The sequence below is a fragment of the Myotis yumanensis genome, unplaced genomic scaffold (genome assembly GCF_028538775.1).
Source record: "Myotis yumanensis isolate MYYU_CA2020_CCGP unplaced genomic scaffold, mMyoYum1.0.hap1 SCAF_3, whole genome shotgun sequence".
Classification (NCBI taxonomy): Eukaryota; Metazoa; Chordata; class Mammalia; order Chiroptera; family Vespertilionidae; genus Myotis; species Myotis yumanensis.
The window spans coordinates 104,805,942-105,094,299 of record NW_027223754.1 but is presented as its reverse complement, the minus strand read 5'-3'; the positions used below and the strand labels follow the sequence as shown (position 1 = coordinate 105,094,299).

Below are 288,358 nucleotides of genomic sequence, written 5' to 3'. Positions count from 1 at the left end.
GCTAGTAGTAAGGTGCGGGGGGTGGGGGCTGGGAGTAGGGAAGGGGAGGAGGAAATGGAGGCACAGGGGTGTTCCTAGGAGGGAGAGCTCACTGGGTCCTCCTTCCTAAGAGTTTTAAGGGTGGAGCTTTGAGAGGAAGATCTAAATAGAATATTCAGCAGTTTTCCAGGTGTGCCCTTTCTGGGTTGTGGTCTCCACTGATTGATTGGCCAGCACCAGGGCAGGGCGTCATTATTCAATGCAGCTGGTCCTTAAGTCAGCTGTGGCTGGTTTTATTGCTAATGTGGACCTACAGCTGAAAAAACTGAGGCCTAGATGTTAACTTTAGAGAGGAAAGGTCGCTCTGGGAGTGAGGTCCCACCCTACAATTGTCCTTTGCTAGGAATCTGGGGCTTTCTATCCTGGTGACCTTCTGTACCAGGCCCATTGTCTTTGCTCTGTTCATGTCTACCACAGTATTAACAATTAAAGAAATAAGTTCCAAGGGAGAAAAACAAATTTATCAAGAGTAAATCATTTAGCCCTAGCTGGTTTGGCTCAGTGGATAGAGCGGCATCAGACTGAAGGGTCCTGGGTTCGATTTCGGTCAGGGGCATATACCTGGATTGCAGGCTCATCCCCAGTAGGAGACATGCAGGAGGCAGCCGATCAGTGATTCTCTCTTATCATTGATGCTTTTATCTCTCCCTCTCCTTTCCTCTCTGAAATCCATAAACATATGTTTTTTGTTTTTTTAAGGGGTAAATCATTTAGCCCTGGCCAGTTGCTGTGGCAGGGGAGCACATCCCCAGTGCCCAATGGTTAGAGTGTAGGCCTGCACACCAAAGCTTCGGGACTGGATTCCTGGTCAACAGCGTTGGGTTGCAGGTTTGATCCCTAGGCCTGAGACAACCAATCATGTGTCTCTCCCACATCAATGCTTCCCTCCCCCCAGCCTCTCTCTTTCTTTCCTCTAAAATATCAATGGAAAAAATATCCTCTGGTGAGGATTAACAAGAGTAAACCATTTAGCTCTCAACAAGTATAACTTGGCCCCAGGTCTGGCCCACTCCCTCTCCACTATACCATTTTCAGATAGGTTGTCTCTACCTTCACCCACTGCTATCTGGTAGTGCCACTTAATGACACTACTACATGCCAGCTTCACACCTCCATTTCAGGCAGTTTGCGGCAAAATATCTTTTACAATCAGCGTCCTAACGCCACAAATCATGAGGTCGCTCAGGATCAATCTTAATGTACTTAGGACAAAAGTTCTTTGAAACGTTTTAAACAGTGTAGGTTCAGGTTTTTTTTTTAAAGAAGCGCTACCTTGCCACTAGAATTCTGCACAGGCCACCCAAGAAGTAGCGGCGCTCGCCGCCTCCACAGGCCGCTGGACCAGCACCTGCGCAGTCAGTTCTGCCGGCAGCGCTCAGCCCCGCCCCTAGGAGACGCCCCGTCCCCTGGTGAGCCCCAGCGAAAACACCTTTACCATTGGTCTGCGCAGCCGCGCAGGCGCAGTTCGGGCACCACCGCGGGCCCCGCCCCTTTTCCTGTCGCCTGTCTTATGAGTCTGGTTTGCGAGGTGACGTTGGAACCCGAGGGTGCGGAAAAGCTGTGTCGTGGACCCCCGCCAGGTCTCAGCACCACGGAGGTGCCGGGTGTTGCCGAGGGCGCGGGGCCGGTTGCCGCCGGTGGTGCGCTCCGCCCCGGGGCCCCAGCACCTGCGCTGGGCCCGGCCCTGGCTCCAGCCCAAGGCCAGGCTAGGGCCTCGCAGCTCACCTTCCTGGTCATGCGTCCCTGCGGGAGGCAGGAGGAAGCTGCAGCCGACAGCGTCCTGAGGCAGGCTCCTGCCCTGGGGGGCAGTGCCGGGGCGGGCAAGCCTGTTAGGTATCCTTGTGAAGCGGCGGGGGATGGAGAGGAGGAAGCGGGGGAGGACGAAGCCGACCTGCTGGACACTTCGGACCCTCCGGCAGGAGGCGAGAGCACGGCTAGTTTGGAGGACCTGGAGGACGAAGAGACCCACTCCGGGGGCGAGGGCGGCAGCAGGGGAGCCCGGAGGCGGGCCAGCGGCGGGGGCAGCATGTGCAAGACCTGCACTTACGAGGGCTGCAGCGAAACCACGAGCCAGGTGGCCAAGCAACGCAAGCCGTGGATGTGCAAGAAACACCGCAACAAGATGTACAAGGACAAGTACAAAAAGAAGAAAAGTGACCAGGCCCTGAATTGCGGTGGAGCCGCCCCAGCTGGCAGTGCGGGGAACGTCAAACTGGAGGTATTAGACTTTAGCTAGGGTCTTGGGGAGTGGGAGGGTGGAAAAAGCAACCCCACTCTGTGCAAACCTCATTTCCTGCCCCTGCCCACTGGCCCTGATATGGACCATGTTGCTGTGGCTGGACTTGAGGCTTGAGAGTGAGTGAGTGCTTGCCTTAAAGTTTATGCAAACGTGTGCAAAGCCTTAATAGTTCTGTTGCATCCTTTTGATAGATGAATAAATTTCAATGAAAGTGATGTTGCACATCAGAAAAGATGTAATTTCTAAGGTCTGGGATATGTACTGGAAGAACAGATAGTAAATGACTGATCCGGTTCATCACTAAAGGAGCAGGCAAAGAGACAGGAACCCAGATGAAATTGGTACTTTGGAGAAGGCAATCTCTTACTGTTTTCACTACCCTGTCTATTGTCAGTATCCTGTTTTGAGTATCAAGGTTCTTAGTACTCTGCTCCCTGTACCCCTATACTTAATACCCTATTCTCTGTAAACCCATGCTTAGTCCCCTGTTCGCACTACTTTTTTTTTTTTAGTACCTCTGGAGAAAAATAATAAATAATAATGGAGTATAAGCCTCAGAAGATTTTTAGATTGTTTGAATTGAACTGTGTTGACAGTTAAAGTCAGTATGCTGAAGTTGGACTGCTGACTGCAAATCTCCATTCTATCATTTCCTGGTCATGTGCCCTTGAACAGGTTATTAAACACTCTTAAGCTTCAGTTTCTTCATCTGTAAAATGGCTGTTAAAATAGTGCCTAGTTCATAATGTTACTGTGAATATGTGAGGTAGGACGGATGTCCGGTCTAATTAGCATATTACTCTTTTATTATTATAGATTATTAGTGGTATTCTTTGAAGTTATTACAGATAAGCAGATACTTCATCCTGTGTGTTTTCCAATACTTCTTCAGTGCAGAGAAAACTTGAATTTTGTTAAAAGTGATTCAGAAAATAACTTTTACAACTGAAAGCTCTCCTAGAATGTATTTTAAAAGTCTTTAAATTTCTTAGTTTTTGGCTGGACTTGAACAGCTGCCTCATTGCTCACATTTTAGATTTTGTAATTGTTTACAAATGTAATGTTCTAAATATTTCTAATATCTGAAGTCACCAACATGTTGTACTTAATTCACAGATTAGGGTCTTCTGACTTCTCATTCCCTTTTATTCCATTGAGTCCAAATCTGTTTAGAGTAAAAGGACTCCTTTTAGAATTTGATGAAACCTAATGAACCCTTTTCCCAGAAAAATGCACATATGTAGGTATTTAATTTTTCATACACATTCATGGAGTTCAGGATGCCTGTGGATCTTAGGTTTAAAACCTGCCCTATCCATATCCTTGTAAAATGCAATATTTTACCATGTCTCGGATTACAAGGAATTATGGAAATAAACATCTCACTACAGAGTGAAAGTCAGGTAAGGGTGGTCGTTTATCTTTTTGTATATTCCAAAGGTACCCATTCACTTCATAGTTCATTACAGAGAGAGAAGATAATATACTTCTTTTCACTTTTCAAGAAAGACGTTATTTACCTGTAACTATTGTCTTTTTTTAAATGGCCCAGCATTTCCACCTACAGTTTGAGGAAAATGTATAAAAGGTAAATTGATACTGGATTACAGTCTCTCCCCTTACCCCTCCCCCCCCCAAATACAACCTTAATAATGTTCCTTTTCAAAAATAATTTGGGTGATTTGTTGACGGTAGCCATTCAACAGGTGTGAGGTGATGTTTCATTGCCATTTTAATTTGCATCTCTCTGATAATTAGTGACTTTGAACATTTTTTCATGTTTCTTGGCCATCTGTACTAGTATGTCCACTTTAGAGAAGTGTCTGTTTAGGTTCTTTGCCCATTTTTAATTGTATTGTTTGTATTCCTTTTGTTAAGTTGTATGAGTTTCTTATATATTTTGGAAATTAACTCTTTATTAGATGTATCATTAGTAAAATACAGTGGGCTCTCTTGTTGTTTTGTTTATGGTTTCTTTTGCTGTGCAGACGCTTTTTACTTTGATGTAGTCCCATTTGTTTATTTTCTCATTGTTTCCCTTGACCTAGGAGATGTATGGACAAACATATCTATGAGAGATGTCTGAGATTTTGGTGCCTGTGGTTTCCTCTAGGATTTTTATGGTTTCACGATTTACATTTAAGTCTTTTATCCATTTTGAGTTTATTCTTGTGTATGGTGTAAGTTGGTGGTCTAGTTTTATTTTTTTGCATGTACCTGTCCAATTTTCCCAACACCATTTATTGAAGAGAGTATTTTAATTCCATTGTATGCTCTTGCCTCCTTTGTCAAATATTAATTGAGCATAATGCCTTGGGTTGATTTCTGGGTTCTTTTTCTGTTCCATTGATCTATTTGCCTGTTCAAAAGTGCTGGCAAGGATGTGGAGAAAAGGGAACCCTAATACACACTGGTGGGAATGCAGACTGGTGAAGCCAGTGTGGAAATCAGTGATTCCACTTCTGGGAATATATCCTAAGAAACCTGAAAAACCAATCAGAAAGAATATATGCATCCCTATGTTCATAGCAGCACAATTTACAATAGCGAAGATCTGGAAACAGCCCAAGTGCCTGACAGTAGATGAATGGATAAAAAAGCTGTGGTACATTTACACCATGGAATACTATGCAGCTGTAAAAAAGAGACAGCTTGGAAGGCTCTGTAGAATATGATTCTAAGTGAAATAAGCCAGTCAGAGAAAGACAAGTATCACACGGTCTTACTCATATGTGGAATCTAATGAACAAAATAAACTGAACAAAATAGGTCCAGAGACAGAAGCATGGAATAGACTGAGGAATCTCAGAGGGAAGGCAGGGGTGAGGTGTGGTGTGGGAAAAGATTAACCAAAGAACTTATATGCATGTATGCATAAGCCATGGACACAGACAATAGTGTAGTGAGTGGGGGGGGGGGGGGGGGGGCCCGTTCAGGGTATCAATGGGAAAAGAAAAGGGGTCATATGTAATACTTTCAACAATAAAGATAAGTTTTTTGAAAAGGTAATCATAAACAGTAATAATAAAAACAAAATGGAAAAATAAACCATAAGATTAAACTTCAAAAATATTACAATTTGGGGATGATTTAGGGATGGTAATTAATTGCTATAAGCAAGAAATAATAGCATACTATACCATTTGTGTTATATTTTCAGACCCTTTACCAGTTGAGATTTCAAGAACTGTATGTCTTTATCTTTATTGAACTGAGTGTAAAGAAAATACCAGTGACAGTCTGGATAGAATAAGGGCCAACTATATAGACTGCTTTAGTAGTAGAGAGGAGGATGGATCATTGTAGGCTGAGACACTCTGGGAAGGCTTTGCAAAAAAAATGGTAGTTTAAGCCAGAAAGGGTGGCTACTTATGCTTAATCAGCTACGTTTTGTATGTGCCATACACTGCTAAGCTGTAAATGAAACCGCACAATGGGATAGGTACTGTCCTATATACTAAAAGCCTAATATGTTAAGTGTCCGGTCGACCGGTCAGCCATTCAGCCAATCAAAGCGTAATATGCTAATATGCTAAGGCCACTCAGCCGCTCGCTATGATGTGCACTGACCACCAGGGGGTAGACAGTGGACTGGTCGACCAGTCACTATCTTGTGCACTGACCACCGGGGGGCAGACGCTCCGACCAGTAGGTTAGCTTGCTGCTGGGGTCTGGCCGATCGGGACTGAGCGAGACAGGCCGGACACGCCCTGGAGCCCTCCTGTGGTCCCTCCCTAGCTGGCCAACCTCCCCTGTCCTTCCTTGGCCCCGATTGTGCACCGATGGGGTCCCTTGGCCTGGCCTGCGCCTTCTCGCAATCCAGGACCCCTCGGATGTCAGAGAGCTGGTTTCGGCCCGATCCTGCAGGCCAGGCCGAGGGACCCCACTGGTGCACGAATCCATGCACCGGGTGTCTAGTATTTTACGTATGTGGAAACAGGCACAGAGAGGTAAAGGAACATGGCTTAGATCAGCGGTCACCAAGAGTGGTCCATGGACCACTGGTGGTCCGCAATGTCCAAAAGCTTGGCGACTGCTGGCCTAGATGATAGACAATAAGTACTCAAACCCAAGTACTTGATTCTAGAGCCTTCAGTCTTAACCCATACTGCTTCCCTAGAATTTTGGTAGGTAAAAAGAAAGGCACATTTTAGTAAAGAAACGAAAGTGGGAATATGAAGACACTTTGAAACAACAGCAAGTGGACCATTATAGCTAGAGTAGGATATTTTGTGTGGAAAAAATACATGAAAGATAAATGTGGAAAGAGGGTTTGAAGCCAATTTTTGTATGGTATTGAATGCCAGGCTCTAGGGTTTGGATTTGGAGTCTTTAAATGAAGGTTTCTGTTTAGGGAGTTACTGGGATTCCTACTTTATTGGGGTGGATTAAAGTCAAAAGCCTATAGCTGTATAGACTCTTTAGGGAGATCATTATATAGGGTGTCCCAAAATTCACGCAAGATTTGCAATTGAATTGAATTGCAAATCTTGCTTGAATTTTGGAGCACCCTATAGTAGGAACTCATAGATGATAATGTGGGTCTTCTGCTGTAGTTTGAGCAGCAAGATTAGAAATTAACCCTTTGCACTCCGAACCATTCTGGACATTGGCTACCAGCTACTCGACGCTACTTTGCGGCGGAAACGTGCATTTACAGACCCTCGTATTATTTAGTATAATTTTGGAACCAAGTAACGTATTATAATGATATTGGACTTATATGAATTGGGTGACATCGAGGAATGTATATTTGCAAAAAAAACAATATTTTATTGTTTATAATTTTGTACAGTATGATAAGTTTTGTAACACTCCCCAATATGCATTGCAGGCTGATTAGTGCATGTTTGACAGTAATAAGTGGTTTGACGCCTGCCACCAGGTGTTTTCCTGTTAGAATACACAATGCAGTCCCGTTTTCTTTGTCCCACATCGGGAATATGTAGTTTATTGTTTAATCTATTGTCCGCAGAAGATGTGGATGGACGCGTTCTCGATACACAAAAATCGCCCTTTAATTGGTCAACGAGTGTCTTGACAAACTTGTGGTGTGTCATTGGCGTTTCGTTACTTGTTTGTTTTTCGATGCGATACATTATGTATGAGTTTATCACACACATTTCCAACCCCCCAAAAAATAACTTCCTCCACCATTTGAGCGATTTACGGAGGAAACAATACGTCGAAGCGTATTGATCCGCACGATCCGCACCACCCATATTTGCCGTATATTCTAACACCATTTCAGGCTTACTGACTGTTACGATATGTCCACCGCGTAATGTTCTCTGGGTAGATTGTAGGTTTGTGTTATAATAATTGGTGAGCATGGTAATAATTCTTTTATCTTTCCACGCAAGAAGCGTAGTATTATTCTTTCTGTATGCAACTGTTTCTTTCCAATTTCTTCTTTGGCATAATTGTTTGTCTCTTTTATTATGCTGTCTACTAATTCTTCAGTAAAATATAATGTGAAATAGTCTATGGGCTCTTTTATGTTACTCGGGACTTGTGATCCGGCTATTTCTTCGTGTAAATCAAAATTTATCGTGGCTGGAGGAACGTCCGATTCGGTAACATCTTCCCACTCTTCACTTGACGATATCTTGTCATGTTGCCGTGTGTTTTCTTCGGTACTATTATCGCTTTCGCTATCTATGTGAACAATTCGTCGCCTTCTAGGTTGAACGATATCACTATCACTGCTGTCGTTTTGTTCTACAGTTAGTCTTTCTAACGTGTCTGTATAGAGGTCTATCTGGAGCTCATCTTCACTACTACTTGTGTCATGAGACTCATTTGTGGTTGGACGCTTTGCCATTGTTCTAATAAAAAATATGAATAAATGCATGGGTTGAAAATTTCTCATTGTTATTACTAACTGACAAGATGATATTTACCAAAATAGCTTTCACCAAACAATTTATTCACTAAGAAAAGAATCACTTTTCCGATTTTCTCCTCGTTAGATCTATGTGCACTGCTCGAAGCTTCAAACCAAAATGAGCTCAGCTTTGAAAATCTTTTCCTCCAGATATAGACTTGTTTATTTGTAATTATATATCTCACTATACAGTGCGCGCTATGTTCGAAAACCGACCTTTCTTCTACAAACTCCTCGGACCGTCGTGAGCACGCATCTCACGTTCTCGTCTGACACAAAACCTGCTGACATTTCTTGTATATATCTTAGTAATTTTACGATATTTTGATTTAATTTCTTGTGCCATTTCAAGATAAAACTTCAGGGAAACATGCATGTCTCAGAAAGTTGCGTTGAAATAACTCAATTCCCCGTAATCACTAATAAACTGCAATGTCCCCTGAGAGGGGACATCCGAGTGATATGCTAGAATTCCGATGTCCCCTGAGAGGGGACAGCGGAGTGCAAAGGGTTAATGTATTTAAATCAGTATTTCTTACACAAATCAAGGTTAAATAAGGAACACATCTATCTATATATCTATATATAAAAGCCTAAGTGACTGGCTGACCATTTGACCAGTCAACTGTCCAGTAGCTATGATGCGCACTGACCACCAGGGGGCAGACACTCAATGCAGGAGCGGAAACTACAGGCATGGAAACTTGGAACAGACTGATGAATCTCAGAGGGAAGGGAGGAGAGGAGGAGGGTGTGAAGAGATTAACCAAAGATCTTATATGCATACTAGAGGCCCTGTGCATGGATTCATGTACCAGTGCAGTCCCTCGGCCTGGCTTGCAGGGATTGGGCTGAAACTGGCTCTCCAACATCCCCCGAGGGGTCCTGGATTGTGAGAGGGTGCAGGCCAGGCTGAGGGACTCCACTGCTGCACAAATCCATGCACCGGGCCTCTAGTGTGTGTGTGTATATATATATATATATATATATATATATATATATATATATATATATATATAATAGTTCATGTATCTAAAAATTGTGCTATGTGAGAGACACATGAACAGGGGATAAAAGAATTAACCTGTAGGGTTGTAATCATTTAATATCTAAAAGGCTATCATATCAAAGAGGCAGTAGATTTATTTTGCATAGTTCTGAAGAAACTAGGACTTAGGAGAAAATCACAAGAGTTATGTTATTTCAGTTGAACCTAAGTAAAAGCCACCTAAATGTTAGAGTTTTTCAAAACCAAATGGGTTGCCTCAAAAGTTGGTTAAGCTTCTTAGGACAAAAAGCATTCAAAATCTTTGAAAAGGGAATTTCAATATTTATAAAAGTTTGGACTAGACAATTCAAGGTTATTTCCACTACAACCTTCTATGATTTTGTGATATTAACATTCTGAATTCACATAGTACTTTGTCAGGGGTTATCCAGAATACAGGATACTCTGCCATCAAGTCAATTTCAGCATTCCATTTCTTGTGCATATAAAAACATGTTTCTTACCAAGAATTGTCTGACACCACATGGGTTTCTAAACTGCTGATGTTCTTTGCAGATTTTTGTGAACATTTGAATGACTTAAATGTTAAATTACAAGGAACTGGCAAGACACTTGATGCTATGTTTGGTTACTTAAAGGCTTTTGAAAAGAAACTGGAAGTCTTTAAGAGGGATGTGGATGGTAAGAGATTTAGATATTTCCCAAACCTCAAGAGGCACATCAAAGACCTCCCAAAAGATGACAGAACAGACTGTCAAAGCCTTCAAAAGCTGTTTTTAAACATCATCGAGTCAACTATTGAGCAGTTCTTCTCAAGATTTGCGAAATTCAGAGAACTGGAAGAGACAGCAAAATTCATGAGGTTTCCAGACAGCATGAAACTGGAGGAACTAAACATACAAATGTTTTCATGGATAGACATGGCTGACTTTGAAATGCAGTTGATTGAATTTCAGAGTAGCTCAATTTGGAAGCAGAAATTTATTGTCCTTAGAGTTGACTTGGAAAACATTGAAAAAAAGTGATTAGAGACAGGAGTACCAGAGAGAAGTGTCGAAAACGAACTATTGAGGACTTGGAATGCCATTCCAGAAAATTTTTTCTGTTTAAAAAACTTTGCAACAGCGTTACTCTCCATGTTTTCATCCACATACACTTGTGAATCTTTGTTCTCAGTGATGAATTTTGTTAAGTCTCGTAATAGGAGTAGCCTGATGGATGAAAGTAGTGGATGAAAGTAGTAGCTCGTGCATATCTCTGAAAGTCACGAAATATAAACCTGATGTAAAATCTCTGTCATCAGAGATGCAGCAGCAAAAGTCCCACTGATAATATCAAACGGAGTCATAAAGTTTCCTGTCGGACTATCAGTGTACATGTATACATTAAAAAATAAATGTATCTTTATCATCATATACTGTGTTTTTGTCGCTCGAATGAATTTTATTATTTCTTCAAGGTTCTTCACATACGTACACCTTAAGAAATACCAAGTAGGTGTAACATGTTCTCAAAAAATTAGTGTTGGCACGCAGAAGAATTTTGAGTCAGAGATTTTGCTGGTTTTGGCATGCACTCACAAAAAGGTTGCCCACCCCTGTTATATAGGATGATTAACCAATGTTTTCCCAATAAGTTTAATGAAAAAAAAATTAGTACCATAGATAAAGTTAACCCTTTAAGGAAAGAGGAAGGGAGAAGTTACTTTTGCTTTTCCTAGGTATTAGAATACTCTTTTTATAGTTATTTTTTTGTTTTTACATTTTGAAGCCTAAATTGTTTAGGGATTGAACATCTTTAAAAAATCCAGAATGTGTTCACTGGGATGGTACCCCACTCTTCTTGATTCGAGGTGCTTTTAGTGCTGCTTCCTTCTGAAGGAGCATCCTTCTGTAAGCCTTGCTTTTTCTCTTGTAGGCTGACAGAGACCAGTGGAGCAATCAACACACAAAACTACTGTTTGTGTATAGCTAAAGAGAGGGGTGATTTTAAAGTATCCTGGGCATTTCACATCCATGAAGTAATTATTGGGGCTCTGCACCAGGGACTTATTGTGTTTCCTCCTCTCCTCTTCTGGAAAGGGATAAAGGAGTTCATTAGCGAGAGGCATATTGTCAGGGGGAGGTTGTCACCACCAGAAAAGGGGGCATTGAACATTTTAAAAACAGGTTGGTAAACTTCTCATAATGAAAAAAGTAAGGGATATTCTAATAGACAATTCAGAGGTCAGTAGAATAAAGCCCAAGAGAAAAAAAAACAAAACGGTTTTGATAACCTAAATGAAGAGCAAAGAGATAGGTAAACTCACAGTAGGCATGACTATACAATAAGACATTTATAGTTTTATATTTGTTTAGTCAGAATTTTTGGATGTGGTCCATACTATATCATGTATTGAGAATGTTTGAGTCAACTAGAACAATACACCGTATTTTGTTATGCCAGGAAAATTTATGTGTTTAAGATTCTATCAAATAACTATGGGTAGATATTTGGTAGGAAGTGCTACTGGTTTTGTTTGGGTAATGATGTCATAATGTAATTTTAGGACTCACCTATTTTGTTTATGCTAGTGTTTCCAGTCTTTTTCAAAACCAGTTTGTCATTTTCTCCTTAAAACTTTCAAATTTTGAAAGCTTTGTCTGTCAGTTGTTGCTTTAAGCAATATTTTACTGCCTTCCCCCTTATTTTTTGTTGTTATTTGGACAGAAAAGTGCCAGTTAGAACGTCTAATATGTAAGTTGCCTTTGAGTTCATATATTCAATCCAAAGGCAGGCAGACTTTGTTTTGGCCTGGATAGCTTTCTATGAAGAGAATGTTCAATTTGTACTAGGCATTTTTTATAAGATTGACAATAGCTCACAAGTAACTCTTTGTACCCCTCCCCACCGCTTCTGCCCCACTATTAATTTTAAGACCCTTAAAGATACTGAAGATCCCAGGTTTGAAATCCTAGAGGGAGAGGGAGTGAGGATTGTTACATTAACTTAATTGTCAACATTTTGCCTATTACTTGTCCAGGTACTGGACAAAAAGGAAGAGAATCAAAGAAAGACCTGTTTACTTCATCATTGAAATGGCTGTAATCATGAATTACTTTGGTAAATGTTAATCCTATTTGCATTTTTATAATTTATTCCAGGAAAGTGCAGATAGCATTCTCTCAATTGTTAAACAAAGAACAGGAGCTTTGGGGGATCGTCCTGCAAGACCTACACTTTTAGAGCAAGTGTTAAATCAAAAAAGATTGGTAAGTATCTGTTTTAAAGTAGTTACAAATCTATTAACAAAAGTTGTTTGTTATAAATGGAAAGTTTAGATTTTTAAAATTGTTAGACTGTTCATCAGAATTGTGCCTCTACCTGAATGCTCATAATGCTCTCCCAAGAGTATATGAGCGGGAATTTTATTTTTAAGTTCTTTTGTTGTTGTTTTTGTTTGTTTGTTTGTTTGTTTGTTTTAGAGAGAGACAGACAAAGGAAGGGAGGTGGGGGAGAGAGAGAAAAATCAAGACATCGATTGGCCCACTCCTGTACACCCTCTACTGGGAATGGAGCCTGAAATCCAGGCATGTGCCCCAACGGAATGGAACCCACGACCTCTCAGTGCATGGCTGAACAGGAATACTTTTAATCCTATATCTTAATTGCCTAAGCCTGGATATCTGAGCAAGCTGGGATTTTAAAAATAGACTTCTTATACTGAATTCTGGGGTTTGTGGAATAATGCTTTAACGGTGTTGAAATATAATTATACCAATATTTAATAAGGATCTCTATTATAAATTTGATAGAAGATATCAGAACTCAGGAGAGATTACTCAATAAATACTGGAATAATTGGATAATAACTTGAGGACAAAAAGAAAAGACACTGTAAATGGAAATAAATTCCTGATAAAGATTTTTTTAATTAAAAAAAAATAGAATTAGGACTTTATCTCAAAAATCTGGAATGGAAACTCTGGCCCTTGTGGGTGTTGTCCTGTGCACAGAAAGATTGCCAGTTCGATTTCCTGTTAGGGCACATGCCTGGGTTTCGGGCTCAATCCCCAGTATGGGACATGCAGGAGGCAGCCTATCTATGTTCAGTTCTCACATAGATATTTCTCTCTCCCTCTTCCTTCCTCTCACAAAAAAGACTAGTAAGGATCTGCTTTTAAATAGTTATAAAAATCAATAAAAATATTTTTTAAAAATCTGGAATGGGAATTTTTTAGTTTAAAAGAGACAAAATTTCAAAGAGAACATTATAAATTTGACTACATAAGAAATGCTAAAGTAAAAAATGGTGATAAAAATAACAATGCACTAAAGTAAAAAATGGTGGTAAAAATAAAAATGCATACTTAAATAAGGAAAAATATCTGTAGCAAATATAAAAAAACTATGGTTAACATTTTTGTTATGTGAAATATAAGTTGCTGAAGAAAATATTTGGCTTCAGTACATTGCAAAAGATATAACAAGGAGGAAAAAGCAGAATTTCTCCCATTAACTTATATACAAAGGTATACAGCAGCGGTTCTCAACCTGCGGGTTGTGACCCCTTTGGCGGTCGAACGACCCTTTCACAGGGGTTGCCTAAGACCATCCTGCATATCAGATATTTACATTACAATTCATAACAGTAGCAACATTACAGTTATGAAGTAGCAACGAAAATAATTTTATGGTTGGGTCACAACATGAGGAACTGTATTTAAAGGGCCAGAAGGTTGAGAACCACTGGTATACAGTAATGCAATATTGATAATACAATAAACCATAACCATAAGTAGAAACAATTTAAATGATAACACAGTGATATTGAGGGTTCCATGAAATGGGCAGTCTAATTTTGTTCTGTTGATGGCATCATATATTGGCACAATGCTTCTAGAAAGCAGTTGAACACTATGTATCAGGAGTCTTTAAAATGGGCATCCTCTTTGACTTAGAAATCATATTTATTGTAAAGACGTTCACAGAAAATAAACCCTAAATATGGATAAAGTTAAGCATAAAGATATTGCCAGAAATATATTTATCATAAATAGTAAAATATTTATCATAAATAGTAAAATACTATCTAATAAAAGACAAAAAGGGTAATTAACTGTACCTCTGCTACGCTTCCCATTGGCTAGTCAGGGCAATATGCAAATTAACTGCCAACAAAGATGGCGGCCGGCAGCCACGCAGCTGAAGTGAGCAGGAGGCTTGCTTGCTCCAGTGATGGAGGAAGCCAAGGTTCCCCGCCTGCCACGGCCCAGCTCTGAGCCCGAAAGCAACAATGTTTCAATTATAGAAGCTAAACAAACCCCAGATACCTGCTTTCAGCCGGCCGCGGCCTCAGAGCTAGGAGCGCCAGTGACGGCAACAATGTTTCAATTGTAGAAGGTAAATAAATCCCAGAAAGAAAAAAAACGGCCTGAAAACGGCCCTCAGCCCCTCACCCAGACTGGCCAGGCACCCCAGTGGGGACCCCCATCCTAAAGGGGGTGTGGCCAGCCTGAAAACAGCCATCAGCCCCTCACCCAGGCTGGCCAGGCACCCCAGTGGGGACCCCCACCCTGAAGGGGGTGTGACCAGCTGCAAACAGCCATCAGCCCCTCACCCAGGCTGGCCAGGCACCCCAGCGGGACCCCCACCCTGATCCGGGACACCATTCAGGGCAAACCAGCCGGCCCCCACCCGTGCACCAGGCCTCTATCCTATATAGTAAAAGGGTAATATGCAAACTGACCCTAACAGCAGAAAGACTTGGAATGACTGGTCACTATGATACACACTGACCACCAGGGGGCAGACGCTCAATGCAGGAGCTGCCCTCTGGTGGTCAGTGAGCTCCCACATGGAGTAGCTCTGCTCAGCCACAAGCCAGGCTGATGGCTGCCAGTACAGCGGTGGTGGTGTGAGCCTCTCCCGCCTCCTCAGCAGCGCTAAGGATGTCCGACTGCAGCTTAAGTCTGCTCCCCGCTGGCAAGTGGACATCCCTCGAGGGCTCCCGGGCTGCCAGAGGAATGTCTGATTGCCAGCTTAGGCCCAATCCCCTGGGGAGCAGGCCCCAGCCAGCAGATGGTCATCCCCCAAGGGGTCCCAGACTGTGAGAGGGCACAGGCTGGGCTGAGGACCCCCCCCCCCCCGCCGAGTGCACAAATTATTGTGCACTGGGCCTCTAGTAGTAGTATAAACAACCTAAATGCTCAACAGTTTCATAACAATTAAGAAGACTGATGTACATTTATTTAATAAAATGTTGGGTAGTTTTTACAACTAAATTTTAAATAAAACTAATAAATAGAAAATGTACTCTGCTATAATGTTAAATTTTAAAATTAGTATTTAATGATAGTATTTCTATTTTATCTTTTCAGTTTATCTTTTTCAATTTATCGGAGCCAGAGTTTTATTTTTTCATCAATTTTATTATAACAAAAACATATTAACCACAATCTATTATATTTGTTACTAGAGGCCCAGTGCATGAAATTTGTGCACGGGCGGGGGGTCCCCTCAGCCCAGCCTGCACCCTCTCCAATCCGGGACCTCTCGGGGGATGTCTGACTGCCGGGATTGGGCATAAACTGGCAGTCAGAAATCCCTCTCCCAATCCGGACCGCTGGCTCCTAACTGCTCACCTGCCTGCCGGCCTGGTTGCCCCAAACTGCCCCGCCCCCGCTGGCCTGGTCACCCCTTACTGCCTCCCCTGCTGGCCTGGTTGCCCCCAACTACCCCCCACCGGCCTGGTTGCCCCTTACTGCCCCCCCTGCCGGCCTGGTCGTCCCCAAATGCCCCCCCCCCCCCCAGCCTGGTCGCCCCTCAGGGCCCCCCCGCTGGCGTGGTCGCCCCATGCAGCCTGCTGTTCAGTCGTTTGGTCATCCCTCACTAACCCCCCTGCCGGCCTTGTCGCCCCACGCAGCCTGCTGTTTGGTCGTCCGTCTGGTTGTTTCGGTCGTGATGGCCCCTGGCTTTTTATATATTAGGACTAGAGGCCCGGTGCACAAAAATTTGTGCACTCGAGGGGGGGTCCTCCAGCCCGGCCTGTGCCCTCTCGCAGTCTGGGACCCCTGGGAGATAACGACCTGCTGGCTTAGGCCTGCTCCCGAGTGGCAGAGGGCAGGCCCAATCCCTTGGTGCAGCCCCTGGTCAGGCTCAGAGCAGGGCCGATTGGGGAGTTGGGGCGCCGCCCCATCATGCACAGAGCAGGGCGGATTGGGAGGTTGCGATGCCACCCTCAGTCACGCTCAGGGTAGGGCCGATTGGGGGGTTGGGGCACCGCCCCAGTCACACTCAAGGCAGGGTCGATGGGGAGGTTGCAGCGCCACCCCCTGTCACACACAGAGCAGGACCAATCGGGGTTGGGGCGCTGCCCCCTGTCATTCACAGAGCAGGGCCCATCAGGGGTGTTGGGGCTCCGTACCCTGTCACGCACAGAGCAGGGCCGATCAGGGGGTTGAGGAGCTCCCCCCTGTCACTCACAGAGTAGGGCCGATAGGGGAGTTGGGGCACCGCCCCCGTCACACACAGAGCAGGGCAGATAAGGGGGTTGGGGCGCTGCACCCTGTCACACTCAGGGCAGGGCCAATGGGGAGGTTATGGCTCTACCCTGTCACACACAGAAAAGGACCCGTGGGGGGGGGGGGGGGTTGGGGCGCCACCCCCTGTCATGCACAGAGCAGGGCCCATCAGGGGGTTTGGGTGCTGCCCCCTGTCACACTGATCCTGGTGCCAGGAGCCTCGCTGCTCCGCTGATCCCGGTGCTGGGAGGCATATTACCCTTTTACTATATAGGATAGAGGCCTGGTGCATGGGTGGGGGCTGGCTGGTTTGCCCTAAAGGGTGTCCTGGATCAGGGTGGGGGTCCCCACTGGGGTGCCTGGCCAGTCTGGGTGAGGTGCTGAGGGCTGTTTTCCGGAAGCGAGTGACTGAAGCTTCCAACCGCTCCTTGTTTTCTTTTTTTTTTTTTTTTTTTATTCTGGGCCAGCTTTAGCTCTGAGGCCTCGCTGCTGAAAACATCGATACAAAGTTTCGGTCCGCCTGGCTTTCAGTCCAGCTGGTTTCTGGAGTTTTGTTTATCTTCTTATTTGCAACATAGTACATAGTTGCTTAGAGTTGTAGCTCAGAGGCCGGCAAGTGAGGCGGGGAACGTTGGAGCCCGCAGCAAGCAAGCCTCATGTTCGCTTCCAGCTGCCTGGCTGCCGGCCACCATCTTGGCTGACAGTTAATTTGCATATACTCACTGATTAGCCAATGAAAAGGGTAGCGGTCGTACGCCAATTACCATGTTTCTCTTTTATTAGTGTAGATATGATTACAACTGTATTTTAAAATGAAACATGTACAAGAAGTATTGGCTGTTTTAAAGCAGTTGTATTCTTTCTTTTCAGAAATTTTGGTAATCTACCCATCATTACACACATACCTATATTTAAACACACACACACCAAATAACACATACATAATTTTTTATTTCTTCAGAAAGACTTAGTAGGTTCATGGGAGAAATTTGAGTTCCAATACCAGTCTTAAATGTATTTGCAAAGTGTCATTTAACTGCCATTTTCACATGTGGCCTCTTTTCATTTTCCTTGCTCTAATCCTGGGTCAGTGCTATTGGCTATTTACTCTTACGTTTTATAGAGAATATATATGCTGGCATCTATAATAATAAAAGAGTAATATGCAAATCGACCCAACGGCCACCCGGACAACCTTCCAGGCAACCTTCCAGATAAAGCCTGGGCTGCGAGGGCCTACTCTTGCATGAATTTCATTCATCGGGCCTCTATATCATATAAAACATTTCCGCCGAAGCCGGTTTGGCTCAGTGGATAGAGCGTCGGCCTGCCGACTGAAGGGTCCCGGGTTCGATTCTGGTCAGGGGCATGTACCTTGGTTGCGGGCACATCCCCAGTGGGAGATGTGCAGGAGGCAGCTGATCGATGTTTCTCTCTCATCGATGTTTCTAACTCTCTATCTCTCTCCCTTCCTATCTGTGAAGAATCAATAAAAATATATTTAAAAAAAACAAAACAAACAAACAAAAGAAAACATTTCCTTTGTGTACAAAGTCACCAATAAGATCAAGTTTTACCCACTGTTTTTAGATTTTAGTATTTTGATGTATGACATCAAATTTTATTACTTTACAGTTTAAATGCAGTATATAAGATGCAAACACTAATTTAGGCATGTTTTGTTTTCTAAGTATATTGTATCTTGTGTAGGGACATAGCAGTAATGTCATAGCATGTTTACAGTCTAATCCCATAAAAATAATGCTATTAATAAGTATGTTTTTTTCTTTTTTCTTTTTAAGTCATTATTAAGAAGCCCAGAAGTGGTGCAGTTTTTACAGAAACAACAACAGCTATTAAATCAGCAAGTTTTGGAGCAAAGACAACAACAGTTTTCAGGAACATCAGTGTGAGGGAATTTATTAAGAAGCTCTACATGTTTTTTTATCTTATTGTAGTAGACAAAAATATTTTTATACTAAGATAAGTGGGGTAAGATATGCCAGAACATAAGCAGTTATTTTCCTGTAAATATATGTGTGCATTTGGGGATAAATAGGGATTGCACTTTATGCAACTGATCCTTTCAGATCATCATAAATTTGAAGAAATCAGCTTATCTTTTCAAAACAACATTTAATTACAATGTGTTTTTAACAAAATGTTCTTCTGTCTTTGTTACTGAAGATTTTGAAGCAGTTACTTTCTGTGAAAGTTATGAAGTTTTAATTGACATTAATCTTGGATTTCACTCAGTGGTTTTCATCAAGGGGCAGTTGGAAATGTTATGGGTATGTTTCACAGTGACTGTGAAACCTGCTGGCTTTTAGTGAATGAGCCAGGAATGCTACATGTTCTGCAGTATTTGGAATGGCCCTCTTAAGAAACACTGATAGCTACCTGTGATGAAAAAATGTGCTGGGGCACTTTTTGCAGTTAAGACTGAAGCTGTCAAAGAGGTAAGCATACTTTATATCTGTAGGGAAAGTTAAATTGTTAAATATCTGTGAAATTAGGGTATATATCTGTTTTTAGTAATGTGCTAGTGAAACCTGAGAGGGATTAACAGTACACTGGAATGAATGCACCTCCACAAGTTCGCTTCTCTTTTTCATGTTACCTGTTAGTGTTGATCTCTTTTAAAGCAGACACTGTTGTGTGTGGAATTTGTGAACAGTATAGATGTAGTTCATCCTACCAGTGCCAGGACAAAATTATTTTTTTAATACTCATGTATTTTTCAAAAAGAGATCCTGAAAATAAGAATAACATTCCAACATTTTGTCAATGTTTTTAAAAATTGAGCTATATTTAAGACTCTGTTATTCCTAAATAATGTTCAAAGAATGACGCTAATATATATAGTTACTTTTTTCTTATATTTTTTTCCTAGGAAAACTTTTAAAAGGCAAACCTATCAATAAGAGTAACAAATTACAATATGTCCAGTGTTAGGACAATAAATGTAGGTGTCTCAAGTTTAACTGCAAAAATGTGTTAGTTTCTTGGTTTTTAAGCTCTGAAATAGATAAGTTAAACTGAGTCATAGCTGTACCAAGAAGTACTTAAGGAGAGAAAGAATCTTTTTGTTCATTTTTATATGCTTTAGACTTGCATATCTGTGCAAAAACACTTTTACCAAAATTATTCATTAAAGTTCACTTGTTGACCTTTGAGTTGTCTGATTCACTTACTCTATTCTGTAGTTGCTTCAGACTGGATACAGAGGAATTAATTTGCATTTGTAATTAACTGTTACTTGTTCTCTAGCTTATGGTGTTGGGAGCTTTATTGAATCTCTGTAGGGCCATGGTCGGCAAACTGCGGCTCACAAGCCACATGCGGCTCTTTGGCCCCTTGAGTGTGGCTCTTCCTAAGCCTTAGGAGTACCCTAATTAAGTTAATAACAATGTACCTACCTATATAGTTTAAGTTTAAAAAATTTGGCTCTCAAAAGAAATTTCAATCGTTGTACTGTTGATATTTGGCTCTGTTGACTAATGAGTTTGCCGACCACTGCATAGGGTAAGTTAACTTTTATGTGGGAAAAACGTCAACTGTGCTTTTATAAATGGAATAGGAAGAATAGGAAAGGATGGAACGGGGCCAGTGAGAACTGAATTAAAACAAAAGGGATTTCATGTAATACTGAGAGGAGTGAGAAGCAGAATTAGGTAAATAGGGTACAGGGTGGAAGAAGGAGGAAACGTGGAGCTAGCTGAAACCACAAAATGTTTTGCAGAATAACAAGATAGCAGAAAAATAGGATGTTCTGAGACAAGGATGTTTTTCTTACAAGTGCAAAATAAAATGTTGCAGAACTGCCAGGAACCAATCAGAGAGCGGCACAGATAGACAAAGAATGGGCCTTTAGCAGATACAAGGGGAAGAGCAGAATGTTTTGGCAGCAACCCATTTGGATCCCCTCCCTGAGCAGCGAGCCTGTGTTTGCTTGCAATAAACTCCTGCCTTGTTTGAACTCCTCTCCTCCATGGATTCATTCTTCAATTCCGTGAAACATGACCCTGGGAAGAATTCCTGCTCTCCGGTTCTGGTATCAATATCATATGATCTCACTTACATGTAAAATCTAATGAACAGCATAAACTGACGAACAAAATAGGTCCAGAGAGATGGATTCATGTAGCAGACAGATCTCAGAGGGAAGGGGGTGGGAAGAGATTAACTAAAGAATTTATATGCATATATTCATAGCCTATGGACACAGACAGTAATGCAATGAGAACCTGAGTTGGGGTGGGCAGGGTTGGGTGGAGGAGAGGAGTTGGGAGACATCTGTAATACTGCCCACAATAAAATGTAAATTTAAAAATTTATATAGATTTCCATCTTAAAGGGATTGAACTTTTATAGGTCAATGAAACAATTAGGTTTTTATTTATTTGAGTTAGATTTATTGTACTATGTCCCCAATTTTTTATCCCTCCATGTTTTCATGACTTATGCGATGTAATTTTGCTGCTTCTCCCACCAGAAGGTTGTGTTTCTTTACCTACCTCTTAAATCTGGAGGACTGAACTTGTTTTGGTTAATAGAATGCAGAGGAAATAATATAATGCCAATCTGAGTAGACTTTCTTCCAAAGGTTTTGAAAACTTCTGCTTGTTCTTTTAGAACCCTACACAACTACCATGGTAACAAGCCTAGCCCCGCCTAGCCTGCTGGATAATGAGACACATGGCCCAGTCACCTGTTGTACCAGCCAATAGCTGGTAAACAGCCAGACATGTGAGTGAAGCTATGCTAGATAATCTGTCCCCAGCCAGCCTGCCAGCTGACTGCAGATACATTAGATACCAACTGAAATCAGCCAAGCCTACCCCAGATTGGCAGAACCACCCAGCTGACCTATAGACTTGTGAGCAATAATAAATGCAGATGATTATAAGCCACAGAATTTTGGAGTGGTGTGTTATGCAGCATTCTGAGACAGTAGATAACTGATACAAAATTTAGTGGCTTAAAACAATTTATTGTCACAGTTCTGAATATGACATATTATTGGTTCTGTAAATGCTTTCAAGTTTGGTGTGCTAGACTGCACTTTTCAAAGATGGCTACTACAAAATCTTCTACCCCACATGCTCCTATGCAATGTGGTCCATTAAGAACTGGATTTTAGCTCAGCTAGCGTGGCTCAGTGGTTGAGCATCTACCTATGGACCAGGAGGTCATGGTTTGATTCCCCATCAGGGCACATGCCCAGGTTGCGGGCTCGATCCCCTGCGTGGGGTGTGCAGGAGGCAGCCAATCAGTGTTTCTCATAATAGATGTTTCTCTTTCCCTCTCCCTCTCTGAAATAAAAATATATTTTAAAAAAACAACAACTGCATTTTACTTTTTTACCCCTTGAATCTGGGCAGGCCCTGTGACTCCTTTGACAGAATATGGCAGAAGTAATGCTGTGCTAATTCATTTGAGGCTAGCAGAAAGGAGATATAAGTATAAATGCAGTATATTTATAGTGATAAAGGAATTCACTTATTCCATTTTCCAGCAAAGTAATCAGCTAATATGGAGCGAGGGAGTTGATAATAAAAGGCTTTAGGAAAAAGGGAGCAATTAGGAAGATAATGGAAGTCAGTGAGAGAGACCTGATATATTTTATCCTTTCATAGTAATAGAATTTTTGGTTGGGAACATAGTCACACAACAATATAGCTGATTCTCACATAAGATCTTACCAAAGAATCCAGAGACAAATGATTTGTGGATGATTTCATTTATATGTAGTACAAAAGTAGGTGAAACTATTATTGTTAGAACACAGGAGTGGTCACCTTTGGAAGGATATAAAGGGAGGGTTCTGAAGTTCTTATAATACTGTACTCTTTTTCTTTTCTCTCTTCTCTCTTCTCTCTTCTCTCTTCTCTCTTCTCTCTTCTCTCCCCTCTCCCCTCTCCCCTCTCCCCTCTCCCCTCTCCTTTCTTTTCTTTCTTTTTTTCTTTTGGTCCTGGATGCTGGTTATGCATTTTTGTTCTGTCAATGAAAGTTTGGCAAGCTATACATTTATGATTTTTGCACTCTTCAGTATATATTTTTTATTTCAATTTAAAAAAAATTTTAAGACTGTCATCAGCCCTTGCAACAGGATGTGGCCATGTAAGTTATGGCCAATGGGAGAAGAGAGCCCATTTCCCTTCTTCATCCTGCTGCTTGGAATATGGACAAAGCAGCAGATCACTTGTAGGACAAAGGAGGGCAATTCATTGGGGAAGGTGGAACAAGATAGAAAGATCTTGTGTCCTTGATTGGCCTTGAGGAGCAACGACCATACTAGCCTGGGACCCCGTTTTTGGGCTTCTAAGTAAAAGAGCGATAGAATATCTTGTGTCTGCCATAGTTACTTTAATGTGTATTACATTCAGCCAAACCTATATCCTAAATAATACTATAGTGCCAGGGTTCATGTCCCAGCATCAAGAAGGGTTCAGGAATCTGGAAAAGGGGCTGCGCGTAGATGACATAGGAATACAGAGACTAATAAAGAGTCCGGAGACGAGATATAATTTTGAAAGGCATTGGGGGTCAGAGGACCTTCAGCTAAAGGAACTGAAGAGAGTGCCTCCTTGTCTAGGACCCTTGCTTTTATTAACACAATTTGTCCTAAGGCAAGGTGGAGATAATACACTTCATAGGGTAAGGTTTCAAAGGGTACAGAAGCATTGTCAGTTTGGCCAGTAGGAGGCAATAACATGTAGATTAAGATGCCCTTTAACTGTCTGGCAGCCACAGTTTCCTATTCAGGTTTGGGGAAATGCCTTTAGCCATTCCCAATAGGTGACTACATGTGTGACTCAACCCTGTTGAGTCCCCAGGTTTCATCAACCTTTTGATGAAACTTAAAATTATGACATGCTGGAATTGGTCTATGGCACTACAGGTAAAAGGATTGATGAGAAGCATCAAAGATTTGGCCTCCTAGAAACCAGTAACCTATAATGGCAATCTGCAGTTATGTGACACTATTTCATAGGGCTCAACCAGCCATAGTAGCAGGAAAGATAGATTGCAAGCTTATCTCGAATTCATTTAATGGGAGAAGATGAATATAGGATGCTTTAAGACAGTACTTTCAGTAATGGATGATGATGTTCTGTCTTAGCATAAAAGATACAAGGACAACACAGAATGTAGTTTTCTATGACAGTGTAGAGAAAGTGTGGGAAGAATGAGAAAGCATGAGATATTTAAGGTAGGAAACAAATAGTACTAATTACAATGCGTTAGTGAATGACTGCCCCGATTTTTATTATACTCTATAACATGTATATCAACAAATTAAACACTCTGAAATCCTCAGTTATGGAAGTATTCCCAGGCTTTCACTTGAAGAGCATGATGTGGAAAGAGTGAATAAATAAGCCTGTAGGATTTAATGACAGAAAAGTCACCCACAAAGGGCTCACATCAGGGAGAAACCCAGAGTGATTTTGCTTCAAGCTCATCAACCAGCAGCTCTAGAGTATTGCAAAAACTTGCTAAAAACTGATAAGGAAAGGGAAAGGTAAGAAATCTACACTAATAAGAGAGAAACATGCAAATTGGTGTCGCTCCACTACCCTTCCCATTGGCTAATCAGGGTGATATGCAAATTAACTGCCAGCCAAGATGGCGGCCGGCAGCCAGGCAGCTTGAAGCAGACATGAGGCTTGCTTGCTTCAGTGACGGAGGACTCCAACGTTCCCCGCCTGCCGCTGTCGGCCTCTGAGCATGCAGTTTGAAACATTGTTACAAATATAGAAGCTAAACAAAACCCCAAAAACCTGCTTTCAGCCAGCCGGGATCTCAGAGCTGGAGTTGAAACAGTGTATCGATTATAGAACCCAAACAAACCAGATACCTGCTTTCAGCAGTGGAGGCCTCAGAGCTGGAGCCAAGCCTCAGAGCTAAAGCTGGCCCAGAATTAAAAAAAAAAGAAAAAAAGGAGTGGTTGGAAGCTTCAGTCACCCACCAGCCTGAAAACAGCCCTCAGTCCCTCAGCCAGACTGGCCAGGCACCCCATTGGGGACCCCCACCCTGAAGGGGGTGTAACCAGCTGCAAACAGCCATCATCCCCTCATCCAGGCTGGCCAGGCACCCCAGTGGGGACCCCCACCCTGACCCAGGACACCCTTCAGGGCAAAACAGCCGGCCTCCACCCGTGCACCAGGCCTCTATCGTATATAGTAAAAGGGTAATATGCCTCCCAGCACCGGGATCAGCGGACCCTTGAGGCCTCCCGGCACCAGGATCAGCGTGAAAGGGGGCAGCGCCCAAACCCCCTGATCGCCCTGCGGCTCTGTGTGTGACAGGGGGCGGGGCCACAACCTCCCTATCTGCCCTGCTCTGTTCGTGACGGGAAGGCACCCCAACCCCCTGATCAGCCCTGCTCTGTGCCTGATAGGGGGGAGCTCCCCAACCCAATGATCGCCCTGCAGCTCTGTGTGTGACAGGGTGCGGCGCCCCAACCCCCTGATCGGCCCTGCTCTGTGTGTGACAGGGTGCGGCATCCCAACCCCCCTCCCCCCACGGGCCCTGCTCTGTGTGTGACGGGGTAGAGCCATTACCTCCCCATCTGCCCTGCCCTGAGTGTGACAGTGGCGGTGCCCCAACGCCCTGATCGGCCCTGCTCTGTGTGTGACAGGATGCAGTGCCCCAACCCCCTGATCCGCCCTGCTCTGTGTGTGACGGGGGGCGGTGCCCCAACCCCCTGATCCGCCCTGCTCTGTGTGTGATGGGGGGCGGTGCCCCAACTCCCCTATCGGCCCTACTCTGTGAGTGACAGGGGGGAGCTCCTCAACCCCCTGATCGGCCCTGCTCTGTTCATAACAGGGGGGAGCTCACCAACCCCCTGATGGGCCCTGCTCTGTGCTTGACAGGGGGGAGCTCCTCAACCCCCTGATCAACCCTGCTCTAAGCATGACAGGGTACGGAGCCCCAACACCCCTGATGGGCCCTGCTTTGTGAGTGACAGAGGGCGGCGCCCCAACCCCCCAATCGGCCCTACCCTGAGCATGACTTGGGGTGGCATCGCAACCTCCCGATCCGCCCTGCTCTGTGCATGACAGGAGGTGGCACCCCAACTCCCCAATCGGCCCTGCTCTGAGCCCGACCAGGTGCTGCACCAGGGATTGGGCCTGCCCTCTGCCACTCGGGAGCAGGCCTAAGCCAGCAGGTCGTTATCTCCCGAGGGGTCCCAGACTGGGAGAGGGCACAGGCCGGGCTGAGGGAACCCCCTCCCTCCCACCGGGCCTCTAGTAAAAGTATAAAAGATGTTTTGCTATACGAGTAGTTCATCTAAACTACCAATGGAGAAAAAGGAGACAACCAACTAGTTGGTCCTCAAATGAAGTATCTGACAAAGGCATTATTGGCCAGAAATTATAAGTGAACTGTAGATTAAGACTTACGTATGACTAGACAAATACAGTCAAACCTCAGTTCTTTTTTATATATATATATACTAGAGGCCCAGTGCACAAAAATTTGTGCACTCGGGGGGGGGGGGGGTGTCCCTCAGCCCGGCCTGTGCCCTCTCGCAGTCTGGGACCCCTCGGGAGATAACGACCTGCTGGCTTAGGCCTGCTCCCGGGTGGCAGAGGGCAGGCCCAATCCCTAGGTGCAGCCCCTGGTCGGGCTCAGAGCATGGCCGATTGGGGAGTTGCGGTGCCATCCCCTGTCATGCACAGAGCAGGGCCCATCAGGGGGTTGGGGTGCTGCCCCCTGTCACGCACAGAGCAGGACCCATCAGGGAGTTGGGGCTCCATACCCTGTCACTCACAGAGCAGGGCCAATCAGGGGGTTGGGGCACTGCCCCCCACCCCCCGTCATGCACAGATCAGGGCCCACCAGGGGGTTGGGCGCTGCCCTCTGTCATGCACAAAGCAGGGCCCATCAGGGGGTTGGGGAGCTCCCCCCTGTCATGCACAGAGCAGGGCCCACCAGGGGGTTGGGCGCTGCCCCCTGTCATGCACAGAGCAGGGCCCACCAGGGGGTTGGGCGCTGCCCCCTGTCATGCACAGAGCAGGGCCCATCAGGGGGTTGGGGAGCTCCCTCCTGTCACGAACAGAGTAGGGCCGATAGGGGAGTCAGGGCACCACCCCCTGTCACACACAGAGGAGGGCAGATCAGGAGGTTGGGGCGCCGCCACTGTCACACTCAGGGCAGGGCCGATGGGGAGGTTATGGCTCTACCCCGTCACACACAGAGCAGGGCCCGTGGGGGGGGGGGGGGGTTGGGGCGCCGCTCCCTGTCACACACAGAGCCGCAGGGCGATCAGGGGGTTTGGGCGCTGCACCCTGTCACGCTGATCCGGTGCCAAGAGGTCTTGCGGCTCCGCTGATCCCGGTGCTGGTAGGCATATTACCCTTTTACTATATAGGATAGAGGCCTGGGGGCCAGCTGGTTTGCCCTGAAGGGTGTCCTGGATCAGGGTGGGGATCCCCACTGTGGTGCCTGGCCAGCCTGGATGAGGGGATGATGGCTGTTTGCAGCTGGTCACACACCCTTCAGGGTGGGGGTCCCCACTGGGGTGCCTGGCCAGTCTGGGTGAGGGGCTGAGGGCTGCTTTCAGGCTGGCGGTTGTTGACTGAAGCTCCCAACTGCTCCTTTTTTTCTTTTTTTTTTTTTCTTCTGGGCCAGCTTTAGCTCTGGCTCTAGCTCTGAGGCTTCCGCTGCTGGTTTGTTTGCTGTTCTATAATCGAAACAATGTATAACTTCAGCTCTGAGATCCGGCTGGCTATATTTGTTACAAAGTTTCAAACTGCCAGCTCAGAGGCCGACAAGTTAGGCAGGGAACGTTGGAGTCCGCAGTCACTGAAGCAAGCAAGCCTCATGTTCGCTTCCAGCTGCCTGGCTGCCGGCTGCCATCTTGGCTGACAGTTAATTTGCATAAGGATATGCTGATGAGCCAATGGGAATGGTAGTGGTCGTACGCTAATTACCATGTTTCTCTTTTATTAGTGTAGATAATTGTTCATTCTTTCCTATATACTGCAGTATCACTTAATATTTGCTACTATTCAGAAAAAAAGCTTCTATGCATATCCTCTCTAAAATAACAGCAAAGTATCTTCAAGATTCTATATTTAATGCCAGTCATTCCAAGATGCTTAATTTAAAATCATTATCTATAGCATATTGGACTTTAAAAACATTCCACTTTCAAAACAAGATAGTTTAAGATAATTCAAAGAACCCACATGCAGTGAATCCTGCTATGAGGTCTGCAGGGGAAAATGAGCCAGAAGACATGTAGGTACAGTATTCTTTATTATAAACAATCAAAACAGTACAGCTGTGCATTTGAAGAATAGTTGAAATGTACATATTATAATTAAAAATATGACTTAAATAGAAGTAGTGTTTTTTGTTGTGTTTTACATTGATTTGAGCTCATCCTTAACACACGCCAGGATCACCTAATCTTGAATGCTGTTAAAATACAAAATTTGGAATGCATGTTATATTTTGCTGTAGTTACTAAATATACATAACAAATATTCAGGGCCCATTAAAAATTAAGCAGGTGCTTAAAGTCTAGCAAGTGATATTTATAAAATGCTTGTGTTTTTGTTATGGGGTATTCAGTTCCTTAGAAGACAACATAAAGGGAATTTAAATGTTACATTGTATTCCAACTTTTCCAGACTTATACGTTGTGTAAACAAAATAAAACATATAGTCAATGTGTTGAACAGTGACATTGTTATAGTTCCAAAGCACAGGCAGATATTATTATTATTTTTTTAGTTATCTTCTTTATTATTACAACTGAAAATAAAGCACACTTATTTGGTATAGGTCTTCAATGTTTTTAAATGTGTAAAATTCTTCACTATGCATGCTTTTATGGTTGCAATGTACCCCTCAATAAAACAAGTGAAGTAGACGTGACTTCTGGTAGTCTGACATTTTGAATCTAGCTTAATATCTATTAAAATATCACCTAACACTTTTCACATCTCAATTTTTTAACAAGAAAAAAACACACCAAAAAACAAAACAAAACAAAATAGGCTTGAACAACAGGATAAACTTCTGTCTTGTGATATAGAGAATGTTATTATTCTTTATGTATAAACCTTCTCCATGGCAACGTTGAACATGTTTAGCATCAACTGATGCATTTACTGGCTTAGCATGTCCACTTTGCTACTTATCCTATAAAAGAATGCTATTACTTTTTTTGTATTGTCTACTTCAAGGAATGAATGCAATGAACACATTTGTAATCCTATATAATAAAAGCCTAATTTGCTAAGTGTCCAGTCAACTGGTTAGCTGCTCAACCAACCAAAGCGTAATATGCTAATGATATGCTAAGGCTGCTCAACCGCTCGCTGTGATGTGCACTGACCACCAGGGGGTAGATGCTCTGACTGGTAGGTAAGCTTGCTGCTGGGGTCCAGCTGATTGGGACTGAGCTAAACGGGCCCCGATTGTGCACCAGTGGGGTCCCTCAGCCTGGCCTATGCCCTCTTGCAATCCAGGACCCCTCAGGCGATGTCAGAGAGCCGGTTTCGGCCCGATCCCACAGGCCATGCCGAGGGACCCCACTAGTGCACAAATTTGTGCACTGCGCCTCTAATTCTAAAATAAAATACTACATTATAGCTTTTGGCAACTTCTCCAGCAAAAAAATTTTAAAGACTGATTAAAATGTGTCTATGTTACAATAACTGAAGGGTTAACTTCTCATCAATTCTAAATTCTCTGAATTTCACACATATCCTAATAAAGGCTTTTGGGAAGATATGACTGATGATGACGTTTACGTACCATTTTAATTATTTATTTTCAAATAAATAATTCAGGTTCACTGGAATATTTTGTCCTAGTTTCCAAAAGTTGTATACAAATCCAAGTCTTTTAAATGTCATTTATAAATAATCAGTTCTGACTAATTCTGTAAAGGTATAAGATTATCAGAGGATAATTTTTAAAATACATTTTTATTAATTTCATAGAGGAAGGGAGAGGTAGAGATAGAAACATCAATGATGAGAGAGTACCATTGATTGGTTGCCTCCTGCACGTCTCCTAGTGGGGATTGAGTCTGCAACCAGGGCATGTGCCCTTGACTGGAATCGAACCTGGGACCCTTCAGTCCGAAGGCTGACACTCTATCCACTGAGCCAAACTGGCTAGGGCTCAGAGGATAATTTTGATCAAGATAGCTATGTTTGACAGAGAAACCAAGATGGCGGCATAGGTAAACACCTGAAATTGCTGCCTCGCACAACCACTTCAAAAATACAACTAAAAGACAAAATGGACATCATTCAGAACCACAGGAAGGCTGACTGAGTGGAAATTCTACAACTAGAAGGAAAGGGAAAAGCAAACTGAGACTCAGAGGAGGTGTGGAAGGTGCAGAGGTACGGAGGCGCACGTGGAAAGGGCTGGCAACTGAGGAGGCGGTTGTCTTTTTCAATCGGGAGGGAGGAAGTTAATTTTCGGAGATCGAAGATGGCGGCATAGGTAAACACCGGAGATTGCCGCCGTAAACAACCACTTCAAAAATACAACTAAAAGTCAGAACGGACATCAACCAGAACCACAGGAAGGCTGGCTGAGGAGAGACTCTTCAACTAGAAGCAAAAACAACAGCATTCCGACGCTCAGAGGAGGCGTAGTGTGGAAAATTTAAAGGTACGGTGGTGCGGTGGTGAGGTGGTGCGCGCGCAAAGCGGGCTGGCGGCTGAGGGCGCGGTTGTCGTTTTCAATCAGGAGTGAGTCTCAGACTCTGGGCTACAGATCCGGGCGAGTCTCTAGGGACCCAGACTCAAACGGGAGAAGCGGGACTGTCTGGCTACGGCCCCTCTGAGGTTTGCAGCGGTTGCTGGGACAGAGAGGCAGAACCCCTGGGGACGGACTGAGAGCGGCCATAGCGGCTCCCTCCCCCCACCCTGTTGATCCCGCCCGCCCAAGCCCTGCGCACAGCCATTTGCCGAACGCCTCAGGCAAAGGCTGGATTAGCGCCTCCCCAGAAGACAGACGTTTTCCGCACAGCTGATTCCTACAGCCAGTCGGCCTGGTGGTCAAATCCCTCTAGTGTTAACTACAACAATTAAGGCTTGGCTAGAACAAGACTGCGCACAGAGACCACAAGGGGGTGCACCAAGAAAGCATAAAAGATGCGGAGACAAAAAAACATGACAGAAATGGAGGATATGGAGCTAAGAATCGCAATTTTGAGGGCTTGCCATAAATTTGTGCAGAGCCTCACGAAAACTAATGAGACCCTCGATGCTACGATAAAGAAATCAATTGGGAGGGAGTCACAAACTCCCAACGGCCCTGGAATCCAGTTCCAGGCGAGTCTCTGGGGACCCAGACTCATATGGGGAGAAACTGAACTGTCTGGCATCAGTTGGAACTCAAGGGCGGCTTTCTCTCAGAGGTGCTTGCAGTGATTTCCGCGGGACACTGAGACCCAGGACCTTGTAGGGCAGGACTGAGGAGCAGCCATAGCTGTTTGCTCCGCCCTGCTGATTCCCTGAGACCCCGCCCCACCCAAGCTGTGGCAGAGGCTTTTGCATATGAATGACCTGGCCCTTTGCAATCTACAATTATCTAACAAACTGCAGCTGGGTCAGAGAGACCCAGAACATCCAAAAGAAGGCCCAAGGCACCACAGCAGATTGCATTGCTTCATAGCTGGGCCTCATCTAGGCACCTCCAAACCCCAAACAAAGAAGAGGAATCTGCAGATCTCTTCGTAGCTCCTTCTGGGTAGCCTAAGGCAGAGGCTAAATTAGCACCTCCTTAGAGATCCAAGTGCCAGTGTGCCCAGTAGTCAGAGTGGGAGCATCCAGATTAGAACTCCTCAGATCCATAAGGGACACACTCAGGGGGCAGACTCAGTGAGCACCAAAGCCCCATTGAAGCAAGCCTTGCCCCATAAGGGTGTCTCCAGCACAGAAGTTCTCCCACTGGAGACACAGCTGATTCTCACAGCCAATTGGCCTGGAGGTCAATTCCTCCCAGTGATACCAACAACAATCAAGGCTTAAGTACAACAAGACTGTGCACAAAGCCCACAAAGGGGTGTACCAAGAGTGTCCACTGCAGGTAATTGGGGAGGCTGAGCCACTGGGCCCTACAGGACACCTAGCACACAAAGCCACTCTAACAACACAGGGAAGCAGCCAAAATGTGGAAAAAAAGAAACAGGTCACAAATGACAGAAATGGAGGAAAGCAAACTACTGGATATAGAGTTCAAAACCATGGTTATAAGGTTTTTCAAGTTTCTAGAAACCACCGATAAATTTAGTGAGACCCTCAATAAATCTAGTGAGATCCTCGAGGTTATGAAAAAGGACCAACTAGAAATTAAGCATACATTGACTGAAATAAAGAATATTATACAGAGATCCAACAGCAGACAAGAGGATCGCAAGAATCAAGTCAAAGATTTGAAGTACGAAGAAGTAAAAAACACCCAACTGGAAAAGCAAAAAGAAAAATGAATCCAAAAATGTGAAGATAGTGTAAGGAGCCTCTGGGACAACTTCAAGCGTACCAACATCCAAATTATTGGGCTGCAAGAGAGAGAGGAAGATATTGTAAACCTATTTGAAGAAATAATGACAGAAAACTTCCCCTACCTGGTGAAAGAAATAGACTTACAAGTCCAGGAAGGGCAGAGAACCCCAAACAAAAGGAATCTAAAGAAGACTACACCAAGACACATCATAATTAAAATGCCAAGAGCAAAAGACAAAGAGAGAATCTTAAAAGCAGCAAGAGAAAAAAAGTCAGTTACCTACAAGGGAGTACCCATACAATTGTCAGCTGGTTTCTCAACAGAAACTATGCAGGCCAGAAGGGAGTGGCAAGAAATATTCAAAGTGATGAATGCCAAGAACCTACAACCAAGATTACTTTACCCAGCAAAGCTATCATTCAGAATTGAAGGTCAGATAAAGAGCTTCACAGATAAGAAAAAGCTAAAGGAGTTCATCACCACCAAACCAGTATTATATGAAATGCTGAAAGGTATTCTTTAAGAAGAGGAAGAAGAAAAAGGTAAAGATAAAAGTTATGAACAACAAATACATATCTATCAACAAGTGAATCTAAAAGTCAAGTGAATAAAAAATCTGATGAACAGAATAAATTGGTGAATATAATAGAATCAGGGGCATAGAAGGGAGTGGACTGACTAGTCTCGGGGGCGGGGGGGGGAAAGGGGTGTTGGGGGTGCGGGAAGAGACTGGACAAAAATCATACACCTATGGATGAGGACAGTGGGCGGGGGTAAGGGCAGAGGGTGGGGTGGGAACCGGGTGGAGGGGAGCTATGAGTGGAAAAAGAGGAACAACTGTAATAATCTGAACAATAAAGATTTTTTTTTTAAAAAAAAAGAAGGAAAGCTATGTTTGATCTCTGGATCAAAAACCACGTGGTGTACCTGCTGTTCTCTCATGGAATGATACTCGTATGAGAAAGATTCACCAACCATATTAATGCCCTTTCCAGGAAAAAGGGGAGATGGAAAATTATTAGAAAATAAAAGGAACAGGAGGAGTAAACCTTCTTTTTTAGACAGAAGAAAAATAGCATTTACCCAAGGAAGCCTTCATCCATTACCTAAATGATCAGAAGAGAAGGGAAATTATTCAAAAGAGAAAATTAAGAAACCAATACATTTTTTAAGCTAAGGAAGATGGTATGTCCTGTTTTGTTTTGCAAGTTCTGGAATATGAGGATGTGTACACAAACAGATATAATATTAGACTCTCAACCCAAGGGCTGGGCTGTCTCTTGTTTACATTTGATTCTACAGCACCTAACATTGTACCTGGCACATACAGGTGCACAATACATAGTTGATGAACAATGAACTACACTAAATGGGTTACCTAGTCTTCATGTAAAATGTAATATTTATTTGCTATTGTATATATGAAAGTTTCTATTATATAACACTAGTCATAAGAGGTGACAGTAGTAACTCACTCATCTTTTTCACATCATCATTTCTACCTTGAATATAATTTAATGAGAAATAACTACTGTGTTCACTAAGCTACAAAGAGTTGAGATAGAATGTATAAATGAAGAAACCTCTTGGATTACTGAAGTACCATCTGTTACAAGCATAATTGCCTTCTTAAATTATACATTTTTAAGAGGGTGTGATATATTTTTTCAAGGAATGCAGTGTTTAGTGGGTGGGACTTATATTTACATATATAAGAGTACCTAGAAATTTGGGGGATTTTCCTCTTTATTATCCAAGGGTAAATAAGAACAGGTTTTTAATATTGTGTGTTTTTTAAATGTCCTATTATTCAATACTACTGTTCCCCAGAAATTGTAGAGATTATGAAATTATTATCACTTTACTTGGAAAGTTATTTCCAGGTGTGAGAATTTAGCTTTATAAGAGCCTACCAGATTTGACCAGTAGATAAATAGAGACACTAAGTAAAATAACTCATAAATTGATCTCAGTAATGTGTCTTGATTTTCTCAAAAATCTTCACCATTGTTTTAGTAACCTATAAATAGTTAATATTTGCCAACAGGTGAGGTAAATAAGGCAAAAGGAGGGCCATCGCCCAGAGACTTTTAATGTGGGAATGTGAGAAGGTGTAAGTAAACATATGATGCTTTTGTCCAACCCCCCTGTTATTACCTGCTTCTTCTTCCTACAGGACCTACACACGTGGTCTTAGAGCTCCCTGTGCAGACTCAAAAGTCTGCAGGACTGCCTGCATGAACAGCCAGCAAAACATGAGTCTCATTTCCTATGTGGAAAGCAGGAATCTCCTTGGGTGATTCTGGGACTAAGTTCTGGTCTTACAGTTTGGGAATATAGCTCATTTCATGCTATTTTCATATTTATCTTGCCATATTAGACTCATTGCTTTTTACAGTCGTAGATTATGAGGGAACATGACTTCAGCTTCACAGTTTTTTTTCCAATCACATTTTAAATTTGTTTAAAATGAGCCCTTAATATGAGCACAATACTTTAGCTCTACTACACACATCTGAGAGAAGGTTTAAATCCTATATACTTGGACTCGGATCCCAATTCCCAACTCCTGAAATCCAACTTTTAAATAACTACAGAGAATCAGTGTTCCCAATAACAACCAAATGAGGCTCATGTTTTGCTGGCTGTTCATGCAGGCAGTCCTGCAGACTTTTGAGTCTGCACAGGAAGCTCTAAGACCACGTGTGTAGGTCCTGTAAGAAGAAGAAGCAGGTAATAACAGGAGGGTTGGACAAAAGCATCAATAACTGCCTTTTATTCTGCCAACCAGGGGTCATCCATCTGAAATTGTAATTGGCTCACCAATCCAGGACAAAGTTAGAGATCACAACTCAAGCATAAGTCGCCTTTTCCTAACACTGCTACAAAGATGTTTGACATAAAGGCTTGGGCTGAGTATGTTGTGGAATACTTATGTGGAATACTTATACTTGTCCAGGTATAAGTATTTCAACTTCAGAAATAAAGTTTATGTGTCTTATCTTACATAATTGATTATATAAACTTGATATTTTTTCTTGCCAATAGTATTAAAAGTGAAATCATTTAAATTAAATGAGTTTGATTGCTACATTTTGTCTAAAAGCGTTATTTACTCTAGTGCTGCTAGTACCCGACTTTTGCTATATAAGCAGTTTTAGTATTTTTCTGGTAGGTCACACAACCTGCCTTATATTGACATGGCTGACTAAAGCTGCCTTTTATTCTGCCAACACCCTTTAAATACTATTGACAGAGTTGCCTTTCTTTGTTTCCTCCCACAAATAAAGCTGCTGCTTCTTACATCATAGGCGGAAAAAACCTGCTTTTCTAATGGCATCAGCTTAACTAGAAAGCAGAAAACAAGTGGTGATAAAATAGATGAACAGTATATATTATATGTATTTACACATATACTTAGACACTTTAGTTGCAAATCTGAAATGATATAAGCCACTGCCTGCAACCGCATCTGTTCTATAAAAATGGGGATTAAGACCTAACTATTAAGACACTGAAGAAATCGGGTTATGTGGAGAGCCCATTTGAGTCAGAACTTTGTCCAACCACTGCAGTGGCCCGTGAAGATGAATCTCAATCCAGCAAGGTGTGCTCGTGACATCCTGGCGATGGTACTCAGCTCCCCAACCCTGAAAAGCAAGAGTGGAGCCAAGAGTGATTGTGTCAGACTTTGCAGTCAGCCTCCAAAGGCACAAGACAGAGCTCAGTGGACACCTAACCAACACAACAGAGTAGCTCTCGAGACCTGCGAGAACATAAACTATACCTTCCTGTAAGTACAGGATAAGTTTTGCATCAACCAGACATCCTAAGATGAGTCCAAATCAATGCTTTTCTTTGGGTTCACAACTAAATACATGAACCTAAACATGGTTGGGCTCTAGTCATGTCAGAAACCCTGGCAAATCATTTTCTCTCCATAAGGGAAGAAACTTGAACTTATGTTCACCCCCTTAAGGCTGAAGACAGTGTTTTGCACAAAATGGTAACTGAAGACCAATGATGGATCTGGAACTTATAAAGAAAGAACTAGAGGATGCTCTTGATTTTTCAGGATTGATTAACAAAGCTTATTCTTCCTGTTTCTCTGGCTCACTTTTGGCAATTTCCTATTTATTACCATTCATAGGAGAGGCAGCAAATAAATAAATAAATAAATAAATAAATAAATAAATAGACAAGTAAATAAATAAGTTTGTATATTTTTCTCTGTATGAAAAGTTATTTTTATAATGAGGACAGATCCAGTTAAGCAAATTAGTTTTGTTATTGGAAACACTGATTCTCTGTAGAGTTATTTAAAAGTTGGATTTCAGGAGTTGGGAATTGGGATCCGAGTCCAAGTATATAGGATTTAAACCTTCTCTCAGATGTGTGTCGTAGAGCTAAAGAAGACAACCAACCAGGGGTCATCCATCTGAAATTGTAATTGGTTCACCAATCCAGGACAAAGTTAGAGATCACAACTCAAGCATAAGTCGCCTTTTCCTAACAAAGATGTTTGACATAAAGGCTTGGGCTGAGTATGTTGTGGAATGGGCTGCAAAGGATCCATATGGCTTCCTTACAACAGTTATTTTTGCCCTTACTCCATTGTTTCTAGCAAGTGCTGTACTGTTCTGGAAATTGGCCAGGATGATTGAGGCCTGGGGAAAGGAGCAAAAGAAAACACAAAAATGCCAAGAAAATATTGCAAAAGCTAAACAACTGAAAAAGGACTGAAGCAATGAACAGGCTCCGCAACCAGAGGAAACTCATTTGGGAAATTATGCAGCTTTGGAAGGACCCTGTAGGGTTTCTTTTCTGGATTTATGATAGTATTTAATAAACAAAGCATGAGCATATGGAAGATGTTAGTTCTGACCGCTACTGTAGCAACTTTTAGGCTTCTGCATAGAAGTCTATTGACAGTTATTGTAAATTGGCATTTATTATTCTAAAAATTCTTTATAACTGACTTAGTCATTTTCCATTTTGCAGCTTAATACATCCTGTGGAGAAAAAAATGACTTTGGATTATGAACTCTATTCAAATACTGGCTCAAAAAGGGATCCTATTCCGGACAAAGGAAACTAAGAATGTAAAAATGAGAACTGTCCTGAGGTGAAAAGTGTGCTTTGGCTTAAAAAGAGATACAGCATATTAATTACATCTTTTATCATTATTGCTTATGTCTTAGAATCATTTCTGGCTTTCTCAAAGCAAAATATTATTAATCAGTGAGTACTTCACTTTCTACATTTTTCTCATTCTAGCCTTTGAGAGACTGATAATTATCAGACATTCTGCCTTTTTAAAAATCTAATTTTATAAAAAATTCTCTCGATTGTATAGAGTACCAGCTACTAACAATTTTGTACTTATGAACACTGCCATTTACTTGGGTATGACTTGTTGAATAGAGTAACACTGTGATTTAAACCTTGCAGTAAAAATGCCAACCCTCATAGTACTTTGGAACCAGTTTATTCTTACTCATGCTAAGAAGAAATATGAAGTAGTTAAAATGTCTTATCTGATAATTTGCTGATAATATAGATACCACTTTTAATTTTTATTCCATTTTTTGAACTCATGTAGTGATGTCTTATAATTTTTGATCAAATAAGTTCACAATGAAAATTAAAAATTCAATTTTTTTCCTAAGGAACTCTAAAAGAGTAAGTCATATTTCATAAATGGTAAAGAAAAGCTTAACATTTGGAAAATTTTTGTTTGGTATAATAATTGGTTGAAAAAGATAAATTATGTCAAAATGAGAATGTGTTGTAATCCTATATAATAAAAGCCTAATATGCTAAATGTCCAGCAGTCCAGTCGTCTGTTCAACCAATCAAAGCAAATATGCTAATGATATGCTAAGGCTGCTCAAACCGCTCGCTATGACATGCACTGACCACCAGGGGCAGATCTTCAACCAGTAGGTTAGCTTGCTGCTGGGGTCCTGTCAATCGGAACTGAGTGAGGAGCGGGCCTAAGCCATCAGTTGGACATCCCTTTAGGGCTCCCAGACTGTGAGAGGGTGCAGGCTGGGCTGAGGGACTCCCCCCCCCCCCGACCCCCGCCCTGAGTGCACGTATTTCATGCACTGGGCCTCTAGTTAGAAATAAAAAGCTAAAGGATATTTCCTTCAGTTAAATACAATTGGAACTTTTTACTATGAAACATGGCTTTTATAAATGCATGGTCCAATAATTTTACTCATTGTCAGTATTTAATAGCTCATTAATATTTTCCTCATCTCTGGTAATTAATTCTAAATTACAGAAATTATCTAACAGCTTTAATTTAAAAATGAAAGTAGATACTGATATAAAATTGGTACGTTTTTATTTTTAAAAAAAAGTTGGATTTCAAACACCATGCTGCGTGATTACACTTTACATTTGTGGCTAGAAACTTCAAGTGGACCTTTGATGCCACTTGGAAATCATAGCATTCTCTCCCAGACCATTCACTCTCTCATTTCTCCTACTTTTCCACCTACTCCTCCAGCCTGCTTACAACAGATTTTCTTTTTTCCTATTTTAATGAGAGAAATGAAACAATCAGAAGAGAATTTCCACAGCACTGCACCCACAGACTTGACCTTTCTACCTTTTACTATAGATTATCTGTGTTTCCAAATAAGCCATCTACTTGTGCATAAGACTCACTCACCTCTGGGAACAGCATTCCAGAAACTCTCCCCATTCTTTCCTTTTTCATTCAATCAGATCATTCCCATCAATGTACAAACATGCTGAAATGTCTTCCATCTTCAAAATACTTCTCTTGGCACTACAACCACCACAGATTATTGTCCTATGTCTTTGACTCCCTTTGTAGCAAAACCCCTCAAAAACAGGCATCTGCACTGGCTGTCTCAATTCCTCTTCTTCCACTCTCTCTTAAATCCATTCTAATCAACATTTCACCCAAGCCTTCAACAATATTGTTCTTATCAAGATCAAAAAGACCTTCATATTGCTCAAATTAATGATCAGCTTTCAGTCTTTGTGTCACATGGGCAGTATTTGCTTTAGTTCATCCCCTCTCCTCATCAATGTATTTTCTCTTTTTTTTTTTTTTTTTTTTTTTTATTTTCCTCTTAAAGTATTACAAAGGGTATTACATAAGTATTTCTCTTTTTTTTTTTGGCTTAGAAAGAACCTTCCTTTCTTGGTTTTACTACTATTTTGGTGGTGGCACATTCTCAGTTTTCTTTGCTGGTTCTTTCTCTTCTCCACTATCTTTTTTTTTTTTTTTTTTTTTTAAATCTTTATTGTCTGTCTCCTTAGGTAATGCATATATGCATATATGATCTTTGTTTAATCTCTTCCCGCTCCCTTCCCTCTGAAAATCGTCAGTTTGTTCCATTTCCATGCCTCTGATTCTATTTTATTCACCAGTTTATTCTGCTCATTAAATTTCTTACTCATTTATTTTTACTTTTAGATTAAATTGTTGATAGGTATGTATTTGTTGCCATGTTGTTGTTCATATTTTATTTATCTTTTTCTTTTTCTTCTTCTTCCTCTTCTTAAAGAATGCCCTTCAACATTTCATATAATACTGGTTTGGTAGTGATGAACTCCTTTAGCTTTTTCTTGTCTGTGAAGCTCTTTCTCTGACCTTCAATTCTAAATGATAGCTTTGCTGGGTAAAGTAATCTTGGTTGTAGGTCCTTGCTATTCATTACTTTCAATATTTCTAGCCACTATCTTCTGACTTGCATAGTTTCTGTTGAGAAATCAGCTGACAGTCCTATGGGCATTCCCTTGTAAGTAACTAACTGCTTTTCTCTTGCTGCTTTTAAGATTCTCTCTTTGTCTTTTGCTCTTGGCATTTTAATTATGATGTGTCTTGGTGTGGTCCTCTTTGGGTTCCTCTTGTTTGGTACTCTCTGTGCTTCCTAGGCTTGTAAGTCTATTTCTTTCACAGGTAGGGGAAGTTTTCTGTCATTATTTCTTCAAATAGGTTTTCAATATCTTGCTCTCTCTCTTCATCTGGCACCCCCATAATGTGAATGTTGGTACACTTGAAGTTGTCCCAGAGGTTCCTTACACTGTCTTCATATTTTTTGATTCTTTTTTCTTTTTGCTCTTCTGATTGGGTGGTTTTTGCTTCCTCATATTTCAAATCATTGATTTGATTTTCAGAATCCTCTACTCTACTGTTGAATCCCTGTATATTATTCTTTATTTCAGTTAGTGTATGATTAATTTCTGACTGGTCCTTTCCATTTTTTTGGAGGCTTCTAGAAGGTTCTTGAGTAACTTTATAACTGTGGTTTTGAACTCTATATCCAGTAGTTTGCTTTCTTCCATTTCTTTCATTTGTGAGATGTTTCTTTGACTCTGCATTTTGGCTGCTTCCCTGTGTTTGTTTCTATGTATTGGGTAGAGCTGCTATGTCTCCTTGAGTTGGTAGAGAGCCCTCATGTAGTAGGTGTCCTATAAGGCCCAGTGGCTCAGTCTCCCCAATCACCTGAGTTGGGAACTCTAGGTGCACCCCTTTGTGGGCTGTGAGCACAGTCTTGTTGTAGTTGAGACTTTATTGCTATTGGTGTCACTGGGAGGAATTGACCTCCAGGCCAATTGGCTGTGAGAACCAGCTGTGACTACAGTGGGAGAACTGCTGTGCAGAAGACAACCCTATGGAGCAGGACTTGCTTCAGTGGGGCTTTGGTGCTTACTGAGTCTGCTCATTGAGTGTGTTGTTTATAGATGTGTAGGGTTGTAATCTTGTAGAGCCTGACACTGACCACTGGGTACACTGGCTCTTGGGTCTCCAGGGAAGTGCAAAGTCAGCCACTGCCTGGGGCTACCCAGCAGGAGCTACAGAGAGATCTGCAGATTCCTCCTCTTTGTATCAGGTTTGGAAGTGCCCAGATAAGGCCCAGCTATGAAGCAAGGCAGGCTGGTGCTGGTGCCAGGTCTTAGGCCTTTTATTGATAAGTTTGGGACTCCCTGACCCAGCTGCAGCTTGTTTGAGACACTTTAGCCTGAGCAAGGACAGGCCATTCATATGCAAAATACACTGCACACAGCTTGGGTGGAGTTGTAAATTGGATGAGGTGGGATCTTAGGGAATCACCAGGGCAAAGCAAACAGAAATGGTTGCCAGTCAGCCCTGTGACCTGGGAGGTCCCAGCATAGGAACAATAATCCCTGTGAGCACCTCTGTCTGGGAGAAAGCCACCCTGAGTTTCTGCCCTGACGCCAGACAATCCAGTTCCTCCTCATATGTGTGTGTCCCCCAGAACCTTGCCCTGGTGCTGGAGCTCAGAGGAATCAGGATCTTGTAAGTTCAGTTTGTGGTGCTGGCCTTTTAAGAGGAACAGATGGGTCTCCAGCAGCCTCTGTGTCACTGAGCCCCAATCCACACTGGTTTTTACAACCTGTAGTTCTTACTGACCACAGAGATTTCTTTTTCCAGCTCTGGGACCCTGGGCTGGGGATCTGGTGTGGTTCTGGGACCCCTTGCTCCTCCTGGCAGCCTCCAGAGAGATGATCTCCCTCCCGATTAAAAAAGCGGCACACATGGGTGCTGGACCAGCCCATTCCACGCCTCTGCACCTCCTACCAGTCTCAGTGTGCTTTCTTATTTACTTCTCTAGTTGTAGGACTTCCATTCAGCCAGCTTTCTGGTGGTTCTGGATGATGGTTGTTCTGTTTTAGTTGTAATTTTGATGTGGCTGTGGGAGGTGACGAGTACAGGCATTTACCTATGCTGCCAACTTCCCCCTGTTTCCATTCTCCACTATCGTTTAAAGTCGAAATGTCCCAGGACTCCATCCTGGAACCCCTTATCTTCTCTGTTTAAACTCAAACTGTTGGTGATCTCATCCAGGCTCATTGAGTTCAATGCTGTCCATAACCTGATAATTTCTAAATTCACATTCTCAACCCAGCTTTCTCTCTCCAAGTGCAGACCAACTTGTACATCCAACTGCCTACTCAGTACTTCACTGAACGTGTGACAAACACCTCAAAGTTATTCTCACTAAAACTGAACTCTTTGTCTTGTATCCAAACCTGAGCCACCTGAATCTTCTCCATCTTGATTAAAGGAAACTTCATTTAACTCCTTTCTTTTTCTCATACCCCACATCAAGTCAGCCTTCACATTTAGATCTGTCCACTTCTCACAACTTCTATTAGAACTCTCCTACTGGGAGCAACCATCATCTCTCATCTGAATATTGCTGTAGCCTCCTAACTGGTCCCCCTACTTCCAACCCTGCCTGCATCCACACAACAGCCAGAGTGATCCTTTAAAAGCCTAAGTCAGATCATGAAAATCTTCTGCTCAAATCCCTGCAATGGCTCCCCTTCTCTTTAGAGTAAAAGTCAAAACTCTTGCACTGACTTATAAAGCACTGATCTGATTCCCTGTTACAGTTCTGATCTCACATCACCCTCACTCATTATGCCCCAGTCTCCTTGCTACTACAAATTCCTAGCCATGCTCTTGCTTCTTGCAGTTGAGCTTGCCCTTCCCTGTGTGTCTACTGCTCTTACCCCAGATATCCTTATGGCTATCTTTCTTGTGTCATTCAAGTCTTTGCTCATGTTCCACCTCTTCAATGAGGCTTCCCCTGACCACCTCGTTAAAACCTGCAATCTACCTCTTCCCCAGCACTCCAATTTCGTTTGCTCTGCATTTTTTCTTTACATTCAAATTCTTTATTATAGCTGTTGTTTATTGTGTTTCTCTTTCCTGTTATATTGATTTTATGAAGGCAGAGATCTTTGCATAATCATTGATGTATTCCAGTTCCTAGAATGGTGCCTAACCTGGCACATGATAGGTGCTCAAAAATATTTGTTGACTGATGAAATGAGCCCTAGAATTAGTAAGAATTAGAGCTGAAAGAGTCCTTAAAGATGATCTAGTCTATCATCCCCCAAAAATAGCCACTAGTGTTTAGTCATCTATAATTTATTTCATTTGTACTTTTAAAAATCTAATAATGTTTTACTCAATCCAATATATCCAAAATATTATCATATCAATATATAATCAGTATGAAATTAGTAATGAAATATTTTATGTTCTTTTAATTTGTACTGTCTCCCCTCTCCCCAGTTTTATTGAGATACTAGAGGCCCAGTGCACAAAAATTTGTGCACTCGTGGGGGGGGGGGGGGGTCCCCCAGCCCGGCCTGTGCCCTCTCGCAGTCTGGGACCCCTCAGGAGATAACGACCTGCTGGCTTAGGCCTGCTTCTGGGTGGCAGAGGGCAGGCCCAATCCCTAGGTGCAGCCCCTGGTCAGGCTCACAGCAGGGCCGATTAGGGAGTTGGGGCGCCGCCCCGTCATGCACAGAGCAGGGCGGATCGGGAGGTTGCAATGCCACCCTCAGTCACGCTCATGGTAGGGCTGATTGGGGGGTTGGGGCACCGCCCCCGTCTCACTCAAGGCAGGGTCGATGGGGAGGTTGTGGCGCCACCCCTGTCATGCACAGAGCAGGGCCGATCAGGGGGTTGAGGAGCTCCCCGCTGTCACTCACAGAGTAGGGCCATAGGGGTGTTGGGGCACCGCCCCCTGTCACACACAGAGCAGGGCGGATCAGGGGGTTGGGGCGCTGCACCCTGTCACTCACAGAGCAGGGCCCATCAGGGGGTTGAGGAGCTCCCCCCTGTCATTCACAGAGTAGGGCCGATAGGGGAACTGGGGCACCGCTCCCTGTTACACACAGAGCAGGGCGGATCAGGGGGTTGGGGCGCTGCACCCTGTCACACTCAGGGCAGGGCCAATGGGGAGGTTATGGCTCTACCCTGTCACACACAGAGCAAGGCCTGTGGAGGGGGGTTGGGGCGCCACCCTCTATCACCCACAGAGCAGGGCTGATCAGGGGGTTGAGGCGCCGCCACTGTCACACTCAGGGCAGGGCCAATGGAGAGGTTATGGCTCTACTCTGTCACACACAGAGCAGGGCCCGTGGGGGAGGGGGTTGGGGCGCCGCACCCTGTCACACACAGAGCCGCAGGGCGATCAGGGGGTTGGGGCACCGCACCCTGTCATACACAGAGCTGCAGGGCGATCAGGGGATTGGGGAGCTCCCCCAATCAGGCACAGAGCAGGGTTGATCAGGGGGTTGGGGTGCCTTCCCCTGTCGAACAGAGCAGGGCGGATAGGGAGGTTGTGGCCCCGCCCCCTGTCACACACAGAGCCGCAGGGTGATCAGGGGGTTTGGGCGCTGCCCCCTGTCACGCTGATCCCGGTGCCGGGAGCCTCGCTGCTCCGCTGATCCTGGTGCTGGGAGGCATATTACCCTTTTACTATATAGGATAGAGGCCTAGTGCATGGGTAGGGGCCGGCTGGTTTGCCCTGAAGGGTGTCCTGGATCAGGGTGGGGGTCCCCACTGGGGTGCCTGGCCAGTCTGGGTGAGGGGCTGAGGGCTGTTTTCCGGAAACGAGTGACTGAAGCTTCCAACCGCTCCTTTTTTCCTTTTTTTTATTTTTTATTCTGGGCCAGCTTTAGCTCTGAGACCTCGCTGCTGAAAACATTGATACAATGTTGCTAAAGCCCGGCTGAATGAAAGCCGGTTTTTGGTGTTTTGTTTAGCTTCTTATTTGCAACATAGTACATAGTTGCTTAGAGTTGTAGCTCAGAGGCCGGCAAGGCAGGCGGGGAATGTTGGAGTCTGCAGTCACTGAAGCAAGCAAGCCACATGTTCGCTACCAGCTGCCTGGCTGCCGGCCGCCATCTTGGCTGACAGTTAATTTGCATATACTCACTGATTAGCCAATGAAAAGGGTAGCGGTCGTACGCTAATTACCATGTTTCTCTTTTATTAGTGTAGATAATTGATACATAACATTGTATCAGTTTTCAGTATACAACATAATGATTTGGTATATGCATATATTGCAAAATGATTACCACGATAAGTTTAGTTAAGATCCATCACCTCCCATTGTTACACATTTCTTTAATGTGATGAGAGCTTTTAAATTTCTTTTAAACTGATCATCTGTAGTTATATTTGCTAAGAATTTTTTTTAAAGTCCCTGAAATATTAGGGACTTTGTTTTCAGTGAATTGTGCAGCTTTATGATTTAAATGTTGTATATCTATTAAATACATCTGGTTGATTTTTGGAAAATCAGATTTCTATGCAAGTATATATTATAGTGAAATAATTACCTCTGAGATATTGGTATTTCATCCTAATTTTAAAAACAAAGACCTGGAAAAATAACCATACAATTCAAATGATTGTTCATTAATGGCATTTAATCCCCTCTGCTGAGTCTAAAGCATCAGAAATTGGAAAAAATTTCCAGATAGTAGTTAATTGTTTTACAATGTAAAAATGCTTTTTACAGCTTACCAGTAAAACTGAATAAAACTGCTTTGTCATCACAAAAGAGAAATAGTTTCAAGAAGTCATTTTTAAATTGTATTTGTATTCTAGATTTTTAAAAATTACTAAAATTAAAAATACAATAAAAACATAATTTGAGTACAGAAAAACCGGATAATTATTTTTCATGGTAATTTTAAAAGACTAATAAATTTTACTTGAAAAACATCTAGAACAAGACGTACTGATTGTTTGGATGGATATGTGACAATGTGAAAATTGTGTCAATACATGTAGGTAGTTTGATAAATAAGCTAAGAGTTTGAAATATAATTATTTGCAATCACTTTGCAAGAGATGAAACAGCAGATGTTGAAACTGAGGCCTTTAACTTCAATGTGCAAATTCAGTTGTAACTTCCTCAGTTTTCCAACCTTCACATCAACTTTAATAAGCTCTAATTTGATAAATTTCATAAATATTCATAAACAGAATATTATTACTCTCTCAATTTAATCATACTCATCATAATGTTTCTAATATATATATACACACACACATACTAGAGGCCCAGTGCACAAAAATTTGTGCACTCGGGGGGGGTGTCCCTCAGCCCAGCCTGCACCCTCTCACAATCTGGGACCCCTCGGTTAGGGTCCCTAGGCCTGGCCTGAGATCAGGGCCTATCAGGGCTTTCCTTCCCCCGTCTGCAAGGCAGCTGGCCCCATCCCCACTGCTGCCACTGCTTGCCATCTGTGCAGTGCTGACCCCATCCCCTGCCACCAGTGGCCTCCCTCTGCAGGTGACAGGCTGGGGTGCGATGGCTTGGCTGGCCTGGGCCTCCCTCTTTCTTTGCTGGGGGGCAGGGCCAGTCCTGTGAGGGGCCGTTTGCCTACCTGATCTCCCCTAACCACTGGCCTGCCTACCTGATGGCCCCTAACCACTTGCCTCCTATGGGATCACCCCTAACTGCTGGTCTGCCTACCTGGTCGCCCCTAACCACTCTGCCTGCCTGCCTGATTGCCCCTAACCGCTTGCTTGGGGGCGGGGCCAGCCCAGCAAGGGGCTGTCTGCCTACCTGATCTCCCCTAATCACTGGCCTGCCTACCTGATCACCCCTAACTGTTGATCTGCCTACCTGATCACCCCTAACTGCTTGCATGGGGGTGGGGCCAGCCCGGCAAGGGGTCGTCTGCCTACTTGATCTCCTCTAACCGCTGGCCTGCCTACCTGATCGCCCCTAACAGCTGGTCTGCCTACCTGATCACCACTAAGACTCTGCCTGCCTCATTGCCCCTAACCACTTGATTGGGGGTGGGGCCAGCCCATAAAGGGCCATGGTGGTCTGGTCTCTGGTCATTTCAGTTGTGACACCTCTGGCCTTTTATTATATAGAATATTACCTCCTCCATTTGCCTGTATGCTAAGAGTTAGAGGAGTCTCTAATTTCATTCAGGCAAATTCATCAACATTTATTAAGTTACTAGAGGCCTGGTGCACAAAATTCATGCCCTCAGCCCAGCCTGCACCCTCTCCAATCCAGGACCACTGGTACCTAATTGCTCACCTGACTACCTGCCTGGTCACCCCTAACTGCCGCCCCTGCAAGCCTGATTGCCCCTCACTGCCTCTGCATGCCTACCTGGTTACCCCTAACTGCCCCTCGCTGCCAGCCAGGTTGCCCCCAACTTCCCCCCGCCACTGGCCTGGTTGCCCCCAATTGCCCCCCCCCCTGTGGGCCTGGTTGCCCCTCACAGCCCCCCCGCTGGCCTGGTTGCCCCATGCAGCCTGCTGTTCAGTTGTTTGATCATCCCTCACTAACCCCCCTGCCGGCCTGGTCGTAGGCAGCCATCTTGTGAGGGCGTGAGGGTTAATTTTCATATCACCTCTTTATTATATAGGATAATCATGTTTGGCAATTTGAGGGTTGGAAAAATCTCTATAGCCTTGCATCTTATAAAAATATTATTGTCACTTTGTCTTCTGCATTAAAAATCAGATAACTACTTAAAGTTGTTTTTCCCCCAAAAGTGTTATGCTTAAGAATTTTCTTATAATTGCTAAACAAGAGAGATCATACTCATAGAAATAAACTTAAAAAAAAAAACCCTGCTGTCTACTAGAACTGGCTGTGTAACTGCCACATCAACCAAAGAATGCCTTTTTTGTTTTTCAGTTTCCATCTTCAATGTGGAAGCAAGCACTCCTTACCTTAACGAAACTCATCCGGATAGTGCACATCTTAGTTAACTCATAGACGACTTCAAATCCATGGTGGACTGACTGAGCAAGTAGCTGAGCAAAGAGCTGGTTGCTGAAGATCTTGAGGCTACAACCACTGGGGATCTTGCAGACAGTGGCTGGGTGGAAACCGTGCTGATAGTTGCAGTTCCGGCTCTGGACAAAGATGCTGCTGTCGCTCACACACTCAGCATAGACCTCTCCCCCGACATAATATAAATGCACACCTATGAGGCAAAAACAGTCTTCAAATACCTGCACCATCTTTAGCTTAGCTGTACCACCATTCTCTTCTCATTGACCTTTGTAACCTGAAGAAATATGACTATCTACTGTGAAGTTAATTTTCATATTACCAATCACAGCTTAGTAAAATATGTGACCTAATTGCCAACTTGTTTTAATTCTAATTTGTGCTTATTCCATGAGTCCATTTAAAATAAAAGTGGAATGCAACCCATGTTTACCATCACAGCACAGAACAAGTAAATCAGCTCTCTCCATCATTTTCTCAATCTCACATTCATTCACTCTAAAAGTAAGATCACCCAGCTGGTATGGCTCAGAGGCTGAGTGTCGACTCATGAACCAGAAGGTCACGGTTTGATTACTGGTCAGGGCACATGCATGAGTTGCAGACTTGATCCCCAGTAGGGGATGTGTGGGAGGCAGCTGATCGATAATGTTTCTCTCTTATTGATGTTTCTATCTCTCTATCCCTTTCCCTTCCTCTCTCTCTAAAAATCAATAAAAACATTTTTTAAAAAAATAAATAAAAGTAAGCTCATAATATTTAATACAAAATGAATACTTAAGGCAGAAAATACCAAATAGCCCTTCTAGTACATATATAAGTAAAAAAAATTAAAACTGGACACGGTAATATGAAAAATATTACTTAAGTGTATACACTAAACCCACTTCAGAGGAAACAATAAATGAAGTTTAAATTTTATTTTTACCAACAATTGTAAATCCATTTCTCTTAATAAATACCTCAAAGAAACCTAATTCAACCTCTAATATAGATCATAGAAATAATGCCTATTTTTTATTTATAAACAAAGAAATTCTTGCCACATTTTCAGATATAGACAATCAAAATGTAGTTTATGTTACTTTCTCTCACATTCTTGGAATTAAAAGGCACTGCTCACACTAGTTTTTACTCCGAATTAAGTTTGCGTTATTTCCCTTCAAATTTCTGGTTTTGAAATTCAACATAAATATATAGCAAGTGACTGGGGTTAGATAAAATGAAGAAAGTCTAGTCTGTGGATATTAAATACCAGAACAACTTTTCTCCAACCTTTTAACGGAAATAAAATTCTCTACCACTACTACATGATTGTAAACTCAATCATCCTGCAGTTACAAGATATTCCTAGAAATGAACCAGAATATACTTACAGTTATATATTTTAGGTTGCCTCAAACAAAATTTTAAAATAGAATTTATAGCGCTTCAGGGGTTCTCAGACCCAAATTTGCATAACTTTGCATTTAGGAAACATTACTCAGACAGCTGCTGAATTTATTTGTCAGGTTTTAAGTAGCAATTGAGGGCCTTTGTATGTGAATACCTCCCAACATATCTATTGTCTCCGTTTCCCATCTTCTTTCCCTTAATACAATTTTAGAAAATAATGGTTTTCAGGATTATGTATTCTAACCATATCACTCTGAAGAAACTGATCCAGGGTCACACAGATAAAGCACAGCTGTTGATATTCAGGCTAAGGTTCCCCTCTTCCTACCCAGATCAGACTGCTCCTCTCTTCTCTCAGCCTTCCTCTCCATTTTCTTTCTCATATTCATTATTCATTCTCCCTGAATGGCTTGGGGTCTGACACCCATGACCCAGGCCTTGAGGTGTAGGCAGAAGTATGTTCCTAATTGGCTAGGACAGTGGTCGGCAAATTCATTAGTCAATAGAGCCAAATATCACCAGTACAACGACTGAAATTTCTTTTGAGAGTCAAATTTTTTAAACTTAAACTATATAGGTAGGTACATTGTTATTAACTTAATTAGGGTACTCCTAAGCTGGCCTTTGCTAAAAACATCCTCAAAGAGAGAAACCAAGATGGCGGCATAGGTAAACACCGGAAATTGCTGCCTCCCACAACCACTTCAAAAATACAACTAAAAGACAAAACGGACATCATCCAGAACCACAGGAAGGCTGACTGAGTGGAAATTCTACAACTAGAAGGAAAGAGAAAAGCACACTGAGACTCAGAGGAGCTGCGGAAGTAAAGTGCAGAGGTACGGAGGCGCACGTGGAAAGGGCTGGCAACTGAGGAGGCGGTTGTCTTTTTCAATCGGGAGGGAGTCTCAAGCTCCCAACTGCTCTGAACTCCAGTTCCAGGAGAGTCTCTGGGGACCCAAACTCATACGGGGAGGAACTGGACTGTCTGGCAGCGGGCAGAACTCGAGGGCGGCTTTCTCTCAGAGGTGCTTGCAGCAAATACTGAGGAACACTGAGACCCGGGATCTCTTAGGGCAGGACTGAAGATCAGCCATAGCTGTTTGCTCCGCCCTGTTGATTACCTGAGACCCCACCACACACAAGCTGTGTGCAGAGGCTTTTGCATATGAATGACCTGGCCCTTTGCAATCTGAAAATTACCTAACAAGCTGCAGCTGGGTCAGAGAGACCCAGAACTTCCAAAAGAAGGCCCAAGGCCCCACAGCAGCTTGCATTGCTTCACAGCTGGGCCTCATATGGGCACCTCCAAATCCCAAACAAAGGAGAGGAATCTGCAGATCTCTCCGTACCACCTGCTGGGTAGCCTAAGGCAGAGGCTAAATTAGCAACTCCTTAGAGATCCAAGAGCCAGTGTACCCAGTGGTCAGAGTGGGACTATCCAGATTAGAACTCCTCAGATCCATAAGGGACACACTCAGGGGGCAGACTCAGTGAGCACCAAAGCCCCATTGAAGCAAGCCTTGCCCCATAAGGGTGTCTCCAGCACAGAAGTTCTCCCACTGGAGACACAGCTGATTCTCACAGCCAATTGGCCTGGAGGTCAATTCCTCCCAGTGATACCTACAATAATCAAGGCTTAACTACAACAAGACTGTGCACAAAGCCCACAAAGGGGTGCACCAAGAGTGTCCACCTCAGGTAATTGGGGAGGCTGAGCCACTGGGCCCTAGAGGACACCTAGCACAGGAAGCCACTCTATCAACACAGGGAAGCATAAAAAATGTGGAGACAAAGAAACAGGTCACAAATGACAGAAATGGAGGAAAGCAAACTACTGGATATAGAGTTCAAAACCAAACTTATAAGGTTTTTCAAGAATTTTCTAGAAACCGCCGATAAATTTAGTGAGACCCTCAAGGATATGAACAAGGACCAACTAGAAATTAAGCATACACTGACTGAAATAAAAAATATTATACAGTTCTAACAGCAGACTAGAGGATTGCAAGAATCAAGTCAAAGATTTGAAATATGAAGAAGCAAAAATCACCCAACCGGAAAAACAAAAAGAAAAAAGAATCCAAAATATGAAGATAGTGTAAGGAGCCTCTGGGACAACTTCAAGCGTACCAACATCCGAATTATGGGGGTGCCAGAAGAAGAGAGAGAGCAAGATATTGAAAACCTATTTGAAGAAATAATGACAGAAAACTTCCCCTACCTGGTGAAAGAAATAGACTTACAAGTCCAGGAAGCACAGAGAACCCCAAACAAAAGGAATCTAAAGAGGACCACACCAAGACACATCATAATTAAAATGCCAGGAGCAAAAGACAAAGAGAGAATCTTAAAAGCAGCAAGAGAAAAAAAGTCAGTTACCTACAAGGGAGTACCCATACAGCTGTCAGCTGATTTCTCAACAGAAACTATGCAGGCCAGAAGGGAGTGGCAAGAAATATTCAAAATGATGAATAGCAAGAACCTACAACCAAGATTACTTTACCCAGCAAAGCTATCATTCAGAATTGAGGGTCAGATAAAGAGCTTCACAGATAAGAAAAAGCTAAAGGAGTTCATCACCACAAACCAGTATTATATGAAATGCTGAAAGGTATTCTTTAAGAAGAGGAAGAAGAAGAAAAAGGTAAAGATACAAATTATGAACAATAAATACATATCTATCAACAAGTGAATCTAAAAGTCAAGTGAATAAATAATCTGATGAACAGAATAAACTGGTGAATATAATAGAATCAGGGGCATAGAAAGGGAGTGGACTGACTAGTCTCAGGGGCGGGGGGGAAGGAAAGGGGTGTGGGGTGCGGGAAGAGACTGGACAAAAATCATACACCTATGGTTGAGGACAGTGGGCGGGGGCCGGGGGGGTAAGGGCAGAGGGTGGGGTGGGAACTGGGTTGAGGGGAGCTATGGGGGGGAAAAAGAGGAACAACTGTAATAATCTGAACAATAAAGATTTAATTTAAAAACAAACAAACAAACAAAAAAGTCCTCAATCTGAGGGGTCGACCTCCATATCCTAATGCTGAAATATTTAATTCACTATTAATAGAATCACCTATGCAAAGAGCTATCTGAGAAGGATTAAAGGGCATGACAGTGGAGGAGATACTTGCTTTTCCTATTACACGGGTAGCTGACCCACAGCTCCCGAATCATATAATAAGACAGCATGAAAAATTTGACTTTAAAATGATAAAGGCCTTGCGTGAGAGCATAGTCCAAAATGGTCCTACTGCTCCTTTTACCAGAGAAATTATGACTAACATTCCTGAAGCATTTTTAGCTGCTTATGATTGGTATTCTCTAGCTCACATAACTCTTGATGGAGGAGATTATTTACTATGGAAGGGAGAATTTTTGGAGAAATGTCAGGAGCAAGCCCACACAAACTGCAGGCTGAATGATCAAATAACTTATGAAATGTTAGCAGGGCTGGGACAATACAGTGACGTGCAAAATCAGCTAAATTTTGCGCAACAGGCTTATGAGCAAGTTAGACTTTGTGGAAGAAGAGCTTGGTGGGCTTTACCAGAAAAAGGGGACCCTGAGGGAGCTTTTAGTAAATGTATGCAGGGGTCTACAGAATCATTTTCTGACTTTGTGGCTCACTTCACATGAGCAATGAGATGACAGATTCAGCATGAAACAGCAGGAGACATTTTAATTCAGCAATCAGCTTATGAGAATGCCAATGCTGATTGTAAGAAATGCCTGACACCTCTGAGAAAAAATAGTACCATTACAGAAATGATTCGAGCATGTCAGAATGTAGGATCAGGCACTTTTCGAGCAAACTTACTAGCTGCTGCTGTAACAGCAGGGAATAAAAGGTGCTTTAATTGTGAAAGAACAGGACATTTTAAAAAAGAATATAGACAACCAAGAAGCACACAAGGTGGTGCTCAAGGGAAAGGAGTGAGCATTCCGCCTCCCGATTCAATCAATGCAGATTCAACCTCCTTGTGTCTGAGATGTCAGAAAGGAAACCATTGGGCCCGTCAATATAGATCGAAATTTCATAAAAATGGGCAGCTGTTAGATCAAGACATAGGGAATGGCCAACTGCAGGGAAACGGCCAAAGGGGCTGTCCCCAGCCCCATCATCAATAGGGGGTTTTTGCCCTGCAAGGCCCACAGTGGATTCCCTCATCCGAGCCACTCCAGGGAGCACAGACCTAGATCTTAAGAACACTATAGCAGTCACTTTGACCCCCAATATGGCTCAGCAAGCTGTTCCTACAGGAATCTGGGGACCTGTGCAACTGGGAACGTTAGGATTAATCTTAGGGATAAATGGAAACACTCTGAAAGGACTAACTGTTCTGCCTGGAGTCATAGATTCAGACTATGAGGGAGAAATCAAGGTAATACTAGAATACAATCATATTATGCAAATTATTCCAGGACAAAGAATTGCTCAGATACTACTTCTACCTTTTATTCAGCAACACGAAGCTATAAATAGGAAAAGAGGAACACAAGGATTTGGAAGCTCAGATATCTATTGGATACATGAAATTAGAAAAACCCATCCTATGATTAATTTAAGAATAGAGATAAAACTGTTTAAACGGTTTAGTAGACACTGGCGCGGATGTCAGCATTATCAGCAAAGAATTCTGGCCTCCAAGTTGGTCCATGGTAGAAGCTATGGGCTCTATTTGGGGGGTTGGAGTTCCTGATAATACACAACATAGTGTTGCAGTGGCAAGGTGGCAAGATGAGGAAGGACAGACGGGATGGTTTCAGCCCTAATAGCCTCTGGAATTGCAGTCAATTTATGGGGCCAGGATGTTTTAGAAGGTTTACAAGCTTGTATTATAACTGGCAAAGGAATGCAGTTAATCAGATGGGATATCAGACTGGTCAAGGCTTAGGAAAAAATAATCAGAGAATTAAAGAGCCCATCCAAGCCAAAGGAAACCCAGGAAGATTAGGATTAGGATATCAAACTTTTTAGGAGTGGTCACTGCTCAGTCTCTCCACCCTCATGCTGATCTTATACAAAGGGAAGATGATAGACTTATATGAGTGGATCAGTGGCCGTTAACCATGGAGAAATTAGGTCATATTCATGAATTAATACAGGAACAAATAGAGAATCTGGCCACATAGAGCCTCCCAATAGTCCTTGGAATCCGCCTATATTTACTATAGCTAAGAAGGCGACAGGAAAATGGCGATTGTTACATGATCTCAGAGTGGTTAACGCCACTATGCATGCCATGGGAGCTTTACAGCCTGGACTCCCAGCACCTTCACAATCTCTCTAGATTGGTCTCTTATAGTAGTAGATCTTAAGGATTATTTTTTCACCATTTCCTTGGCACCTCAAGATAAACAAAGATTTTCATTTTCAGTGCCAGCTATTAATAATAAAGATATCAATGGAAAGTTTTGCCTCAAGGAATGGCCAATAGCCCCACCTTGTGACAAAAATATGTAGCTCAACCTGTTCAGCCTTTAAGGGACAAATATTCCTGATATTACATTATTCATTACATGGATGACTTGCTCTTAGTGAGTCCACAGGAAGAGCAGACTTTGGCAATGTTTTCCCAATTAGAAAAGGAACTCCCTAAATGGGGCTTAAAATTTGCTCCAGAAAAGGTACAGAAAGAGACGCCTTTCAAATATCTGGGAACCATAAGTGAAAACCAATGTATTAGGCCTCAAAAGGTGGAAATATGAAAAGATTGCCTTAAAACTTTAAATGACCTTCAAAAATTATTAGGGGACATTAACTGGTTAAGACCTTATCTGCAAATCTCTACGGGAGAAATTGCAAATTTATTTAATATACTTAGGGGTGACTGGAATCTTTCCTCGCCCTGAACATTAACAGATGAAGCTAGGAAGGAGTTGCTAAGAATTGAGCAGGCAATCTCCTCAGCCCAAGTAGCACAGGTGCAGCCTGAATTGCCTTTATTTGGACAGATTAACCCTACTGCAAATAGTCCCACTGGAGTCATCTTCCAAAATAAAAACTCTCCCGCTATTATTGAATGGGTCCACCTAGGACAGTGATGGTGAACCTATGACACGCGTGTCAGAGGTGACATGCGAACTCACTTTTTTGGTTGATTTTTCTTTGTTAAATGGCATTTAAATATATAAAATAAATATAAGTCTTTGTTTTACTATGGTTGCAAATATAAAAAAATTTCTATATGTGACACGGCACCAGAGTTAAGTTAGGGTTTTTCAAAATGCTGACACGCCGAGCTCAAAAGGTTCGCCATCACTGACCTAGGACATCAATCTTCTAAAACTGCAGTTACATATACAGAACTCATGGCAGGCAGCTTAATATCTCAACTCAGAAAGCGCTGCAGGCAGCTTAGAGGAGAAGAACCCCAGTGCATCTATCTTCCCCTCACAGGGAAGCAATTAGAAATGCTATTTCAAACTGACCTAAATTGGCAAATTGGACTAAGTGGATATTCAGGGGAACTTAGTTGTCACCTATTAAAAGACAAATTACTACAATTTTTATATTGTACTCCCATTATTATACCAAAAACTACTAGGCAGGAACCTATTCCTGGAGCATTAACTGTTTTTACTGATGGATCATCTAATGGTAAAGCTGCTTATCATACAATGAATTTAGACCGGGTCATACTGACCAGTCATACTTCTGTACAAAGAACTGAATTAGAGGCTATTAAGGCTGCACTGCAGGATTTCCAAGAGCCTCTTAATATTATCTCTGACTCTGCTTACGCTGCAAGCTTAGTGAATAGAATTGAAACTGCTCAATTAAAATGGCTCAGTGACCAAAGTCTATTTATACTATTTAAACAAGTTCAGTGGATTGTACAACAGAGACAATACCCTTTCTACATCACTCATATTAGAGCCCACAGCGTATTACTTGGTCCTCTAACAAAAGGAAATGCACATGCTGATCAATTGGTTGCTTTATTAAAACAGACCACAGAATCTCATCAGCTTTTACATCAGCCTGCCAAAATATTGTGTAAACAATTCTCAACCACTCAACAGCAGGCAAAACAGATTACCAAGGAATGTCCCACTTGCATGTTACATCTGCCTGAAGGGCCTAATACAGGAATTAACCCTCGAGGATTGATAAGGGACCAAATCTGGCAAATGGATGTGACACATTTTACTCCTTTTGGATGCCTTGGAGCATTGTATGTCTCTGTAGACACCTTTTTAAAGGTCCTATGGGCTACTGCATCTACAGGGGAAAATGGCAAAACAGGTTACTAATCATTGCCTAGCTGCTTTTGCCATCATGGGAATTCCAAAAATTATTAAAACTGATAACGGACCCGATTACACAAGCTGTCATATCCAAAAATTTAAATATACAATGGAGTCAAGACAGACTCTTCAATAAATGGTGTTGGGAAAATTGGACAGATACATGCAAAAAAATGATACTAGACCACCAACTTACACCATACACAAAAATAAACTCAAAATGGATAAAGGACTTAAATGTAAGACGGGAAACCATAAAAATACTAGAGGAATCCAAACGCAACAAAATCTCAGACATATGCCGAAGCAATTTCTTCACTGATACTGCTCCTAGGCACTGGAAACTAAAGAGAAAATAAACAAATGGGACTACATCAAAATAAAAAGCTTCTGCACAGCAAAAGAAACCATCAACAAAACAACAAGAAAGCCCACTGCATGGGAGAACATATTTGCCAATGTTATCACAGGTAAGGGTTTAATCTCCAACATTTATAGGGAGCTCATATAACTTAACAAAAGGAAGATAAAAAATGCAATCAAACAATGGGCAAAGGATCTAAATAGACACTTTTCAAAAGAGGACATTCAGAAAGCCAAGAAACATATTAAAACATGCTCAAAGTCACTAATCATCAGAGAGATGCAAATCAAAACAACAATGACGTATCATCTCACGCCTGTCAGAATGGCTATCATCAACAAATCAACAAACGACAAATGTTGGAGAGGATGTGGAGCAAAGGGAACACTCGTGCACTGCTAGTGGGAATGCAGACTGGTGCAGCCACTATGGAAGACAGTATGAAGTTTCCTCAAAAAGTTAAAAATGGAACTCCCATTTGACCCAGTGATCCCACTTCTAGGAATATATCCCAAGAAACCAGAAATACCAATCAGAAAGGATATATGCATCCCTATGTTCATAGCAGCACAATTTACCATAGCAAAGATCTGGAAACAGCCTAAGTGCCCATCAGCAGATGAATGGATTAGAAAACTGTGGTACATCTACACAATGGAATACTGTAAAAAAGAAGGAATTCTTATCATTTGCAACAGCATGCATGGAACTGGAGAGCATTATGCTAAGTGAAATAAGCCAGTCAATGAAAGAAAAATACCACATGATCTCACTCATTTACGGATAATAAAGACCATTATAAACTGATGAACCAAAATAGATACAGAGGCAGAGCAGCATTGAGCAGAATGTCAAACTACAGTGGGAGCCCTGGGGAGGGTTGGGGGGTGGGGGGGTGGTTAGAGATCAACCAAGGACTTGTATGCATGCATATAAGCATAACCAATGGACACAAGACACTGGGGGGTAGGGGAGGCCAGGGGAATGTCAAGGGGGAAAAAAAGGAGACATATGTAATACTCTTTGTAATACTTTAAGCAATAAAACAATATAAAAAAAATGAAAAATTTAGCACATTATAGGAATACCATATAATTTACAAGGACAGGCAATTATAGAATGCCAACATCAAAGGCTAAAATCCCAACTTGAAAAACAGTAAGGAAGGATTATGGAGAAATCATCCGTAGGTAGACTACACCAAGCCTTAATTACTTTAAATTTTTTCACTTGTGATGCCAATGGCAAGACACCCATGGAAATACTCTGGTGTCAGAATAAGCCAAAGGACAATGGATTGGTTAAATGGAAAGATCCCGAGTCTGCTTTATGGAAGGGCCCCGATCCCCTGTTAACATTTGGTCAAGGGTACGCTTGTATATTTCCAGAAAATCTCTTGAAGCCCGTGTGGATTCTTGCAAGAAATATTAAACTTCAACATGGATCCAAGGGAGGAACTGGCCAGGTTAATGAGGACCTTGCACCTGGAGCCATGCCTTACAGCTGCAGACAATCGACTACCCCAGCCACAGATAGCAGCAGGCCCAAGCAACCCATTGAAGATAAGGAGTGGGAGGAGGATGAAACAGATGACAAACAGCCGGAGGTCACCTGGGGGATGGTGAAGAAGACGGTCCAGAAAGCTGAGCGAATTTGTGAGGAGACCAAAACCCCAAGAATGCCTGAGAATGTCTTTCTTACCCTGCTAGCAGTCATCAGCTGTGCAGTAATACTACCAGGGGCAAATGGGAAAGTATTTTGGACTTATGTTCCTGACTCACCATGGGTAAGACCCCCTACGTGGGCTGACCCCCTGCCTAATGTAGTCACCAATAATACCAAGCACCTTGGTCACCCAGGAGGACCATCAGTGGGACAAGGAAGTATATGGGCAAAGTATAGTTACATGGGTGTTGCCTTTTGTATGACACAGAATCAAACCACTGCTCCTTTGTGTATAAAATTAAAGAGAGGCTTCTGGCTAGCATGGACACCAAAGGAGAGGGAAGCAAATGCCCAAATACATCTGCTATCACTACTTACTCTGGGGAGAGGTACAGAAAATAACTTTACTAAGACACCCCCCCCCCCCTCATCACCACTAAGCCATTATGTAAAAAGTCTTATGAATGGCACCCCACTGAGGGAGAAATTAATTGGCAAGACTGTTATAGTGACTACCCCACCAGCAGCAAACTTAGTAACAGTTTTTTCTTTGTGGATTGGAGCCCCTACGGGTCTGCGTATAGTAACAATAGCACCCTAAAATGAAAGGGGAACGCTTCCTATCTATATGTTGAAGCTAATCACTCCATTTCATGGCATGGAGAAGGATTTGTTCGATCTCAATTACAACATGACAATTGGCCCCTACAAAATATGCAATGGAAATTAGCTGCTGCACTTGCACCTATTAAATGTTATAGTTTTAACTATAGCTCAGATAATTCTATTTGTACCTGATGGGGAACTCCCAATAAGACAGTATTTGCCACCGCCTGTGTGTTTGATCCATTTGTACTCCTCTCAGGCCCCATCCAGATGCTCCTTAATGTTACAAGCCATCTGTATGAGGTGTCATGCACAGGCTGCACATTATACCATTGTATTAATTCTACATTCCAAAAGGATCCCCTCATGATTTTAAAACAACCGGCTTTCGCTTGGGTTCCTACTAACCTAACCGAGCCTTGAGAATCTCATCAAACCTACCAACTGTTACATGATCTGGTAAAAATCTTAAAATGACAGAAAAGATTTCTTGGAATGTTAATTGCAGGACTCTTTGCCCTTATAATGTTACCTACTTCTGTGGGCATTGCTGCTTCATCCATGGTACAAACTGTTCAAACTTCTGTTTGTACAAGTTAAGGAAAAATGTAACTAAGACATTGTCGATACAAAAAAGAATTGACAGCCAGTTTGAGATTGAATTGTGGGCACTAAAGTCTACAGTCTTGTGGATGGGTGATAAAATCCACAGCTTAGAGCAAAGAATATCTTTACAGTGTCATTGTAATTTTTCCCAGATTTGTGTTACCCCAGTTCCCTATAATAGTACCTTACACCCTTGGGAATCAATAAAAAAATCACCGTCTTGGTGCTTGGGGTAAAGATAACACAACCCTTGATATTTAGAATTACAACAGCATATTGTACAATTATCCCAGGCAAATTTACAAACTAATTCCTTGGATGCCTGGTAGCAATTTAAAAAGGACATGAGGAGAAACCAAGATGGCAGCATAGGTAAACACCAGAGATTGCTGCCTCACACAACCACTTCAAAAATACAACTAAAAGACAGAACAGACATCACCCAGAACCACAGGAAGGCTGGCTGAGTGGAAATTCTACAACTAGGAGGAAAGAGAAAAGCATACCGAGACTCAGAGGAGGCGCAGTGCAGATGTAAAATACTAAGGTGCGGAGGTGCATGGGGAGCGGGCTGGCGGCTGAGGGCACGGTTGTCGTTTTCAATCAGGAGGGAGTCTCAGGCTCTGAGCTCCAGTTCCGGGCGAGTCTCTAGGGACACAGACTCATACGGGACACAGACTCATACAGGAGAAGCGGGACTGTCTGGCAGTGGTCGGAACTCGAGGGCAGCTTTCTCTCCGAGGGGCTTGCAGCGATTACCGTGACATTGAGAAGCAAAGCCTCTGAGGGCAGGACTGAGAGCAGCCATAACTGCTAGCCATGCCCTGTTGATCCCATGGGACCCGCCCCGCCCAAGCCCTGCAGGGAGGTTGTTGCTGGATAGCCTTAGGCAAAGGCTAGATTAGCACCTCCCTAGAGATCCAGGAGCCAGGAAGACCAGAGGTCAGAATGGGACCATCCAGTTTGCAGCTCCGTGAAAACATAAAGGACACACTCAGGGGGCAGACTCAGTGAGCACCAAAGCCCCATTGAAGCAAGCCTTGCCCCAGAGGGGTGTCTCCAGCACAGAAGTTCTCCCACCGTAAACACAGCTGATTCTCACAGTCAATTGGCCTGGAGGCCAATTCCTCCCAGTGATACCTACAACAATCAAGGCTTAACTACAACAAGACTGTGCACAAAGATCACAAGGGGGTGCACCAAGAGTGTCCTCCTCAGGTAATTGGGGAGGCTGAACCACTGGGTCCTAGAGGACACCTAGCACAGAAAACCACTGTATCAACACAGGGAAGCATAAAAAATGCGGAGACAAAGAAAAAGGACACAAATGACAGAAATGGAGGAAAGCAAACTACAGGATATGGAGTTCAAAACCACACTTTTAAGTTCTTTCAATAATTTTCTAGAAACTGCCGATAAACTTAATGAGATCTACAAGAAATCTAATGAGACCCTCAATGTTGTGATAAAGAACCAACTAGAAATTAAGCATACACTGACTGAAAGAAAGAATATTATACAGAGTTCCAACAGCAGACTAGAGGATTGCAAGAATCAAGTCAACGATTTGAAATACGAAGAAGCAAAAATCACCAAACCAGAAAAGCAAAATGAAAAAAGAATCCAAAAATACGAAGATAGCATAAGGAGTCTCTGGGACAGCTTCAAGCCCACCAACATCCGAATTATAGGGATGCCAGAAGAAGAGAGAGAGCAAGATATTGAAAACCTATTTGAAGAAATAATGACAGAAAACTTCCCCTACCTGGTGAAAGAAATAGACTTACAAGTCTAGGAAGCACAGAGAACCCCAAACAAAAGGAATCCAAAGAGGACCACACCAAGACACATCATAATTAAAATGCCAAGAGCAAAAGACAAAGAGAGAATCTTAAAAGCAGCAAGAGAAAAAAAGTCAGTTACCTACAAGGGAGTACCCATACAGCTGTCAGCTGATTTCTCAACAGAAACTACGCAGGCCAGAAGGGAGTGGCAAGAAATATTCAAAGTGATGAATGCCAAGAACCTACAACCAAGATTACTTTATCCAGCAAAGCTATCATTCAGAATTGAAGGTCAGATAAAGAGCTTCACAGATAAGAAAAAGCTAAAGGAGTTCATCACCACCAAAACGGTATTATATGAAATGCTGAAAGGTATCCTTTAAGAAGAGGAAGAAGAAGAAAAAGGTAAAGATACAAATTTTGAACAACAAATACACATCTATCAACAAGTGAATCTGAAAATCAAGTGAATAATCTGATGAAAAGAATGAACTGGTGATTATAATAGAATCAGGGGCATAGAAAGGGAGTGGACTGACTATTCTTGTGGGGGAAAGGGGTGCGGGGGATGCAGGAAGAGACTGGACAAAAATCATGCACCTATGGATGAGGACAGTGGGTGGGGAGTGAGGGAGGAGGGTGGGGTGGGAACTGGGTGGAGGGGATTTATGGGGAGGGAAAGAGGAACAAATGTAATAATCTGAACAATAAAGATTTAATAAAAATAAATAAATAAATAAATAAATAAAAAGGACATGAAAGAATTTAATCCCTTCCACTGGATCTCCTTATATTTGCTTGTCTCATTCTTGTTCTTATGTTTATTTCTAGTCCGCAGATGCAGAATGAAGAGGTTTAAAAGGACTCAAACCCTTCAGGTGACATTCACTTTTCAAGATTTATTAAGGAAGTGAAAAGGGGGCAATGTTGGATGCTACCCATTGTCTTCACTATCAGAAAAGTGTAAACAAGTAGCCCAGAATGCTGGTGAACCTTGAGCTCTGGCAAGGGCCAAAGCTATGCACCAATTGTTTAGACAAGACAATGGTGGCTCAAGCAATTTCCTGACCAAATAGTCTCAAAGTAAATCTTTACTAATATTTACTGACCTTTAAGACAGTCTGTCTGTTACCGGAATTGCCTGCCTGACCAAGGACAATATGTGTATCTAAAATTGAATAAAAGGTTGGCAGGGTCTGGGCACCAGCGAAGTCCTTCCCCTAGAGTTGGACTCTCCGCTTGGCCCCCCAAATTTCCAAATTATTATTTCTTGTCTCGTCTCGTCATTTGCCCGCGGCCCTTCTCCAGATCCCGAACCCTAAGCCACGCGGGACATGGCATCTCATAAACATCAATGAATGAATTCAATGAATGTTTTTAATCTATGACTTGTACATTTACTACAACAGGAGACACTCAGGAGGTATGTTAGGAAGAATATTAGAATGCATCACCAAATTAAATAATGAAAGAAAATGCTCATGTGGCTCCTTTCCTAACTGGTCTGAGTGCTGGATGGGAAGAGAAAAGATCAATTGGCTCTCAAGTTTCTTTACACCTGTGATTCCAGAACAGTCTGACATGATAGTGGGCAGCCAGGTATCACTCAGGCACTACCAACTATTCTAAAATAAAAGAAAATGATTTAAAGATCCTCAACCAGGCCTGCCACTCAACCATTCACTCTGCCAATAAAGGAAGCTTCAAAAACATCATTGGCCAGACCCCAGTGAGGCTTGTGCCATGGGCTGCTGTAACAATGCCTGGACACAGGAGAGCCCCAGTCATTTCCAAAGATAAATAAGTCAGGATGTTTAATGCCCTAGCTTCTAAGTTTCCAAAGGTAACTTTACCTTATATAAATGATCAACCAGCCAGAATTATTCTTCTTCAGAAGTTATCTAGCCTCTTTGAGCAACTCAAAAATAATCCACAATCTTTTTATTTAGTAATTTCATCCTGTATTCACATTTATCATCTTGTTTGTCTTCATAATATGCACACTATGCTACCCCGCAAAAGATGTCATGCCCATTTTATAGGCAGAGTAACCCATCCCTGTGCCATCCCAATAGGTTACATGGCCAATGAATGGCTTGTTTCTGTTTCCATATTTTAGCTCAGAAGAACAGAAAAAGAAATTACATATTTCTTTTACCCTTTCCTATGTGTCTCCTGGTATTTTCTATTGTTGAGTTTCTGTTTACATTAGAAAGAAGTCCAAGACAGAATCTGTTCCTGTTATTTGAAGGGTCTGTGAATCCATCTATAAGTACGCTTCGGGAGGAAGCCTGGAACGTCTCACCAATTCGATTGTTCAGTTCATAGTAGGCAACTGAGCACCAGTGCTGGGGTTCCTCATAGCAAACTGGCCGAAAGTCTGAAAGAAAACAAACCAGATAGCACATTACTACCATTACGCTTGGGCTTCCCATCTCCTGATTCCATCAGGAAATTTAGATTAATGCTGTTAAGCTGAAAGTTGGCTGCAAGACCAAGTAAGCTGTCTTACAATCATTTCAAATCTATCACTTTAATGAAAACTGTGGTGAGCTTATCTGGTTAATGCATCTATGGCAGAGGCCACAGACCTAGTGACTCTCCCATAGTTACAGTATTTGTACACATATCTATGATTATTGAGGGGGCCAAGCGAAGAAGAATATGAGTGGATCCATGTAAAGTTCATCAACTCTAAAGGAAACACAGCTCAAAGGAAACTGGCAGGTCACTTCATCTCCGCATGAGAAAGATAGTGTATTACTGTTACTGTATGCCACACTGAGTCCCTGTGGCAAAAAGTACCATTTCCTAACAAACTAAAGATGAAATATAATAGTTTGGATATAATAAAACCACATCATAAATATTGGATAGCACTTTAAATTATTTAAGAAAGAAAATAAAATTCTATCTAAATAAACTCTCATTCTCTTTTATGTACAATTGGAATACTTAATTACTTATGACATAAAAAATATCTTAGCCCTGACCGGTTTGGCTCAGTGAATAGAGCATCAGCCTGCGGACTAAAGGGTCCCAGGTTTGATTCCGGTCAAGGGCATGTACCTTGGTTGCTGGCACAAATCGATGTTTCTCTCTCATCGATGTTTCTAACTCTCTATTCCTCTCCTTCTCCCTTCCTCTCTGTAAAAAATCAATCCTATATAATAAAGAGCTAATATGCAAGTGGTCATCATGCTGTAACGGCTCAGACACTCAACACTGGGGAGAGAGGAATGGGGACCACACAGGCACAAATGAGCTTGCAAGAGAGGAATAGGGACCAGCCAGGCTGCAGCCTGGGAAAAGGACAAGCTCCCCGCCCCATGGTCCTGGGTGCCAGCGGCTGGGGCTACGGCCCAGTAGAGGGACAGGCCACCTGCCCCACAGTCCCGGGTGCCAGCACCTGTGCCTGTGGCCTGGGAGAGGGACAAGTTACACACCCTGTGGTCCTGGGTGCCAGAGGCTGCGCCTGTGCCTGTGCCTGTGACCCGGCCTGGGAGAGGAACAAGCCACATGCCCTGCAGTCCCGGGTGCCAGCAGCTGGGGTGGCTGCCCAGGAGAGGGACAAGCCGCCCACCTCACGGGCCCAGGCGCCAGCAACTGCACCTGCAGCCTGGGAGAGGGACAATCTGCATGTCCCATGGTCCCAACAGTCCCAGATGCCAGCGGCTGCATCTGCACCTGTGATCCAGGAGAGGGACAAACCGCCCACCCCATGGTCCCGGGCGCCAACAGCTGCACCAGCACCTGTAGCCCAGGAGAGGTACAAGCTGCCCACCCCATGGACCTGGGCACCTGCGGCTGCAGCCTGGACAAAGCCACCTGCCCACGGCCGCTGGTGGCTGTGGACAGCCCGGGCGAAGCTGGCCCGGGTTCTGGGTGCCTGTGGCCGGCCAGAGGAGGGAATCCTGGGTCCCAGGTGCAGGTCGAGGCAGAGGCAGTTAGAGGCAATCAGGCCAACAAGAGAGCAGTTAGGGGTGATTAGACTGGTAAGGGAGCAGTTAGGGGCGATCAAGCAGGCAGGCAGAGGTGGTTAGGAGTGATCAGGCAGGCAGGCAGGCGAGCAGTTAGGAGCCAGTGGTCCTGGATTGTGAGAGGCAGTTGGACATCCCCTGAGGGGTCCCAGATTGCAGAAGGTGCAGGCTGGGCTGAGGGACTGCCCCCCAACCCCTTGTGCATGAATCTCATGCACCGGGCCTCTAGTAAAATATATTAAAAAAATATTTTAAAGAGAGCTGTGTATTTCGTGAATGTTATGTTTTCACCCAAAATTTTTCAGTTAAGTAACCAATAAAAGTTCAGAGTTCTTTGTCACCCACACTCTTGCTCTGCCCTTCTATTGACTGTATAACCTTTCTTTTCTTTGAATATCCTTGTAATTCTTGTATCTAGAGTGTGTTCCATTATGCACTAAATATACATTTTTTAAACAGATAAATTAGGGGGTTATTTGATTTACAAAAGGTTGTTAAGTTATAAAAGAATTGGAATACTTTAAGTAGTACACTCCTTTGGACCCTCCCCACCCAGTGTGGTTCATGGAACTGTAGGCCTGCATCACCTGGGAACTTGTTAGGTATGCAGATTCTTTGCCCCAACTCATATCCAGGGTATCAAAATCATATTTATACAAAATCATTACCTGCTCTATATGAACACTAAAGTAAACCAACATTTTTCTAGTCTATTGTAAGACACAACATTTTGTAAAAACCCTATTTACATCTATTTCTAAGAGCACCTCTCTAAGCCAATGAAAGACACCATTCTAAATCTATAGTAAAAACAGAAATGGGACAAATTTGTTAACTTCTTAAATATCCAATTCCATAGTAAACATTGAGAACAACAAATGTTAGGTTAAAATAAAAGATTAATGTATTCTAGTAAATAGGATGCTAAACAAACATCCACTCTATGGTACTGAGGAATTCCAAAGTTAAAATGCCAAGAATCCATACTACCTGTCCCTTAAAACACTTGGGAAATAGAAGGTAAGAACATTTGGTTTTGTTTGGATTTTTTGTTTTATTTTGGGGTAATAGAAAACACTCCTGGAAAATAGATATATTTAGTTGTTCATCTGCAAATTTATCTCCATTAGGCATTGATAGCACTAAATGCCTATCAGCTGTGGTATCTACAGGTCAGCCATTCTGGTTCTCTGGGGTTTCTATGGCATAATAAAACAGGGTGGTGTGTTGACAATAAGAAAGAAGTAAAACAAAGGAATGTCAAACTGATAAACTACACAAAGATGACCTGACCCAACCTTTTTGGCCATTAAACTCCTTGGTGGACAGTGTTTTTGCCAAAGAGAGACCAGTTACATAGCAAGTGATATTGTGAGTGTCCTATAGGGGAAGTGGGTTGTCCTAAACTCCTCACTAAAGGGTTGAATAGTTTTCTCTCTGACTTATGACTTATCATTGAGTTTAAATGCCTTCATAAGATTTTCAAACCGAGGAGCTAGTCTCCTAGCTTTTCTCAGTAACAGAAGAGCCTGTTATCTGGCTTTTATAACAGAGAAAGCTAACCCTTTGAAATTAGCTTAATTTTCAGCTCCTCTGTTGTCATGGACTGTACAATGGCCACGGCAATGTTCTGTCTCTGAGATAGTTCAAATATGCCCCCAAACACAGGACAGCTGAAACCTGATTATAACCTTGAGCCCAAGGCACAGTGAGAAGGGTTCTTCTCCCCAAATATCAGTCCTACTAGAGGCCTGGTGCACGAATTTGTGTACATGTGGGGTCCAGGGGGTCCAGCCAGCCCGCCCCAATGGGGCCTCATTGGGCCAGGCTGGTGGGAGGAGGGCTGCAGGCACTTGGCCAGCCAGCCCCACCCCTGATCAGAGTGTTGGCAGCTGATCGGGGCCTGGATCAGGCTGGTTGGCTGCTGCAGTGCGCATCATAGCCACCAGTTGTTCCGGTCATTCCGCCGTTCTGGTCGCTGGGCTTTTATATATATACTAGAGGCCTGGTGCACAAAAATTTGTGCACTCGGGGGGTCCCTCAGCCTGGCCTGTGCCCTCTCGCAGTCTGACACCCCTCAAGGGATGACTACCTGCTGGCTTAGGCCTGCTACCCGGGGGATCGGTCCTAAGCTGGCAGACAGAAATCCCTCTGGCAGCCCGGGAGCCCTCGAGGGATGTCCACTTGCCAGCGGGGAGCACGCCTAAGCTGCAGTCAGACATCCTTAGCGCTGCTGAGGAGGCGGGAGAGGCTCCTACCACCACCGCTGTACTGGCAGCGGTCAGCCTGGCTTGTGGCTGAGCAGAGCTCCCCCTGTGGGAGTACACTGACCACCAGGGGGCAGCTCCTACATTGAGCGTCTGCCGCATGATGGTCAATGTGTGTCATTCCCAGTCGTTCTGCTGTTAGGGTCAATTTGCATATTACCCTTTTATTATATAGGATAGAGGCCTGGTGCACGGGTGGGGGCTGGCTGGTTTGCCCTGAAGGGTGTCCCGGATCAGGGTGGGGGTCCCGCTTGGGTGCCTGGCCAGCCTGGGTGAGGGGCTGAGGGCCATTTTCAGGCTGGCCACACCCCTTTCAGGAAGGCGGGTCCTGCTGGGGTGCCAGGACAGCCTGGGTGAGTGGCTGATGGCTGTTTGCAGGCTGGCCACAGCCCCTTCAGGGTAGGGGTCCCCCCTGAGGTGCCTGGCCAGACTGGGTGAGTGGCTGGTGGCTGTTTGCAGGCTGGCCAAACCCCCAGCAGGGACCCTCACCCCATGAGGGTGTGGTCATCCTGGGTGAGGGGCTGATGGCTGTGTGCAGGCTGGTCACAGCCCCCAGCCACCCAAGCTCCCAGTGGAGGCTGGCTGGACGCAGGTATCTGGGATTTATTTATCTTCTATAATTGAAACTTTGTTGCCTTGAGTAGAGGCCACAGCTGGCCAGGGCAGGCGGGAAGCTTGGCTTCCTCCATCACAGGGGCAACCACGCCTCCTGCTTGCTCCAGCTCCATGGCTGCCAGCTGCCATTTTGTTTGGGTTAATTTGCATATATTCGCTCTGATTGGCTGGTGGTCATGGCTTGGGGCGAAGAGGAGGTGCAGTCAATTTGCATGTTTCTCTTTTATTAGATTAGATAGATGATTGGAAAGTGATCACGGTTAATAAAATGATGTGCAATCAAGTAGATAGTATCTTATCAGAAATTAATTCATTACACAATAAAAACTCCTGAGGCAGAAGAAAAACTCTTTAAAGAGAACCTCAGAATAACTGATTCCTTCTGTATACATTCCTAATGTCAGTTTGTTATATAAGTGACTAGAGGCCCGGTGCACAAAAATTTGTGCACTGGAGGGGGGAGGCAGGTCCCTCAGCCCGGCCTGTGCCCTCTCCCAGTCTGGGACCCCTCGGGAGATAACGACCTGCTGGCTTAGGCCTGCTCCCGGGTGGCAGAGGGCAGGCCCAATTCCTAGGTGCAGCACCTGGTCGGGCTCAGAGCAGGGCTGATTGGGGAGTTGGGGCGCCACCCCGTCATGCACAGAGCAGGGCGGATTGGGAGGTTGCGATGCCACCCTCAGTCACGCTCAGGTTGGGGCCGATTGGGGGGTTGGGGCACCGCCCCAGTCACACTCAAGGTAGGGTCGATGGGAAGGTTGCGGCACCAACCCCTGTCACGCACAGAGCAGGGCCAATCAGGGGGTTGGGGCTCTGCCCCCTGTCACTCACAGAGCAGGGCCCATCAGGGGGCTTGGGGCTCCATACCCTGTCACGCACAGAGCAGGGTTGATCAGGGGGTTGGGGAGCTCCCCCCTGTCATGCACAGAGCAGGACCGAACAGGGGGTTGGGGAGCTCCCCCCTGTCAAGCACAGAGCAGGCCGATCAGGGGGTTGAGGAGCTCCCCCCTGTCACTCACAGAGTAGGGCTGATAGGGGAGTTGGGGCACCGCCCCCTGTCACACACAGAGCAGGGCGGATCAGGGGGTTGGGGCGCCGCACCCTGTCACACTCAGGGCAGGGCCGATGGGGAGGTTATGGTTCTACCCCGTCTCACACAGAGCAGGGCCCATGGGGGGGAGGTTGGGGCGCCACACCCTGTCACACACAGAGCCCTAGAGCGATCAAGGGGTTGGGGAGCTCCCCCCTATCAGGCACAGAGCAGGGCTGATCAGGGGGTTGGGGCGCCTTCCGCTGTCACGAACAGAGCAGAGCGGATAGAGAGGTTGTGGCCCTGCCCCGTCACACACAGAGCTGCAGGGCGATCAGGGGGTTTGGGCACTGCCCCGTCATGCTGATCCCGGTGCTGAGAGGCCTCGCGGCTCCGCTGATCCTGGTGCTGGGAGGCATATTACCCTTTTACTATATAGGATAGAGGCCTGCTGCATGGGTGGGGGCCAGCTGGTTTGCCCTGAAGGGTGTCCTGGATCAGGGTGGGGGTCCCCACTGGGGTGCCTGGCCAGTCTGGCTGAGGGGCTGAGGGCCGTTTTCAGGCTGGCAGAGCAGAGCAGTGACTGAAGCTCCCAACCGCTCCTTTTTTTCTTTTATTTTTTATTCTGGGCCAGCTTTAGCTCTGAGGCCTCCACTGCTGAAAGCAGGTATCTGGTTTGTTTGGGTTCTATAATCAATACACTGTTTCAACTCCAGCTCTGAGATCCCGGCTGGCTGAAAGCAGGTTTCTGGGGTTTTGTTTAGCTTCTATATTTGTTACAATGTTTCAAACTGCATGCTCAGAGGCCGGCAGCGGCAGGCGGGGAACGTTGGAGTCCTCCGTCACTGAAGCAAGCAAGACTCATGTCTGCTTCAAGCTGCCTGGCTGCCGGCCGCCATCTTGGCTGGCAGTTAATTTGCATATCGCCCTGATTAGCCAATGGGAAGGGTAGCGGAGGTATGGCTAATTACCATGTTTCTCTTTTATTAGTGAAGATAGAGTTCAACAGCTTAAAATTTTGAATCAGTCTGCCTTTGTTGAATTGTCCATTCAAAGTAGTTCTCACGCTTAAGTGTGCATGAAAATCACCAGTAAAACTTGTTAAAAATGCAGATTCTGACCTGGCCTATGTGGCTCAGTTGATTAAGGATTGTTCCATGCACCACAAGGTCGCTGTCTTGATTCTAGGTCAGGGCACATGACCAGGGTTCGAGTTCAATCCCCAGTCAGAGCATGTACAGGAGGGAGCTAATCAATGTTTCTCTCTCACATCAATGTTTCTCTCTCTCTCTCTCTCTCTTTCTCTCCCTCCCTCCCTCACTTCTCAAAAATTAAAAACATATTTAAATAAATGAATGAATGAATGGGTATATAAATGCAGGTTCCTGGCCTAACCCCCAGAAATTCTGAGTCTATAGATCAGAGGTTGAATGCAACCATGTATGTTTTAACAGGCACTACAAGTAGTCATCTGACCATACTGAATAACCATGAATAAGGCATTTCCCTTTGAGAAAATGAACTGTAACACTGGTGAAAAAGTTATAAAGCAAGATGACCCTTCTGAAGGTCCTGGAGTAAATCTGTCTATAACATTAAGGGGCTTAATATAAAGTTATTGTATGACCCAGCTGTTCTACTCCTCGGTATATTCCCACAGGAATTAAAAGCAGCAACTCAAACAGATACTTGCACATCAATGTTCATAGCAGCATTATTCACAATAGCCTAAAGATGGAAAAAAATATATCCATAGATCAATAAATGAATTTTTAAAAATGTGATATACCTATATAATGAAATATTGTTCAATCACACAAATGAAGTAACTGATAAATGCTATAACATAGATGAACTGTGAAAACAGTATGCTAAATTAAATAAGCCAGACACAAAAAACAAATATGGCATGATTCCATTTATATGGGGTACCTTAGAATAGGCAAATTCAATACACAGAGACAAAAAGTAGAATAGAAGTTACCCAGGGAGGAAGGCAGGGAATGAGGAGCTACTGTTTAATGGGCACAGAGTCTCTGTTTGGGGTGATGAAATAACTTTGAAAATAGATAGTGGTGGTGATTGCACAGCATTGTGAATATACTTAATGCCACTTGAACATAAACTTAAAAATGGTTAAAATGGCAAATTTTCTGTGATAAGTATTTTATTAAACTTAAAAAATAACCATTGAATTGCACACTTTAAGTGGTTGAATTTTGTTACATTAAGAAGCTGAGCCAGTTAATCTCAATTTGCTTTGAAATTAAAAAGACTATTCCTTTTGTAAGAAACTAGTCAGCTTGTGCATATATCTTGGGGTCTGTCCTTCATGAATGGGAAGAGAAAAAACACACACCAACCTGTTAGTTTAATAAGTGCGGGAATACAAATTTAGTACAGGAAATCTTTATAGCACAGTGTGTTTTATGTAAATGTATATTTGCAACATTAATTATCCTCCTGTCTCTTAACTAGGGCTCTGTCCTCAAATGAGGTCTCTTTCTATTGTGTTCCTTTCTCAGTGAAGTCAGTCACTGGCAAGACTTCAACTGCCTCCTCTATTCTGTGCATGACTTCCAGGCCAGAGCTCAGCCTTCATCCTCATATCAAGTCCTGGTGACTCTACAATCTCAAATTAATTGCCTTCTTTCTGTCACCACATCCCTTCTTTAGTTCAAGTCCTTATCATTACTTGACTGGACTGCTAAGGCCTCTATCACGTTGTCACTTATTTACATAATTGTGTTCAATAGTCACTGTCTCTGGAAGGTGAGAGGCAGTGATTATTATCATAATCAATCATTGCACCTCTAGCACTAACACAGTGCCTGGTACTTAAGCAGGCTCAGTCATTACTTACTGACTCAATAGAATCTGGATCTATGACCCAGAAGCTCTACTCCCAAGGTCCAAATGCCTATGTAATCAACTATTGAGCAACTTCTGCATTTTAGGCTCTATGCTAAACATCCTATCTAATAATAGACAAACATGGTAATTAACCATACCTCCGCTATGCTTCCCATTGGCTAATCAGGGTGATATGCAAATTAACTGCCAACCAAGATGGCGGCCGGCAGCCACACACCTGAAGCGAACATGAGGCTTGGTTGCCCCGGTGATGGAGGAAGCCAACTTTCCCGCCTGCCTCGGCCAGGCTCTAACCTACACTCTAAGCAACAATGTTTCAATTATAGAAGCTAAACAAACCCCAAATACCTGCTTTCAGCCAGCCGGCCTCGGAGCTGGAGCTGCAACAAAGTTTCAATTACAGAAGGTAAATAAATTCCAGAATAAAATAAAAAAGAAAAAAAGGAGAGACTGGGAGCTTCAGTTGCAGGCTTGGCCTGCCTGAAAACAGCCCTCAGCCCCTCATCCAGACTGGCCAGGCACCCCAGTGGGGACCCCCACCCTAAAGGGGGTGTGGCCAGCCTGAAAACAGCCCTCAGCCCCTCATCCAGGCACCCCAGTGGGGACCTCCACCCTGAAGGGGGGGTGGCCAGCCTGAAAACAGCCATCAGCCCCTCATTCAGGCTGGCCAGGCACCCCAGTGGGGACCCCCAACCTGAAGGGGGTGAGGGCAGCCTGAAAATAGCCATCAGCCCCTCATCCAGGCTTGCCAGGCACCCCAGTGGGGACACCCACCCTGAAGGGGGTGTGACCAGCTGCAAACAGCCATCAGCCCCTCACCCAGGCTGGCCAGGCACCCCAGCGGGACCCCCACCCTGATCCGGGACACCATTCAGGGCAAACCAGCCGGCCCCCACCCGTGCACCAGGCCTCTATCCTATATAGTAAAAGGGTAATATGCAAACTGACCCTAACAGCAGAAAGACTTGGAATGACTGGTCACTATGATACACACTGACCACCAGGGGGCAGATGCTTAATGCAGGAGCTGCCCTCTGGTGGTCAGTGAGCTCCCACATGGAGTAGCTCTGCTCAGCCACAAGCCAGGTTGATGGCTGCCAGTACAGCGGTGGTGGTGGGAGCCTCTCCCGCCTCCTCAGCAGCGCTAAGGATGTCCGACTGCAGCTTAGGCCTGCTCCCCGCTGGCAAGTGGACATCCCTCGAGGGCTGCTGGGCTGCCAGAGGAATGTTTGATTGCCAGCTTAGGCCCAATCCTCTGGGGAGCAGGCCTCAGCCAGCAGATGGTCATCCCCCGAGGGGTCCCAGACTGTGAGAGGGCACAGGCTGGGCTGAGGGACGCCCCCCCCCCCCCACGAGTGCACACATTTTTGTGCACTGGGCCTCTAGTATAAAAGATAAAATGAATGACACACAAAAATTTATATACGTTTAATAGATGTACAGTAGTAGATGTGATGAATTTAAATGGTAGATGTATATGTAAAATAGTAGGTGTACTGCTTGAGGGAGTAAAAGGAAGAAAGGAATAATTCTAAGGGGAAGAGGCAACTTCTTTACCTTCCCACATTTTATGAATTTTTTGAGGACGGGGATAATTTTTATTAATCTTTTAATTTTACTTTTGGCACCCGAAGGCAATGCTTGCATATAGTATGAGTTCCATAAATATCTGTTAAATAAAGGAATATATGAAGAAATGAATGAGGCAGATCACAACATCTGGCACCAAATGCATTTATGTGTGCCTATAGGAACTTGTTAGCTCAGGATATTTTCTCACACTCTTGAGGTACATAAAATCTTTTTTTCATTGTCTAACTTAAACCTACTTTATAGGTGTGATAGTACATGCAATTATCACAATGGGTTTGGTTCTCCATCTCCCTTCTACATGTTTTTTAAATTCAGCAAATACCAATTAACTAGGTCAGTGCTTCAGATGCTGTGCTTACTTCCCATAGCAAAAAGGGAGAATGCACTGCCTGGAACTGGGGCCTCGCTCTGCCCTACACATCTTTTGTAGGGGAGACTCCCTTTGATTGTTGAAAGAGGCACTCATACTGCCTGCCCTCTGGCCAGCTCTTTCTGATCAGCTTAGAGAAGTCTTTATAAGCTTATTGCTACTGGCTTTAGAAAACAAAAACAAAACGAACAAACAAACAAAACACCTCAAAATTCCAAAGGATGCTGTTCAAGTCCATTTAATTTCTGAGAGCTTCCAAAGGATTAGGACCAAAAACCAGAGCAAAGGCATGTTGTAGCTCCAGGATAACTGCTCCAAAATGGATATAGTACTGATCATCTTAGAGGCTGGGCAGGGTCCAAGAGCACACAAGAGATTGCCATGTGAACTGTAAAACTCTACATGAACATGAGTTACAGTGATTAAAAACTATGATGCTCACACCATAAATGTGTTGAATTGTATACCACATAGACCGGCAGCTTTTACTGACCTGAGTGTTGATAGGGGCTTTCTGGCTCTGAAGGGCTTCCTGGGGAGTGAGGGTAGCTGGCTGTGCACGGGGACTGTGAGAATGCTTGCCCTGATGAGGGAGGGAATGCAGAGCATGGAGGCTGCTGGAAAGAGTCAGGATAGGTGGCGTTGTGCGGCATGAGTGGCTCACTGTGAAGGGAGGCACTGCGGAACTTGGCCAGAAGGCTCAGCTGGGGGTTATATTCGCTGTTTCTTGGCACCAATACAGGCGGCAGCACTAGCATGAGAAAGAAACCAGTGGGTTAGAATTGATCATTGGCTCATCGGCACAAAACAGAGTGGACACTTGCTGTTTTTGTCCATTTTTTTATGATAAAGTTCTGTTTTTCCTTTGGGAAGTACTGTTTCACCATTCTTAGTGCTCATTGTGAGTTGTTAATTGTAGACCCATCTTTTCCGAAAAAATGAACTTGTGAATCAAGCTAAACCAATAGTTTCTCTCCTTGAAGCTTGAATCTTAAACAGAATGTAACAATTAACAAATAGTTTAGAGGAGAATCATTGTGAGGTCAGCATTCTAAAGAGAAACTGCCTATTTATTCCTACCACAGAAATTAGCAAACCTGTCCTACTACTTGGTCTTCTGGAGATTTGATTGTTCATGTCTTCCTTTTATTCTGACAATAAAGTGTTTGTTTGTTTGTCTGTTTAAGGAAGAATAGGTTTTTATTGCTTGCAATCTACAATAATAAAAGAGAAACATGGTAATTAGCGTACGACCGCTACCCTTTTCATTGGCTAATCAGTGAGTATATGCAAATTAACTGTCAGCCAAGATGGCCGCCGGCAGCCAGGCAGCTGGAAGCGAACATGAGGCTTGCTTGCTCCAGTGACTGCAGACTCCAACTTTCCCCGCCTGACTTGCCGGCCTCTGAGCTAGCAGTTTGAAACATTCTAACAAATATATAGAAGCTAAACAAAACCCCAGAAGATCTCAGAGCTGGAGTTATACATTGTTTCGATTATAGAACTGCAAACAAACCAGATATGAAGCCTCAGAGCTAGAGCCAGAGCTAAAGCTGGCCCAGAATAAAAAAAAGAAAGAGAAAAAAAAGGAGCGGTTGGGAGCTTCAGTCAACAATCACCAGTCTGAAAGCAGCCCTCAGCCCCTCACCCAGACTGGCCAGGCACCCCAGTGGGGACCCCCACCCTGAAGGGTGTGTGACCAGCTGCAAACAGCCATCATCCCTCATCCAGGCTGGCCAGGCACCCCAGTGGGGACCCCACCCTGATCCAGGACACCCTTCAGGGCAAACCAAGCCAGCCCCCAGGCCTCTATTCTATATAGTAAAAGGGTAATATGCCTCCCAGCACCGGGATCAGCGGAGCCTCGAGGCCTCCTGGCACCAGATCAGCATGACAGGGTGCAGCGCCCAAACCCCCTGATCGCCCTGCGGCTCTGTGTGTGACAGGGTGCGGCGTCCCAACCCCCTGATCGGCCCTGCTCTGTGTGTGACAGGGTGCGGCGCCCCAAACCGCCCCCCCCCCCAGGCCCTGCTCTGTGTGTGACAGGGTAGAGCCATAACCTCCCCATTGGCCCTGCCCTGAGTGTGACAGTGGCGGCGCCCCAACCCCCTGATCGGCCCTGCTCTGTGGGTGATAGAGGGCGGCGCCCCAACCCCCTGATCCACCCTGCTCTGTGTGTGACAGGGGGCGGTGCCCTAACTCCCCTATCGGCCCTACTCTGAGCGTGACAGGGGGAAGCTCCCCACCCCTCTGATGGGCCCTGCTCTGTGCATGACAGGGGACAGCGCCCAACCCCCTGGGTGGCCCTGCTCTGTGCGTGACAGGGGGCAGCGCCCCAACCCCCTGATTGGGCCTGCTCTGTGCGTGACGGGGTGGCGCCGCAACCTCCCCATCGACCCTGCCTTGAGTGTGATAGGGGGCGGTGCCCCAACCCCCCAATCGGCCCCAACCTGAGCGTGACTGAGGGTGGCATCACAACCTCCCAATCCGCCCTGCTCTGTGCATGACAGGGGCCGGCGCCCCAACTCCCCAATCGGCCCTGCTCTGAGCCTGACCAGGGGCTGCACCTAGGGATTGGTCCTGCCCTCTGCCTCCCAGGAGCAGGCCTAAGACAGCAGGTTATTATCTCCCAAGGGGTCCCAGACTGCGAGAGAGCACAGGCCCGGCTGAGGGGCCCCCCTCCCCCCACCCAGTGCACAAATTTTTGTGCACTGCGCCTCTAGTAAAATAGTAAGTGATGTACAAAATATTTTTCCCTCAGAGACCATGTTGAATTATTTAGATAACCAACCTAAATTTTAGCTCAGTAGTGCTGCTAAAGTAAAAACATTCTACCTGGTCTTACCAGAAAGATTTAAAGGCCCCTAAAAGTTCTTTTGTAAAAGATAAACAGTGAGTAATAATATAAGTGAATAAGTAAAAGTTAAGCAGCAATAGATAACTTATAAAAGGTAAGCAGCAATAGAGAACTTATAAATAAAGCCTGTTCATTTAGCATTTCCCTTCTGGGTTACACACTTTAAAAAGAACATGAGTTTTCTTGAACCTGATTCTGTACAAAAGCTTAGGCATTGATGCAATTCTCAAGGGCACGCACTGTCCAGGCATTCATGGCTCCTATTGACTTCTAAAGTGTCACAATGCCCAACAGAAAAAGAAGATATTCCATAAGTGTCATTGAGGTACAACCTATGACCAATGTAAATGCAAACAGAGAAGCAGAGAAAATAGAAAAAAGAAGTGATCAAAGAAATAGCCAAAGAAAATTTTCCAGAACTATAGAAGAATCCATGTCATCAGATTGAAGAGAACCAGAGTGCACATCCCAATGAATAAAAACAAATCTAAACCTAGTTATACCATATTGAATTTCAAACATCTAGACAAGTGGAATATTCTAAACGTTCCCAGATCACCTCAAAGTCACCTACAAAGAAATGAAGCTCAGACTAACTTATGACTTCCCATCACCAATGCTAGATGCCATAAGGCAACGGACCAGGCTTTTCTAAGGGAAAATAATTATTTTTTTTCTTTTTGCTATCCAAACTTAGATTTTAATGCAAAATGTATTAGCAACAGACACAACTTCAGAGCATCTCTATCACAAAACAACATAATTATTGGGTTCCCCCAGATTGCCCCCTCAGATAGGGGAAATCGTCTGCTTAACCTTTACATTCCTATCGGCCTAGGAACTTATGAGGAGAATACTTATTTATAATAACAGTGGGCTGAAGAGAGCAAAACACATTGTCTTCACCATTATGATGAAACTGTCCATTACTAACGGTTTTCCTCCAAGGTACAAGCCAGCTTTTCTATTTGGAATTGCTATCAACATCAGCAATAATTCTTTGGAATAGCTCATTAGTTTAGGGAGTTACAATGCCACACTGAGTATGTGGCTGGTTTGAAGGAGGATGGATAGTGAGGTGCTCTGTGAATTTCAAATATAAGTCATCAGGCTTCTGGCAGCTTCTGTTGTTTAATTCCATGTTATAAAGGTGGCATGATGGACTATGATTGGTTGAAATCCTCTGTTTACTGTCTGGCTTTAGAGTGGTATCTTTTTTGTTTTTTTGTTTTTACTAGAGTCAACTTGGTAATCTATACAGGAAACATGCCCATATACTGGGAAGACTTGCTTCATGTTGTGATTATCAGCATCAGTTTTGCAAAAGCACCCAACAAAAGGCTCCTTGCATATAATATCAGAGACTAGAAATTATAACTAAAAAACAAAACCAAAAATCTGGTAATTTATCAACCTACTAGAGGCCCGGTGCATGAAATTCGTGCATGGCGGGGAGGGGGTCCTGCACCCTCTCCAATCCGGGACCCCTCAGGGGATGTCTGACTGCCGGTTTAGGCCCAACCAGTATGGGCCTAAACCAGCAGTCGGACATCCCTCTCACAATCTGGGACCACTGACTCCTAACTGCTCACCTTCCTGCCTGCCGGATCACCCCTAACTGCCCCCCTGCTGGCCAGGTCACCCCCAAATGCCCCCCTTGCTGGCCTAGTAGCCCCCAACTGCCCCCCCCCTGCTGGCCTGGTCGCCCCTAACTGCCCCCCCGTCCCCCGCAGGCCTGGTCGCCCCACGCAGCCTGCCGCTCGGTCGTTTGGTCGCCCCTCACTGACCCCCCCACCCGCCCCCCGCCAGCCGCCAGCCTGGTTGCCCAACGCAGCGTTTCGGTCATCTGTTCGGTTGCAATGGTCGCTTAGGTTTTATATATATAGATGTGCATCCGACTTTTGATTACACACACACACACACTGACATAACTTTCAATAAAAATAAAAGGGATGAGATCCAGTTAGAGATCTTCCTTGAGAGAAAACACAGCAAATGCATGTTCTGGATAAAGCCTCGGCAAGATTAGGTGGAAACTCAAGCATCTTGGCTTCTCCTGAGTTCTGGAGAAGCCTATCCAGGCAAACCAAGCCATTGAGGCTGGTTGAGGGCTCACAGCTCTTATCAAGCGTGAGATCAGATCTGACCAAAGGTACAAAGAAAGTAGTTTCCTAACCCACCAGCCTTACCCCAGGCAACAAGACACCAAAAGTATCCCTATTCTACTGATGCTTGGTTTGTGGGCCTTTCCAGATAAAACTGGCAGCCACTTTTAGATAAAGAATCGCTATTTAGAAGCTTTGGGAGAAGTGTGGGGGTTCTCTGTGGACTCACTAAGACTTAGTTTTAGGAAGACTTGTGAAAATAATTCTGATCTTCAAATCCCACAATGGAAACCAATAGAATTGCCAAAAAAAATAAAATAAAATAACTATAAACTAAAATATAAATATTGAGAATCGAGAAGAGGGAGAAAGAAGGCAATGTAAATTAACTAAATCCTCATCTTTTATATTAGAATCAATGAAATTATCTTAAGGTGATAAATTTTGGAAACCAATGTATAAGCACATTATATAGAGTTACCTCCATAATTTTTAGTAATAATACAGGGAAGTAGAATAAGAACTAACCAAGAATGATTAAAAGAGGTTGTTCCTGAAGATGGATGGGGTATCTCTTGTTTTTAATCACACTATCGATTTCTTACCACCTGCAAGTATTGATACAAACTTTCATGAAAAGCAAATATTTTCAAGTAAACAGACAATAATATCAATTACAAAATCTACCATTTACCTACCATAATACATTTATCTCTTTCTTAACAAGTAATAATTCTCACTTCTACATGCAGAATACAAACTAAAACAGGTGAATTGAAAGTTGGAAACTAAACCACAACAGGTAAGAGTAGCAGAGAAACAAATGATTCCTTCCCCCTTTAAAAGCCATATTTGTATATACTACCTATGACATCCTATATAATAAAAGCCTAATATGCAAATTGTTTGACCAGGAGTTCAACTGCTCGCTATGATTGCGCTGACCACCAGGGTGCAGCAAGGAACATGGTGGGCATTGGTGACACAGCGCTGGCAGCGGGTGGCAGTGGAGGTGCTGCCAGCCCTGATGGGCCCTGATGAGAGCAGGCGGCACCAGGCCAAGGTGGGTTTGAGTGGGGACCAGGCCAAGGCAGGTGTGAGTGGGGGCCTGATCGCCCCACCAATCGCCCTGCAGATGGTGACCAGCAGGTGGCAGGGCCGCCACCCGGCTTCCAGGCACTGAGGGAGCCGGGGGGGGGGGGGAGGGGAAGGGGGAAGGCCTGGCCCCGATCAATCGTCCCACAGGAGGGATGGTGGAGCAGGTGAGGGGGCAGCACCAGGTGATGGCAGGGTGCCAGGCAGGGCTGCAGGGCTGCGAGGCTGGGGGCACAAGCTGGGGTCCAATCCCTGCAGGTTACCCCAAGGGACCCCACCTGTGCATGAATTTATGCACCGGGCCTCTAGTTAGAGAATAAACACTCAACATCACTATGAAAAAGTGACCTGCACAATAAGCCTCTGAATTTTCTTTTATGTATTACTAGAGGCCCGGTGCACAAAAATTTGTGCACCAGCAGGGGGTGGTGTCCCTTAGCCCCACTTGTGCCCTCTCACAGTCTGGGACCCCTCGGGAGATAACAACCTGCTGGCTTAGGCCCGCTCCATCCCTCTGGCAGCCCAAGAGCGCTCGGGGGATGTCCAATCAATAGGTGCAGCCCCTGGTAGGGCTCAGAGCAGGGCTGATTGGGGAGTTGGGGCGCCACCCCCTGTCATGCACAGATCAGGGTGGATCGGGAGGTTGCGATGCCACCCCCAGTCACACTCAGGGTAGGGCCGATTGGGGGGTTGGGGCGCCGCCCCCTGTCACACTCAAGGCAGGGTCGATGGGGAGGCTGTGGCACCACCCCCTGTCATGCACAGAGCAGGGCCGATCAGGGGGTTGGGGCGCTGTCCCCTGTCACGCACAGAGCAGGGCCCACCAGGGAGGTTGGGGCTCCATAACCTGTCACACACAGAGCAGGGCTGATCAGGGGGTTGGGGAGCTCCCCCGTCACACACAGAGCAGGGCCGATCAGGGGGTTGGGGAGCTCCCCCCTATCAGGCACAGAGCAGGGCCAATCAGGGGGTTGGGGCCTCTTCCCCTGTCACGAACAGAGCAGGGCGGATAGGGAGGTTGTGGCCCCGACCCCTGTCACACACAGAGCTGCAGGGCAATCAGGGGTTTGGGCGCTGCCCCATCACGCTGCTCCAGGGGCCAGGAGGCCTCGCGGCTCTGCTGATCCCAGTGCTGGGAGGCCTCGCGGCTCCGCTTGACACCGGGGCAGTGAGGCCTCACTGCTCCACTGATCCCGGTGCTGGGAGGCTCCACTGATCCCGGTGCCGGGAGACCTCACAGCTCCGCTGATCCCAGGTTCAGGAGGCCTCGCAGCTCCACTGATCCCGGTGCTGGGAGGCATATTACCCTTTTACTATATAGGATAGAGGCCTGGTGCACATGTGGGGGCCAGCTGGTTCGCCCTGAAGGGTGTCCTGGATCAGGGTGGGGGTCCTGCTTGGATGCCTGGCCAACCTGGATGAGGGGATGATGGCTGTTTGGAGCTGGTCACACCCCCTTCAGGGTAGGGGTCCCCACTGGGGTGCCTGGCCAGTCTGGGTGAGGGGCTGAGGGCCGTTTTCAGGCTGGCGGGTGACTGAAGCTCCCAACCTCTCCTTTTTTTCTTTTTTCTTTTATTCTGGGATTTATTTACCTTCTATGGCTGTCACTGGAACTGAGAGCCAGCTTTAGCTCTGAGGCTCGGCTCCAGCTCTGAGACCTCAGCTGCTGAAAGCAGGTATCTGTGTTTGTTTGGCTTCTATAATTGAAACACTGTTGCAACTCCAGCTCAGCCGGCTGGCTGAAAGCATGGGGTTTGTTTAGCTTCTATAATTGCAACATTGTTTCTTAGAGTACAAGCTCAGAGCCCAGCAGCGGCAGGCGGGGAACCTTGGCTTCCTCCTTCACTGGAGCAAGCAAGCCTCCTGTTCAATTCAGCTGCCTGGCTGCCAGCTGCCATCTTGGTTGGCAGTTAATTTGCATATCGCCCTGATTAGCCAATGGGAAGCGTGCCGGAGGTACGGTTAATTACCATGTTTGTCTATTATTAGATAGGGTATGAATATGCAGGAATAAAAAGATGACTTGCCTCATGAATAGTCTGAAAATGAGGGGCTGCAAAGTAGTAAATGACATATGGCTTCTTTTCAATGATGCTTCTTCATCACAATGTTAACGAAGTTCAAATAAACACTCATTTTTCTTTTTTAATGAAGAGGAATTTGAATAATTTCTGTGATTTCAGTTTTCTCTTTTTTTTTAATTTTTTATTTATTTATTTATTTTTTTTATTAAATTTTTATTGTTCAGATTACATTTGTTCCTCTTTCCCTTCCTCCATAACTCCCCTCCTTCCAGTTCCCGCCCCACCCTCTGCCCTCACTCCCCACCCACTGTCCTCATCCATAGGTGCACGATTTTTGTCCAGTCTCTTCCCGAATCTCCCATTCCCCTTACCCCCCCAAGAATAGTCAGTCCATTCCCTTTCTATGTCCCTGATTCATTATAATCACCAGTTCATTCTGTACATCAGATTATTTATTCACTTGATTCTTAGATTCACTTGTTGATAGATGCATGTTTGTTGTTCACAATTTGTATCTTTACCTTTTTCTTCTTCCGCTTCTTAAAGGATACCTTTCAGTATTTCGTATAATACTGGTTTAGTGGTGATGAACTCCTTTAGCTTTTCCTTGTCTGTGAAGCTCTTTATCTGACCTTCAGTTCTGAATGACAGCTTTGCTGGATAAAGTAATCTTGGTTGTAGGTTCTTGGTATTCAGCACTTTGAATATTTCTTGCCATTCCCTTCTGGCCTGCAAAGTTTCTGTTGAGAAATCAGCTGACATTCGTATGGGTATTCCCTTGCAGGTAATTGAGTCTCTTTCTCTTGCTGCTTTTAAGATTCTCTCTTTGTCTTTTGCTCTTGGCATTTTAATTATGATGTGTCTTGGTGTGGCCCTCTTTGGATTCCTTTTGTTTGGGGTTCTCTGTTCTTCTTGGACCTGTAAGTCCATTTCTTTCACCAGGTGGGGGAAGTTTTCTGCCATTATTTCTTGAAATAGGTTTTCAATATCTTGCTGTCTTTCATCTTCTGGCACCCCTATTATTCTGATGTTGGTACGCTTGAAACTGTCCCAGAGGCTCCTTACACTATCTTCACACTTTCGGATTCTTTTTTCATTTTGCTTTTCCAGTTGGGTGTTTTTTGTCAAATCTTTGGTTTGATTCTTGTGCTCCTCTGGTCTGCTATTGGGTATAATATTCTTTATTTCAGTCCGTGTATGCTTACTTTCTAATTTCTTTATCGTAGCATCGAGGGTCTCATTAGTTTTCGTGAGGCTCTGCACAAGTTTATAGCAAGCCCTCAAAATTGCGATTCTTAGCTCCATATCCTCCATTTCTGTCATGTTTTTTTGTCTCCGCATCTTTTATGCTTTCTTGGTGCACCCCCTTGTGGTCTTTGTGCGCAGTCTTGTTCTAGCCAAGCCTTAATTGTTGTAGTTAACACTAGAGGGATTTGACCACCAGGCGGACTGGCTGTTGGAATCAGCTGTGTGGAAAACTTCAGTCCTCTGGGAGGCGCTAGTCCAGCCTTTGCCTGAGGCGATCGGCAAATGGCTCTGCGCAGGGCCTGGGCGGGGCGGGCTCAACAGGGCGGGGGGAGGGAGCAGCTATGGCTGCTCTCAGTCCGTCTCCAGGGGCTCTGCCTCTCTGTCCCCACAACCGCTGCAAACCTCGGAGGGACCGTAGCCAGACAGTCCCGCTTCTCCCGTTTGAGTCTGGGTCCCTAGAGACTTGCCCGGATCTGTAGCCCAGAGTCTGAGACTCACTCCTGATTGAAAACGACAACCGCGCCCTCAGCCACCAGCCCGCTTTGCGCGCGCACCGCCGCACCACCGTACCTTTAAATTTTCCACACTGCGCCTCCTCTGGGCCTCGTAATGCTGTTGTTTTTCCTTCTAGTTGAAGAGTCTCTCCTCAGCCAGCCTTCCTGTGGTTCTGGGTGATGTCCGTTCCGTCTTTTAGTTGTATTTTTAAAGTGGTTGTTCGAGGCAGCAAACTCCGGTGTTTACCTATGCCGCCATCTTGGTTTCTCTCTGTGATTTCAGTTTTCATGTGAGATATCTACAGTGTATTCCTACCATTAATAATCAAAATGCCTCATAGACTCCTGAATGGAAATACTTCTATTCTTCATGGCATGCAGATTGAGGCATCAAAAGAAAAGAAAGAATATGTTTTTCTTTATTGAGACAAATATCTTGATAATATACTTTTACTATCTGGGTAAAACCAAAAGCAGTGAATACTGGTATAGAAAACTGATAGTATCATCCTGGTTATTTGGCCAGAGGGGCTCAGTTACCTTAGATTTGCACTGATCATATTTTTAAATACTTTTATTAAAAACTTAGCTGTCTTAGTCCATTTTTAATAAAGTATTTACTACTTTGCAGCCATAACAGAAATACCGCAGACTGGGTGCTTATAAACAACAGAAATTTATTTCTCACAGTTCTGGGAGCTCGGAAGTCTGAGATCAGGGTGCAGCATGGTTGGTTCCTGGTGAGAGCCCTCTTCCTGGTTGCAGAGGGCCATCTTCTCACTGTCCACACATGGTAGAAGGGGCCAGGGACCTCTCTCAAGCCTCTTTATAAGGACACTAATCTTATTCATCAGGTTCTGCCCTCATTACCTAATCACCTCCCAGAGGTTCCTCCTGTTAATACCATCACCTTATGCATTAGGCATTGGGCTTTCAACATAAGTATTTTGAGGGAACACAAACATTCAATCCATATCAATAGCTATTCCTAAACAGCAAATTTCATTTCCACATCTCAACTGCTACTTGCAAATATGACATAGTGAATTTTCAGACATTTGTTTCAATTTTATGCCACCCTTTAAATACCACACTATCTTAATATGTGTTACATAAAGGAAAATAGTGGAAGGAATTACTGCATACATGAGTGTAAACTACGGAGCTGAAAACAGCTTTTGTATCTTTTTCAGAAATCATGTGGTTTTGAAACAGGATGAGTATTTCATGTAAAGGAGAAATTACAGGATAGATTCCAAGATGGCTGAAGAGTAGCTGGAAGCTGTGCCCACTTGCTCCCAGCCCCAAATCAGATTTATAGCTAAATTACAGAGCAACCAACCTGAAAAACCAATTGAAATATTATAACCAAGGCTTTACAGACGAAGACACATAGAGACAGATAAGAAGGGCGGAGAAGTGGAAAGGGAATAAAATATAGTAAAATCAGAGGCATGGAAATGGAATAGATTGACGATTTTCAGAGGGAAGGGGGTGGGGGAGTGGGAAGGGATTAAACAAAGATTTTATATGCATACTAGAGGCTCAGTGCACGAATTCGTGCATGGTTGGGGTCCAGCCAGCCACTCTGATCAAGGCTGGCTGGGGGGGGGGGGGGGGGGTGCGGAAAGCGACTCAGGAGGTTGGCCAGCTTGCCCTGCCCCCTGGTCGAACTCCTGGTCAAACTCCCCGTTGAGGGGACAATTTGCATATTAGCCTTTTTTTATATAGGATATACATTACCTATAGACAGACAATAGGGTGGAGAAGGCCTGGGGTGGGGCAGGGTGGGTGGAGGGGGGCAATGGAGGGAAAAAAGAGGGACATTTGTAATACTCTCAACAATAAAGTTTTTTTAAGTATAAAAAAGAAGCAGTCAGAAATAAAGAATACATCTGATATCAAGAATACACTAGAAGGAATAAAATAAAAAATAGGTTGGCCATGGCCTGTGTTGCTCAGTGATTAGGGAATTGGACTGCTCACCAAAGGGTTGAGTGTACGAGTCCCAGTTAAGGGCACTACCTGGGTTGTGTGTTGGCTCCCCATTTCCAGTCAGGGGGAGTGCAGGAGGCAGCCAATCAATGTGTCTCTCTCACATCGATGTATCTCTCTCGCTCTCTCTCCTTCCCTCCCTCCCTTCCACTTCTAAAAAGCAATGGAAAACGTATCCTCAGGTGAGGATTAACAACAACAGCAATAAAAAAGTACGTTGAATGAAGCAGAGAATTGAATCAGTGATTTGGAAGATAATGTAGAAAAAAACCCAAGCAATCAGAGCATCTAAAAGAAAATGAATTTAAAAGAATGTGCATTGAGAGAACCAAGATGGTGGCATAAGGTACAGACCTGTGTGTGCTGTCTCCCACAACAACATCGAGACTACCAACTATAAAAGAAACAGCTGTCATTCAGAACCATGGGAAAGCTGGCCCAGTGGAAGCTCTACAACTGGAAGGAAAGAAAGAAGAGCATTGAGACTGAGTAGGTTGTGCAGAGGCTCCAAGAACGGAGGTACGGAATCGTGCCCCAGGCTGGCTGCAACTGGATGCGCGGTTTTTTTCAACCAGAAGGGGAGGCGGACTATCAAATCCACTGAGCGTGGTTGGGGCGGGATGCTAAGCTCCCAGACCCCTACGGGGAGAAGCGGCCTTGCAACGACCCAGAGAGCGAGAGTGGCTGTCTTGCAGAGCTGCTCGCCGGCACTCAGCACTCGGGGATGCAAGATGCGGAGTCGTGGAGAGGCGAGGAGTCTTGGAGATGCCATTGCCCTGATGATTCCCGGGGACCCCACCCTACTCAAATTACATCCTCAACCAAGCTGTGCCAGTGGCACAAAGAGAACCACCGACGTTTTTGCAGCCCAGCCCAGCAGAATGCAGATTTCAACTCCTCACATACATAAGGGACACAATAAAGAAGCAGAATCAGGTTCAGAGGAAGCCGGAGCCGGACACGGCTGGGCCGACAACGTGGAACTGCTGTACCAGCAAACGCACAGGCAGGCCCACCAGATCCAGTCTCACATGGGACGCTGGGAGACGGCAGACAGGCAGTCTGTGCACTTGGTAGAAAACAAAATCCAAAATCGAAACGGCCCCGGTGAGGTTGAAACGGCCCCGGTGAGGCTGGGACGGCCCCTGTGAGACTGAGATGGCCCCTGGGAAGCTGAGAAAAATACCACATGAACTCACTCATTTATGGATAATAAGAGACATTATAGACTGATGAACAAAAATGGATACAGAGGCAGAGCAGCATTGAGCAGAATGTCAAACTACAGTGGGAACCCTGGGGAGGGTTGGGGGGGGTGGTAGGAGATCAACCGAAAGACTTATAGGCACGCATATGAGAATAACTAATGGTCACAAGACACTGAGGGGTGGGGGAAGCCGGGGGAATGTCAAGGGGGAGAAAAAAGGAGACATTTGTAATCCTCTTTGTAATACTTTAAGAAAAAAAAAAGACAGAGTCCTTGCCCTCAAAAAAAAAATAAATAAATAAATAAATGTGCATTTTCTTTTAGCTGCTCTGATTGCTTGTTTTTTTAAGGGAACTTTAGGACAATGTGAACCATAACAACATCTGAATCATAATAGTATCAGAAAGTGAGCAAGGAAGGAATAGAAAAACCGTTTGAAGAAATAATGGCAGAAAACTGCTGAAGGAAAAACAAGATGAACCCAAAGAGGCCCACACCAAGACACATCATAATTAAAATGGCAAAGATTACAAAGAGAGAATCTTAAAAGCAGCAAGAGAGGCACAGTTAGTTACTTACAAGGGAGTCCAAAAGGCTGTCAGCTGATTTCTCAACAGAAATACTTCAGCCAGAAAGAATTGGATGAAGTAATGAAAAACAAGGACGTGAAACCAAGACCACTCTATTCAGCAATCCTATCATTTAAAATTGAAGGAAAATTAAAGAACTTCCCAGACCAAAAAAACAACAACAAACAAACAAACAAACGAAGGCTAAAGGAGCTCATTATCACCAAATCAGTATTGAACCAGTATTGCAAATAATGTTAAAGGAACTGCTTTAAGAAGAAGAAGAAATATATAGAGAAGAACATGATGATGATGACTCCAAAACATAAAACTGCATTTTCAAAATCACAGAGTTGACATATGCTGAAATGAAAATTCTAGATTTTTGTGACTACAAAACTGTGGATTAGTTCCTCAAAATTGAACCTCCCCCATCTCTTTTTTTGGTGATTGGGGTGGTCCTTGTATTGCTTATGCCCCATAACTCTCGATCAACTGGGACACACCTCTTTAACTTTTAAAATACACCATGATATCGTGAAGAAAACTCACCTGATGTCTCCACACGGCAGTAGTGATAGGGGTTAATGCACACCTCTTTCTGCTTGGAGCCAAATGGGAACTCACAGCATTCCAGGGGCTTCAGCTCATGGTGAGATTGCAGATCAGGCCAACGCCACACTCGGCAATAAATAACGTGAGGCAAACCCTTGCGGTGGGACACCTGCAGCCGCCCGTCCAAGGATCGAGGAATCGTAACACATTTGCTGGGCTGCCCTGGACAGCTGAGAGCCCTCTCCAGCTCATCCATGGCTCCTTTCTTCTTCTTTAGCTTCTTCACTAAAGAGTCTACTGCCTTCTCTGCCCACTTTTCCTCTTCATCTCCTTGCTTCCAGCCTAGCAGTCTCTTCACTGCTGGACTGGTGAAGGAGAAGAGAGAGCTGATGGGGGTGCTGGAGTGCATAAGAGGTTGACTGCAGGTGTCCGGTGAAAACAGGAACTGGACAGACAGCCCTTCAGTGCCTGCAGGGCTTAAGAGAAGTAAGCAGCAAGTAACTCTCTGGGGATGTCATAGATCTTCCTTTTCTTCTGGTAGTCATTGTGACAAATTCAGGTTGGGAAGCATGTTGACATTCTCCTAAGCCCTAGAAAGGACTGGCAAACTCTGAAAAATAAGACAAGACTTCAGTTAACTTAAGAATAATTTTCAGAAAAGGTTAAAGTTCAACATAAGGGAGAAATTCTTCAAATGTTTTAGACTTGAAAACTCGGTCATCTTAACTCTCTCCTCTCCTTTATTCCCTACTAGAGGCCTGTTGCACGAAATTTGCACATGGGTAGAGTCCCTAGGCTTGGCCGGCAATCAGGGCTGATCAGGGCCTTCCAGCTGTTGGCCAGGGCCTTCCTTCCCCAGCTGCTGGCTGCCAGCCGGAGCCTGTGCCGGGTGCCAGCAGCGGGTGCGAGCAGCAGCTCTGGCGCCGGCAATGGGTGTGAGTGGGGCCATTGCCGACAGTGGGTGTGAACAGCGGCTTTGGCACTGGCAGTGGATGCGAGTGGCAACTTCAGCACAGGCAGCAGGTGCAAGCACCCATCAGGACCTCGGCACATGGGAGCAAAGAATTTTCAGTAACCACTAGAAGCTCGCCCTGATGACAGCGACCGGCGCCCCATCTTGGTCTGGCGCCCCTGCTCACCTGCTCCACCATCCTGCCAAGGCTGATGCCCGCCATGTTCTGCGCTCTGCCACCTGCTGCCAATGCATGCCATTTCTGCACACGTCCCCTGGTGATCATAGCAACCAGTTGTTCGGTTGTTCGGTTGTTTGGTTGTTCCACCATTCTATTTGCATATTAGGGTTTTATATATATAGATATCCAAGTTTTGGTATTTCTGCATTCAAAATTTCTATGAAAAATTGTTTTTGTGGCAATGTACGTTTTATTAACTCTTTTCTTCCATTTAGTATTATATTTATTATTTTTTTCTTTATTAAGGTATTAATATAAGGTATGTGTCCTTATCCCCCTATTGCTCCCCCCCGCTCATGCCCTCAGCCCCCTAGTGTCTGTGTCCATTGGTTATGCTTATATGCATGCATACAAGTCCTTTGGTTGATCTCTCCCCCTCCCCTGCACCCTTCCCTGCTTTCCCTCTGAGTTTGACGGTCTGATAGATGCTTCTCTGTCTCTGGATCTGTTTTTGCAAATGTTGAAAATTTCTCTTCATTTACACCAATATCTGAGGCATAGCCCACCTCACTACTCACCTATATTACTGAGACAAGCTATAAAGTAGCTTCTCTCTTCTAATTCCAGCCATTTTTTCCCAAATACAATTTTTAATCCTCACCTGAGGATATGTTTATTAATTTTTAGAGAGAGGAAGGGAGAGGGAAACACACACACACACACACACACACACACACCAATGTGAGAGAAAAAAACATGGAGTGGCTGCCTCCCGTATGTGCCCTGACCAGGGATTGCACCTGACCTGGAATGGAACTCGCAATCTTTTGGTGTACAGGACAATGCTCCAACAACTGAGCCACCCAGCCAGGGCTAAATACAATTTTAATAGGTCATTTGCCTGCTTAAGAAATTACAGTTGCTTTTTGGTTTCCAAAATATAAACTTTTCTGCCTCGGTCTCTAGGGCCTCCAAAATCTTTCCTCAACATACTCATGCTTCTTCCTTTCTCATTTATAATTTGAACAAGTAATCCACCTCTGTTGTGGAATATATAAGTGAAAAAGGAAACAAGTAGGATCACTAATAATCTCACCACTCATATGTTCTTCCAAACTACTTTATAGGACAGTGGTTCTCAAAGTGTGACTCAAGGACCCCTTGAGTCCCAGAGTCCCTTTCATGGGAGTTACAAGGTCCTCTCTTTCTCAACTACATATCTGAGTCATTAGATTTTCTCATGTACTTCAACTCAAACAACATATCACAACAGACTGTATGCAAAAGTGAGTATGAGAATCCAAGTGTTATCCATCAAATCAGCCATTAAAGAGATTTGCAAAGATAGAAAACAATAACATTCTTCTCACTATTTTTTTCAAAAAACATCATTTTTGGATAAAAAATGTCAATGTTACTATATGATATGATATGAAAATAAAATTCAAAAGATACTATTTAAAATGGGTATGTTGTTGGTTGCTCAGTGACCATGCCTAAGCACTGGACAGTTAGAACCTGTGAATGATCCCTGAGCACTGCTTCTTGGTCAATGTGGCTAAGAAAAGCCTACATCACCTACCAAGCTGTACACAACAATTAGTCCAGGGGTCAGGTAGCACTCATCCATTCTGGAAGGTCCCATTCCAGAAACATTCACCATGACAGAACATCATTGTTTCATTATTGTTTTGTTTTTAAATTTTCAACTTTATCAGTTTTGACCCTCTAATCCATGAGCAGCATAAATATACCTTGGTGTCCCTTCTTTAAGAGTTTACTAACCAAATTTAGAACTTGAACACACTTGCCAATGGAATACTTAATTTCCTTAAAAGAATACTGCTTTCTTGATGACTTTTATAACACTTTTTGTCAGCAGTAATTAATACAACAATAAGTGCTATTTAAGTGTATAAACAGATCCATCTAGAAGATAGTTGACTTATTATCAATATTGGCATATGTATATATCATGTCTTATTACTGTACTGATTTCTTAAAGAGAAACCAGGCTTAACATACACACATATAGATGTATATATTTTATTAATTTAAATTGTCCTCACTTAAAAACTAGTCTGTTTCGGCCCTGGTGAGGTTGAGACTACTCCAGTGAGGTTGGGACAAATAAAGGGGACCAGTATGGACTGATGTACAGGGGTAGATACAGAAGCAGAGCAACATTGAACAGAATGTTAAACTACAGTGGGAAGCCTGGGGAAGGTTGCGGGGGGGGGATTAAGAGACCAACTGAAGGACTTATATGCATGCATATAAGATTAACCAATGGACACAAGACACGGGGCGGGGGGGGCGGGGGGTAGGGGCCGGGGGAATGTCAAGGGGGGGAAAAAAGGAGACATATGTAATACTCTTTGTAATACTTTAAGAAATAAAAATTATTAAAATAAAAAAAAATAAAAAATAAAAAACTAGTCTGTTATACCTATGTGTTACAAATTAGAGGGAATCACAAGCTTATATTGTAAGGTATAAATAACTACCTCATACACGTTCAAAGTTAGTGGCATGCAATTAATTGAATAAACATGGAATGGTATCATGAGTTCATATTCCGGGAAAGAGGCTTTTTTTTTATATATATATATTTTTATTGATTTTTTACAGAGAGGAAGGGAGAGATACAGAGAGTTAGAAACATCGATGAGAGAGAGAAACATCGATCAGCTGCCTCCTGCACACCTCCCACCGGGGTTGTGCCCGCAACCCAGGTACATGCCCCTGACCGGAATCGAACCCGGGACCCTCCAGTCCGCAGGTTGACACTCCATCCACTGAGCCAAACCGGTTTCGGCATGGGAAAGAGGCTTTTTAAGCTATGTTCAGAGAACCTACAAATCTCTAAGAAAGTTTCCATTCACCAGTCTCCTAGTAAGTATCTTGTTAATGGTAGATATCTTCTGCCCAGAGTGCCAAAGGATGATGGTAGAGATGCATTTTTATAATATGGGCTGTATTCAAGAGGGCCATGTGGGTTTTCAGGGCCTCTATGGACCTTTGAATTGTCTGCTTATTTAGGGTGATTGTGTATATAGATTTTTCTAGGGAGACAGCCATAGGTATTTTTCTTCAAATTCTTTTTTTTCTGTTACTTTTATTTTAAAATTCTTTATTGTTTAAAGTATTACATATGTCTCCTTTTCCCTCTATTGACCTTTCCTCAGCCACTCCCACCCCCCAGCACAAGCCCTCACCCCCCTAGTGTCTGTGTCCATTGGTTATGCTTAAATGTATGCATATAAATCCTTTAATCTCTGACCCCCCCCCCCCCCCATCCCCTGCCTTCCCTCTGAGGTTTGACGGTCTGTTTGATGCTTCTCTGTCACTGAATCTATTTTTGTTCATCAGTTTATGTTGTTCATTGTATTCCACAAATGAGTGAGATCATGTGATATTTAAATTTCTCCCATGGGCTTATTTCACTTAGCATAGTGCTCTCCAGGTCTATTCACGCTGTTGTGAATGGTAAGAGTTCTTTCTTTTTTTACAGCAGGATAGTATTCCATTATGTAGATGTACCACAGTTTTTTAAACCAATCATCTGCTGATGGTCACTTGGGCTGTTTCCAAATCTTAGCTATTGTAAATTGTTCTGCTATGAACATAGAGGTGCATATATCCTTTCTGATTGGTGTTTCTGATTTCTATTCCTAGAAGTGGGATCACAGGGTCAAATGGGAGTTCCATTTTTAATTTTTTGAGGAAACTCCATACTGTCTTCCATAGTGGCTGCACCAGTCTGCATTCCCACCAGCAGTGCATGAGGGTTCCTTTTTCTCCACATCCTCACCAGCACTTGTTGTTTGTTAATTTGTTGATGATTGCCCTTTTGACAGGTGTGAGATGGTACCTCATTGTCGTTTTGATTTAACATCTCTCAGATGATTAGTGACTTTGAGCATGTTTTCATATGCCTCTTGGCCTTCTGTATGTCCACTTTCAAAAAGTGTCTATTTAAATCCTTTGCCCATTTTTTGATTGAATTGTTTATCTTCCTTTTGTTAAGATGTATGACTTCCCTATGAATTTGGGAGATTAGACCCTTATCAAATATAAGATTGGAAAAATATGTTCTCCCATGCAGTGAGCTTTCTTGTTGTTTGGTTGATGGTTCCTTTTGCTGTGCAGAAACTGTTTATTTTGATGTAGTCCCATTTGTTTATTTTCTCCTTGGTTTCAACTGTTCTAGGAGCTGTATCAGTAAAAATATTGCTACAACAAATGTCTGATATGTTGCTACCTGTGGATTCTTCTAAGATTTTTATGGTTTCCCATCTTACACTTAAGTCCTTTATCGATTTTGAGTTTATTTTTGTGTATGGTGTAAGTTGGTGGTCTGTTCATTTTTTTTTGCATGTACCTGTACAATTTTCCCAACACCATTTTTTGAAGAGACTGTCTTGACTCCATTGTATGCACTTGCCTCCTTTGTCAAATATTAATTGAGCATAATGGCTTGGGTCAATTTCTTTTTTTATTCCAGATGAATTTTTGGAGAGTTTGTTCTAGGTCTGTGAAATATATTCACACTCTCTCCCTCACTACCATCCTGCCAGCTGCCATCTTAACCTCTCATCAAATTCTTAAAAGAACCTGTTAGCTCCAAAGTGTTTTTAAAACCTCACTGAATTAGAAGAAATAGGAAAAGGGTAAAGTAAAAGAGAGAAGGGGAACAAGCTGAAGAAACTAAAAGGAGTAGCTGAATATTATAACTGACTAAATTGATTGCTAGAGAACTCTAGGAAGACTGCAGAGTATAAAGCACCAGGAGCCAAAACCGGTTTGGCTCAGTGGATAGAGCGTCGGCCTGCGGACTGAAAGGTCCCAGGTTCGATTCCGGTCCAGGGCATGTACCTTGGTTGCGGGCACATCCCCAGTTGGGAGATGTGCAGGAGGCAGCTGATCGATGTTTCTCTCTCATCGATGTTTCTATCTCTCTATCTCTCTCCCTTCCTCTCTGTAAAAAGTCAATAAAATATATATATATATATAAAAAAAGCACCAGGAATGTCTCTTCCCACCTAGAAAACACAATATGGCAGTCATGCAGAAAATGAGGAACAAAAGGTATCAGGTATACATAAAACAAAAAGTAAAATGGCAGAAGTCCTTTTTTATCATTACTTTAAGCATAAATGGATTAAACTCTCCAACCAAAATAGAGATTGGCATAGTAGATTAAAAAACACGTGATTCAACTACATTTTGCCTACAAGTGACTCACTTTTGATCCAAAGACAGATTGAAAATGAAAGTGTACAAAAAGTTATTCCATGCAAACAGCAACCAAAAGAGAGCAGAAGTTATTATGCTAATGTCAGATAAAATAGACTTTAAATAAGAAAGGTTACAAGAAATAAAGACGACATTATGTAGTAATAAAAGCCTCAACACAGAAAGAAGTTATAATGATTATAAACATTTACACACCTAATGGTAGACTAACAAAATATATTAAGCAAAACTGACAGAACTGAAGGTAGAAAGAGACAATGCTAAAATAAGCATTGGAGTTTCAACACCCCATTGTAAATAATGTACAGAACATTCAGACAGAAGATAAGTAAGGAAACAAATATATAAGCAACACAATAAACCAATTATTCCTAACAAACATGCACAGAACACTCTACCAAACAACAACAGCATACACATTCTTCTCCAGTGCACATAGAACATTTTCTGGGGTAAACCATAAGCTACACCACAAAAGTCAGTCTCAACAGACTTAAAATGGCATATTTCATACAAAGTATTATCTCTGACCAAAATAGGATGAAGTTAGAAATCAACAACAGAAATAAAACTGGAAAATTCACAAATTTGAGGAAATTAAACAACGTATTCTTAAACTATGATCAGATCAGAAAAGAAATGACAAGGAAAATTTAAAAATCTTAGAGATGAATGAAAAAAATACAACATACCAAAACTTAAGTGATGCGGCAAAAACAGTGTTAAGGCAGAAATTTGTAGCTATAAAGACAGGTGATGTTTATATACTAGTACTACGATATTATACAGAATATCACTTTATTCAGCCTCTGTTGCATCACTGCTCTCTTCTTCATCACTATTAGTCCCAGACAAATCAATTTCTTCAACTTTTATTTTATCACTGCTGTCTTCTGAGTCACTGTCTACATATGTGAGATCGTCCTCAGGTTTTCAATGGCATTGCTGATTCCACATTTCTTGAAGGACTTCACAATCACTCTCATTTGGCACCATACCGTGTGTTTAGGACCCAATTGCAGACCTCGGTAATGGTTGTTTTTTTCACTCTTCCTGTCGGTGTCAAGTTATCATCTGCTTTTTGCATCTACTCCATTCTTCTCTCATCAGGGCTTTAAATAGCCTGTTGGTTAAAACATTTAGTGGCCGTAGCTGACCTGTAAGTCCACCAGAATAAACGCTTGGTGTGTTTGCAAAATCTGTTTGTCTTTTCTGTTAAATGTGCTCAGAACTGATCACAGACAAGTAGAGCTGGCTTCTTTAAGAGCCCCCAGGTCTTCTGGACCAAACCTTTGCAAACCAAATGGCCATAATGTCTTCATTCATCCATCCCTTCTCTTGAACTTGCACAATAATGCCAGGTGGTATTATTATCTCTTTAGGATATGTTTTCCTCTTAAAAATAAGCATTGGAGGCAGTTTAGTACCATCTGTACAGCATGAAAGCACAGCAGTATAGTGTGTCTTTTCATGGCCACTTGTTTTGATTGCCTCTTTTGATTACTTTCACATCAACAGTTCTGTTGGCAGGCACATCAAAATCGAGAAGCATCTCATCCAAGTTTGCAATATGACTTGGTTCAAAATCATATTTTTTCCTAAGTTGTATGACATAGGAGTGGCATTTTCTGAGCTAACTTCGTTCATGTTCTCATGGCCAATCCTTCTCTTCTCATGAAATTGAAGCACCATTTCGCCTTTCCTATAAAATCAACAATGTTCATTTCACTTGCAAACATTCTTGCCTGACATTGAATAAGCTTGGTTGACTCACATAAGCCACTCTGGCACTGCTCCACAATCCAAGTCTTAAGCCTCTGCTCCAAGTTTTCCCATTTTGCTGGTTTCCTCTAAAAGCCTTCTTCTTTTTTGGCATCTTAAGGAGTTATTCTTCCTGTTTTCTCCACTGTCTGATCATACTTAGTGGGAGGAGGTCCAAACTGTCTCTCTGCAGCTCAATTTCCATGCTCTTTTGAATAGCTGATTACATTCAGTTTGAATTTTGCAGAGTAAGACAATCGCTTACCGGTATTTACCTCTTTATTTTTTGACATCTTTATGGGCTCAGAACGCTCCGGTCCCTGTTGAATCTGTGCACTCTCCACCTTCACCTCCAATTACGGCATCAGCTAACATCAGTAACAATAAGGTTTGTGATTGGAGAAAGCCTGTTTGACAAGGTATGGGCAGCTACGCACCCACGGCTCCCTCCTCAGCTGACTTCCATGTATAAGATGCTCCTCGATTTTCAGTCTAATGATTTTAGAAAAAAATTAGTGTCTTATACACGGAAAAATACAGTACTTCTAGTACCAGATCATTATGACCACAACAGTCTGCAAAGACTGGGTGGATTTGGCCTGGGCCATCAGCTACTATACTCATTTCTTCTTCACCTACATTCCTTTCTATGGTGTCCTGGGAGCCAATCTTTTCTTCAACTTCATCAGGTTCCTGGAGAGCCACTGGTTTGTGTGGGTCAAGCAGATGAATCACATCCTCATGGAGAATGACCAAAAGCCCTACCAGGACTGGTTCAGCAACCAACTGGCAGCCACCTATAATGTGGAGTAGTCCTTCAACGACTTGTTCAGCGGGCACCTCAACTTCCAAATCAAGCACCACCTCTTCCCCATTATGCCCTGGCACAACTTCCACAAGGTTGCCCCCTGGTGAAATCTCTGTGCCAAACATGGCATCCAGTACCAGGTGAAGCTGCTGCTGAGGGCCTTGCAGGATATCATCTGGTCCCTGAAGAAGTCTGGGGAGGTATGGCCTCCACAAATGATGCTGCAGCCCTCGGGTATCCATGCGGAAGGGGGAGCAGGTAGGAATGATGGCCAAAGGGAGAAGTGGGTCTTTGTTCGGAGGAGTGTCCATGAGGCTGGGATATATGTTGGCTCACAAACCCCATTTTTGGTCTTGCTCCTGTTTTCCTCTCCATTTTCCCTTCACTTTGCCCTCAACACCCTCCTTCATGGGGCCCACCCTCAGTCAGTCTCCCTGGGAGCAGAGAGAAAAGCGGCTCCAGACCTGCCTCCACTCTCTGCCCCTATACATCTGCTAGACCAGAGGTCCACAGATGTGCCTGAACCCCCTGCAGTCTGGCCTTCAGGCCTCACACTCCCTCCATTCTCCCTCAGCTGTAAAGTACAGGTGAGACATGGGAGGCCAACAGGGGCAGAAGCTGCTGGGGAAGGTAGGTCAGTGGAGTGTTGTTCAGCTTTATTGTCTTAAGATGGGGGTGTCTAGAGAACAACTTACAGATAAAGAGGAATTAATCAGGGGAGCTTTATGTTGCAAAAGATAGAAAGAGGAAGGGGAGACCATAATAAGGAAGAGGAGAGAATGAGGGCAGATACAGGTAGGTTTGTCCATCTGATCACAGGAAGATAAGAATCTGAAAGATTCTATCTTGATGAAATTTGAATTAGACTGGGAGGGAGAGTGGTCAGAGCTTTGAGGAACAAAGAAAATATAGGAAGTAGGGAGAAAGTGGGAAAGCAGGAGTCTTCTGAAATACTGGATAGAAAACAGAAGGCAAGCTCCTGCAGGACCAGTCAGTCAACATGAATGACAACAAAGCCATTGAGTCCCACTCTGAGGAGCATCAGAAAACATAGGTCTCTACTCTCTGAAAAGGAGGATTGCTCGTGGCTCAGTTTAAAACCTGGGCCCTTTACCATTGGGCTCTTGTTCTCTTGATAACACAAAGAGGTAACCAGAGCTGGGCAAAGAAGCAGGTACTTGGGCACTTACCGAATAGTTGCAAAAAATCACTACAATAAACTCTCAAACTGTAAGTTGGTCACATTCTTATTAACGTAAGCAGTGCCCTAAAGTAGGTAAAAAAGTAACACTTCTACATATTTTTGGTGATGAGCATGTTATTCAGTACTTGGAAGTCAAAAGAAATTCTGAAATGGTAATATAGAGTATTTATGTGTTCTTTACAGAAAGAAGTGATTAATTTGTCTTTTGAACCCTTTAAAGGAAGAGGGTGGAGATAAATACTTTCATAACTCTGAAAGGATGCACAAGAAACTGACAACATCAGTTGCTTTTGGAAAGGGAATAGTGGTGAGAGAGAAGGGTGGAAGACTGTTGCTTCTATACTTTTAGTATGAACTGAAAAATATCTCCAGAGTCAAAGATCACAATAAAAAACTGAGAGAAAAACTGCAAAAAAAGGGGGGGGGGGGAATACATTCTCTAATTTCTTTCTACATAAACTTTTTATTAACAAAGATTTATTTTTTTCCCACCCTTCCTCAACACATTTTGAGGCAACACCATATATTAGTCTCTCTAAGGTGCCCACTGCTCTTGTTAAAACTACAGGCATACTGGATTTCCAGTATCTGTTAAGAAAGTAGTCTGGTTTACTCTCAAATGTTTTTTCACTCTCAAGGTAAATCTTACATTCCCACTTAGAAAGCGAGTATCTTATAGAGACAACCCATTCATCAGGAGCTGTTTTTTGTCCTAAAACTTTAATTACATAGTCAGAACTCAGCAGACAAACTAGATAATAAATTTTAAAAAGACCTTTAACTCACAGTTAAACCCAAACAGGTTTGCAACAAAGTAAACTCTAGTGCCTATTCTTAATTTAAATCAAATTATAATGCACTTTGAGAGAAACCAAGATGGCGGCATAGGTAAACACCTGAAATCGTTGCCTCACACAACCACTTCAAAAATACAACTAAAAGACAAAATGGACATCATCCAGAACCACAAGAAGGCTGGCTGAGTGGAAATTCTACAACTAGAAGGAAAGAGAAAAGCACACTGAGACTCAGAGGAGGTGCGGAAGTTAAGTGCAGAAGTACGGAGGTGCGAGCAGAAAGGGCTGGCAACTGAGGACGCAGTTGTTTTTTTCAATAGGGAGGGAGACACAAGCTCCCGATGGCCCTGACTCCAGTTCTGGGCGAGTCTCTGGGGACCCAGACTCATACGGGGAGGAACTGGACTGTCTGGCATCAGTCGGAACTCGAGGGCGGCTTTCTCTCAGAGGTGCTTGCAGCGATTACCGCGGGACACTGAGATCCAGGACCTCTTAGGGCAGGACTGAGGAACAGCCATAGCTGTTTGCTCCGCCCTGTTGATTCCCTGAGACCCTGCCCCAGCCAAGCTGTGTGCAGAGGTTTTTGCATATAAATGACCTGGCCCTTTGCAATCTGAAAATTACCTAACAAACTGCAGCTGGGCCAGACAGACCCAGAACTTCCAAAAGAAGGCCCAAGGCCCCACAGCAAATTGCATTGCTTCACAGCTGGGCCTCATATGGGCACCTCCAAATCCCAAACAAAGAAGAGGAATCTGCAGATCTCTCCGTACCACCTGCTGGGTAGCCTCAGGAAGAGGCTAAATTAGCACCTCCTTAGAGATTCAAGTGCCAGTGTGCCCAGTAGTCAGAGTGAGACCATCCAGATTACAACTCCTCAGATCCATAAGGGACACACTCAGGGGGCAGACTCAGTGAGCACCAAAGCCCCACTGAAGCAAGTCTTGCCCCATAAGGGTGTCTCCAGCACAGAAGTTCTCCCACCATAGACACAGCTGATTCTCACAGCCAGTTGGCCTGGAGGTCAATTCATCCCAGTGATAAATACAACAATCAAGGCTTAACTACAACAAGACTACAGCAAGACTGTGCACAAAGCCCACAAAGGGGTGCACCAAGAGTGTCCATCGCAGGTAATTGGGGAGGCTGAGCCACCGGGCTCTATAGGACACCTAGCACACAAAGCCACTCTATCAACACAGGGAAGCAGCCAAAATGCGGAGACAAAGAAACAGGTCACAAATGACAGAAATGGAGGAAAGCAAACTACAGGATATAGCGTTCAAAACCACGGTATAAGGTTTTTCAAGAATTTTCTAGAAACCGCCGATAAATTTAGTGAGAACCTCAATAAGTCTAGTGCGACCCTCGAGGATATGAAAAAAGACCAACTAGAAATTAAGCATACACTGACTGAAATAAAGAATATTATACAGAGATCCAACAGCAGACTAGAGGATCACAAGAATCAAGTCAAAGTTTTGAAATACGAAGAAGCAAAAAACACCCAACCGGAAAAACAAAAAGAAAAAAGAATCCAAAAATATGAAGATAGTGTAAGGAGCCTCTGGGACAACTTCAAGCGTACCAACATCCGAATTATGGGGGTGCCAGAAGAAGAGAGAGAGCAAAATATTGAAAACCTATTTGAAGAAATAATGACAGAAAACTTCCCCTACCTGGTGAAAAAAATAGACTTACAAGTCCAGGAAGCACAGAGAACCCCAAACAAAAGGAATCCAAAGAGGGCCACACCAAGACACATCATAATTAAAATGCCAAGAGCAAAAGACAAAGAGAGAATCTTAAAAGCAGCAAGAGGAAAACAGTTAGTTACCTACCAGGGAGTACCCATACGATTGTCAGCTGATTTCTCAACAGAAACTTTGCAGGCCAGAAGTGAGTGGCAAGAAATATTCAAAGTGATGAATGCCAAGAACCTACAACCAAGATTACTTTATCTAGCAAAGCTATCATTCAGAAGTGAAGGTCAGATAAAGAGCTTCACAGATAAGAAAAAGCTAAAGGAGTTCATCACCACCAAACCAGCATTATATGAAATGCTGAAAGGTATCCTTTAAGAAGAGGAAGAAGAAGAAAAAGGTAAAGATACAAATTATGAACAACAAATACACATCTATCAACAAGTGAATCTAAAAATCAAGTGAATAAAAAATCTGATGAACAGAATAAACTGGTGAATATAATAGAATCAGGGGCCTAGAAAGGGAGTGGACTGAGAATTCTCGGGGGGAAAGGGGTGTCGGGGGTGCGGGAAGAGACTGGACAAAAGTCGTACATGTATGGATGAGGACAGTGGGGGGGTGGGTAAGGGCAGAGGGTGGTGGGAACCAGGTGAGGGGGGGGGAGCCTATGGGGGAAAATAGAGGAACAACTGTAATAATCTGAACAATAAAGATTTTTAAAAAAAAAATAACGAAGAAAAAAATTATAATCACTTTATTGTCTGTATTAGTGCTTTGATCGAAATTTCATGTAAGCACAAGTGTATATTATCACATTACTGACAGTACATTTCTTCCATTCTTTTCTCCTATATTTGTAACTCTTTTTTTTTTATATTTGTAACTCTTAATATGTTGATAAACTTTCAATATTCTCAAGGATAATAAGAACAAGGCCAACTATTTCAGTATGAATGATTTATCAATTACAAATTGAAGATCCTTAGAAATCTATTTTTACTGAATTATTTATACACTAGTGAAAAAGATTTGGCCTAAAAAAAAAAAAAAATCAAACTTTGTGTAGCTTAGCAACCAGATCCTACACAACTCAAGGCATCTTTACTCCTGTTATGCCCAGATTTCAGGATCCCCAAAAAACCACATCAGGGAGTCAGCCATGTCCGATGCAAAAGCATAAGAGTCTTTATTCGAGCTAGATCGGCTCCCCCACCTTGCCGACACAGCAGCAAGAAGCAGAGAGAGAGATAACTCTGTGTGGAGATGGGTTTTATAGTGGGGGTTGGAGTAAGGGGAGGAGAAAGGACTGTGCTCTGCCGATTGGCCAGGAGCAAGTCAGTGTCTTGTTCCTGGGTGTGGCTAGCAGAGGCTTAGACTTCCGGGAAGAAGCTCCTTGCCAAGCACGTGGCCAAGGTAAGATGGAGCACTTACCCTGGGGCAAGATGGAGGGCGTAGCCCTTACCCTGGGGCAAGGTGGAGGGCATAGCCCTTACCCTGGGGCAAGGTGGAGGGCCTAGCCCTCGCCCTTTCACACACCAAAGCCATGCTTTTCAGTTAGTTAGAACTTTTAGCCTTAATTTTTAGGTGACACATAAATAATTAACATTCCTCAGATTAACAATACATTCAAATTTAACAAGGATACATATTTAAGCAATAAGGACAGATCAATTTACAGAAGCAGAGACAGCATGCAATCCAAACCACAGCTTTGGGTAAACACATTATCTAGAACCTAGGTTAAACTTACGCATATCCTGGGTCTCCCGAACACTGAGTTGCAAGTTAGCTGGAGCCCTCCCGACCCTGGGACAGCTGCACTGTCCCTCCCAGGCAAAGGAAAAATATACCCTTGAATATCAGCATGAAACCACAGTCTCTATCTGACTTTAGAAATTGGATTACTGCTATCAGTCCCTTTTAAAGACTTGGACATAACCTTTGATTGTCCTTAGTTTAAGGAAAGCAGGGTTTTCTAGATTTAAGAGATTAGCTTAAAAATAAATCCTCGAAGCAAGCACGCTTGCAGCCCCATAAAACTCCGCCTTAAAGCTCCACCCCTGACTAAATCAGAGGGAGAGGCCTTTGCTGTTTCAAGATGGCAGCCCCCAGGGGAGCGGCAAACCATGCGGCCAACATGGCGGCTGCCAAGTCATGCAGCCCAAAATAGTGGCTGTACCAATAAGCAAAGGCATTTAGTTACCACAATAACACAATTTTTCCCAATTCAATCAGAACCTTAAACTTTTAGCTGGCAAGTCAAAATATTCAGCATTTCTCAATCAGTCTAGAATCTAGCTAGCATCCTTTTTTTTCTTTGGGTAAATGATCAGTCTTGGGCTCCATCCTGCACATCTGCAAAGAGACTCTAGCTCAAAACTCTATCCAAAATCGGACAGTGCGCGCATTAGTTTTAAGCCAGCTTTTCTCTCTACACGTGCACAGAAATCCCAGACGCATTTACTTGGGGAGGGGGTGACCTGTTTTCACAGATCCTCACTCAGATGCCCACCTGACCGAAGTCGTGGAGCCACACAAAGGAGGGGAGAGGGCAGGCCCCCTCCCTCCACACTCACACACTTTCACCAGACATTCACTCAGAGTTTAAACAATAACAACTTCCCAACTCCTGAGGGAGCTCTACGGCCTCCCCCAATCTCCTTGAAATGATCAATCACAATACCCAAAGGAGCAGTCTGAGTCCGTCCCATAACATCCGTCCAGTAAGTCCACAGAAAACAGAAAAACACAGACACAGACAGAGGGCCCCAAAGAACAGCCTTCCAACTCCATGGAAGCAACTAGACGATGGCCTTACGCCAAACCGGCGGGAGCGACCCGCCTCGTCTCAGATTGAGGGGGTTCCTACAGACCTTCCGACTCCTCGGAAGCAAAACTACACCCCTCCAGATGGAGGGTCGAGGCGTCCCCCGACTCCTCCCGCCCTTGATCCCCCTGTGCATCCACTTAGATCATTGCGGGCGATTACAGATTTCAGAAGTGAGCTCACACAGAACAGATACAGAACAAGTCCCTGAACAGAGGCAGTAGAAAACTGCCTAGGAATGCTTCTCTTCTACCTTTTTTAAAAGATAGGCCAGATTCGAACCCTTAGCCAGTCCGAGTTTTGATGGTGAGTACCATTTAGAAGCCATTCCTCCAGATACAGGAAAAGTCCCTTAGAGATAACATATATCACACAGAACAGAATACACAACACACAGACACTTACCACGGCCAAGCAGACTCTTCGAACTGGGGGGTCCCTGGATGGTCTTGGGAATCCCGGACGAGCCCCCAAATGTTATGCCCAGATTTCAGGATCCCCAAAAAACCACATCAGGGAGTCAGCCATGTCCGATGCAAAAGCATAAGAGTCTTTATTCGAGCTAGCTCAGCTCCCCCACCTTGCTGACACAGCAGCAAGAAGCAGAGAGAGAGATAACTCTATGTGGAGATGGGTTTTATAGTGGGGGTTGGAGTAAGGGGAGGAGAAAGGACTGTGCTCTGCCAATTGGCCAGGAGCAAGTCAGTGTCTTGTTCCTGGGTGTGGCTAGCAGAGGCTTAGACTTCCGGGAAGAAGCTCCTTGCCAAGCACGTGGCCAAGGTAAGATGGAGCACTTACCCTGGGGCAAGATGGAGGGCGTAGCCCTTACCCTGGGGCAAGGTGGAGGGCGTATCCCTACCCTGGGGCAAGGTGGAGGGCGTAGCCCTTACCTTGGGGCAAGGTGGAGGGTGTAGTCCTTACCCTGGGGCAAGTTGGAGGGCCTAGCCCTCGCCCTTTCACTCCAAGCAATTCTGGCCTGTAAAAATCTGGGTTTCCCATAAATATAAATTTGGGAGAGATTATTTATCTTATAAAATGAATCATCATAAATGTAAAAGTATCATTCAATTTACAAAAATCTGAATCACATATAGCTGTTTCAAAAATAATTATTCAATAAATATTTACCCCGTAATTGATGTCACAATTGATAGAGTTAATTGCTAAACTTTAAATTTTGATTTTAAAGGCACATCTAATTCTTTAATCATAAACAATCTAGACTCTTTGGTAGAATTAAGAAATCTCACTTCTAAAATAAAATTCTAACTTGTTTCAAAATGTATTCTGGCCCTCTTATCTAAATGTTTCATTGGGCACGATAGACCACCATAGTTAGCAAACTTCAACACAAATAAAATTAGTTTGGGGACACTTTATCTTATAAACTCATTGCCCGTCAAAAAACAAATATCTTGCCTGGCTGGCATGGCTCAGTGGTTGAGCATTGACCTATGAACCAGGAGGTTACGGGTTCAATACTGGTCAGGGCACATGCCCGGGTTTCGGGCTCGATCCCCACTTTTGGGCGTGCAGGAGGCAGCCTACCAATCATTGATGTTTCTGTCTCTCTATCCCTCTCCCTTCTTCTCTGAAATCAATAAATATATTTTATAAAAACACCAAGTATCTTAAAACTTTAAGAATTTTACAACTGTTCCAGTTTTTTTGTGAGCAACACAGTATTATTTTATGGATGTAGTCAATAAACCACTTTTAAAAAATATTCCTAGTATGTCATCAGAAAACAGATAAGCTGTATTCTAAACATCAGATAATATCCACACAGAATAGTTTAGATCAAAATTAGGAAAAAGGTAGTTCTCTCTTTTAATAAGAGATGTTTTAAGATTTATTTTGTGGGCAATGAGGTTTATTTCCATTTTATCATTGTTGTAAAGTCGCCTCAGGACAGGTTGGATGTCATTTTTTTTTTTTATATATTTTATTGATTTTTTACAGAGAGGAAGGGAGAGAGATAGAGAGTTAGAAACATCGATGAGAGAGAAACATCGATCAGCTGCCTCCTGCACACTCCCCACTGGGGATGTGCCCGCAACCCAGGTACATGCCCTTGACCGGAATCGAACCTGGGACCTTTCAGTCCGCAGGCCGACGCTCTATCCACTGAGCCAAACCGGTTTCGGCTGGATGTCATTTTTTAACCCCAATGAAAGTTTAGGAGCAAGATAAACGAGTACCCCTCGAACACATACATAGATTCATATGCAATAAATAAATAAATAAATAAATAAATAAATAAATGCTGTTCAGTCCATAATTGGAATTAGCTGGTGGCATAGCAATAACAGTGCATCACAAACAACCACACCACAAGAGGACAAAACATATTTCGAAATTTTACCTATTTGTCATTCAGAACTTTTCATATGTCAGCACACAAATAATATATATAGGGTTTACTTAAAAATTTATTAATTTCAATAACTCCAGCCTGTAATTATGGTAAACCCAGTAACCTTTCACTTGTCCTCTTTCCCACTTTGGCCCTCTGAGAAATGCAAATATTCAGAAGAATGGCCATCTGCCAATTATGACTAAAAACATTTTAACTATCTTCACTTGAGCGTATACTAGAAGGAGTAGTGATTACTTCTAAAAAGCCCCTAAAATATCCTCTGTGAAGCCAGTCTGAGTTACTTCTTAACATTTTCATCCTTTCTTTTATTCAGTCAACATATTTATTGAGTTTCCACCAAGTGTTGGGTGCTATGCTGTGTGCTAAAAATGAACAAAATGCCATTAAACTGCTTCAAAATATTTAGTCTTAAAAATGTAATAATGAATATTTGGGGGGTATTTTTTTACTTTGTTTTATTCTTATTTTAAACAAAGGTGGCAACAGAGTGATATCATCACAGAGTCTAAAAGTCTCGGTCAGCCTAGCTGCAATGAATTTTTCTCATTGCACCAGGCCCTATGAGACCCAGTCTGTAATTGGCACCCAAAGGTCAGTCTCCCTATTCTTTAGACCAAAGCTGGATGGACTCTGGGGCAGGATCGTTAGCTGCTTCAATTTTTTACATTTTTCTCCAGGTGTAACTCTCTGAAAATGTAGATATAGTGTAAGTGAACAAATGACACCAATTAGAATATTAATATTTCTACACTATAAATTCATCTACTCCTTCCACTCCATGTGGCATCTGTGTACTGCTACTCTGCTTTCCTACTGTTCAAATAGTGCTTCTTTAGACCTCCAGTGTGGATTCTCACTGTGGAGAAAGAATTACAGAAACTAAAAAGAAAACAAAACCAAAACCAAATCTGTATAGGAATAAAAGCGAGCTCAAACATTGTAATGAGCTCTGTACATTCTCAATCCAGAAAAACACACATTCAGAAGAATGACAGTGTCAAACCAAGCTGGGAATATATTTGTCAGTGATGATGATACTCTCTTTGAAATACATCCCAAATGGTATTAGTGGGTGACTAGGCTCTATTGCACCACTGACTTGAAAGATTAAACTGAAGGGAAGTTTACCTCATGTTGGAGCCATCTGGGAAAGTAAGTGCCTTACAAGGTTATGGTTGATTGTCCATTAGCCAGGAGGATATCCATGAATAATGAAATCAGTCATTGGGCAGAACAAAAATTCTTCCTATGTAGGTTTGGTCACTGAATCTAGATTAACAAGGAGATTTGTAGATGTATTTTTTGTTTGTTTGTTTTTGTTGTTGTTTTTTTAAAATATACAGTGGGGCCTTGACTTATGAGTGTCCCGACTAACGAGTTTTTCGAGATACGAGCCATCTCTCGGCCGATTTTTGCTTTGAGTTGCGAGCTAAAATTTGGGTTACGAGCCAGCTTCAGATACCTCACCGCTAGTTGGCGCAGCGAACGTCACAGTGAACACCACAACATCAGCCCAGCATCATGTGTCTCACTCGTTCACTTTATGATTTGACATACGAGTAATTTGAATTACGAGCTCCGTCATGGAACGAGTTAAACTTGTAAGTCAAGGCCCCACTGTATTTTTTATTGTTGATAGTATTACAGCTATCTCCCAACCCCTTCTTGCCCCCCTCCTCCCAGCCCCTACGGTTTTTACATGTTAAGGAGTCATTAAACACAGTGAAAGCCAAGAAGAAATGCAACAGCATACAGAAGCACTACCCTAGCAAGTGTAAGGAAAATATCAGGAAAGACATTCTCAACCTACAAACTAGCTAAACTAAGTTCTTACTATGAAGCTCTAGATTGTAAGGCTGGGTCTACAAAAAGCCACGTTTTGACAAAATTAACCAAAACTTTCCATCAAACAGCCTGCTTAAATACTTAAACAACCTTCTGAGCTTTAAAATTGACATAATGACTGTCTATAAAAATTCCAGTCTTTTAAGAATGAAATGTCATATGATACTAGGAACAACACAGCTGTTTTCTCATTAGGTTTAGGTTTACTTAGCAGATAATTTCTCAGTGATGTTTAACTTTTAAAATAATCAAGCATGAAGCTACAACTGAGGAAGGTCAATAGTTGCACACTTGAATAGCAAAGCAAACAGAATAATAACCAAGATGTACTTTCTTTTTGTTAATCCTCACCCGAGGATATTTTTCCATTGATTTTTAGATAGAGTGGAAGGGAGAGGGACAGACAGAGAAACATCCATGTGAAAGAGACACATCAATCGGTTGCGTCCCCACACACCCCGACCAGGGCCAGGGATTGAGCCTATAACAAAGGTATGTACCCTTAATGGAATTGAACCTGGAATCTTTAGCCCTCAGGCCGATGCTCTATCCACTGAACCAAACTGGCTAGGGCAGCAAGAGGTATTTTTAAGCAAAATATATGAAGACATTCCAATGCAAGATCACTAACAGAATATAGGACAAGTCAGTGTTCTCCAGTCTTCTAGAAATCCTGGCACTTTATCTAGCTAAAAATTTTAGTTGCAAAATTCAATATAATAAAAGGCTAATATGCAAATTGTCCCCTCGACCAGGAGTTCGACCAGGGGGCAGGGCCAGCTGGTCAACCACCCTCGGCCCCTCTCCCTGGCTGGCCCTGCCCCCAATTGCCCACCCAATCAGGGGTGGAACCAGCTGGCTGGACCCTATCCATGCACAAATTTGTGCACCAGGCCTCTAGTTAGAACATAAGTGAGGAGAAACAAGATGGCGGCGATATAGGCAGACGCATCCCAGGTCTTGTCCAGGAGCAAACGGAGTAAGCAGCTGAAACTAATAACACCCACCCCGAATTGGCAAATTTACTCAGCTGGTGAGACGGTTTGCAGCCGGAAAGGGCAGAGCTCCCCTGGAAAGGGCAGTGCTGGTAAGGGAGGAGCGTTTCCCCGGCCGGCAGCATTTGTTTGTTTCTTTGCTTTCACTGAACCCCGCTCATAGGACAGTTCGGATACAGACACTCACCTGTGCTGAAGAGAGGGCGAAGGTGCGGACGAGTGGAATCTGGGGAGAGGTTGAGGAGAGAGGGGGAGCCGGGGGAGGTGGCAGCGAATTGAGTGCTGAGACACCCCTGGGCCCAAGACTGGGGCAGCCATTCCCTCCAGAGGGTGGAATTCCTCCCCCCAGCCCCCCAGGCAAGGAGCACAGCCACACCCAGATTCCACCCTGTATGAGATAAAGGATTAAAACAAGCTGATTAGTCCCTGGGAGTTACCAGGGTCTGGCCTATAGAGGGACTTTCAGTCCCACCAACAACACAGAGCAGGGTAACGATTAAAAAAGGAAAGAGAAGCTGTATAGCCTCAGAGGTCAACCCAAAAACACTGCCACCCAGAGGCTGAGCCACAAACTGACTCTTAGGTGAATACAAATTAAGGCAGACTGGATCACAAATACGACCTGCTTTAAAATCAGGACTGTGATTTACAACACGGAGGAACAGTGTAACACAGGGAAATTCAACACTCTCCTAAATACCTGGCAGGACTAAGGCGAACCAGGCTGAAGAGTAGAAGAACCGAAAGACCATCACTACTGCAAATTTTTTCTTTTTCTTTTTTTTTTCTTTTTTCGCCTTTTTACTAAGAAACCAATTTTTTTTCTTTTTCTTCTTTTTCCATCACCTGATTTTACCCTTTCAATTACCACATTTTTATTTTTAACCAGTATTATTACTGCTACTATTTTACCATTTTTTAAAGAGCCATTTAATTTTTTCTTTATTTTCTTTTGGGATTAGTGTTCTCCATTCTATTTTCATCGTTCCTTTAGCATTAATTTTCCTATCTCAATTTCACCTCTTTGCTAAAACCCTCTTCCCCACTTTTCCCCTTTCGGTGTCCTGTTTCTCTTACCCTATTCCTGCTTCAGATTTTCCCAATTCCATCTTTTTACCCCCTGTCTAATTCCACCCCACTTGTATATCCTATTTCCAATCCACTGCTCTAAATCCTTATACACCTATTCTTTATCCTTCTTCATTTCCAAACATTTTTTTTCCTCTTATCTTTCTATTGTTTTCTTGATTGTTGAATATATTGGGTTTTTTTTTTATTTGTTTGTTTGTTTTGTTTTGTGTTTTTTCTTTTTCTTTTTTAGGACTGGTTGTGAGGTTGTTTTTATTTTTCTTTTTCTTTTTTTTTCTGCTGGTTTTTCCCTTCCCTCCCACCCTCCACCCCGGTTATTTTTGTGCTTCTGTTTTCCCTTAACCCTCTTGATATTATTGGTGGTTTGTAGTTTGCATTCATCTCCAATTCATCTGTTTCTTCTTGCTTCTTGAATAGTTGTTGACTATTTGACTGCCCTAGCCAGTTTGGCAAAATATATGAAGTGTAAGGAAAAGATTCCAGGTTCAATTCCATTAAGGGTACATACCTTTGTTATAGGCTCAATCCCTGGCCCTGGAATTTGTTGAGATTAGTGGCAGTTCTATTGGAGTTTGCTCCTCATACAAATAGTCTCTTCCCCGCTTCTTCTTCATTCTCTCTTTTCGCTCTTTTTTTTTCTTCTTTTTTCCCCCCCTCTTTTTTCCCAATTCTATTTTTGCACTCCTTTTTTGTTTGTTTTTTTCTTATTTTTCTTTTCTCTCTTTTATCTTCTTCTCTTCTTTCTCCCTTATCCCCTAATTCTCTTAATTTGGGTGGTCACCTTTATTTGGGGTTATTAATATCGTGAATATACTTGAGTTCAGTGCCTGGTATGCTGTGCCTTGTTGTGTTGTATTTTGGGCTTTTAAATCAACGTAGCAGATCCAAGCAACAGCAGTCCCCTAATCACCGCAGCCTCCTGATCACCACACCCTCTGTCTGAGGAACAGCAGCTGTACGTGAAGCCTCCCCCCACCAGCCAGCAGAGCCAGCACAGCTGTGAACAACACCCACCAGAGGAGCTGCTGCCAACTGGAAAGCAGCTGCTAACGCAACCATCTGAGCAGCAACCACAACCCAAGGAGCCCCTGCCACCCAGGGAGCAGCCACTGAATGTCTCAACATCTACATATGTCAGTGAGATCAAACATGGGTAGGCAAAGAAACCCCCAAAGAAAAGGAGGACTCGCCAGAAAAGCAGCTAAGTGAGACAGAGGCATGCAACATGACAGAAAAAGAATTCAGAATAAGGGTCCTAGAGTGCATACACCGGACGGAGGAAAAAGTCAACAACTTATTCAAGAAGCAAGAAGAAACAGATGAAAAAATCAACAGCTTTTGCAAGAAGCAAGAAGAAACAGATGAAAAAATCAATTACTTATGCAAGAAGCAAGAAGAAACAGATGAAAAAATCAATAACTTATGTAAGACCCAACAAGAAATGAAGAGCGATATAGCTGCAATAAAAAACACCATTGAAAGCATCAACAGTAGACTAGGAGAAGCGGAGGACCGAATTAGTGAATTAGAAGACAAAGAAGCAAAACACACCCAAACTGTACTGCAATTGGAGAAAAAAATTAAAAGACAGGAGGAGAGCCTAAGGGAGCTTTGGGACAACATGAAATGAAACAACATAAGAATAATAGGGGTGCCAGAACAACAGAAAGAGGAACAAGGATTAGAAAACCTATTCGAAGAAATAATACCAGAAAACTTCCCTGAGGTGGGGAAGAAAAAAGTCACACAAGCACAGAGAGTCCCAAACAAGGTGAACCCGAAAAGACCCACACCAAGACACATCATAATTACCATGGCAAGTGTTCAGGACAAGGAGAGAATCTTAAAGGCTGCAAGAGAGAGACGGAAAGTTACATACAAGGGATCTCCCATTAGACTATCAAATGATTTCTCAACAGAAACACATCAGGCCAGAAAAGAATGGACGGAAATTTACAAAGTGATGCAAAGCAAAGGACTGAATCCAAGAATACTCTATCCAGCAAGGCTATCATTCAAATTTGAAGGGGAAATAAGAAGCTTCACAGACAAAAAAAGTCTAAGGGAGTTTATCACCACCAAGCCAGCAATGCAAGAAATGCTAAAGGGACTGGTGTAAAAAGAAGAAATAAAAAGCTCAGAAAGAAAACAGCCACACACAAAAAAAGAAATGGCTACAAACAAGTACCTTTCAATAATAACTTTAAACGTAAACGGACTAAATGCTCCAACCAAAAGACATCGAGTGGCTGAATGGATAAAAAAACATGACCCATACATCTGCTGTCTACAAGAGACCCACCTCATTAGAAGGGACTCACACAGACTGAAAGTGAAGGGATGGAAAAATATCTTTCATGCAAATGGAAAGGAAAAGAAAGCTGGGGTAGCAATACTTATATCGGACAAAATAGACCTCAAAGTGAAGGCCATAACCAGAGATAAGGAAGGCCACTTCATAATACTAAAGGGATCAATACAACAAGAAGATATAACCCTGGTAAACATTTATGCACCCAATGCAGGAGCATCCAAATACATAAAAAAAACTCCTGGAAGATATCAAAGGAGAGATCGACAACAATACAATCATAGTAGGGGACTTTAATACACCACTAACATCTCTGGATAAATCCTCCAGACAAACAATCAGCAAAGAAACAGCAACCCTAAATGACTCACTTGATCAGATGGACTTAACTGACATCTTCAGAACACTTCACCCCAAAGCCACGGAATATACATTCTACTCAAGGGCTCATAAGACACATTCAAAAATAGACCACATATTGGGTCACAAACAAAGTCTCCCCAAATTCAAGAAGATTGAAATCATACCAAGCATCTTCTCAGATCACGATGGCATAATATTAGAAATGAACTACAAAAAAAAAAAAAACCCAAAATACTCAAACACTTGGAAGCTGAATAGCATGTTATTAAATATTGATTGGGTTACCAATGAGATCAAAGAAGAAATTAAAAGCATCCTGGAAACTAATGACAATGAAAACACAACTATCCAAAACTTATGGGATGCAATGAAAGCAGTCCTGAGAGGGAAGTTTATAGCTCTACAGGCCTATCTCAAAAAGCAAGAAAAAATGGTAGTAAATCATCTAACTCTACAACTCAAAGAATTACAAAGAGAGCAACAAGAAAACCCCAGAGTGAGCAGAAGGAAGGAGATAATAAAGATTAGAGCAGAAATAAATTACATAGAGACCAAAAAGATAATACAGAAAATCAATGAAACTAAGAGCTGGTTCTTTGAAAGGATAAACAAGATTGACAAACCTCTAGCCAGGCTCACCAAGAAGCAAAGAGAGAGGACCCAAATAAACAAAATCAGAAACGACAGAGGCGAAATAACAACAGACCCCACAGAAATACAAATGATTGTTAAACAATACTATGGATAGCTCTACTCCAACAAACTAGACAACCTGGAGGAAATGGACAAATTCCTAGAAAAATAAAACATTCCAAAACTCAATCAGGAAGAATCTAAAAATCTCAATAGGCCAATAACTATGGAAGAAATTGAAGCAGTCATCAGAAAGCTTCCAGCAAACAAAAGCCCAGGGCCAGACGGCTTCACAGGGGAGTTCTCCCAAACATTCAAGGAAGAACTAAAACCTAACCTCCTCAGACTACTACAAAAAATTCAAGAGGAAGGAATACTTCCAAGCTAATTCTATGAAGCCAGCATCACCCTAATACCAAAACCAGGTAAAGACAACACAATGAAAGAGAATTACAGGCCAATACCCCTCATGAACATAGATGCCAAAATCCTCAACAAAATCTTAGCAAATCGGATCCAGCAGTACATCAGAAAGATCATACACCATGACCAAGTAGGATTTATCCCAGGGATGCAAGGATGGTACAATATACGCAAATCAATATACGTGATACATCACATAAACAAATTGAAAGAAAAAAACCACATGGTCATATCAATTGATGCAGAAAAAGCATTCGACAAAATCCAACACCCATTTTTGATAAAAACTCTCAGCATGGTGGGAGTAGAAGGATCATACCTCAACATAATAAAAGCCATATATAACAGGCCCACAGCCAACATCATACTCAATGGTCAAAAACTAACACCATTTCCCCTAAGAACAGGAACAAGACAAGGATGCCCACTCTCACCACTCCTGTTCAACATAGTCCTGGAAGTATTAGCCATTGCAATTAGACAAGAAGAAGAAATAAAAGGCATCCAAATTGGAAAAGAGGAAGTAAAACTGTCCTTATTTGCAGACGACATGATATTATACATACAAAACCCTAGAGACTCCATCAAAAAACTACTAGACTTAATACATGAATTTGGCAAAGTAGCAGGATACAAAATTAATGCCAAGAAATCTGAGGCATTTCTATACACCAATAGTGAACTTTCAGAAAGAGAGATTATAAAAACAATCCCATTTACCATCCCACCAAAAAAATTAAGCTACCTAGGAATAAACTTAACGAAAGAGGTAAAAGACCTCTACTCAGAAAACTACAGGACATTGAAAAAAGAGATAGAGGAAGACATAAACAGATGGAAGAACATACCGTGTTCACGGACTGGTAGAATCAACATCATTAAAATGTCCATACTACCCAAAGCAATCTATAAATTCAACGCACTCCCCATTAAAATACCAACGGCATACTTCACAGATCTAGAACGAACTCTCCAAAAATTCATCTGGAATAAAAAAAGACCCCGAATAGCTACAGCAATCCTGAGAAAGAGCAAAGTAGGTGGGATCTCAATACCAGATATCAAGCTGTATTACAAAGCCACTGTTCTCAAAACTGCCTGGTACTGGCACAAGAACAGACATATAGATCAATGGAATAGAATAGAGACCCCAGAAATCGGCCTGAACCAATATGCTCAATTAATATTTGACAAAGGAGGCAAGAACATACAATGGAGCCAAGATAGTCTCTTCTATAAATGGTGTTGGGAAAATTGGACAGATATATGCAAGAAAATGAAACTAGACCACCAACTTACACCATACACAAAAATAAACTCAAAATGGATAAAGGACTTAAATGTACGACAGGAAACCATAAAAATTCTAGAAGAATCCAAGGGCAACAAAATCTCAGACATATGCCGAAGCAATTTCTTCACTGATACAGCTCCTAGAGCAGTTGAAACTAAAGAGAAAATAAACAAATGGGACTACATCAAAATAAAAAGCTTCTGCACAACAAAAGAAACCATCAACAAAACAACAAGAAAACCCACTGCGTGGGAAAACATATTTGCCAACGTCATATCTGATCAGGGCCTAATCTCCAAAATTTATAGGGAACTCATACAACTTAACAAAAAGAAGATAAACAATCCAATCAAAAAATGGGCAAAGGATCTAAATAGACACTTTTCAAAAGAGGACATTCAGAAAGCCAAGAGACATATTAAAACATGCTCAAAGTCACTAATCATCCGAGAAATGCAAATCAAAACAACAATGAGGTACCATCTCACACCTGTCAGACTGGCTATCATCAACAAATCAACAAACAACAAGTGCTGGAGAGGATGTGGATAAAAAGGAACCCTCGTGCACTGCTGGTGGGAATGCAGACTGGTGCAGCCACTATGGAAGACAGTATGGAGTTTCCTCAAAAAACTGGAAATGGAACTCCCATTTGACCCTGTGATCCCACTTCTAGGAATATATCTCAAGAAACCAGAAACACTAATAAGAAAGGATATATGCACCCATATGTTCATAGCAGCACAATTCACCATAGCTAATATCTGGAAACAGCCTAAATGCCCATCAGTAGATGAATGGATTAGAAAACTGTGGTACATCTACACGATGGAATACTATGCTGCTGTAAGAAAGAAGGAACTCTTACAATTTGCAACGGCATGGATGGAGCTGGAGAGCATTATGCTAAGTGAAATAAGCCAGTCAATGAAGGAAAAATACCACATGATCTCACTCATTCATGGATAATAGAGACCATTATAAACTTTTGAACAATAATAGTTACAGAGGCAGAGCTGCCTCACACAGATTGTCAAACTGCAGCGGGAAGGCCGGGGAGGGTTGGGGGGCAGGAGGGAGGGGGGTAAGAGATCAACTGAAGGACTTGTATGCATGCATATGAGCATAACCAATGGACATAAGACACTGGGGGGTAGGGGAAGCCGGGGTATTGTCAAGGGTGGGGAAAAAAAAGGACACATATGTAATACCCTTTGTAATGCTTTAAGTAATAATAATAACAAAAATAGGTAGATTTGGAAGCAATTTGCCATCATCATGTGAAACTGAAATTTGCAAATCATAAGATCTAGTAATTCCACAACCTGATATATGTCCTACACTAGTTTTCAAACCTTAGGTAGAAATGACTAATGGAACAGATAGATTCTAAGATGGCTGCACAGTAGGTAGAAACTACACTCACCTGCTCCGAGCCCCAAATAGAATTTACAATTAAATTATAGAGCAATCAACCTGAATAACCAACTGAAGACTAGCTAAACTGAAGTATTATAACCAAGGATTTACACAAGAAGCCACATAGAGACTGGTAAGAAGGGTGGAGACACAGAAAGGGCTAGCCCCTGTGCCCAGGGATGGTGGCAGCTGAGAAGCCAGAGAGACATCATGGCTGCAAAACTGTCTCCACTCAGGAGTATGAGGTCTCAAGCTCATGCAAAGATCCCCAACTCAGAGCAACCGGAACGGGAAAGGGGGATCACAAAGCATCTAGTGGTGAAATGGGGATTCAGTCTGCCTGGGAGACCCAGATGCCACCATCCCAGGGACAAGCACTCCTATTGTTGCAGCACCAGCCTGGGGAGTGCACTGCCTGGCTCCCAACTGCTGGCAAAGCCACTCTGCCATACTCAGGTCCTGTAGATGGATCTGCTGGCTGCACCCAGCAGTGACTTTCAAGGTCCTCTTTTTCTGGGGAGGCTTTTGGTGGAGACCCACAGTAACTAAACTGTGTGGCTTTGGAAAGAGGGCTACTTTTCCCTACCTTGAGCACACAGCCAGCACTCCTGCCCCTGTCACTTGTTGACTCACTTGGCTGGTCCCATCCTGGTGAGTTTAGTGGTGCAGGGAGACCAGAGTGCTGGGCAGAGCTGGGACCTTTAGAGCATATCTTCCAGGAAAGACTTTGTCCAGGAACAAAATAAATGGGTTCTGAGTTGTGTGGCTACATTGCCAGCAGGGAGTGGGGAGATGTCACTCTTATCTTCTCTGTGAATTCACCCAGTACTACTCTGGGAAAGAGAAGAAGTGCCCCAATCTCACCTACAGGGTTGCAGGCACCATTCCTAACAGGCCAAATCAGCCCTGCCAAATCCCAGATATCCCAACCCCCTAGGCTCAATTCCATGGGGGGAAGGGAGAGCAACTTAAAGCTAAGATATTCAAAGTATGAGTCCCTCAGAGACTATGGTCTGGGATACAGACAAAGTTCTTAGCCCCCTCCTGTGGGCTGGGCTGGCATCATCCCCAAATGGGAGACTCTTGATCAGCCCTGAGCCCAGAATGGCTGGGGTCCTACAAAGGGGAGAGCTCGCTGCACTCAACTTGAACTTGCAGTGAGTCCCTCCAGGGGGAACTAGAGTTGAGACTCCACAGAGACTGAGTGGTTTGGCTCTGGAGTAGAGCCACTTTCCCATCATTGAATGTTGTGATCCCCAAGTATGGGACCAACTGGTTGTGCCCTCCTAATCCCAGTTGCCCCACCCAATCGAGCCTGCAACCAGTGAAAGTGACTGTGGTTCATGGCCAACCTGGGCCCACTCTACAGTCTTCCTTTGGAAGGCTCTTGAGGAAGATGAGACAACCTCAGGGGGAGAGGGAGTAGCTGACAGGTGGAGGCAGAATTCAGAAAGCCTTGGTCCTTTTACAGATCTGCCCACAGCTGTAAGCTGGAAGACACCAACCTTTATAGGCAAATTGGCCCTTTCCAAGCACACCCAGGTCCAGCAGACACAGTCACAAGCAGTGAACAGCATCTTAGAGGATCCCAACATGGTGGCCAGCAAGGCAGCAGTGATGGAGAGAGGGTCAGTGAGTAAAACAGTGAGAGGGGAATGTGTGGACGTGTGTGTGTGGGGAGTGAGTGAGGGACAGTTAGATCTCACAGGAGTCTCAGGGGCTGGTGGATCAGAACTTCTTGGATGGGGAGCCCCTGCTACTGCCACAGATACTCCCAGGCCAGCACAGCTCTGGCATGGAGACCAGGCCATCTTGAAGAGGGGAGCAACAGAGGCTAGGTGCACAGTCACAGCAACACCCAGACTGGCTCCGGACACCACCCCAAACCCACACATAAGCTGCTGGCCAGCCATACTAGCAAGGGACCCCCAACAAGCCCCTGCATGCGTGGCACCCTACCTCACTTCAGGCTCCCAAACATGCACAGTGAGTGCACACCAGAGAGACCTCCCGCCATCCTGCACAAGCACCAGGACCACCCACTGTGAGTGCATGCCAGAGGGCCCTTTTGCACCATACCCCTTCACTCCCACACTTCCCACCCTACCCCTGGTCCCACACTGAGTGTGCATGCCAGAGAGACATTGCACCATTGCACCCTGGCCCCCAGACTGTGGCCAGTAAGTGCACACCAGAGGGATCTTGTGCACCACCCTGACATGGGTGATGGGCCTCATAGTGAATTACATGCCAGAGGGCTCTGGGACCTCACAGGTTGTCACACACCAGAGGAACTGTGAATGCACTCCACCAACCCCAAGCATCTGCAGCAGACACCCGAGGGACAAGATTCATGGGGGAATGGAATACAACTCAGAGCAGAGACAATGAAGGCTTGAGACTCAAGTAAGACTCAGCCTCTAAGCTAAGGAGTCCCTGATCACTGGATCACTAGGGGATTCAACCTCTTGGACCTCATTAAGGTTGCCCAGGGCCAGAAAGAGACAGGAATTCACATTACACAGAAAAAAAATGCAAAGGGACAGCAAAAATGGGGAGACAAAGAAACAACCTTTAAAGGAAAGAAAAGGAAGCATCACCAGAAAAGGAACTAAATGAAATGGAGGCAAGTAATTTGTCAGAGAAAGAATTCAGAGTAATGCTTATAAGGATGCTCAATTGTCTGAATAAGATTATACGCAACTCAATGTGAATTATAAGGAGTTGAATGAGAAATACACCAACATGAGTTAAGAATCAAGAGGAAATGAAGAAGAATATAGCGGCAGGCCATAAAGAACACCCTGGAAAGCTTCAACGATAGACTAGAAGAAGCTGAGGATTGAATCAGTGAGTTAGAAGATAGGGTAGGGAAAAAAGCCAAACTTAACAGCAATTGGAAAAAGGATAAAAAGCAGGAGAAGAGTTTAAGGGAGCTTTGGGACAACATGAAATGGAGCAATATCCACATAGTAGGAGTGCCAGAAGAAGAAGAAGCTGAGCAAGGAATAGAAAACCTGTTTAAAGAAATAATGACACAAAACTTCCCTTACTTGCGGAAGAAAAAGATCACACAAGTCCAGGAAGCACAGAGAATCCCAAACAAGATGAACCCCAAAGACCCACACCAAGACACATCATAATTAAAATGGCAAAAATTAGCAAAGAAAGAATTTTAAGGGCTGTAAGAGAAAGAGACAGAAAGTTACCTACAAGGGATCTTCCATTAGACTATCAACTGATTTCTCAACAGAAATACATCAGGATATAAGGGAATGGAATAAAGTGTAAGGAGTAATGAAAATCAAGGGACTGAATCCAAGAATACTGTATTCAGCAAGGCTATCATTCAAAATTGAAGGTGAAATTGAAGAGTTTTGCCGATAAAAACAGGCTAAGGGAGTTTATTATCACCAAACTAGCAATGCAAAAGAATTCTAAAAGGACTGGTGTAAGAAGAAGGAATAGAAAGGGAGGCAGAAACACAAACATAAAGAATAAAAATGCCCGGAGCTGGTTTGGCTCAGTGGATAGAGTGTCATCCTGTGGACTGAAGGTTCCCAGGTTTGATTCTTGTAAAGGGCATGTACCTTGGTTGCATGCTCCTCCTCGGCCCAAGCCCTGCTTGGGGTGTGTACAGGAGGCAAACAATTGATGTTTCCCTCACATAGATGTTTCTCTCTGTCTTTCCCTCTATCTTCGACTCTATAAAAAGTCAATGGAAAAATATCCTAGGGTGACAATTAAAAAAATAAAAGAAAGAAAAGAAAAAAAAGAGAAACAAACAAGTACCTATTCTATATAATAAAGAGCTGATATGCAAATGGTCATCACGCCATCATGCCATAACGACTCAGACACTCAACACTGGGGAAAGAGGAATGGGGCCCAGCCAGGCACAAATGAGCTCATGAAAGAGGAATGGAGACCAGCCAGGCTGCAGCCTGGGAGAGGGACAAGCCACCTGCCCCATGGTCCCAAGTGCCAGCAGCTGCGCCTGCGGCCCAGCCTGGAGAGGGAGAAGCCACACGCCCTGCAGTCGCGGGCACCAGCAGCTGGGGCTGTGGCCCGGGAGAGGGACAAGCTGCCCACCCCACGATCCTGGGCACCAGTGGCTGGGGATGCGACCGGGAGATGGACAAGCCACCTGCCCCATGGTCCTGGGTGCCTGTGGCCGGCCAGAGGGAGGGAAGTCCAGGTTTGGAGTGCCTGTGACCGGCTGGATGAGGGAATCCTGGGTCCCAGGTGCAGGGTGAGGCAGAGGCGGTTAGGGGCAATCAGGCCAGCAGGGAAGCAGTTAGGGGTGATCAGGCCAGTAGGGGAACAGTTAGGGGCGATCAGGCAGGCAGGAAGAGGGGTTAGGGGTGATCAGGCAGGCAGGTAGGCGAGCAGTTAGGAACCAGCGGTTCCAGATTGTGAGAGGCAGTCAGACATCCCCAGAGGGGTTCCGGATTGGAGAGGGTGCAGGCCAGGCTGAGGGACCCCCTCCCCATGCATGAATTTCATGCACCGGGCCTCTGGTCTATATATATAAAAGCCTAAGTGACTGAACTACAAAACAACTGAAGGACTGGTCGACCGGTCTCTATGATGCGCACAGACCACCAGGGGGCAGGCGCTCAACATAGGAGCTGCCCACAGGTGGTCAGTATGCTCCCACAGCGGAAGCGCTGTTCAGTGGGCACCAGACACCGGGCTCACAGCTGGTGAGCGCAGCTGCGCCAATACAAGTCTCTCCCACCTCTGTGGCAGTGTTACTAAGTGGCGGTGGTGCCAGGTGCTGCAGGGACCGGATGAGCGGGAGTGGTGCGGTGCCTGGCCCGGGCTCAGGATCTCCTCAGGCACCTACTGCATTGCGCACTACTACATCCCTCGGGGGGATGTCAGACTGCCAGTTTTGGTCCAGTGGGGATCAGGCTGAAAACGGTAGTCCAACATCCCCTGAGGGGTCCCGGATTGCGAGAGGGTGCAGGCCAGGCTGAGGGACCCCACCTGTGCATGATTCCGTGCACCGGGCCTCTAGTCAATAATAAACTGAAATGTAAATGGATTTACTGCTTCAATCCAATGTCAAAGAGTTGCTGAATGAAAAAGAAAACATGACCATATGTATGCTATCTACAAGAGACCCACCTCACAACAAAGGACTCACACAAACTGAAAGTAAAGAGATGGAAAAAAAAAATTCATCAGGCAAATGGAAATGAAAAATAAGCTAGGGTACCAATAGTTATATCTGACAAAATAGACCTCAAAGTGAAAGCCATAACAAGAGGTGAGGAAGGCCACTTCATAATACTAAAGGGATTGTACAACAAGAGGATATAATTCTAGTAGACAAATATGCATCCAATACTGGAGCATCCAAATACATAAAAAACTTCTGGAAGATAGTAAGGGAGAGATCTTCAGCAATACAATCATAGTAGTGGACTTTAATACCCCATAGACATCACTTGATAAATCTTCTAGACAAAAAATCAAGAAGGAAACAGCAATCCTAAATGACTCATTAGACCAGAACTGATCTAATGACATCCTCAAAACATATCACGCCAAAGCAACAGAATACACATTTTTCTCAAGTGCACATGGGACATTTTCAAAGATAGACGACATGTTAGGACAAAGGCTAAGTCTCTCAAATTCAAGAAGATTGAAATCATATCAAGAATCTTCTCAGATCACAATGGCAAAAAATTAGAAATCAACTACAATAAAAACCAATCAAACACATGGAGGGTAAAGAGCATGCTATGAAACAATGAATGGGTTGTGAAAGAAGTCAAAGAAGCAGTAAAAAAAAATCCTGAAAACAAATGACAATGAAAACACAATAATCCAAAATCTATGGGATACAGTGAAAGCAATCCTGAGAAGCAAGTTCACTACAGGCTTACCTCAAGAAACAAGAAAAACTTGTAATAAGTTATTTAACCCTACAACTTAAAGAATTAGAAACAGAGCAATAAGGAAAGCCCAGAGGAAGTAGAAGGAAGGAAATAGTAAAGATTAGAGCAGGAAAAAATGACATAGAGACTAACCCCCCCCCCCCTCCAAAAAATACAAAAGATCAATGAAACCAAGAGCTGGTTCTTTGAAAGAATAAACAAGATTGATGGCCGAAACCGGTTTGGCTCAGTGGATAGAGCATCGGCCTGCAGACTGAAGGGTCCCAGGTTCGATTCCAGTCAGGGGCATGTACCTGGGCTGCGGGCACATCCCCAGTGGGAGATGTGCAGGAGGCAGCTGATCTATGTTTCTCTCTCATCGATGTTTCTGACTCTCTCTATCTCTCTCCCTTCCTCTCTGTAGAGAATCAATAAAATATATTTAAAAAAAAAAAAAAAAGATTGATGAACCTCTAGCCAGGCTCACCAAGAAGCAAAGAGAAAGAACCCAAATAAACAAAATCAGAAATGAAAGAGGCGAAATAACAACAGACCCCACAGAAATACAAAGGATTGTAAAAAAAAAAAAATACTCTGAATAACTCTGTTCCAACAAACTAGACAACCTAGAGCAGTGGTTCTCAACCTTCCTAATGCCACGACCCTTTAATACAGTTCCTCATGTTGTGGTGACCCCAAATTTCATTGTTACAAATTGAACAAAATGAAAGCATAGTGATTAATCACAAAAACAATATGTAATTATATATGTGTTTTCCAATGGTCTTAGGTGACCCCTGTGAAAGGGTCATTCGAACCCTAAAGGGTCTCGACCCACAGGTTGAGAACCGCTGACCTAGAGGAAATGGACATATTCCTAGAAAAATACAACCTTCCCAAACTCAATCAGGAAGAATCTAAAAATCTCAAAAGGCAGATAACTATGGAGAAAATTGAAGCAATCATCAAAAAGCTTCCAGCAAACAAAAGCCTGGGGCCAAATGGCTTCACAGGGAAGTTTTACCAAACATTCAAAGAAGAACTAAAACCTATCCTCCTCAAACTATTCCAAAAAATTAAAGAGGAAGGAATACTTCCCAAGCTCATTCAATGAAGCCAGCATTACCCGAATTTCCAAACCAGATAAAGACAACACAAAGAAAAAGTATTACAGGTCAATATCCCTCATGAACATAGACGCCAAAATCCTCAACAAAATTCTAGCAAATCAGATCCAGCATTACATTAGAAAGATCATACACCATGACCAAGTAGGATTTATCCCAGGATGTAAGGATGGTACAATTTCCACAAATCAGTAAACGTGATACATCACATAAACCAACTGAGAGATAAAAATCACATAGTTATATCAATTGATGCAGAAAAAGTATTTGACAAAATCCAACACCCTTTCTTGATAAAAATCCTCAGCAAAGTGGGAATAGAGGGATCATACCTCAACATAATAATAGGTTTGCCTTATATGACAAACCTGCAGCCAACACCATACTCAATGGGCAGAAACTAAAACCATTTTACCTAAGAACAGGAACAAGACAGGGATGCCCACTTTCACAACTCCTGTTTGACACAGTACTGGAAGGGCTAGCCATAGTGATTAGACAAGAAGAAATAAAAGGTACCCAAATTGGAAAAGAAGACGTAAAACTGTCATTATTCTCAGATGACATGATACTGTACATAGAAAACCCTAAAGACTCCATCAAAAAATTATTAGATTTAATAAACGCATTCGGCAATGTAGCAGGATACAAAATTAACGCCCAGAAATCTATGGCATTTGTATACACCAATAGTGAAATTACAGAAAGAGAGATTTAAAAAAAAATCCCATTTACCATTGCACCAAAATAATTAAGATACCTAGGAAAAAACTTAACCAAGGAGGTAAGAGACCTGTATTTGGAAAACTACAAGACATTGAAAAAAGAATAGAGTAAGACATAAACAGATGGAAGAACATACCGTGTTCACGGACTGGTAGAGTCAACATCATTAAAATGTCCATACTACCCAAAGCAATCTATAGATTCCATGCACTCCCCATTAAAATACCAATGGTATATTTCACAGACCTATAATGAACTCTCCAAAAATTCATCTGGAATAAAAAAAGACCCCGAATAGCTGCAGCAATCCTGAGAAAGAACAAAGTAGGAGGGATCTCAATACCAGATATCAAGCTATATTATAAAGCCACTCTTCTCAAAACAGCCTGGTACTGACACAAGAACAGACATATAGACCAATGGCACAGAATAGAGAACCCAGAAATTGACCCAAGCCATTATGTTCAATTAATATTTGACAAAGGAGGCAAGAGCGTACAGTGGAGTCAAGACATTCGCTTCAATAAGTGGTGTTGGGAAAATTGGACAGATACATGCAAAAAAATGAAACTAGACCACCAACTTGCATCATACATAAAAATAAACTCAAAATGGATAAAGGACTTAAACGTAAGACGGGAAACCATAAAAATCTTAGAGGAATCCACAGGCAGCAAAATCTCAGACATATGCTGAAGCAATATCTTCACGATAGCAGCTCCTAGGGCAATGGAAACTAAAGAGAAAATAAACAAATGGGACCACATCAAAATAAAAAGCTTCTACACAGCAAAGAAAACCATCAACAAAACAACAAGAGAGCCTACTGCATGGGAGAACACATTTGCCAATGTTATCTCTGATAAGGGTTTAATCTCCAACATTTACAGGGAACTTGTACAACTTAAAAGGAAGATAAACAATCCAATCAAAAAATTGGCAATGGACTACATAGATACTTTTAGAAAGAGGACATACAGAAGGCCAATAGACATATGAAAATATGCTCAGTCACTAATTATCCAAGACATGCAAATCAAAACGACAATGAGTTACCATCTCGCACCTGTCAGAATGGCTATCATCAACAAATCAACAAATGACAAGTGCTGGCGAGGATGCGGAGAAAAAAGAACCCTCGTGCACTTCTGGTGGGAATGCAGAATGTTCTCCCAGTGGCACATATGGAGTTTCCTCAAAAAACTAATAATGGAACTCCCATTTGATCCAGTCATAGCAGCACAATTCACCATAGCTAAGATTTAGAAACAGCCTAAGTGCCCATCAGCAGATGAGTGGACTAAAAAACTGTGGTACATCTACACAATGGAATACTACGCTGCTGTAAAAAGGAAGGAACTCTTACCATTCACAACAGCATGGATGGACCTGGAGAGCATTATGCTAAGCGAAATAAGTCAGTCAGAGAAATATAAATATCACATAATCTCACTTATTTGTAGAATATAATGAACAACATAATCTGATGAACAAAAACAGATCCAGAGACAGATAAGCATCAATCAGACCATCAAACCTCAGAGGGAAGGCAGGGGAGGGTGGGAGGAAGGGGGAGAGATCAACCAAAAGACTTGTATGCATGCATATAAGCCTAACCAATAGACATAGACACTAGGGGGGTAAGGGAAGGAGCAGAAAGGTAAGGGGGGGGGGGGGAGATAATAAGGACACATATGTAATACCTTTATCAATAAAGAATAAAGAATAAAATAATAATTTTTAAATATGACATAGAGACCAAAAACCAATACAAAAGATCAATAAATCCTTGTAGAGAGCTGGTCCTTCGAAAGAATAAACAAGTTTGATGAACCTCTAGCCACACTCACTAGGAAACAAAGAGAGAAGACTCAGAAATAAATTGAAACTAAAGAGGTCAAGTAACAAACAACCCCACCGAAATACAAAGGATCGTAAACCATTACTATGAATGACTCTATTTCAACAACAACAAAAAAAAAACAACCTAGATGAAATGGACATATTCCTAGAAAAATACAAGCTTCCAAAACTCAATCAGGAAGAATCAGAAAACCTGAATAGGCCAATAACTATGGATGAAATTGAAGCAGTAATAAAAACACTTGCAAGCAACCAAAGCCCTGGTCCAGACAGCTTCACAGGGGAGTTTTATGAAACATCCAAAGAACTAAAACCTCTCCTCCTCAAGACTATCCCAAAAATTAAAGAGGAAGGAACACTTCCAGTGGTCCCACTTCTGGGAATATATCCCAAGAAATATGAAACACCAATCAGAAAGAATAGATGCACCCCTATGTTCATAGCAGCACAATTTATAATGGGTAAGATTTGGAAACAGCGTAAGTGTCCATCAGAAGATGAGTGGATTAAAAAACCCTGGTACATCTACACAATGGAACACTATACAGCTTTAAAAAAGAAAGAACTCTTACCCCATAAAAAGTATTTAATGAAATGGATGTAACCAGAATACCATATGCAGAGTTTAAAACAATGGTTAGAAGGATGCTTAAGGGCCTTAGGGGAAGAATGAATGATTTAATGAGAATTTAAAGAGATAGCAAGCGTTACAAAGAACATAAAAACCATAAAAAAGAACCAGAAATGAAGACTACATTATCTGAAATGAAGAATATACTAGAAGGAATCAACATCAGGTTAGATGAAACAGAGGATCGAATCAGTGATTTAGAGGGCACGATAACTGCAAGCACCCAAGCAAAGCATCTAAAAGAAAATATTATTTTAAAAATGAAGAAGGACCAAGGGACCTTTGGGAAATGAAGCATAATAACATCTATATCATAGGGATCCAAGAAGAAAAAGAGAGTGAGTAAAGTATAAAAAACCTGTTTGAAGATTAAATAATGGCTGAAAACTCCCCTAACCTGGTAAAGGAAAAAGACACACAAGTTCAGGAAGCACAGACAGTCTCAATCAAGATGAACTCAAAAGGGCCCACACCAAGACTGCTGGAGGCTAATTCCAGCAGGTCATAATTATGCAAGAAGTTCATCAAAAGGTTGATGAACCTTGTGGCTTCAGCAGGGCTGAAGATCTGAATGTTATTGCCTGCTGCCAGACAGCTGAGGGCAGTTCCCCCAACCTGATAATCTTTTACTGTTTACCAAACCTTACCTTTGATATGTACATCTGCTTTGCTATAGGGCAAAATGTGTTAATAAAATCTAGGGGTCTGGAGATTTGGGGAGCTTAGTCACTAGAACTAAGTTTCCATCTGGCTTTCCCCAAAATGCCTTCCAAATTCATATTTCTTCTCTAGCCTCTTCATTCATTTATGCACAGCCCCTTTTCCAGATTCCTTGAACCCTAGTAGATGTGGAAAGAACACGGCACAAGATACCTCATAATTAAAATGGCTAGAGAGAGAGAGAGACAGTTAGTTATATACAAAGGAGTCCACATGATGCTGTCAGCTGATTTCTCAACAGAAACACCTTAGCAGAACAGATTAGCATGAAATATTCAAAGTGATGAAAAGCAAGGAACTGCCACAAAGTCTACTCTATCCAGCAAGACTATCATTTAAAATTGACCCCCACCCCCCACTGCAAAAAAAAGGCTAAACAGGTTCATTATGGCATAACCAGTATTACAAAAAATGTTAAAGGGCCTGCTTTTAAAAGAAGAAGAAATATGTAAAGAGAGGAACATAGCTATAAAGAATAAAATGGCAATAAATAAGTACTGATCAATAGTAACCTTACATATAAATGGGTTAAATGCTCCATTCAAAAGATATAAGATAGCTGAATAGATTTAAAAAAACAAACATGACACATATTTATGCTGTTTAAAAGAGACCCACATCAGTTCAAAAGTTACACACAGACTGAAATTGGGGGGATGGAAAAAATATTCCATGCAAATAGAAAAGGAAAAAAAATTGGGGTAAGCAATACATATATGTGACAAAATAGACTTTAAAACAAAGGCCATAAAAGACACAAAGAGATCACTACATATAAATAAATGGATCAATCCAATAAGAGGATACGACTCTTGTAAACTTATATAGCAACACATAACTATATAAAGATAATATTTATAAAATAATTTCTTGACAGACGTTTTTCTCCAACTGACTGCACAATTAGAAAGGATAAACAAGTTTACCAGTTATTACTTATAGATATTCTTGGTAATGTTTCATTAAAAAGCAAATCTCTTCTTTGCCATTCCTTGTCTTGGGCAATTAGAGATGCATAGTTGACATCTATGAATAATATCTGATTACTCATTAACTGGAGATATAAAAATAAAAGAAAAAGATTTTAAGAAGAGAAGAGTCAAATAGCTCATGCCGACTTTAAAATATTGATGACAAAGGTGTGAGAATTGTAAAATACTTAGGGTTTAACCTAAAACTTGTTTTTATCTTTGATTTTTAGAAAGCACTGTGCTGATAAAAAATGAGTTTGCTCAGATCGAGAATATATTGGCACTCTCTTAAACACAACCTGAAACTGAACGTGGGGAAGGTCATGTAATGAGAATAGAGCCATAGTTGTCTAATAATTATTCACCTTACTAACTATAGATAAGTTTTCTTACACACCCTGGGAAACTGGAGGATGAAACAGGCCTGTAAAAAATAAGACACCTCCATGGGTCCATTACTCAGAAAATAAATAACATTTTGAGAACAGACCAAGGACAGGACACGCTTTGATTTGGTTGCTGCACCTGGACCCTGATCCCCTCTGGGAGTTTTTCCCTGGAATGCTGACCATTCTCGAGTCCCAGAAACAGGCTGAGCTGTTTGTAACATCATAGAAGATTAGCCACCTGGTTATCAGACTTTGAGTTCCTGAAGGCTGGACTGCAGACTCTACCCTCCCCTTTCCATGTTATATTTGTAGCTCGCAGGTGCATGTAACTATCTTCTCCCTCGTGTGTATATAACCAGCCAACTGGCAAGGGAGGTCAGAGCAGAATTTTGTGGATGACCTGCTCTCTCCCATACTGCCCACAGTATTGGAATAAATGCTCATATATGATTCAACCCTGTCTCTGCTTAATTGGCTCAAGTGGTGACAGGCAGCCCGGACCCCTTGATTGTCAGGTTACAAAACCAGGGAGCTGAAGCACAAGACATTTCTGACAAAGATAGCCAGTCAAGCATAAAAATGGGAATTGGTTGTGTCTAGTTGACTTGGCATGGATGAAGGCAATTACTATCACTAAAAGTTGTTTTAATTATTTGAAACTTATGTCATATTATGTGTAAAGTGCTTCTTATTTATAAACTATTACATCATTTCCATATCTGCAGTGTCCTTCTTGGATAACCACAAACTTGAAAGTGGTCCAAAATCTTGTTCATGGTTTTCTACAAGCACAGGGAAGCTCACATGTTGAATTGTCTATCTGGAGTTAGGAGAATGTGTTTGGGTTTTACTTTTACTTCTTGTTTAAATATAGATCACTATTTTAAAATGTAAACATCCAATGGCATTCCCTTACAACGACAGGAATCCTGAGGCAGAAACCTGTAGTATTAACATTTCACTCACCCAGAAGGACGCCCCAAATGCTTAAGGCCAAGGAGACAGCATTATTAAATGCCTTATGACTTTACAGTTATCCTCTATTATTCTTGCTAACCCACATTTCCAAAAGATCACCGGATAAATTAGGCAGGGCACTGAAACAGTATTTGTAAAATTGAACTAATTAAAAGCAATCCACGTTGCTCTGAGGGTGTGTATCTGTGAATTACTAGGTAAAGAATTTACATGCAAGTTTATTCCAAACTAGATTTACATCATTTGTAGGTTATTTTTTAGGAGTACCAGTTTTAGCCCAGAAACATGTCAACAGAGTATTTCTAAACTATCATTTCAAATTACCACTGTAAAGGGTGGGAGGAGGTGGAAGGAATAGTAACTGGAAGACTTGTCAGCTCCATAACAATGCCCCCCCCCCCCCCCCCCCCCCCCCCCCCCGCGCGCGCTCTTCCTTCCCATCACAATTCTGGCGTCACTTAGTCTCTGGTATCTGTTTCCGACTTCGCCACCCTCCTCTCTGTAGAGAATTGGCACCCAATGGCAGGCGAAGGAAAAGATCAACATCCCAGCTCTCAACACAATCTAAGCGCTGGCCCAGAGACACTTGAAGAACGGCCCTAACTTTCCCGCGCCACACTTCTCGAGCCTCAAAGGTAAGCAGAGCAAAAAAACTAGGAGACAGATCAGGGAGGCCAGCTGAGTCACACCTCCATCTCTCCACTGTCCCACCCACCACACACACACCCTCCAGCCACAGCAAACGGTTACTCAGCTCCCAGTCTAGGTCCTCGGGGCTCCGCCCCCGCGCGGTGCCAGCCCCAGGGCCGGAGGGCAAGCCTGCATTCCGGCCCACGCCCTGGGCCACAGCCTGCCTAGAGAGAAGCATCCTCTGACAAGTCCCAGGTGCCAGCAGCTGGGCAGCTGCGGCCTCCAGAAGAGAGAAGAGCGCTCGGTCAACTCCCAGGAGCTGCCCCCTCCGGCTCCTCGACCCCATCCCCCAGCCCACCCCAAACAGGCTCCGCCAAGAAATACCGTGATGGAGAGTACAAAGAACCAAGCCATACACCAACAGCCTCAAGGCTTCCCTTATGCTAGATAAACATACCCACACTCGCACGCACTCACCCGGCGCGCGCCGGGGAGCACACTTGTTACCTGTCCCCACGTCGGCACTCATTCCTCTCCCCACCCCAAGTCTGGCTGTTCCCCACCCCCGCGGTGGGTCCCCGGCCGCCCGCTCCGAGCACCCGAGCACTCACGGCCTAGCTGCGCGCGCCCCGTGGCTGCTGTCCCTGACGCTGGAGGTGGGGACCAAATCTGCGGCTGCAGCGGTGGCAGCGGCCCCAGCCCCGGCCCTAGCCGGCGTCAGTCAGGCTGGAGCCGCGGAGCCTCAGCGCCCATATTAGTGCGCCGACCTGGAAGGCTGCCAGCCGTCCTGCTCGCGGTCCCGCCCCCGCCGCCCGCTGCTGCCACGCGCCCCGGCAGCCTGGGGAGCCCGCGCCAAGCGGGAGCGCGGCCCACCACGCGGTCCCTTGCGCGGAAATTTGCGGCCGGCACCTCGCAGCCAGAGCCCTATGGCCCCTGACCCGGCTGTCTTCTATGTCTTCCTGCGAAACCGCAGGCTTGTCTCTGTCCGAGACCAAGCCCCTCTCTGGGACCGCGGTGCGGGGGGGCCTACCAGCATTGGTCACCTCGTTTCTCTTGCCCGTCCCCACTCCTCCCAACACCCCTCGCCACCCTCCCTCACCCACTCCTCACCCCTCCCCCTTACCGCTCACCCCAGAGACTTCCCATTTTCTACCTGGAGCCTGAGACCAAAGTAAGATTGTTACCAGCAGAGATATAAGACCAACAAATCTCATATCCACTCTGATGGTTACTGTTACGTGCCCTTTGTTCCTTATTAGCTTTTCAGAGTAAAGAGGATAATTTCGCCCATGGACTGCACCAGAACAACTGGTTTGTGCTGGCATAGGCAGAAGAAAATCTATTCACTCTTGAGTAGTAAATGGTGCTTAAAAAGCGTTATATAATTATGTGGATTGTCATTTTCTTACACATATTTATTTGCTTAACAGCCATTAAGATTTAATATTATCTAATCTAACAGAGATACAATTTTATGGGCACTGAGCAACATTAATGTAGAACCTTGCCTCAAGGCCTGACTACACCCTAGGTAGCCTGGCTTTTGAAGTCACTATGGACTCCTACTAATACTCTTAAGAAATGCCAGCAACATACTGATAACTTTTGATTCTCCATCAGCCAGGAGCTCTTCATAGAAAAGGCATTTACTGCAGAGGTGAAAGTAGAATAAAGCCACATAGGACGTATTCAATTTGCTCCTGTGCATAAGAAAAATCAGTCCTCCAAAAGGTCCAGGTACCCCAGAAATGTACTAGTAAATGCAAGGCCTTGTACTTAACTGCTTTGTCAGGTTCTCAAAGCACTGCATTTTCCTTCCATGGTAGATGTCATTTTTGCATTATCATACTGTTGCAGTTAAGCAATGACCTTGTTTAAAACAGCATTTGTAGAAGAACCTTAAACTCGAATTTAAATCAACTTTCTACATCTGACCCATTTACCTCTGCTCCAGGCTAGATGTTAAGCTTGAGATTGCTGAGTGTGAAACACCAGGAAACATTTAGACTGCTAAAAGATACAGATTTTGTTTGATGTGTTTACTGCAAGTAAACTAATTAGGTCCTCAGGCACTCAGAAGTGGCTCACTTTTTTCTTAGTGTTGTTAAACCTCACTGGAGGATATTTTTTTCATTGATTTTTTAGAGATAATGGAAGGGAGGGGGAGAGACACAAAAAGAGAAACAACATCGACTGGTTGCCTTCTTCCTTGAGCCCTGATCGATCCTGCTGGAGACTGAGTCTGCAACCAAGGTCCATGCCCTTGGCCGGAATCAAACCCAAGATCCTTCAGTCCCAGGGCCAACATGCCAACAACTGAGCAGAAGTGGCCCACTCTTTAAAAAAATATCCTGTATAATAAAATCCTAATATGCTAGTGTCTAGTTGTCTGTTCAACCAATCAAAGTGTAATATGCTAATGATATGCTAAGGTCGCTCAACCGCTCACTATGATGTGCAATGACCACCAGAGGGCAGACGCTCTGGTAGATTAGCTTGCTGCTGGGGTCTGGCCGATCCGGATTGAGCGAGACAGGCCGGACACTCCCTGGAGCCCTCCCACAGTCCCTCACTGGCTGGCCAACCTCCCGCTTCCCACTCCAGCCCCGATCATGCAATGGTGGGGTCCCTCAGCCTGGCCTGTGCCCTCTCACAATCTGGGACCCCTCGGGGGATGTCAGAGAGCTGGTTTCAGCCTGATCCTGCAGGCCAGGCTGAGGGACCTCACTGGTGCACAAATTTGTGCACTGGGCCTCTAGTTATTCAGAAAAGAAATGGCAGAGAAACCAAGATGGCGGCATAGGTAAACACCGGAAATTGCTGCCTCGCACAACCACTTCAAAAATACAACTAAAAGACAAAACAGACATTATCCAGAACCACAGGAAGGCTGGCTGAGTGGAAATTCTACAACTAGAAGGAAAGAGAAAAGCACACTGAGACTCAGAGGAGCTGCGGAAGTAAAGTGCAGAGGTATGGAGGCTCGAGCGCGCGGAAAGGGGCTGGCACCTGCTGTCTTTTTTAATCGGGAGGGAGTCACAAGCTCCCAACTGCTCTGAACTCCAGTTCCGGGAAGTCTCTGGGGACCCAGGACTCATACAGGGAGAAACTGTACTGTCTGGCAGCGGGCAGAACTCAGAACTTGAGGGCGGCTTTCCCTCAGAGGAGCTTGCAGTGATTACTGGGACACTGAGACTTGGGGGCCCCTTAGGGCAGGACTGAGGATCAGCCATAGCTGCTTGCTCCACCCTGTTGATTCCCTGAGACCCCGCCCCACCCAAGCTGTGGCAGAGGCTTTTGCATATGAATGCCCTGGCCCTTTGCAATCTGAAAATTACCTAACAAACTGTAACTGGGCCAGACAGACCCAGAACTTCCAAGAGAAGGCCCAAGGCCCCACAGCAAATTGCATTGCTTCACAGCTGGGCCTCATCTGGGCACCTCCAAACCCCAAAAAAGGAAGGGGAATCTGTAGGTCTCTTCATAGCTCCTGCTGGGTAGCCTCAGGAAGAGGCTAAATTAGCACCTCCTTAGAGATCCAAGTGCCAGTGTGCCCAGTAGTCAGAGTGAGACCATCCAGATTACAACTCCTCAGATCCATAAGGGACACACTCAGGGGGCAGACTCAGTGAGCAGCAAGTCTTGCCCCATAAGGGTGTCTCCAGCACAGAAGTTCTCCCACCATAGACACAGCTGATTCTCACAGCCAGTTGGCCTGGAGGTCAATTCCTCCCAGTGATAAATACAACAATCAAGGCTTAACTACAACAAGACTACAACAAGACTGTGCACAAAGCCCACAAAGGGGTGCACCAAGAGTGTCCATCGCAGGTAATTGGGGAGGCTGAGCCACTGGGCTCTATAGGACACCTAGCACACAAAGCCACTCTATCAACACAGGGAAGCAGCCAAAATGCGGAGACAAAGAAACAGGTCACAAATGACAGAAATGGAGGAAAGCAAACTACAGGATATAGAGTTCAAAACCACACTTTTAAGGTTTTTCAAGAATTTTCTAGAAACCGCCGATAAATTTAGTGAGAACCTCAAGAAGTCTAGTGAGACCCTCGAGGATATGAAAAAAGACCAACTAGAAATTACGCATACACTGACTGAAATAAAGAATAATATACAGAGATCCAACAGCAGACAAGAGGATCCCAAGAATCAAGTCAAAGAATTGAAATACGAAGAAACAAAAAATACCCAACCGGAAAAGCAAAAAAAAACAAAACAAGAATCCAAAAATATGAAGATAGTGTAAGGAGCCTCTGGGACAACTTCAAGCATACCAACATCCGAATTATAGGGGTGCCTGAAGAAGAGAGAGGGCAAGATATTGAAAACCTATTTGAAGAAATAATGACAGAAAACTTCCCCTACCTGGTGAAAGAAATAGATTACAAATCCAGGAAGCACAGAGAACCCCAAACAAAAGGAATCCAAAGAGGACCACACCAAGATACATCATAATTAAAAAGCTAAGAGCAAAAGACAAAGAGAGAATCTTAAAAACAGCAAGAGAGAAAAAGTCAGTTACCTACAAGGGAGTACCCATAGGATTGTCAGCTGATTTCTCAACAGAAACTATGCAGACCAGAAGGGAGTGGCAAGAAATATTCAAAGTGATGAATGCCAAGAACCTACAACTAAGATTACTTTACCCAGCAAAGCTATCATTCAGAATTGAAGGTCAGATAAAAAGCTTCACAGATAAGAAAAAGCTAAAGGATCTCATCACCACCAAACCAGCATTATATGAAATGCTGAAAGGTATTCTTTAAGAAGAGGAAGAAGAAAAAGGTAAAGATAAAAATTATGAACAGCAAATACATATCTATCAACAAGTGAATCTAAAAATCAAGTGAATAAAAAATCTGATGAGCAGAGTAAACTGGTGAATATAATAGAACCAGGGGCATAGAAAGGGAGTGGACTGACAATTCTTGGGGGGAAAGGGGTGTGGGGGTGCAGGAAGAGACTGGACAAAAATCGTACACCTATGGATGAAGACAGTGGGAGGGGTAAGGGCAGAGGGTGGGGTGGGAACTGGGTGGAGGAGAGCTATGTGGGGGGAAAAAAGATGAACAACTGTAATAATCTGAACAATAAAGATTTAATTAAAAACAAAAAAGAAAAGAAATGGCCCAGTCACAATCTCAGTGTCCTCTTATGTGGATTAGACAATGCAGAGGACACATATGAATAGCAAGGAGTTTATAGTCTCTGCCTTGCTGTCTCCTGCTTCTGGCACTGAATTTTTTTTTTAATCTTTATTGTTGAAACTATTACACAGGTCCTCCTTTTCCCTGCCATTAACTTCTTCTAGCCCACTCCCATCTACCCGCCTCTCCACCCTAGGTCCTCACCACCCCATTGTCTGTGTCCACAGGTTATGCATATATGCATACAAGTTCATTAGTTGATCTCTTCCCACCAGCCCTCCCCTGCCTTCCCTCTGAGGTTCAACAGTCTGTTCATGCTTCTATGACTCTGGGACTATTTTTGATCATCAGTTTATTTGGTTCATAAGATTCTACATATGAGTGAGATCATGTGATACCTATCTTTCTCTGACTGGCTTATTTCTCTCAGCATAATGCTCTCTAGGTCCATCCATGCTGTTGAAAATGGTAAGAGTTCTTTGTTTTTTATTGCCTCAGTATTCCATTGTGTAAATGTACCATAGTTTTTTTTATCCACTCATCTGCTGATGGGCACTTAGGCTGTTTCCAAGTCTTAGCTATTGTAAGTTGTGCTACTATGAACTTAGGGGTGCATATATTCTTCCTGATGAGTGTTTCAGGGTTCTTAGGATATATTCCTAGAAGTGTGATCACTGGGTCAAATGGCAGTTACATTTTAACTTTTTTGAGGAATCACCATACTGTTTTCCATAGTGGTTACACCAGTCTGCATTTTTCTCAACAACCTCCCCAACACTTGTCATTGGTTGATTTGCTGATGATAACCATTATGACAGGTGTGAGGTGATATCTCATTGTCGTTTGGATTTGGATCTCTCAAATGATTAGTGACTTTGAGCATTTTTTTCATATGTCTCTTGGCCATCTGTATGTCCACATTGGAGAAGTTTCAATTTAGTTACTTTGCCCATTTTTTAATTGGATTGTTTGTCTTTCTTTTTTAGGTTGTATGAGTTCCCTATATATATTGGAGATTAACCCCTATCAGATATATCATTGGCCAACATGTTCTCCCAGTAGTGGGTTGTCTTGTTGTTTTGTTGATGGTTTCATTTACTTTGCAAAAGCTTTTTATTTTACTGTAGTCCTGTTAGTTTATTTTCTCCTTAGTTTCCATTGTTCTGGGAGATGTATCCGAAAACATATTGCTACTAGAGATGTCTGAGATTTTGGAGCCTATGGTTTCTTCTAGGACTTTTAAGGTTTCACATCTTACATTTAAGTCTTTTATCCATTTTGAGTTTATTCTTGTGTATGGTGTAAGTTGGCGGTCCAGTTTCTTTTTTTTTCTTTCTCTCTCTCTCTCTCTCTCTCTCTCTCTCTCTCTCTCTCTTTTTTTTTTTTGCATATACCTGTCCAATTTTCCTGACACCATTTATTGAAGAGACTGTCTCTGCTCCAATGTATGCTCTTGGCATACATTAATTGAGCTTAGTGGCTTGGGTCAATTTCTGGGTTCTGGGTTCTGTTCCATTGATCTATATGCCTGCTCTTGTGCCAGTACCAGGCTGTTTTGAGCACAGTGGCATTGTAGTATAACTTTATATCTGGTATTGTGTTTCCTCTAACTTTGTTGCTCTTTCTCAAGATTGCTGCATCTATTCGGGTTCTTTTTTTATTCCATATAAATTTTTGGAGTGCTTGTTCTAGTTCAGTGAAAGCTGCTATTGGTATTTTAATGGGGATTGCATTGGATCTATAGATGGCTTTGGGTATTATGTACATTTTAATTAATTCTACCAATCCATGAACATGATATATTCTTCCACTTATTAATGTCTTCCTCAATCTCTTTTTTCAACATCCTGTAGTTTTCAGAGTACAGGTCTTTTACCTTCTTGGTTATGTTTATTCCTAAGTATCTTAATTTTTTTGTTGCAATGGTATATGGGTTTCTGGGTTTTGTTTTTTTTTTTGGTTGTTGTTTTTTTAGTTTCTCTTTCTTTTTTTTTTTTTTAATTTTTTTTTTATTGCTTAAAGCATTACAAAGGGTATTACATATGTGTCCTTTTTTTTCCCCCCTGCCCTTGACAATACCCCGGCTTCCCCTACCCCCCAGTGTCTTATGTCCATTGTTTATGCTCATATGCATGCATACAAGCCCTTCAGTTGATCTCTTAACCCCCTCTCTCCTGCCCCCCAACCCTCCCCGGTCTTCCCGCTGCAGTTTGACAATCTGTGTGAGGCAGCTCTGCCTCTGTATCTATTATTGTTCAAAAGTTTATAATGGTCTCTATTATCCATGAATGAGTGAGATAATGCAGTATTTTTCCTTCATTGACTGGCTTATTTCACTTAGCATAATGCTCTCCAGCTCCATCCATGCTGTTGCAAATGGTAAGAGTACCTTCTTTCTTACAGCAGCATAGTATTCCATCGTGTAGATGTACCACAGTTTTCTAATCCATTCATCTACTGATGGGCATTTAGGCTGTTTCCAGATCTTAGCTATGGTGAATTGTGCTGCTATGAACATATAGGTGCATATATCCTTTCTGATTGGTGTTTCTGGTTTCTTGGGATAAATTCCTAGAAGTGGGATCACAGGGTCAAATGGGAGTTCCATTTTTAGTTTTTTGAGGAAACTCCATACTGTCTTCCATAGTGGCTGCACCAGTCTACATTCCCACCAGCAGTGCACAAGTGTTCCTTTTTCTCCACATCCTCTCCAGCACTTGTCGTTTGTTGATTTGTTGATGATGGCCATTCTGACAGGTGTGAGATGGTACCTCATTGTTGTTTTGATTTGCATTTCTCGGATGATTAGTGACTTTGAGCATGTTTTCATATGTCTCTTGGCTTTCTGAATGTCCTCTTTTGAAAGGTGTCTATTTAGATCCTTTGCCCATTTTTTGATTGGATTGTTTATCTTCTTTTTCTTAAGTTGTAAGAGTTCCCTATAAATTTTGGAGATTAGGCCCTTATCAGATATGACGTTGGCAAATATGTTTTCCCACGCAGTGGGTTTTCTTGTTTTGTTGATGGTTTCTTTTGTTGTGCAGAAGCTTTTTATTTTGATGTAGTCCCATTTGTTCATTTTCTCTTTAGTTTCAACTGCTCTAGGAGCTGTATCAGTGAAGAAATTGCTTCGGCATATGTCTGAGATTTTGTTGCCCTTGGATTCTTCTAGAATTTTTATGGTTTCCTGTCGTACATTTAAGTCCTTTATCCATTTTGAGTTTATTTTTGTGTATGGTGTAAGTTGGTGGTCTAGTTTCATTTTCTTGCATATATCTGTCCAATTTTCCCAACAGCATTTGTTGAAGAGACTATCTTGGCTCCATTGTATGTTCTTGCCTCCTTTGTCAAATATTAATTGAGCATATTGGTTCGGGCCTAGTTTCTCTTTCTGATAGTTCACTAATGGTGTATAAAAATGGTATGGATTTTGGGGTGTTAATTTTGTATGCTACTATGTTTCTGAATTCACTTATTAAAATTAGTAGTCTTGGACATCCAGAAAGCCAAGAGACATATGAAAACATGCTCAAAGTCACTAATCATCCGAGAGATGCAAATCAAAACAACAATGAGGTACCATCTCACACCTGTCAAAATGGCTATCATCAACAAATCAACAAACGACAAGTGCTGGAGAGGATGTGGAGAAAAAGGAACACTTGTGCACTGCTGGTGGGAATGCAGACTGGTGCAACCACTATGGAAGACAGTATGGAGTTTCCTCAAAAAGCTGGAAATGGAACTCCCATTTGACCCTGTGATCCCACTTCTAGGAATATATCCCAAGAAACCAGAAACACCAATCAGAAAGGATATATGCACCCATATGTTCATAGCAGCACAATTCACCATAGCTAAGATCTGGAAACAGCCTAAGTGCCCATCAGTAGATGAATGGATTAGAAAACTGTGGTACATCTACACAATGGAATACTATGCTGCTGTAAAAAAGAAGGAACTCTTACCATTTGCAACAGCATGGATGGAACTGGAGAGCATTATGCTAAGTGAAATAAGCCAGTCAATGAAGGAAAAATACCACATGATCTCACTCATTCATGGATAATAAAGACCATTACAAACTTTTGAACAATAATAGATACAGAGGCAGAGCTGCCTCAAACTGATTGTCAAACTGCAGTGGGAAGGCCAGAGAGGGTTGGGTCGCAGAAGGGAGGGGAGTAAGAGATCAACCGAAGGACTTGTATGCATGCATATAAGCATAACTAATGGACATAAGACACTGGGGGGTAAGGGAGGGCAGGGGATTGTCAAGGGCGGGGGTGGGGAGGAAGGACACATATGTAATACCGTTTGTAATACTTATTATAATATTTTTTAAAAAAATAAATAAATAAATAAATAAAATTAGTAGTCTTTCGATGGAGTTTTTAGTGTTTGCTATGTACAATATCATGTCATCTGCGAATAGTGAACATTTTACTTCCTCCTTTCCAATTTGGATGCCGTTCACTTCTTTTCTTTTTCTTTTTTTTTAATAATAATTTCAAGTTTATTTTTTTTTTAGAGTTTACCTGAAATACAGAAAGTTTATTTATTTAAAAAAATTTTTTTTTATTGCTTAACGCATTACAAAGGGTATTACATATGTGTCCTTTTTTTTTCCCCGCCCTTGACAATACCCCAGCTTCCCCTACCCCCCAGTGTCTTATGTCCATTGGTTATGCTTATATGCATGCATACAAGTCCTTCAGTTGATCTCTTACCCCCCTCCACCCTGCCCCCCAACCCTCCCCAGCCTTCCCGCTGCAGTTTGACAATCTGTGTGAGGCAGCTCTGCCTCTGTATCTATTATTGTTCAAAAGTTTATAATGGTCTCTATTATCCATGAATGAGTGAGATCATGTGGTATTTTTCCTTCATTGACTGGCTTATTTCACTTAGCATAATGCTCTCCAGCTCCATCCATGCCATTGCAAATTGTAAGAGTTCCTTCTTTCTTACAGCAGCATAGTATTCCATTGTGTAGATGTACCACAGTTTTCTAATCCATTCATCTACTGATGGGCATTTAGGCTGTTTCCAGATATTAGCTATGGTGAATTGTGCTGCTATGAACATATGGGTGCATATATCCTTTCTGATTGGTGTTTCTGGTTTCTTGGGATATATTCCTAGAAGTGGGATCACAGGGTCAAATGGGAGTTCCATTTCCAGTTTTTTGAGGAAACTCCATACTGTCTTCCATAGTGGCTGCACCAGTCTGCATTCCCACCAGCAGTGCACAAGTGTTCCTTTTTCTCCACATCCTCTCCAGCACTTGTCGTTTGTTGATTTGTTGATGATAGCCATTCTGACAGGTGTGAGATGGCACCTCATTGTTGTTTTGATTTGCATTTCTCGGGTGATTAGTGACTTTGAGCATGTTTTAATATGTCTCTTGGCTTTCTGAATGTCCTCTTTTGAAAGGTGTCTATTTAGATCCTTTGCCCATTTTTTGATTGGATTGTTTATCTTCTTTTTCTTAAGTTGTATGAGTTCCCATAAATTTTGGAGATTAGGCCCTTATCAGATATGACGTTGGCAAATATGTTTTCCCACGCAGTGGGTTTTCTTGTTGTTTTGTTGATGGTTTCTTTTGTTGTGCAGAAGCTTTTTATTTTGATGTAGTCCCATTTGTTCATTTTCTCTTTAGTTTCAACTGCTCTAGGAGCTGTATCAGTGAAGAAATTGCTTCGGCATATGTCTGAGATTTTGTTGCCCTTGGATTCTTCTAAAATTTTTATGGTTTCCTGTCGTACATTTAAGTCCTTTATCCATTTTGAGTTTATTTTTGTGAATGGTGTAAGTTGGTGGTCTAGTTTCATTTTCTTGCATATATCTGTCCAATTTTCCCAACACCATTTATTGAAGAGACTATCTTGGCTCCATTGTATGTTCTTGCCTCCTTTGTCAAATATTAATTGAGCATATTGGTTCAGGCCGATTTCTGGGGTCTCTTTTCTATTCCATTGATCTATATGTCTGTTCTTGTGCCAGTACCAGGCAGTTTTGAGAATAGTGGCTTTGTATTACAGCTTGATATCTGGTATTGACATCCCACGTACTTTGTTCTTTCTCAGGATTGCTGCAGCTATTCGGGGTCTGTTTTTATTCCAGATGAATTTTTGGAGAGTTCGTTCTAGATCTGTGAAGTATGCCGTTGGTATTTTAATGGGGAGTGCATTGAATTTATAGATTGCTTTGGGTAGTATGGACATTTTAATGATGTTGATTCTACCAATCCATGAACACGGTATGTTCTTCCATCTGTTTATGTCTTCCTCTATGTCTTTTTTCAATGTCCTGTAGTTTTCTGAGTAGAGGTCTTTTACCTCTTTCGTTAAATTTATTCCTAGGTAGCTTAATTTTTTTGGTGCAATGGTAAATGGGATTGTTTTTATAATCTCTCTTTCTGAAAGTTCACTATTGGTGTATAGAAATGCCTCAGATTTCTTGGCATTAATTTTGTATCCTGCTACATTGCCAAATTCATGTATTAAGTCTAGTAGCTTTTTGATGGAGTCTCTAGGGTTTTGTATGTATAATATCATGTCATCTGCAAATAAGGACAGTTTTACTTCCTCTTTTCCAATTTGGATGCCTTTTATTTCTTCTTCTTGCCTAATTGCAATGGCTAATACTTCCAGGACTATGTTGAACAGGAGTGGTGAGAGTGGGCATCCTTGTCTTGTTCCTGTTCTTAGGGGAAATGGTGTTAGTTTTTGACCATTGAGTATGATGTTGGCTGTGGGCCTGTCATATATGGCTTTTATTATGTTGAGGTATGATCCTTCTATTCCCACCTTTCTGAGAGTTTTTATCAAAAATGGGTGTTGGATTTTGTCAAATGCTTTTTCTGCATCAATTGATATGACCATGTGGTTTTTTTCTTTCAATTTGTTTATGTGATGTATCACGTATATTGATTTACGGATGTTGTACCATCCTTGCATCTCTGGGATAAATCCTACTTGGTCATGGTGTATGATCCTTCTGATGTACTGCTGGATCCGATTTGCTAAGATTTTGTTGAGGATTTTGGCATCTATGTTCATGAGGGATATTGGCCTGTTATTCTCTTTCATTGTGATGTCTTTACCTGGTTTTGGTATTAGGGTGATGCTGGCTTCATAGAATGAGCTTGGAAGTGTTCCTTCCTCTTGAATTTTTTGTAGTAGTCTGAGGGGGGTAGGTTCTAGTTCTTCCTTGAATGTTTGGGAGAACTCCCCTGTGAAGCCGTCTGGCCCTGGGCTTTTGTTTGCTGGAAGCTTTCTGATGACTGCTTCAATTTCTTCCATAGTTATTGGCCTATTGAGGTTTTTAGATTCTTCCTGATTGAGTTTTGGAATGTTGTATTTTTCTAGGAATTTGTCCATTTCCTCCAGGTTGTCTAGTTTGTTGGAGTAGAGTTGCCCGTAGTATTGTTTAACAATCATTTGTATTTCTGTGGGGTCTGTTGTTATTTCGCCTCTATCATTTCTGATTTGGTTTATTTGGGACCTCTCTCTTTGCTTCTTGGTGAGCCTGGCTAGGGGTTTGTCAATCTTGTTTATCCTTTCAAAGAACCAGCTCTTGGTTTCATTGATTTTCTGTATTGTTTTTTTGGTCTCTATTTCATTGATTTCTGCTCTAATCTTTATTATCTCCTTCCTTCTGCTCACTCTGGGCTTTTCTTGTTGCTCTCTTTCTAATTCTTTGAGTTGTAGAGTTAGATGATTAACTACCATTTTTTCTTGTTTTTTGAGATAGGCCTGTAGAGCTATAAACTTCCCTCTCAGGACTGCTTTCATTGTGTCCCAGAGGTTTTGGATTGTTGTGTTTTCATTGTCATTAGTGTCCAGGATGTTTTTAATTTCTTCTTTGATGTCATCGGTAACCCAATCAATATTTAATAACATGCTATTCAGCTTCCAAGTGTTTGAGTATTTTGGGTTGTTTTTATTGTAGTTTATTTCTAACATTATGCCATCGTGGTCTGAGAAGATGCTTTTTATGATTTCAATCTTCTTGAATTCGTGGAGACTTTTCTTGTGACCCAATATGTGGTCTATTTTTGAATATGTCCCATGAGCACCTGAGAGGAATGTATATTCCGCAGCTGTGGGGTGAAGTGTTCTGAAGATGTCAATTAAGTCCATCTGATCTAGTGAGTCATTTAGGATTGCTGTTTCTTTGCTGATTGTTTGTCTAGCGGATTTATCCAGTGATGTCAGTGGTGTATTAAAGTCCCCTACTATGATTGTATTATTGTCAATCTCTCCCCTGATATCTTCCAGAAGTTTTCTTATGTATGTGGGTGCTCCTGCATTGGTTGCATATATGTTTACCAGGGTTATATCTTCTTGTTGTATTGATCCCTTTAGTATTATGAAGTGGCCTTCCTTATCTCTGGTTATGGCCTTCACTTTGAGATGTATTTTGTCAGATATAAGTATTGCTACCCCAGCTTTCTTTTCCTTTCCATTTGCCTGAAAGATATTTTTCCATCCCTTCACTTTCAGTCTGTGTGAGTCCCTTCTAATGAGGTGGGTCTCTTGTAGACAGCAGATGTATGGGTCATGTTTTTTTATCCATTCAGCCACTCGATGTCTTTTGGTTGGAGCATTTAGTCCATTTACATTTAAAGTTATTATTGAAAGGTACTTGTTTGTAGCCATTTCTTTGTGTGTGTGTGTGTGGCTGTTTTCTTTCTGAGCTTGATATTTCTTCTTTTTACACCAGTCCCTTTAGCATTTCTTGCATGGCTGGCTTGGTGGTGATAAACTCCCTTAGCCCTTTTTTGTCTGTGAAGCTTCTTATTTCCCCTTCAATTTTGAATGATAGCCTTGCTGGATAGAGTATTCTTGGATTCAGTCCTTTGCTTTGCATCACTTTGTAGATTTCCGTCCATTCTTTTCTGGCCTGATGTGTTTCTGTTGAGAAATCATTTGATAATCTAATGGGAGATCCCTTGTATGTAACTTTCCGTCTCTCTCTTGCAGCCTTTAAGATTCTCTCCTTGTCCTGAACACTTGCCATGGTAATTATGATGTGTCTTGGTGTGGGTCTTTTCGGGTTCACCTTGTTTGGGACTCTCTGGGCTTGTGTGACTTTTTTCTTCCCCACTTCAGGGAAGTTTTCTGATATTATTTCTTCTAATAGGTTTTCTAATCCATGTTCATCTTTCTGTTGTTCTGGCACCCCTATTATTCGTATGCTGTTTCGTTTCATGTTGTCCCAAAGTTCCCTTAGGCTCTCCTCCTGTCTTTTAATTTTTTTCTCCATTTGCAGTACAGTTTGAGTGTGTTTTGCTTCCTTGTCTTCTAATTCACTAATTCGGTCCTCCGCTTCTCCCAGTCTACTGTTGATACTTTCAGTGGTGTTTTTTATTGCAGCTATGTCGCTCTTCATTTCTTCTTGGGACTTACTTAAGTTGTTGATTTTTTCATCTGTTTCTTCTAGCTTCTTGCATAAGTAGTTGAGTTTTTCATCTGTTTCTTCTTGCTTCTTGAACATCCGGTGCATGTACTCTAGGAACCTTATTCTGAATTCTTTTTCCATCATGTTGCATATCTCTGTCTCACTTAGCTGCTTTTCTGGCGAGTCCTCCTTTTCTTTCCTTTGGGGGTTTCTTTGTCTACCCATGTTTGATCTCACTGACATGAGTAGTTGTTGAGTCGTTCAGTGGCTGGACCCTGGGTGGCAGTGGCTGCTCCCTGGGTGGCAGTGGCTCCTCGGGCTGTGGTTGCTCCTTGGGCGGTTGTGGTAGCAGTGGCTCCTCTGTTGATAGCAGAGCCTCTGGTGGGTGCTGTTCACAGTTGTGGTGGCTCTTCTGGCTGGTGAAGGGAGGCTTCACACACAGCAACTGTTCCCCAGGCAGAGCGTGTGGTGATCAGGAGGCTGCTGTTGCTTGAATCTGCTGCGTTGATTTAAAGGCACAAAATACAACACAACAAGGCACAACGTACCAGGCACTGAACACTATTGTATTTACGATATTACTAATCCCAAATAAAGGTGGCCACCCGAGCTAAGAGAGTTGGGAGATAAGGGGGAAAGAAGAGAAAAAGGTAGAAGAGAAAAAAGAAAGAAAGAAAAAAAGGAGTGCAAAAATGAAATTGGAAAAAGGGAGGGGAAAAAGAGGAGGAAAAAAAAGTAAGAGAGAAAAGAGAATGAAGTATAAAAGGGGAAGAGACTATTTATATGAGGAGAAAACTCATATAGGTCCACCACTAATACCAACAAATTACAGCAACAGATTCCTGGAGATGAATACAAACTACAAACATCCAATAATATCAAGCGACGCAAGGGGAAACAGAAGCACAGAAATAACCGGGGGGGGGGGGGGGGGGAGAGGGAGGGGCAGGAAAATAAAAAGAATAAGCAGTCTAACCTCACAAACAATCCTAAAAAAAAAACAAAACCCCAATATACTCGTCAATCAAGCAAACAACAATAAAACAATAGAGAGAGAAAAGAAGAAGAGAAAAAAAAATTGGATAGTGAAGGAAGATAAGGGAAAGGTGTATAAGGATTTATAACAAGGGATTGGACGTAGGATATATAAGCAGGGTTAAATTTTGACAGGGGGTGAAAAGAATAGGGAAAATCAAAAGCTGGAGTAGGGTAAGAGAAACAGGACAGCAAAAGGGAAAAAGTGGGGAAGATTGTTTAGCACAGAGGCAAATTGAGGTAGAGAAAAATGTTGCTAAAGGAACAATGAAAATAGAATGGAGAACATTAGTCCCAAAATAAAATAAAGACAAAATAAAATGACACTTTAAAAAATGGTAAAATGGTAGCGGTAATAATACTAGTTAAAAATAAAAATGTAGTAGCTGAAAGGGCAAAATCAGGTGATGGAGAAAAAGAAAAAAGAAAAAAAAGAAAAGAAATGTTTTCTTAGTTAAAAGGAGAAAAAGTAATTTAAAAAAATAAAAATAAAAATGTGCAGTAATGCAGGTGCTTCAGATCTTCTACTCTTCTTATTGGCACGCCCGGAATTCAGGAGAATGTTGAATTTCCCTCTGATACACTGTTCCTCCGTGTTGTAAGCCACAGTCCTGATTTTAAGGCCGGCCGTAAAATCCCCTTATTGCCTTATCTGTATTTACAGAAGAGTCAGTTCGTGGCTCTGCCTCTGGGTGGCAGTGTGTCTGGATTGACCTCCGAGGCTATAAGTTCTCTCTGACCAGGAGCTCTCTATTGTACCTGAACCAGCTCCGCCCAGAGCTGGTTCCCAGGCGCCACTCCCAGCTCTGTTTCCCAGGCTCCCCAAAAACAATCTTCCCCTACAAGCTCTGCTAGTGACCCCAACTGGGCAATCACATGCACTGGGGTCAACAATCAAACTCACAGAAGTAAGAGGAAGTGTGCAAACAAGAGCCTGGGAAGCTGTTCGAACTCGCAGGGTTCCACCCTCCAGAACTGCGCGGAGTGTCTGTGCGGAGTGTCTGCGCACGCTCAAGCCCCTGGCAACAAGTAGCCGGCTATCAGGGAAACTCTGAGGCAGCCCTTTTGCATCCAGTCCAACTATTGGCTCATTTATAGTGTTACCTTCTGGCAGCAGCCCTGCGGGAGCCCTCCCCACTTGCGAGTCACGCTGGCCTCTATGGGCGCGGATTTTGGAGGGCGCAGATTTCCCCCTGCGCCCACGCACGCGTTCCTCGCTCCAACCTGAACTGCAAACCGCACCTTTGGGGTAAGTCTAACCTTTCCGTGGAGGGGTGCAGGTCTCCTCTGGGCTCTTGCAGTCGCGCTGCTTGCGAGTCGTTGCCTCCGGGTTAGTAGCCGCCAGGTTAGTAGCCGATCTCTGGATGCCTGTAACCACTACCCAAGATGGCGCAGTCTCGCCGCTGTGCTGGCGCCCAGGGGGAGGTTTCAGCCTCAATCTCTAACCATCCGCATTTTTTAGGAGTTCTCTGTCTTTCCTGGCGGCAGACTGTCTCTCAGCTGAACCTCCCCAGCTTGATCGGGCTGATTGTTACCCGTTTCAGCTGCTCGCCCCTATCTGCTCCGGGACAAAGCACCAACACGTCCGTCTAAGCCTCCGCCATTTTTTCTTCCTCCGGAAATGTTTAATTTTTAAATTTATTTTTAATCTTAATTGTTGAAAAAGTATTACATGTCTCATTTTTTTCACCATTGGCCTTCTACAAACCACCCAACCACCAGCACTAGGCCTTCACCACCCCACTGTCTACATCCATTGGTTATGCATGTATGCGTAAAAGGTGTTTGGTTGATGACCTCCAACTCACCCACCCTCCTCTGCCTTTCTTCTGTGATTCCACATTCTGTCCCATGCTTACAGGTCTGCATCCAGTCTGTTCATCAGTTTATTTTGTTATTTAGATTTGATATGAGTGGGATCATGTGATACTTGTCTTTCTTTGACTTATTTCACTTAGCATGATACTCTTCAGGTACCTCCATGCTGTTTTAAAGGGTGAAAGATTCTTCGTTTTTACTGCTGCATAGTATTCCAAGGTATAAATGTACCACAGCTTTTTTTAGCCACTCATCTTCTGAAGGGCACTTGGGCTGTTTCCAGATCTTACCTATTGTAAATTCTGCTGCTAAGAACATATGGGTGCATACATTCTTTCTGATTTGTGTTTCAGATTTTTTAGGATATATTCCTAGAAGTGGGATCACTGGGTAAAATGACTTCCATATTTAATTTTTTTTTTTAATATACTTTATTGATTTTTTACAGGGAGGAAGCGAGAGGAATAGAAAGTTAGAAACATCGATGAGAGAGAAACATCGATCAGCTGCCTCCTGCACACTCCCCACTGGGGATGTGCCCGCAACCAAGGTACATGCCCTTGATCGGAATCGAACCCAGGACCCTTGAGTCCGCAGGCCAACGCTCTATTCACTGAGCCAAACCGGTTAGGGCCATATTTAATTTTTTGAGGAAACTCCATACTGTTTTCCATAATGGGTGCACCAGTCTGCATTCCCAAAAGCAGTGTCCTATGGTTCCCTTTTGTCCACATCCTCACCAGCACATGTCATTTGTTGATTTATTGTGATAGCCATTCTGACAGGTGTGAAGTGGTACCTCATGGTTTTTTTGACTTGCACCTCTCTGATGATCAGTGACTTTGAGCATTATTTCATGTCTCCTGGCCATCTGTATGTCCACTTTGGAAAAGTGTCTTAGATCCTTTCCCTATTTTTGAATTGGATTCTGTTCCTTCTGTTCAGTTTTATGAGTTCCTTGTATATTTTGGATATTAACTCTTTTTCAAATGTGTCATTGCGAAGTATGTTCTTCCATACAATGGGCTCCCTTTTTGTTTTGTTGATGATTACTTTGGTTGTGCAGAAGATTTTATTTGGATGTAATCTGATTTGTTTATTTTAACCTTAGTTTTCTTTGCCGTAAGAGATGTGTCCATAAACAATGTTATGAGAGATGTCTGAGATTTTGCTGCCAATGATTTCTTCTAGGATTTTTATGGTTTCCCAACTTACATTTAGGTCTTTTATCCATTTTGAGTTTATTCTTGTGTATGAAGTAAGTTGGTGGTCCAGTTTCATTTTTCTTCATGTATGTCTCCAATTTTTCCAACACCATTTATTTACATTTTTATTTAAATAATTCTTTATTGTTGAAAGTATTACATATGCCCCCCCCCCCCCTTTTTAAAAAATATATATTTTATTGATTTTTTACAGAGAGGGAGAGGGATAGAGAGTTAGAAACATCGATGAGAGAGAAACATCGATCAGCTGCCTCTTGCACACCTTCTACTGGAGATGTGCCCGCAACCAAGGTACATGCTCTTAGCTGGAATTGAACCTGGGACCCTTGAGTCCGCAGGCTGACGCTCTATCCACTGAGCCAAAGCGGTTACCTCCCCCCCCCTTTTTTTACCCATTGATCCCCTTCAGCCCATGCCTGCCGCTGGCCCAGGCCTCAAAGACACATTATCTGTGGCCATGGGCCATGCATATATGCATACAAGTTTTACTAGTATGGTTGATTACTTCCCACCCTCCCACCCACTCCTGCCTTCCTTCCGACATTCTGCACTCTATTCTATGCTTTCATGTCTCTGGATCCATTTTGTTGATCAGTTTATTTTCTGACTTAGATTCCACATGACAGTAAGATCATGTGATACTTCTTACTCTGACTTATTTTAATTAGCATGATACTCTCCAGGTCCCTCCATGCTGTTTTAAAGGGTAAGATATTCTTCTTTTTTACTGCTGCATAGTATTCCATGGTATAAATGTACCACAGATTTTTTGTCCACTCATCTACTAATGAGCACTTGGGCAATTTCCAGATCTTAGCTATTATAAATTGTGCTGCTATGAACTTAGAGGTGCATACATTCTTTCTGATTGGTTTTGGGTTTCTTAGAAGTGTGATCACTGGGTCAAATGGAAGTTACATATTTAATTGAGGAAAATCCATTCTGCTTTACACCATGGCTGTACCAGTATGCTACACACCAGCAGTGCAGGAGGGTTCCATTTTCCCCACATCCTTGCCAGCACTTGCATTTGTTGATGGTAGCCATTCTAATAGGTGTAATGTGATATCTAATTGTCATTTAATTTGCATGTCTCTGATGATCAGTGACTTTGAGCATTATTTTATATGTCTCTTGGCCATCTCTATGTGCAATTTGAAGTGTATATTTAGTTCCTTTAGAAATTTTTATTTTTTTTTAATTTTTATTTTTATTTTATTTATTTTTTATTTTTTTAATTAAATCTTTATTGTTCAGATTACATTTGTTCCTCTTTTCCCCCCCCTCATAACTCCCCTCCTCCCAGTTCCCACCCCACCCTCCGCCCTCACTCCTCACCCACTGTCCTCATCCATAGGTGCACGATTTCTGTCCAGTCTCTTCCTGCATCTCCCATTCCCCTTTCCCCCCCAAGAATAGTCTGTCCATTCCCTTTCTATGTCCCTGATTCATTATAATCACCAGTTCATTCTGTTCATCAGATTATTTATTCACTTGATTCTTAGATTCACTTGTTGATAGATGCATGTTTGTTGTTCACAATTTGTATCTTTACCTTTTTCTTCTTCCGCTTCTTAAAGGATACCTTTCAGCATTTCGTATAATACTGGTTTAGTGGTGATGAACTCCTTTAGCTTTTCCTTATCTGTGAAGCTCTTTATCTGACCTTCAATTCTGAATGATAGCTTTACTGGATAAAGTACTCTTGGTTGTAGGTTCTTGGTATTCAGCACTTTGAATATTTCTTGCCATTCCCTTCTGGCCTGCAAAGTTTCTGTTGAGAAATCAGCTGACATTCATATGGGTATTCCCTTGTAGGTAATTGAGTCTCTTTCTCTTGCTGCTTTTAAGATTCTCTCTTTGTCTTTTGCTCTTGGCATTTTAATTATGATGTGTCTTGGTGTGGTCCTCTTTGGATTCCTTTTGTTTGGGGTTCTCTGCACTTTTTGGACCTGTAAGTCCATTTCTTTCACCAGGTGGGGGAAGTTTTCTGCCATTATTTCTTCAAATAGGTTTTCAATATCTTGCTGTCTCTCATCTTCTGGCACCCCAATAATTCTGATATTAGTGTGCTTGAAGCTGTCCCAGAGGCTCCTTACACTATCTTCGTATTTTCGGATTCTTTTTTCATTTTGCTTTTCCGGTTGGGTGTTTTTTGCTTCTTCGAATTTCAAATCTTTGGCTTGATTCTTGCACTCCTCTGGTCTGCTATTGGGTATAATATTCTTTATTTCAGTCCGTGTATGCTTAATTTCTAGTTTCTTTATCGTAGCATCGAGGGTCTCATTAGTTTTTGTGAGGCTCTCCACAAGTTTATTGCAAGCCCTCAAAATTGCGTTTTTTAGCTCCATATCCTCCATTTCTGTCATGTTTTTTTGTCTCCGCATTTTTTATGCTTTCTTGGTGCACCCCCTTGTGGTCTTTGTGCGCAGTCTTGTTCTAGTTAAGCCTTGATTTTTTTAGTTAATACTGAGGGATTTGACCACCAGGCCGACTGGCTGTGAGAATCAGCTGTGTGGAAAACTTCTGTCCTCTGGGGAGGTGCTAATCTAGCCTTTGCCTGAGGCGATCTGGCAAATGGCTCTGCGCAGGGCTTGGGCGGGGCGGGATCAACAGGGCGGGTGGAGGGAGCAGTTATGGCTGCCCTCAGTCCCGTTCCCAGAGGCTCTGCTTCTCAGAACCCCGGCAGCCGCTGCAAACCTCAGAGAGAAAGCTGCCCTCAGATTCCAACTGATGCCGGACAATCCTGCTTCTCCCGTCTGAGTCTGAGTCCCTAGAGACTCGCCTGGATCTGGAGCCCAGAGTCTGAGACTCCCTCCCGACTGAAAACGACAACCGCGCCCTCAGCCACCAGCCCGCTTTGCGCGCGCACCTCGGTACCTTTGTATTTTCCACACTACGCCTCCTCTGAGCCTCAGTTTGCTGTTCTCTTTCCTTCTAGTTGAAGAGTCTCTCCTCAGCCAGCTTTCCTGTGGTTCTGGGTGATGTCTGTTCCGTCTTTTAGTTGTATTTTTGAAGTGGTTGTTTGTGGCAGCAGTCTCCGGTGTTTACCTATGCTGCCATCTTGGTTCTCTCTTCTTTAGAAATTTTTAAATCTGTCTTTAAGTTGTAAGAGTTCCTTATGTGTTTTAAATATTAACCTTTTACCAGATGCATCATTGCCAGATTCGTTCTCCAATACATTGGGATCCCTTATTGATCTATATGACTGTTCTTGTGCCAGTACAAGACTGTTTTGATTACAATGGCTTTGTAGTATAACTTGGAATCTGGTATTCTGATTCTTCCAACTTCGCTCTTCTTTCTCAAGGTTGCTACAGTTGTTCTGGGACTTTTTTGTTCTATATAAATTTTTGGAGTATTTGTTCTAGATCTGTGAATTATACTGTTGGTATTTTAATAGGGATTGCACTGAATCTGTAGATTGCCACTGGTAGTATGATTATTTTAATGATGTTTATTCTACCAACCCATGAACCTGGAATATTCTTCCAGTTGTTTATACTTTCTTCTATCACTTTCTTCAACATCCTATAGATTTCTGAATATAGGTCTTTTACCTCTTTGGTTAAGCTTACTTTTAAGTATTTTAATTATTTTGTTGTAATGGTAAATGGGATTTTTTTTTTTTTTTTTAGTTTCTCTTTCAGATAATTCATTATTGGTGTATAAAAAAGCAATTGATTTATGGGTGTTGATTTTGTATCCTGCTACATTGCCAAAGTCATTTATTAAATCTAATTTTTGTGTGTGGAGTCTTTAGGGTTTTCTATGTACAGTATCATTTCGACGGTGAATAGTGAGTTTTACTTCCTCCTTTCCAATTAGGATGTCTTTTATAACTTCTACTCATCTGATCACTATGGCTAGCAATTCTAGTACTATGTCAAAGAGGAGTGGTGAAAGTGGGCATCCCTGTCTTGTTCCTGTTTTAAGAGTAAATGGTTGCCGAAACCGGTTTGGCTCAGTGGATAGAGCGTCGGCCTGCGGACTGAAAGGTCCCAGGTTCGATTCCGGTCAAGGGCATGTACCTGGGTTGCGGGCACATCCCCAGTGGGGGGTGTGCAGGAGGCAGCTGATCGATGTTTCTCTCTCATCGATGTTTCTAACTCTCTGTCTCTCTCCCTTCCTCTCTGTAAAAAATCAATAAAATATATTTTTAAAAAAGAGTAAATGGTTATAATTTTTGACCATTAAATAGTATGTTTGTTGTAGGTTTGTTATGTATGGTCTTTATCATGTTTAGATATGTTCTATCTATTCCCACTATGCTTAGTTTTTATCAAAAATGAATTTCAGATTTTATTGAATGCTTTCTCTGCATCAGTGATATGATCATGTGATTTTAATCTTCCAATTTGTTTATGTAATGTATCACATTTATTGATTTGTGAGTATTTTACCAGCCTTGCATTCCCACAATTAATCCCACATGGTGTATGATGGTTTTAATATATTGCTGGATCTGATTTGCAAATATTCTGTTGAGGATTTTAGCATTTATGTCCATCAGGGATATCTGCATGTAGTTATCTTTCTTTCTAGGGTTTGTATCTGGTTTTGGATTAGGGTAATGCTGGCCTCATAGAAAGAGGTTGGAAGTTCTTTCTACTGAATTTTGGGAATAGTTTGGAACATTTAATCCATTTACATTTAAGTTTATTATTGATAGTTATTTATTGCCATTTTATTTTTGTATGCTTAAATTACTCTCTTCTCATTACAGCAGTTCCTTTAGCATTTCTTGTAATGCTGGCATGGTGGTAAAGTACTCCTTTAGCCTTTTTTTTTTTTTGGTTCGGGGATCTCTATATTTCACTATTTTGAACGACATATAGTAATTTTTATTTCAGATCATTGCTTTCCATTAGCTTGAGTACTTTTTGCCATTCCCTTCCGGCCTGTAGTTTTTGATGAGAAATCAAGTGTCAGCCTTATGGGAGCTCCTCTGTGGGTAAGTTTGCTTTTCTATTGCTGCCTTTAATTTTTTTTTGGCATTTTAATTATTATGTGTCTAAGTGTGGGCCTGTTTAGGTTCTTCCTACTTGGGACTCTATGTGCCTCCTAAACGTGTTTGAATATTTCCTTTACCAGGTTAGGGAAGTTTTCTGCCATTATTTCTTCAAACACATTCTCTATCCCTTTCTCACTTTCTGCTTCTTCTGGCTCACCTACTATTTGAATATTGTTATGTTTCATGTTGTTTCATAGCTCACTTAAGCTGTCCTCCTGTTTTTTTAATTGTTTTTTCTTTTTGGTTCTCTGGTTATTTTTTCAAACCTATCTTCTAATTTACTGATTTGATCCTCTGCTTCCTTCCCCTCATTTGCTGTGTATTTCTTCCAATATGTTCTTTATGTGTGCTATGTCTTTATTTTTGTTTTCACAGTTACTATATCTTTTCTAATGCTGCTGAGCATCTTTACCATCTTTATACTGAACTACATATCAGATAAATTTCTTATCTCCATTTCATTTATCTCTTCTGGAGAATTCTCTTTTTCTTTCTTTCTGAGGTTATTTGTCTCCTCATTTTGGCTGCCTATTTGGGTTTGTGGCTATGTATTAGGTAGATCTGCTAGGCCTCTCAATCTCTAGTGCAGGACAGTGTCAACTGTTGTTTCTAATAATTAGATCAGGCAAAGTCTCAAATCCTTCAGAGACCACATTTGCCTACAGACTGATAGGTTTCCATCTTGAATAGCCCTCAGGTAACCATCTACACGTGAGATGAGAGTTTTTCAACAGGGTGAGGCAGTTACTTCTACCTGGAGGTTGTTATTCTGCCTCTTAATCAGCCTCAGAATCTCTGCACCATGGGGCAAGGTATTTTCCAACATGGTGTGTAAACTGTCTCCACCCTAGACAAAGCCGCCTGTATAACAAATGTCTGCGTCAGAAAGATGACCTCCGCAGTGTGAGGTAATGACAACACAGGAAACTGGGGTTTCTCCCTTCTGAGCCCCAGAAGCCCTGATCCTGGCTTCTAATCACAGACCTCTAGTCCACTCTGCCCTATCTCTGCCAGAACACAGGTGTTGGCCCTTTAAAAGGGTGCCTGCATTTTCTGCCGTCTCTCCCAGGCAGACATCAACTCTGTTGCTTTTCATAGCCAGATGTTGTGTTGGTACACTTCCCAGTTTTTTAAAAATATATATATTTATTAATTTCAGAGAGGAAGGGTGAGGGAGATAGAAAAATCAATGATGAGAATTATTAATCAGCTGCCTCCTGCAACCCTCCTACTGGGGCTGTAACCAGCAACCCAGGCATGTGTCCTTGACTGGAATAGAACCTGGGATCCTTCAATCAGCAGCTGACACTCTATCCACTGAGCTAAACCAGCTAGGTCACCCGTCATTTCTGGTGCTCTTTCCGGGGAGGGGGGGGGGGGCAGCTTGAGGATTAGATCCCAGAGTTCTCAGTGGCAATCCCCCACAGCTAAGATATCTCTTTGGAACTTCAGTTGTTGTCTGTGGGAGCCTGGCCAGCCCTTTTGTGCCTCCAACCCTCCTGCCAGTATCTATGCAATCTGCATTTTCAATCTTTGGTTTTCATGTTTCTCTCCAGGGAGTCTTTAGTTGATTATTAAGAAAGTTTTTCTGTATTTTAGTTGTAATTGCAGTTTTGTCCTGGGAGCATGTCCACGCAGCATCCACTTATTATGCCACCATTTTAAATCTCATATTTTCTCCATTCTCTTTTTGCTCCTCCCCCCCCACCTGATCTGCACTTTTATCTCTGTTCTCTGTTCTCTTTTTAAAACCATTTTCTTTTTGTCTCCATTCTCTCTGATCATTTTTGTTCTTTGTACTCTCTGTTCTTTTTTCTTTGATCTGTGTCACTTTTTTACTCTTTCCTCTTCATTTTCTCTGTTCTTGTACCTCTTTGTTCTATTTTCTCTCTATATTTTTCTACTTATTCTGTTTGAATTCTCTTTGTTCTCTCTGATTTCTCTCTACTCTCTCCATTTCCTATGTTCTTTCTTTTTCCTCTTAGTTCTCTCCATTTTCTTGTCTTCTGCTGTTTTGTTTTAACTTTACCCTGTTCCCTGTTTTCTCTTTTTTATAAATTCTCTTTGTCCTTTTTGCTTTATTCTGTTCTCTGTAGTTTTAGTTTTCTTTCTGTAAGGTTTTTTTCCTTCACATCTTTGAACTCACCATTTCATTTGCTCTCTTTGTACTCTTTGTCACATCTGTTTCCTTGTTTTAGTCTTTGTTTTATCCATTCTGTTTTTCTCCATTCTCTGTTCTTATTCATTTTACCATTTACTCTATTCCATTTATTCTGTTTGTTTTGCTTTTACTTTTCATCTCTGTTCTCTCAATTTTCTCTGTGCAGTTTCTTCTCTCTTCATTTTCTCCATTTTTTCTCTGCTTTTTAGTTTTGTTTCTCTTTTTTTCTTTGTACTTTCAATTTTCTTATTTGTTCTCCTGGTTTTCTCTTTCTTCTGTTTTCTCTTCATTGTTCAATTTTCTAGGTTATCATATTTTATCACTTTGTTCTCTACATTTTCTGATATCTTTGTCCTTTTCTTAAAAAAATGTATTCATTTTTTAGAGATAGGGAGGGAGACAGAAACATTGATGAGAAACATCAATTGGCTGCCTTTAGCAAGGGCTGCAACACAGATCAAGCCCCAAAGATAAGCATGTGCCCCAATTGGGAATCAAACTGGTGAGCAATTCAGCAACACTAAGACCTTTGTTCTCTTTTAGTATTCTCATTTCACTTTGCTGTGTATTCATTCTTTCCGTTTCCTTTCTTCCCTCTACTCTTCTAGAATTCTGTTATCAAAGTACTATCTTTGTTTTCTTTATTCTTTCTGTTTTCTTTTCCATTTTCTTTGCTCTGTTTTCTCTCATCCCTCAGGTCTTTGTTCATATTTTCTTGTTCATTGTTCACTGTTTACAATTTTCTCTCATCCCTTGTTCTTTGTTCATTGTTTACCATTTTCTCTTTTCTTTCTGTTATATTATTTTTCAATTTTTTCCTTTTCTTTATTCTTATTGTTTTGTCTTTTTGTTCTTTCTGTTCTTATTGTTCCTTCCAGTTTGTAGCTCTATTCTGTTTTTTTTCCTTTGCCATTTTTCCTGTATTCTGATTATTATTTTTTGTTCTGCTTCTTGTTTTTCTCCTTCTTCTTCATCATTGTTGTTTTTTTTGTTATATTTTTATATTTTTGTTCTCTTATTTTTTTTATTTGTTCCCTCCAGTTGCTTTGAGTTTTTGTTTCTCCTTGTTCTTTGTAATCTGAATTTTTTTCTGAAGATTTTCCTCTGTTCTATCTCTGTTTTCTCCATTCTCTCCATCTTCCATGTTTCATCTATTCTCTTTTTGTATTATGCAATTCCCCATTGTTTGTTTTTAATTTTTTTGGTTTCACTTGCTATTTTTAATGATCCCTCCATTTTCTCAGTTCTCTCCTTGCTCTTGGTTCTCATTGTTTCCTCTGTTCCTTCTGTGTTCTCTCCATTTTGTATGTTCTATGTGTTTCTCCATTTTCTCTCATATTCCTTTATTGTCTTGTTCTTTGTTCTCTTAATTTTCCCTATTCATTTTGGTCTCTCTATATTTTCTCTATTTTAGTTGATTTCTCTGTTGTATTTTCTTATCGCCATTTACTCTTGGATTTTTCTCTCCACTTTTTATGTTTTCACTTTTATCTATTCTCAATTTAATGTGTCCATTATCTCAATTATCTTTGGGAAATACTTTTTCTTTTCTTTATGTTCTCTCCATTTTTTGTTCCATGTGTTTTCTGTTCACTCTGATCTTTTTTTAAAATTAATTAATTGATATATTTTTTACTATTACATATGTGTCCTTATACCCCCATTACTGCCCCCCCCCAAACTCCCCACTTATGCCCTCATCCACCTGTTGGTTAGGCTTATGTGCATGCATATAAGTGCTTTGGTTGATCTCTCCTCCTTACCCCGATGCTCCCCTACCTCCTCTCTGAGGTATGGTGGTCTGATTGATGCTTCTCTGTCTCTGGATCTGTTTTTGTTCATCAGTTTATGTTGTTCATTATATTCCACAAGTGAGTGAGATCATATTATATTTATCTTTCTCTGACTGGCTTATTTCATTGGCATAATGCTCTCCAGTTCCATTCATGTTTTTGGAAATGGTAAGAATTCCTTCTTTTTTACCCCAGCATAGTATTCCATGTGTAGATGTACCACAGTTTTTTAATCCACTCATCTGCTGATGGACACTTAGGCTGCGTCCAAATCTTAGCTATGGTGAATTGTGCTGCTATGAACATATGAGTGCATATATCCTTTGTGATTGGTGTTTCCAGCTTCTTGGGATATATTACTAGAAGTGGGATCACAGGGTCAAATGAGAGTTCAATTTTTAGTTTGTTGAGGAAACTCCATACTATTCTCCACAGTGGCTGTACCAGTTTGCATTCCCACCAGCAGTGCAAAAGGGTTCCTTTTTCTCCGTATCCTCAACAACACTTGTCGTTTCTTAATTTGTTAATGATAGCCATTCTGACAGGTGTGATACCACATTGTTGTTTTAATTTGTATCTCTCGGATAATTAGTGACTTTGAGCATGTTTTCATATGTCTGTTGGCCTTCTGTCTTCTTTTGAAAAGTATCTATTTAGGTCCGTTGCCCATATTTGGATTGGATTGTTTATCTTCCTTTTGTTAAGTTGTATGAGTTCCCTATAAATGTTGGAGATTAAACCCATATGGGTGATAACACTGGAAAATATATTCTCCCATGCAGTGGGCTTTCTTGTTGTTTTGTTGATGGTTTCCTTTGCTGTGCAAAAGCTTTTTATTTTGATGTAGTCCCATTTGTTTATTTTTGCTTTAGTTTACATTGCCCTAGGAGCATTATCAGTGAAGAAATTGCTTCGGCATATGTCTGAGATTTCGCTGTCTATGGATTCCTCTAGTATTTTTATGGTTTCCCATCTTATGTTTAAATCCTTTATCCATTTTGAGTTTATTTTTGTGTATGGTGTAAGTAGGTGGTCTAGTTTCATTTTTTTTTTTTTGCATGTATCTGTCCAATTTTCCCAACACCATTTATTGAAGAGGCTGTCTTGACTCCATTGCATGATCATGCCTCCTTTGTCGAATATTAATTGGGTATAGTAGATTGGGTTGATTTCTGGGTTCTCTATTCTTTCCATTGATCTATATGTCTGTTCTTGTGCCAGTACCAGGCTGTTTTAAGAACAGTGGCTTTTTAATACAGCTTGATATCTGGTATTGAGATCCCACCTACTTTGTTTTTCTTTCTCGGGATTGCTGCAGCTATCTATTTTTATTCCAGATGTATTTTTGGAGAGTTCATTTTAGGTCTGTGAAATATGCCAATGGAATTTTAATGGGGATTGCATTGAATCTATAGATTGCTTTGGGTAGTATGGACATTTTAATGATGTTGATTCTACCAATCCATGAACATGGTATATTCTTCCATCTGTTTATGTCTTCCTCTATCTCTTTTTTCAGTGTCCTGTAGTTTTCTGCATATAGGTCTTTTATCACCTTAGGTAAGTTTATTCCTAGGTATCTTAATTTTTTTGGTGCAATGGTAAATGGGATTGCTTTTTTAGTCTCCCTTTCTGTAAGTTCACTATTGGTGTAAAGAAATGCCATAGATTTCTTGGCATTAATTTTGTATCCTGCTACATTGCCGAATTCATTTATTAAGTCTAATAATTTTTTATGGAGTTTTTAGGGTTTTCTATATACAGTAAAATGTCATCTGCGAATAAGGACAGTTTTACTTCTTTTCCAATTTGGATGCCTTTTATTTCTTCTTCTTGTCTAATTGCAATGGCTAGTACTTCCAGTACTATGTCGAACAGTAGTGAGAGTGGGCATCCCTGTCTTGTGCCTGTTCGTAGGGGAAATGGTTTTAGTTTTTATCCATTGTGTATGATGTTGGCTGTGGGTTTGTCATATATGGCTTTTATTATGTTGAGGTATAATCTTTCTATTCCCACCTTCTGAGAGTTTTTATCAAGAAAGGGTGTTGGCTTTTGTCAAATGCTTTTACTGAGTCAATTGACATGACTTTGATTTTTATCTCTCAATTTGTTTATGTGACGTATCACGTTTATTGATTTGCAGATATTGTACCATCCTTGCATCCCTGGGATAAATCCTACTTGGTCATGGTGTATGATCTTTCTGATGTAATGCTGGATCTGATTTGCTAGCATTTTGTGGAGGATTTGGCATCCATGTTCATGAGAGATATTGGCCTGTAATTCTCTTTTATTGTGTTGTCTTTATCTGGTTTTGGGATTAGGGTAATGCTGGCTTCATAGAAAGAGCTTGGAAGTGTTCCTTCTTCTTGAATTTTTTTTGGAATAGTCTGAGGAGGATAGGTTTCAGTTCTTCCTTGAATGTTTGATATAACTCCTCTGTGAAGCCATCTGGCCCCGGGCTTTTGTTTGCTGGGAGCTTTTTGATGACTCCTTCAATTTCTTCCTTAGTTATTGGCCTATTGAGAATTTTAGAATCTCCCTGATTGAGTTTTGGAAGGTTGTATTTTTCTAAAAATATGTCCATTTCCTCCAGGTTGTCTAGTTTGTTGGAGTAGAGTTGTTCATAGTATTTTTTTTTTAAACAATCCTTTGTATTTCTGTGGGGGCTGTTATTTCACCTATTTCATTTCTGATTTTGTTTATTTGGGTCCTCTCTCTTTGCTTCTTGGTGAGCCTGGCTAGAGGTTCACCAATCTTGTTTATCCTTTCAAAGAATCAGCTCTTGGTTTCATTGATCTTTTGTATTGTTTTTTGGTCTCTATATCATTTATTTCTGTTCTGATTTTTATTTTCTCCTCCCTTCCACTCACTGTGGGCTTTTCTAGTTGCTCTGTTTCTAATTCTTTGAGTTGTAGAGTTAGATGATTTACTACCATTTTTTCTTGTTTTTTGAGATAGGCCTGTAGAGCTATAAACTTCCCTCTCAGGACTGCTTTCATTGTGTCCCAGAGGTTTTGAATTGTTGTGTTTTCATTGTCATTAGTTTCCAGGATGTTTTTAATTTCTTCTTTGATCTCATTGGTAACCCAACCATTATCTAATAGGATGCTATTCAGCTTCCAAGTGTTTGAGTTTTTTGGATTGTTTTTATTGAAATTTGTTTCTAATATTATACCATTGTGGTCTGAGAAGATGCTTGGTATGATTTCAATCTTCTTGAATTTGGGGAGACTTTGCTTGTGACCCAATATGTTGTCTATCTTTGAAAATGTCCCATGTGCACTTGAGAACGTAAATTTCGTGGCTTTGGGGTGAAATGTTCTGAAGATGTCAATTAAGTCCATCTGATCTAGTGAGTCATTTAAGATTGCTGTTTCTTTGCTGATTTTTTTTTTGTCTAGAGGATTTATCCAGTGATGTCAGTGGTGTATTAAAATCCCCTACTATGATTGTATTGTTGTCGATCTCTCCCTTGATATACTACAGGAGTTTTTTTAAAAAATGTATTTGGGTGCTCCTGCATTGCATGCATGTATGTTTATCATGATTGTATCCTCTGGTTATATCAATCCCTTTAGTATTATGAAGTGGCCTTCCTTATCTCTTGTCATGGCCTTCAATTTGAGGTCTATTTAGTGAGATATAAATATTGCTACACCAGCTTTTTTTTTCATTTCCATTAGCCTGAGATATTTTTCCAACCCTTCACTTTGTCTGTGTGAGTCCCTTGTTCTGAGGTGGGTCTCTTGTAGACAGCATATATATGGGTCGTGTTTTTTTTATCCATTCAGCCACTCGATGTCTTTTGATTGGAGCATTTAGTCCGTTTACAATTAAAGTTATTATTGAAAGGTACTTGTTTGCAGTCATTTTTATTTTTTTTGCCTGTGTTCCTTCTCACTCTTTTATTTCTTCTTTTTACAGCATTCCCTTTAGCATTTCTTGCATTGCTGGTTTGGTAGTGATAAACTCCCTTAGCCTTTTTTGTCTGCAAAGCTCCTGATTTCCCCTTCAATTTTGATTGATAGTCTTGCTGGATAGAGTATTCTTGGATTTAGTTCTTTGCTTTGCAACACTTTGTATACCTCCTTCCATTCCCTTCTAGTTTGATGTTTTTCTGTTGAGAAATCATTTGATAATCTGATGGAGGATCCTTTGTAGGTAACTCTCTGTCTCTCTCGCAGCCTTTAAGATTCTCTATTTGTTGTTAGGATTTGCCATTGTAATTATGTGTCTTGGTGTGGGTCTTTTGGGATTCATCTTCCTTGGGACTCTCTGTACTTGTGTAACTTTTTTCTTCCCCATATCCAGGACGTTTTCTGTCATTATTTCTTCAAATAGATTTTCTAATCCTTGCTGCTCTTCTTGTCCTTCTGGCAGCCCTATTATATGTATGTTACATCATCTTGTGTTGTCCCAAAGTTCCCTTAGTCTGTTCTCCTGCTTTTTAATTTTTTTCTCCAGTTGCTGTTCAGATTGAGCTTGTTTCTCTACCTTATCTTCTAACTCACTAATTCGGTCCTCTGCTTCTTCTAGTCTACTGTTGAAACCTTCCATGGTGTTTTTGATTGTAGCTATATCACTTTTGATTTCTTCCTGATTCTTGCATAGGTTGTTGATTTTCTCATCCACACGGTGTATGAATTGTACAACCATTACTCTGAATTCTTTTTCTGTCATGTTGCATGTTTCAGTTTCACTAATTTCCTTTCTTGGCGACTCCTCATTTTCTTTTCTCTGTGGTTTGTGTTGTCTCCCCATTCTGACTATCACCAGAAGGCTTAAACATCGAGTTGTGTGGCCCGGGGCCATGTGCAGTGGGAGCTTCGCACAACCGGAGTGTCACTGAAGAGCTCCGACACCAAGACGTGTGGCTTCCGTGGGTTGGTGGTGCTTCTTCTAGTCTAATGTTAAAACCTTCTATGGCGTTTTTGATTGTAGCTATATCATTTTTGATTTCTTCCTGATGTTTGCACAGGTTGTTGATTTTCTTGTCCATCCAGTTTATTAACTGCACGACCATAACTCTGAATTCTTTTTCTGTTATGTTGCATGCCTCTGTTTCACTTTTTTCCTTTCTTGGTGATCATCTTTTTCTTTCCTCTGAGTATTGTTTCATTGTCTCCCAATTCTAACTATCACCAGAAGGTTCAATTTCTGAGTTGCGGGGGCCTGGGCCATGTGCAGTGGGAGTTTTGCACCACCTGAGTGTCACTGAAGTACTCTGACACCAAGACATGTGGCTTCATGGGTTGGTGGGAGCCACTCTCACCCAAGGTCAGCATTACCAGCACTCAGTGTGGCCTTGTCTGCACACCTAGAATCAGGGATCCTGCCTGCTATACGCTAAAACAGAGACCCCGCTGGTGTATGCCAAAAATAAGAGTCCCCTAGCATGTGCCAGGAGTCAGAATTCCCCTGTGCCCGCACCAAGAATCGAGTATCAGAGTCTCTGTTGCTTCACGTGGCCTCATGCTGAGAATCAGGGTCCCTGTGTGTGCATGCACCAAGAATTGGAGTCATTGGCTCTTAGTGTGAATGCACTGGGAGTCAGGGATCCCAGGCGCACACGATAAGAAACAGAGTCAAGTCACTGGTGCTCAGTGCTTCCTCCCGCCCAGACAATCGGGTCCCGGTCAGCTTGGGGGACTGGGTTGCACAGTAGCATTGTGTTGGCAGGAGGTTTACTCCTGCACTGCGGAAAACAGAATTCCGTGTGCGCTTGCCCAGAACTGAAGTCAGGTGGCACTGCTGCCCTGCATGGGCTTCAGATTTGGTTGCCCAATTGTGTTGCGGGGAACAGATTCCCAGTGTCTGCATGCTCCCAGGCTCAAATTCCTGTAGCGGCCCTGCGGCCCATGCAAGGGGTGGGTCTATCAGTTACTATGGCACTGCCTATGAGCCTGCAGGGAGGGGGATAGGCTCTTTGACTCACAGAAATCTGCGGCTGGGATATCTGGATTCTTGGTGTCTATGGGTCTGCAGCTGTGTTTGCAGGTCTCTGTCCCCAGTGGATGCAGGGTTCTGGTTTGCGTCTGAGATCAGACTGGGTGGTGCTGAGGCCAGGATCTTAGTCTCAAACAGCTCTGTTTCTCAAGATGGTGTGCTCTCTGTGTCCGCACTGGCCACCCTGGAGTGTCTGTGGTGGGAGCGGGGCTCCGCCTTCTTTGACTGCCCGGTTTGGCAGCCCCTTGGAAGACCTGCAGAATCTAACTGTCCCTAGCTCATACACACACACCACACAGGTCCACACACTCTTCTATCACTCCCTCACTCTTTCACATTTTCTCCCTCCCTCCCTTCCTGCTGGTCACCATCTTCTTTCTTCCCTCACTCTGCTCTTTTTATTTGCACTATTTAATTTGTTCTCTTTTTCTGCTTTTCACCCTGTTCTATTATTGTTCTTTTTTTACCTTTTACTCTTTTTTCATCTTCATTCTATTGTTTTCCTCCTTTTATTTTTCTTGGTTCTTTCTTTTGCATTTTGTTCTATGCGTTTATTCTGTTCTGTCTTTTATCCGTCTATTTTCTCCTTTTTCATTTTGTTCTGTTTTCTCCTCTCTCCATTTGCTCATTTCATTGTCTATGTTTCCTATTTTATTTTCATATTTTCTAATTGTTCTCACCAGGTCTTTGCTATTAGGGATCAAATCAGCAACTGGGCATGTGCCCTGATAGGGAATCCAACCAGCGACCTCTTGATGCAAGGGAAAATGCTCAACTGAGCAACATCAGTCAGGGCTTTTTTTTTTTTTTTTTTTTTAGTTTTCTCTTTATTCTTTCTTTTCTCCATTATCTTTTTTCCTTTGTACTTTTTTTCTCTTTTACCATTTCTATTCTCTCTACTCTTTATGCTTATTGTTCTGTTCTTTCTTATTATTATTTTCTTATAATTTCTCTCTTTGTTGTCATTTTTCTCTTATTATGTTTTCTTTGTTCTTTTAGTGCTGTCTATTCTCTTCTTTGTTCTGTTTTCATTTTCTGTTTTTCTGTTCTCGGTTCTTGTTTGGTTCTGTTCTTTTCATTTTTTTTTTTTTTTTGGTATTCTTTGATCTTTATATTTTCTCAGTTCTCTTTTGTACTATCAGTATTCTTTCCTCTATATTTTCCATTTGTTGTTCAAAATTTCTATGTTCCTTTTTTTTATTCATTTCCATGTATTTTTTTACTTCTTTTTGTTTCTTCTATTAATTATATTATTCTCTTAGTTTCTTTTTTATTTTCTTCATTTATTGTTCTCTATTTTTGTTCTCTTATTTCTGTTTTCATATTATGCTTTGTTCTCTCTACTTTTCATTCTTTTTGTTTCGCCTTTGTTCTCTACATTTCCATTTTGCACCCTCTGTTTTAATTGTTGCTTTTTTTCATACTTTTCTAATTTCTTTTGGTTCTCTCTTCTCATTGTTCTCTCTGCTTTCTCTGCTAATTTATTTTTTCTTTGTCCCCTCCCGTTTCTTTGGTTTCTATTTAATATTCTTCCCTTTTTTGTTTTCCCTTTATCACTCTTCCTAATTTTTTTCTTTGTTCTCTACAATTTGTCTGTTCTCTTCATTGTCTTGGTTCACTTATTTCCTGGTTCCTTTCCATTTTTTTGTTTTTTTCTTTTGTTTTATTTTTATTGCTTCTTTCTTGATTGCTCTATTTTTCCTTTTGTTCTTTCTATTTTCTGCTATTACCATTTTCATTATTTCTCTTTGTTCCCATTTTTCTTTGATGTGTTGATCTTTTTGTTACCGTTTTGATTTTTCTTTTTTTGTCCTTTCAATTTGTTGTCCTCTACATTTTCTCTATATGTTTCTGTTTCTTTATACCTGTTTTCTCCTACTTGTTTTGCCTTTTTTTCTTGAATTTTCATAGTTTTCTGCTGTTTTTGTTGTTTCCATTTACACAGTTCTCTATGTTATTTCTGCTTTTTCTTTATTCTATCCATTTACCTTTTTCTGGATTCTCTTTGCTATCTCCATTTTGCTATTGTCTGTTCTTCTTTCGCTCTTCCCCTTTCCTGTGTTCTCTCTATTTTTTTTTTCTGGTTAGTTTTTCTTTCTTTTCCCCAATTTCACAACTTTCTCCATTCACTCTTTGGTCTGTCCATTTATTGTTCTCTTCTTTTTTCTGCTCTTCAATTTCTTTATTTTCTCATTGTTCTCTTTGATTTTCTATGCTTTTTATTCTGTCCAGTTTTCCTTGACTTCTCTTTGTTCTCTTTTTTCATTCCCCCCTTTTTGTTTTCCCTATTGTCTTTGTTCTTTGTTTTGTCCATGTTCTCTTTTTTGCTCCCTATTCTGTTTTCTCCATTTTTCTCTACTCCATACTTGTCATTTTCCCTGATCACTTTTTTCTGATTTCTGATCTTTGTTCCTCTATTCTGATATTTTCATTGTATTATTTTTTGTTTCCTATGTTGCATTTTCCTGTTTTCTATTTTTGTTTCCTCTTTCTTCTGTATTTTTCTGTTCTCTTTGTAGTGGTTTGCTCAATTCTATTCCTTCCTTTTTCTGTTTTCTGTCCTATGTTCTCTTTTTGCTACCTCCATTCTCTCTGTTCTGTTTTCCTTTAGTTTTTTCCTTTCTTTTAGTTTTTTTCTTCTACATAGTTTTCTGTTGTCTCTTTAACTCATTCCTTTTGTTTGCTTTGTTCTCATTATTGTACTTTTTTTCTTTTCTGTGTTCATTTTTAGTTCTCGATTTCTATTTTCTTTCTTATTTTTTGTATTATTTCACTTTTTCAGTTGTGTTCTTCTGTCCATTTTCTCTATTCTCACTTACTTTGTTTCTTTAGTTTTTTCAATTCTGTTCTTTTGATCGTTTTATTTTCTTTATTTGTACTTTATTATTTGTATTCTCTTCTTATGTTCTTATATCATAGACTAATTACTTATTGAGAATGTTTCACTCTTCGAAGTAATTCATAGGTGAACCCAGTATGTGGAATGCTGGAATCTTATAAATACTAGTATAGAAAAACAATGAGTTTTACAGGAAAAACATGTAGGTTCATTCAATACATATTAAGTAAGTATAGTCTCATGTAAAAACAGTTTGCCACAATACTGCTTGGTACGATTAATTCTAATAGTGTCCTAACACTTCACTGCACTTTTTACAAAGTACAGAGCTCATTGAAACACTAAATCTAAGCTGTTCTAAATAGTTTTCTGGTGGCATTTAGAACTGTATTGATTGTAAGTTATGTCATTGATCATTACATACATTATCTATTGGGAATGTGTTTGACTCTTTCAAGAAATATACAAGTCAACTTGTGAAATGCTTTTTTTTGGTGAAACTTTATAATATAATGCCAATTACAGCAGGAGCACGTTGGAACATTCATTACATAGTGTGTTTCATTTAGAAATTACAGTCTGTTTTATAAAATGTGGTACAAAAAAATTCTGAGTGTTCTAACACAATTACAGATTATACAAAATGGGCAACCTATTGAAACACTAAATCTGGACTGTTCTAGATGGAATTTGCTGGTAGCAGTAACAAATGTATTGACTATAGGTTATATCATTGATTAATACATGGATTATCTATTAAATATTATTCACTCTTTGAAGATATACACAGATGAAACTATTGTGTGGAGTGTTGTAATCTTCTATTAAATATTATAATGCAATTAAATAGAAGTGTATATTGAAACATTCATTACATTATTAGTATGGGTTTCATTTAGTATTTAAAGTCTGTGCTCGAAACTGTTTGCCAAAATTCTAATTGGTATAAATTAAGTCTAAGCATGATCAAACATAATGTGCACGCGCTCATCGAATCACTAAAACTATATTATTTTAGACAGTTTGCTAGTTACTTTCACAAATGTTTTGATTATGACCTATGTCAAACATTAATATATGAATTATCTCATCGGGAAATTTTAAACTCTGAAGGAATACATAGGAGCGCTTGGTGCTTGGAATGCTGGTTTCTTCAATAAAATATAATGCCCAATAGAAGGTAACGGCATCACACTCAGTTGACCCGTGTGTGTTTTTTCAAAGGTGAAACATATTCTCAATAGGTAATGTATGTATTAGTCTATGACAATGTACAATCAATACATTTGTAAATGCTATTAGCAGACTGTATGTAAAACACTTTAATATTAGTGTTTTGATGAGCTTCACATTGTGTAAAACTTGTAGTGAAGTGTTTGAACAATCTTACATAGATTTGTACAAAGCAGAATTTGGGCAAACTTTTTTTTAAAAATTAAATCTTTATTGTTCAGATTATTATAGTTGTTCCTCCTTTTTCCCCCCCATAGCTCCCCTCCACCTGGTTCCCACCCCACTCTCCACCTACACCCCCCCCCCAATGTCCTCACCCATAGGTGCACGATATTTGTCCAGTCTCTTCCCGCATCCCCGACACCCCTTTCCCCCAAGAATAGCTAGTCCACTCCCTTTCTATGCCCCTAATTCTATTATAATCACCAGTTCATTCTGTTCATCAGATTATTTATTCACTTGATTTTTAGATTCACTTGTTGATGGATGTGTATTTGTTGTTCATAATTTGTATCTTTACCTTTTTCTTCTTCTTCCTCTTCTTAAAGGATACCTTTCAGCATTTCATATAGTACTGGTTTGGTGGTGATGAACTCCTTTAGCTTTTCCTTATCTGTGAAGCTCTTTATCTGACCTTCAATTCTGAATGATAGCTTTGCTGGATAAAGTAATCTTGGTTGTAGGTTCTTGGCATTCATCACTTTGAATATTTCTTGCCACTCCCTTCTGGCCTGCAAAGTTTCTGTTGAGAAATCAGCTGACAGTCGTATGGGTACTCCCTTATAGGTAACTGACTTTCTTTCTCTTGCTGCTTTTAGGATACTCTCGTCTTTTGCTCTTGTCATTTTAATTATGCTGTGTCTTGGTGTGGTCCTCTTTGGATTCCTTTTGTTTGGGGTTCTCTGCGCTTCTTGGACTTGTAAGTCTATTTCTTTCACCAGGTAGGGGAAGTTTTCTGTCATTATTTCTTCAAATAGGTTTTCAATATCTTGCCCTCTCTCTTCTTCTGGCACCCCTATAATTCGGATGTTGGTACGCTTGAAGCTGTCCCAGAGGCTCCTTACACTATCTTCGTATTTTTGGATTCTTTTTTCATTTTGCTTTTCCGGTTGGGTGTTTTTTGCTTCTTCGTATTTCAAATCTTTGACTTGATTCTTGCGATCCTCTGGTCTGCTGTTGGGAGTCTGTGTAATATTCTTTATTTCAATCAGTGTATGCTTAATTTCTAGTTGGTCCTTAATCACAACATCAAGGGTCTCACTAGATTTCTTGAGGGTCTTACTACATTTTCGATGGTCTCACCAGTCTTTTTGAGGGTCATACTAAATTTATCGGCGGTTTCTATAAAGTTCTTGAAAAACCTTAAAAGTGTGGTTTTGAACTCTATATCCAGTCGTTTGCTTTCCTCCATTTCTGTCATTTGTGACCTGTTTCTTTGTCTCCACATTTTTTTATGTTTCCCTGTGTTGGTAGAGTGGCTTTGTGTGCTAGGTGTCCTATAGGGCCCAGTGGCACAGCCTCCCCCAATTACCTGCGGTGGACACTCTTGGTGCACCCCTTTGTGGGCTTTGTGCACAGTCTTGTTGTAGTTAAGCCTTGATTATTGTAGGTATCACTGGGAGGAATTGACCTCCAGGCCAATTGGCTGTGAGAATCAGCTGTGTCTACAGTGGGAGAACTTCTGTGCTGAAGACACCCTTATGAGGCAAGACTTGCTTCAGTGGAGCTTTGGTGCTCACTGAGTCTGCCCCCTGAGTGTGTCCCTTATGGATCTGAGGAGTTGTAATTGGATGGTCCCACTCTGACCACTGGGTACACTGGCTCTTTGGATCTAAGGAGGTACTAATTTAGCCTCTGCCTGAGGCTACCCAGCAGGAGCTACGAGGAGATCTGCAGATTCCCCTTCCTTGTTTGAGGTTTGGGGGTGCCCAAATGAACCCAGCTGTGAAGCAATGCAAGCTGCTGTGGGGCCTTGGGCCTTCTTTTGGCAGTTCTGGGTCTGTCTGGCCCAGCTGCAGTTTGTTAGGTAATTTTCAGATTGCAAAGGGCCAGAGCATTCATATGCAAAAGCCTCTGTCGCAGCCTGGGTGGGGCGGGGTCTCAGGGAATCAACAGGGTGGAGCAAGCAGCTCTGGATGATCCTCAGCCCTGCCCTAAGGGGCCCTGAGTCTCAATGTCCCGGTAATCGCTGTAAGCACCTTTGAGAGAAAGCCGCCCTCGAGTTCCGAGTTTTGCCCGCTGCCAGACAGTCCAGTTTCTCCCTGTATGAGTCTAGGTCCCCAGAGATTCACCCGGAACTAGAGTTCAGAGCAGCTGGGGGCTTGTGACTCCCTCCTGATTCAAAAAGACAGCCGCATCCTCAGTTGCCAGCCCTTGCCACGTGCGCCTCCGTACCTCTGCACTTTACTTCCGCACCTCCTCTGAGTCTCAGTGTGCTTTTCTCTTTCCTTCTAGTTGTAGAATTTCCACTCAGTCAGCCTTCCTGTGGTTCTGGATGATGTCTGTTTTGTCTTTTAGTTGTATTTTTGAATTTGTTGTGGGAGGCAGCAATTTCCGGTGTTTACCTATGCCGCCCTTGGCAAACTTCTTAGCACAGACTACATTCACCTGCATATTTCCTCAAAGAGTGAAAGATAGTCCCATCAGGTAATGCATATGAGTTTTTGACAGAAGGTATAATTAGTACATTTGTAAACTCTACTCACAAACTTGGACTAGAACACTTTAGTTTTAGTGTTTCAGTGAACTGGACATTGTTTAAAACCTGTAGTGAAATGTTTGATCGCTCTTACTCTTAAACTTGTATTAAACAGGAATTTGGCAAACTTTTTATCACAGACTATATTTGACAAATGAAATTTTTACTAATTATGTAATGAATGTTTCAATATGATCCATTAGTAAAATGCATTATATTATAACTAGAGACCCAGTGCACAAAATTCGAGCATGGGGGTGGGGGTGTCCCTCAGCCCCGCCTGCACCCTCTCCAATCTGGGACCCCTCAAGGGATGTCTGACTGCCCGTTTAGGCCCGATCCCACTAGGATCGGACATCCCTCTCACAGTCCAGAACTGCTGGCTCCCAACTACTCACCTGCCTACCTGCCTGTTTGCCCCTAACCACTCCTCTGCCAGCCTGATCAATGCCTAACTGCTTCCTTGCCAGCCCGATTGCCCCTAACTGCCCTCCCCTGCTGGCCTGGTCATCCCTAACTGCCCTTCCTGCTGGCCTGGTCACCCCTAACTGCTGTCCTCCCCTGCAGGCCTAGTTGCCCCCAACTGCCCTCCCCTGCAGGGCTGTTCCCCCCCCCCCCATCTGCTCTCCCCTGCAGACCTGGGTCCCCCTCCCCCCAACTGCTCTCCCTGGCCAGCCCAGTCACCCCCAACTGCCCTCCTCTGCCAGCCCAGTCACCCTTAACTGCCCTCCCCTGCTGGCCTGGTCATCCCAAACTGCCTTCCCCTGCCAGCCCAGTCACCCATAACTGCTCTCCTCTTTCAGCCTGGTCGCCCCCAACTGCCCTCCCCTGCTGGCCTGGTCACCCCAACCTGCCCTCCCCTGCTGGCCCGGTTGCCCCCAACAGCCCTCCCCTGCAGGCCTGGTCGCCCCTACCTAACCTCCCCTGCAGGCCTGGTCACCCCTAACTGCCCTCCCCTGCAGGCCTGGTCGCCCCTAACTGCCCGCCCCTGCAGACCTGGTCGCCCTTAACTGCCCTCCCTTGCAGGCCTGGTCACTCCCAACTGCCCACCCCTGCCAGCCTGATTGCCCACAACTGCCCTCCCCTGCTGGCCATCTTTGACAAAATGGGGGCGGCCATCCTGTGTTGGATGGTCAATTTGCATATTACTCTTTTATTAGCTAATATATTTCCCAGAAAATACTAGCATTCCAAATACTAGGTTCACCTGTTTATTTATTCAATTCAAAGAGTGAAACATGTTCTCAATATATAATCTATTACATAACTTATAATTAAAATATATGTAAATGCTACTAACAAATTCTGTTTAGAAAAGTCTAGTTTAGTGTTACAATGAGCTTCATATTTTTTAAAAACTGCTATGAAGTGTTAGAACACTCTTACAATTAATTTGTACAAAGCGATATTTTGGCAAATTCTGTTTTGCACAGATTATGATAACTAATAACTAAATGAAACTCCTACTGTGTAATGAATGTTCCAAAATGCTCCCCCAGTAAATAAAATTGTTTGTAATATTTCAAACAAGATACCAGTATCCACACACTAAGTTGTCTTAAGTATTTCTTCAAAGAATGGAACATATTACCAATTGGCAATGCATGTAATAGTCAAAAACATAATATGTAATGAATGTTCCAACATAATCTCCTAGTAAATGGCATTATATTATAATACTAAAGGACCGGTGCACGAATTTGTGCACCAGTGGGGTACCTCGGCCTGGCCTGGAGGATCGGGACGAAACTGGTTCTTCGACATCTCCTGAGGGATCCCGGATTGCAAGAGGGTGCAGGCCAGGCCAAAGGACCCCAATGTTGTACAATTGGGGCCAGGAAAGGATGTGGGAGTTTGGCCAGCCGGGGAGGTACTGCGGGAGGGCTACAGGGTGTGTCCAGCCAGTCTCGCTCAGTCCCAATGGCCAGACCCCGGCAGCAAGCTAACCTACCAGTGGGAGCATTTGCCCCCTGGTGGTCAGTGCACATCACAGTGACTGGTCGACCGGTCGACTGTCTGCCCCTGGTGGTCAGTGCATGTCAGAGCGATCAGTTGAGTGGTCTTAGCATATCATTAGTATATTATGCTTTGATTGGTTGAACGGCCGACCCGACGCTTAGCATATTAGGCTTTTATTATATAGGATCCCATAGGAGATACCAGCATTCCACACACTAAATTCACTTATGTATTTGTTAAAGAGTGAAAAATATTCAAAAAAAGTAATGCATGCATTAGTCTATGACATAAATAATCAAGACTGTGAAAAAGATATCTACAAGAGGCTAGTTGTAGTGATTCAATATGCTGAGCACTGTGTAAAACATGGAGTGAAGTTTTGAACACTTAAAATTAATTCGTATGATGTAAGATGTTGGCACACTGTTTTTAGAACAGACTAAAATTCCTAAATGAATCCTATACTATGTAATGAATATTCCAACATACTTTCCCAATAAATGGCATTATACTGTAATATTTCACTGAAGATACCAGCATTCCACATATTATGTTCACTTGTGAATTTCTTCAAGAGTAAAACCATACCCAATATTTAATGCATGTATTGGTTTATGGCATCATATTTAATCAACACATTTGTAAACATTACTAGAAAACTCTGCATTCATGCTGTCACAAAGGGTAAAGTTCCTTTTATTTCACAACCACATAGTTATCCACTGTGTAAATGTACTTTAGCTATATTATCCACTTTACTGATAGGCACTTGAGCTATTTCCAGACAGATCTTGGATATTGGAAATAATGCTGCTATGAACATAGGGATGTATATTCTTTCTGAATGGTGTTTTGGGATTCTTAGTATATATTCCCAGAAGTGGGGTCATTAGGTCAGATAGCTTGAACACAGAATAGGATTTCCTGTTGGTAGATTTACCTTCCTAACTGCATGATCCAAGCATCAGAAAAATGTGAGTTCCTTGAGGTCTGGAAAGCAGACGCTAGTCATAATAAGTGTTGAGGAAAGTTGAGGCTCAACATTTTTCACATGCTATACAACTTACAGTAAAACACTATGATAAAGAGGAAGGATGAAAGAAGGGAAAGGGAAGAATGATCTAAAAGATCATAACATGGCAAGGTTTTATCAGAATATAGAATAAATTATAACAAACTGAAAAAAATGGTCTTAATTGAAAAGCAAATATTCAGACCACAGTGGTAAAAAAACAAAAAACAAAAGAGATGTAGAAATAGAAAGGCAGGAAATTACTCATTTTAGTAGCTCAGTGTTTGGCATACATCTATCTAATAAAATCCCAGCAACCATTGATGTGGGGAACCGATATAGGGTTGAGCCTCGGACTGACCTGCTGGCAAAGTCACAAACAAGTCCCAGCTTAGAGGGCTCAGTCCTCTTAGCATAATTAGGCTTGACCTTATAACACTCCCTGGATCTTATCTGGGAGGCTAATGGGCTGAGGGAAGTGCAGGAAGTGTAACTATGGTCAAAACAGGTGAAACAAGAACTGTGTAACTATAGTGACCACTGCCTTGTTTGCCTCTGACTATAAAAGGTTGATGCGGCCTGAGCACCGGTGGAAGTCCTTCTCCCTGAGTTGGACTTGCCTGCCTGGTCCCCCAATATTCTCAAATTATCTCTTGTCTCTTCTCTTTCATTTGTGTGTGGCTCCTCCTCCAGATCCTGAACCCTGAACCACGCGGGATGTGGAGGGAAACATTTACCACAGTTACGGCAGAGCAACCAGAACAACTGGTCGCTATGATGTGCACTGACCACCAGGGGGCAGATGCTCAATGCAGGAGCTGCCCCCTGCTGGTCAGTGTGCTCCCACAGCTGGAGTGCCGCTCAGCCAGAAGCCGGGCTCACAGATGGTGAGCACAGCGGCATTGGTGGGAGCCTCTCCTGCCTCCGCGGCAGTGCTAAGGAGTGGCGAGCCAAGCGATAAGGAGTGAGGGGTCCAGGATTGTGAGAGGGCGCAGGCTGGGCTGAGGGACACCCACGCCCCCATTGCGTGGATTTCCTGCATTGGGCCTTCAGTATACATATAAATTATCCTAAAATGTATTTGAGGTAGACAGATGTTAGGAATAAACTGAATTCATTTTAAAGTAAAAATGGAGGCACGATGAGAAGCCTTTTCATTAAAACTGCCTTTAAAAAACATTTCAGTGATTTGTAAAAATCCTTTTTGTAAAGTGCTTAGATGCTAGCCATCTTATTCCTACACTTAAAGGTTGAGATTAAGTATCTTACAACTAAAGGGTCAAGCCCTAACCGGTTTGGCTCAGTGGATAGAGGACTGGCCTGTGGACTGAAGGGTCCCAGGTTCGATTCCGGTCAAGGGCATGTACCTTAGTTGCGGGCACATCCCCTGTGGTGGGTGTGCAGGAGGCAGCTGATCGATGTTTCTCTCTCATTGATGTTTCTAACTCTCTATACCTCTCCCTTCCTCTCTGTAAAAAAATCAATAAAATATATTTAAAAAACAACAACTAAAGGGTCAAAGCCAAGTGGGGCTTTTTTCAAAGAAACCCTACCAGAGTGTACAGCCGATTTGTAACTTTCTACATCTTTTCTACTTAGATTCCAATGTTTTTCTCCTGAGTTTTTCAAGTAGGAGTTCAAATTGACTTCTCTGTAAAATCTCCATGACTTCATCAGTCAAATGTAATGCTCCTCATCCCAGAAGTCCCACTACAGTTGTGAATTGCTGTCATTGTGCTGTCAGCTATTCAAAAGGCACACACAGATAGACTCTGCCTCTTTATTTTTGGATCTTCAGAACGTAGAATTCTGTGAGTACTCATTAATTAAGAGCTAATTTTGAGGAGTTAGAAATGGATAGGCAGTCAAGGTCCGGACCTTGGGGGGAGAAGAAGAAGAATGGGGAAATCCTAGAATAATAGGACCCTGGAGATGAGGACAGCATACAGTTTGCTGACTGCTCCCTGTTCCAAGAAATCCAAGAAGAAACACCACACACAGGTGAAAACCAAAGTGACCTAGCGCTGAACCTAGATGGGTGGAAAAAACAGGCTGGAGACAGGAGATGCTAAGGCAACCCAGATGGGTGCAATGGCGCCTGGGAGACGTGAGCTTTAAAATGTATGGATGTTGCTCTGCAGAATTCTTTGAAAAGACCCATCAAGAGCCAGCAAGACGGAGACAAAATGGTGGGGGAGTAGACAGATGTGTCACGAGGCTTATCCCGGAGCAGATAGAACAAGTAACTAAATCGAATAACATCCACTCCGAATTGGTGAAGTAGACACAGCTGGTGAGACAATTTGCAGCCAGGAAGGGCAGAGGACGCCGGGAGAACGGTAAATTCAGGGATCTGCACTGGAGAGAACTGCGAGACCTCCAAGGCCAAAGGGTCAAAGGGAAACGACACGGCACTGAGGCTGCGTCCCTTGGGACAGGCGTAGCATCTGACTGTGGAAAGGAGGTCTGCAGGACTGCGGGCAGCAGGGGATTCTAGATCTGGATCCACAGCCATGAAAGCCTGAGCACAGAGGGAGCAGCCTAGACGGCTGTCCAGGCCGCACTGTGCCAGGAGGAAAGGGGCTTGCAGTGGCAGAGCTCTTTCCCCTCTTTTTGTTCTTTGCTTTTATTTGCTGAATCTAGGTCATAGGACTTTCCAAATATAGACAATCACCTGTGGCTGAGGTGCAGGTGGAGGTGTGAACTTGAGTCTGGGGAGAGGAGAGGATCGGGAATAGGTGGCCATGAGTCTGGCGTTGAGTCATGCCTGACAGGCCAGACCTAGGCAGCCATTTTCTCCTGAAGAGATAGCCCCTCCCTGCAGTCTCCAGGCAACCAATACAGCCACACCGAGTGGCACAAAGGATACAAAAAAAATTCTAGCAAATTTGATCCAGCATTACATCAGAAAGATTAGACACCATGACCAATGAGACAGAGAGGCCTTCAGTCCCAGCAACAGGAAACTGAGAAGTAGCAGGCAGAACAGAAGAGTGGAGTCTTAAAGCAGTTCTCATGGGGAAATGAAAAACCACTTTTTCATTTTTATTTTATTCTATTTCATTATTTTGTTATCTTTTCTATTTCCTATTTCTTTTTGCATTATTTTTCATCATTCTGAGGTTTTTATTTTATCCTATTTTTTAATTTTTTAAAAATTAGTTTTTTCTTCTTTTTCTTTTTCTAATACAATCATCCTCTTTCTTTCTTCTCTATACTGAACTGAGATCCTCCCCATATTCATCCAATTCTTAACCTTACTTTCTGTATATGAGATTCTGCCCCCACCCTCTTTACTGGGTATTTGGTGTTTGTATGTTTTGGTTTATCTGTTTGTTCTCTGGTGTTTTCTCCCCATATATACATATATTTTTTCCCTTTTTCTTCTTTTTCTTTTCTCTCATAGCTTTTTTTCTCTCTTTGATACCATTTGTGCTCTCTTTTCTCTCCCCTAATTCTCTTTTCTCTGGTGGTCACTTCTATAAGGGTTATCGGGGTCATGAGTACATTCATGTTTTGTTCCCTTTGTGTCGTACCTTGTCGAGGTGAATTTTACCGTTTGGCCAATGTGGTAGAGAGTGAGCCACATAACCAAACACCCGGAGAGGTGACTCCTCCATCTACAAACGGGTCAATAACACTCCAGACCCAACAACAGAGTTAGGAAGAAGATGGCAGTAAGAGAGAGAGCGTGAGTGAGAGAGCAAAAGAGGAGTGTGTGGACGTTTGGTGTGTGTGTGTGTTTGTGTGAGTGAGGCACAGTTAGATCCCGCAGGACCTTTGGGGGCAGACTGACCAGGCTCGCCTAACAAGGCAGCCTCTGCTACCATTTCAAACAGTGCCAGAGTGGACGATTCCTCCACAGAGGCTGCGCCTTTTTGAAGGGAGAGCTGCTGTGACTGGAAGCCCATCCTTACCTCCACCCAGGGTACCCTCAGTTAACACCCGGAACTCTACAGCCACCCCCATCAGGGAACTGCTGCCTCGCCTGCGGTCCCATGGTCACTGAGACTCCAGTCACCCCAGGACAGGGCTACTGTGAGTTCCAAAGCACACTCCCCTCTGGCCAGCCCAACACTTTAGCCTTGGGTACTGTGCTCATGTGAGCAGCAGCCATGTGAGCAGCCCGCCCCTGTCCGAGGAGTAGCAGCTCCTCGAGCAGCCCACCCCCATCCCAGCAGCAGCAGCCGTGCGAGCAGCCTGCCCCTTCCAAGGAACAGCAGCACCACGAAGTCCGCCCCCGTCCAAAGAGCAGCAGCTGCAGGAGCAGCCCGCCTTGGTCTGAGGAGCAGCAGCTGCACAAGCAGCCTGCCCCCGCCAGCCGGAGGAGCCACCACTGCTGCAAGCAGCACCCACTAGAGGAGCCATCTACAACTGAGGAGCAGTTGATGATGTGACCACTCGAGGAGTTCCTGCTGCCCGAGGAGCAGCCCCTGCAGGAATTGACACATAGATTTTTCGGTGAGAGCAAAATGGGGAGACAAAGAAGCCCCCAAAGGAAAGAAAAGGAGAATTCGCCAGAAAAGCAGCTAAGTGCAACAGAGGCATGCAATATGTCAGAAAAAGAAGTCAGAATAAGGGTCATACAATTCATAAACAGGATGGATGAAAAAAATCAACAACTTATGTAAGAATTAAGAGGAAATAAAGAGTGATATAGCTGCAATAAAAAACACCATGGAAAGTTTCAACAGTAGACTAGGACTAGCAGAGGACCGAATTAGCAAATTAGAAGACAGGGAAACAAAACACACTCAAACTGAACTCCAATTAGAGAAAAAAATTAAAAGACAGGAGGAGAGCCTAAGGGAGCATTGGAACAACATGAAACGAAGCAACATATGAATAATAGGGGTGCCAGAATGACAGGAAGAAGAACAAGGATTAGAAAACCTATTTGAAGAAATAATGTCAGAAAACTTCCCTGATGTGGGGAAGAAAAAAAAGTCACACAAGGACAGAGAGTCCCAAACAAGATGAATCTGAAAAGACCCACACCAAGAAATGTAATTACGATGGCAAATGTTCAGGATAAAGAGAGAATCTTAAAGGCTGCAAGAGAGAGACAGAAAGTTATGTACAAGGGATCTCCCATTAGATTATCAAATGATTTCTCAACAGAAACACATCAAGCTAGAAGGGAAGGGAAGGAGGTATACAAAGTGTTGCAAAGCAAGGGACTGAATTCAAGAATACTCTATCCAGAAAGGCTATCATTCAAAATTGAAGGGGAAATAAAAAGGCTAAGGGAGTTTATCACTACCAAGACAGGAATGCAAGAAATGCTAAAGGGACTGGTGTAAAGAGAAGAAATAAAATGGGAAGAAGGAATACAGGCACAAAAATAAAAATGACTACAAACAATACCTATCAATAATAACTTTAAACGTAAATGGACGAAATGCTCCAATCAAAAGACATTGAATGGCTGAATGGATAAAAAAAGATGAACAGTACATATGCTGTCAACAAGAGACACATCTCAGAACAAGGGACTCACATAGACTGAAAGTAAAGGGATGGAAAAAAATCTTTCAGACAATTGGAAATGAAAAAAAAAAGCTGGAGTAGCAATACTTATATCTGACAAAATAGATCTCAATGTGAAGGCCATAACAAGAGACAAGGAAGGCCACTTAATAATACTAAAGGGATCAATACAAGAAGAGGATATAACTCTAGTAAACATATGCAGGAGTACAGAAATACATAAAAAATCTTCTGGAAGATATCAGAGGAGAGATCGATTGCAATACCATCATAGTAGGAGACTTTAATACTCCAATGACAACACTGGATAAATCCTCTAGACAAAAAATCAGCAAAGAAACAGAAGTCCTAAATGACTCACTAGATCACATGGTCTTAATCAAGATCTTCAGAACATTTCATCTCAAAGATAAAGAATATACATTCTACTCAAGTGTACATGGGACATTTTCAAAGATAGACCACATATTAGGACACAGGCAAAGTCTCTTCAAATTCAAGAAGATAGTAATCATATCGAGCATCTTCACAGACCACAATGGCATAATATTAGAAATAAACTACAATAAAAACAATTAAAATAATCAAACACTTGGAAGCTGAGTAGCATGCTATTAAACAATGATTGGGTTACCAATGAGATCAAAGAAGAAATTAAAAACATTATGGAAACGAATGACAATGAAAACATAACAATCCAAAATCTATGGGACAAAGTGAAAGCAGTCCTGAGAGGGAAGTTTATAGGTCTACAGGCCTACCTCAAAAAAAAAAAAGAAAAAATGGTAATAAATCATGTAACTCTACAACACAGAGAATTAGAAAGAGAGCAACAAGAAAAGCCCAGAGTGAGCAAAGGAAGGAGATGATAAAGATTAGAGCAGAAATAAATGATATAGAGACCAAAAAAATCAATACAAAAGATCAATGAAAGCAAGAGATGGTTCTTTGAAAGGATAAACAAGATTGATGAACCTCTAGCCAGGCTCACCAAGAAGCAAAGAGAGAGGACCCAAATAAACAAAACCAGAAATGAAAGGGAAGAAATAACAACAGACCCACAGAAATACAAAGGACTGTTAAAAAAAATACTATGAACAACTCTATTCCAACAAACTAGACAACCTAGAGCAGCGGTTCTCAACCTGTGGGTCCTGACCCATTTGGAGGTCGAACGACCCTTTCACAGGGGTCGCCTAAGACCAACGGAAAACACATATATAATTACATATTGTTTACAGTAGCAAAATTAGTTATGAAGTAGGAATGAAAATAATTTTATGGTTGGGAGTCACCACAACATGACGAACTGTATTAAAGGGCCATGGCATTAGGAAGGTTGAGAACCACTGACCTAGAGGAAATGGACATATTCCTAGAAAAATACCACCTTCCAAATTTCAATCAGGAAGATTCTAAAAATCTCAATAGGCCAATAACTATGGAGGAAACTGAAGCAGTCATCAAAAAGCTTCCAGGAAACAAAAGCCCAGGGCCAGGCAACTTCACAGGGAAGTTCTTCCAAACATTCAAGGAATAACTAAAACCTATCCTCCTCAGACTATTCCAAAAAATTCAAGAGGAAGCTCATTCTATGAAGCCAGCATTACCCTAATACCGAAAACCAGATAAAGACAACACAATGAAAGAGAATTACAGGCCAATATCCCTCATGAATATAGATGCCAAAATCCTCAACAAAATTCTAGCAAATCGGATCCAGCATTAAATCAGAAAGATCATACACCATGACCAAGTAGAATTTATCCCAGGGATGCAAGGATGGTACAATATCTGCAAATCACTAAATGTGATACATCACACAAACAAACTGAGAGATAAAATCACATAGTCATATCAACTGACTCCGAAAAAGCATTTGACAAAATCCAACACCTTTTCTTGATAAAAACCCTCAGCAAAATGGGAATAGAGAGATCATACCTCAACATAATAAAAGCGTTGTATGACAAACCTATAGCCAACATCATACTCAATGGTCAAAAACTAACACCATTTCCCCTAAGAACAGGACCGAGACAGGGATGCCCACTTTCACCAATCCTGTTCAACATAGTCCTGGAAGTGCTAGCTATAGCAATTAGACAAGAAGAAGAAATAAAAAGTACCCAAATTGGAAAAGAAGACGTAAAACTGTCATTATTCGCAAATGACATGATACTGTACATAGAAAACCCTAAAGATTCCATCAGAAAATTATTAGACTTAACCCTATCAGACCGCTGTACCGGTTTTTCGGTAATTTCCGAATCTGCCGCTATACCGCTGTACCTAATTTTCGGTACTTTGCCTAGACCTATTTTCTACAATGTCTCCAACTTCCATCTTATTCTAACCACTTATTTGCATGTAACTAACATTTTTCTATATCATGTTGGTTTTTTCTCTTTAATGCTCAGGAGCCCAGGTATAGGGGACAGTTAGGTTCAGGGCCTCAGGTCTGGTATGGTTAATAAATGAGTTCGGCAATGTAGCAGGATACAAAATTAATGCCAGGAAATGTATGGCATTTTTGTACACCAATAGTGAACTTACAGAAAGAGAGATTAAAAAAAAAATCCCATTTACCATCGCACCAAAAGAATTAAGATACCTAAGAATAAACTTAAGGAGGTAAAATACCCGTACCCGGAAAACTACAGGAAACTGAAAAAAGAGATAGAGGAAGACATAAACAGATAGAAAAACATACCATGTTCATGGATTGGTAGAATCAACATCATCAAAATGTCCATACTACCAAAAGCAATCTATAGATTCAAGGTAATCCCCATTAAAATCCCAAAGGCATATTTCACAGAACTAGAACGAACTCTCCAAAAATTCATCTGTAATAAAAAAAGACTCTGAATAGCTGCAGCAATCCTGAGAAAGAAGAACAAAGTAGGAGGGATCTTAATCAAGCTGTATTACAAAGCCACTGTTCTCAAAACTGCCTGGTACTGGCACAAGAACAGACATATAGACAAATGGAATAGAACAGAGAATCCAGAAATCGACCCAAACCACTATGTTCAATTAATATCTGACAAAGATTCAAGAACATACAATGGAGTTAAGACAATCTCTTAATAAATGGTGTTGGGAAAATTGGACAGATACATGCAGAAAACATGAAACTAGACCACCAACTTACACCATACACAAAAATAAACTCAAAATGGATAAGGACTTAAACATAAGACGTGAAACCATAAAAATATTAGAGCAATCCATAGGCAGCAAAATCTTGGACTAGTGCTGAAGCAATATCTTCACCGATACAGCTCTAGGGGAATGGAAACTAAAGAGAAAATAAACAAATGGGACTACAACAAAATAAAAAGCTTCTGTACAGCAAAAGAAACCATCAATAAAACAACAAGAAAACCCACTGCATGAGAGCACATATTTGCCAATATTATCTCTGATAAAGGTTTAATCTCCAACATTTACAGGGAACTCATACAACTTAACAAAAGGAAGATAAACAATCCAATCAAAAAATCGGCAACAGCCTTAAATAGACCCCTCTCCAAAGTGGCTATACAGATGGCCACGAGAGATATGAAAAAATGCTCAACATCACTGATCATCAGAGAGATGCAAATCAAAACACAATGCGGTACCACTTCATACCTGTCAGAATGGCTATCATCAATAAATCAACAAATGACAAGTGCTGGTGAAGATTCACAAGAAAAAGGAATCCTTGTGCACTCCTGGTGGGAATTGCAGACTGGTGCAGCCATTGTGGAGAGCAGTATGGAGTTTCATCAAAAAACTAAAAATGGAACTCCCATTTGACCCAGTGATCCCACTTCTAGGAATATATCCCAAGAAACTAGCAACACCAATCAGAAAGGATATATGGACCCCTATGTCCATAGCAGCACAATTTACCACAGCTAAGATTTGCAAACAGCCTAAATACCCATCAGCAGATGAATGGATTAAAAAACTGTGGTACATCTACACCAGTGATGGCGAACCTATGACATGCGTGTCAGAGGTGACACGTGAACTCATTTTGGGTGACACGTATCGACAGAGACAAAAAATTGCATAATTCAAATATTTGTCTCTCGCAACGGCCAGAGTTGGGCATCACTCGAGTAATATTATTACTCACGTTACTCATGATCAATAATGCAATTCTAAAACCGGATGTAAACATGTACATCGGTGTTGCGTAGCAAAGATACATAGTGAAAACATCCAAAATACATTGTTCCAATATTGACATTAATATAAAAAGGTTAAGAATTGCACTATAAAGAGATTAATCTTTACTCATGACATTTTATTTTTACTCGAGTGACAGAATGCCCAATTCTGGAAACAGCCTCATTATTGTCAACATGTGCCTCGGGTAAGCTTCCTGTGCGTTTGGGTGCATTCGGCAAACGGATGCACTTGATCGCCATGTTTGTTAGGAGACAGGAGTGGGAGGGTTAGAAGAAAAAGATATACAGTGCAACAGTGCTCGACGAGACATTCTGCGTGTTGGATAATTGATTACAGCACCATATATTTGTTGGTTATACATACTATCTTTGAATTGTTTTGCACCAAGAGTCAGTGCAACAACACTGCAAAATGTTAATAGGTAAGAAACCTATCAACCTTTTATAAAAACGCCGTGATTTATATTTATTTATTTTTGCAGCGTTGTGATGGAGAATCAAAAAAATAAAAAAGCATGATTGAATGATAAAGGAAGTGGAAGTAGCAGTAGCCGACCCTTTCAAGACATATGGACCGAGATGTATGGGATTGTCGACAGAAACAACAGATCATTGTGCATACTGTGTAATGAAACTGTAGTAAGCAGAACGTGGAATGTAAAGAGACATTTTGAAACTAATCATTGTCAGCTCTTGAAAAAAAGTATCGATGAAAGGAAGGAATACATTTCTAGGCAGCTACACCTCTATAAAATTCAATCAAATTCCATCATTAAATTTGTAAGATGCTCTACAAATTTAACATCAGCAAGTTACTGTATTGCACACTCCATAGCTCAGCATGGAAAAGCCCTCAGTGACAGAGAATTTATTAAGAAAACATTTCTAAGATGTGCACCAGCTCTATTTCACGATATGAAAAATAAAGATGATTATTATTAAAAGAATTTCTGAGTTACCACTCAGTAGAAATACTATCAAAGACAGAATAATAGATCTTAACAAAGACGTACAACATCAATTAAAAAAAGACTTAAGTAGTTGTAAATATTTTTCGATTTCTCTTGATGAAACTACTGATGTCACAGCAAATGCTCGGTTGGCCATTATTGCTAGATATTCTGATGGTCTCACAATGAGAGAAGAGTTGATAAAGTTAGAATCAGTGCCAATAAGTACATCAGGAAGCGAAATATGTAAGGTTGTTATAAAAACATTCAGTGACCTAAACATTGATATCTCTAAAATTGTGTCAGTCATGACAGATGGGGCACGAAATATGGTGGGAAAAAATGTGGGATTCCTGAAATTGTTTATGGAAGCTATTAGACATCCACTTGTACCTTTTCATTGCATTATCCATCAGGAGGTGTTGTGTGCCAAATCGGGATTCTCAGAATTGAATTATTTAATGTCAGTTGTAACAAAAATTGTGAATTTTATAGCTTCTTGACCCCTTCACAAGCGAGAATTTTCTGCACTTTTACAGGAAGTTGATTCAACCTACAGTGGACTACTGATGTTCAATAATGTGAGATGGCTGAGTCGAGGTAAAGTACTTGAGCGATTTGTGGAGTGCTTTGAAGAAATTACGGTATTTATTGAGAATAAGGATCTGGCAAACTTTCCTCAGATCAATGATCATAAGTGGGTCAGCAATTCGATGTTTTTTACAGATCTCTTGTTCATATGAATGAACTGAACTTAAAAGGTTTTGGCAAAAGTATTGACGTTATGTTTGGATACATCAAATCTTTTGAAAGTAAACTTAAAATTTTCAAGCGAGATATTGAAACTAAAACTTATAAGTATTTTCCTCGGATAAAAAAGTATTTCGAGAAGGCCACTACAACGAGTGTAATGGAGTCCATACTTATGTACCAGAATATAGTAAACTCGTTATTTGAACAGTTCAGCGAAAGATTCGACCAATTTAGAAGCCTAGAACAGACCATTAAAATAATTAAGTATCCGGATGTAGTTGTTTACAGTACTTTGGAATTAAAGGATTTCCAATGGATGCAAATTGACAATTTAGAGATGCAACTTGCAGATTTTCAAGGTAGCATTTGGACTCATGTGTTTGTCGACTTAAGGTCAAAACTTGAAAATCTGGAACGAAATTGTTTGAATAATGAAGAAGAGTGCAACTACAAACAAGAAATTTTGAGTGCTTGGAACAGAGTACCTGACACTTTTAGCGACATAAAAAATCTAACAATTTTTCATCAACATATTTTTGTGAGACTTTGTTCTCAGCATTAAATAAAAATTAAAATGAACAAAAGAAACTGGCTAACAGATGAAGTTAGTGGCGCTTGCTTGGCCTTGAAGTGCACCAAGTATGAACCTGCAATCGAAGAATTAGCAGACAAACTTCAGCACCAAAAAAATCACTAATTTCTAGTTTTCGTACCATTTGATTATCATTGTTTTTATTATTTTGTCCTAAATGTACATTGTTTTTGTTCATTTTATACATATTTTTTGGTTGATTTTTCTTTGTTAAATGGCATTTAAATATATAAAATAAGTATCAAAAATATAAATCATTTTTTTACTATGGTTGCAAATATCAAAAAAAAATTATGAATATTTCTATATGTGACACGGCACCAGAGTTAAGTTAGGGTTTTTCAAAATTTTGACACGCCGAGCTCAAAAGCTTCGCCATCACTGATCTACACAATGGAATACAACGCTGCAGTAAAAAAGAAGGAATTCTTACCATTTGCAATAGCATAGATGGAACTGGAGAGCATTATGCTAAGTGAAATCAGCCAATCAGAGAAAGATAAATATCATATGATCTCACTCATTTGTGGAATATAATGAACATCATAAACTGATGAATAAAAACAGATCCAGAGACAGAGAAGCATCGATCAGACCATCAAACCTCAGAGGGAAGGTAGGGGCGGGTGGGGGTAGGAGGAGAGATCAACCAAAGGACTTGTATGCATGCATATAAGCCTAACCAATGGACACAGACACGAGGGTGGTGAGGGCATACGTGGGGTGTGGGGGGAGGGCAATGGAGGGATAAGGACACATATGTAATACCTTAATAAAGAAAAAAAAGAAAAAAGAGCCAAGAAGACATACATCTGCCCTTAAACAAAGGAACTTCAGCGACAACCCACTTGGGGCCACTCCCTGCTATAGGGAGTCTATCTCTCAATAAACTGCTTCCACTTACCTTCTTTGTCCGTGAACTCATTCTTTGATTCTGCAAGACAACGAGCCTGGATCTGACCACAGCACTTTCACTTGATCTTTTAAGCAGTTCATTTTATATAATGTGAACTAACTGGAGTTTTGTAGTCTTCACGTAAAATTCAATAAATTATCCGAAAGACCCATTTTTTATTTTTGTTTCTCCCCCAACTCCCAAGGATAGTTTATCAGGACAAATAACTAGGTTTCCACCTTAGTCCCTCTTTTGACCCCATGTTTTTTAGAGTTACATTTGTTTCTCAAGTTACAAGAATGGTTGACACAACATAAAATTCTTAATGACTTTATAAAAACAAATTCTGTGATATTAGATCGGGTAAAAATAAAAACATGAATTATTGCGCTTGAACATTACTTAACAGTGAATTTGAGAATCTGAACCTTCACTTGCAAGATCTCCAGGGAGAGATACATAATAAATGGAATTATAGGAAATTAGCTTTTCAAAGGGACATATTTTTGTACTTGTTTTGCTCCAATTTCTGCTACATATATTGCTCCAGTCTTTCCACTGACGTCTAAGAGATGAGGTAAAACTTGATCTGCTAGTTGGATTGAGCTTATCACAGAACAGTAGCCAATGCTTCCCACTGGGGGTGCTGCCACAAATAAGAGCCTGCTAAGATTCAGCTGGGCTACAATCAAATATTTCCCATCAGGAGTAAATCTAAAGAGAACACATTTGACATAACAAATTAATGTAAAATTATCATAAATGTTTATTTTCTCAACATTTTTATCCCCACCAGTGCTAAACAGCAGGTACCTACTTGCTGAAGGCTTTTATTTTCCCCAAATAATTTTATTAGCTCTCTGGTTGATAAATTATTTGTAGCACATTTTCTAGATTCATATGCTGGATTAGTTTTTACTTGCTCCCAATATTTTTTTTAATGTAACACACACACAAACATATACACAACAACAACAAAAAGAGCAAAAAGCACAATATTTCACATATGAATATATATAACAAACTGCTTACTAAATTGATTAATTTGTTCACTTATTTTATAACTATTGAGTTCCTAGTGTGCCTGCAGTATTCTAGGTGCCAAGAATATGGCTGTGAGCAATAAACCCAAATCTCTACTCTCTTGACTTTTATTCTAGTGGGAGAATAAACAAAGAAACAAATAGAGCTAAAACAGAATGACAAGTAATTAAAGAGGCCATGATAAAACTTTAAGAAGGGTCAAGGGATACAGAGTGATCAGGAAAAGGGGTGTATTTTATTAAGGGTTTAAGAGCAGGGACCAGTGGCACAGGAGAATCACTGAAAACAAGAATCAGAAGGACTCACAGAGAAGGCCAGATTGAGTGTTAAAGGGTTCTTTAAAAGAGAATTTTAAATTGACCTAATTCTATTAATGTGAGAAGAAGAGGTTTGTGAAGGTAGACATAGCCAAAGATTAGCTTAAATTAATTTTAAAAAATAACATTATCATAGTTCTACACAAAATGAAATAAAGAATCTATGTTAGGCTACAGAATCAACATTTTCACTTTCAATCTGTTTAAAAATTGACCAAATGCATCTCAAGGAAAATCTCTAGAAGAGGTCCAGCATATATTTGGGTCACACAGTGCACTGGGAATATAACTACCTGGAATTTAAAATATGATTATATGTTTTCTGTATACTGGTTTCCCCCCCGCCTTTTCCCTGCTTAAAATTAACAATAAATATTTTAAACTTTCAGCCAGCTTTTCAGAGAACCTAACATAAAGCAAATAAAATAAGCATTTTCAAATAAAAGAGAACAATTACCTGACTGAAGAAGGTCCCTCTTCTGTGAAACAATTATTCCATGCTCCTAACCACACTCCAGTGTCTTTATCAAATACTTGAATTCTTTTATTTCCTCGGTCAGCAACCCATACCTGAGAAACCAAAAAAAGAGGAAAATTTTTGCTGGAAAAGATCTATATCATAATGAAAAGAAATATAAAAGGGGAGAGGAGAGAATGAATGTTTACTTTTATTAATTGCACATACATTATTTAATTCAGTACTTAGAGGTCCCCAAATAAGGTTATTAACACATTTCATAGCGCTCAGGAGTTTTCTCATGTTTCGTGCCATCTGTTAAGGACCGCTCACAAGTGTTCTCGTTTTTCACGCCCATGGAAAAAGGAGCGAATCTAGATACTTACGTAAATTTTGTTTGGTCCCTCGTCATAGAGGAAAATGCTTTACGCAGTACCATATGTTAAAAAAGTACTAGGAACTTTAATTGTTTAATTGTTTTTGTAAATAAAAATGTTATAATTATTGAAAAACAACACCTAAAGTGCATTATGATGATTTAAATAACGTGCAGTTTGCCCAAAAACGTGCGGTCCCTGGCGTATGTCTTAGAGACTTCTATGCGGTATGCAATGTGTTAAAAACCCCATTTCAGATAGGAAATTAAAGTTCAGAAAGGTTAAATATCATGAAGTGATCTTACATAAGTGGGAGAACCACTTATGGCCATCTATCTTAAACCAAAGCCTATAATGCTGTGTCTGCTATACTAAACATTTGAATAACTAAAAAACTAGTGTACTTCAATATAATGCAGATGATTTGAAGATACTGAAGCAACAGCATTCATTTATTACTCTAATATTCACTGTCACTGAGTACTGCCAACTTGTTGGTTCCTGGGCCAGGTAATAAAAAAAAGAAAGGAAAGTATTTTTGCTCCTCGGGAGCTCAGCCTACAGGAAGGCCAGATATTCATTCATACTGCACTATCATTAAACCTTTACCTGCTATTTACCAAGTTATGTCCAAAATGCTGAACCATTTAAAGAGGAAGCTTGTGAGATTTTAATTACAAACAAAGAATGAAAGTAGGCTAACAATAGGTTTAATTTAGATTTTAGACTGTAATATGTTATTAAAGAAACTTCTGTTATACAACAAGAAGGTACATTCTAGTATTCTACATGATGTATGCAACCCACGGCATATGTACAGTGAAACCATTTTTAATAACACTTGGCTAGGGTTGTAGAGCTATAAAGAATGGCCTGGAAGGGTGCTCCAACCCAACTGACCTCTACCTCTCCACTTCAGGATCTTCAGATTTCTAGCGTTTGTGGATTCAGGGACTATTTTTTCAGGGTAACCTTGATTATATCTTTATCAATGTGTATTAAGTTTTGGTAGCCACTGAATTAATCTCCAATCAGAAACAAAGAATCATTGCATCACTTGAGAAAGGTTGTTGATCCCTAAATAAGGTAACTGATTTGGGGATTACAGTCTTAGGTTAATGACCAAGGAGGAAATATAGTTTAGTCTCTAGGATTGGGATCAAATATGCAGAAATAACTCTTTCATTCTCCAAGTCCTCTCAAAAAAACATTTCTCCTCATGGTGAATTTACCTGGGCTTTTGTCTTGCATGCTCAGAAATTTGATGTTGTTCTTATCCCATGAGGACAAGTTAGTTCCAACTTTCTAGTTCCCAAATAACATATCAAGTTCACATATTCAATTATCTTCCTATCTATGATAGAAAATACTTGAAAATTTTTATGATCAAAACATTCTTACTTTGTTAAATAGGAAACCAAATCATAATCCAGAAGGCTGCTTACTGAGCAAAGAATAAGTGGAAATGGATTAAATTTCTAATGGCATGAAGCAAAGATAGTCTGATGCATCCATTGTGCACCAAGACATTTAGTCATTTAAGAAATAGGCATAAGATGACTACTACCTACTAGGCACTAAGATATAAAACAAAAGACATTCATATGTACCCTCATACAGCCTACATTCTATTAGGAGAGACAATTAAATCATTCTATTATAGTTACTATAATGGGGAAGTACCGTCTACTACAGGAAACCAGAAAAAGAAACTAATGATAACAATTTGGGTTAGGGTTTGGTTATAGAAAGGTAACCCCAAGAATTAATATGCATGTTTAAAGGTGTGCAAAAGCAAAAGCGTGATAGTTGTTAGGGGTGAAAAAAAGGAAACAAATTACAATTTGCTGGTTAAAGCTCTCTGTTCCCTAGACAGAGTACAGCTAATAAAAATAAAAGTTTGAAAAAATAAAATAAAATAAAAGTTTGGCCAGATGGCTCTCTTTTCAAGCTTCCAAGATTAACCTCTTCTATCTGTCTTCTGACCAATACATTCTAGGAGTAACTTTAATTCTAGAATTAAAAATATATTTAAATACTCATAGTAGTTTTCCTAGCAGGAGAGCAACTTTTTTTTTTTTTTTTTAAATCTGGTAACATTCCTTATATTCTGTTACATTATGTGTTCCTTTTACCCTTTAAGTGAATAGAAAATCTATTTTGCTCATTTCTAAATATTTGGAAACTACTTTCATTATAGGACTCAAATACTTATAAGAGAATGTTTGGTATACCCAGTCTCAGAAGTATTGTCAAGACATACTAGGATAAATACATCCATATCCACATCCATAATATATATGCATATCCAGATGTCCAGACATGAACAGGTGCATTAAGATCCATATGTACACTTAGACACACACAAACACCCTCAGACACACAGTTCCAGATACAATGACACTGTATTTTTACCCGGCCAGATGAATCAACTGTAACACTGTGAGGTATGTTGAACTTAGCAGGCCCTGTCCCATTTTCTCCATGCAACCAAAGCATCATGAAATCTATAAATGATAAACATATATGGTCAGGGCAACATATCATAGAGAATATCTTACGCATTTGCATGTTATATTTTATGTCATAGGATGCAGACAAACTTTTCAATTATAACCCTACTAGAGGCCCAGTGCATGAAATTCGTGCACGGGAGGGAATGTCCCTCAGCCCGGCCTGGACCCTCTCCAATCCGGGACCCCTCGGGGGATGTCCCGACTGCCCTCTCACAATCTGGGACTGCTGGCTCCTAACCACTCGCCTGCCTGCCTGCTTCATTGCCCCTAACTGCCCTCCCCTGCTGGCCTGGCCACCCCCTAAATGCCCCCCTGCCAGCCTGGTCGCCTCCTAACTGCCCCCCTTCTGGCCTGGTCCCCCCCTAACTGCTCTCCTACCAGCCTGACCACCCCTAACCGCTTCTGCCCCCACTGCCATGGCTTTGTCCGGAAGGCTGTCTGGTCTAATTAGCATATTACCCTTTTATTAGTATAGATTCCTTCCTTTCTGTTTATGTACCCACTAGAGGCCTGTGCACGAGATTTGTGCTTTGGGGGGGGGGGGGTGGATGTCCTTCAGCCTGGCCTGTGCCCTCTCGCAGTCCAGGACCCCTCGGGGGATGTCTGACTGCTGATAGGGCCTAAGCTGGCAGTCAGACATCCCTCTCGCAGTCCGGGACTCCTCGCTCCTTACCATCTGCGGCAGCAGACTTGGGAGAGGCTCCTGCCACAGCTCCTGCACTCGCCAGCTGTGAGCCCAGCTTGTGGCTGAGCGCATTCCCCCTGTGGGAGTACACTGACTACCAGGGGGCAGCTCCTGCATTGAGCATCTGCCCCCTGGTGGTCAGTGTGTATCATAGCGACCGGTCGTTCTGCCATCCAGTTGATTTCCATATTATGCTTTAATTATGTAGGATTTGCCTAATTCTTATGCTTTACAAAAAAAAAAATCTGTTTCAAGCAATTAATTTATTTCTTTAATGGTTATCTACATGTGAATTTTTCATCACTCAGAAACATTTAGGGTTCATGTCAACCTCTTCCTTAAACTGGTTCTGCTTGCCAACTAACCTGTTCTTTGGTTTTACCATTCTTCTGAGCTCAAATATTCACAGGTTTCTATAGTCTATCTCATTTACTACCCAGTAGTCTGTTACATTGTGGCCCCCTGAAAAGATATGATCAAGTCCCAACCTCCAGTACTTATGAATGGGACCTTACTGGAAACAGGGTCTTGGCAGAAATAGTTAAGTTAGGAATTTTGAGACAAGATGATCCTGGATTTAGGGTGCATCTTAAATCCAATGAGAGGAGAGGGAGACTTGAGATACAGACACACACAGTGAAGAAGGCCATGTAAAGACAGATGCAGAGACTGAGTGATGCTGTCACAAGTCAAAAAAGTGTTTGGAACCACCAGAAGCTGGAAGAGGCAAGGAAGGATTCTCCTCTGGTGCCTTTAAAGGGAGAATGACCCGCCCTAAAGATTTCAAACTCTGGATTCCCAAACCACGAGCAAGTAAATTTCTGTTTAAGCCATCCAATTTTAGTGATTTATTGCAGCACCCACAAGAAGCTAATGCACCCATATTCAATCCATCTCCGAAATTTGTTTCTTTCTTTCATAGAAATTTTCAGATTCTTACTTTAGCTCCACCTCACCTTCCTTCAACTATCACCAACCAAATTCAGTTACTAGGTGATAAATTAACTACATAGCTTCCACATGACAGAACTTACCACAAATATATCCTGATGTAGTATTGTATCCTATAAAAACTTTGCTTCTATAGCATCACTTTTCTACTAAAAAACAGCAGTGGGTCTTTTTCTTCTAAAATTTTATTTATTGAATTAGAGAGAGAATGGGAGAAAGAGAGAGGAACAGGGGGAGAGAAACATCCATTTGTAGTTCCACTTATTTATGTGTTCATTGGTTGCTTCTTATATGTACCCTGCCAGGGATCGAATCCTCAACCTTGGGGTATCGAGCTGACAGTTTAACCAACTGAGCTACCCAGCCAGGGCCACAAAGACTCTTTACAGGCAAATCAAGGCTTCAAATCCTTAGAGGAGAGACTGTTCCATGACATGACCACTGCCAGATCATGAGCTAGATTTGGCCCAGATTGTTTCTCATAAATCCCCTCAGAGACTGTCTGATCTACCCCTCTCCTATGCTCAAAGGCATGCTGGTTCCTGGAACAGGCGGTTGCTCTGACCATGGCAAGCTTGCAAGGCCTTTTCCTCTTGGTAACCCTATTCATTCTGGCCTTTTCTATATAACTAGAGGCCTGTTGCACAAAGAGATTTGTGCAATAGGCCTTCCTTTCCCCTTGCTGCTGGCACCGGTTTGCCTCCGGCACCAGGGGCCCAGGCCTTCGCTCTGGCCGGAGCCGGCCCTGGAGCCATGAGGCTTCGCTGCTCTGCTGGCCCAGGAAACGTCAGGCCTCGCTGCTCCGCCGGCCCCGGAAACGTCAGGCCTCGTTGCTCCACCGGCCCTGGAGCCGTGAGGCCTCGCTGCTCCCCTGGCCCCGGGGCTGTGAGGCCTTGCTCCACTGCTTGGAGCCTACGTATGCAAATTAACTGCCATCTTTGTTGGCGGTTAATTTGCATATTGCGCTGATTAGCCGATGGGAGGCGTAGCAAAGGTATGGTCAATTACCATGTTTGTCTATTATTAGATAGGATTCTTTAGCAGCTACCATGCAGCTTGAAGGATATGCATATCTTCTTGCTGCCTCCCTGGGATGTGCCTCCTATGAAAGTTCCCTCAGTAAACTCTAGCTATAATGCTGGGATGTCAGCTGCTTTTTTGTGTGTTTTTGGCCCTAGTTAAATTTTCCCAACATAAGCTCTCAAAGATATCCAAAAATCTTATTTTCAACTCTTTATAAAATGCATCTTAAAGATCCTTTCCTAAAGAAGATCTACTATCATCACCTGAAGACTTTGTGTAACAAAGGCTTGTGAATGGTCCTCCTATCCTGCTCTTATCCTCCTATTGAACCCAGTTTAGTGCAAGAACTATTTCCTTCTTGAATTCTTATCCTAATTCTCTAGTCAATATAATTTCTCCTCTTAATCTTTTTTTTATAATTTTATTAATATGATTAACAATCAATACCACACAGTAACATTTAACTGTTTTCTTTTTAATGAACCTGCACCTAACATACTACTGAGGATGCAGAGCAGGGAATTCAATAAAACACTTGCTGATTGCCTAGGCCAGTGTGGCTTGATGTTTAGAATGTCAGCTACCTCACTGAAGGGTCGTGGGTGGATTCCCAGTCAAAGGCACATACCTGAATAGCAGGTTCATTCACGGCCCTGGCAAGGGTGCGTGCTGGAGGCAACCAATCAATGTGTCTCACATCGATGTTTTTCTTTCTTTCTTCCTTCCTTCCTTCCTTCCTTCCTTCCTTCCTTCCTTCCTTCCTTCCTTCCCTCCCTCCCTCCCTCCTCCCTTTCCCTTCCCTTTCCTTTCTTTCTTCCCTTTCCTTCCTTCCTTCCTTCCTTCCTTCCTTCCTTCCTTCCTTCCTTCCTTCCTTTCCTTCCTTCCTTCCTTCCTTCCTTCCTTCCTTCCTTCCTTCCTTCCTTCCTCTCTCTCTCTCTCTCTCTCTCTCCCTCCCTCTCTCTCTCTCTTTCTTCTTTCTTTCTCTCTCTCCCCCCCCCCCCCCCCCACTCTATCTAAAAGCAATGAAAAAATATCCTCGGGTGAGGATTAAAAACACACACACACAAAAACACTTGCTGATCAATCAAGTTGCAAGATAGATCTGGAATGCCAGGTTTCTGGACTCTCAATCCTTAAGTGGATAGAATAACCATTTATTTCTTCAGCCCACTATAAGGTCTCATACTGCCTCCAGTTCATTTCAAAGGAAACATCTAGCTTTTGGTGAAGAATAAGCAAATCTATTATCAGAATCATTCATTATTGGCCATCCCACACATCTGTTCTGATTTTTTCCTGGTAATATATTTGAGCCCTTTACAGATTCATATTCAATAGTTACAACATTATATCAAGTATTAAACAAATTAAATCCAACTTGTTAAATAATGTTTTTATATAATACCATTAAAATTAAGCCATGTACCTTGGGACAACTTGATCAATCTGTTATTCAATCCTCCATCTCCATCCACAATGTAAATATCTCCTGTGTCCTCTACATATAATTCTGCAGGGTTATCAAACTGCAGGGGATTCAAACCAGTGCCTTTTTTGCCTGGGGTACCCAAGACTTGAACAAGATCACCAAGGGAATTATATTTTTTAATAGTATGACCAAAGGATCCTATAAAAACAGGAATGCAAATAAAGATATTTCATAAATACAACCACTTTACAAACATGTTTATCAAGTACAGTTGACCTTTGAACAATGAAGCAGGGGAAGGTATGTTAGAGGCACCGACCCCTGAACAGCTGAAAATCACATATAACTTTTAACACCCCAATAACTTTAACTACTGCCGAAACCGGTTTGGCTCAGTGGATAGAGCGTCGGCCTGCGGACTGAAAGGTCCCAGGTTCGATTCCGGTCAAGGGCATGTACCTGGGTTGCAGGCACATCCCCAGTGGGAGATGTGCAGGAGGCAGCTGATCGATGTTTCTCTCTCATCGATGTTTCTAACTATCTCTCTCCCTTCCTCTCTGTAAAAAATCAATAAAATATATTAAAAAAAAAAAAATCCTCGGATGAGGATTAACAACAATTAAAAAAAAAACTTTTACTACTAATAGCCCACTGCTGACTAGAAGTTACTGAAAGCTTAGACCAGCCGTGGGCAAACTACGGCCTGCGGGCCGGATCCGGCCCGTTTGAAATGAATAAAACTTAAAAAAAAAAGACTGTACCCTTTTATGTAATGATGTTTACTTTGAATTTATATTAGTTCACACAAACACTCCATCCATGCTTTTGTTCCGGCCCTCCGGTCCAGTTTAAGAACCCATTGTGGCCCTCGAGTCAAAAAGTTTGCCCACCCCTGGCTTAGACAGTCAATTAACACATGTATGCTATGTGTATTATACACTGTATTCTTACAATAATGCTAAATAAATGGAAATGTGCCCTTGCCAGTGTGGCTCAGTTAGTTGGAGCACCATCCTGTGCACCAAATAGTCACAGGTTTGATTCCCAGTCAGGGCACATAGCCGGGTTGTGGGTTCCATCCCCAGGTCAGGATGCATAAGGGAGGCAACCAATCAGTTTCTCCCTCATCGATATCTCTCTCTCTCTCCCTTTCTCTCCTTCTCTCCCCCACTCCCTTGCTATTTTGGAAATCAATAAAAAATGTAAAAGACAGATAGTAAACATAAAAAAGGACATAAAAAAGACGCAGTCAGAAATGAAGAATACAGTATCTGAAATAAAAAATACACTACAAGGAATCAACAGTAGGTTAGATGAAGCAGAAGATTGAGTCAGTGATTTGGAAGATTAGGTAACAGAAAGCACCCAATAAAAAGAAAATAGAGTGATAAAAAAAGGAATTTAAGAAAATGAGGATAGTTTAAGGGACCTCTGGGACAATATGAAGCATGACAACACTTGCCTTATAGGAATACCCAGAGAAGAAAAGAGAGAACAAGAGATTGAGAACCCATTTGAAGAAATAATGACTGAAAACTTCCCTAACCTGGTAAAGTAAGAAGACATGCAAGTCCAGGAAGTGCAGAGAGTTCAACACAATATGAATCCAAAGGGGTGCACACATATTAAAATGGCAAAGGTTGGAGGAGAAAATGTTGGCTGACTAGGCAGATCTGTAGTGTACCCAGTCACAAGGCCAGACTGGAAATACAACTAAATTAGAGAACATTCACTTGGAATTACCAACTGAGGTCCAGCTGAGTTCGAGACATATAAAAGAAGGACAGAAAACACCTGGAGATGAGTAGGAAGGGCGAGATCTTGAGAGGAGCTGACCCAGCTTACAGGAGCAGCATGGCAGCAGGGTGGAAGGCCAAGTGAGGAGAGATCTCTGTTCCCTCAGAAGATATAAGCCTGAAACCCATGCTGAGCTCCACAGCCCAGAGCACTAGAGTCGAGATCAGTGGCCCATGTAACATCCAGCCATGAAAGGTGGCAGGATTGCTGGCCAGGGTGCAGTCTGGAGCTGGTAGATGGGAATAAGTCGGACAGAAAGCTGCAGTTTCATTGTTATTGTTTTTGTGTTGTTGTTTTTTTTTTTAAAAAAAACAGAGCACAGGAGTTTTCATTTACAGCTACTCACCCAAGGCTTTGGTGCAGGGAGGGAGATGTGGAGGAGGTGCCTAAGGAGAGGCTGGGGTGGGAAGCATTGCGGAGAGATGTGAAAAAGCAGCACCCAGGAGTATTTGGTCGTAGGCCCCAAAACAAGAGCCATTTTTCCTGAGAGGAGCTAGCTACTACCAGTAGCAACAGGGCAAGAAAAAAAAAAACCCTCCCTAGGTGATAGAGCCTGTCCCACCCTCATGAGCCCTGCATGCCACACCCTGCATTTTGAGCTTTTCAGAGGAAACAAAAATAGAGGCCAAGTCAAAGGATCTGAACAGTTTCAGGAGCGGTAGTGACTGGATTGGGAAGGGGCCCTCTGCTCCACTATCCTGGGAACCAGACAGGTGGTACTCTTTCCCTGAACGGGAGAGCTGATAAAAAATACAGGTTTCCAGCCAAACTTACTGGTCTCCATACAAGGACCTCTGTCTAGCTGAGGGCAGAGTAATAATTTGGGCCACTCATGGAATAGTAGCTCTGGGACAGGGAAACACACCCAAGCCATTCCCAGAAAGCTAAACAGCACCTTCCCCACATTAAAGCCCTTTTAGAAACAGACTTTTGAGTGGTTAAGATTGACAGCTAGCTAGCAGGCACAGGCAGGCAAAGGTAGAGCCTGGGGAACCAGCCCTGGGCCCCATGCTGCTAACAAACCTACATTAAAGGGCAGATTGGCCCCTCCTGCATGCAGCCAAGGCCAGTACAGACACACACAAAATGTTGGATCGGTGAATCGCTTGGAGCTTCGAACAGGTTGCTGAAAGCCAAAGGAGGATAGTTTCTGATAGTGGTTAGCACCTAAGTACCTCACAGGAAGCCCAGAATTGGCAGAGAGAATAGGATCTAAAGGGAGCTCCCATGGGACATTAAACTCTGAAACAAATGCCACTTCACCACTTCTTTTTCTCTTTTTTTAATACATTTTTATTTTTTATAGCCATATGAATATATTTCCTTTCAAGAAAAACAATTTTAAATATAATAAAGTTACATGTAATAAAGATTAATATTTCATGAAAAACGGCCTAAACCGGCAGTTGGACATCCCTCTCGAAATCTGGAACAGCTGGTTCCAACCACTCACCTGCCTGCCTGCCTGCATGATCGCCTCTAACCTCTCACCTGCCTGCCTGATCGCCCCTAACTGCTCACCTGCATGCCCAATCACACCTAACCACTCTTCCTGCCTGTCTGATCACCCTTAACTGCTTGCCTGACTACCTGTTTGCCCCTAACTGTCTCTGCCTTGGCCCTGCCTTGGTGGCTACGTCCAGAAGGAGGTCCCAAAGGTCATTCAGCTCTCTGGTCTAATTAGCATATTACACTTTTATTATTATAGACTAGAGAAAAGATTCGTGCAATAGGCCTTCCCTTCCCCTGGCTGCCGGCACCGGTTTTCCTCTGGCACCCAGGACCCAGGCCTTCACTCCGGCTGGAGCTGCCTTCAGCCTTCGCTGCTCCGGCCGGAGCCGCCTTCAAGCCTTCACTGCTCCAGCTGGAGCCGCCTTCAGTCTTCGCTCTGCCGCTTCGCGCCTACGTATGCAAATTAACTGCCATCTTTGTTGGCGGCTAATTTGCATATCTTGCTGATTATCCAATGGGAGGCGTAGCGAAGGTATGGTCAATTACCATGTTTGTCTATTATTAGATAGGAGGATTGACTTCGGAGAAGAAGGCAGAGGGAGAGTGAGATAGAAACATCAATGATTAGAGAGAATCATTGATTGGCTGCCTCCTGCACGACCCACTGGTGATTGAACCCGCAGCCTGCGCATATGCCCTGATCAGGAATCGAACTATGACCTCCTGGTTTCTAGGTCAATGCTCAATCACTGAGCCATGCCAGCTACACAACACTTTTGTTTTGTCTTTTCTTTTTTCTCTTTCATTTATTTTTTCCCCATTTTAAATGTGTCTTCTTTATTTATCTACTTTATTGATTTGTTATTCGAGTCTCTGTTGTTTCTTTCATATATCTAAATTTCCTCTTCCCCTTTCCTACTCAAATATTTTTGTTTTCTTTTTTTCACTAATCAGTTTTGTTTTCTTTCATTTTTATTTTTCTCTTGCTTTCTCATATTTTTTCCTTTTCTTATTTTTGGTTGTATCTCCTTTCTCTCTATCTGACTTTTTAATTTTTTTTTCTTTTCTTTTTGAGCTCCTTTATTTTAAACTGTTTACTTTTCCCTATTACCCTAATTATTTTTTAAAAAAAATATTTTTAGCTCTGACCAGTTTGGCTCAGTGGCTAGAGCGTCGGCCTGTGGACTGAAGAGTCCCAGGTTCGATTCTGGTCAAGGGCATGTACCTTGGTTGCGGGCACATCCCCAGTAGGGGTTGTGCAGTAGGCAGCTGATCAATGTTTCTCTCATGGATGTTTCTAACTCTTTCTCCCTCTCCCTTCCTCTCTGTAAAAAATCAATAAAATATATTTAAAAATTTTTTTTTATTGATTTCAGAAAAGGAAGGGAGAGGGAGAGATAAAAACATTAATAATGAGAGAGAACCATTGACTGGCTGGCTCCTGCATGCCCCCAAATAGGGAATAATCGATCCTGCAACCCAGGCATGTGCCCTGACTAGGAATCAAACCATGACCTCTTGGTTCATAGGTAAAGGCTCAACCACTGAGCCATGCCAGCTGGGCTTCCCCTAATTCTTTATTATTATTTTCTTTTTCTTTTTTTTTTATAAATTTTATTGATTTTTTACAGAGAGGAAGGGAGAGGGATAGAGAGTTAGAAACATCAATGAGAGAGAAACATCGATCAGCTGTCTCCTGCACACCTCCTGCTGGGGATGTGCCCGCAACCAAGGTACATGCCCTTGACTGGAATCGAACCTGGGACCTTTCAGTCCGCAGGCCGACGCTCTATCCACTGAGCCAAACCGGTTAAGGCTATTATTATTTTCTTTATGTCAGCTCTGAATCTACATATCCCTTCCCCTTCATTTTTTTGTTTTGTTTTCTTCTCATGTTTTTTTCTTTTTCCTTTTTCTATCATTCTTGCTCTCTTTTTTTCTTTCCTAATTCTCTCTTCCCTGTAGGTTTCTTTTGTTGGTGCTGTAGGGGTCTTGTGTATACTTTTGCTTTGTTTCTTTTCTTTCATGTGTTGTGGTGTTGTATTTTGTTCTATTCAATCAGCACCTCCACAACTGCTCACACTATATAGTTGGGGGTTAGCTACATGTTGAGCCATCCATGAAAGGGACAACAAAATTCAAGACACAACTACAACAGGAGAACCCAAATATGTTAAGTATGGGGCTTTCCTATAGCACCCAGCTCAGAAGATCTAAGACAATGCACTATAGGATCCCACAAAACACCTACTATATAAGACCACTGAAGAAAGTGTGGGAGACATAGCAATTTGACCTAATATGCAGAAACAAAAACAAAGGAACAGCAAAAATGGTGAGACAAAAAAATAATCTCCAAATGAGAGAAAAAGAGGGATCACCAGAAATGAAACAAAATGAAATGAAGGCAAGTAATTTGTCAGATAAAGAATTCAAAGTAATGGTAATAAGGGTGCTCAAACCATTCAGTGAGAACTGCAAGCAACTGAGAATTACACGGAACTTAATGAGAATTATAGGTATTAATGAGAATTATAGGTCTTAATGAGAATTAAAGGTCTTAATGAAAGCTACACCAACTTGAAATGAGAGGTGGAAACTAAATCAAAATCAATTAGAAATGAGGAATGACATAGCTGAAATAAAGAACACTCTTGAATGATTCAACAGTAGACTAGAAGAAGCTGACAACCAAATCAGTAAATTAGAAGACAAGGTAGAACAAAGAAAAATAAAAAAAAACATTCAGAGCAGCAAATGGGAAAAAAAAATTTTAAAGGAGGATAGTCTAAGGCAGTGGTCGGCAAACTGTGGCTTGCAAGCTCTTTGGCGCCTTGAGTGTGGCTCTTCCACAAAATACCACATGCGGGAGTGCATGTAAAGTGTGATTGAAACTTCGTGGCCCATGCGCAGAAGTCGGTATTTAGTGGAAGAGCCAAACTCAAGGGGCCAAAGAGTCGCATGTGGCTCGCGAGCTGCAGCTTGCCGACCACTGGTCTAAGGGAACTCTGGGACAACATCAAACGCAGTAACATTGGCATTATAGTGAGTGTCTTGTAGATAGTACATATATGGGTCATGTTTTCTTTTTTTTTTTTTTTAAATATATTTTATTGATTTTTTACAGAGAGGAAGGGAGAGGGATAGAGAGTTGGAAACATCGATGAGAGAGAAACATCGATCAGCTGCCTCCTGCACACCCTCTACTGGGGACGTGCCCGAAACCAAGGTACATGCCCTTGACCGGAATCGAACCTGGAACCTTTCAGTCCGCAGGCCAACGCTCTATCCACTGAGCTAAACCAGTTAGGGCTGGGTCATGTTTTCTTATCCATTCAGCTACTCTATGCCTTTTTATTGGACCTCTTAAGCCATTTACAGAATCTGAGAAAGGAACAGAGAACATGTTTGAAGAAATAATGGCAGAAAATTTCCCTAACCTGGTGAAGAAAAAAGGTCACTCAAGTTCATGAAACCCAGAGTCCCAACCAAAATGAACACTATAGGCATAAAGAGTAAGAATGGCACCAAATAAGTACCTATCAATAATAACCTTAAATGTAAATGGCTTAAGAGGTCCAATAAAAAGGCATAGAGTAGCTGAATGGATAAGAAAACATGACCCATATATGTATTATCTACAAGACACTCACCTTAGAACAGACTCACACAGAATGAAAGGATGGAAACAAACTTTCTAGGCAAATGGAAATTAAAAAAAAGGTATGTGGTAGCAATACTCATATCTGACCAAATAAACTCAAAATGAATGCCATAATAAGAGAAAACAATCATAATACTAAAGGGATCGATACAACAAGAGGCTATAACTCTGGGAAATATACATGAACCCAATACAGGAGCATCCAAATATATAAAAAACTTCTGAAGGATTACTAAGGAGAGAGTCATAGAAGAAGACTTCAACACCCCACTGACATCACTGGATAGATCTTTTAGACAAAAAATCAATGATGATCATAAATGACACACTAGATTACATGGAATTGACATTTATAGAACATTTCACCATGAAACTACAGAATATACATTCTTCTCAGTGACATATGAGACATTTTTTTTCAAAGACAGACCACATGTTAGGACAGAAAGTCTCTACAGGTTCTAGAAGATTGAAATCATATCAAGCATCTTCTCAGGTCACAATGGCATGAAATTAAAAAATTAAAATAAGAACACTCAAAAATAGTCAAACACATGGATGCTAAAAAGCATGTTATTAAACAACGAATGAGTTACCAATGAGATCAAGAAAGGAATAAAAAACTTCCTGGAAAAAAATGAAAATGAACACAAAACACCCCAAAACTATGGAACACAGTGAAAGCAGTCCTGAGAGGGAAGATCGTAATAATACAGGCCTACCTTAAGAAATAAGAAAAAGGACTAATAAACTATCTTATCCTACAACTAAATGAATTAGAAAGAGTCCAACAAGAAAAGCCCAGAGTAAGTACAAGGAAGGAAAGAATAAAGATCAGAGGTGAAAGAAATGAGACTAAAAAAAATACAAAAGATCAACAAAATGAAGCGCTGGTTCTTTGAAAATATAAATAAAACTGATGAACCTTTAGCCAGACTCATTAACAAACAAAGAGACAGCACCCAAATACATAAAATCAGAAATGAAAGAGGCAAAGTAACAACTGACCCCACAGAAATACAAAGGATTATTAAAAAAAATACTAGAATAACTATATTCCAATCACCTGGAAAACCGGGACAAAATGGACTTACACCAAGAAAAAATACAATCTTCCAAAACTTAATCAGGAAGGATCAGAAAACCTGAATAGGCCCATAACTACTGATGAATTTAAAGCAGTAAAACAACAACAAAAACTCCCAGCAAACAAAAGACTCAGTATGGATGGCCTCACAGGGGTTTACCAAACATTCAAAGAACTAACACCTATCCTTCTCAAACTATTCGAAAATATCCAAGAGGAAGAAACACTTCCAAGATCTTTTTACCAGGCTACCATTAGCCTAAACCAGATAAAGATACTACAAAGAAAGAGAATTAGAGGCCAATATTCCTGATGAACATAGATGCTAAAACCCTCAACAAAGTATTAGCAAATCGGATCCAGGAATACATTAAAAAGATCGTACACCATGACTAAGTGGGATTTATTCTGGGAATGCAGGGCTGTTACAATCTTCCCAAATCAATAAATGTGATACATCACATAAACAAATTGGAAGATAAAAATCACATAACCAGCAAGATGGCAGCGTAGGTAAACACCGGAGACCGCTGCCCCAAACAACCATTTCAAGAATACAACTAAAAGACTGAACGGACATCACCCAGAACCACAGGAAGGCTGGCTGAAGAGAGACTCTACAACTAGAAGGAAAGAGAACAGCAAATCGAGGCTCAGAGGCGGCGCAGTGTGGAAAATACAAAGGTACCGAGGTGCGCGCGCAAAGCGGGCTGGTGGCTGAGGGCGCGGTTGTCGTTTTCTGTCGGGAGTGAGTCTCAGACTCTGGGCTCCAGATCCGGGCGAGTCTCTAGGGACCCAGACTCAAACGGGAGAAGCGGGATTATCCGGCATCAGTTGGAACCTGAGGGCAGCTTTCTCTCCGAGGTTTGCAGCGGCTGCCGGGGTTCTGAGAAGCAGAGCCTCTGGGAAGGGGACTGAGCGTGGCCATAACTGCTCCCTCCGCCCGCCCTGTTGATCCCGCCCCGCCCAAACCCTGCGCACAGCCATTTGCCGATCGCCTCAGGCAAAGGCTGGATTAGCGCCTCCCCAGAAGGCAGACGTTTTCCATACAGCTGATTCCTATAGCCAGTCGGCCAGGGGGTCAAATCCCTCTAGTGTTAACTACAACAATTAAGGCTTGGCTAGAACAAGACTGCGCACAGAGACCACAAGGGGGTGCACCAAGAAAGCATAAAAGATGCGGAGACAAAAAAACATGACAGAAATGGAGGATATGGAGCTAAGAATCGCAATTTTGAGGGCTTGCCATAAATTTGTGCAGAGCCTCACGAAAACTAATGAGACCCTCGATGCTACGATAAAGAAATTAGAAAGTAAGCATACACGGACTGAAATAAAGAATATTATACCCAATAGCAGACCAGAGGAGTACAATAATCAAACCAAAGATTCGACAAAAAACACCCAATTGGAAAAGCAAAATGAAAAAAGAATCCGAAAGTGTGAAGATAGTGTAAGGAGCCTCTGGGACAGCTTTAAGCGGTCTAATATCAGAGTCATTGGAGTGCCAGATGATGAGAGACAGCAAGATATTGAAAACCTATTTCAAGAAATAATGGCAGAAAACTTACCCCACCTGGTGAAAGAAATGGACTTACAGGTCCAAGAAGCGCAGAGAACCCCAAACAAAAGGAATCCAAAGAGGACCACACCAAGACACATCATCATTAAAATGCCAAGAGCAAAAGACAAAGAGAAAATCTTAAAAGCAGCAAGAGAAAGAGGCTCAATTACCTACAAGGGAATACCCATACGACTGTCAGCTGATTTCTCAACAGAAACTTTGCAGGCCAGAAGGGAATGGCAAGAAATATTCAAAGTGCTGAATACCAAGAACCTACAACCAAGATTACTTTATCCAGCAAAGCTATCATTCAGAATTGAAGGTCAGATAAAGAGCTTCACAGATAAGGAAAAGCTAAAGGAGTTCATCACCGCCAAACCAGTATTATATGAAATGCTGAAAGGTATCCTTTAAGAAGAGGAAGAAGAAGAAAAAGGTAAAGATACAAATTATGAACAACAAACATGCATCTATCAACAAATGAATCTAAGAATCAAGTGAATAAATAACCTGATGTACAGAATGAACTGATGATTATAATAGAATCAGGGACATAGAAAGGGAATAGACTGACTATTCTTGGGGGAAAAAGGGGTGTGGGAGATGCGGGAAGTGACTGGACAAAAATCATGCACCTATGGATGAACACAGTGGGTGGGGAGTGAGGGTGGAGGGTGGGGTGGGAGCTGGAAGGAGGGGAGTTATGGGGGGAAAAAAGAACAAATGTAATAATCTGAACAATAAAGATTTAATTAAAAAAAAAAATCACATAACCATATCAATTGATGTCAGAAAAAGCATTCGATAAAATCCAACACCCATTTTTGATAAAAACTCTAAGTAAAGTGGGAATAGAGGGATCATACCTCAACATAATAAAGGCCATATTTGACAAACCTAAGCCAACATCATACTCAACAAGCATAAACTAAAACCATTTCCCCTAAGAACAGGAACAAGACAGGGATGTCCGCTTTCACCACTATTATTCAATATAGTACTAAAAGTACTAGCCATAGCGATCAGACTAGAAGACAAAAACAAAAGGCATTCAAATTTAAAAGGAAGTAAAACTGTCATTATTCGCAAATGATATAATAGTGTACAAAGAAAATCCTAAAGACTCCACCAAAAAACTATTAGACTTAATAAATGAATTCGACAATATAGCAGGATACAAAATAACACCCAGAAATTGATGGCATTTTTATACAGCAATAGTGAATTATCAGAAACAGAAACTAAAAAAAAAATCCCATTTCCCATTGCAACAACAAAATAATATTAAGATACTTAGGAATAAACTTAACAAAGGAGGTAAACGACCAGTACTCCTAAATCTACATGACACAGATAAAAGAGATAGAGGAAGATATAAACCAGTGGAAGACTATACTGTGTTTATGGATTGGTAAACTCAACATCATTAAAATGGTCATACCACCCAAAGCAATCTATACAATCAATGCAAACCCTATTAAAATATCAACGGCATATTTCACAGATCTAGAACACACAATATGGAACCAAAAGAAACCCCCAAAGAGCCACTGTAATCTTGAGAAAGAAGAACAAAGTTGGAGAGATCACAAACCAGATATAAAGTCATACTACAAAGCCACTGTCCTCAAAAAGCCTGGTAATGGCAGAAGAACAGGCATATAGACCAATGGAACAGAACAGAGATCCCAGAAATTGACCCAAGCCATTATGTTCAGTTAATATTTGACAAAGGAGGCAAGAGCATATAATGGAGTAAAGACAGTCTCTTCAATAAATGGTGCTGGGATAATTGGACAGGTACATACAAAAAAATGAAACTTGACCATGAACTTACACCATAAACAAGAATAAACTCAAAATGGAAGATCCAAGATGGATACTGACGGGACAGCAGGCTGTAAGATAGTGTGTGAGAGAATGAAAGGAGAGTGCGTGGACATGCAGGGACTGTCTGTATTTGTGAGAGAGGGACAGCTATATTACACAGCACTGTTGGGACTGGTGGACCAGGCTCCCCTGACTGGGCAGCCTCTACTACTGCTAAAATCTCTCTTGGAGCGGATGGCTCTGCCATAGAGACCACACCATCTTGAAAGGGAGACTGGCTGTGATTGGAAGCCCAGCCTTACCTTCAAACGGGAAATCCTCGGATACCTCCCGGAACTCTACAACCAGAACACCCAGGGACCAGCTGCCTCAGCTGCGAACACACAACCACCAGGACTCCAGCCTCCCCAACTGCGAGGACCTAAAAAGTCTGTCCTGGGTGAGACAAAGAGGCGCTGAATACGCAGACAGGCCCTGCACCTTCTCACAGAGCAGAGAGAAGGAACAGCTGAATCGAACAATACCCACTCGGAATTTGCGAATTAAACACAGCTGGTGAGGCAATCTGTGGACGGAAAGGTCAGATATCGCCTAGAGCTGTGGTCAGCAAACCGTAGCTCGCGAGCCACATGCGGCTCTTTGGTCCCTTGAGTGTGGCTCTTCCACAAAATACCACGTGCGGGCATGCACATACAGTGCGATTGAAACTTCGTGGCCCATTCGCAGAAGTTGGTATTTTGCAGAAGAGCCACACTCAAGGGGCCAAAGAGCCGCATGTGGCTCGCGAGCCGCAGTTTGCCCACCACTGGCCTAGAGAAATCTCTGCCTCCTCAGATTCATCTGGGTGTTTGTTGTTTGGATGATTGTTCTTTGCATTTTTTGAATTAGTTGTTGTTTATTGTTTGCATTCATCTCTGGGTGTTTGCTGCTTGCATTTTTTGGATTAGTTGTTGTTTTATTGGAGTTTTCTCCCCATATACATATATATTTTTTCCCCTTCTTTTTTCTTCTCCTTATTTTCTCTCTTTCATTTTTTGCTTTTCTCAATTTCATTTTTGCACTCTTTTCTATCCCCTAATTCTCTTTTCTCTGGTGGTCACCTTTATTTGGGGTGATTAGAATCGTGAATATGTTTGTCTTTGGTGCCCTGTGCGTTGTGTCTTGTTGTGTTGTATTTTGTGCCTTTAAGTCAAAGCAGGTGAGAGAGAGCTACAAAACTAGAGACCCTGAGAGGAGCGATCATGGGGAGACAAAGAAACAGCCTGCATAAGAAAGAAAAAGAGGAATCACCAGAAAAGGAAGTAAACAAAATGGAGGAAAGCAATATGTCAGAGAAAGAATTCAGAGCAATGGTCATAAAGACACTGCAAAGGTTGGAAGACAAATTCAACAATATGTGTAAAAACCAAAAGGAAATGAAGAAAAATGAAGAAGAAATGAAAAATGACATTTCTGCAATAAAGAGCTCAATAGAAAGCATCAAAAGTAGACTAGAAGAAGCGGAGGACGGCATCAGTGAGCTAGAAGACATGGAAGGAAAAAATACCCAAGCATAGTAGCATCTAGAAAAAAAAACTTGAAAAACAGAAGGAGCACCTAAGGGAACTTTAGGACAACCCGAAACGAAACAACATCCGCATAATGGAGGTGCCAGAAGGAGAGGAAACTAAGCAAGGAATAGAAACCCTCTTTGAAGAAATATTGACAGAAAACTTCCCTGATATCAGGAAGAAAAAACTCACACAAGTCCAAGAAGCTCAGAGTCCCAAATAAGATGAACCCCAAAAGACTGACAACAAGACACATTATAATTAAGCTAGAGGCCCGGTGCACAAACATTTGTGCACTTGGGGGGGAGGGGGGTCCCTCAGCCCGGCCTGTGCCCATTTGCAGTCCAGGACCCCTTGGGGGATGTCCACCTGTCCACTTAGGCCCACTCCCTGGGGGATCAAGCCTAAGCTTGCAGTCAGACATCCTTCTGGCAGCCAGGGAGCCCTCGGGGGATGTCCGACTAAAGGCTTAGGTCCCCAAGGGAGCTGTGATGAGGAAGCTGAGGTGACAGAGGAGCCATGCTGTCCTGCCCCGCCGCCCTGGGTAGGGTCGCACACGGGACGCCCAGACAGCGGCCGGGCGGGCCAGCGGATCGCTGCTGCCCCGCCCGGACGCCCTGGGTCAGGTCGTACACGGGACACCCGCTGCCCCGGGTCACAGATAGCAGGCCTGGATGGTGGCAGGGCAGGCGGGATGGTGCTGTCCCGCCCCACTGCCCCGGGTGGCAAATAGCAGGCCCAGATGGCGGCGGGGCAGGCAGGATGGCGCTAACCCGCCCTGCCTGCAGTATGCAAATTAGCCGCCATCTTTGTTGGTGGTTAATTTGCATATCTCGCTGATTAGCCAATGGGAGGCATAGCGAAGGTACGGTCAATTACCATGTTTGTCTATTATTTTATAACTAGTGGCCCGGTGCACGAAATTCGTGCACAGGGGAGGGTGTGTTCCTCAGCCTGGCCTGCACCCTCTCCAATTTGGGACACCTCGAAAAATGTCCTGCCAGTTTACAGGGATTGGGTCTAAACCAGCAGTTGGACATCCCTCTTGTAATCCGGGACTGCTGGCTCCTAACTGCTCACCTGCCTGCCTGATTGCCTCTAACCACTCTGCCTGCCAGCCTGTTCGCCCCCAACTGCCCTCCCCCCAGCTGCCGGCCTGCTTACCCCAAATGCCCCCCTGCCAGCCTGATCACCCCAAACTGCCCCCCTGCTGGCCTGCTCGCCACTACCTTCCATCCCCACTGGCCTGCTCATCCCCAACTGTCCTCCTGCTGGCCTGCTCACTCCAAACTACACCCCCTGGGGTCAGGGGTTGCCGCCTGGGCTTTTCAATGGCGATCACAGCTGGGGGTGGGGAAAGGCAGCCTTTGCCCACCCCCAGCTCTTGCCTGCCACCTGGGTTGCCAATCACCATTCTTCCGTCCTTCCCCGTTTGCCTCCCATCATTGCGCGTATGCAAATTAACCACCATCTTTGTTGGCGGTTAGCGCCATCTTTCTTGGAAGTTAATTTGCATACCGCCCTGATTAGCCAATGAAAAGTGTGTCGGAGGTACAGTTAATTACCATGTTTGTCTATTATTAGATAGGATTAAATTAGGAAACACCAATGACAAAGTGAGAATCTTAAAGGCTGCCAGAGAGAGACAGAAAGTTACCTACAAAGGATCTCCCATCAGACTATCGACTGATTTCTCAACAGAAACATATCAGGCCAAAAGGGAATGGAATGAAATATACAAAGTCATGCAAAGCAAGGGTCTGAGTCCAAGAATACTGTACCCAGCAAGGCTATCAATCAAAATTGAGGGTGAAATCAGGAGCTTCACAGACAAAAAAGGACCAAGAGAGTTTATTACTACCAAACCAGTAATGCAAGAAATGCTAAAGGGTCTGCTGTAAAAAGAAATAGGAAGGGAAGAAGGAAAACAGGCATAAAAAATAAAAATGGCAACAAACAAGTACCTATCAATAATAACTTTAAATGTAAATAGATTAAATGTCCCAATCAAAAGACAGAGGGTAGCTACGTGGGTAAGAAAACATGACCCATATATCTGCTGTCTACAGGAAACACATCTCAGAACACACGACTCACACAGACTGATGGTGAAGAGATAGAAAAAGGTTTTTCAGGCAAATGAAAATGAAAAAAAAAAAGCTGGGGTAGCAATACTTATATCTGACAAATTAGACCTTAAAGTGAAGGCCATAACAAGAGATAAGGAAGGCCACTTCATAATACTAAAGGGAGCAATTCAACAAGAAGATATAACTCTGGGAAACATATATGCACCCAATACAGGAGCACCCAAATACATAAATAAACTTCTGGAGGATATCAAGGGAGACACTGACAGCAATACACTCAGAGTAGGGGACTTTAATACCCCACTACCACCACTGGACAAATCCTCTAAACAAAAAGCCAGCAAAGAAACATCATCCTAAATGACTCACTAGATCAGATGATATTAATGACATCTTCAGAACATTTCACCCCAAAGCCACAGAATATACATTCTTTTCAAGTGCACAAAGGTCATTTTCAAAGATAGAAAATATTGGGACACAGGCAACATCTCTTCAAATACAAGAAGATAGAAATCATATCAAGCATCTTCTCAGATCACAAAGGCAAAAAACTAGAAATCAACTACAATAAAAACAATAAAAAAACAAACACCTAGAGGCTGAACAGCATGCTATTAAACAATGATTGGGTTACCAATGAGATCAAAGAAGAAATTAAAAACATCCTGGAAACGAATGACAATGAAAACACAATAATTCAAAATCTATGGGACACAGTGAAAGCAGTCTTGAGAGGGAAGTTCATAGCTCTACAGGCCTACCTGAAAAAACAACAAAAAATGGTAATAAATTATCTAATCCTACAACTCAAAGCTTTAGGAAGAGAGCAACAATAAAAGCCCTGCACAGCAGAAGGAAGGAAATAATAAAGATCAGAGTGGAGATAAATGACATAGAGACCAAAAAAACAACACAAAAACCACAATATAAAAGATCAACAAAACCAAGACCTGGTTCTTTGAAAGGATAAACAAAATTGATGAACCTCTAGCCAGGTTCACCAAGAAGCAAAGAGAGAGGACCCAAATAAACAATATCAGAAATGGAAGAGGTGAAATAACAACCGATCCCAAAGAAATAAAAACTATGAAAAAATACTATGAACAATTCTATTCCAACAAAAAGGACAACCTAGACGAAATGGACATATTCTTAGAAAAATACAAGCTGCCAAAACTCAATCAAGAAGAATCAAAAAACCTGAATAGGACGGTAACTACCAAAGAAATTGAAGGAGTGATCAAAAATCTTCCAGCAAACAAAAGCCCTGGTCCAGACAGCTTTACAGGGGAGTTCTACGAAGCATTCAAAGAAAAACTAAAACCTATCCTCCTCAGACTATTCCAAAAAACTCAAGTGGAAGGCACATTTCCAAGCTGTTTCTTAGAAGCCAGCATTACCCTAATTGAAAAACCAGACAAATACTCCACAAAGAAAGAGAATTACAGGCCAATATCCCTGATGAACATAGATGCCAAAATTCTCAACAAAATCCTAGCAAATCGGATCCATCATTACATTAGAAAGATCATACACCATGATCAAGTGGGATTTATTCCAGGGATGCAAGGCTGGTACAATATTCACAAATCGATACATGTAATACATCACATAAACAAACTGAGAGAAAAAAAATCACAGTCATATCAATTGATGCAGAAAAGGCATTTGACAAATTCCAACACCCTTTGTTGGTAAAAACTCTCAGCAAAGTGGGAATAGAGGGATCATACCTCAACATAACAAAAGCATTATATGACAAACCTACAGCCAACTCAGTGGGCAAAAACTAAACTCATTTCCCCTAAGAACAGGAACACGACATGGATGCCCACTTTCACACTCCTGTTTGATATAGTATTGGAAGTGCTAGCCATAGCAATCAGACAAGAAGAAATAAAAGGCATACAAATTAGAAAAGAAGAAGTAAAACTGTCCTTATTTGCAAACAGGATACTATACATAGAAAACCCCAAAGACTCCCTCAAAAAACGACTAGACCTAATAAATGAATTTGGCAATGTAGCAAGATACAAAATTAACACTCAGAAATCTATGGCCTTATTATATACCAATAATGAACTCACAGAAAGAGAAACGAAAAAAACAATCCCATTTACCATTGCACCAAAAAAATTAAGGTACCTAGGAATAAACTTAACCAAGGACGTAAAAGAACTGTACTTGTAAAACTACAGGACATTGAAAAAAGAGATAAAGGAAGATATAAACAAATGGAAGAACATACCATGTTCATGGATTGGTAGAATCAACATCATTAAAATGTCCATGAAAGCAATCTACAGATTCAAAGCAATCCCCATTAAAATACCAATGGCATATTTCAAAGATCTAGAACAAACTCTCCAAAAATTAACCTGGAATAAAAATAGACCCCGAATAGCCACAGCAATCCTGAGAAAGAAGAACAAAGTTGGAGGGATCACAATACCAGATATCAAGCTATATTACCAAGCCACGGTTCTCAAAGCTGCCTGGTACTGGCACAAGAACAGACATATAGACCAATGGAACAGAACAGAGAACCCAAAAATCGACTCAAGCCATTATGCTCAATTAATATTTGACAAAGGAGGCAAGCACATACAATGGAGTCAAGACAGTCTCTTCAATAAATGGGGCTGGGAAATTTGGTCATATACATGCAAAAAAATGAAACTAGATCACCAACTTATACCATACACAAAAATAAACTCAAAATGATAAAAGGACTTAAATGTAAGACGAGAAACCATAAAAATCCTACAAGACTCCATAGGCAGCAAAATATCAGACATATGTCATAGCAATATCTTTACAGACATAGCTCCTAGGGCAGTGATGGCGAACCTTTTGAGCTCGACGTGTCAGCATTTTGAAAAACCCTAACTTAACTCTGGTGCCATGTCACATATAGAAATTTTTTGATATTTGAAACCATAGTAAAACAAAGACATATTTTTGATATTTATTTTATATATTTAAATGCCATTTAACAAAGAAAAATCAACCAAAAAAATGAGTTCGCGTGTCACCTCTGACACGCATGTCATAGGTTCGCCATCACTGTCCTAGGGCAATGGAAACTAAGGAGAAAATAAACAAATGGGACTACAGCAAAATAAAAAGCTTCTGCACAGCAAAAGAAACCATCAACAAAATAACAAGAAAGCCCACTGCATGGGAGAACATATTTGCCAATGATATTTCTGATAAGGGTTTAATCTCCAAAATTTACAGAGAACTCATACAACAAAAGGAAGATAAACAATCCAATCAAAAAATGGGAAAAGGATCTAAATAGACACTTTTCGAAAAAGGACTTATAGAAGGCCTAGAGACATATGAAAACATGCTCAAAGTCACTAATCATCAGAGAGGTGCAAATCAAAACAACAATGAGGTACTATCTCACACCTGTCAGAATGGCTATCATCAACTAATCAAGAAATGACAAGTTCTGGCAAGGATGTGGAGAAAAAGGAACCCTCCTGCACTGCTGGTGGGAATTGCAGAGTGGTGCAGCCACTGTGGAAGACAGTAATGGGTTTCTTCAAAAAATTAAAAATGGAACTCCTGCTTGACCCAGTAATCCCACTCCTAGGAATATATCCCAAGAAACCAGAAACACCAATCAGAAAGGATATATGCACCCCTATGTTCATAGCAGCACAATTTACAATAACTAAGATTTGGAAACAGCCTAAGTGCCCATCAGCAGATGAGTTGATTAAAAAAATGTGGTACATCTACACAATGGAATACTAAGCTGCTATAAAAAAAGAAGGAACGTTTACCATTTGCAATAGCATGGATGGAACTGAAGAGAATTATGCCAAGCAAAATAAGTCAGTCGGAGAAAGAAAAATATCACATGATCTCACTCATATGTGGGATAATGATCAACATAATGTGATGAACAAGAATAGATCCAGAGACAAATGGTGTGTGTGGGGAGGGAGGGGTTAGAGAGCAACCAAAGGACTTACCAGACAATGAATAACTATACAAATTAATAAGCGTAACACAAATAAACCTATTTTTCTTGTTCTCCGAAAGCGAAATATTTCCTGTTGCGCACATCAAACAAGTCAGTACAATACTAATGTCGTAACAATGGGCTGCTAAAATATTCGCTGCTAGTATTAGTGGAGAGAAATGGTGTGCCTGCGCGTAAGGCGCTGAATGCAACACGATTATAATAATCAGTCATTAGCGAACGTAGTAGTTCGTTATTAATAATTATGTATAACAGGTTGTTGTAAAAATTAAGTTACGAAATTTTTAATAAAACGTTTCTTACATACCATTATATTGACTGGGCTGCAAATATATTTCATTGTGGGCTCATGCAGCCCACGGGCTGCAAGTCTGACATGCTTGGACTACATCAAAATAAAAAGTTCTTGCAGAGCAACAGAAACCATCAAGAAAAGAAAAAGACAACCTTGAATGGAAGATATTCGCCAATGATAAAGCCAATATGGGGTTAATATCCAAATTTTATAAAGAACTCATACTACTCCACACCAAGGAAACAATCCAATTAAAAAATGGGTAGAGGAACTGAACAGACACATCTCCAAAGAGGACAGACAGATGGCAATACACATATGAAAAGATGGTCAAAGTCACTAATCATCAAAGAAATGTAAATTAAAACCACAAGTTGTTGCCTCACACCCATTAGAATGGCTATCAAAAATAAGTTAACATACAATAACCTAACATAAATAACCTAACATAGTGAGGTTGTGGAGAAAAGGGATCCCTCATGCACTGTTGGTGGGAATGCAGATTGATTCAGCCACTATAGAAAATAGTATGGAGGTTTCTGAAAAAATTAAAGATTGAACTAGCTTATGACCCAGTGATTCTACTTGTGGTTATTTATCCAAAGAAACCCAAAACACTAATTCAAAAAAAATATATGCATCCCTATGTTCATTGCAGTGTTACTTTCAATATGGAAGATATGAAAACCACCCACATGCTCATCAATAGTCTAGTGCAGTGATGGCAAACCTTTTGAGCTCGGCGTGTCAGCATTTTGAAAAACCCTAACTTAACTCTGGTGCTGTGTCACATATAGAAATTTTTTTATATTTGCCACCATAGTAAAACAAAGATTTACATTTTTGATATTTATTTTATATATTTAAATGCCATTTAACAAAGAAAAATCAACCAAAAAAATGAGTTCCCGTGTCACCTCTGACACGCGTGTCAGAGGTTCACCATCACTGGTCTAGTGGATAAAAAAGCTGTGGTGCATGACTGGCTGGTGTTGCTCAGTGGTTGAGAGCTGATGTGTGAACCAGGAGGTCACTGTTTGATTGCAGGTCAGGGCACAAGCCCGGAGTTGCAGGCTTGATCCCCAGTGTAGGGTGTGCAGGAGGCAGCTGATCAATGGTTCTCATCATTGATGTTTCTGTCTCTCTCTCACCCTCTCCCTTCCTCTCTGAAATCAATAAAAATATATGAAAAAATAAGAAAAGAAAAGCTGTGGTGTGTATACACACACACACACACACACACACACACACACACAATGAAATATTACTGGGCCATAAAAAAGAATGAAATCCTACCATTTGCAATAGCATGAATGGATATATTATAGAGGGTATTATGCACAGTGAAGTAAGTCAATGAGAGAAAGACAGATATCATATGATTTCACTTATATATGGAATCTAAAGAACAAAATAAAGGAAGAAACAAAACTGAAACAGACTCATAGACACAGAGATTGAACTGGTGTTTTCTAGAGTGGAGGGGGATTGGGGGACTGGGTTAAAGAAGTGAAGGAGTCGGGGGGCAATGGGGGGAAAACCACACATTTGTAATACCTTAATCAATAAAATAAATAAATAAATAAAAATAAGTAAATAAATTTTAAAAAAGTGAAAGAATTAAGAAGTACAAATTGTTAGTTACAAAATAGTCACAGGATGTAAAGTACAGCATAGGGAATATAGTCAATAATATTGCAATGACTATGTATGGTGCCAGGTGGGTACTGGAAATATCAGGATGAACAATTTTTAATGTATATGATTGTCTAATCACTATGCTGTACACCTGATATCAATACAAAATAATACTAAAAGTAAACTTCAATTGAAAAAATATAATATACATTTTAAAAAGGCTCCTATAAAGTTAAAGGAAAGATGATAATAATGATAGCCTCCTTGTTAAATGTCTTAATTCTACAGAAGTACAATATATTTTTATAATACGTGATTTCATAATTAGATTTGGCAACTCTGATTTTAAAACATGCAAACAAGAACATGGGCAAAGTGCCCTAGCCGGTTTGGTTCAGTGCATAGAGCGAAGGCCTGCAGACAGAAGAGTCCCGGGTTTGATCCCAATCAAGGGCATGTAACTTTGTTGCAGGCTCCTCTCTGGGCTGGGCCCTGGTTGGCTCATGCAGGAGGCAACCAATGAATGTGTTTCTCTCACAATGGTATTTCTCTCTGTTTTTCCCTCTCTTTTCCACTCTCTCTAAAAAATCAATGGAAAAATATCCTCTAGTGGGGATTAAAAAGAAAAGAAAAAAAAAGAACATGGGCAAAGATATAATTTTTAACAAGCTAATTTAATAGATGCTAGTACACATACCATTTCCCACGTCCGTGATCCAAATGGATTGTTCATACAGTGTACTGGCTGCAAACATACCATGAGGTGTGTCAACTGTGTAATTCCAAGCTCGTAGGAAATATCCATCCTCTGTGAACACTAGTACCTTCTGGATGTTATCCCCTCTCTGAAGGTATACAAAAATAATTGCTTAGATAAGGTCAGTTTTAAGGAAGTAATCTTTATTTTGGCAGAGAGAAACAAAAAGTAAAGTTAATCAAAAAATGTTAACATTTACAAACCTAGCTTCAACACCTAACACAATATCTATCAAATTCAAAGTCATATATTCACTTCAAAGCAATTAAAAAAAAACAAATTCCATAACTGGCATGATGTAAACATATATGACTTAGTACAGTAAAACAGGCTGTTGCTCCTTTTGTATTCATGTGTTGTTTTTTAAAATCCCCATTTTACTTACTTGGGCTATGTAAAGTAGTCCGTTCAGGGAGTCAACTGCAACACAAAATGTTGCTCCAGTAAAGTACTCTGAATGCTTAGGCCAACCCACATCCAGCTGGTAAAGAATTTCCTCACTTCTCCAGGAAATTTGAAAAATAAACTCTCTTAAAACCTTAAATAAAGTCCGAAGATTAAGATTCAGTTTACAGTCTAGGTTGAAAAAGCAAAAAAAAAAGCTTACTTTCTAAGCATACCTTGACACCTCTATCCACAGAAGTCAGAAATGTTTGGGAAGGAATGGTCTTACACTTTTAAACACCAAGTCGACCAAAATACAAATCTGTAAAGTCTTTGAGGCTGTAGTGGTAGGTGAGAAAGAAGAGAATGCACCATATACAGATGCTCCTCGATTTACATCCCGATAAGTCCATCATAATTTTAAAAATGTATTACTATAGGTAACCTATCGCTCATAACCTAGCCTACTTTAAACGTGCTCAGAACACACATTATCTTATAGTTGGGCAATTATCTTGTTTCAACTCACGAAGCCTTTCTCTTCTCACCAGAAGCAGAAGACACAGGTGTGTGTTTATAAACATGATGGGATCCGAAAATACAATCTCCCCGCCCCCCCCCCCCCCCAAAAGCTGACAACACAGTGTATAGCATCAACTGTTTTGTCTTCCTGATCGTGTGGCTGAGAACTGTCTAGCTGTAGCATCAGGAGAGAGTAGCAGGCTTGCATAGTGCTAGCCCGTGGAAGTAGTGTCTACTGAATGGTATCGCCTTTGCACTATCCCACAGTAGAAAAATCATAAGTTAGGAACCCTCTGTACAAACATTTTAAAACTAAGAGACAAGACAACACCTCGGGGTTCCGCTCAACCACCCTCACCCACACCCCGTTTGAGACAAGCTAGTGCACCACCTCCATTGCAGAGGGAAGCATCGCCTCCCAAAAGTGCTATCCACACCACAAGCATCAATTTCTTCTTCACTATTCAACTCACCGAAGAGCCAGAAAAGCGCGAATGTAAATTCAGAAATGCAAGGAAAAAGACAGTGCAGCCCGCGCACAGCCAGAATCTCGCCATGACGAAACAGGAAGCGCGACGAGGAGCTTCTGCCGGCCTTAGGAGGCTGAGACAGCCTCAGGTCCACTCGGTTCTTTGCAGCACACAGACTGCCCGGCCTCCGGACTCAGGCTCCTATCGCCAACCTCGCTTCCTCCATGCTTGGGGTTTGAGAACCGGAAAGGAGCACAGAGTGGGCGGAAGACTGTTAGCACTCGACCTAGGATTCTGGAGCTTTCCTGCGTCCCCGCCCCCATGTCACGTGCCCTGGGGCTGACCCAGTGACCAACCCAACCCCGCCCCTCTGGGAAAGCGGTCCTACGCTGAAGACATCTTCTGTCTGCCAAGATAAGGGCGCCCATATCTCTGCCATAACGACTGACGATCCTATTTTTGAAATTAAGATTGACCAATCAGAAGCTAGCACACACAAGCCCAAGATATAGGGTGTGGCCCTCAAAAAATGGCTTCCAGGTTGTGCGGAGGGTGTCATCTGCATCTGATTCTGAGGAATTCAGGCACACGTCACGGATACCTATGTTCCCACACAAGGACCCCTCCGTTGGCTTTCAGGAAAGAGTGGCCTAAACTAGCGGCACAGCATTGAGTTTGCTCGCGTGCGGCGGTTTCGTTGCAGGCCCAGTTGAGCCGGTGGGAGCTGTAAGGGTAATCGGGAAGGGCTCCTGGCCGCGTTGTTACTGCGGGGTTCCGGAGTCCCCCTGCCCGAAACCGTGCCTCTCTTCGCTCGGCTCCCGGGGCTCTCCGGCCGCCGGCCCGCTCCCTGAAGCTGAGGCAGTTGGTAACAAAGAGCCTGCCAGCCTTCCGCTACCCGGGCTGCGCGAACCAAGTGTCCTTCGGAGCTGCTGGAATGAGCGCGAGCTGGGCCGCGAGTCCAGGTTCGCGGTGGTGAGGGCCGTGGGCTGGAGTGTTTGTGCGGGCGGAGAGGCCGGTACCTCTCGGCGCCGTCCGCGGGACTCGGGGCTCGGGGGACTGCTCTCCCTGCGGCTTCACCCGGGAAAGCGGCTTCGAGGCCTTCCCCCCGCGGCACCGGCCCTTCGGCTCCCCGGAACCACGCTCAGCTCTGGCTGCAGAAACCCGGGTTTCCCAGCGGGGCTCAGAAAGGACCCGGTTCTTCTCCAAAGTGTCCTGAAGCTTTGTGTGAAAAGCTGGGAAGCCTGATGCTTTTTAAAAAATAAATAAAAAGTCTTTGTAAGTCTCCATTTTTGGAATTTTTTTCAGAGTTTTAAGTAGTCTACCTCTTCTCATCCTTTCTCCTGCTCCTGACGTCTTTTTCCTCCTCAACTATAAACATTTTTACCTCAGAGCTGACGAACGTTTTGTAATTGAAAGTATAACTGTTAAAACCACGTCGAGAGAGTAGTCAAGATGGACAAAAAGTCCTTTGAAATGGTGCTGGATGAAATTAGAAAGGTAATTACATTTTATTCTTTAAATCATTTTATAAGCTACGAATTCTCATGGTTTATTCTCGTTGAGCTACTGTGCAGATTGTGTAAAATACGGGTTTTAGGATTGCAAAATTGGTTGGAATTTTAATCAATATATAGTGTAGGACCTTATGTCTTGATACATTTCACGGCTCTGTACTTTTGGATTTACTGTGACTTACTATTTCTGAACCGATTTCCTCATCTTTCAGTAACATAAGACATTGAAAGCTAGAGCAAATGTGTAGAACATTCCTTTAGTAGTGGTTGTTATTACCATGACTGATTTTTAAAATCTGAGAATTGGCACACGGCCAGACAAAATTTGTGCCTTAATGAAAAGTGTGTTATTAAGTTTAAAGTCATACCCTTAGGAATGGGCTTCAATAACTTGAATTCCAAAACTTTTTTCTCTTGCCTTCCAAGTTTTTGCTCCTTTTTGAGACCATTGTATATAGCCTACCTCCCAGAATGAATCAGACAGCAAAAAAAATTTGAAATTTAGCCTTGAGCATAACTACTTCAAACCCAGAAATAACAGTTTGCCTAAGTAGAATTAGAGGTACTTCCTGTAACATTCTCATTCCAATAGAGGGTCCATTGCTTAGAACTCCCAGGCAGTTATCTCCATATTTCCATACCTTTAAGACCCTTGGTTGACTTGGAAAGATTTGTTACTGTGTGCTCTGGTGCTTATTATTTGTTTCAGCTTATGAAATTATTAATTAAATTGCCTGTGGATATGCTGTTTTTCTTTATTATCTATAAAGCAAAATGTTGTTTTTCGTCATTCTTTATAACTCATTTTTCTTTTTCCAATTTGCATATGAGGTGAAATTTACATATTCGGCAATATTGAATCTTTTTTGAATGAAATTTCTGATTTCACAAACACAGTTTGTCCAAATAAGATTTGCAATAAAGTATCAGCTTGCTAACTCTATATTTAGAATTTGCCACAATTTGTTCATGAGCTGGTATTTAACTACTGTTTATGAGAAAATAATTTATGCATTGAGGTAGACCAGTAGATTTCTACTATTGGAAGCTATAGGGTGCTTTGCATATTCTCTCCCTCCTAAGTTGTGAAAAGATCACACAGTAAATACTACTGAGGGGAATAACAAGTTCCTCAAATATGGAAATCCTGTTCATACAAGATAGCAACTTAAGTCATTGTTTCTGGTTTGCAATCAAGATGTCTTTGCTGTCTATGCCAAATAATTAGATGCGACAATATTGTCTTAGTCTATTAAAATGGGATAAAAGTATAGGCATATCTAAATATGAGAATTACTATTGGTTTTTTAAATTTACTCTCAGACTTGTAAATGTAAGTCAGTTTAAACCAGGTAATCTCTTCCTGAGTGTCACTTTAGGTTTATAGGTAATAATGACTGTCACTACAATCAGTAAGAGAGAAAGGCATGTGCAAAGACATTAGGAAAGAAATATAGTAGGGGGAAAGGCAATGTTGAATTTGCTCTTCAAACAGAAAGTAAGAATAGTACTGTGAGTACCTACTATGTAAGCCTGTTTTAAACACTTTCTCCATGCACTGTATGCACTATTTGACTTGAACCTGCTAACAATCCATGAGGTGTAGGTACTATACTCTTTATTTTACAGATGGCAAACCTAGTCTTTGTGAGGTTAGCTAGTTAGCTCAGTTATCCAGATGGGAAGGGGGAAAGGGTGGAAGGGTGTTGTGGTCCAGTATTCAAACTAAGGCAGTCTAACTCCACAGTGCTATGCTGTTGTGCCTGGGGATACAGCCATGCCTCTGGGGTACTGATGAAAGAATTGAGACATGTTTTGGCATCAACACAATCTAGGATTTTGTCCAGAAACTTGCTTTTGACTGTGTTCAGTAATGATAATGATAATCAAACTCCCAAGCGTACATTATCCAGAATGCCATTCTCTCCCTCCCCATTTCAATAAAAATTAGACCTTGGATGTTTTTCTTATTTGATTGGCCATAGTATTTTCTACTAGCAAAAAGATATGTGGAAAGTACAAATACCATTGTTTTATAGTAAAAGCAAAGGGATTGGTTAATTTTTAATGACTAATAGTTACCAAATTATGGTAATCTAGTGTTTTCATGTATAAACTCTGAAAATAGTCGCAAAGAGAGTTTATCTGATTTCAATCAGCTCTAGATAATGCTGGTCGAGGCCACCGGACTTCCCTCTGAATTTCCCATTGATAGATGCCACATGAGGATAGGAACCATCTCTTACTGAATACCTATTATATGTCAGATCTATTATTGACTATTTTAATCATAACTCTGAAGTGGGTAATGAATGTTATTCCATTTTATGGGTAAGGAGACGCTCAGGATAATTAAAATTCCTCTCAAAAGCCACACTGCCAGTTTTTGGCAGGTGCATAGATTGAATTCAGAACCTTCTAGCTACTTGGGTTCTCATATCCCCACAGAAAGATTGAGAGCCTTGACATAATAGGTGCTGAATAAATAATAAACGCATGGGTAATATCTGATACACTTAATCTTCTTAAAAATGACAACTTGGTTGAATTTGGGATGTTTAGAAAATCTAAATACATTTACTAGTACATAAATTCTATGTATAATTTCTATTAATGTCAAATCCTATCTGTTATAATTCCTTTTTTTGTAGGAGTGAGTAGGGAGGCCCAGAAAGTTTTCCTACTGTCTCAGTGTACCCCTTAAAGCATGGAACCTGGAAAGATAGAATGTCATGTCACCACAGTGACTTTAGCTGACTCTGCATGCTGGGCTGAAGATTTCCACTGTTTGAGTAGCTTAGATATTTTTGCTGTATACATATTACTCTTCTGCTTACATATAATAATGCTGTTTTTCTTTTTCTTAGGCTGTTTTGACAGAATACAAATTAAAAGCAATTGAATATGTGCATGGATATTTCTCTAGTGAACAGGTATTCCTTTATTTGTTTAATCAAATGTCTTTTTCTTTCTTTTTTTTTCACATGATGTTCTGGTTTATGTCTTTTTACCTGCTGGTCAAGTCAGAATTGCTTTTATGTTGTTGCTATATTTATTAAGGAACTTCAGAAGCTTTCAGTTTTAGTAGAAAACTTTACAGAATTTATAGCTTGGGTATTTTATAAACATACCCTCTTTCACCACAATATGCTAACATGATTTTTAAATGCAGTGTTTAAAAAAAAATCAGTTCAAAGTGTTTGTCATTCTGGGCACAATATCATAAATTTATAAACTTCTAGTCATAAGTATACTCAAGTTTGGGTTGCATTTTTAAGTTAATTGCAACATTCACTGCATATTATAAAAGAAAACTTGAATAAGTGGTGAAATATTTTTTTATATGAACCCACTAAGTAAAAATTTTAGCAATAAGAAAAAAATACACTGTCTAATAAGTAATTTCTATAACTGCCAGAAGACCAATGATAGTTTAGTAAAAATGTTTTACCTAACTTTAGGGAGAGTTTGCTAATTTTAAAAATATGCATGCATGTATATACACACACGTACATTGAAAGGCCAGATTCCTGAAGAACATTTAGAAAATACTTGATAGAAAACTAGGGCAAAAATAGAAATGTACATCTGGAGAATGATTGTCGGAAAGGATAAGAACATAAATAAGGTAGACAATGTATGTAGTATCTATAGATTGAGTTAGTAAATGTTCCAACTTTTCATCTGTTTCTCAAGATGTTCAAAGCATGAAGCTTGAAGCTTAAGCCTGTAGAAGTTTTGCCTCCTAAATTCTAAAAAGCTACTTTAAGACTTGCATGTGTTGCTGCCTATTTAATGAGTGTTTTCGGCCATTATTTTTGAAAATTTAAATGTTTTGAAAAGATTTACAGCTTTTCATAGGTAATAGCTTTTCTTCTTTTTTTGCATATGCATATGTGAAATTTTGTAGAAAACTTCTCTTAGTGGTTATTCCACTTTGCTAAAGTCATTGAAAATTTTATTAAGCCACTTTCTAAGGCTACTTTGTATAGTAAAGATTTTTCTTCCTATATCAGACATGATACGTATGGTTTTATGACTGGTAAAGTGCCAGGTAGTACTTACTGTATAGTAAAAACATTCCTATAAAGTAAAGACATATACTCTTAACAAATTATTTTCAATTTTTGTATCTCTTTATAAGGAGTAAAAAGTATTTTTATTCTTCTGCTCATACCACATTGAGACCATAATATGTTTTCAGGAACTCATCTATATGTATAAAGAGCCAGGGTCCATAACACTGGAAGTCAGTGCTGGGTTGCCATGGCGACCCAGTATTGACCGCCGAGCGGGCTGCGGATTAGGCCTGGAGAGGGGCCTGCAGAGAGAGAGACAGGGTCTGATCTGCAGCCTTAGTGGCAGCTGTTGACCAGCCATTGCCTCCCTCTTTCTCTCCCGGCTTCACCAGCAGCCGCACCTCTGTTTCTCTCGGGGCCTCTCTGGGGCTGCTCACCAACCCCGCCTCTTTGATCAGGCCCAGAGATAGGCCCAGAGATGCTGACTGGCATAGAAACCGACCAATCAGAACCTAATCTGGGTGAACTGTGAAGGCAGAACATAAGGTGGGGGCTGAGGAGGGTTTTTAAGAGCAACAGCTGTTTGATATAAGGTGTAAGAAAGTGGTTCAAGTTTTTAATGACTGCTTTGGCAGTGTAGTGCATATGGTTGGCTGTCAGTCCAGATATAGGGATTATGTGTTTTTGTCTGCCAAGAGCATCTCCTCCTGCTGAAAAAGGCTTTCCCCCCCGCCCCCATTTAAGCAATCCTATCCTATATAATCTATCTATACTAATAATTTATACTAATAAAAGGGTAATATGCTAATTAGACCGGGTCAACCGGCCACCTTCCAGACGTCCAACTTCCTTCCAGACAAAGCCATGGTAGTGGGGGCTGAGGCAGAAGCAGTTAGGGGCGATCAGGCCGGCAGGGGAGGGCAGTTGGGGGCGATCAGGCAGGCAGGTAGAGAGGTTAGGAGCGATCAGGCGGGCAGGCAGAGGGGTTAGGGGCGATCACGCAGGCAGGCAGGTGAGTGGTTAGAAGCCAGCAGTCCCACATTGCAAGAGGGATGTCCGACCACCGGTTTAGGCCTGATTCCTGTGGGATCGGACCTAAACCGGTGGTCGGACATCCCCCAAGGGGTCCCCGATTGGAGAGGGTGCAGGATGGGCTGAGGGCACCGGGCGCGAATTTCGTGTACCGGGCTACTAGTAGTAATATAATTCATTAACACAGATTTTATTACCCTCTCTTCCTGAGTCCTTCCCCCCCCAACCCCCCACAGAGTGTCTTGGGGCATTTAACCAGGGTTGTAGTGACCGTATAGAGACTGTAATATTCTGATCTTGATGCTCTGCTCACCTCTTAGTAGCTATCTCACAATATCACCCTCATTTGTTTGAAATTCACTAGTGATGGTGGATGCGAGAGCCTCCCTCAAAATGATCTACCATTTAGAAGCTGTTGGAGTAATTCCTGGTGATTCTTACATTTTTTAGGGAATAGATCTGTGATATAAATATGAATATTATGCCCTCCAGATTCAAGTAAAAGAGTAGAAGTTAGTGGACCTACACTACACCACACCACTGAATACCCTTTTGTGATTGACTAAGACTGATCTGCATTAAATTTTTAAATATTTCCATTCATAATATATCATTATTAGTGTCCCAGTGCACAGATTTGTGCACATTGAAAGGAAATTAATTTGAAGAAATATTTTAATATTGCTATTCGCGTCTTGCTGATGAAAAGAAAATAGGATTCTACCGAGTCTCCTATGTATCTACTCCAGGACTTCTGTGAGGATCAAATGAGATGAGGCACAAGAAAATGCTTCACAAACATTTGGTTAAACTGTAAAATGTTTGCACCTGGCTATAAAGCAAGTCGGGTTCCTGGGCTGAAGAAACTCCAAGGATGCTAGTCGCTAGGGAGAGAAACCTGGGCGTTGCTACGTGACATCATTACCCGGCACCCACAGCTATCATTGCTGGGCTGGGCTGTGGGCCCATTTTGTGCCATGGGGTCTTGGCAGTGTTGGCTGTGATTTGCTGGGGTGTCGCTTCAGGGTGGTGGCGGGGCCTGTGTCCCACTTAGGGGAAGCCGAATGAGTGTTGGTTTGTCTATTTTGTTTATTTTTAAATGGCCAGTACGCATCATGGCAGTTCCTGCGTTGAGCATCTGCCCCCTGGTGGTCAGTGCACGTTATAGCTACCGGTTGAATGGATGGACACTTAGCCTTTTATATATATAGATATCCAAAAGCTGACATTTTGTCTCTATCTAATACTTTTCCAACCTTCCTTTTCTTTATGTACTTTAGTTTTTCTATCTATAATAATAAAAGTGTAATATGCTAATTAGACTGGGCATCCTTCTGGACCAAACTGCTGTGGGCTGGGGCAGAGGCAGAGGTAGAGGCCGAGGCCCCAGCCACCACAGCAGAGGCAGAGGCAGGGGCCAAGGCAGAGGCAGAGGCCCCCCCGCTGCCTAGGCAGCCGGGGGCCAAGCCCCATGCACGAATTTCTTGCATTGGGCTTCTAGTATCTTATATTGTTCTTTATTTCTAAACCAGTGCTTTTCAGGACTTTCTGTGATGATGGGAAAGTTCTCTCTTTACTATCCATTATGGTAGCTACCAGCTTCATATGGTTATTGAGAACTTTAAAATATGTCTTATACCAGTAAGGAACTGAATTTTTTATTTGATTTTATTTCAGTTAATGTGAAGTAGCTGCATGTGGTTACTCTATTAACATAGTCTAAACTCTGGTGCCATGCTTACTCCTCATCATCTGGGCCCATGCAGAACATTTTGAATAGTAATTGAAAATACTGAAACAAACCTTGCAGAAAATTTTGCAAACACATTGTCATTAGAGCTAAATTACTTATTTACTTTCAGGTGGTTGAATTACTGAGATATTTCTCCTGGGCTGAGCCTCAGTTGAAAGCAATGAAAGCATTACAACATGTAAGTAAGTTATTTTTCCTTAGAATATAGAATTTGAGTATTTTGGATTCTCCCCTAATTTTCTGTAATTCATCTCAAGTTGTAATTTGTATTTTTAAAAAGTGATCCTACATTGTATTTTACTTTTATTATTCAAAATAACTTAAAAAATTAAAACTTCTCAGTATAAATTTAAATCATGTATACTGTACTATTAAATTATACACCATTATTCTAAGATCAAATACCATAGAGTCTTAATTGGCTGATTGGAGGAGAAAATGTTTATCAGTAAGCAAAACATAGGATTTGAATTTCTAAGTATTTTATGCACTTCTACTTTTAGATATCTTCACCCTTTGTAGTCAAATGGTTTTAAACTTACATTCTTTGGATCAATACTGTCCAAATGAACTTTTAGCCATGGTAGAAATGTTTTATAACTGTACTATCTATATATATATAAAAGCCAAGCGACCAGAATGATGGAACGACTGGAACGACTGGTCACTATGACGCGCACTGCAGTGGCCAACCTGCCCAATCAGGGCCCCAATCAGCCCCCTCCAACCTCCTGCGGCCCCTTCCCTCCACAAACCTGGCCCCCGATCGCTGATTGGGGCGCGGGTCCAGCCGGCCAACCACCCGATTCCCCTCCCCACTGCTGGCCCAGTCCCGATCAGCTCCCATTGGGGCGGGCCAGCAGGACCCCACCCGTGCACAAATTCTTGTACCGGGCCTCTAGTCTAGTATAATAACCACTGGCTACATGTGGCTTGGAGTACTTAAAATCTGGCTAGGCTGTCTGAGGAACTATATATTTTTTTACTTAATTTAAACAGGCGCAGGTACCTAATGTCTACTGTGTGGACTGCACAGTTCTACAGCCTAGATTAATAGAGGCATCTAAATTTAGACAATATCTATAATAATAAAAGCGTAATGTGCTAATTAGACAGGTCGACCTTGCGGACAAAGCTGGGGCTGCGAGGGAAGCCCAGGTTCCAGGTGCTGGAGGGAAGCCGGTGCCGGTAGCCAGGGGAAGGAAGGCCTATTCTTGCACGAATTTCGCGCATCAGGCATCTAGTTTAGCTATATAGGAAGTTTTTTGTAGAGTATCAGGCATGGGTAGCTTTAAGGAAATCTATAGATCCTTAACTTCCTAAACTAATTTGCCTAAGAAACTGCCTGGGTCTGTAGTGCTTCTTTTTTTAACAATTGTTTTTTTTTTCTACTTTACAAAAAAGTGGTTATCTCACCCAGCTACCCATCATCTAGGGATGAAGATCTTTCCCCAAGGGCCAAGGAGACAATGCAATCTCCTGAGAGGGATAGCAAGGCAAGAGCTTCTGTAAGAAATACTATCGAGGATCTTGCTTATTTTATTAAGCTAACAAACTCATCACATAGCTCTGAGGCCTGCTCGCATATTTACTTACTTTAGAATTAAAAATCAGAGGTGAGAAGGTTAGCACAGGCACAACTTAATGATTTTATTTGAATTAAATTAAGCCCAACCTTTTCTGACAAAGTCTGAAAGACTGACTTTGACGATTACGTTACATAATACATTTTCATATATGAGTTCCAAGGTTTTTACAAATATATAATCTATATATACAAAAGCCTAAGTGACCATTATGACTGAACGACTGGAACAACCACACCACTAGTCGCCATGACATGCACTGACCACCAGGGGGCAGGCGCTCAACGCAGGAGCTGCCCCCTGGTGGTCAGTGCGCTCCCACAGCCAACCTCCCACGGTCCCTCCCTCCAGTCGGCCAGCCCCCCTTATAGGCCTTGATTGCTGGCCAGGCCGAGGGACCCCACCTTTGTATGAATTTGTGCACCGGGCCTCTAGTAAACTTATAAATAAGGAAATCAATCTTTTACAAATATTTACACTTCTGGTAATTTTTTAGATGTCAATTTAAAAACATGCAAAGGGATATATAATTTTACCAATTCTTTTGGTGGTACATGAATAAAAATATTTAAAAATTACCCATCGAAATTTAGGAATCTGTTGGGTGTTGATTTTAAGTGATCTTACATTGGCTTTGCTTTGGATTTCCTCCACTGTTAACATAAATCTTTAAATTGGCCAAATCTTCTATCTGCTCTTCAAAAATAAGGAACCTTGTTCAAATAAAAGTTATGTAATATTTCATATAAACTTGGGGTGCCACAATGCACATTAACATAAGACTTAAGAGAGTTCTGCAGTAAAGAAACCTGTTAGTCCATCTTTTTCTAACTGGTCTGACTGTAGCACTCATTTTTAGTAACTCTGAATAGCACCATGGACCTCATTTTAGGAAGTGCTGATGATGGTACCTTGTACTTTAAGAAATGTAGTTTTTTCTAACTTTTTGAGCAATATATCTCCCATATTTGTAAATATCCTTTTTAGCCAACCTTTCTGAGGAAAGTAGTACATGTAAATTATTTTTTCTATAGATGAACACATTGAGAAATATGGATTAAAAAAGAGCAAATAGGAGAACTTAGATCTTATCTTCATTTGAAGTAATTACATTGAAAGGCGAAGATTAATTCCGATACTAGTTAGGGCTTACTTTTGAGAAAGCAGTTTTCACCTCAAATATTTATATTACAAACATTAAGTAGTTATTCATTCCCCCAATGGCATTTTCTGGCTTGAAAATTTCTCATGTTCAAATTAAAATTATTTTTATATTAATAGAAAATGGTGGCTGTTCACCCAGCAGAAGTGGTCAATATACTCAACTGTTTCACCTTCAGTAAAGACAAACTACATGCTCTTGAACTATTAGCTTCGTAAGTATTTCTTTTCTTTTTTTTACTTCATTGGAGGAAATTTGGAGAATTTTTTTAAGTGTCTTTTAACTCAGTGTTTGTTAATCTCTCAGAATTATATTAGTAATTGGAACTCTATAAAATCTATGAAAGCATAATGCTGAATTCTTATATCAAAAATCTAGTGTGCTTACTATATATGATTATAATTTACAAAATAATGGGGCTTATCATGTTTAATTATTTTGGTTTATCTGTATATTAATGACTTGCTTTGCCTCCCTACTGTGAATAACTTGAAAGGCTCATTGATAAAGTCATAGGATTTATATTTAGATAGATTCTACCACATTCTGATAACTTTTTTTTGGCTTTATATGTACTTATTCTTTCTGGATCTTATTTTCCTCAATTGTAAAAATAAGGACCTCACCTACTTAATAGGGTGTGTGAACTTTAAATACTATAAGATATGCAAAAGCACCTAGCACAGCATTTAATACGTGATTATAATGAATGTAAGCCCAAAGAGAAAAGGACTCTCCCCTTCTGCATAAATGAAAAAGTCTCTAAGATGTTTATTTATAGCACTTGCATTTTTAAATCCCTTATCTACACTAATAAAAGAGAAACATGGTAGTTAGCGTACGACCGCTACCCTTCCCATTGGCTAATCAGCATATCCTTATGCAAATTAACTGTCAGCCAAGATGGCAGCTGGCAGCCAGGCAGCTGGAAGCAAACATGAGGCTTGCTTGCTCCAGTGACTGCAGACTGCAACGTTCCCTTCCTGACTTGCCGGCCTCTGAGCTACAACTCTAAGAAACTATGTTGCAAATATAGAAGCTAAACAAAATCCCAGAAACCAGCTTTCAGCCAGCCGGGATCTCAGAGCTAGAGTTATACATTGTTTCGATTATAGCAGCGGAAGCCTCAGAGCTAGAGCCAGAGCTAAAGCTGGCCCAGAATAAAAAAAAAAAAAAAAAGAAAACAAGGAGCGGTTGGGAGCTTCAGTCAATTGCCAGCCTGAAAGCAGCCCTCAGCTCCTCACCCAGACTGGCCAGACACCCCAGTGGGGACCCCCACCCTGATCCAGGACACCCTTCAGGGCAAACCAGCCGGCCCCCAGGCCTCTATCCTATATAGTAAAAGGGTAATATGCCTCCCAGCACCGGGATCAGCGGAGCCGCGAGGCCTCCTGGCACCGGATCAGCGTGACGGGGGCAGCGCCCAAACCCCCCGATCGCCCTGTGGCTCTGTGTGTGACAGGGTGCGGCGCTCCAACCCCCCTCTCCCCCCACAGGCCCTGCTCTGTGTGTGACAGGGTAGAGCCATAACCTCCCCATCGGCCCTGCCCTGAATGTGAGAGTGGCGGTGCCCCAACTCCCTGATTGGCCCCTGCTCTGTGGGTGATAGAGGGTGGCACCCCAACCCCCCCCCCCCCCCCACACACGGGCCCTGCTCTGTGTGTGATGGGGTAGAGCCATAACTTCCCCATCGGCCCTGCCCTGAGTGTGACAGTGGTGGCGCCCCAACCCCCTGATCCGCCCTGCTGTGTGTGTGACAGGGGGCGGTGCCCTAACTCCCCTATCGGCCCTACTCTGTGAGTGACAGGGGGGAGCTCCCCAACCCCCTGATGGGCCCTGCTCTGTGCGTGACAGGGGGGAGCTCCCCAAACCCCTGATTGGCCCTGCTCTGTGCGTGACAGGGTATGGAGCCCCAACCCCCCTGATGGGCCCTGCTCTGTGAGTGACAGGGGGCAGTGCCCCAACCCCGATTGGCCCTGCTCTGTGCGTCACAGGGGGTGGCGCTGCAACCTCCCCATCGACCCTGCCTTGAGTGTGAGAGGGGGCGGTGCCCCAACCCCTCAATCGGCCCCACCCTGAGCGTGACTGAGGGTAGCATCGCAACCTCCCAATCCGCCCTGCTCTGTGCATGACAGGGGGCGGCGCCCCAACTCCCCAATCAGCCCTGCTCTGAGCCCGACCAGGGGCTGCACCTAGGGATTAGGCCTGCCCTCTGCCACCCGGGAGCAGGCCTAAGCCAGCAGGTCATTATCTCCCGAGGGGTCCCAGACTGCGAGAGGGCACAGGCCGGGCTGAAGGACACCCCCTTCCCCCCCGAGTGCACAAATTTTTGTGCACCGGGCCTCTAGTATATTTATAAAACACAAAATTTAGCATAAGGTAAAACTTCATCTTTAGATCAATCATGATTATTATGCATTTAACACATGGGTTTGTTTTATTGTAATAGCTCTCCTAGCACTCACTGAGAGAGTATATTTTCAAGAATTTCAAAATAGTGAATTTTATGTATAGCATTACTTTGTTACTTTGAGGTAGCCAGAAAAACCTCAGTTATTATATTTACCATCTTTATATAACATGTTATTTATATTCACCAGTTAATTAATCACACTTTTCTCTCTCTTTCATGGACAAAAGCTTACTCAGATATATTTCTGTGGTAAACAAGAGGCCAACAGGCCTCTGTATGCCGTCCAGTTTCTTAAATGAAAAGCTAAATTGTATTTCTTTTGTAGAAACATTGTTGATGCACAAAATTCTCGTCCCATTGAAGATTTATTCAGGATAAATATGTATGAGAAGAAACGGTGTAAGAGAGTACTTGAACAGGTAATTTTCTCAAGATTGCTATATAAATGGTACCTTGGTTTTTTTGAATGTTGATAAAGAAAAAAGTTCTAATCTTTTTCCTATATTAACTTTGATGAATAACCTGACTGCTGCCATGTGATGGGTTAATGATGACATTCCTGCAGAATATGCAGAAATAGAGCTGAGTGAAAGGGACACTAGAGGATGAAGAGATAGCTTGAAAATGAGAAGCCAGTTGGCCACTCAGCTTAAGCCTCATGGGGTATTTATTCTCGATTCCTTGATAGCTTTACCATGGTTCCATGCTTTTGTCTTTAATTTTTTCTATTTAGGAACTTGGTTGTTTGAATTTGCTTTGTCATTAAACTTATATTAATCAAATTCATAAGAGATGAATAAGAAAGCAAAATCCCAGTTTATTAATTTAAAACCTCTTGGAGTATGAAAAGTGGTACTTGCCCAAGCCTAGAAAACTTGATTTGTCATATAAGGTAGTGATTTCTTAGGATTTTGATGGCTGGAAACTGAATTAGTAATTAGAAGGCTAGGGCTTGCAGCCCAATCATTAATCCTGACACCCTTTACTAAGTTCAGGGAGAGTAGAGAACTTTGCCTTAGTCATAAATTACTGTAGCAGAAGCAATATGTAAGCCCACATTTTTTGTTGTTGTTAATACTCACCTGAGGATATTTTTTCCCATTGATTTTTAGAGAGAGTAGAAGGGAAGGGGAAAGACAGAGAGAGAAAAGTCTATGTGAGAGAGACACAATGTTGCCTTCTTGCACACACTTGCCTGGGGCCGGGATCTGAAACTGAGGTACGTGCCCTTGACCAGAATTAAACCAGGGACCCTTCAGTCTGCAGTCCAATACTTGAACCGATGAGCCAAACTGGCTAGGGCAGTGGTCGGCAAACCGCGGCTCGAGAGCCATATGCGGCTCTTTGGCCCCTTGAGTGTGGCTCTTCCACAAAATACCATGTGCAGGCGCGCACGTACAGTGCGATTGAAACTTCGTGGCCCATGCGCAGAAGTCGGTTTTCGGCCTGGGCGAGTCTATTTTGAAGAAGTGGCGTTAGAAGAAGTGGGGGGTGTCGGTCGGTCGTCGGGAGATGCAGCACAGGCGGGCCCCAGGATACGCAGCAGCGCGGGGGGGGGGCGGGGGGGGGGGGGACGGACGCTCGCGCGATTCATGAACAAGTTGAGTGAGCCAGTCAGTCAGCAGTCTCATTGTGCAGTGGTTAGTGCTAATTGCGTCCGCAAATCACGCGCAGGTGACAAAAGTACCTACTCGAAGCATAAAGTTACCTGTATTTTTTCAACCAGCTGCAAATCCTACAGGTATTTTTGTCATCAATTTAAGAATTGTAATTATTTTGTGTTGGTGGCTTTATTATTATAAAATGAAACATTTTTTTAGGTGCCCTGTTTGACATGGCTACAAAGAAGCAGCAAACTACCTATATAGTTTAAGTTTAAAAAATTTGGCTCTCAAAAGAAATTTCATTCATTGTGCTGTTGATATTTGGCTCTGTTGACTAATGAGTTTGCTGACCACTAGGCTAGGGCCTGTGCCAGGGGTGGGCAAACTTTTTGACTCGAGGGCCGGAACAAAAGCATGGATGGAGTGTTTGTGTGAATTAATATAAATTCAAAGTAAACATCATTACATAAAAGGGTACGGTCTTTTTTTTTTATAGTTTTATTCATTTCAAACGGGCCGGATTCGGCCCGCGGGCCGTAGTTTGCCCACGGCTGGCCTACGCCCACATTTTAATACTTTTTTTTTTCCAATTACAGTTGACATGTAATATATTAGTTTGAGGTGTACACTCCAGTGATTAATTATATAATTTACAAGTGATCATCCTAATAGAACTCATACCCATATGGCACCAAATATAGTTATTCAAATATTATTGACTATACTCTTTTTAAAAAAATATATATTTTATTGATTATTGAGAGGAAGGGAGAGGGATAGAGAGTTAGAAACATCGATGAGAGAGAAGCATCGATCAGCTGCCTCTTGCACACCCCCTACTGGGGATGTGCCCGCAACCAAGGTACATGCCCTTGACCAGAATCGAACCTGGGACACTGAGCCAGACTGGTTAGGGCTTGACTATACTCTTTATTCTGAACTTTACATCCACATGATTATTCTGTAACATCCAATTTGTACTTCTAAATCCCTTCACCTTTTATACCCATCCTCCCAGTCTCCTTCCTATCTGGCAGCTGTCAAAAATGCTCTCTATATCTATGAATTTGTTTTTGTTCTGCTTGTTCATTTATTTTGTTTTTTAGATTCACTTGTTGATAAATATATACTCATTGTCAATTATTGTTCATATGTGTTATCTTTTTTTTCCTTCTTCTTAAAGAAAACGCTTTAACATTTCATGTAATACTGGTTTGGTTGTGACTAACACCATTAGCTTTTTCTTGTCTGGGAAGCTCTTTATATGTTCTTTGATTCTAAATTGATAGCTTTGCTGAGTAGAGTGATCTTGGTTTACATGTAGTAAACCCTCGATTTTGCGGAACTTGATTTAACACACTTTGGATTTAACAGACAAAATTTCCAGTTCGTATGTCATATGTGAAAATTAACACCCTGTTAATTTTTAAATGCTTTTAACCAAAATTTGCTTATAATTAAATTATTTTTTTGTTATTCACTATTACTTTTACAAATTTTAGTGAATAGGTCATATGTTGGGAAAAAAAAAACACTAGTAATTTCACTGACATAAATATTACATATCCAGAACTATAATCCAAGAGTCACTGCTTGTAAACAATGTTTGGTGAATGATGAGAACATGATCACACCACATCATATGGGATAATTGGTTCTGTTGTCTTATGGTATGACTGTTGGCAGCAGTTTTAACTCCTGCTGGCTGATGTTCCTTTTTGTGTTAAGCCATGTCCCAGCCATGTGCATTTGTTTACTAACAGTTACTGATGAATACACACTTTTACTAGACCTATTCAGTATAAATTTAAAATTACTGTAGTACATATAGAAAACTTTTCTTTGAAATTAAACTTTCCATAAATACTTAATTTTAATTACACAAATGTTTCTACGTAAGTAAAAATAGGTCAACTAATTTGTCAATTTATTAACATATGCATTCATAAAACCTACTTTATTATATAACATACTTTCAGTTTTAATGGACACCTCCTCACCTGAATTAGTCTGTTATATTGTAGGTTCTTGCTTTTCATTGCTTTGAATATTTCTTGCCATTCTCTCTGGCCTGCAAAATTTCTGTTGTGAAATCAGCTGACAGTCTTATGGGAGCTTCCTTGTAGGTAACTATCTAATCCTTTTCTCTTGATGGTTTCAAGATTCTTTCTTTGTCTTTAACCTTTTGCATTTTAATTATGATGTGTATTGGTGTGGGTGTCTTTGAGTTCATCTTGTTTGGGACTCTCTGTGCTCCCTAGACTTGTACATCTATTTCCTTCACCAGGTTAGGGAAGTTTTCTGTCATTTTTTTTTTCTTCAAATAGGTTTTCAATTTCTTGCTCTCTCTCTCCTCCTTCTGATACCCCCATGATGCAATGTTGGTACACTTGAAGTTGTGCCAGAGACTCTTTACACTATTACTGGAAAGGAGTCCAGCCCAGAGCAGCTCTTCCTAGGGCTGGCTGGTAGTGTGTGGATTCTGGATTTTGTACAGAAAAGATTTCATAATACAAGTTCAGGTGATTTTCAGAGTACATTTATTAAAGTTAGCGACAGTGAAAGAAGGAAGGGCTTAGGCTAGAAGAAGCAATAGGAGAGCCTAGGAGGGGCTGCTTTGGCTCTCTAGAAATGTTATAGGAAATAAATGTCTGGGCTGGGCTGGTGTCAGCTCACTGGAAAGTCAAAGAGAGGGGGCCTTGGAGACAGGTTCACAGGGTTTGCCTGGGATTAGCTGCTGCTGCCCATTGCTCCCCTGGTTGCAAGTCTTGTGGGGTCCATTACAGTTTAGTTGATGCATGTCTGTGGGGGAAAAAGAGGGTTTGAAAGGGAAAGATGTGGGTATGCTTCTGGGAGGGAGAGCATGTGCTAGGACCTTCGTTTTGATGGTGTAAGGCTGGGAGTTTAGAAAATTCTTAAGGGAGGGTCTCAATATAGTATTCATCAGCTTTTTCTGTTCTTTTCAGGGTCATGGTTGCCATTGATTATTCAGCACCAGGGCAGAGTCTCATTAGTCATTGCAGTTGGTCCTGGCCTTGCCCAACTGGCTTTGCTGCTTTTCTGGGACTGGAACTGAAAAATAACTGAAGTCTAGATGTTATCTCTAGGAAGGTGACCTTTTGTATCTGGCTATAAATTGCTTGGCCAGTTTGTTCAGCTATCTTTTCAGTTTCCTCATTCCACTTGCCACGGAATTTTCTGCGCTTCTTACTATCCTTCCTCAACTCTATCTTCAGTTGGTTTGGATTCTTTTTTTCTTTTTGCTGTTCTGATTGAGTGTTTTTGCTTCTTTATTTTCCAAATTGCTGATTTGATTCCCAGCTTCATCTGCTGTACTGTTAATTCCTTGTAAATTATTCTTTATTTCAATTAGTATATCCTTCATTTCTGACTGGTTTCTATGTTCTTTTTCATGATGTTGAAAAAGAATTTCTATATACAATATAGGATTTTCTATATACAATGTCATGTTATCTGCAAATATATATATATTTTTCCTAATTACCCTGGCTAAAACCTCCAGTACAAGTTCAATAGAAATGGTGAGAGTAAACATCCTTGTCTTCTTTCTGATCTTTAAAAGAATGTATCTACTTCACTAAGTTCTGTGAAGCTCTCACTCAATAAGTTCCTTGAGCATCCTTATAACCATTGTTTTGAATTATGTATCTGGTAGTTTGCTTGCCTCCATTTCATTTAGTTCTTATTTTGGAAATTTCTCCTGTTTCATTTAGAACCTGTTTCTTTGTCTCCACATTTTGTCTGCTTCCCTGTGTTTGTTTCTATGTATTAGGTAGAGCTGCTACATCTCCTGGACTTGGTAGAGTGACCTTGTCCTGTAGGGCCCTGGCTCAGCCTCCCCAGTCATAGGAGCTGGGTGTTCCAGGTGCACCCCTGTGTGTGCTGTGTGCACTGTCCTGATGTAGTGGAGCCATGAATGCTATTGGTGTCACTGGAAGGAATTGGCTGCGAGTACCTTCTGTGGCTACAATGGAGTTGATCCTACAGAGCAGGACTTGCTTCACTGGGGCTTTGGTGTTCCCTGAGTCTGCAACTGAGTGTGCTCTTGTGTAGATGGTAGGGAGGTAATCTGGTGTGATCTGAAGCTGTGCACTGGGTACACTGACTTTGGGGCCTCCCAGGAGGAGCAAGGTCAGTTAATACATGTGCCTTGCCTGGGGCTACCAAGTTATCTGCGGATGGCTGCTACTTGTCTTGGGATTGGAGGTGCCCAGGAAAGGCCAAGCTGCAAACCAAGTCCAGTAGCCACTAGTGGTTGGCCTGGGGCCACTTAGCAAGAGGTACTGCATATACATAAGCCAGATGCTGCTTGTTTGACAGGTTTTAGGAAAGTCTGAAGCATGAGGCAAGAGAGACCATTTGTATGGAAAAGCCACTGGAAATGTCTTGGATGGGCCCACAATTCGGTGGGGTGGGGTCTCAGTGTTAGCTAGGTTGATGGAGACTCAGATATGGTGCCCACCTGCTGGCTCTGTTTGGAGAGAGGGAAAATATCAGAAAAAGGAACAGTGGCCTCTGCCAGTACTTCTTTTCTGGCAGAAAGCTGACCCTCAGTTCTCGGCCTGATACTAAACAATTCAGTTCCCATATGTTTCTGGTTCCTTTCAAACTGCTTCCCCCAGCACTAGAGCTCAGAGGGAGTGAGTTGGAGTAAATCCATGTACAAGCTCTTTAAGAGGAACTGCCTGGGACTCCAGCAGCCCTCCTTCTCACTCAGCCACAATTCCCACTGGTTTTTACAGCCAGAAGTTATGAGGACTTCTCTTTCTGTGAGCCCATATTTCTTTTTTCTTTTAAATTAAATCTTTATTGTTCAGATTATTACAGTTGTTCCTCTTTTTTCCCCCCATAGATCCCCTCCACCTGGTTCCCACCCCACCCTCTACCCTTACCCCCCACCCCACTGTCCTCATCCATAGGTATACGATTTTTGTCCAGTCTCTTCCTGCACCTCCCCCACCCCTTTCCCCCCAAGAATAGTCAGTCCATTCCCTTTCTATCCCCCTGATTCTATTATATTACCCAGTTTATTCTGTTCATCAGATTATTTATTCACTTGATTTTTAGATTCACTTGTTGATAGATGTGTATTTGTTGTTCATAATTTGTATCTTTACCTTTTTCTTCTTCTTCCTCTTCTTAAAGAATACCTTTCAGCATTTCATATAATACTGGTTTGTGGTGATGAACTCCTTTAGCTTTTTCTTATCTGTGAAGCTCTTTATCTGACCTTCAATTCTGAATGATAGCTTTGCTGGGTAAAGTAATCTTGGTTGTAGGTTCTTGCTATTCATCACTTTGAATATTTCTTGCCACTCCCTTCTGGCCTGCATAGTTTCTGTTGAGAAATCAGCTGACAGTCGTATGGGTACTCCCTTTGTAGGTAACTGAGTTTCTTTCTCTTGCTGCTTTTAAGATTCTCTCTTTGTCTTTTGCTCTTGGCATTTTAATTATGATGTGTCTTGGTGTGGTCCTCTTTGGATTCCTTTTGTTTGGGGTTCTCTGTGCTTCCTGGACTTGTAAGTCTATTTCTTTCACCAGGTAGGGGAAGTTTTCTGTCATTATTTCTTCATTTAAATAAAGTGATTTTTACTTACTAATTTTGGTCATGTTTACCATTGTAAGTGCTGATTGATATAAGAACAGATTGAATGGGATGCTGTTCCTTAATTCATGTTTTTCAGCAGGACTTTCCAAAGTCCAGGATACTTAATTTTATAAGTTTATTTGTGTGGGTTTTTTCACCACTCTCCTTTTTTATTTTACAGGCTTTCAAAGGAGGCTGCAAAGCTCCGCATGCTATGATATCTTCCTGTGGAACAATTCCAGGAAATCCATATCCCAAAGGAAAACCTAGTCGCATAAATGGAATTTTCCCAGTAAGCATACTTTTATAGCTATATTTGAAACTTCTTGTGGCTAAATATTAAATATAGCATAGTTATGATATTTAAAGAAAATGCCAGTTGATGAGGCTTCTACAAAGAAAAGGAATTTTGTTATGTCAGCAACTTAATTCATATATTGAAAGTTGATATATAAACTACATTAAAGTATGTTTGTAAAATGTAAAGAAGAACAAGCCAAATAGCAAAGCAGATGATTTTGCTTTGTTTTGTTTTTCCAAGTATTTTAGAAGCACTGATTTAAATTTAGTAAAAGAACATCTCTCAGTATTCCTCAGTTTCACATTTAACACTTGGATTGCGGGAAACGAGTTAAGTCGGCTCGCGTGAATTGCGCGTACTCCGCGGGAGCCGTCTTAACTCGGTTCATATAGATTTGCGGTGGAGTGCGGGAAACGTGTAAACTCGGGCCGATTGTAACTGCGTATTACCAAATATTTGTTTGTTTGCCGTTCACAAAGATACCTACCTGCGTATGCGAACCGTTTCATACCCATTGGGGTAATAGGTATCATAAAAATCCCTTGTAAGTAGAGAACACTTTATGGCGCTGGTCGAGTACAATACCGTTAGGGTACCAATGTATTGTTTTCTCATTTTATAACCGATATCCCTGGATATCTCACCATGCAAAGAGAATAGTTATTGAGAAATACTTCTTGTGTCCGGACGTCTTTAGTTTTGAGTTTTGTGAATATTATTACGTGTTTAAATATTTAAATATATTGTGATAAAGACATTCATATAGAATTTTTTAACCAAATAAAATAAAATCGTTCCGCAAAGTGTTCGCATAATAATTATTTTTTTATATCAGATATCTATCGGAGTACCGCTATTTTCAGTTAGTATTATTTTTATTTGCTTTAACCTAGAATGTCGCAGCATTCAGACTATAGTGATGATGAGTTTTGTGCAGACAAGTTGTCCAATTATTCTTGTGATAGCGATCTTGAAAATGCGAATACAAGTGTTTTGAAAAATATCATACGCTAAAAAACTATTAATTTCTATTTGTTTTGATTTATTATGAAAATTTTATTTTAAACTTTAAAAATATGTGTATATTTTTAGGTAATAAGTATTTTTTGGGTTTTTCGTATTTAGCTTATATATATCGAATTATTTATGTACTGAATAGATAAAAAAATGTCTGTGATTGAATAAATTTTCATTTTTTACACAAGAAACCGAAAATTTCATTTCAATCGAACCCATACTTCAAAAGATATAGGCATTTTAAACTAACTCTGCTTTTGCGCGGGAAACCTAAATAATTGCCCGCGCCATCTTATATTTTGGCGGGAAATTCACCCGACACCGTAGTGTTAAGTATGTTTGGAAAACTATATGCAATGTTTTTTTCCTGGAAAATCCCATCTAATCTAATAAAACCAAAAAAGGTAATAGAACGTACCTTCGCTACGCTTCCCATTGGCTAATCAGGGCGATATGCAAATTAACTGCCAAGAAAGATGTCGGTTAACCACCAAGAAAGATGGCGGTTAATTTGCATACATAGTTGCAATGATGGGAGGCGAAAAGGGAAGGACGGAAGAACTGGTGATCGGAAACCCAGGCAGCAGGCAAGAGCCAAGAGCCGGGTGGCCGCCTTTGCCCTGCCCCCCAGCCCTGGATGGGAGAACCGGGGCCGCCTTTGCCCATCCCCCAGCCAGTGATCGCGATCGGAGGTGTCGCCTTGCCTGCGTCCCCGTGATCCCGATCAGCACTGAGGCTGCTTCCCATCCCTTGGACTGGCTTCCTTAGTAGTCCTGCAGGTTGAATCTGAAGAGGACAGGCCAGGCACCAAGGGACCAGCACTGCCAGCACTTGAATGTGAGCAGGCAGAAGGAAAAAAGATCTTGAAGGCCTGTCCAAGGCGGGTTTGCATTTAAAACCAAGTGGGGTGGTCCGGAGCTGCAGGTACTGACAACCATGGCACTGCGGCTGCTTCCCCTCCCTAGACGCTCCACAAGGTCACTTGAGCCTACCCTGTTCCAGATGAAGTGTGACACTGCACACAGAAGAAATGTAGTAAAAAAATAAAAACTGATGACCAAGGGCCCACTTCCATGAGCTCACGGGAGCCTCTGAACAGTGGGCACCCCGACTATTTTAGGGGCTTCAGGTGAGCGGGGGACACAGAGGGGTCAGGAAACCTCCCTGGAGGTCGGGCGGTAGGTCTGATGGTGGATCCATCCTACCTGCTGTCTGCCAACAGCCGCCTCTTCCGCGGAGAATGGGAGAACAAAGGGAGGGGGCGATTCTGCAAACCCCAGAGGGAATCCAGGGTCCCAGGTACTCTGCCCCACCCGCTGACACTGGCTATGAGGGCACTGCAGCAGCCAACCAGCCTCATCCACGCCCCCCCCCCCCCCCCCCCAACACACACACCTACTGGTCGCAGACATAGGGAGCGCCCTTTCTGAGGGGAGATGCCCACCAGGTATAAAGAAGGTATATAGAAGGCGCTCAGCGAGAAGTCCCCATGGGTTGTGTTTGCACCTTCATGCTGTCTCCCCTCCCCACCCCCCAATGCAATGCCGAAGGAAGCCTGATTCAGGAACACCCCCCTGTTGACCACCCACACGGGAAAAGAGCGTGTGATAAATATGTCCCCCAGACGCCTGAATCCACCTCAAAAGGAAGACCCTACAGACCCGGAGCAGGAAGATGGGGACTGAGACAGAAGGTCTGGGAAAAGCAGGGGTGCCCCACCAGCTCTCCGTCCCCCTCCCTGTGTGAAGCGCCTGCACCGCCGCCCTTGGACAGAGGCCTGTGAAGGAGTGAAGAACTGTGGCTGTGCCTGTGGCTGCACTCGGCCTGCCGTCGTGGATAAGCAGGAAACATATTTACGTGCCAGAATCTAAAACCCTCTTTATCGGTAACAGAGCAAATAATGCAAGACCCACACGTGTTTCTAAACAGGACTCTGTCTGGCTGCGTGTGAACCCAGATCGAAGGCCTGCTCTCCACCGAGGAGGCTGCAAAGGCTGCTTCTCTCTCCAACAAAGGCAACCTAGAGGTTTAAAGGGAAAAGGAGAGATAAATAAAACAAAATAGCAACAAGCTCTGAAGCCGCTGCTGTCAAATCCTCCGCGCGGTGGTGACGTCAGAGCCTGTCTCCCTGCACTTGGGGCTCAGACAGCCAAGCCACTGACACCTGCCAGGTCGCCTGGCACCGGCCTCATCTACCCATGTCCACTTTCAACCTCCCGCCCGCTCCTGGAGCCAGTGGGCTTGCGGATGGAGTCTTCTGTGTTAAAGCAACCCTGTTGGTGGAGCACAGACATGTGTGGGCTTTTTAATGAGAACCCCTAGCATCACTTCACGAACGTGTTTTTAACTATGCTGAGATCACGCTCCCAGCCTTGGCGACTCTCAAGTAGGCCTCAGCGATTCCACTTGCCCAATGCAAAGACTGACCTGGGGTTCACGGAGACGGAACCCTCGGCCTGGAACAGACCGGGAGAAAAAAGCAGGGTCTGATCGCAGCCCCATGGCAGTCAGTGCTTGGTCGGTGTGGTGGAAGTCAGTCCTGCAGTCATTGAACATGGGGTCAGTTAATATTAAGTGACATAGGGTCAATTAATATCTCTTTGAGAGGAGTTGAGAATATAAAGTACAGTGTAGAACAATTATATTATTTCACATAGAACTCTTTTCAACTAAGATATTTTTCTTTATTTAAAACGTATCTTTATTGTTGAAAGTATTACAGATGTCCCTTTGTTTTAGTTTTTTTTTTTTTTCCCCATTGATCTCCTCCACCCTGCACCCACCCCTTCCAGGCCTTAGCCAGACTACTGTCTGTGTCCATGGGCTATTCCTATCTAATACATAAAAATTTAGAAAGATTTAGAGAAAATAAAATAAAAGATATGCCAGGTAAATATTGAACAGAAGCGCTGAAGTTGCTGCATGAATACTTGCAGGCTTGAAGCCAAAACACAACTCATGAGATAAGGTTAGTCATTGTAACATAACAAAAGGTTCCTTTCACTAAAGAGATAAGATGGCTCCCAATACTTATACACATAATAGAACAGTGTACCGGTTTAGAACAGCTGTGGGCAAACTACGGCCTGCGGGCCGGACCCGGCCCGTTTGAAATGAATAAAACTAAAAAAAAAAAAAAAATAGACCGTACCCTTTTATGTAATGATGTTTACTTTGAATTTATATTAGTTCACACAAACACTCCATCCATGCTTTTGTTCCGGCCCTCCGGTCCAGTTTAAGAACCCATTGTGGCCCTCGAGTCAAAAAGTTTGCCCACCCCTGGTTTAGAATGAGCCTCACCAAGATGTGTCTCAGTGGTATGCAGATTTTTGAGCTAAGGGCAATTATAGCTTCAGGCTCAAGTGAAAATTCTGCCCCTCCCTTTAACTACCTAAAAAAAATTGAATTAGAGGCCTTGCCCATAATAAGACATTATCCTATATAACAAAAGGCTAATATGCAAATCGACAGAACAGCAGAACTACCGGTTGCTACGACACGCACTGACCACCATGGGGCAGATGCTCAATGCAGGAGCTGACCCCTGGTGGTCAGTATGCTCCCGCAGGGAGAGCACTGCTCAGCCAGAAGCTGGGCTTATGGCTGGCTAGCGCAGCAGCGGTGATGGGAGCCTCTCCCGCCTCCACGGCAGCACTAAGGATGTCCGACTGATGGCTTCGGCCTGCAGTTTGGGCTGAGGGACCCGCCCCTCCATGTGCACAAATTTTGTGCACCAGGCCTTTAGTCCTATATAATAAAAGGGTAATATGCAAATTGACCTTAACAGCAGAACGACTGGTTGCTGTGACGTGCACTGACCACCAGGGGGCAGACGCTCAACTCAGGAACCACCCCCTGGTGGTCAGTGTGCTCCCACAGGGGGCGCTCCGCTCAGCCACAAGCTGGGCTGATGGCTGTGAGCGCAGCGGCAGTGGCGGGAGCCTCTCTCACCTCCTCGGCAGTGCTAAGGATGCCTGGGGAGCGGGCCTAAGCTGGCAGGTGGCCCCCCCCCCACCCCCCCACCCCCCGAGGGCTCCCGGGCTGCCAGAGGGATGTCTGACTGCCAGCTTAGCCCCAATCCCCCAGGGAGCGAGCCTAAGCCAACAGGTGGACATCACCCGAGGGGTCCTGGACTGCGAGAGGGCGCAGGCCGGACTGAGGAAAGGCCCCCCCCCCCCCCGTGCACAAATTTTTGTGCACCAGACCTCTAGTTGTATAATAAAGGCTCTGAGAAGTCTTATAAGAAAGAAACTTGTTTTTACATCATCCAGTGTTTCCAAGCTTTTTTGTAAGCTGTTTCAAAGAATGGTGTTTATTACTGTAGTGTTATAAATAAACCTAAAACTTAGTGAATTACAACAGAAAACATTTATTATCTCATGCAGTTGCTATGAATCAGGGATCTGGGAGTGGCTTAGCTTGGTCCTGGCTCAGGGATTCTCATGAGGCTGCAGTTATCTGAAGGCTTAATTGGAGCTCCTGACTATACTTCCAAAGTGGCTCACTTACATGCCTGGCAAATTAGTGTTGGTTGTTGGCAAGAAGTCTTTGTTCTTTACCGTAAGGACTTTTCCATAGTGCTGGTTGAGCACCTTATGACATGGCAGCTAACTTCCACCAGCCAATCATCTAGGAGAAGATAAGTGGAATCTGTGTTGTCTTGTATGACTTAGCCTTAGAAGTCAAATGCCATCATTTCTGGAATATCTGTTTGTTGCACAGGTTAGCCCTGTTCATTCTGGAAGGGGACTGAACAGAGCATGTTGGAGGTGAGGATCACTGGGCACCATCTTGGAAGTTGGCTTCCAACCATTTAGGGACACACACTATTAGGCTGACACAGTCTAATATTCAACTTATTCTGGTCTGTTAATTATAGCAGCCTTGAGTGAGGTCTCATTTGCTCTTGTACAGTATAAACTATCATGTTTAATGCTTATAGAGAACACCATTTTTTTTGTCATCATGTTTCAGCTGTAATACAGGTGCTCTTTGATTCTTACATATACTATAGCATTGGAAGTCTATTTCTGGTTGCACCTGTTGTGGAGGGAAAATAATTAAAACATGCTATATCCTGTTCTCTTATTATGTGTGTACTTCTGAGGGGCCCTGTACCTCTTTTGAGGATTCCATGGCAGAGGAGTGATGAGGAACTTATCAGGGTCATGCATCCAGGGCAGGATTGAATCTGGAATCCAAGTCTTTAAATGCCTACCAGGTCCTTTTCTTCACTATAATACAGGCATTCCTCTGAGATATTGTGGGTTCAATTCCAGACTCAATAAAGGGAGTGCCACAATAAAGCAAGCCTTAATCTTTTTGTTGGTGGAGGTTTGCCTTTGATGTAAAAAATGTGATATCTGTGAAGTGCAATAAAGGAAAAGTACAATAAAATGAGGTATGCCTATATAGTGAGGGTTTTTTGTTTCATTTTTGTTTTAGGGTTTCTTAAAAGTCTCAGTTCTTTTTCTTTTTAATAGGGAACCCCTTTGAAAAAAGATGGTGAAGAATGTACCAATGAAGGCAAAGGAATAGCTGCACGGATTCTTGGACCATCCAAACCAGTATGTTTAGAAAATAAATGATGAAACAGATGAAACAGGTCATAACTCTTACATGTAGTTTTCTGTCTGTTCAAAGCATAAATTCTTTTTTTGTGTGTTGGGAAGTTCAAAGTATACTAAAATCCCTCAGGAAATGCTTGGCCTAGGACAATATAGTATAATTAGTTAATAGTGCTAAGGACCCTTTTGAATTTAATGTTTTGTTTTAAAGTGAAAACACATAATTTGTTTTTATTTTTTTCTCCTGCCACGTTTAGCTGTTCCTTTGGAGGTATAAAGTATGGAGGGTTCACTTTAACTAAGATTATGGTTTGGCCAAATTAGTATTAGTGTTAGTAAAACAAGACAGAGCAAGGAGATTAAGAATATTTTCAAGGGAGTGATAATAATTGATTGGAATTTAAATTGAACAGAAGACAACCGGTGGCTTGAGGGATCATTAAAATTGAAGTATTATAGGCCTCCACACGGCCACCTTGCAGTTCCTGCCTGTCCACCTGATAACTCCCATGGCAGTTGTTTATAGAAAAATAGTTACAGATCAGAATTTTTGCACAAGACTAGTGCATCATACAGGACTGCCATTATGAGAGCTAGAAAGAATCTGGGTCTTTTACTGTCAGTAGAGCCCTTATGCACCAAGGATATAAGTGTACGCTCTCTTTAGCAGGTGTGCTTGCTCATTCATATGAGTCTCTCTCTCTCTGTCTCTCTCTCATAAAAGTACAGTATTTGGCTTAGCTTTTTAGATACCTCTGCTTCTCTAGAGACCAATTCTTTTACGTTCTTTATTACGTATATAAGTTCCATCAAAGATAAAAGATTTGTGGGTTTCAAAAGGCAAAAAAGACTAAATACGGAATTCATAATTCCAGTCTACATTTTGCTACATTTGTCAGCATGCTGAATGCTAAAGAAAACAGTGCTTTTTTTTTTTTTTTTCTTTCAAAAGGAAAAAAGAAGGTAAGATGAATGAATTCCTAATAAGTTAGGAGGATTTTGAAGGTTCTTGGGTAGCTTTAATTCCAAAAACTAGTGGATTTCTTTTGTTACATAAGAAGAGGTAGGAATTCTTGAATTAAACTAGGCAGATCAGAGAGAAATTTGCTGTTTGGGATGAGATCTGACCCTTCACTGGAGATGATTTGATGCTGAAATAAAAAATAAACACCTCTGTAGCGATCTTGAGCAGGATCTACCTTTGAACCCAGGCCTCCAGGAGAGACTGCGACCTGAATGCAGGCCTTAGACCGCTCAGCCATCCTGACCACAGAGGATCTACCTTTGGAATTTAATAAGAACCACATGTTTTAAAGCAAATAAATTTTCCTTATTTGTGCCATGTGTTAGTCCAGTAGCACTAGGTTTGCTGGGCATTTTTAGCCTCTTAGGACTAAATATTTTGAAACAAGTTACATTTTGTTTTGCCAGCAGATTGCTTAGTTGATTTTCTTCTAACTGCTATACTTTGTCCCCTCACTTAGCCTCCTTCAACATACAATCCACATAAACCCGTTCCTTATCCAATACCTCCATGTCGGCCACATGCAACTATTACACCAAGTAAGGAGTTCTTTCATGTTTTACACTTTTTCATTTTGCTCTTTACTTATTAAAAGTAAATGTTGGTATATGTACTTGGGAAATCTCAAGCACCTATAAAATGTTCTGTGATTTGTTAACTTTCCCACAGTCAGCTTAACTAGTGCTTTGGTCTACAACAATGCAGCACACAATTTATTTAGGATATTTTCCTTTTGCTAAATGAATTATAGATTATTTTTAGACTTTATTTATTATCATGGGTTTTCTCTTTGGTAAATCATCTTGAATACCTTTTTGATAGTTGGTATTCAGAGGCATCTGTAATGCACTTATAATAATTTAAGTATGGCAGGTTCTGCCTGCCATGCCATTTAGTGAGCCTGGAGTTAGCATGCAGTGTTGGAAATAAGAATCTCTAATTATCTTATTTGATCTATTTTCACCTAATCCAGTACCAAACCTTCACGTAAAATGCAACTCTATTATATTACAGTTTTAAAAATAAATTAGATAGGTGCATTAATATAGTTGAACTCTTGGCCACAAAATGATAATAAATTATATATTTTTCTATTATATTTTTATTTTAGGTGCTTATAACAATGCAGGTCTAGTACCATTAGCCAATGTCATAGCTCCTGGTGTACCTCCTCCACCTCCATATACTCCTAATCCAGCAGGAACAGGTAAACGAATGTTATGGAGTGTTCAAAATAAATAAATTATTCATACACAAATGTATACTTGGAAAGGATAGTTGTTTGAAATGGTGTGTCATAAAAGAGGGAGCACAAACTAAGAGCCAAATGATGAATCCAAGTAAGGAGTTCTTACATTTGTAAGTGTGATATGGAGATTTCCCTAGAGCGCTCTTCGCCTACATGTGTGAACACGAGCAGGTTGTAGAAATAAGAATCATTTCTCATGAGCAAGAAACTTTGGCAGAAAAAGTATAATTCACTTAATGGACATTACCATTTGCGCAAATTATTTCTACCACGGGGAAGAAAGTCTTATAAGGAGGTGCTTAGAGGGGTTTAAACTCTTTCCCCAACACTTTCCAGTTAACCTTTTTCTTGGGAACATGAGATAAGAAGTATAAATATTTTATTCTATACTAGAGGCCCAATGCACGAAAATTCGTGCAAGAGTAGGCCTTCCTTCCCCCGGATGCCGGCACCATTTCCCTCTGGCACCCAGGACCTGGGCTTCCCTCCTCTGGCCGCTGGCAGGCACCTGGGACCCGGGCTGGCTCCCCTCGGGCCAGCTGCAGGCATCAGGGACCTGGGCTGGCTTCCCTCTGGCCCTGGCATCGTCAGGAAGGACGACCGGAATGACATCCGGAAGATGTCCAGTCTAATTAGCATATTACCCTTTTATTATTATAGATATTGCCAATCTGTTCTTCAAAAAGAGTACTAATTTATACTTGCCAATGAGAGTATATAGTGTACAGTTTCTTCACATCTTTTCAACATGGGATATTATCTATGATTTGACTTTTGCCAGTCTAAGAAGGCTGATTTAGCTTACGTTTTCATTTGTGTCTTTTACAAAAGTTTTTTTATTTTAATCAGCTATTACTTATTTGACTCTTCTGAGTTTTATTTTTTTGCTCAGGAAACCCTTCCTCATCCCAACAGTATGAAAATATCATCTATATTCTCTAATTACTTTTATAGTGATTCTTTTTTAATGTGTAGCTTTTAATCCACTGCCATTTATTTTTATAAGTGTTTAGGGGAGGGGTAGAACCTAATTTTTTATCTGCTTTCCTAGAGACTCAAAATTTCTTAATAGCATTTAATAAATTCTTTTTCTATTTTACTAGCCAGAATAGTTCTGTTGATTGCAGCTGAGTACTCTGGTTGATGAGAGTTGCAAAACACTATTTTCAAAATACGTTATTTTATTTCTTGCTTTTGTTTATGGTACCTTTTACCTTTACGAGTTTTACATTTTTTGAAATGTAAAGGAAAATAGAGTCTATGAAAGAAAAGCTGGAATCGTGTTATCTTGATTCATATCTTCTTAACTCTAGATAGACCAGGTAATCTAGGTCTTGTGAGACTCTTACTTCATCTGGAATTTGTACTCATAGGGGTGATATAGAGGTTCATCTTAATTTTTTCACCCAAGATGATAGTCATTTAGGCCAGCATCATTCATTCACTAATTTATTTTCTCTACTGCTTTAAAATATCAGATTTTAGTTTTCATATACACATATGGCTCTAATTCTGTTTTTTATTTTACTCTGTCCAATCCTATATAATAAAAGGCTAATTTGCAAATTGTCCCTTCCACTGGGAGTTCGACCAGGGGCAGGGCCAGCCAAACGCCGATGGCCCCTCCCCCTGATCGGCCTCCCCACCCCAATCGGGCAGGGCCTGCCTGCCAACCTCCTGGGTCCCCTCCTCCCGGTGAGCCTGGCCCGATTGGCCCCGATCAGTTCGGGCCAGCTGGACCCCACCCGTGCACAAATTGGTGTACTGAGCCTCTAGTATAGTTATATTAGGCTATAATGATGCCATATTCACTTGATTAGCAGATTTAAAGTATGTTTTGATATGTAATAAAGCTAGCTTTGATTAACAATATTTTTATTTTTGTTAAATATTTTTTAATATTGATAGTATTACAGATATCTCCTTATCCCCCCCCCAACCCCCCTGTCTCTTAATATTTTTATATTTTTAAACCATTTTTGGAAATTTATTCATTCCTCTGAACTTTAAGATCATTTTATGCAATTAAAAACAGTTGAATTTATGTGTATATAATTATATAGTAATTTTGGGAGAATTGACATTTTTATAATATTAAGTCTTATGGCCCTAACCGGTTTGGCTCAGTGGATAGAGCATCGGCCTGCGGACTCAAGGGACCCAGGTTCGATTCTGGTCAAGGGCATGTACCTTGGTTGCAGGCACATACCCAGTGGGGAATGTGCAGGAGGCAGCTGATTGATGTTTCTCTCTCATTAATGTTTCTAGCTCTCTATCCCTCTCCCTTCCTCTCTGTAAGAAATCAATAAAATATATTTTTTAAAAAATTAAGTCTTACGTATGTCCTTATAGCTTGTCAAGTGGTAGCATTTCTCCCCCAGGGCTTATTTTCTCTCAAGAAGATTTTGTGATTTTCTTTTTCTTTTCTTTTTTATGCCTAACATCTTCACTTTATTTTATTTTTTAAAATCTTTATTGTTGAAAGTATTACATATGTCTCCTTTGACCTCAGGCAATCACCACCCTATTGTCTGCATACAAGTTCTTTGGTTGTTCTCTTCCCACCCACCAACCCAACCCCACATTCCCTCTGACATTCCACAGACTATCCCATGCTTCTATGTCTCTGGATCTGTTGTGTTCATCAGTTTATTTTGTTCATTAGATTCCACATATGAGTGAGATCATGGGATACTTGTCTTTCTCTGACTGGCTTATTTTGCTTAGGATAATACTCTCCAGGTCCCTCCATGCTGTGTCAAAGGATAAGAGATCCTTATTTTTTACTGCTACATACTATTCCATGGTGCAAATGTACCACAGCTTTTTTATCCACTCATCTACTAAAGGCATTTGGTATGTTCCCAGATCTTAGCTATTGTAAATAGTGGATACATTCTTTTTTTAAATATATATTTTTATTGATTTCAGAGAGGAAAGGAGAGAGAGAGAGAAAACATCAATGATTCTCTCGAGAATCATTCATCAGTACCTCCTGCATGCCCCACACTGGGGATCAAGCCCCCAACCTGGCATGTGCCCCGACCTGGAATCGAACTATGACCTCCTAATTCATAAGTCAACACTCAATCACTGAGCCATGCTGGCCAGGCTATACATTCTTTCTGATTGGTGTTTTGGGTTTTTTACGATATATTCCTACAAGTGGGATCACTGGGTCAAATGGCAGATCCATATTTAATTTTTTGAGGAAACTCCACACTGTTTTCCATAATGGACGCATCAGTCTACATTCCCACCAGCAGTGTACTAGGGTTCCCTTTTCTCCACATCCTTGCCAGCATTTGTCACTTGTTGATTTTCTTATGGTAGCCTTTGTGAGAGGTGTGAGGTGATACCTCATTGTTTTAATTTGCATCTCTTGGATGATCAGTTACTGAGCATTTTTTCATATGTCTCTTGGCATCTGTGCCTGCTTTGGAGCAGTACCTATTTAGATCCTTTGCCCATTTTTAAATTGGATTATTTGTTGTCCTTTTGTTAAGATGTATGAGTTCCTTATATAATTTGGATATTAGCCTTTTATCAGATGTATCATTGCCAAATATGTTCTCCCATACAGTGGGCTCCCTTTTCCTTTTATTGATGGTTTCTTTTGCCGTGCAGAGGCTTTTTATTTTGATGTAGTCCCATTTGTTTATTTTCTCCTTAGTTTCCTTTGCCCTAAGAGAGCGGTTCTCAACCTGTGGGTCACGACCCCTTTGGGGGTCAAACAACCCTTTCACAGGGGTCGCCTAAGACCATCGGAAAACACATATATAATTACATATTGTTTTTGTCATTAATCACTATGCTTTAATTATGTTCAATTTGTAACAATGAAAATATATCCTGCATATCAGATATTTACATTACGATTCATAAAAATTGCAAAATTACAGTTATGAAGTAGCAACGAAAATAATTTTATGGTTGGGGGTCACCACAACGTGAGGAACTGTATTAAAGGATTTTGGCATTAGGAAGGTTGAGAACCACTGCCCTAAGAGATGTATGTCCTCTTTGGAGAAATGTGTATTCAGGTCTTCTGCCATTTCTTACTTGGATTGTTTGTCTTCCTTTTATTGAGTTGTATGATTACTTTATTTTAAATATATATATTTCTGTTGATTTCAGAGAGGAAGGGAGAGGGAGATAAAGGTAGAAACATCAATGATGAGAGAGAATCATCAATTGGCTGCCTCCTGCACGCCTGCTACTGAAGATCAAGTCCGCAAACGGGGCATGTACCCTAACGGAATTGAACTCTGACCTCCTAATTCATAGGTTGACACTCAACCACTGTGCCACACCAGCCGGGCTGTATCAGTACTTTCTATATTTTGGATATTAACCCCTTACCAGATATGTTCTCCCATACATTGGGTTCCCTTTTCTTTTCATTGTGGTTTCTTTTGCTGTGCGGATGCTTTTTTTCCCCCGGATGCCGGCCCATTTGTTTTTTTTCTCCTTAGTTTCCATTGCCTTAGAGATGTATCGGTAAACATATTGCTTTGAGAGATGTCTGAGATTTTGCTACCTATGGTTTCTTCAAGGATTTTTATGGTTTCACGACTTACATTTAAGTGTTGTATCCATTTTAAGTTTATTCTTGTGTATAGTGTAAGTTTGTGGTCTAGTTTCATCTTTCTGCATGTACCACTCCAATTTTCCTAACACCATTTATTGAGGAGACTCTTTTCACTCCATTGTATGCTCTTGCCTCCTTTGTCAAATATTAATTGAGAGTTATGGCTTGGGTCAATTTGGGTGTCTGTTCTATTCTGTTGATCTGTTCTACTCTGTTCTATTCTACTGACCTGTTCTTGTGTCAGTACCAGGCTTTTTTTATTAGTGTGGTTTTGTAGTATAACTTCATATCTGGTATTGTGATCCCTCCCACTTTGTTATTCTTTCTGAAGATTGATGCAGGAACTTGAGGTCTTTTTTGGTTCTATATGAAATTTTTTGGAGTATTTTTTCTAAATCTGTGAATTATGCCCTTGGTATTTTAATAGGGATTGCATTGAATCTGTAGATTGCTTTGGGTAGTATGGATATTTTAATGATGTCCATACCAATCATTGAACACAACATGTATATTCTTCCATTTTTTTATATCTTGCTCTATCTCTATTTTTTTTCAAAGTCCTGTAGTTTTCCGAGTATGTCTTCTGTCTTCTTGGTTAAGTTTATTCCTTAGTATGATAAATTGGATTTTGTATTTAGTTTCTCTTCTTGAGACTTCATTATTGGTCTATAAAAATGCCATCAATTTCTGGGTTTTAATTTTTTATCCTGCTACATTCCCGAATTCATTTATCAAATCTAGTAGTTTTTGGTGGAGTCTTTAGGGTTTTCTATGTACAATATCATGTCATCTGCAAATAATGAAAGTTTTACTTCTGCCTTTCGAATTTGGATGCCTTTTTGTTATTCTCTGATTGCTGTGGCTAGGACTTCTAGTAATAAGTTGAATAAGAGTGGTGAAAGCTGACATCCCTGTCTTGTTCTTGTTTTTAGGAGAAATGGGCTGTAGATTTGTCACATATGGCCTTTATTATGTTGAGATATGATCCCTCTTCCCACTTTGCTGAGTTTTTGTCAAAAAGGGTGCTGAGTATTTGACAAAGGAGGCAAGAACATACAATGGAGTAAAGATAGTCTCTTCAACAAATGGTGCTGGAAAAACTGGACAAAGACATGCAAAAAGATGAAACTAGATCACCAACTTAACGCCATACACAAGAATAAACTCAAGATGGATATACAACTTAAATGTAAGGCATAAAACCATAATAATCATAGAGGAGAACATAGGCAGTAAAATCTTAAACATCTCATGTAACAATATGTTCACCGATACATCTAGGGCCGTGGTCAGCAAACTGCGGCTCGCAAGCCACATGCGGCTCTTTGGCCCCTTGAGTGTGGCTCTTCCTAAGCCTTAGGAGTACCCTAATTAAGTTAATAACAATGTACCTACCTATATAGTTTAAGTTTAAAAAATTCGGCTCTCAAAAGAAATTTCAATCGTTGTACTGTTGATATTTGGCTCTGTTGACTAATGAGTTTGCCGACCACTGAATTCTAGGGCAAAGGAAATTAATGAGAAAATAATCCAATGGGACTGCATCAAAATAAAAAGTTTCTGCACAGCAAAATCAAGCACCATCAAAATGAAAAGGGAACCCACTGTATGGTAGAACATATTTGCCAATGATATATCTGATAAGGGGTTAATATCCAAAATATATAAAGTACTCCTACAACTCAACAAAGGAAGACAATACAATTAAAAAATGGTAGAAAACCTCAATAGATATTTCTCCAAAGAGGACATACAAATGGCCAAGGGACCTATGAAAAATGCTCAAAGTCACGAATCATCAGAGAAATGTAGATTAAAATCACAATGAGCTATTACCTCACACCTGTCAAAATGGCTATCGTCAAAAAATCAGCGAACAACAAGTGCTGGGGAGGATGTGGAGAAAAGGGAACACTGGTTCACTGCTGGTGCAGCCATTATTAAAAACAGTAGGAAGTTTCCTCAAAAAATAAAAAATGGAACTCCTGTTTGATTCAGCAATCCCACTTCTGGGAATATATTGTAAAACCACCAAAACACCAGTGAGAAAGAACATATGCACTCCTATGTTCATAGAAGCATTATTTACAATAGCTAAGATTTGGAAACAGCTCTAGTGCCTATCAGTAGTTGAATGGACAAAAAAGTTGTAGGGCATTTACACAATGGGATACTATGCAGCTGTAAAGAAGAGGAGTCTTTTATTATTTGGGACAGCATGGATGTACCTGGAAAATACTATGCTAAGGAAAATTAGCCAATCTGAGAAAGATAAATATCACATGATCACACTTATTTATGGAATCTAATAAACAAAATGAATTAACCAACAAAATAAGACCCAAAGAATGGAGCCATGGAACAGACATACCTTGATGTGGAGTTGGGGGGACCAAAAAAGAGAAACCAAAGAACTTATATACTTACATGCATAGGCATGGACAAGGCCAATAGTGTAGTGAATACCTGGGGGGTTTGGTAAGGGCTTGGAGGAGGGGGCTCAGAGGGTAAAAATGTGAGATATCTGTAATAGTAACAATAATAAAAAATATATTTTAAGAAAAGGGTATTGAATTTTCTCAAATGCTACTTTTGCATCTATTGATATGATTATGTTATTTTTGTGTTTCAGTGTGTTTATGTGATATATTAGGTTTATTGATTTATGAATATTGTACCACCCCTCCATTCTGGGAATAAATCCCACATGGTCATGGTGTATGAGCTTTTTAATATATTGCTGGATCCGATTTGCTAATATTTTGTTGAGGATTTTATAGCATCTGTGTTCATTGGGGATATTGGCCTGTAATTATCTTTCTTTGGAGTGTCTTTATCTGGTTTTGGAATTAGGATAACACCTATCCTCCTTATAAAAAGAGCTTGGAAGTGTTTCTTCATCTTGGATTTTCTGGAATAGTTTGAGGAGTATAGCTGTTAGTTTTTCTCTGAATGTTTGGTAAAGCTCCCCTGTGAAGCCGTTCGGACCAGGACTTTTGTTGGGAGTTTTTTTATTACTGCTTCTATTTCATCAGTTGTTATTGGCCTATTCAGGTTTTCTGATTCTTCCTGATTTAATTTTGGAAAGTTGTATTTTTCTAAGAATTTGTCCATTTCATCCACATTCTCCAGCTTGTTGGCATATAGTTCTTCATAGTATAAATCCTTTGTATTTCTGTGGTGTCAGTTGTTACTTCTTCACTTTCTTTTCTGATATTTTTTTGAGTTCTCTGTGTTTCTTGATGAGTCTGGCTAACAGTTCATCAATCTTGTTTATCTTTTCAAAGACCTAGTTCTTGATTTCCTTGATTTTTTTTGTATTGTTTTTATAGTCTCTCTTTTATTTTTGCTCTAATCTTTATTATTTCCTTCCTTCTACTTACTCTGGGCTTTTCTTGTTGTTTTCTTTTTAATTTTTTAAGTTGTAGGGTTAAATAGTTTCATATTGATTTTTCTTGTTTTTTAATGTAGGTCTTAATGCTATCAACTTCCTTCTCAGGACTGCTTTTGCTGTATCCTAGAGATTTGGGATTGTTGTATGTTCATTTTCATTTGTTTCCAGGAACATTTTTATTTCTTTCTTGATCTCATTGGTAACTCATTCATTGTTTAATAAAATGCTATTTAGCCTCCATGTATTTAAATGCATTTTGAGTGTTCTTACTGTAGTTGATTTTTAATTTTATTCCATTGTGATCTCTGAAGATGCTTGATCTGATTTCAGTCTTCTTGAACTTGTAGAGGCTTGTTTTGTGTCCTAACATGTGGTCTGCCTTTAAGAATGACCCATGGGTACTTGAGGAGAATGTATATTCTTCATCTTTGGGGTGAAATGTTCTATAAATGTCAATTAAATCCATCTGATCCAGTGTGTCCTTTAGAGTCACTGTTTCCTTATTAATTTTTTATCTACAAGATCTATCCAGTGAATTCAGTGGAGTGTTAAAATCCCCTACTATGACTGTATTGGTGTTGAGCTCTCCCTTAATTTCTCCTAGAAGTTTTTTTAAATATATTTGGATGCTCCTCTTTTGGGTGCATATATGTATACCAGGGTTATATCCTCGTTAGATCAATTCTTTTAGTATTAAAGTAGTGACTTTTAGTGTCTCTTGTGCTGGCCTTTATTTTGAAGTCTATTTTGTCAACTTTTTTTTTTTCATTTCCATTTGCATGGAAATTTTTTTTTCATCTATGCGTTCTCTTTCTGTGTGCATCTTTTGTGCTGAGGTAGGTCTCTTGTAGATAGCATAAAAGGGTCATATTTTTGTATCCATTCAGCTACCCTATGTCTTTTGATTGGACCATTTAAGCCATTTACATTTAAGATTATTATTGATAGGTACTTATTTCTTGCCATTTTAATTATTTATTGCCTATGTTTCTCTCTCTATTTCTTCTCATTATAGCAGTCCTTTTACAATTCCTTTCAGGGCTGGTTTGGTGTTGCCTGGGAAGTTTTTTATTTCACCATCTATTTTGAATGATAGTCTTCTTGGATATAGTAATCTTGGTTTCAGATCCTTGCTTTTTATTACCTTGAATACTTCATGCCATTTCGTTCTGGCCTCTAGAGTTTCTGATGAGAAATCAGCTGACAGCCTTATGTGAGCACCTTTATAAGTAACACATAGCTTTTCTCATGCTGCCTTTAAGATTCTCTCTGTGTTTAATTTTTTTGCATTTAAATTATGTGTCTGGGTGTGGGCCTGTTTGGCCTCTTCTTTCTTGGGAATCTCTATGTTTCCAGGACTTGTGTGTCTTTTTACTTCACCAGGTTATGGAAGTTTTCTGCCATTATTTCTTCAAACACTTTATCCCTTACTCACTTTCTTCCCCATCTGTCTTTTCTATTATGTGAATATTGTCACGTTTCCTGTTGTCCCACAGTTCCCTTAAGGTTTCCTCCTATTTTAAATTGTTTTCTTCTTTATAGTCTTTCATTAAGAGACTAGAGGACTGGTGCACGAAATTCGTGCACTTGGGAGGGCCTGCCTCAGCCCGATGCGAGAGGGTGCAAGCCAGGCTGAGGGACACCACCAGTGCACTATCGGGGCTGGGGAGGGATGCGGGAGGTTGGCCAGCCGGGGAGGGTTCCAGAGCTTGTCTGGCCTATCCCACTCAGTCCTAATCTGCCGGACCCCAGCAGCAAGGTAACCTATCAGTTGGAGCATCTGCCCCCTGGTGGTCAGTGCACATCATAGCGACTGGTTGACCAGTCGACTGTCTGCCCCCTTGTGGTCAGTGCATGTCATTGCAAGCAGTTGAGTGGCCTTAGCATATCATTAGCATTTTACGCTTTGATTGGTTGAATGGACGACGGGACACTTAGCTTATTAGGCTTTTATTATATAGGATTTTTTTTCCTACCATGTCTTCTAATTCACCTATCCATCCCTCATCTTCCCCAATCTATTGTGTATTCCTTCCAATATGTTCTATATTAGTGCTATATCATTTTTTATTCCCACCTGGTCTTTTTTTGTTGTTGTTACTATATCTTTAGTCATGTTCTTGAGCATCCTTACCATCATTATTCTGAACTCTGTATCTGATAAATTTCTTATCTGCATTTCAGGCTTCTGTTTTTGTTTCCCTATTTTGGTTGCCTATTTGGGTTTGTGTCTGCATATTAGGTATATTTGCTACTGATCTCAATCTCTAGTGCAGGATAATGTCAGACACTGTTTTTGATTAAATCTTTATTGTTCAGATTATTACATTTGTTCCTCTTTTTTCCCCCCATAGCTCCCCTCCACCCAGTTCCCACCCCACCCTCTGCCCTCACTCCCCACCCACTGTCCTCATTCATAGGTGCACGATTTTTGTCCAGTCTCTTCCCGCATCCCCCACACCCCTTTCCCCCCCCAAGAATAGTCAGTCCATTCCTTTCTGTGTCCCTGATTCTATTATAATCACCAGTTCATTCTGTTCATCAGATTATTTATTCACTTGATTTTTAGATTCACTTGTTGATAGATGTGTATTTGTTGTTCATAATTTGCATCTTTACCTTTTTCTTCTTCTTCCTCTTCTTAAAGGATACCTTTCAGCATTTCATATAATACTGGTTTGGTGGTGATGAACTTCTTTAGCTTTTCCTTATCTGTGAAGCTCTTTATCTGACCTTCAATTCTGAATGATAGCTTTGCTGGATAAAGTAATCTTGGTTGTAGCTTCTTGCTGTTCATCACTTTGAATATTTCTTGCCACTCCCTTCTGGCCTGCATAGTTTCTGTTGAGAAATCAGGTGACAGTCGTATGAGTACTCCCTTGTAGGTAACTGACTTTTTCTCTTGCTGCTTTTAAGATTATCTCTTTGTCTTTTGCTCTTGGCATTTTAATGATGATGTGTCTTGGTGTGGTCCTCTTTGGATTCCTTTTGTTTGGGGTTCTATGCACTTCCTGGACTTGGAAGTCTATTTCTTTCACCAGGTAGGGGAAGTTTTCTGTCATTATTTCTTCAAATAGGTTTTCAATATCTTGCTCTCTCTCTTCTTCTGGCACCCCTATAATTCGGATGTTGGTACGCTTGAAGCTGTCCCAGAGGCTCCTTACACTATCTTCATATTTTTGGATTCTTTTTTCATTTTGCTTTTCCGGTTGGGTGTTTTTAGCTTCTTCATATTTCAAATCTTTGACTTGATTCTTGCGATCCTCTGGTCTGCTGTTGGGAGTCTGTACAATATTCTTTATTTCAGTCAGTGTATGCTTAATTTCTAGTTGGTTCTTTATCACAACATCGAGGGTCTCACTAGATTTCTTGAGGATCTCACTACATTTATCAGCGGTCTCACCAGTCTTTGAGGGTCATACTAAATTTATCTGCGGCTTCTAGACAGTTCTTGAAAAACCTTAAAAGTGTGGTTTTGAACTCTATATCCAGCAGTTTGCTTTCCTCCATTTCTGTCATTTGTGTCCTGTTTCTTTGTTTCCGCATTTTTTATGCTTCCTTGTGTTGATAAAGTGGTTTTCTCTGCTAAGTGTCCTCTAGGGCCCAGTGGTTCAGCCTCCCCAATTACCTGAGGAGGACACTCTTGGTGCTCCCCCTTGTGTTCTTTGTGCACAGTCTTGTTGTAGTTAAGCCTTGATTGTTGTAAGTAACACTGGGAGGGATTGACCTCCAGGCCAATTGGCTGTGAGAATCAGCTGTGTCTGCAGTGGGAGAACTTTTTCCTGGAGCTCTAGGGAGGTGCTAATTTAGCCTCTGCCTGAGGCTATCCAGCAAACGCCTCCGTGCAAGGCTTGGGCGGGGCGGGTCCCAGGGGATCAACAGGGCAGGCCAAGCCAGCAGTTATGGCTGTTCTCAGTCCTGCCTTCAGAGGCCCTGCTTCTCAGTGTCCCAGCAATTGCTGCAAGTACCTCCGAGAGAAAGCTGCCCTCGAGTTCTGACCGATGCCAGACAGTCCCGCTTCTCCCATATGAGTCTAGGTCCCCAGAGACTCACCCGGAACTGGAGCTCAGAGCCTGAGACTCCCTCTCTATTGAAAAAGACAACCGCGCCCTCAGTCGCCAGCCCGCTCTGCGTGCGCCTCTGTACCTTAGTATTTTACTTCCTCACCACACCTCCTCTGAGTGTCGGTATGCTTTTCTCTTTCCTTCTAGTTGTAGAATTTCCACTCAGCCAGCCTTCCTGTGGTTCTGGGTGATGTCCATTCCGTCTTTTAGTTGTACTTTTGAAGTGGTTGTGCGAGGCAGCAATTTCCGGTGTTTACCTATGCCGCCATCTTGGTTTCTCAGACACTGTTTTTGAATGGGCCTGATTAACCTGTTTGAAGCTATCAGCAATCCACAGAATGTGGCTCCCTCTGCTGGAGCTAGGTGTCTTTGGAAATGACCAAGATGTGCACCAGAGTCTGCTTTTCCTAGCCTTGGGCCCAGAAGGAGATCAGGTAAAGAATCAAAGTCTCCAGAGATCAATCTCTGCCTGCAGTCCAATGGCTTATCCTCAGCCTATCAGCCACAGGGTAGGGTTGGGCAACTGCCTTCCCCCAGTCAAAAACCTCCTGGATAGCAAAGGTCCTCCAGAGAAAGATGTCCTCTGTGGTATGAGGGAATGACTCAGCACAGGAAACGGGTGACTGCCCTACAAGCTGCAACCCCAAAACTCCCAAATCTGGACTCTCCTCACACTGTTCTAGTCCACTCTGCCTTCCCTCTGCCAAAGCCTACAGTGAGTGGCTGCACACAAAATTTTGTGTGTTGGCCTTTTAAGAGGGTGCCTGAATTTCCAGCCGTCTCTTGCTGGTAGACAGCAACCCTGCTGCTTTTCACAGCCAAGTGTAATGTGGCCACCCACCTCAATTGTGCTCTTGTCTGGGGAGCCCAGCTTGAGGTTTAGACCCCAGAGTTCTCAGTGGGAACCCCTCATAGCTGAGATATCCTTCCAGAACTTCAACTGCTGTCTTTAGGAGCCCAGCCAGCCCTTTCACACTTCTTACCAGTATCCATGCACTCTCCACTTTCCATCCTTGGTTATCAGGGTTCTCTCCAGCTAGTCTTCAATTGATTTTCAGGGTATTTTTTCTGTATTTCAGTTGTATTTCCAAGTTTGGTCCTGGGAATGTCAGTGTCACTTCTACTTACTCCACTGCCATGTTGGTAACCTGTAGGTTTCTTAATTATAGGTTATTTGCCTTAGGTTTATTTGTAGAGATTTAAAAGTATTTTTTGTTGTTGCAATTTTAAATGAAATATTTTATTTCTAGGTACCTATTATTAGTTACCTGTTTATTTCTTAAAGGTATTTTGAGTTTCCTAAGCATAAAAAAATGTCAGCTGAGTTATACTTTATAATATTTCCTTTTACCCTGGCCTTATTGGATATTAATATTGCCCTAACTCATTTTTGTTTTTATTTTACAAAAATGTTTTGCTGGTATATTTATTGTGCAATATTTTGGGGATTTGTTTATTTGGTAGGTTACTTGGTTTACAAATTACATATAAATGGTTTCTGTTTATTAAATCAATGAAGAGACTTAGGAATTTCAAACAACTGTAAAGTTAAATATTTTTTCTTATTTTCTTACTTTTTCCTTCTATTTTATTTTTATTCATTATTATTCTTGTACCAGGGGCTCAGTGCACAAATTTGTGCACTTTGAAAGGAACTGTGGGCTGCGAGGCTGTGGTGGGCAAAGGGACAGGATCTCGGCCCATCCTCTGCACCTCCCACCCCACCCCCAGCCTCTGCCGCTGTGGCCCCTGGTCCCCTGTCTGCCGGCAGCCCCGCTCCAGCCACTACGGCTCCCACGAACTGATTGGGGCTGGCGCCAGCTGGTGTCATCAGCAGGTGTGAGTTGCAGCTGCTGCTCCCATTGCCCCTCAGGAGCTGGGGGAGGTGGAGAAGCCCTCAGGGGCGAATGGGGCAGGCAGCCACCTCTCGCACCTGCTGATGGTGCCGAGTGATCAGGACTGGTGCCGGGCGCTGGCAGCCGATGCAAGCGGCGGCACTGGAGCTGGCTGCGGGTGCGAGCGGGGCGGTTGCTGGCAGAGGGTGCAAGAGGCTGCTGCCAGCCTCGATTGCCCCTCAGGAGCAGGAGCAGGGGGAGGTGAAGAAGCACTGAGGGGCGATCGGGGCCAGCAGCCACCGCTTGCACCCGCTGACGGCGCCAAGCGATTGGGGCTGGTGCCGGGCATGGGAAGCGGGTGTGAGCGTTGGCTCTGGCGCCGGCTGCGAGTGCGAGTGGGCCGGTGCCGGTGACGGCAGGAGGTGCGAGCTCCCAGCGCGACCACGGTGCGTGGGAGCAAAGAATTTTCAGTAACCACCAGAGGCTCGCCCCGATGACAGTGACTGGCACCCAGCCTTGGTCTGGCGCCCCTGGTCACCTGTTCCACCATCCCACCATGGCCGATGCCCTCCATGTTCTGCACTCTGACTCCTGCTGCCAACACCCGCCATGTTCCGCGCACACCCCATGATGGTCAGCGCACGTCATAGCAACCTATTGTTCGGCTGTTCTGTTGTTCTGCCGTTCGGTCTATTTGCATATTAGGGTTAGGGTTTTACTAATATATGTGTAGATAACAGTTTTTTATCTTTAAAATTTTATCTTTCATTGGTAGTGATCACCTTCATATTCTTCATGGTTGTCAGTATACAAAAACTAAAAAAAAAAAGCTGTTTTACACTCCACTATTTGACTTCATATTCCTTCTTTTTTATCCATTTATCTTTTGTTGGAATTCTATGCATTTTTACTTCTGTGCCTCTGAATTTATGGCTTCTTACTGTTTCTTCTGTTCTTTGATTTCCTTTCCTGATATGTTCATTCTAATTTTCTTTTAATAGAAAATGTCTCGAGTGTTTTCCTCAAAAAGGGCACATATAGTGCTATAGTTGAGAAACCAATTCCAGTTCATTTTCTTTTCTTTATCAGAACCTTAGTTTCTTTCTGAAATCTTACAAATAAAAGTTTCCTTATTTTTAGAGTTCAGAAATGCCTTTAATCTTGGAGTTCAGATATTTCACCAAGAGGTCTAGGTGTGTATCTTATAATTCTTCCTCTAACTCTGTAATCCCTTTGGATAGGAAAACTCCAAGTCTTTAAAGTTTAGGAAACTTTGTTTTAATTGTCCCTTTAGTTATTGGTTTTTCACTTGTTCTTTTTTCTCTGATACGCCTATTTTGTACTGTATTTGTCTTCTAAGTCACTTATCCATGTATGATACCTGTTTTTTCTAGTATTGCCATTTTCAATGCGATTTTTTTCTTATTTTTATGTAAGTATTTAGCTGTTGGTAATATTATTTCTAATCTTCACCATTCTTTGTAGTTAGTAATTTGAAGTCACAGTTTTATATCTAAAAGTATTTACCTTCTCTGCTTATATCTTATAGTTTATATGTATTCTTAATTTGTATTATAGGTTTTTAAAGTTCTTTTTCATTCTTTTATTGCATCTCCAATTGATAGACACCATCTATCCTAGTTGTTTATTTGTATTAAGTTCCTTAAACAAGATATGTTCTTTTTTGGCTGACCATGTCAGGGCTTGTGTGTTCCCTTTGGACCTTACGCATATCGAATTATTGGTTTCTTGGACAGTTATTGTCTAGCAATGAGAGGTAATTTTTTTTCTGTTGTATCTTTGACCAATGGTTTGGTTAGGACATTTCCCATGGTGGATGCAAAGGAGTATGGTTTAGGTTATCAGTCTCATGGGCTTCAACTCAGTCCAAACTAGGGTAGTTTTCCTTGACAGCTCCTAGCATAGAGCCTTTTTCATAACTGAGTGCAAGTGGGCAGGGCCACTTTCTTTCTGTTTGCTTGGATGAGCCACATGGCTTGCAAAATTGGTTCCTCAGATGGCAGTGGATTCTGCACGCAACATCTGCCTCCCACTTCTGAGTCATTCCACTGTTGTAGGGAGTGGTGCCCAGAAGTGACTGTCTGTTAGCTTAGCCAGTGACAGTGGTTCCTCTCTGCATTCCATATACAGGCTACACTTTCTTCTGGATGGTATATGTAGGCACTTTCCAAAAAGTGTTCTTAAAACCTGTCGGCCGGTCGGCCGTTCAACCAATCAAGGCGTAATATGCTTATGATAAGCTAAGGCTGCTCAACTGCTTGCTATGACATGCATTGACCACCAGGGCGCAGACAGTCGACCGGTCGACCAGTTGCTATGACCTGCACTAACCACGAGGGGCAGACACTCTGACCGGTAGGTTAGCTTTCTGCTGAGGTCTGGCTGATCAGGACTGAGCAAGATGGGCCAGACATGCTCTGGAGCCCTCTCGCAGTCCTTCCCTGGCTGGCCAACCTCCCGTGTCCCTCCCTGGCCCCGATCGTGCACCGGTGGGGTCCCTCGGCCTGGCCTGCATCCTCTCGCAATCTGGGACCCCTCGGGGGATGCCGAAGAGCTGGTTTCAGCCCGATCCCGCAGGCCAGGCCTAGGGACCCCACTGGTGCACGAATCCGGGCACCACGCCTCTAGTATATCTATAATATAACAATGTTTATTCAAAACCTTACAAGTGAAGGAGAAATGTGGCGGGTAGTATAGGATCAATTATTCATGATCCTATCATTCTATATATAGTTACTACTACGATTCTTACTTATGTCCTCCTCCCACCCCTCTTGGCATAAGTGATTTTTCCTAACATAGTATACATACATATCCTGGGTTTTTCTTTATTTGGCTCCAGTCGTTGATTATTATTATGGTATTAAATAATTTGACTAAAACTTGAAATTAACTTCTTATTAATCTTTATATAGAAAATGAAGACCTTTCCAATCAGTCAAAACCCACACAAAATCAAAGTAAGTACCAAATTTGATTCAGATATAACTGATTTCTGTCTTGATTGTCTGCTCAGTTGTTATTCACAGATAACAATTTGAGTTGAGTGTATTTGGAATCTTTATGCTTTAGGGAAAGTTCCTGGTTAAAGAATTTAACTGATCAGTACTTGATAAAAGAGACTTAATGTGGTACATTTTATATATACGACATGAAATGCACATACTAACTGAATTTAAAATTAACCATATGCCTTTGTATTGTATTTGCAACGTTTTCAATGTAATCTAACTGCTAGGTGATTATATCTACATATGCTTTACAGTACATTATAGTAGAAACCTCATTTCTTTCTGAATATAAACATATAGATGTGATAAAAACCCTTTTGAGAAAAACATGTCAGATACTACTTTAATTCTTTTAATTTAAAAAAAAGTTGTTTTTTTTTTACTTTTTTAATTACAGTTGACATTTAATATTAAATTTCAAGTATACAAAAGAGTGCTTAGACATTTATATAAATTTCTAGAGATCCTCCCAATAAGTTTAATACCCACCCGGCATTCTATATAATAAAACCCTAATATGGAAATTGACCAAATGGTGGAACATCCGGACGCTATGATGCACATTGACCACCAGGGGGCAGGTGCTCAATGCAGGAGCAGCCCCCTGGTAGTCAATGCGCTCCCAAAAGGGGGAGTGCCGCTCAACCAGAAGCCGGGCTCAGGGCTGGTGTGTGCAGTGGTGGCGGCGGGAGCCTCTCCTGCCTCTTCTGCAGGGGGCAGTGAGGAGCGAGGGGTCCCGGACTGTGAGAGGGCGCGGGTTGTGCTGAGGTCCCCCCACCCTCCCGGTGCAGGAATTTCGTGCACCGGGCCTCTAGTAGTTATATATATCTATATGTGTATATATATATACATATACATATCATGTTTATATATAACTATAATAAATAGTTATTACAATATTGACTGTATTCCCTATGCTGTACTTTACATTCCCATGACTATTTTGTAACTGCCAATTTATAATTTTTAATTCCTTCACTTTTTCACCAAGCCCCTCAACCCTAAGGTTGTTCCTGGTATCTATGAGTTTGTTTCTGTTTTGTTTGTCCATTTGGTTTGTTTTTAGATTCTACATATAAATAAAATCATATTTATCTTTCTCTGATTTATTTCACTTAACATAATACCCTGTAAGTCCATCTATTTTGTAACAAATGGTAATATTTTATTATTTTTTATGGCTGAGTAATATTCCATTGTATATATATATATATATATACTAACTCTTCTTTACCCATTTTTCTGTCCATGGACACTTAGGTTCCTTCCATATCTTGACTATTGAAGATAACACTGCTGTGAATGTAGGGCTACTTATATCACTTTGAGTTAGTGTTTTGGATTTCTTCAGATAAGTACCCAGAGGTGCTATTGCTGGCTTACGGTAGATTGGTCTGTTTTGCATTTTTTGAGGACTCTCCATACTGTTATTTATAGTGCCTGCACCAATTTGCAATCCCACCAACAGTACATGAGAGTTCCCTTTTCTCCACATTCTTGCCAACACTTGTTTGTTGATTTATTGATGATAGACATTTTGACAGGAGGTAATATCTCATTGTAGTTTTAATTTGTCTTTCTCTGATGTTTAGTTACTTTGAGCATCTTAATATGTCTGCTGGCTATCAATATGTGCTTCTTGGAGAAATATCTCTTCAGGTCTTCTGTCCATTTCCCTCCCTTTTTTATTGAATTTATTGGGGTGACATCCTATATAATAAAAGCCTAATATACAAATTGTACCCTCAACCAGGAGTTCAACCATGAGTTTGAGCACGGGGTGGGGCTGCCTAGCCAATCGCCCACGGCCCTACCCCCGGCTGGCCCCGCCCCCGATCGGTCCCCCTGCCCCCGATTGGGGGCAGTACTGGCCGGCTAACCTCCTAGATCCTTTCCCCCCAGGCACCCTGTCCTGATCTCCAATTGGGGCGGGCCACCTGGACCTCACCCGTGCACAAATTCGAACACCAGGCCTCTAGTTCCTTAATAAAATTATGTAGGTTTCAGGTGTACAATTATATAATACACCATCTGTATATTATATTGTGTCTTCTGTCCATTCCTTAACCAGATTGTTTGTTTGTTTTAGTGCAAAGTTGTATAAGTTTCTTACATATTTTGGATATTAACCACTTATTGAATGTATCATTGGTGAATATATTCTCCCATTCAGTAGGTTGTCTTCTCATTTTATTGATGATTTCCTTTGTAAAAATGTTTCAGTTTAATGTAGTCTAATTTTTTTGTCTTTTCTTTCTCTTACCTGAGCAGATAATATCCAAAAATATTTCTAAGAGCATTGTCAAAGAATTTACTGCCTATGTTGTTGTTTTTCTAGAAGTTATATGGTTTGGGGTGTTACATTTAAGTCTTTAATTAATTTTGAGTTTATTTTCGTATATGGTGTAAGAAAGTGATCAAGGTATTTTTTTTGCATCTATGTGTTTTCCAAAACTACTTAGTGAAGAGAGTGTCTTTTCCCCATTGTATATTCTTGCCTCTTTTGTTATAGATTAATTGACCACATATATGTGGGTTTATTTCTGAGCTCCTTATTCTGATTCATTGAGCTAGGTTTTAATTTTTATACCAATACCATGCTGTTTTGATTAATATACCCTTTTGTAATATGGTTTGATATTAAGTAGCATGATACCTTGAACTTTCTTCTTTCTCAAGATTACTTTCACTATTCTCAGTCTTTTTATTATTATACTAGTGGCCCGGTGGACGAAATTCATGTGCGGGGGGGGGGGAGGGGGTCCCTCAGCCCAGCCTGCACCCTCTCCAATCTGGGACCCCTCGGGAGATAACTGGCAGTCGGACATCCCTCTCACAATCCAGAACCACTGGCTCCTAACTGCTCGCCTGCCTGCCTGATTGCCCCTAACTGCTTCTGCCTGCCAGCCTGATCTTCCCTAACTGCTCCCCTGCTGACTTGATTGCCCCTAACCACCTCTGCCTTGGCCCCACACCCAGGATTCCCTCCTCCAGCCGGCCACAGGCACCCTCCATCTGGTCAGCCATAGACACCCGGGACCCGGGCCAGCTTTGCCCAGGCCGGCAGCAGCTGCAGGGGATGGTGGGCAGGTGGCTTCGCCCGGGCTGCAGCCACAGGTGCGGGCGCCCGGGACCACAGGGTGGGTGGCTTCTCCGTCTCCCAGGCCACAGCCAGCTGCAGGTGCTGGTGCCCAGGACTGCGGGGTGGGCGGCTTCTCTGTCTCCCAGGCTGCAGCCAGCCCCAGGCACTGGTGCCCAGGACTGCCGGCAGGCGGCTTTGCCCAGGCCCGGCTTTGTCAGGAAGGACATGCGGATGGTCATCCGGAAGACATGCGGTCTAATTAGCATATTACCCTTTTATTAGAATAGATCATGGTGTGTTTTTTCTTGCCATCATTAACCATAGTAACAGTTGCTTATGTATTAAAGTTCTATTCCTGCTAAGTCTAGAAGCAGCCTCAGAATCCTTCTCACCATTCATCTTAAAACTGATGCTTAGTTGATCAGAATTGATACCTGAGGTGAAGCCTCTTACTGCAGATGTATCCCAGAATGTATGGCATCCTCTCTGCTTTATGATCCAGCTAATAATACAGTGCCTCAATCATGTTAATTGAGGTCATTTTTCCCCTTGCAGTTTCTAGTAGTAGATTACCATCTACTGCCTAGGAAGTAAAACTGACTGTCTCCATGTAGATCGCAAAATAAGGCATTTTTCTCATCAATAAAATTTCATTCTTTCAGCATGAGTAATTTTGTCAACAACCTTTTGAGGCAGTAACAGTTTATAACAAATTGAGTGAATTATTGTTTCAGATACTGTGCTGTGTCATACACAGATTTCATTTTATCTTTGCAACAACTTTATACAATAGGTACTATAATTACACAGATGAGAACACTCAGGTATAGAGAGATCAGGTAACTTGACCAGTAAAACCTGAAAGTGGCTGAGTCTCATTTCAAATCCACGAGCCATGCCATTTAACTATTACACTCCATTCAATATTGTGCTAGATCCTGCTCTTACTGGCTCACAAATTTTCAGGAATTTTGCAAGCTGGTTGATAAACATGGTCATTATTAAAAAGTAAATTATATAATCTTAAAAGTGAATAAATTACATTAAAAGCAAAGGTAATACATACTCTAACTTCATCACTCCTCAGTTATTTACTACACTTTACTGTCTGACTCTTGACATTATTTATATCTTTTGGGTCTTTCTGGTAGAATATAATAGTGTATTACTGCATGTTTTTCCTCAGCTCTGCATTTAGTGGCATCACATTAGCAGCTGAAATCAGCCATAGATGGAGAATTTATGCCACAGAAATTGGCCTATAGTATAAATCAGAGTGTTTTTTTTCTTTGATTAAGAGCCAGTTGTTAAACATTTATTGGCACAACACTGACCACATTGGTCTTGTCAGAATGTGTTATATTATGCAGATGAAAATCTATTTAAACAGACTTGATGTAGATATTTTCAAAGATGGAAGAATTGTCCCTGTCAACTATTTTAGTTGATTCATATCTTCACTAATTGTCATCATTGCAAAGTTTTCAGTCCCCACATGGATTGCTGGATATAATATGTCATGCCCTGTCCCTGTCCCCTCCCTTTGTAGCCTTTGTTACCTTAAGGACTCTAGTTTTCCCTTTATATGTTTAAGTACCAACCTTACCAGCTTAAAAATGTAAGTTTTTAACACTGCTCTCTGTGTTCCGTATCCTTCAGATGAAAAGTGGAGTTGGGTTGCGGCAGAGGAGAAAAATTCAGAAGGGGAATATTGGAGTAATGACTTCAGTGGGAGAAGAGGGAACCTATTTCCCGGGCCACAGGCACTGGTGCCCTGGACCACAGGGCTGGCAGCTTCTCCGGGTGGCTGCAGCCTGGGACCTTGGGGTGGGTGGCTTGTCCATCTCCTGGGCCACAGCCAGCCGCAGGCACTGGCGCCTGGACCTCAGGTGGGCGGCTTCTCTGTGTCCCCTGGGATGCAGTGTGGGCAGCTTTTCTGGCTGGCTACAGCCCGGGATAATGGGGCAGGTGGCTTCTTCGTCTCCTAGGCCGCAGCCACCCCTGGGCACTGGGGCCTGGCTTCTCAGTCTCCCCGAGGACATGGGCAGGCAGCTTCTCCAGCTGGCTGTGGCCTGAGATCACAGGGCAGGTGGCTTCTTTGTCTCCCAGGCTGCAGCCAGCCTCAGGCGCTGGGCCCAGGTTCTCTGTCTCACCTGGGATGCAGTGTGGGTGGCTTCTCCAGCTGGCTGTGGCCTGGGATCATGGGGTAGGCGGCTTCATCTCCTGGGCCGAAGCCAGCCTCAGGCGCTGGAGCCAGACTTCTCTGTCTCCCCTTACTTCTCGTCTCCAACAGGCCTGGAGCAGCCAGAGCCGGGATGCTTGCATGGTAGCCATGGCTGTGATGCAAGTATCCCAGCTCCTGCCTCCGCCATCTTTGTTGGGTTAATTTGCACATCACTCCTGATTGGCTCGTGGGTGCAGCTTGTGGACGTCATGAAGGGCCAGTTAATTTGCATGTTTCTCTTTTATTAGTGTAGATATTGAGATGCTCCTATATTGGGTACATATATGTTTGCCAGGGTTATGTCTACTTGTTGGATCAATCCCTTATTATTATGTAACTGGAGGCCTGATGCATGAAATTGTGCACTGGTAGGGGGAAGGGGGTTCCCTCAGCCTGGCCTGCACCCTCTTGCAGTCCGGAAGCCCTGCAGTCAATTTCCCCGCAGAGGGAGGCCCCGACCACCTGCTGCAGCGCCACCAGCCAGGTAGCCTGGGTCTCCCTCTGCAGGGCAATCGATCTTGGGGCTCCGCAATCATTCGCCCCAAAGAGGTAGTCCCTGCCCACCTGACTGTGGCTCCACGATGGATCGCCGCCACAGAGGGAGGCCCCGCCCACCCACCACAGCACCGCTGTGGGGTAGCCTGGGCCTCCCTCTTGGGGCAATAGATTGCACCCCGCAGCAGGAGGCCCAGCCCACCTGTCGCAGCCCACTGGTCGGTGGCCTGGGCCTCCCTCTTTGGGGTGATTGTGGAACCCCCTGATTGATCACCTCGCCAGACGGTGGCCTGGGCCTCCCTCTGTGGGGCGATCATGGGGCGATGGCAGGACCCCCGACCAATCGCATCACACCCGCCTTTGCTGGCCTGGCACCAGTGGGTGTCATAGTGTGGTCATCCAGACGGTCATTCCACTGTTTGGTTGATTTGCATATTATGCTTTTATTACTATAGATCACCTTCTTTGTCTCTTGTTATGGCCTTTGTTTCAAAGTTTATTTTGTCAGATATAAGTATTGCTGCCCCTGATTATTTTTTATTTCCATTTGAATGGAAAAATTTTTCACTTTCATCCTGTGTGTGTCTTCTGTTCTGAGGTGGGTCTCTTGTAGATAGCATATATATGGGTCATGTTCTCACCCATTCAGTTATCCTGTGTCTTTTGATTGGAGCATTTGATACACTTACATTTAATGTTATTATTGGTTCGAGGCCCAGTACACAAATTCGTGCATGGGTGGGGTCTCTTGGTCTGGCTGGTGATCAAGGCCTATTAGGGAGCCAGCCTGCTGGGGCAAGGGACCCCAGGAAGTTGGCTGGCCGGTTGGGGGACTGGCCGGCCTGGGGAAGGAGCCGTGGGAAACTGGCTGGTGGGGGGGGCAGGGCTGTGGGAGGTTGGCTGGCGAGGGTGGGGGGTGGGGCCGTGGGAAACTCGCTGGCGGGGGCGGGGGAGAGTCCACCTGAGGTTTGCCGCCTGAGGGGGCGGGGCCGCGGGAGGTTGGCCAGCAACCCCCCACCCATTGGTGTCAATTGGTGGGCCAACCGCCAGTGGTGGGCCGCAGGAGGTTGGCTGTGGGAGCTCACTGACTACCAGGGGGCAGCTACTGCATTGAGCATCTGCCCCTTTGTGGTCTGTGCGCATCATAGTGACTGGTCGTTCAGTCGTAACAGTCGCTTAGGCTTTTATATAGATAGAGGCCCGGTGCACGAAATTCGTGCACGTGGATGGGGGGGTCCCTCAGCCCCCCCTGCACCCTCTGCAATTTGAGACCCCTACACCTTTTTCTTATCTAGCTAACCTCTTCACATTTAAAAAAGTTAACTGAAATACCACCTACTCTAGGAAATCCTCTTTGAACAAATCTCTTTACAATCTGTATTAAGTATTTTTCTTTAACAGCAACTTAGAGTGGATGCAATGTGCTTCTGATTCTTGCATCTGAATTTTTTCTTCTTGCTTTTGTAATAGCAAAGCTTATCCAATTTACATTTGCCCTTCAGGGGTTTATATTTGGTTCAGTTTCTAGTTGGCTCCCTGCTTTTTTTTTTAAGCAATAAATTTGGGTTGTGATAGTAAGCCTCACTTGTAATCAAGCCTGTAGGTCTCCCTATCTGAATATTTCTATAATATCTATCATTTTAGCATACCAGAGATTGTGTTCATTTATAGAAAATAACAATAAATGTCACCTGATCATTTGCTCTTCTAGTAATATTTTATAGCAAGATGTATTATCCTAGTAATTTAACTATTACAAAACTGAGGCGTGCAGAAATAAATCACATTGAACAATAAAGAATGACTCAAATATCAAAGCATAGTAGACTTACGGCCTCCCTTGTCCTGTGCCTCAGATATCATAGCATATTATACAGTTCACATGGAACTCAGTTTCCTTTAATATAGGAAGGGATCCCATATTCATGAAGCAGCTACTTCCACACATATTTTTTTTATTTATTCACAGCACATAATTGTTTTTTATTTAATTCACAGCACAACAGTTGTACTAATTGTTGGAAAATCATCCTAGCAATTGCCTCTGTTCCTCTCTATTGTTGCCTTACATTCTGATGTCATTACTGCGCTTTTATCATCCACTCACTCTAATAAGAGTATGAATTGTTTAAGGACAGAGATCATGGCTTGAGCTTGTGTGTTCCCTGTCATGGTGCCTAGATAAATACTCAAATGCCATCCAGTCCAAATTACTGTGATGAGAGAGGCCCACCGTTGCTGGAGACCTCTGATTTTTATTTAAGGGGCCTCACTTGTTCTGCGCCTTTACAGAGGGGTGAATAGTGGCTGAGGGAATTTGAGGAAACCCAGACAGAATTCTCCTCCTAAAAGATTTTGCTAAGCTGGCGCCCAGAACTGCCGGGCATTTGTCCAATTAAAACCTGGACACACAGCAATAACCAAGGCACTGTTCTCCTACTGCTAATGCCTGGGGATCAAACCCCAGCCTGCAGGAACTCACCCCGGCAGTCAGGACCTCGCCTGGGTGGACCTGGGCTGGTGCTCCTAACTCTGGGGAGAGGGAGACTTCCTGTGGCTGCAGGCTAGAGGCCTCGGTCTCTGCGCCACCCACCCGAACAGGTTCATAGCGCAGGCTCGTCAGCGGAACGGCTTCTTCGCCTGGGATCACAGGGTGGCGTGGCCTGTTCTGTTCGCCCTGCGATCGTTCGTGGGGAGGTCTGGCCTGTTCTGTTTGCCCTGCAAGCGATCGCAGGGAGGCCTGGCCTGTTCTGTTCGTCCCGCAAGCAATTACGGGGAGACCTGGCCTGTTCTGTTCGCCCCGTGAGCAATCGGGGGAGGCCTGGCCTGTTCACCCCATCAGCGATCGCAGAAAGGCCTGCTCTGTTCGCCCTGTGAGCAATCACAGGGTGCTCTGTTCTGTTCGCCCCACGATCGATCACGGGGAGGCCTGTTCTGTTCGTCCCGCCAGCGATAGTGGGGAGGCCTGTTCTGTTCGCCCCGCCAGCGATCAGGGAAGGCCTGGCCTGTTCACCCCGTCAGCGATCGCAGGGAAGCCTGTTCTGTTCGCCCCGTGATGGGCGCTGGGCTGGGGGGCGTGGACCCAGGCTGCTGCTTAGCGCCTGCGCATGCGCAAGTGGCCCCGGGGCGGGAACATCCCGTTGGCGCCTGCGCCTGTAGGTCCGGAGTGGCTGGGGGCATTCTGGGACCCCAGCTGCTCAGGGCCGATGCACGGGCCTACAGGCTAGGAGCGGCCTGGGTCCCGAGGATGTTCCCAGGACCCAGGCCGCTGGGCGCCTGCATATGCAAATTAACCCGCCATCTTTGCCAGGTTAATTTGCATACTCTCCTGATTGGCTGGAGAGCGTAGCGGAGGGATGGTCAATTTACATTTCTCTTATTATATAGGACTAGAGGCCCGGTGCACAAAAATTTGTGCACTGGGGCGGGGGGGTCCCTCAGCCCGGCCTGTGCCCTCTCGCAGTCTGGGACCCCTCGGGAGAAAACGACCTGCTGGCTTAGGCCTGCTCCCGGGTGGCAGAGGGCAGGCCCAATCCCTAGGTGCAGCCCCTGGTCAGGCTCAGAGCAGGGCCGATTGGGGAGTTGGGGCGCCGCCCCCTGTCATGCACAGAGCAGGGCGGATCGGGAGGTTGCGATGCCACCCTCAGTCACGTTCATGGTAGGGCCGATTAGGGGGTTGGGGCACTGCCCCCTGTCAAACTCAAGGCAGGGTCGATAGGGAGGTTGCGGCGCCACCCCCTGTCACGCGCAGAGCAGGGCCGATCAGGGGGTTGGGGTGCTGCCCCCTGTCACTCACAGAGCAGGGCCCATCAGGGGGGTTGGGGCTCCGTACCCTGTCACGCACAGAGCAGGGTCGATCGGGAGTTGGGGAGCTCCCCCCTGTCACGCACAGAGCAGGGCCCATCAGGGGTTTGCGGAGCTCCCCCCTGTCACGCACAGAGCAGGGCCGATCAGGGGGTTGAGGAGCTCCCCCCTGTCACTCACAGAGTAAGGCCGATAGGCGAGTTGGGGCACCGCCCCCTGTCACAGACAGAGCAGGGCAGATCAGGGGGTTGGGGTGCCGCACCCTGTCACACTCAGGGCAGGGCTGATGGGGAGGTTATGGCTCTACCCCGTCACACACAGAGCAAGGCCCGTGGGGGGGGGGGGGGTGCCGCACCCTGTCACACACAGAGCCGCAGGGCGATCAGGTGGTTGGGGAGCTCCCCCCTATCAGGCACAGAGCAGGGCGGATCAGGGGTTGGGGCGCCTTCTTCCCCTGTCACAAACAGAGCAGGGCGGATAGGGAGGTTGTGGTCCCGCACCCTGTCACACACAGAGCCGCAGGGCGATCAGGGGGTTTGGGCGCTGCCTCCTGTCACGCTGATCCCGGTGCCGGGAGGCCTCGTGGCTCTGCTGATCCCGGTGCTGGGAGGCATATTACCCTTTTACTATATACGATAGAGGCCTGGTGCACGGGTGGGGGCCGGCTGGTTTGCCCTGAAGGGTGTCCTGGATCAGGGTGGGGGTCCCCACTGGGGTGCCTGGCCAGCCTGGATGAGGGGATGATGGCTGTTTGCCGCTGGTCACACCCCCTTCAGGGTGGGGGTCCCCGCTGGGGCGCCTGGCCAGTGTGGGTGAGGGGCTGAGGGCTGTTTTCAGGCTGGCGGGTGACTGAAGCTCCCAACCTCTCCTTTTTTTCTTTTTTTTTTTATTCTGGGCCAGCTTTAGCTCTGAGGCTTGGCTCCAGCTCTTAGGCCTTGGCTGCTGAAAGCAGGTATCTGGTTTGTTTGGGTTTTATAATCGAAACACTGTTTCAACTCCAGCTCTGAGATCCCAGCTGGCTGAAAGCAGGTTTCTGGGGTTTTGTTTACCTTCTATATTTGTAACAATGTTTCAAACTGCAAGCTCAGAGGCCGGCAAGGCAGGCGGGGAATGTTAGCTTCCTCCGTCACTGAAGCAAGCAAGCCTCATGTTCGCTTCAAGCTGCCTGGCTGCTGGCCGCCATCTTGGCTGGCAGTTAATTTGCATATCACCCTGTTTAGCCAATGGGAAGGGTAGCAGTGTGACACCAATTTGCATGTTCTCTTTTATTAGTGTAGATAGATAGATATATATTTATTGCTATTTTTATTCTTTAGGCCTATGTTTCTCTTTCTATATTCCTCTTTCAGCAGTCCCTTTAACATTTTTTCCAATGCTGGATTGGTGGTGATAAACTCCGTAAGCCTTTTTTTCTCTGGGAAGCTATTTTATTTTAAATTTTGTATAATAGCCTTGCTGAATAGAGTAGTCTTAGTTTCAGATCATTGCTTTTCATCATTTTGAATACTTTTTGCCATTCCCTTCTGGCCTGCAGTGTTTCTGTCAAGAACTATGTTGGCAGTCTAATGAGAACTCCCTTGTAGGTGACTGACTGTCTCTCTCTTGCTGCCCTTAACACTCCGGTGTGGGGTGAATTTCCCGCCAAAATATAAGATGGCGCGGGCAATTATTTAGGTTTCCCTCGCAAAATCAGGGATTTTTATGATACCTATTACCCCAATGGGTATGAAACGGTTCGCATACGCAGGTAGGTATCTTTGTGAACGGCAAACAAACAAATATTTGGTAATACGCAGTTACAATCGGCCCGAGTTTACACGTTTCCCGCACTCCACCGCAAATCTATATGAACCGAGTTAAGACGGCTCCCGCGGAGTACGCGCAATTCACGCGAGCCGACTTAACTCGTTTCCCCCACTCCAAGTGTTAAAATTCTCTGTTTGGCCCTAATCGGTTTGGCTTAGTGGATAGAGCGTCGGCCTGCGGACTGAGGGGTCCCAGGTTCGATTCCGGTCAAGGGCATGTGCCTTGGTTGTGGGCACATCCCCAGTGGGAGGTGTGCAGGAGGCAGCTGATCGATGTTGCTCTCTCATCGATGTTTCTGACTCTCTATCCCTCTCCCTTCCTCTCTGTAAAAAATCAATAAAAAAATATATTTAAAATTCTCTGTTTGTCTTTATCGTTTGCCATTTTAATATGCTGTATCTTTGGGGTCATCTTGATTGAGCATTGCTGTCCTACCTGCTTTTGTGTGACTTTTTCCTTTATCAGATTAGGGATGTTTTCTATCATTTCTTCAAACAGGTTTTCTATCCCTTGTTCACTTCACTTTCTTCTCCCTCTGGTATCCCTATGATGTGAATGTTGTCCAGTTTCATGTTGTCCCAAAGCTACTTTTAGCTGCCCTCATGCTTTTTAGTTATTCTTTTTCCTTTTGTTGCTATTTTTTGAGTGATTTTTCTACCTTGTCTTCTTATTCAGTGATTTGAATTTCTGCTTCTTCTAACTTGCTGTTGATTTCTTGTAGTGTATTCTTTATTTCAGCTATGTCATTTTTCTTTTCCAACTGTTTGTTTTTCATGGGTTCTATGTCCTTTTCATGCTGTCTCTTTGTTGAGCATTCTTAAAACCATCACGTTATACTCTGTTTCTGAAAAATTGCTTGCCTCCATTTCATTTATATCTTTTTCTGGAGATTCCTCCTGGTGTTACATTTGGGGCCTGTTTCTTTGTTTTCCCATTGTTGCTGTTTCTTTGTGGTTTTGTTTTTTTTCCTGTGTATTTTATATGACTGCTATGTCTCCTTGTCTTGGTGAAGTGGCCTTCTTTGGTGAAGTGGCCCCCTTGACCTTCTGACCTGGGTGCAGTAGGAATGTCCCCTGTGTGGGTTTTGTGGGCCTTCCTGTTGTATTTGGGTCTTGAATGCTGTCATCCCTTTCGTATGTGAGCTCAGCCCTCATGCTTGCTGCCTGTTTGGCTCAACCCCAACCACGTTATGCCAACTATTACACAGAACAAAACAAGGCTGATAGAACAAAACAAGACAAAGCAAGCCAAACCAAGAACAACATGAAAAATAAAACAAAACAAAAACATTAAAGACTAAAAAAGAAAAACAAAGCCACAAAGACCAAAAGTATTATAGGAGAAAAAAAACAAAAAGAAAGAGAGAATATCAAAGAAGAAAAAGAAAAGAAATAGAATAAGTATAAAAAAGAAAAGTATAAAGGAAATATTAATAATTTTTAGAATAATAATGAATAAATGAAAATATAGAATAGGTAAAGTAAAACAAGAATAGAAAGTAATAAAATGAGAAATATTAAAGATAAAGAGTAAAGGAGGAATAGAATAAAAGGAAAGAGACATAATAGATATGAACTAAAAAAGAGAAGAAAGAAAAGAAAACCTTTGGATTTGCTATTTGTGGAGCTCACCAGATTTTGCTCTGTTGTTGAATCTGGCCTGGGATGTGTTGGTTCCAGGCTTCTCAGGTGCTTCTCTGGTGTAAGCCAATGTCAGTCGCTGTCCCTGCCTGGCCCTGGGCAACCTGACAGAAGCATGACAAGGTGGATCCCAAGTAGTCCAGTGGGAAGAGCCTCTATAGCCCAGTGGCTGCATCAGCCTCAGTTCTCGCACCTTGAATGTCCCTGTTCTTAGTTGCTCTCCCTTCCTGCCAGGGCTGACCAACAGACCCTGTGTGATGGATGAATAATTACTCTGACACCTGTTTCTGTGAACAAGAGGGCTAAGGGGCTGCCTGGCTATGGGAACCAGACAGCCCCATTCACCTACCTCCTTACACTTTTATTGTAACAAAAGCTTGAACTAAAATTAACTTCTAGATACTATCAACAGGGTAAATATCCTTGAGAAGACACATGCATCTGCAGTGTCCTTTAAGCAAGGACATCTAAAGACTAATAAACATAAAGATTCCAGTAAAACACCCAGGGGCTCAGCCTTATTTGGAAAAGTTAAAGCAGGGGTAGCTGCCTCTGGTCAGCTCCCCTGGATGCCCCAGACCTTTCAGAGATTCCTCCTTACAAACTTTCCAACCAAGTTTCATACTTCCCCACACCTGCCCCTATAGAACTGGGCACTGTGGGTTATCCCCATCCTAGACAGGATGGTTTAAACAGACTTATGTTGGGGGTGGTGCCTGTAGTTTATAGGAGGGATGGCTGGCACTTCCTCTCCTTTAAATGCCTCACCTCTAGGTGGCTCACTTGCACCCCCTTCCTTCCACCTCAAGCAGGAGGGGATTAAAAAATAAATAAATAAAAATAAATCAGCCCTGCTTTGCACTCCAATCTTTCTGTGCATCTGGCCACCTCTGGGCCGGGTCTCCACCCAGGCTTTGACCAGGCCAAATGTCAGAGTCCCCCCACACTGTCAGACCCAGCTGCACCAGTGCAAATTTCCAGCCCAGAGCCCTTCCTCCTTGCCTCAGGTTGCTGCTGCAGGGTGGGACAGAAACAGCTGTTCCAGATATGGAGAAAGGGATGCCTCCCCTGTGTTCAAAGTAGAACTGATCCTCTTTCTCCAGGGCACACTGTCCAGCCCAATCCTGCTCTCTACCAGAAGTTCTTCCAGGGAATAAAGGGTCCCTCAGATTTACTGCAAGGTGTACCAGTCAGACCCCTCTGCTGTCTTAGAGTTATACCATGTGGCCCCTCCCACAGACACAGATTGGGGCAAACTTCTGAGGTAGTATGATGGCGGAGTATCTGCTGCCAGTCTCTCCGGTGAGTCTCAGCCTTGGGCATCCCCAGCTGCACTTCTGCTATAGCCTCTGCAGCCAATGCCACCCGGCCACCTCCCCCCACACCCCTAGTGCTCCTGGCTGGCTTCACAGTAGAGCCTCTGTCCAACTCCCGATTCTAGTGGCACCCAGGGCTAGGGAGCTGACAGCCCCTACCCTGGCAAATACCACAGTCCCCAGACCCTAACTCCTGATGGCTCTCTATGTGGCTTGGTCTGGCGTGGAGGTCTTCGGTGGTGGCAGCAGTGCTGCACACCTAGTCATGGCTGCCCTCAGAGGCTTCCTCCTGGAATGATTTTGTAAATCTCACAATATGGTGGGGGTTCCAAACCTTCCTGCATAATCTTTTAACAAGTTGGTTAATCACACCAAGCCTCAGATTGCATATCTATAAAATGGGCTATTAGTACCTATCTCAGAGGGTTATGTGACGATAAATCAAATAGTGGGCATAAAGTACTTAGCACAAGATCTGACATGTAGTGTTTTATGTTTTAGACTGAAATAGATGAGAGGAAAGTGGGGTTTATTTTTGTTTTGTTGCTTTTTAACTGCAGGTAATATGATTAATAGTATATAGCTTTTTCTTTAGTATATAAACAGAGTTTGCCTCTATAAAGAACACTATGGGACAGTTTGGTTTTACATTGCAATCTGTCATTAACTATGTTGTCTCTGGCATGTAGTTAAATAAGATGGTGAATTCTCAAATGTTTCCCAACCAATGTTGACCTAAATAATTTTTGGTACATTACTTATAAACACAGAAATAGGTATATATTTGTTTTGATTCTAGTTCTTATAAAAACAAATACCAAAAAAAAGTACAAATCTATTTTCTTATTTACTCTAAATTTAAAATGATAGCTAGTCTTAGTTTTTTGAAACTAAATTACTGCTTACAATATGAAATGCTACAGGTTTAAGGCCTTTTGAGTTTGAAGTTTATATACTTATATATTTTTTTCAAGTTCTACCATATTTATTTTGTAAAACTACTGTACCATATGGCACTCTTTGGCTGTCACTTAGTATAGAAATGTATTATGTATATGCAGTTTTCCTATGGTCCCTTCCCCACCCATGATTAGCATAAATGTAACTTCATTAACATTAGCTTCCTTGTCAAAATAGTCTTTATTATGTATAGATTTTAAAATTTAAGTCTTAATCATGGAAAAATTTTTCAATCTATTATTACTACAAAAGGAACATTGTCTGTTTACAACTAAAACAGACTTTGATGTGAGTATAGCGGCAGATAGTTGTCATTATGACATTAGCTACTTAAGCCATTTGGTACCAAATAAATCATCAGAGGTAAACATTGTCACTAAATTGATTCAGGGAAGAAACCCAAATCGTCCCCAGTATTGTGTATGTTAATTATTTATAGATTTTATCAGATTAAAAATATAGAAATTCAAGAAGTCTTGGGCATAAGTGCTTAAATGGGTTTGGGAACTGTAGTTGAGATAATCATGATGGATCCAGTGCAGTAAACACATTAAATACACACATGCCATGCACTATGCTAGGTGCTAAGGCTCTAAAGATGATATATACATGGCCTCTATCCCTAAAGGAGCTCCTAGGACAAGCCAAGTAAAGCTAGAGGTTAAGGTAGTATAGAGGAGTCAGTATGAGAAAATGCTTAGAGGAAAAAAATCTATATAGATTGATAATCTGAAATATTTAGTTCAACTCACAAAGTCTCGACAAAGAAGACTGGAGAAATTGGCATAAATCCTGGAAGGCCTTAAATGCCCCTACAAGGAAAGTGATGTCCTAAAAGCTCTTAAGACTTGTATTATTTCTTTAGATAAGTGGCTTGAAAGAATTAAAGGAAAAGTTAGCACACTGACATTAATCACAATTAAAACAAATTCTTTAAATTTTGAATAATTGGGAAGATATGAGAAGAAAGTTTATTTGCTAACTGCTCAAGGCTTTATCAACTATGAGTTGAATGAGTGTTCTAAGCAGAGTCTGAGACAACTGGATCTAACAGGGCCTCATAGTGAAAATCCTGGTAATGGAATCTAGTAATATATACATTGGAATAGCCTATTATCCCTGTCATTGATTTACTTTGATATTTGTTAAATATTACAAAAAGTTTTGTGCCTTTATTTTGATTTAAAATTTGACATTTCACCATGATGATAAATTTTTGCCTTTTTCCCCCCAATAGCATTTTCTGCCCCAGCAAGTCAACTCTTTTCTCCTCACGGTTCTAATCCTGCAACACCTGCAGCAACTCCTGTTCCTACTGCATCCCCTGTTAAGGCAGCAAATCATTCATCAGTATCAGCAACTGCCACAGTTTCTGGGCTGAACATGCTGAATACTATCCTTCCTGTGTTCCCAGGGCAGGTCTCCTCAACTGTTCATACACCTCAGCCATCAATGCCAAATCCAACAGTTATCAGAACCCCTTCATTGCCAGCTGTCACTTCTGTCCACAGCACAATGTCTATTCCTGTTCCTTCAGTTTTTCCTGGCCTAGTTCCACTGCCAGGTTCTGCCACTCCTACCCCAGTCCCTCAGGCCACATCTGTACCTCGGGCCACTCCTACTTCCAATGAAACATTTGCTTCTACTTCTGCTTCTTTTGTTAGCCTCCCATTTTCTGCCACCTCTACTGTTGGTTCTACCAACAGCCCAAATCCTGCTTCATTGTCATCAGTTTTTGCAGGTCTCCCCTTGCCCTTAACACCAACATCCCAAGGCATGTCCAACCCAAATCCTTCTGTAATTGCTGGTGGTTCTGCTCCCAGTGTTGCTTGTCCACTTGGTCTAAATAATCCTCTTCTGTCTGCGTTAAAAGGCTTTCTGACATCAAAGGATACCAATTTAATAAACTCTCCTGCTTTATCCACTGCTATTACAAGTGGGTTGTCTTCACTCTCTTCTCTTACTAACCACAACTCAGATTCTCCTGCTTTAGCCCCTAACAAGTGTTATGCCCCATCAGCTATTCCCACCCCACAGGAGTCTTCTACTCCAGGATTGGCCATGTTCCCAGGCCTTCCATCTCCTGTGGCCAACGCAACTTCCTCTCCCCCTACTTTGCCTGTCCAATCTCCTCTAGCTACTCCAAAATCAGCTTTAACTTCAGGGCCAGTTAGCTCCGGTTCCTCAGCTGTCCTTTTGCATGGCCCCCATCCAAGTAACTCAGACTTGCATATTACATCTAACCCTGCTGTAACAACTATTTCTGCTACAATAAAAGCTGAACCCACAAGTCCTACTCCCTCAGCCTTTAAAGGTCCATCTCATTCTGTGAATCCCTCTCATAGCACTTTAGGTTTGTCAGGGACACTAGGTCATGCATATACTTCAACATCAGTGCCCATCAGTTTATCTACTTGCCTTAATCCTGCATTATCAGGTCTTTCCAGTTTGAGTACTCCCTTGAATGTTTCAAATCCCCTTTCTTCTATTTCCCTTCCACCACATGGTTCCTCCACTCCAATCACTCCAGTATTCACTGCTCTTCCTCCCTTTACTTCTTTGACCAGTAATTTTCCTTTGACAGGTAATCCATCTCTTAATCCACCAGTATCTCTTCCAGGGACATTAATAGTCACCTCATCTGCAACTGTCACATCCATATCTATCCCTCATCCTAGTTCTACATCAGCTATTCTCTCAGGGCTTTCTGTCTCAGCACCAGTCTCAGCAACACCTTTCCCCCTTACCTTGTCAACTGCTGTCCCCTCACTTTTTTCAGTTACTCAAGGACCTTTGCCATCTTCAAATCCATCCTACCCTGGCTTTTCTGTCTCTAACACCCCCAGTGTTACCCCTGCTCTCCCTTCATTCCCGGGGCTGCAGGCACCTTCTACAGTTGCAGCAGTCACACCACTACCTGTCACTGCTACGACCCCATCACCAGCTCCTGTCCTCCCAGGATTCGCTTCAGCTTTTAGTTCCAATTTCAACTCTGCTCTTGTTGCACAAGCCAGGTATGTGGATAGTTTAGAAATAGGATAAAATCATTCTTTACCTAACTCATAGTTCATAGTCTTATTTTTAAGTCATTCAAATTAAAGTCAATATAATTGTTTGGTGGTGCCAAATTATGTTTTTCTTGGCTGAAACTTCAGTGTTTAAAAAAATGTTTTATGACTCTTCAATCATGTTAAGGTAAATATATAAAACATGAATGCCTACTCAGATAATTTTAAGATTTGTATTTGGTAATTTATCCTGATTATAAAATCACAAAAAATAATGTCTATGCAAAACATAGACTTAATTGAATTCAGAATAATACACTTTATAACAGAAAGTACATTTATATTAGTGAGTGGCTGACTTTTATGGTTTCCTTCCAACAGAGAAATTCTAAGATTTTCTTTTACATGTTAAGATAGTATTTGACAAATATAGAAGCAATAGCTTTTATGTCTTATTTTTTTTTTTCTGTTTTTCTATCATTTTAGCTTATCATCTGGACTTCAAGCTGCAGGCAGTTCTGTTTTTCCAGGCCTTTTGTCCCTTCCAGGTATCCCTGGATTTTCCCAGAACCCTTCACAGTCATCCTTGCAAGAATTGCAGCGTAATGCAGCTGCACAGTCAGCATTGTTACAGCAGGTAAACAGACAATGTCCGGCATAAATAAAATGTCATATAACTTCTATAGTGATAATCTTACAATACCAATAGTGATATCCCAGCATTTGCAAAAAATGACTCTTAGCAGAATGTCTAGAGATATGATAGCTAATTCTTCCAAAATATGCAAATTTTACTTGTCTTCCTTCAGAAAGGTAACAAAGGTGATAGAATGTATTCATCTGTATGAATTGTTTTTCCTGCCTATATATTTGCAAATCTGAGTTTTGATATTTTACAAATAGAATATTTATACATGACTGTTAAATTCAGCTTGTCTTCTACAATTTAAGCACGTTTTCTCTAGAAAACCTATTTTTAAATCATTTTAATGGCATTTCTGTGCGCCTCCACCATCAGAAGAAGTTGAACATTTCTTAAAAATTTTAGGAGACTGAGCACACTGATATTGTCCAACTTTTTTTCTTTCTTTTCTACCTCAAATATCTATACTGTTGCATAGACAAAAGCAAGTGCAGACTTGGTGGAATTTGACATTCTGCTAAACTGCGTGTTCTTTTTTCTATCAGGTCCATTCAGCTTCAGCTCTGGAAAACTATCCAGCTCAACCGGATGGGTTTCCTAGTTTTTCTTCAACGTCAGGAACACCATTCTCTTTGCAACCAGGCCTGTCCCAAAGTGGTTGGCAGTGAATATAATTTGCATTTACCTTTGGAACACCATCAGAATTGCCTAAGGACTATAGGGAACAAGCTGACAAATGTTAACTTGTCCAAAAATCAGAAAATAAGAATGAGGGTTATCCTGGGGAAATTGGGATAAGAGTTTTAAAACATGATTGCATTTTTAATGGTTTTAATTATGAACACTCCCCTTGTGTAAATATGCTGATAATGAATTGTATGGAGAATATTTAAAAAATGTTTGGGGACTTCTCACCTCCCATCCTATGAAATTTTGCGTCGTGTATTTGATTTATATAAAAAGAATACTAAAGAGGAGGTTGAACTCTTTATAGCCGAATACAGCCTTAAATCTGCTTGTATAGCGTCCACTGACAAAAGTAATAATTTGTGCCTCAGACTTATGGGTTGCATGTGGCCCTAGGGGAGTTACTACCCTTGGTATGCATGAGTGATTCCTATTAGCATCATTGGAACGCAGAACCCCTTATGTATTCACAAAAGGGGACTTGAGACCCACAGTTATTTTTTAATTTCTGGTATTAATGATCATACATATACTGCTGAATTTAACTCTATATTTAAGTAAGTGAAAATGGTGCTTAATATAGACTTTAGAATGACTTTCAGGTATTTTTGACTACTTACAGAAATACAAGTAAGGCTTGTGATAATTTGCCTTCAGAACTTAATCTCAGCAATATCCAAATGAGTGAGAAACATTTGAGTGACTCTTGGGCCACCTCTATTACTCATTATACTCTGGAGCTCTTGGTGAATGTTTACAATCATGGGATGTAGTATTTCTATTTGTATTTAAAGTCAAATGCTTATCTAAATTAATTATGTGACAATAGAGGAGATTTGCTCTGTTAGTAAATATGCAGTGTGTACTCTATTTAAGGGTCTGTGGTAGTATAACATGATTGTATGTTATTAATTTAAGTATAATAACTGCCACATTTGGAGAGACAGAGTAGGGAGAATTATTTCCAATCCTGTAATTAAGAGTGTAAACTATAGAATCTACTCTAGTACATTTCAGCATCTAGAAGTTTTACTTTTATAAAGATGGTGTTTGGAAGATGTTGCTAATGTATTTTCCTTCAACATGGGGAACAAACTTTTTAAGTATATTAATAAATATTCCTGTATGGTTAGTTTTTAACAATTTTTTAAAATAAACTTTATGGATATAACATATTTTATAAGTGACTTATTAAATCCTTAGATGGGCTTTTTAAGTTTTTGTATGTGCTAGAGCCAATACATAGAACATTTTTGTCCAAATTTAGTTGAAATTCAATATATACTACTGATTACTCACTTATTTAAATACTAGAGGCCCGGTGCACAAAATTTGTGCACTTGGGGCGGGGGTCCCCTCAGCCTGGCCCACGCCCTCTTGCAGTCCGGGAGCCCATGGGGAATGTCCGACTGACAACTTAGGCCTGCTCCCCCTAAGCCAGCAGTCGGACATCCTTAGCGCTGCCATGGAGGCGGGAGAGACTCCCATCACCGCCAGCCGTGAGGCCAGCTTTTGGCTGAGCAGCGCTCCCCCTGTGGGAGCACACTGACCACCAGAGGGCAGCTCCTGCTTTGAGCGTGTGCCCCCTGGTGGTCAGTGCGCATCATAGCGACCGGTCATTCTGCTGTTTGGTCGATTTGCATATTAGCATTTTATTATATAGGATATCTTATGTAAAAGTTATATTACAACCAACACTTGAAACAGACTATACTTTTAATTATTTTCAAACAGAATGTAACCTCATAGTTTATCTGATGCCAATTGCTAGAAGTTATTTGTTATTTTTTTTCAGTCTACACTCATAAACTGTTTTTAGGATTATATGGTTTTGCTTATATATGTTGACCATTCACAAAGAAGTTATTGAATGACTAATCTTTCTGTAAGGATGCTATTGTGAGGTTTATTTCTGCTATTAGCCCCCTATTATCATAGCAAAGGAACTGTTCATTTTTTATATGTATTTCTAACACCTTACACATATTAGGGACTTAAAGATTTACATAAAAATGAAGAAAACATTTTCGGAGCTTTTGCAATAATTACTGGGGAACTGGTTTTATGTATCTCAATCGTATGAGATAAATAGTAGCAACCTACTTAACCAGATAAAGAAGCCAAGATGTAAGTCACACAATGAGTAAGTGGTAATTGGAACCAAACATTTACTACCAATACCAGGCTACTTGTATTACCTAGTGCTATGAAAATATGTAGAAGGGAAGGTAAGTACCTTCCTGCCTGAGGGAATTCACAAAGATTTGTCAGTGACATTAAAGTCTTAAAGGATGAGGAAGAATTAACATCCTTCAAAAGGCACAAAGTATGACAGACTAGCATAGTAATATGATCATATAACTGGATGGAGTTTGAATAAAGTTTGTGGTTTAAGTGTGGAAGAAAAAGAGGCCACATATTAAACCTAACAAGCTCAGGGACCAAAAGAAACCACATGGTGGTATGAATGTAAAAATTCCTAACTAGGAGCTGGAAGTTGGTCATGGTTAGTCATGTCCTAGGCCTGTAGCCTTCTTGACAAAGGTCAATCTTTAGCTTAGAAATTGTCTATTGTCTTTTTGACTCTAAAATAACACCTTAAAAATATCAGTAATTTTTCCCCCAGATCCCTTGAAGGCACAACTGGCACCAGAGCAGGAGACCACATTGTTATCTTGTTACCCACATACCATCTCTATGTACTATAAATGTTAAATATCCAATGTAAAAGAAGTGTATATGTTTTTTTGTTCTGCTTTTAATCCAAATGCAGATTTCCCAGCTTTACTTTCTCTCACCTTCCTAATCTACCACCAGTGAATTTCATGGAAGCCTCCTTATGTCTCCTTTGATTCTAATGTATAAAATAAGCTGCAAAGCTGCCATTCTCCAGAGCATTTCCTCAATTTGTTGAAATTTTGCTTCCCGGCAATTGTCATCAGTTTTGCTCAAATAAACTCTTACAAGACTTTTTCTTAGGCTGGATGTTCTTTCATGGATCTTTACTTTGCATAGCCAGCAGGGTTCCAAAGAAGCTCACCTAGGACCACCCACGAACTTGAATCCAGTGCTAGGTATCAGCAGGGGCCTATTGAGCCCCACTGGCTCTTCACTTTGCATTGGGTGAACTTGGGTGAGTTATTTATTTTTACTGCTCCAGTCAATGAAAGGGAAACTTTATTGAGGGCTCAGGGCCACAGGATTCAGGCAGGAGGCCACTCTCTGGCAGAAGAGGTGGTAGAAGGGCCTTGTTTTACCTTCTTGGTTTGCGGTTTGTTGGTGTGGCCATACCTTGCAGCAGTTAACAGCATGGGTACAGGTGGGCATAACACTAGTGGCAGATCATCTTGTCACAGTTGA

General features: G+C 42.1%; 6 protein-coding genes across 16 annotated transcripts in view; 3 read left to right on the top strand and 3 right to left on the bottom strand.

Annotated features, from left to right (window-relative positions):
• The window catches only part of SMAD9 (SMAD family member 9), a 93,532-nt gene extending 4,612 nt beyond the window's left edge, over positions 1–88,920 (bottom strand). Inside the window, exons 1-5 of one of the 5 annotated variants that reach the window (XM_070409250.1) lie at positions 88,314–88,920; positions 74,661–74,918; positions 63,600–63,821; positions 47,701–47,957; positions 27,931–28,112 (exon numbers count right to left, since the gene is read on the bottom strand). In XM_070409250.1, coding sequence (XP_070265351.1) covers positions 28,080–28,112; positions 47,701–47,957; positions 63,600–63,821; positions 74,661–74,918; positions 88,314–88,725 — 1,182 coding nt within the window. In that variant the 5' untranslated portion in view covers positions 88,726–88,920 and the 3' untranslated portion in view covers positions 27,931–28,079. Of the gene's footprint in view, positions 1–27,930; positions 28,113–34,396; positions 35,822–47,700; positions 47,958–63,599; positions 63,822–74,660; positions 74,919–88,313 lie in introns of those variants that run through there. The other 4 variants (XM_070409247.1, XM_070409251.1, XM_070409249.1 and 1 more) reach the window with 4 other exon arrangements.
• RFXAP (regulatory factor X associated protein) lies at positions 1,548–20,655 on the top strand. Its single transcript, XM_070409245.1, has 3 exons — positions 1,548–2,257; positions 12,318–12,425; positions 18,479–20,655. Exons 1-3 carry the CDS (start codon positions 1,550–1,552, stop codon positions 18,587–18,589), a joined length of 927 nt encoding a protein of 308 aa, XP_070265346.1. The 5' UTR covers positions 1,548–1,549; the 3' UTR covers positions 18,590–20,655.
• LOC139006707 (small ribosomal subunit protein eS27-like) lies at positions 11,033–11,284 on the bottom strand. The gene has a single exon (XM_070409246.1). It carries the CDS (start codon positions 11,282–11,284, stop codon positions 11,033–11,035), a length of 252 nt encoding a protein of 83 aa, XP_070265347.1.
• On the top strand, positions 36,496–36,929 carry LOC139006709 (small integral membrane protein 15-like). The gene has a single exon (XM_070409253.1). It carries the CDS (start codon positions 36,690–36,692, stop codon positions 36,912–36,914), a length of 225 nt encoding a protein of 74 aa, XP_070265354.1. The 5' UTR covers positions 36,496–36,689; the 3' UTR covers positions 36,915–36,929.
• Positions 88,921–130,417: 41,497 nt separating the features above from the next.
• Positions 130,418–287,976, top strand: PROSER1 (proline and serine rich 1). Of its 5 annotated transcripts, none has more exons than XM_070409240.1 (13): positions 130,418–130,494; positions 222,947–223,012; positions 226,993–227,061; positions 229,751–229,845; positions 232,370–232,463; positions 239,438–239,548; positions 246,061–246,144; positions 247,629–247,707; positions 248,280–248,375; positions 265,238–265,282; positions 281,898–283,674; positions 284,155–284,305; positions 284,857–287,976. In XM_070409240.1, exons 3-13 carry the CDS (start codon positions 227,044–227,046, stop codon positions 284,977–284,979), a joined length of 2,673 nt encoding a protein of 890 aa, XP_070265341.1. In that variant the 5' UTR covers positions 130,418–130,494; positions 222,947–223,012; positions 226,993–227,043; the 3' UTR covers positions 284,980–287,976. The 5 variants fall into 5 exon arrangements, with proteins under 5 accessions (XP_070265341.1, XP_070265338.1, XP_070265340.1 ...); XM_070409237.1 differs by lacking the exon at positions 130,418–130,494 and adding an exon at positions 219,118–220,062; XM_070409239.1 differs by lacking the exons at positions 130,418–130,494; positions 226,993–227,061 and adding an exon at positions 219,118–220,062.
• On the bottom strand, positions 186,978–218,867 carry NHLRC3 (NHL repeat containing 3). Of its 3 annotated transcripts, XM_070409242.1 has the most exons (7): positions 218,569–218,867; positions 217,575–217,727; positions 217,130–217,277; positions 195,460–195,660; positions 191,274–191,365; positions 188,482–188,594; positions 186,978–187,377 (listed from the first exon to the last, which is right to left on the bottom strand). In XM_070409242.1, the coding sequence occupies exons 1-7, from the start codon at positions 218,650–218,652 to the stop codon at positions 187,146–187,148; spliced, it is 1,023 nt and encodes a 340-aa protein (XP_070265343.1). In that variant the 5' UTR covers positions 218,653–218,867; the 3' UTR covers positions 186,978–187,145. The 3 variants fall into 3 exon arrangements, with proteins under 3 accessions (XP_070265343.1, XP_070265345.1, XP_070265344.1); XM_070409244.1 differs by lacking the exon at positions 195,460–195,660; XM_070409243.1 differs by lacking the exon at positions 217,575–217,727.
• Positions 287,977–288,358: the final 382 nt, after the last annotated feature.

Coding starts and splice junctions, on each gene's coding strand:
- RFXAP (XM_070409245.1), top strand. CDS start 1,550: ATGAGTCTGGTTTGCGAGGTGACGTTGGAACCCGAGGGTGCGGAAAAG. Junction 2,258..12,317: donor CGGGGAACGTCAAACTGGAG/GTATTAGACTTT, acceptor AATTTATTCCAG/GAAAGTGCAGATAGCATTCT. Junction 12,426..18,478: donor TGTTAAATCAAAAAAGATTG/GTAAGTATCTGT, acceptor TTTCTTTTTAAG/TCATTATTAAGAAGCCCAGA.
- LOC139006707 (XM_070409246.1), bottom strand. CDS start 11,284: ATGCCTCTCGCTAATGAACTCCTTTATCCCTTTCCAGAAGAGGAGAGG.
- LOC139006709 (XM_070409253.1), top strand. CDS start 36,690: ATGTTTGACATAAAGGCTTGGGCTGAGTATGTTGTGGAATGGGCTGCA.
- PROSER1 (XM_070409237.1), top strand. CDS start 220,018: ATGGACAAAAAGTCCTTTGAAATGGTGCTGGATGAAATTAGAAAG. Junction 247,708..248,279: donor ACATGCAACTATTACACCAA/GTAAGGAGTTCT, acceptor TTTTTATTTTAG/GTGCTTATAACAATGCAGGT. Junction 283,675..284,154: donor GCTCTTGTTGCACAAGCCAG/GTATGTGGATAG, acceptor CTATCATTTTAG/CTTATCATCTGGACTTCAAG.
- NHLRC3 (XM_070409242.1), bottom strand. CDS start 218,652: ATGGCGAGATTCTGGCTGTGCGCGGGCTGCACTGTCTTTTTCCTTGCA. Junction 217,278..217,574: donor GACTACTTTACATAGCCCAA/GTAAGTAAAATG, acceptor GTATACCTTCAG/AGAGGGGATAACATCCAGAA. Junction 187,378..188,481: donor GAGGGACCTTCTTCAGTCAG/GTAATTGTTCTC, acceptor TGTTCTCTTTAG/ATTTACTCCTGATGGGAAAT.